This window comes from Pan paniscus, chromosome 20 (genome assembly GCF_029289425.2).
Source record: "Pan paniscus chromosome 20, NHGRI_mPanPan1-v2.0_pri, whole genome shotgun sequence".
NCBI lineage: Eukaryota > Metazoa > Chordata > Mammalia > Primates > Hominidae > Pan > Pan paniscus.
Genome location: NC_073269.2, coordinates 45,516,402 through 45,738,923, shown reverse-complemented (window position 1 = coordinate 45,738,923; position 222,522 = coordinate 45,516,402). Strand labels below are relative to the sequence as shown.

The following is a 222,522-nucleotide window of genomic DNA, read 5'->3' as shown; positions in this document are numbered from 1 at the left end:
AAGAGCAAGACTCCGTCTCAAAAAAAAAAACAACAACAAAAAAGAAAATAGGATTCTACATATTAAATCGCTACAGACACTGCTGCAGAAAGGCATTCCCTGCAGAAAAAAGAGGGCACAGTCATTTCCCTCGCCATGGAAGTTTCTTCCTTGGTGGATCCGTGGTTCTGAACTCAACTATGGTAGCACATCAGAATACTTGAGAATATTTTAGAAAGAAAGACTTGCATAATAGCCCTAAACTGGAAACACAAAAATTAGGGCTGGGCGCAGTGACTCACGCCTGTAATCCCAGCACTTTGGGAGGCCAAAGCAGGCGGATCACGAAGTCAGGAGTTCAAGACCAGCCTGGCCAACATGGTGAAACCCCATCTCTACTAAAAATACAAAAAAAAAAAAATAGCCAGGTGTGGTGGTGCACGCCTGTAATCCCAGCTACTTGGGAGGCTGAGGCAGGAGAATCACTTGAACCAGGGAGTTGAAGGTTGCAGTGAGCAGAGATCACACCACTGCACTCCAGCCTGGGCAACAGAGTGAGACTCGTCTCAAAAGAAAAACAAACTTTGGTACATCCATCCATGCAACAGAATAGTAACAACTACCAATACACCCATGACTGAATCTCCAAAACATTATGCTGAGTGAAAGAAGCCAGACATCAGGAGATGTCCAGCATGATTCCATTCATATGAAACTCCAGAGCAAGCAAAACCAACCTATACAGACAATGCAGATTAGTGGATGTCTGGGGCTGGAGAGGGAGGTGGAAATTGACTGGGAAGAGAGATAAGGAATGCTTTGGGGTGATGGAAATGTGGCCATCCAGTCCACCAGCCAGTGCACTCCAGCCTGGGTGACAAAGGGAGACTCTGTCTCAAAAAAAAAAAAAAAAAAAAAATGTCAGGTGTGGTGGCTCATGCCTATAATCCCAGCACTTTGGGACGCCAAGGGGGGAGGATCGCTTGAGCCCAGGAGTTCAAGATTAGCCTGGGCAATAAAGGGTAACCCCATCTCTACAAAAAATACAAAAATTAGCTGAGTGTGGTGGCATGCGCCTATAGCGCTAGCTACTTGGGGGGCTGAGGTGGGAGAGTCACTTGAGCCTGAAAGAGCGAGCCTGCAATGAGTTTTGATCATGCCACTGCACTCCAGCCTGGGCGACAGAGTGAGACCCTGTCTCAAAAAAATATATGGGCAGATGCCAAGTACAGCCTGTGCAGCATAGTGAAACCCTGTCTCTAAGTAATAATAATAATAATAATAATAATATAGATGCTCAGGCTCCACCAGAGACCAATTATCAAATTATCTGGGTTGGGTTCTGGCCATCAGTATTACTTGAAATTTCTCCAAGTGGTGGGCTGGGCACGGTGGCTCACGCCTGTAATCCCAGCAGTTTGGGAGGCTGAGGTGGGCAGATCACAAGGTCAGGCGTTCGAGACCAGCCTGACCAACATTGTGAAACCCCATCTCTACTAAAAATACAAAAATTAGTCAGGTGTAGTGGCGCGTGCCTGTAATCCCAGTTACTCAGGAGGCTGAGGCAGGAGAATTACTTGAACCCAGGAGGTGGAGGTTGCAGCAAGCTGAGACCACGCCACTGCACTCTAGCCTGGGCAACAAAGTGAGACTCTGCCTCAAAAACAGAAAAGAAACGAAAAGAAAAGAAAGTTCTTCAAGTGGTAATTTTTTGTAGCCAGGGATGTAGGGATGTGAACCACAGGACCCTCCCTGTTCTCAAGGGATAGGGATGAGGTTAGAGAATACCTGTGCACTTCTCTGTCCCTTCCTGGAAGAAGAGAGAAGAGTATCTAAAGGAGGGTGAGAATGGGGGCAGGTGGGGCAATTTATCCAACTCCCTGCCCAAGAGGTCAGAGACTTCAGATCGCACCTTACTTTCCTCCTTCTTACCTCTTCCCCTTGGCTACTAGGGCTCCAGGTGGGGTCCTCTGGCCTAGAGGGAAGAAAAGGCTTAGGGTTTGGCAGTTGAAGCTGAAGACTATTCCCTCCCTCCCTCTCTCTACCCAGCCTCTCTGGGTGTACCTGGGAGCCCATGTCCTCCAAAGCTCAGGCTCTGGTAGGGTGCCGAGCACAAGCTCCCTGTAGTAACTCCAAGAGGAGGACAGGTCTCTGGGGATGTCCTTCACAGGACAGGCAAGGGCCCTGGCTGGCCACCCACAGCCGGGACCCCAGGGGATCCAGCAGGTACTGTAGCTGGAACACAGCAGTTCCCATAGATGGTCCCTCCTCAAACCCAATCACAGACAACTCCAAACTGGAGCAGCCTAGAGTCTCAGCAGGACACACAGTAGGGACAAAGTGACCTGGTATCTATGGGTAAGGGCGTGAGTCCAAGTCCCCACTCCCAAGGTTTCTTATCTGTGTCCTGGAACAAACCCCTTCAGTTCTCTGGGCCTCAGTTTCCTCATTTGTAAATAGGGCTCTGGATAATCCCAACCATAAGGCCTGACACTATCCCATGCTGTACTTATGTGCGAGTTAGAAAAAGACACTCAGCTGGGCACAGTGGCTCATGCCTGTAATCCCAGCTCTTTGAGAGGCCAAGGCAGGAAGATCACTTGAGCCCAGGTGTCCAAGACCAGCCAGGGCAACACAGCGACACCCCATATCTACAAAAAAAAAAAAAAAAAAAGGTCGGGCACGGTGGCTCACGCCTGTAATCCCAGCACTTTGGGAGGTTGAGGCAGGCGGATCACGAGGTCAAGGGATCGAGAACATCCTGGCCAACATGGTGAAACCCTGTCTCTACTAAAAATGCAAAAATTAGCTGGGCATGGTGGCACATGCCTGTAGTCCCAGCTACTCGGGAGGCTGAGGCAGAAGAATTGCTTCAACCCAGGACGCAGAGGTTGCAGTGAGCAGAGATCACGCCACTGCACTCCAGCTGGCAACAGAGCAACACTGTGTCTCAAAAAAAAAAAAAAAAAAAAATTAGCCATTAGCTATTTGTGGTGTCACATGTATGTGGTCCCAGCTACTCTGGAGGCTAAGGTGGGAGGATTGCTTGAGCCTAAAAGGTCAAGACTGCAGTGAGCTGTGATTGCGCCACTGCACTCCAGCGTGGGGGACAGAGCAAGACCCTGTCTCAAAGAAAAGAAAATAAAAAGACCTTCCCTATGTTCCTTCTACCTTCTAAGTCTTGATTTTATTAGCACAAGATACTTTACTGCCATCTGCCAGAAGTTGGCAAATATGCAAATCTACAATGTCCAGCCTGTGAATATAGTACCGTCTTTGTAGATGTGGGATCCTTGTGCAGTGTACAACATTCACATCCATACATGGTGGTCCTATCTATCTTATAGGATTGGTGTACAGAGTAAATAAGCTAACATACTTAAAGCATTTAAACCAATACCTGGCACAGAGTAAGCACTATTTACATGTAGCTGTAGTCATCATCATCATTTGTTATTATATACCTCCCTATTCTAGGTGTTGGAGACAGCAGTGAGCAAAATATATCTGTCAAGGCTAGGGGCTGGGTCAGGAGTTAGTCCCACTACCTCCTCCCTGCAACATATTCATATGGTCACACAGCAGCCCTCACACATGGAGACCACTGAATTCTCTCAAAACCTGCAACTGCAGAAAGAAGCGAATGCGATACTCACTGAGAGATCATCTGGGGTGTATAGGGTGTCATCATTTTTGTTTTCCTACAGTTTAGGGGTAAGGAGAAGAATCAGATCTTGGAGGGAAAGCGGCTGACCCTTCCTCAAACACACCCCCTATCACGCCCCATCAATTGGCCCACCCCTGTCTGCTGGCTCTGCTCCCCACTCGCTGGTATCTTCAGAGGGCTGCAAGGAAGTAAAAAGCCTCCCTCCAGCAGAAGGGCGTTCCTAGGCCTTCCCAGGGCTATACAAGCAGGAGGATGATCCACAGAAGCAACATGGGCACCTTGCTCACTCCCAGGCCTTCTCTGGTGCTTGGCCTGGGGTTCTGGAAGAGAGAGGTACAGGAAGGGGGAGCAGACTGGAAGGCTGAAGTGGGTGAGGGGAACTCCCCCTCCACCCCCCATCCCATCCCCTGCTTGCTCCACTCAAGCCACAGATAATTCAGGGAGTGTGCCCATAGAGGCTGGGGAAAGATGGTGACCCCAAAGTCAGGAGGGCTTAGGTCAGAGCGCTCCCTGACTCCCAAGCTCAGGGACGATACGAGACGTAGCAAATGTGTGAAGATCAATCTGGAGAGACGAGAGAACCTGAACTCCCCTGCCCAATAGGCCCTTAAGACAGTGCAGGCTAGGCCAATTGCTATGGCTCACACCTGTAATCCCAGAACCTTGGGAGGCCGAGGTAGGCGGATCACTTGAGGTAAGGAGTTCAAGACCAGCCTGGCCAACACGATGGAACCCTGTCTCTACTAAAAAATACAAAAATTAGTGGCCAGGCACAGTGGCTCACACTTGTAATCCCAGCACTTTGGGAGGCCGAGGCAAGTGGATCACTTGAGGTCAGGAGTTCAAGACTAGTCTGCCCAGCATAGTGAAACCCTGTCTCTACTAATAAATACAAAAATTAGCTGGGCATGGTGGTGCATGCCTTTAATCCCAGCTACTCAGGAGGCTGATGCAGGAGAATTGCTTGAACCCAGGAAGCTGACGTTGCAGTGAGCTGAGATCAAGCCACTGCCCTCCAGTCTGGGCGACAGAGCGAGACTCCATCTCAAAAAAAAAAGAAAAATTATTAGTCAAGCGTAGTGGTGGAGGCCCGTAATCTGGGCTACTCAGGAGTCTGAAGCAGGAGAATCTGTAATCTCAGCTACTCCAGAGGCTGAAGCAGGAGAATCACTTGAACCGGGGAGGCGGAGGTTGCAGTGAGCTCAGATTGCATCACTGCATTCCAGCCTGGGTGACACAGAGAGACTCTATCTCAAAAAAAAAAAAAAAAAGTACAGGTAGAATGTGTGCATCCTCTCATCTGCCTGTGTCTTCATTGGAAAACACCTGTGGTAGCCTTTATCTGTGTCTGCAAGTGAATATTTGAGGTCTCTGCTCTCCTATTTATTTTATTTATTTATTTTTGAGACACAGTTTACTTATTTATTTATTTATTTATTTTTGAGACAGAGTCTTGCTCTGTCGCCCAGCCTGGGGTGCAGTGGCGCCATCTCAGCTCACTGCAACCTCCGCCTCCCGGGTTCAAGCGGTTCTGCCTCAGCCTCCCTTGTAGCTGGGATACAGGCACCTGCCACCATGCCCAGCTGATTTTTGTATTTTTAGTAGAGGCGGGGTTTCAACATGTTGGCCAGGCTGGTCTTGAATCCTGGGCTCGAGTGATCCTGCTGCCTTGGCCTCCCAAAGTGCTGGGATTATAGGTGTGAGCCACTGCACCTGGCCTCTGTCTCAAGTATTTTGGAAACATTATGCCTGCCTTTATCTCTTTTTTGTCTGAGGGTTGGCCTCTCTGCCTCTAAATCTGTCACTGGGCTTGTTTTGGGGGTCCATCTCTTGACTGTCCTGGTCTCTCCCTTTTCTCCTCCTCTTCTCCCTTGGCCTTTCATCTTTCTCTTCTTCTCCACTTGTGCCTACATTTCTTTGGGCTGTATCTGTGTCCCTCCCGGTCAGCCTCTGGGTACTTCCTTCCTCCCTCCCAATAGCCCCCTCCCCCCTCCCCCTTTTAGAGCTGGACTCCGGGCTGGATTTTCCCTCTGGCCCCAGACCTGCCCTCCAGTGTCTCCCTGTCTCCACCCTCTTTGGCAAGGTGCACCACGACGCCCTTTTGAACCTTGGTTCCCAGACCCTGTACTGCCAGAGAAACTGAGGCAACTGTGGGCTCCCTCTAGCTCTGAGAGAGGAACCTCTTCACTGAGGAGACTCTTGATGGGGTGAGATGCAGGGACATCTGCCGGGGAACCAGAGGACAACCCAATCCTGGGGTTCCTCAGGTGGGGTTGGGGGGCTGGGGATGGAGAATTCTGTGGAGAGGAGGCCTAAGTGGAGGGTGATTTGGGGGAGAGGAAAAAGATGACTGGGAGATTCTGGAGAAAGAGATTCTAGGGGCCGGGCGCGGTGGCTCACGCCTGTAATCCCAGCACTTTGGGAGGCTGAGTGGATCATTTGATGTCAGGAGTTCGAGACCAGTCTGGCCAATATGGTGAAACCCCGTCTCTACTAAAAATACAAAAATTAGCCGGGCGTAGTGGTGCATGCCTGTAATCTCAGCTACTCAAGAGGCTGAGGCAGGAAAATCGCTTTAACCGGGGAGGCAGAGGTTGCAGTGAGCAGAGATCACGCCACTGCACTCCAGCCTGGGCGACAGAGCAGGACTCTGTCTCAAAAAAAAGAAAAAAACAAAAACAAAAACAGAGAGATTCGGCCGGGCGTGGTGGCTCACGCCTGTAATCCCAGGACTCTGGGAGGCCGAGGCGGATCACATCACCTGAGGTCAGGAGTTCGAGACCAGCCTGGCCAACGTGGTGAAACCCCATTTCTACTAAAAATACAAAAAACGACCAGGGCGTGGTGGTAGACGCCTGTAATTCCAGCTACTCGGGAGCCTAAGGCAGGAGAATCTCTTGAACCCGGGAGGCGGAGGTTGCAGTGAGACGAGATCGCACCACTGCACTCCAGCCTGGGCAACGAGCGAAACTCCGTCTCAGAAAAAAGAGAGAGATTCTAGGGTGGGGACGGGGAAGAGGTGAATTCTTGGGGGAGGGTCTCTTAGGAGAGGGGGATTCTAACGGAGGGAAAACTCCAGGGAAGGCAGTTGCTGGGAAGAGGAGTCTCGGAAGGGAAATAAATTCAGGAGAAAGGTAGATTTTGAGGGACGGGTCTCTGAGAGAAAAGTTTTTGTGGATTTGCGGGGCGGGGTGTTCTGGGAAAGGGGGATTTGCCGGGAAAGGGGGATTCTGGAGGAGGGAGATTCCAGGGGTACTGGGTCCTGACAAGAGAAAGATTCTGGGAAGGGTGACTGAGGGGACGAGGACCGAATGGAGGGAGATTCAGGGAAAAGGGGGGTCTAAGTTGAGCACTCTTAAGAGGGACATTTGGGGTTGGCCTTCTGAGAGAAGGATGGGAAACATTCTGGGAAGAGGAAACTGAAAGGAAGGACATTCTGGTGAAAGGGAGATTCTGAGGGGAAGGGGCTCTGAGGGGAAAAGGATTCTGGGAGAGGATCCCCAAGGAGGGGGATTCTAGGGAGGATAGGATTCTGGAAGTCCTTAATCTGAGAATCCAGCCAGATTTCTTGCAGTAGATTCCAAAGAGAAGATTCTGATGCGGGGGATTCGGGGAGGAGGGAGTCCAGAGGGGAGAAAGATTACAGGTGGTGGGAGGGTGGGAACTGATTTAAAGAAAGGGCGAAGGGAGATTATTAAAGAGCCAGAATGCAAAGAAGAGCTGCGGCAGTCGACTACAGAAGACGCCAGGTACACTCCGGCAGCGTTCCCTTCAGTCCGCACACGACACTCCCAAGCCCCGCCCCTACCGTCCACAGAGCCCGCCACTTCCGCCTCACAGGGCCCGCCCGCTCTGAGCGCCTAAGGGCCTTCCCGCCGCTGACCAGACGCCCCGCCCGTTAGCCGCAACAGAAGCCGTAAAGCTCTCTCCCGTCGCGACGCAGTGCTCAAGGCGCCTGCGCAGACCCTGAAAAGCGGCCAGGGTGGCCCCTAGCTTTCCTTTTCCGGTTGCGGCGCCGCGCGGTGAGGTTGTCTAGTCCACGCTCGGAGCCATGCCGTCCAAGGGCCCGCTGCAGTCGGTGCAGGTCTTCGGACGCAAGGTGAGCCAGACGCCGGATGGGAAGGGGAGGGGAAGGAGAAGGCCAGGGTCTGGGAGAGGTCGGTGGGCAGGAATCTAGGGGGTAACATGGGAGCTGGAGCCGGAGCTCACGGGGCCCCTGTTTCTCTTGTATCTTACAGAAGACAGCGACAGCTGTGGCGCACTGCAAACGCGGCAATGGTCTCATCAAGGTGAACGGGCGGCCCCTGGAGATGATTGAGCCGCGCACGCTACAGTACAAGGTGCTGGGATCCGGCACCGGCGTTGAGTGGATGGGGAGGACTCTTGGAGACAGAGATGTTGTAGCTCTTGAAAGCTGAGGGGGCTGGTATCAGCAACGGGATGTTTAGAAGTTGTGTTGGGTGTAGAACAGTGGGGTATTTGGCACTAGAGCTGGGCTTGGGGTTCAGAAGATGTAAATGCTGAGATGGGGGTGTTGAAGATTAGGGGGTTGCTTTGAAAAGTGGGATGTTAGGAAGCTCACCTAACTGGGGCGGAGGGACCAAAAGGGTGAAGGGACACCGGCTATTTTTTATTTTATTTATTTGTTTTGAGAGGGAGTCTCGCTGTATCGCCCAGGCTGGAGTGTAGTGGCGCGATCTCGGATCACTGCAACCTTCGCCTCCCGGGTTAAAGCGATTCTCCTGCCTCAGCCTCTTGAGTAGCTGAGATTACAGGCATGCACCACCACGCCCGGCTAATTTTTGTATTTTTAGTAGAGACGGGGTTTCACCATATTGGCCAGACTGGTCTCGAACTCATTACCTCAGGTGATCCACCAGCCTCGGCCTCCCAAAGTGCTGGGATTGCAGGCGTCAGCCACCGTGTGCGGCCGAATTTGGGTCTGTTTAAATGCTTGCTTGTAAAAGGGGTTCCTCTGTTCCCTTTTTGGGACTCTCAATTTCTTTGGCTCAGAATGGAAAGAAACCAGAGTCTGATTTCTGCCCCTTCTGAACTCTACTACTTTTAAAAGAAAGAATATCTACATTGCAGGGTCAGTTAAAAAAATTTTTTTTGAGTTATAAGGTTCTTATTTAAGAACAGTATCTTGCTGTCACCTACCCTGGAGTGCAGTAGCACAATCCTAATGAACTGCAGCCTTAAACTCCTGAGTTGGAGATCCTCCCACCTCAGCCTTTCGGTTGCCAAGACTACAGGCACATCACCACGCCTGGCTCATTTGAGAAATATTTTTTTGTAGACGTGGGGTCTCACTTTATTGCCCAGGCTGGTCCTTGGTCTCAAGTGATCCTTCTGCCTGGACTGGGATTACAGGTGTGATCACCATGCCTGGCCTAGAATTTAATAAAAATTCTGAGATTTCCTTTGTGTAGCAGATGTTGAATGTTACTGTTATTGGCTGTCACTGTATTTGAAGGATTTGTATGTGTACCCTCTGTTGAGTTTTGGGGACATAGCAGTGATCCAGATGACTTCAGGTCTTGCCTTCATGGACCTGCCAGCCTAGTTGGGGAGAAGGACTGGGCCCAATACCAGAAGCTGATCCAAAGTGGTCAGAACTGGGGAAGGAGACCTGTGAGCTGAAAGCAGGTAAAGGAAGTATCCAGACAGAGGCACTGGTAAAAGACCTGGAGCTGGGAAGGGTCTAGGGACCAGGGACAGGTTGTACTGTAATTCTGGAAACCTGTGAGGCTCAAAGAAAGGGCAGAGAGCTCAGGTGGGAAATAGAAAAGGCACCTGAACAGTCCAGGGATGGCTTTCGACTGCTTGAAACAGCCTTGGGAGTTTCAGAAGCTATTGGAATGCTCCTTACTGTTCAGCCTTCTAAGAACCAGTCTTAGAGGTAGGGTGTCTGAGGTCCAGTGAGGGACACAAGTAGGAGGGAGCCCAGATCTTGTTCCCTTTACCTTGCCTATATTTCTTAACACCACTTCAGCAGTCTCACATCTGGCTTTTTTGACTTTCCTCTTCTCTGGGTCTGTAGAGGGGCTTGGAGTGACACCCTGACCCCCATCCACTAGTACTTGAAGGCCAGTGGTGGCAGAAGCCACAGAAACAAGAAGCCCAGTGAGATGGCTAAGCTGCCCAGCATGTAACTTAAATCCCTGTTCATTCCCCATTCCTTTAGCTGCTGGAGCCAGTTCTGCTTCTCGGCAAGGAGCGATTTGCTGGTGTAGACATCCGTGTCCGTGTAAAGGGTGGTGGTCACGTGGCCCAGATTTATGGTGAGTCCCAGGAACTGGGCGCATGGGGGAGGTGGCTCTGGGAGGGAGGCCTTCACAGTCTCCTGTACCCTTAAATTGTGTGTCTTTCTCACAGCTATCCGTCAGTCCATCTCCAAAGCCCTGGTGGCCTATTACCAGAAATGTGAGTGAGCATGGGTCCTTCCCATGAGGTAGGTGGGTGTGTGGGGATCAAGTCAAGGACTCTGTGTGATTATCTAAATCCTCGTCCCTGCTCTTCTTGCCAGATGTGGATGAGGCTTCCAAGAAGGAGATCAAAGACATCCTCATCCAGTATGACCGGACCCTGCTGGTAGCTGATCCTCGTCGCTGCGAGTCCAAAAAGTTTGGAGGCCCTGGTGCCCGTGCTCGCTACCAGAAATCCTACCGATAAGCCCATCGTGACTCAAAATTCACTTGTATAATAAACAGTTTTTGAGGGATTTTAAAGTTTCAAGAACTGTGTGTGGCCTTATGTGTTGGTATTGGATGTTTAACCAGACAGAAATCAATAAACATCCTGGACCTATTGCCAGTCTGGATTTTGACCCTCCCCAGAAGTAGTGGTGCTGGGCTTGGTGTGGGTGAGTGGAAGCAGAAGGCAGGGGGTCTCTGTCTCTACACCTCCAGTAGAGTCCAGTGTGTAGGCAAAGCTGAGATGGCAGTCGTTTGGGGCCATTAGTGGCTGCAGACCTTGGCGGATATATGGTTTATCCTTGTGGGTGTCTATTTTTTTCAATCCCAGCCTCCCAAATAGCTTGCATTACAGGTACCCACCACCACGCCATGCTAATTTTGTATTTTTAGTATCGATGGGTTTCACTGTGTTGGTCAGGCTGGTCTCAAACTCCTGACCTCAAGTGATCCGCCTTCCTGGGCCTCCCAAAGTGCTGGGATTACAGGCGAGAGCCACCACCCCCAGCTGAATTTTTGTTTTTGTAGAGACAGGTCTCACTATGTTGCCCAGGCGTGGTCTCCTGACCTCAGGCAATCCTCCTGCCTCAGCTTCCCAATGTGTCCAGGTTACAGGTGTGAGCTACCATGCCTAGCCAATAATCTTTAATACAAAGAAAACAAGGAGAGTCGGGCGCGGTGGCTCACGACTGTAATCCCATCACTCTGAGAGGCCAAGGCTGGTGGATTACAAGGTCAGGAGTTAAAGATCAGCCTGGCCAAGATGGTGAAACCTCATCTCTATTAAAAGTACAAAAATTAGGTATGGTGGCAGGCGCCTGTATCCAGCTACTTTGGAGGCTGAAGGAAAGAATTGCTTGAAGAGGCGCCTGCCACACCCAGCTAATTTTTTTTTTTTTTTTTTTTTTTTTTTTTAGTAGAGACAGGGTTTCAACATGTTGGCAAGGTTGGTCTTGAAATCCTGACCTCAAGTGATCACCCGACTCTGCCTTCTAAAGCGCTGGGTTATAGGCGTGAGCCACTGCACCCGGCCTAATTTTTGTATTTTTAGTAGAGATGGGGTTTCACCATGTTGGCAAGGCTGGTCTTGAACTCCTAACCTCAAGTGATCCTCCTGCCACAGCCTCCCAAAGTGCTGGGATTACAGGCATGAGCCACCATGCCGAGCCCAAAGTGGCATTTTGGACAGGTAACCGGGCTGTGGAAGACCCCAGGTTCTTTTTTTTTCTTTTTCTCTTTTTTTGAGACAGAGTTTTGCTCTTGTATCCCTGGCTGGAGTGCAATGGCGTGATCTCGGCTCACCGCAACCTCCGCCTCCCGGGTTCAAGCAATTCTCCTGTCTCAGCCTCCCGAGAAGCTGGGATTACAGGCGCCTGCCACCTTGCCCAGCTAATTGTTCTATTTTTAGTAGAGACGGTTTCACCACGTTGGTCAGGCTGGTCTGGAACTCCTGACCTCAGGTAATCTACCCGCCATGGCCTCCCAAAGTGCTGGGATTACAAGCGTGAGCCGCCACACCTGCCCCCCTCCCTTTTTTTTTTTTGGAGACGGAGTCTTGCTCTGTCACCCAGGCTGGAGTGTAGCTGCACAATCTCAGCTCACTGCAACCTCCGCCTTCCGGGTTCAAGCAATTCTGCCTCAGCCTCCTGAGTAGCCGGGACTACAGGCAAGTGCCACCACACCTGACTGATTTTTGTATTTTTTAGTAGAGACATGGGTTTCACTATGTTATACAGGCTGATCTTGAACTCCTGACCTCAGGTAGATCCCCCTGCCTTGGCCTCTCGAAGTGCTGGGATTAACAGGCGTGAGCCACGGCGCCCGACCTAGAGCCCAGGTTCTTGACTACTAGTTTAGGTTGTCACAGATCTGCTCAAGAGGCCCCATCTCTACCCTGTGGCCCCTCAACATGAGCTAAGGAGTCAGGGTGGCCGCTTGTGGGAAAAGCACAAGACGCTGTGGGACTCAAGCGGTGCCTGACAGCCTGGAGGAGTCAGGTGGACTCCTTGGGGGAGAGGACATGGGAACCAGGGTCTGCTGGCCGGTAGGAAGAGTAGCCAGGGAGACCATGTCTGTGATGAGTTGTTTTCGGGCGTCTATGGCCTCAACTTGCTCATTCACTTGAACACCTGTGCCGGGCCATGTGCTCGTCATGGGGCACTGAGTGACCACAGCCCTCTTCCCCCTCCCAAGGAGTCACAAATGACGCAAGGGTTGCTGCCGGTGCTGGAAGAGGAGTTGGGCTTCAAAGCACAGTGCATCCTCAGCGTTTTGTATAGGTGCTTGGAAACGGACTTAAGCAAAACAAGCAGATCCTGTAATAACAGTCCTTTAAACAAACTGGTTTCCTTATACGTCGTTTCGCTTAAGGTCACGGTTTCCCAGAACCTATTGATGACGTTAAGTGAGGACTTGGTTGAGTGGCTAATGACTCATAGGAAGCGAGTGAACTTCATTGTTTGGGGAGCGCAGAGATTTCTACTTCCTAGTTCCAGCCTCTGCAGCCAATAGGGAAGTCCCGCACCTAAATGCTCAGGGGGAATGTTTTACAACTTGAGATTTTCTGTCCACTTGCCCATTTTCTATGTATCTGCCCTAGTTAATACAGTAGCCAGTGCTCAGAAGCCATGTATGGCTACCAAGCGGGGCTGCACATATTAGAACACTTCCGTCATCAAGGAAGGTTATATGGGACAGCACTGACACAGGATACATAAAACGAGTCGGGGGCTGGGCCCAGTGGCTCACGCCTGTAATCCCAGCACTTTGGGAGGCCAAGGCAGGTGGATGGCTTGAGGTCAGGAGTTCGAGACCAGCCTTGCCAGCATGGCGAAACCCGGTCTCTACTAAAAATACAAAAAAAAAAAAAAAAAAAAAAAAAGGCTGGGCATGGTGGCGGGTGCCTGTCGTCCCAGCTGTTTGGGAGGCTGAGGCAGGAGAATGGCTTGAACCCGGGAGGCGGAGGTTGCAGTGAGCTGAGATTGCACCACTGTACTCTGGCCTGGACGACAGAGCGAGACTCCACCTCAAAAAAAAAAAAAAAAAGCCAGGCGTGGTGGCTCATGTCTGTAATCGCAGCACTTTGGGAGGCCGAGGCGGGTGGATCACCTGAGGTCAGGAGTTGGAGACCAGCCTGACCAATATGGTGAAACCCCGTCTTTACTAATATGGTGAAACCCCGTCTTTACTAAAAATACAAAAATTATCTGGGTGTGGTGGCGTGTGCCTGTAGTCCCAGCTACTCAGGAGGCTGAGACAGGAAAATTGCTTGAACCCTGGAGGTAGAGGTTGCAGTGAGCTGAGACCTTGCCGCTGCACTCCAACCTGAGCCACAGAGCAAGGGTCCGTCTCAAAAAAAAAAAAAGGCCAGGCATGGTGGCTCATGCCTGTAATCCCAGCACTTTAGGATGCCGAGGTGGGTGGATCACGAGGTCTGGAGTTTGAGACCAGCCTGGCCAACATGGTGAAACCCTGTTTCTACCAAAAATACAAAAAAATTAGCTGGGCATGGTGGCACTCGCCTGCAATCCCAGCTACTTGGGAGGCTGAGGCAGGAGAATCACTTGAACCCCAGAGGCAGAGGTTGCAGTGAGCCAAGATCGCACCACTGCACTCCAGCCTGGGCAACATAGAGAGACTCCGTCTCAAATAAATAAATAAATAAAATAAAAAGTAAAGGAGTGGGGGGCCGGGCGCAGCAACTCATTCTTGTAATCCCAGCGCTTTGGGAGGCAGAGGCAGGCAGATCACTTGAGGTTAGGAGTTCGAGACTAGCCTGGCCAACACAGTGAAACCCTGTCTCTACTAAAAGTACAAAATTAGCTGAGCATAGTGGCGCGTGCCTGTAGTCCCAGCTACTCTGGAGGCTGAGGCAGGAGAATCGCTTGAACCCAGGAGGTAGAGGTTGCAGTGAGCCGACATTGCGCCACTGCACTTCAGCTCTGGGCGACCGAGCAAGACTCCTCCTCAAAAAAAGAAAAAAAAAGAAAAAGTAAAGGAGTGGGGTTCATGGAGCATCAGGTAGGTGGTTGTTGGAGGTAGCCACATCCCTGTGAGGTTGGTGACACAGGATGAGAAAACTACCCTAGTGGCAAAATGTTTTGCAGCTCGCCAAGTTTTGCATCGCAGCCAGAGTTAACTCCGGTTAACTGGTTTAGCTGGCATTAACCTAAATGTCCCAGAGAGGACAGCGGGCACCATCCTTATCCTTTCGGAGCCTGATTTAGCTGTAGCTCTGAGGAGGACTGGGCTCAGAACCAAGGTAGGCCAGCAGGAAAGGTATTCCTGAGGAGGCGACGGAGCTGGGGCTGGGAAGCAGCAGTAGGAGTTGGGCGGGAGGGAGGAATGGAATTCACAGATGCTAGGAGGAGGGGTGGAGGCAAGCCTGGCGCCCATGGTTTTCCCAGGGGGTCCAGAGACCCCCTTATTGAGGCTCCTGGCTCTTTCCCAGAGGCACAGCTGGGACACATCTGGACTGGAAAGGGGCTTGCCTCTCCTTCCCATATCCAGGCCTTGGAGTAGACAGGCCCCTTCTCCCTCCCTGCCTCCTCGAATACCGGGAATTCCGACGCCGCTGGGAGCCTGGGCCGGGCTGAGAACTTTCCTTCAGCCGGGAATGTGCAGCTGGGGTGGAGGAGGGGAGCGTCGGCCGCGGTCCTGACCTTGGGGAGGCTCCAGTGGAGTGGATCACTCCAGGCTGAGGAGTTCACCTCCGTCGCCACGGGGCCCCCGGGACACAGCCTCGGCCCTGGTGTACAGTAGCCAGTCAATCAACGGTAAGTGAGCAGAAGCCAGCAGCTAATATTTATTGAGCCAGGCCCTGCGCTGGCAACTGTGCTCAGCTAATTATCAGAATCCCCTGAGATGTGCACAGTACCAGGCCACAAGCCTCATGCGGGCAAGGCAGTGTTCTCTCATGTATCCCCACTGGCAAGAACAGCACCTGGCACAGGATAGGCACATTTATTTATGTATTTCATTTTATTTTTTTGAGACAGAGTTTTGCTCATCTCCCAGGCTGGAGTCTAGTGGCACAATCTCGGTTCACTGCAACCTCCACCTCCCAGGTTCAAGTGATTCTCCTGCCTCAGCCTCCTGAGTAGCTAGGATTACCGGCACCCACGACCACGCCCAGCTAATTTTTTGTATTTTTAGTAAAGACGGGATTTCACCATGTTGACCAGGCTGGTGTGGTCTCGAACTCCTCACCTCAAGTGATCCACCTGCCTTGGCCTCACAAAGTGTTGGGATTACAGGCGTGAGCCACCGCACCTGGCCAGGACAGGCAAATTTAATGGTAGACTTAAGCCAAGCTGTGTGGATTCGAGTCTCAGTGCTGCACCTTCCTAGCTGTGCGACTAGGCAAATCCCTTAGCCTCTCTGTGCCTGCCTCAGTTTCCTCACCTCTAGACTGAGGATTAAAAAACATGCTCACTTGCATATTAGGAATGTAATGAGGACACTGAACGAGCTTATATAAAGCAGCTGTAATGCTCATAGTATGTGCTTAGTACCCAGGAAATCTCAGCTTATTTGCTGTTAACTGATTGCTAAAAATTCAGATTCCTGGGCAGGGTATGGTAGCTCACGCCTGTAAACCCAACACTTTGGGAGGCCGAGGTGGGCGGATCACCTGAGGTCAGGAGTTCAAGACCACTATGGCGAAATCCCGTCTCTACTACAAAATACAAAAATTAGCTGGGCGTGGTCGTGGGCGCCTGCAATCCCAGCTAGAGGCAGGAGAATCACTTGAACCTGGGAGGCAGAGGTTGCCGTGAGCCAAGATCGCGCTGTTGAACTCCAGCCTGGGCAACAAGAGCGAAACTCCGTCTAAAAAAAAAAAAAATTCGGATTCCCAGCCAGGAATGATGGCTCACGCCTGTAATGCCAGCACTTTGGGAGGCCGAGGCGGGAGGATCACGAGGTCAGGAGATCGAGACCATCCTGGCTAACATGGTGAAACCCCGTCTCTACTAAAAATACCAAAAAAATTAGCCGGGCGTGGTGGCGGGCACCTGTGGTCCCAGCTACTCGGGAGGCTGAGGCAGGAGAACGGCGTGAACCCGGGAAGCGAAGCTTGCAGTGAGCCAAGATCGTGCCACTGTACTCCAGCCTGGGCAACAGAGCGAGACTCTGTCTCAAAAACAAAACAACAACAACAACAACGAAAAATTAGCTGGGCATGGTGGTGCACGCCTATAATCCCAGCTATGTCGGGAAGCTGAGGCATGAGAATTGCTTGAACCCAGGAGGTGGAGGTTGCAATGAGCCAAGATTTTGCCACTGCACTCAAGCCTGGGTGACAGAGTGAGACTTTATCTTAAAAAAAAAAAAAAAAAAAAAATCAGATTCCCAAGCTCCTCCTTCCCTGGGGATCCTGATTCAATAGGTTGGGACTAGATACTGGGGGATCTGTGATTTGAATGATGCTCCTAAGCAAGTCAGAGGTTCAAATATGTTTGAGAAGTGGAAGGATATGCTCCCTAAATCTTTCAATGATCCCAGGAGGGAAGTACTGTTGTCTTCATTTTGTAGATGAGAAAACCGGCTCAGAGGGAGGACCCACACCAAATAAGTAAAGATGGGACTTGAATTCACAGCCAGGACACCAGGGTGCTTCAGAGAATCCTAGGGGAGCTTACATAAATAATGTGCTAAAGCACAAGAGGCTAAGTATTTGATGAAAGTAGCTAATACCATCACCAAAGAAACCGCTTAAATTGTGCCTCTCACTGGGCATACCACTGCTGGAACAAGGGGGCAGACAGAACCTAACATAAAAGCCTTTTGTCTCCACGACCTGAATTATTTTGCTGGGGGAGGGAGCATGTGGATGAATTGTAGAGGCTGCAAACTGCGGGGAGGAGTGAAGGATCTGAGGTATGTGAGTGGGCACAAGAACTGGGATATTCAAGAGGAACTGACGGGAAGGATGCCAAGGGAAATCAGACAGATGTGGGACAGACTTATCCCAGAGCCCCAAAATTGATCTCCCCTGTATCAGCATGGAATTGTCTCTGAAGTATCGTAGTACTAAGACCCCGAAGAGTCCAGTGAGGGAGGGATGGGGTATGTCGATGGATTGGGAGATGGCTGGGTGAATATGTATGGATGGCAAAATGAGTGGATGAATGGACACAGATGGAAATATGGAGGGAGAGACAGACTGATGAATGGAGTGCTGGATGGAGAAGATGGGTAAGTGGGAAGATGGATAAATGGAGGGATGGAATGCCAGATGGGGTTAGAATGATAAAGGGATGGGTGGGTGAATAAGGCAGACAGTTGGATAAGCAAGGCAGATACGTGAGATGATGGATTGGAAGATGGGTAGATGGAGCGGGAAAGCTAGATGGAGCAATAGCCAGATGGATAGGTGGAGAGATGGCAGGGTGGGTGAGATGAGCGGATGGTGGGAGACGTGAACTGTATAAATTGCCAAGGGAATGGATTTCTAGTGTCTACTTGAAGCAAAGCTTCTTAACTTGGCTTTCCTGGATGGGCATCAAGCAGTTCACACACCTGCTGAAATCACATGCCAAGTTATAGTGGGTCCATTTTCCAATAATTCTCAAAGGAGTCTGAGATTCCCCAAGCTTTCAGAACCGCTGATTTGTTCTGTGTCAGACCTTCCCATTCATTGTCTTGTCATCTCCCACAGCCTCCAGAATGGGAAAATACACATCATTGCATGAAAGAATCAGTATTAACAAAACATTAATGACATTCCCTTCCCCATCCCTGTGGATCAAGGCAAGAAGGGCCATTCGCCAATGCAGATACCAGGAGTTGGAAAGCCGCAGCAGTTTTGAGGCCTGCGTTCAGTGTCTGGACTTCCAGCTCAAGTTCTGAGGGTCTATGGCATCTGGCTGAAATCCTTGCTTCAGGGAAGCCTCATGTCCTGGCTCACATGTGGAAGGGGGCATCAGGAGCCCCCTGGGCCCTGCGAAGGCCCATAGATTCCTGTGTGGAGGCCAAGAGAGCAGGGTGGTTCAACCGGACCTGGGCCTTGGCTGGCTGCAGCCGCCCACCCCCGCCCACGTGGATGTTAACCGTCGTGGCATAGCTGAGCCGCCTGGCTGGGGGAGGTGGTGGCTGGGGCTGGGGGGGTGGCGAAGATGCCCGTGACGTGGGAGCAGAGGACCAGCAGCCCCGGGAGGCTGCGGGGGCCCCTCCCCCAGGCCCCTGCCGCCGAGCCAGGCTCTGGCTGATATATGAGGCTGCCAGGTATCTGGAGAGGGCAGCTGCACTGGGGCCCAGGAGCTGACGGCTGGAAGGTGGGGGACTATGAGGTGGCGTCAAGTCTGAAGACTCCAACCTGGCAACGTGAGAGGCTAAGGAGCCTCCTGGTTTGGACAAAACCATGGTGGTCTGAACTGGGGTGGGTGAGAGGCCCTGAATGTCTAGAGAGCCTCCTCTCTCAGGTAAAGGTGTGGCAGCTGGAACATGGGCATCTATGAGGCTCTTCTGCTCCAACGAAGGTGTGAGTTTTTGGACCTGTGTATCTGTAAGGCTTGGCTCCGGAAGTGGAGGTGCAGCCGCTGGACCCTGGATGTCTGGGAGGCTTCCCTGCTTGGGTGAAGTTGGGAGGGCTTGGACCCAGATGTCTGTGAGGACTTGTGGCAGGGGCAAAGGTGTGGTAGCTGGAACCTGAGTGTCTGGGAGCTCCTGGGACAAAGACAGTGGGGCGTTGGCTGGGATCCTATGGTCCAGGTGGCTTCCATGTGCAGGCAAAGGTGAGGTACCTGGAATCTGAAGGTCTGGGAGGTGACAGGGCAAGGGCAGTAGGGTGTCGCCTGGGCCCTGGGGATCCAGGCTGCTTCCATGCCAAGACAAAGGCTGGATGGGTTGACTGCAGACAGGGTCTGGGCCCTGAACATCCCTGGAACCTCCTTGCTTTGTCAGTGGGATATTGGTTGGGCTCTCGCTGTCTAGGTGACCTTCTTGCTTGGGCACAGGGGTGGTGACTGAAACTGTGAAATCAGAACAAATCTCCTTGGGCAAAGCTGGAGTGGTGGGAACGTGGATGTCCGCACAGTGTCCCTGCTCAGGACAAAAGGCGGTGGATGGAGCTGGTATAACCACGTGACTTCTATGCTCAGGCAAAGGAGTGGTGGCTGGAACTTGGATTTCTGGGTGGCCTTGATCAGAGAAAGTTGTAAGAGCCGGCACCTGGAGGTGCAGGGGGCCTTCTTGCTTGGGCAAAGGTGTGGCGGCTGGAGCCTGGACGTGCCGGGAACCTCCTTGCTCAGGCAAAAGGGTAGCAGCTGAAATGTGGATGCCCGGATGGTCTTGCTTAGGCAAATTTGAAACATGTAGACCCTGGCCATCCCGGCTGCCTCCCTGCTTCGACAAAGGTATGGCAGCTTGAACCCAGGCAGCAGGACCCAGGGGGACAGACTCCTGGGCACATGTCAGTGGGAAGGCCAGCTCACATACCAGCACGTGTCCAAAGGCAGGCAGGAGCCCTGAATGTGAAAAGAGGATCGAGTCAGGACCACTACTCCAGCGGGGACCACCTCTGCCAACCATGTACCCGGACCTCACCTGGCTCTGCCTGCTCCTGGGGCAGACAGGGGGATGGCTGGGGTTGGGCTAGAACCCGAGGCCGGCGGCGCGGGGCATTGGCTGATGCCCGAGTCTCCGCCCGCTGCATCTGCTGGATCCGCTCGCTGTAAAGCCGGGCCAGCTCTCGCACTCGGGACGCCGTCCTTTCTGAACTCGGGGCTCCTGCCTTCCCGCTCCCGCTGTCTCCACCCAGATCCGAATCCTCCAGGATCAGCAGTGGCTCTGGGAAGCCTGGCCGGGCCAGCTGTCCCTGTTCCAATGCCTGCCAGGCGCTCCGGATTTCTGAGCAAGAGCGGAATGCCAGCTCATCTGGGAATCCCTGATGTTGGGTGACATCCTGGGGCTGGAAGTCTGTGAATGATACCCCTTCTTCATCCTCCTCTGGCCCTGCCTTGCCTCCTGAAGGCGGCTCTCCCAGTTTCCCAGGATTGCTTCCAGAAAACAGTTCTCTCCTGGTGGCTGGAGCCTCAGCTGGTTCCTGCAGAGGCCCTTGGAGCCAGGAGTCACAGGAGAGGGTGGGAGTGCTAGAAAGACTGGGGGTGTTGGGGACACTAGGTATGGCTGGAAGGCAGGGCATCTCAAAAACATCGGAAATGTCAGAGAGACTAGGAAGGCGAGAACCTTCGGGAATTTCACAGCGGCTGGGAATTTCAGGAAGGTTGGGCACGTCAGGAATTTTGGTAAGGCAGGGAATGCTGGGCATTTCAGCTGCAATGGAACTTTCGAGCCCTTCCAGGACGTGGAGTGGGGAAGGCCCCCGTTCATCCATCTCCAGCCCTTCCTCTTCCTCCTCCTCCTCTTCTGAAGAGTCCCGGCTGGGCAGGGCTTGGAATGTGAGGGTTTCGCTGTCGCCAGGCACCTGGGAGTCTCCGGGGAACTTGGGAATGTCATGGGTGGACGGCTATAGTGGGCACAGGAGAACAAGCCAAACATATCAGCATGGTAGCTGGGTGTGGTGGCTCACGCCTGTAATCCCAGCACTTTGGGAGGCTGAAGTGGGCGGATCACTTGAGGTTAGGAGTTTGAGACCAGCCTGGCCAACATGGTGAAACCCTGTCTCTACTAAAAATACAAAAAAAAAAAAAAAAAAAATTAGCCGGGTGTGTTGGCGGGTGCCTGTAGTCCCAGCTACTCAGGAGGCTGAGGCAGGAGAATCGCTTGAACCTGGGAGGCAGAGCTTGCAGTGAGCTGAGATGGCACCACTGCACTCCAGCCTGGGCAACAGAGCAAGACTCCATCTCAAATAAAAAAAAAAATAAAGGTATCAGCATGGGCTGGCCTATCTGGTCCCTGGTCTGTGTGCCCACACCCAGAGGCCCAAGGACACCATGATGGGACAGCCAGCTCACCCCTGGATCTCGAAGGCCTCGCTGATTCAGCAGTTCCAGGATTTCTTCAGTGATTGAGGTCCCAGAGGGGTCCAGTGTTGGAGGTCCAGCATCCTCCAGGTCCTCAGGGGGTGCAGAGCCTGAAACTGGTGGCTGAGATTCTGGAGGGTAGAGTTCCCCTTCGCTGCCAGCGTGCTGTGAGGAGGGAAAGCAATGGAAGGCAAGAGCCAAGACTCCTCCCTCACATAGAGGACCCCAAGTCCCAATCCCCTTCTTTTGCGTTTGTTTGTTTTGAGATGGAGTCTCGCTCTGTCACCCAGCATGCAGTGCAATGGCGCCATCTCTGCTCACTGCAATCTCCGCCTCCTGGGTTCAAGCGATTCTCCTGCCTCAGCCTCCTGAGTAGCTGGGATTACAGGCGCCTGCCACAATGTCCAGCTAATTTTTGTATTTTTAGTAGAGTCGGGGTTTCTCCTTGTTGGCCAGCCTGGTCTCAAATTCCTGATCTCAGATGATCCACCTACCTCGGCCTCCCAAAGTGCTGGGATTACAGGTGAGCCACCGTGCCTGGCTCAATTTTTAAATTTTTTTATTTTTCTCTTAAAATTTTTATATATTTATTTGAGACAGGGTCTCACTGTTACCCATGCTGGAGTGCAGTGGCGTGTCCCAGCTCATTTTGCAACCTCTGCCTCCCAGGCTCAAGCAATCCTCCCACCTCAGTCTCCTGAGTAGCTGGGACTATGGGCATGCACTAGTGTGCCTGGCTAATTTTTTTGTACTTTTTGTAGAGATGAGGTTTTGCCATGTTGCCCAGACTGGTCTCAAACTCCTGGGCTCAAGCAATCCTCCTGCCTTGACCTCCCAAAATATTGAGATTACAGGCATGAGCTACTCTGTCTGGCCCCAATCCCCCTCTCATTCAGACCCAGGATTTTGGAACTCAAGCTCCCTTCTCCATCAGACCCAGAAGTTAAGGTGCCCAGACCCTATCTCGAGATATCTCTTACCTTGAATCCAGGCTTAGCTAAGGATGGAGAGATGAGAGAGAGAAAAGCATTAGTGAGATGTAAGGGAAAAAGAGTGATCCCCCATAACTGATGAGCTGAAGCAACCACCCCTCCCCAACCCACTCCAGACATCCCGCCGGGCGACAGACAGGGATGGACCAGGCTGAACCGGGGCAGTCACTGACCGTTCTGTGGGAACATGACATAAGGGTCCTTCACCGGCTCTGCGGGGAGGACATAGTGATGTCAGGAGTCCAGCTCCCACCCCGATGCCTGGATCACCCTTAGGGGTGAGTGCTCACCAGACTGCCTGCGGCCTCGGCGAATCACAGAGGGCCCAGGAGATGGAGCTGTGGGAGGGAGGGCCAGAGCCCTGTGTGAGCCCAGCTCCCGGGTCCTAGGGAAGTGGGGCTGAGGGCCGGGACTCAGGGATCCACTGCCTTTACCTGTGTTCCTTCGCCCAGGGGTAAAACTTCTAGCATCTCGAGGTCGAGGAGACCCAAGTGGGGGTGTCAGGGGCTCTAGGACAGGCTTACTTTTGGGGGCACCTGTGGGGAGAGTTTTGGGGCTAAAAGCCACCTTTTTCTTGGAAGTAATTCGTCTACTTCCACACCCTCCCAGCCCAAGGCCCCAACTCACAATGCAGGCTGTTTTCAAGGAGAACTTGCTTTGCCTGAAAGACAGGAGGATGAGGGCTGAGGTGGGTCGATCTTGGAGTACCACAGGGAGGATGCTTTAAGCACCGTAGTCATGCCCATTAATGGGTGCTGTTTTTGTTTTTAGATCTTGCTCTATACGCCAGGTTGGAGTACAGTGGTGCAATCATAGCTCACTCCAGCCTCTACTTCTGGGATCAAGCGATCTTCCCACCTCACCCTCCTGAGTAGCTGGGATTTCATATGTGCACCATCACATCCAGCTAATTTTTTTTTTTTTTTGAGACGGAGATTTTGCTCTTGTTGCCGAGGTTGGAGTGCAAAGGTGCGATTTCGGCTCACTGCACCCTCTGCCTCCTGGGTTCAAGCGATTCTCCTGCCTCAGCCTCTTGAGTTGCTGGGATTACAGGTGCCCGCTACCACACCCGGTAATTTTTGTGTTTTTAGTAGAGACGGGGTTTCACCATGTTGACCAGGCTGGTCTCGAACTCCTAACCTCAGGTGATCCACCCGCCTTGGCCTCCCGAAGTGCTGGGATTACAGGCGTGAACCACCACGTCCAGCCCAGCTATTTTATTTTTATTTTTTTGAGACGGAGTTTCGCTCTTCTTGCCCAGGCTGGAGTGCAATGGCATGATCTCGGCTCACCGCAACTTCCGCCTCCCAGGTACAAGTGATTCTCCTGCCTCAGCCTCCCTAGTAGCTGGGATTACAGGCATGCGCCACCATGCCCAGCTAATTTCTTTTTTTTTTTTTTTTTTTTGAGACAGAGGCTCACTCTGTTGCCCAGTCTGGAGAGCGCAGTGATGCAACCTAGGCTCACTGCAAGCTCTGCCTCCTGGGTTCACGCCATTCTCCTGCCTCAGTCTCCCGAGTAGCTGGGACTACAGGCACCTGCCACCACGCCTGGCTAATTTTTTGTATTTTTGGTAGAGACGGGGTTTCACCATGTTAGCCAGGATGGTCTCGATCTCCTGACCTCGTGATCTGCCCGCCTCGGCCTCCCAAAGTGCTGGGATTACAGGCATGAGCCACCGCGCCCGGCCTAATTTTGTATTTTTTAGTAGAGATGGGGTTTCTCCATGTCGGTCAGGCTGCTCTTGAACTCCTGACCTCAGGTGATCCGCCCACCTTGGTCTCCCAAAGTGTTGGGATTACAGGTGTGAGCCACCATGCCTGGCCAGCCCCAGCTAATTAAAAAATGTTTTTTAGAGACAGGGTCTCACTATGTTGCCCAAGCTGGTATCGAACTCCTGGGCTTAAATGATCCTCCCACATCACCCCCTCGAAGTGCTGGGATTATAGGCATGAGCCACCACAGCCAGCTGATGGGTGCTTCTATTGGTCAAGCCCATGACGTGGCTGGTGACCATTAATCATCACCACAACCCTAGGATGAAGGCGCTTTCATTCCTCTAGGATGAAGGTGCTATCATTCCTCTAGGTGAGGAAGTTAAGGCTCAGAGAGGTTAAGTTACTTGCCCAAGGTCACAAAGCAGGGACATGGTAGAGCTAAGATTCAAACCCAAGTAGCGGAATTCTGCACTTTTAGCAATCACATTATAACAGACTGCTGTGGCATTGGGCAGGGGCGTCTCTTAGTACTATTGGGGGAGGGTGTCTCCAGCACTCAGAGGGCCCCCGGCTGCGGCAGGAGCTGTACCTTGGCAGGGATGGAGGCAGGGTGGTTCTCAAAGAAGAGGCGCTGGAGACAGTGAATCCACAGCCTCTTCTCTTCTTGGTTCTTGGCCTAGGATTGGGTTGGAGTAGAGTCAGGGGGCCAGGTGTGAGGTCTCGAGGCTGGGGGATCCCTGCCAGCCTGATCCCACTACATGCTCACCTGGAGCAGGTGTCTGTGCTTGGGAATGGTCAGATCAGACACCTTGAACCCTAGAGGGTCTCGGGGACTCTCGCTCACGCTCAGGTTGCAGCACTGGAAGGAAAGAGAGGGGCAGCAAGCTCAGAGTCCTTGGGCTCAGTGATGCCCCTTGTACGGAGACACCCTTGGAGGTGTATCTGGGTCCTCCTCCCTAGGAAGATGCATCCCATAAGGCTGTATGGTGGGTTTCCTCTCCCTTTTTTTTTTTTGAGACAGAGTCTTGCTCTGTCACCCAGGCTGGAGTGCAGTGGCACGATCTTGGCTTATTGCAACCTCCGCCTCCTGGGTTCAAGTAATTCTCCTGCCTCAGCCTCCCCAGTAGCTGGGATTACAGGCACTCGCCACCATGTCCAGCTAATTTTTGTATTTTTAGTAGAGACGGGGTTTCACCACGTTGGCTAGGCTGGTCTCGAACTCCTGACCTCAAGTGATCCGCCCGCCTTGACCTCCCAAAGTGCTCGGATTACAGGAATGAGCCACCACGCCCAGCCTTCTCCCTTTTTTTCTTAAGTGGGGCAGCTCTCATTCTATACACTAGAAAGAAAGCTTCCCTTGGCCTCCATTCTCTAACTCAAGAAAATGTGGCAGGGTCCCCTGGCCCACACTGTTGGGCACACAGATACAGGTATATGGGATATACTTTGTAGGTAGTATTCTAGCCCCACCCCATCCCCAAACTCACGAAGATGTGGCCTTTGTAGGTGTACTCCAGCCCCCTGCGCTTGGCCACCAGCAGCATCCGAGAGAACAGGAAGAGCAGCCGCTCACCCCCTCGTAGCCGGGGGCCACCCCCTCCGCCTCCTCGGAACGCGCCCTCCAACACCAGCTCCCCAAAAGCACTGAGCTCTGGTCCGGTCCAGCCACCCAGCCGCCGCTGCACTTCCTGCCGGGACCCCGCCAGGTGCGCCGGGGCGCAGAGACAAGCATGGGTAGGTGGCACACACATACACACCAAAACAGGGGGTTAGCAACAGGGCCATGCTGTCCCAGCCAACCCTCCAAGGCTACCTCTGAGGCACTGATTTCCCCCCACCCGCCCCAAGGCCCCCTCGCTCACTCCCTCATCCAGCAAGCCCCAGCCCACCCTGGGGCCACCTGGAGGCGCGCTGCATGCTCCTGCTTGCGCTTCATGTCGTTGATGTACCAGGCAACTGCTGTCATGGACACAATAGCTTCCTCCACCATCTCGCGGCCCCCAGTGCCTGGGCCCTCCGCCCAGTGCTTCCCTAGTTCCTGTCAGGCAGCCACCAGGCACGCAGGGATGGGGAGAGAAACAGAGAAGGAGAAAGAGAATGAGAATAACAGGAGATGGAGAAATATAAAGATAGGAGCAGAGGTCAGGCGCAGTGGCTCATGTCTGTAATCCCAGCACTTTGGGAGGCTGAGGTGTGCAAATCACCTGAGGCCAGGAGTTCGAGACTAGCCCGGCCAACATAGTGAAACCCCGTCCCTATTAAAAATACAAAAATTAGCTGGGCATGGTGGTGTGCGCCTGTAATCCTAGCTACTCAGGAGGCTGAGCCAGGAGAATCACTTGAACCCAGGAGGTGGAGGTTGCAGTGAGCCAAGATCGCACCACTGTACTCCAGCCTCGTCGACAAGAGTGAAACTCCACCTCAAAGGGAAAAAAAAAAGCGAGGGCTGTGTGCGGTGGCTCACGCCTGTAATCCCAGCACTTTGGGAGGCCTCGCCCAACTCGTGGGGGGTCCAATCCTCCAGATGAACCAACAGGTGGTCAAGGGACAGGACCTCCCCCTCCCCAGCCTGGCTCCAGGGGCCCCAGCTGACCTGCAGCAGCAGATGGTACTTGAGGATGCGCTGGACAGGTTTCAGCAGGAAGCTCTGCAGGGGCAGCGAGTGGCAAAGCTGGGCCTGGCGCTCCTGCAGCCACAGGGCTGCTGGCGGAGACAACGACAGCTCCCGGAGCAGGGCCAGGGAGCTGGGGGCACAGCACAGGTCAGTGGGGATTGTCAGTTCCAGTGGGCGGGGTCAAGAGGGGTTAGGGAGGGGCCAGGGTTTGGGAAGGGTCAGGGTCTGACAGGGGGTGGGGCAGTGAGGGAGAGGTCAGTTACTGTCACAGCCTGGCAGGGGTCGGTGCTGGATGGGTCGGGGGTAGAGGGAGGGTGACGGGTGACTGGCACATCAGCTTGTGGGCACGGCCTGAGGCCCGGCAGGGGCTCCTGCCCCTCACCTCGGGTAGTTCATGCAGTACAATGTGTAGATGTCAAAATCCTCGCTCTGTGGGTGACATGGGAGTCAGGGAGACCCCAGGTCCTGGCTTCCCACGACCCCCCTTCCAGCCTAGCCCAAGCCTGCTCTCCCCCATCTACAAAGGCCCCATCCAGGACCGAGAGCCCCCCACCCCTCCACTCACCCTCTGCACGAAGCACTCGGCAATACCCCCGGCACTGCTGCTGTTCTCCAAGTCCTCCAGGAGCTCGCTACAGGGGAGAGGGGAGGGTGAGGAACCGCCTGCCTCCACAAACCCCTCCATGGGAGGCCTCCAGGAGGCTGAGGCCCCAATGGTCTGCTGGGGCTGGGGGCTTGCTGACTGCCAGCATCTCCTAAGGGGATGTCATGTCCGGAGGAAGGGTCCTCTGAGGGCTACACGGGGCATGGTAACCTGCTTAGACTTTGTCCCTGGACAGCTTCTCATTCCTCAGCTTGAACTTGTGCAACTGCTGGCATGAGCCTAGGGGTGTCATGTCATGACCCAAAGAGCTAGGATGATCTTAAGTTCCTGCTGTAATCCCAAGACCTCGTCAAGGTACTTGGAAATGTCATGATCCTTGGACCCCAGAGTCCTCCTTACCACAGTGACCAACCATCCTGGTTTGTCCGGGACTGAGCAGTTTCCTAGGACGAGGGCTTTCAGTGCTAAAACTGGAAAAGTCCCAGGCAAATCAGGCTTAGGGGGTCACTTGCATGCTCACGCTGTCTCGGCCTTCAGGCCCCATGATTCTTGGATTCATCGTGAGCCCAGACCTGACACAGCCCCAAGGACTCGTCCTGATGCCGGGACCCTGTCCCAGTGTTTGGGCTTCATCCAGGTCCTCTGACTCCCATCCCCTATGCCCCTCCCTCACTCTGGGTCCTCAGTCCCAGTCGTGATCCCTGATCCTTGCCCAATGTCACAACCCCACGTACCAGCCTGGGCAAGACACTATGAAGCTCCGAGGTTTGGATTAGGAAATAGACCCTCCAACCAATCAATGCCCCCTGCCTGTCCCCCCTGCCCCTGACCTGCTGAACTCGTAGATGTCCTCAATGTTGGCAAACAGCGTGCCCACCTGCTCCACGCTCAGCCCCAGGACCCCGCCGTCCAGCAGAGGGCCCAGATAGTCCTGTTGGGATGACTGGGGTTATGGGGGCCAAGGGGCTGGCCTGGGTACCCACTGCCCTCGGGTGTCTGCCCGCCTTACCTCCACGATGCTGCGGAGGTCCCTGACATAGGCCCGTTCTGTCTCCACGATCTCCCGGGCCACACGCTCCAGCCTTGAGGGTCTGGCTGAACCTGGGATCCCCACCGGAGAGAGATGTAGGCGGATGGGGGGCCCTGGAAGGGGCTCTGGCCTGGAGGCTGAGCAGGCTGGAGTGGGCCCAGGGGCTGGATCCCCCTCAGAGCCCACTGTGCTCAGGGATGTGGAGCTCCCAGAACCTCGGGGGGAGGCCATGGTGGGGGCTGCAGGAGCTGCTGGGGTGTGGAACAGGAGGTCAGAGAAATCTCCCCATGCACGGACTTCCACAGCCTTTCATGCGTTCAGCCCACACCCTCACCCACACCTGTCCAACAGCTTTCCCACAGGCTCCTTCCTCCTCTCCCCACTGCCCTGTCTTGGTCCAGTCCCATCCTCTCCCATCAGGGTCCTCTCTGGACTTCTGGCCTCCATTTCTCTAATCCACCTCCATGAATCAGCTAGGTAGACATTTATTAATTTGTCTATCTGACTGTATTACTCCTGTGAGTGTAACCCCTTCATGCCCCTGGGGATAAAGTCCTAACTCCTCAGATCCACAGGGCACTGGGCAATGTGGCCAACACAGATCCCTCTAGCCAGTTCTCTTCCCACGGCCACCCCTCTTCTTACACTCTGGATGCCAGTGACACTCAACTTCTTTCAGTCACTTACATGCAGCCTTTTCTCACCGCTGGGCCTTTGCACATGCTGTTCCTTGCATGTAAAATACTCTTCCTTGTCTTTGTGCAACTCCTTCCCCCTAATCTTCCACTTCCCAGTTGAGATGTTCCCACCTCCAGGAAACTTCCCCTGACCTTCTGAGCTCAGAGGATCCACGATCACAGCCCTGACCACTCTGCCCAGCGCTGCCCCCTCTGGCCTGTCATTGCCTGGGGATGGGCCCGCCTTCCCCACCAGACTCGGAGCTTTGTGCGAGTTGGCCTGGGGTTGTCTCCATCACCCTGCCTTGACAGCATTGCCAAGGAATAAAAGCCCCACAGGCTCCGCCCCTGCCTCTAGGCTCACCTGTCCGAGTCTCACACACGGTGCCACAGTCACACACTTCACCTCTTCGGCCACACCCGAGGCTTGGGCTAGGTTTGGAGAGGCTCAGTCCTTGGGCTCCCTCAGGCATGGCTGAGCGGCCCAGCAGAGTCCTGCAGAAAGAGCCCCTTCTTGGATATCAGGACCCCATGGGCCTCTCCGCCGCCCAGACTCACAGATGGGGGCTGGGAATTAGGAGCGTGGTGTAAATCCAGGGAGGGGCCCCTGGGAGTAACTAATGGGGGAGGCACAAAGTGACAGAAAGAAGGGGACAAGGAGAGAGAACCTGGCGAAAAAGATGGAAAGGCTGAGACAAAGAAGAGTGAGCGGAGCAGGAGGCGCAGAAGCTGCGAGTCCCGTTTTTCTGGGGCCGGAGGCTTAGGGATCCTGGGAACGTTTGGGCTCCGGCTGGAGCGGAGGGCGAGGGGCAGGGCTGGGAAAAGCCGTGGGCGGGAGGCCGCGGGGTCCCAGGGGAGGGCGGAGGCTGGGGGACCGGATGCCAGGGTCCTGCAGACGGCTCCCTCCCCCGCCGAGGGCTGCGCGCTGGGGCGCTGGCCCCGAGCCCTCGCACCCCCTCCAGCCGGTCTCTCCGAACCCCGATCGCCGTCCCCACAGCCACAGCCTCCCCAGCGCCTTCCCACACTCCTCCAGCCCCCAACTCCCGCCGGCGCCTCGGCTCGCCCCCCGCCGGCACGCCCCCTCATTGTTCAGCAGTGGCGCCGCCCCCTCCCCCAGTCCGCCTGGGCCCCTCGCCTCCCCCCTCACCTCCCGGGGAGCCTCCAGCCCCGGCTCGAGGCAGCCCGGCTCCTGCGCGACCCCGACGCGGTCCCCAGGGAGGTGCGGAGCCCAGACTCAGGGGCGTGAACTTCGGGCTCTCAGGCTCCAGGAATAGAATCTGGGGTCTCTCGGAGACTGGGGTCCCGCAGTCGGAATTTCTCAGTGTTCTACGTGGGGGATGCTAGGAGCCTCGACTCTGGAGTCTCAGATGGCGGCGCTGGGGACCCACATTCCTAAGTCTTCTAGGTAGGGCCGTGGGGTGGGGGATGGATTTCTGAGTTCCCCTAATTCTACGGGCAGGAATGAAACTCCCTCCAGGTGGGAGCACAGGGGGGTCCCAAAGTCCTGGGTCCCCTTGAAGCGATGGCCGCTGCAGCCCGAAACTGGTTGGGGCGCTTAGAAGTCCGGATCTCAAGTTCCTCCAACGCGGGGTCTTGGGATCGGAGCCCTGGAGGGAGTCTGCGGTCCTGGATCCTGAGTTCTTGAAACGGGGATACGGGGCGCTCGGCCTCCAGGGTCCCGCGGGGTGACGTCCGGGCTCCCGGCTGCTCCAGGAGGGGGCGCTGCGCACCTGGATGGCTCAAGTCCTCCAGCCTGGGCGCCGGGGTCTGGACCTCGGGGTCTCAGGATGCGGTGCAGAAATTCCGGACGCCCGGGTCCGAGCCTCTGGACCCCTCGGGCTCCCGGCTGGGTGTCACGGGGCTCGTGTGACGGCGGCGGCGCCACATCTGGGGCGGGAGAGTCCGATCCCAGCTGTGAGGCGGGGGGCGGTCGCCCGGGGCTTCCCCTCCCCCGCTGTCGCCGGGGCTCACATCCTGTTCCCGCCTGCGGGGGGGGAGGGGCTGCCTTCCGGCCGACCCGCCAGCGAAGGGTTAAGACCCCACCCCTTGTTTTGAATATTCATGAGGAGGCGTGTCCTTCTGGTAGGCGACACCCCTACATTCCAAACGCCTCGCGGACTTTTCCCTTTTACAGCAAGGGCCGCGAGGCGTGAGAATCCGGAACTGGCAATGCCTGTCTCCTATTGGTCAATGCAAAATTTTTAATTTGCATATATAACACAAGGCGGGACCCTCCGGTGAGGTCACGTGGCTATGAACCACTGAAGAATTCCCCGGCGCAGGGGTGCGGCCGGAGCTCCAGTGGCGCAATCGGTTAGCGCGCGGTACTTATATGACAGTGCGAGCGGAGCAATGCCGAGGTTGTGAGTTCGATCCTCACCTGGAGCACTTTTTTTCCCCATCAGTTTTTATAAACTTATACATCTAATAAACCAACCAAAACATCTACATCACTTAGATGAATGAACGTTTCTATCTTTTGAATTATTGGGCTCAAAAGACTCCTAGGGCTTTGGCGACGGTCCTTTGGGTGTTCTGTATTGTAGGAAAGTGCCGTTTCCGTCCCAGCCACCAGGTGGGGGTATCGTCTCTTATTAGATGCTCTGGGCATGGAATTGTGTGCAAATAGTTTGACTTCTGTAGAGATGTGGGTCCTCGGCAAACTGTATATGACTCTGCCTCCTCCGTATTTCTGTCTTTTTAATGCCTCCTTTACAGATGAACATAGCTATCTGTCTTGGAGTTTTCGACCTCTGTTGAAAAGGAAAACTATGTTTTCGAGTCGACTTGTTTTTTCAATAAATATTGAACATTCACTATGCCTGGCTTCCTTTAGCTGTGTGTAATACAGCAGTGAACAAGTAGTTCCTGCCCCTGAGGACGCGACATTCTAGTGGGGAGGCAGATTGCTGTCAACGTAAGAATTAAGTACATTTTAATGTTAGGTGGTGATGATAAATGTCATGGAAAAAGTCGAGTAAGGTAGGGAGGATGGGGTAGTTGGAGGTGGGGTGTGGATTGCAACAGCAGTGGTCAGGGAGGATCTCACAGAGAAGGCAACTTTTGAGCAGAGACCTGAAGGAGGGGAGTGAGCCATGGGGACACCAGGGGAGTGTTCAGGCAGAGGGAACAGCTAGTGCAAAGCTCCTATGGATGAAGCAGACCAGACTTGGTAGAGCAGCTAGGAGGCCAGTGTGACTGGAGCAGAGTGGCCAAGGGGGAGGGTAAGCGATCGGTGCCAGACTGTGTGGGCTGTGGGGAGGACTTCGGACTTTGACTTTTATGTGACCTGACTCAGGTCTCATAACAGGCTTCCTTTGGTTGTCTCGTGGGGGAGTGGGGAAAGGAGAGACTGAAGGCAGGGGCTAGAGCAGAGACTGGGGCTGGGGCTGCTACGAAGATGCAAATGGCAGACGATGTTGGCTAGGACCAGGGTGGGGGTCATGGTGGGGGCAGGTGGATAGTGGATCTATTTTGCAGGTGGATCAGACAGGATTGCTGTTGGACTGGGGTGTGGATTTGAGAACAAGGTGTCAAGGGATACTCCTGGGTGTCTGGCTTAAGCCCTGGTAGATGGTGAGAGGTGCCGTTTTCTTATATGAGGGATTTTTTGGGGAAGGGGCAGAGAATCAGATCTGGCTAAAGGAAGGACCAGAGATGTTGTTCTTTCAGTCTCCAAGACTGTTTCTGCAAATGTCTCTTCACTGCTTGCTCTTGGTCTCTGCCCCTCTGCTGCCTTTGCATCTCAGGGGTTCTGACTCCCTCTCGCCTGATCCTCTTCTACTTATTAGGGCCTGAGCCCTTTCCCACAAGGGAAGCAGTTTCCTGGAAGAGGAGACCAAAGGTCAGTGAGCAAGCGGAGTGGGCCAAGGAGGCCTGAGAGCAGGAGGGAGGCTTGAGGAGGGTAGAGAGAAGGGAGAGGAGGGAAAGGGGCTGCAGAGGGAGAGAGAAGAGGAGAAGGAGTAAGGCTAGGGGGAGGAGGGGAAGAGGACAATGGGGAGTGGGAGGGCAAGGAAAGGGTGGAGAGGGAAGGAAGGACGGAAAAAGGGAGAGAAGGGAGACGGGAAGGAGGAGAAAGGGGGTAAGAGACGGCAGGATGGGGAGGCTGGAAGTAGGGGGAGAGGAGTAATGAGGGAGGGGACAAATTGGAGGGGGAGAGAAGAACAGAAGGCAAAGGGTGTAGGGCGGGGCAGAAGGGTGCAGAGGAGGAAGTGAAAAAGAGGAGGAAGGGTGAGGGTAGGGAAAGGAGAGAAGAGGGAAGTGAGAGGGAGGAGGGAGGAGTGCGGGGCAAGGAGAAAGAAGAGGGGTCGCAGGGGGCGAAGGCTGGGCGGCAGGGCCGAGCCGCAGGCGCTGACGCAGGGCGGCTTCCGGGCGCGGGGCCCCGGGGTTGGTCCCGACGCCGCTGGCCTTGTATGGTCTGAAGACGCGGCTCCCCCGGGGCCCCTCCTAGACGCGCGGCCCCTACCCACACGCCCTGGCCTCGCGGGGCCGACCCTGGTTGGTGTGCGAAGCCTCGGACTTCCAAGGTTCGGAAATGCCAAGACCCGGTAATTCCCGGGCTCCAGGGTCCCGGGTGGCCAGAAATCTGCAACTCCGAGCCACCAGGGGTCTAGAGTCTAAAGCGCTAGGGGATGCAACCTGTGACTCCCAAATGTTGAGATCCTAGCCTCTTGAGACCCTAAACCCGCTTCCCCAACATCCAGAAGGTGTCGAAGCCCCCCCGGAACCCCTAGTCCCGAAACGGGTTCCGCTACCCCCGGCTGCCCCGCCCCGCGCCCGCCCCCGCTCGCTCTGGGCGCGCGCCCCAGCACATTCCGTCCTCCCCACCCGGCCCCTCCCGCCTCCCGCGGCCCCGCGGGGACGGAAACATCCCGTCCCCGACCGCACCCGCCCGAGAGCTGGGTCAAGGAGCCCGGCAGGACGGGAGCGCGGCGCCCCCGACGCCCGGGAACTGGCTCCCCCGGTTCCCATCTGGTGACCTCACCTGGTCCCACCCTTTCAGGTGAACGGCCAGGCCCGGTGACGTCACTTCCTGCCAGGTAAGCGCCGCGGGGCTCGGAGAAGAAGAATTAACTGCACCCAGCTTCCAAAAAGTCACCCCCTCCCTCTCCATTCCTGTCTCTAGAACGCGAAGAAGCCAGGATCCCAGCTTACACTCAGATTGTTTATTTAAAAATGCCCAAAACACAAAAATAGACTTTTAAGGTAATAATATATATTACTAAATATATTATAGTCTACTTATAATAATTATATCGTCGTTTTCAATATTACAAAAAAAGGAAGAAAAATACAAGGGAAGCAGACGACCCAATATATATAAATACTATAAAATCATATTAGAATAAATAAAGTCGTCATAAATAAAGGGCCCATTGATTTATGGGTGGGGTTTGGCAACGGCTTTGGCTACTTGCTTTTGGAGGGTAATTTGAGCACCAGGATTCCCCCTCAGGAGAGGTTCCAGTTACCAGGAGACACTGGAACCTCAGGTCTATAAAAACTGGAGGGGCAGTGAAGGCCTATTATTCACAGCACATAAGATTCTAGGAGACAGATTTGGGCAGGGAAGAGGTGGGGGAGAGGGTTCACTGCCTCCCTTAAATATGCTACAATTTTTTCTTCCCCAAGAACCTCAGAAGACACTCCATCCCCCACCATCATGAATACTGAGCTTGCACACTTGGGGACCTGCCCCAGCGTGAGGTCAGGGGAGTGGGTTAATGCATTCTGGAAAAGGGGGTTACTTGATTACTGTCCCCCAAGTCCCCACAGCCCTGGGGTCCATGCAGAGACCACAGTGCAAGAGACGTGGCTCCCCGCTGAGATCCAGCTGATCTGACCGGGCAGTCACTTTGTCACTCAGAAACAGAGATGCGATTGAAGATGGGGAGTCGCCGGGGGGCTGCCACGGGCTGCGGTGGTGCAAAAACTCCCGCCTCGAAGACGGGAGAGTCAGAGCCCCCCAGGCTGCTGCCGCTGCTGGCATATTCATCAGGGTCGGATCCTAGGGACTGTACAGAGGGGGTCCGAACCAGGCCACCCAAGGGCCCCCAGACGCTGATAGGAGTGGCCCTTCGGCAGGAGGGGCAACAGACTGGGGTGGGGTCTCTTCGAGCCAGGGGGGTACCAGGGGCGGCAGAGAAGGCAGAGGGTGACAGTGGAAGGTCCCCAGGTGGTGGTGGGGAGCTGGAGGGCGAGAAGGAGCTGGAGGACAGGGAAGGGCCGGCCAGGCCTGGTGGTGGTGGTGAGGTCCGGCGGCCAGAGGGCAGGCCGGAGAAGCTGATGCTCTGGCGAAGCACAGGAGGGTGGCCCGGGGCCGCCAGGTCTTCGCTAGGGTTGTGGATGAAGTGGCAGCGAGAGCCGTAGGGGCAGCGGCCCTGGAGGTAGAACTTGTGACAGAGTTCCGTCTTGTATTTGGGGTGGCGATTGGCCTGGCGCAGCTCGCCCAGGCCATGGGCAAACTGGCACTTGGCCCCGTAGCGGCAGCGCCCACTCTCTGAGAAGGTCCGACATAGCTCAGTCTTGTAGCGCGAGGGGGTGGTGGAGGTTGCAGTGGGCGAAGTGGGTGAGGGTGACAGCTCAGGGCCCAGGCGGGGAGCCAGCGGTGCGAAGCCAGGGGGTGGGGGCACCCAGCCACAGCTGCGGCCCTCCACTAGGCTGGTGGAGCGGCCAGGCAGGCGGGAGGCGGCCCCAGACGGGCTGGAGTCGGAGGGGCTCAGGCTCCAGGGTCCCGAGGAGCCCCAGCCTGGGCTGGACTCAGTCCCTCCATGGTCGGATGGCACGGGCACGTCAGGGCTCAGCGACAGGAGGCTCTGCGGAAATGGGTCGGTTAAGGCACCTGAAAATGCAGGGCGACGCCCCACCCCAGCTGCAGGGAACTAGAGCTTGCCAGGCCGGTTTGTGGGCTCCCCGCCTGAGCCCCACCCGCCCGCAGAAACCCCTGGGTTCCGGATGCCAGGAACCCAGAGTTGGAGGTTCTGAGTTTACCCACGACCGAGGCCTTATCCCGAGGGACCCAGGAATCCCGGCTTCCCCGGATGGACCAAGAGGGGGACCCCGAAGTTAGGGCGCACCACTGTTTCCCAATTTTGGGTCTCTTGTCCTCCCCGGATATGACCCACGCGTCGGGATCTCCAGTTTCACAACTGGAGAAACCGGGCAAAGTTGACCTGGGAGTCCGGATTGCTTCGGTTTTAGGGTTCTCTGTCTCTACGGTCAGGGACTGGAGAGACAGAAGTCGGATCCCCCCACCCTGAGACTTCAGCCCCAGAGACGCCTCCGCGCAAAACCACGCCCTCAGCAACGACTAGGGGTGAGCCAGGTATGGGGGCCACTTCCGCCTCCAGGCAGCCTCGGTCTGAGAAAAGTTCTCCGACTTTCCACTTGCATGGGCCGCCCCACCCATGTTTGAGCGAAGAGCCGGGTGTCGCGGGCTCCATTTTCACCTCCAAATCACCAAGCTGGTCTGAGCGGGAGGCAGGGGCCCCAGGCTGGAGGGCGCGGCGCTAGGGAGCCCCAGTTGGAGAAGGGAGGCAAGCGTCCCGGGTTGGAGTTTGCGGCGCTAGAGAGGTGGGGACTCGGACTCAGGCATGCAGGTACCGGGGATGCCGTGCGGCGGGGACTCACCTCGTAGATGGCAGTCAGATCCATGGTGTAACGGTTGGCCATGAGGGGGGTCGGCCGAGAGTGGGAGCGCTGAAGTCAGGCTGAGGCTGGCACCGAGAGCCGGCTACTTATAGGAAACTGCCAGCACGGGGCGGGGCCGGGGCCGGGGCCGGGGGCGGGGCAGGAGGGGCGCTTCCCGGACGCGCGCCCCCGGCGCAGCCCGGCTGGCCCTGGACTGGTTCCCTTCCGCCCGGCCCTGGGCCAGGACGCGCCTGAGCTTGGCCGGTGGACAGCCGCGACCGAGCGGGGAATGCGTGGGGAAGGGGTGGGGGTGCGGATGGGGGGACGCCTGCCCAGTTTTCAAAGCTGGAGACTGAGGCTTGTAGAAGGAAACTGGGGCGGAGGTGGGGGCAGGGCCCCAGGGGCAATTGACAAGAGCAGAAGCCCGATGGGGGTGCGCGTGCGACACAGACGGATGGGGGCGGGGAGAGACGCAGAGGGGTACAGACAGGCAGACAGGCAGAGAGAAAAACATCGAGAGAGACACACACACCAAGAGACATACAGAGAGAGATAGACAGGGTGAGGAAGGGGGGGAAGACGAGGAGACAGAGACAGTCCCAGAGACAGATTCAGAGGGAGAAGAGGGTTGGGAGGATCACAAAAAGAAACAGAAAGGGGCTGAACGCAGTGGCTCACGCCTGTGATCCCAGCACTTTTTGTGTTTTTCTTTCCTTTTTCTTCTTCTTCTTTTTTTTTTTTTGAAAGACGGGGTTTCCCTATGTTGCCCAGGCTAATCTCCAGCTCCGGGGCTCAAGCGATCCTCCCACCTCCGCCTCCCAAAAAGCTGGAATTACAGGTGTGAGCCACCAAGCCCGGCCAATCCCAGTACTTTCAGAGGATGAGGCAGGTGGATTACCTGAGATCAGGAGTTCAAGATCAGCCTGGGCAACAGTGAGATCCCATGTCTACAAAAAATACTATTTAAAAAAATTAAAAAGAAAAAGAAACTGGACAAAAAGGAGAAAGACTGTGAGAAACAAGCACTTACGGAAAGAAATCTGCAGAGCAAAGTGCCAAGAAAGAGCCAGCAGGCCTTGGAGGGGAATTCTCTGAGAACTGCCTGCCTTGTGTGGTCTCACTCCTAAACAGCCCAGACAGATAAGGAGACCCGGACTGCTCTCCCTCTCCCCACTTGCTGGGGTTGGGTGGGTGAGTGAGTGGGTTGCGTGGGGTCCAGGATACCTGGCAAGGCTGAAAAGGGGCCTCCTTTCCCAATTCACAGGGCGGCTCTAGCCCCCTCACCCTCGGGCGGATGATCTCTTCTAGGCTGAGTTAAGGAGAACTCACCTGGGCTGAGTTCTAAGTACTTTACGCACATTAATCCTAATGCCAGGTGGTATGCCCATTTAAGGCAGGAGGAAACCAAAGTGAAGTTACTCTCCTGCCCGGCTCACACCTGTAGTCCCAGCACTTTGGGCGCCCAAGGCAGGCGGATCACTAGAGCTCGGAGTTTGAGACTAGCCTGGGCAACATGGCGAATCCCCATTTCTACAAAAAATACAAAAATTAGCTGGGTGTGGTGGCGCACACCCTGTGGTTCCGCTACTCGGGGGCGGGGAGGGAGCAGGCTGGGGTGGGAGAGTCGCTTGAACCCAGGAGGCAGAGGTTGCAATGAGCCGAGATCGGGCGACTGCACTCCAGCCTGGGCCACAGAGCGAGACTCCCTCTCAGGGGGAAAAATAAAGTTACTCTCCTAGTTCGAGCTAGCAAATGGCACAGGCCTCATACTAGGGTCTGAAATTATGTCGAGGTTTGCCCTCTGAGAAAACTCAAGATTGGCAAGGTGGAGGTCTTTCACTATAACTGATGGTTGCATTGATTGAAAAAAGCTTTCAAAAAAAAAAAAAAAAAAAAAGGTCATCCTCAGTTGATGGCTGGATGGGTCTCTTATAGTGGGGTGTGCCTTCAGACTACATTTTCCTTTTTCTTTTTTGAGACGGAGTCTCCCTCTTTCGCCCAGGCTGGAGTGCAATGGCGCGATCTCGGCTCACTGCAAGCTCCGCCTCCCGGGTTCACGCATTCTCCTGCCTCAGCCTCCCGAGCAGCTGGGACTACAGGCACCCACCACCACGCCTGGCTAATTTTTTGTATTTTTAGTAGAGACGGGGTTTCACCGTGTTAGCCAGGGTGGTCTCGATCTCCTGACCTCCGTGATCAACCCGCCTCGGCCTCCCAAAGTGGTGGGATTACAGGTGTGAGCCACCAAGCCGGCCGGGCCTCCTTTTTTTTTTCTTTTTTGAGATGGAGTTTCGTTTTTGTTGCCCAGGCTGGAGTGCAATGGCGCGGTCTCAGCTCACTGCAGCCTCTGCCTCCCGGGTTCACGTGATTCTCCTGCCTCAGCCTCCCGAATAGCTGGGATTACAGGCGCCGGCCACCACGCCCAGCTAATTTTTGTATTTTTAGTAGAGACGGGGGTTTCACCATGTTAGTCAGGCTGGTCACGAACTCCTGACCTCAGGTGATCCACCTGCCTCAGCCTCTTAAAGTGCTGGGATTACAGGTGTGAGCCACCGCACCCCGCCCAGACTACATTTTCAAGGATCATTCCCCACACTGGCACATCTTTTGTTATCAAAGGGTCGCCCTAAGTGAAAACCCTCTTAAGATCTAGGAAGACTATTTTCTAAGGGGTGCTGGAGAGCTGGATGCCCTGACTGAAAATGTGGGGGTAGAAATCATTGCCACACTGCGCAGTTATAATGGTGGAAAGTTCATTCTTGCAGGCTGCGGGCTTGTATTAAGGTGGGGAGATTCTGCCAGGCTCCACGTCGACCTGCTTCGTCCGAGAGCGGCGGGGGGGAATCCCTGGTGCGGCGCTTGCTGAGGGGCCTTCCCGGGTCGGTCTCGTGAGCTGGGCGGGCCGCGGGCGGCTCTGGCACGGTTGTGGCCTCCTGCTCGCCCGTGACTCACTCGCAAGGGGCGGGGGAGTGGGGGCTTCCTGGAAGCCGTGACGAGGAGGTTCAGCCCGGACACTCGGGTTCCTCTCCTGTAACCAGGGCTCCCGTCTCCTGTAAACAGAGCCTTGAGGACAACGGGGAAAAAGGGGGGAGGAGGGGGACCTGGGACCCGCCTCTAGGCCGATCTCCAAATCCTTACGCAGCTTAAAGGATTGAGGCTGGGAAAGGGGGGTTGGGGGCATCCTTGGGTTCGCGGAGCCCGGCTCAGCTCGGGCTGCGATCAATCCTGGAGGAGGGATTCCAGTTTCTACTCCCTGGAGACCGGGAGCATTTCCCATCCCTGAGTCAGGCTGTCCCCCTCCTCTCTCCCATCTGCTGAGTCATCGGCCCCAAGAGTCAGGACTTTTGGGATAGGGCCACTCTCAAAGGAGGGGGATGCTTTGCTCGCAGAAGGACTGGTCCTCCACCTCCCCAAAGCCACAGACCTGGGGGACCCAGGAGCCAAGGCCTCAGTCCCTCCTCCCTCGCAGTAACCCAGGGCCCTGGGTCCCCAGCCCCTCCTCCCTCAGACCCAGGAGTCCAGGCCCCCAGCACCCCCCTCCCTCGGATCCAGGGGTCCAGGCCTCCAGCCCCTCCTCCCTCGGAACCAGGGGTCCAGGCCCCCAGCTCCTCCTCCCTCAGATCCAGGGGTCCAGGCCCCTAACTCCTCCTCCTTCAGACCCGGGAGACTCCCAACCCCCCCTCCCTCAGACCCAGGGGTCCAGGCCTCCAGCCCCTCCTCCCTCAGATCCTCAGGTCCCCCGAGACCCCAGCCCCTCCTCCCTCAGACCCAGGGGTCCAGGCCCCCATCTCCTCCTCCCTCAGATCCAGCGGTTCAGGCCCCTAACCCCTCCTCCCTCAGACCCGGGAGACCCCCAGCCTGTCCTCGATCAGATCCAGGAGACCAGGCCCTCAGCCCTCCCCTCAGGTCTCGGGCGTCCCAGGCCAGAAGGAAGTTCACGGCAGGACTCCTCCCTGCTCCCTACGTAGCCAGCGGGAAAATCCGCGGCCCCAGCGGCGGCCGGGAATCCCCTCTGGAATGACGGTGGGGAAGGGGATGGCCGGGGTCCCCCCGCGGGGCGCTGGGGCCAGTCCTGGGCGGGCGGGGAAAGAAGGAAAGGGGCGGAAACCAGAGAGGCTAAAAATACAGCCAACACTTCCGGCCTAGGGGGAGGGGAGGGGAGAGCAGAGTTTCCAGAAAAACAAGCGGGGACGGGAAACGCGGGGGTGTGAGAGCTGGCCGAGTGCGCGGGCGAGCTGGGGATCGTGTACCCGCGGCACGTGTGCTCGCGCCGTGTGTGCGCCTGGCGCGATTGCCTGGGCCTGAGCGGGCGTGGCCAAGGGCGGGGCTGGCCGTGTGTACCCTGGCCTGCGATTGCGTGGGCGGCGGGCCTGGGCTAGCCGTCTTGTGTACCCGGTTGTGTGGACAGTATGTGTGCTTGCGGGTGCAAAGGTGTGCGCCTTGGCATCTGGGGCTGCGAGAGCCTGTGTGCCTGGGTATGCAGTGGGGGAACGTGAGGGACACGAGTGTGCCCAGTTTCCTGTGAGAAGGCTGTGTGCATACAATCCCGCATGACTTGGCTGTGTGAATCAATGTGTGAAACCGCCTGTGTGATCGACTGTACCGTGTGTACTTTGGCCATCTCTGGGTGTGGGGTGGATGCTCTGTTGTAACTGTACTGCAATTTGTCTCTGAGGCGGCATTCTTAAGAACATGAGATTTTCATCCCCACCTGCATATCTGTGCGTAGCTCTGAGCCACTGTGGGATCTGCAGTGACTAAGTGTGTGTAACTCCGCGCAGGTGCCTGGGTGAGGGAATGACTGCCCTCCCCTGTGACTGAGGCTGTGTGCACACACAACTTTGTGTGTGTGTGTTGCTTTGAGACAGGGTCTCGCTCTGTTGCCCAGGCTGGAGTGCAGCCTCGACCTCCTAGGCTGAATCGATCCTTCCACTTCAGCCTCCCAGGTAGTTGGGACTAAAGACACGTGCCACCAAACCCGGCACACACATTTGAAGCTGTGTCAGCATCTGTGACTCTGCAGCTGTGGCCGTGTGCAAGGCCTTTGTGGCTCAGTGTGTGTAGTCCCTGGGTGTGTGAAGTGTTCACATATGTCCACGTCCTTTGTCGTGGGTGTCTGAGACTGCATGTGCAGACCACAGCAGGCCGGCGTCTGAATGCAGTTCCTGTGGCCCGAGTCACAAGGCAGAGAAACCGATGAACTTTGGTTTCTGACGTCTACAGCCCGCGTGATGGGGAGAGTAGCTGGCGAGCTCCCCCCTCCATGTCACTGTTCTTCTTGTGTCGGCCTCTGTGGGCAGAGCAGACGTGCAGACACGAGTACCTGAGAAGCTGGGGCAGCACCGATGAGGCTGCTTCTGATAGTGCTGGGCTAAGGACAGGGCTGAGTCAGCCTGTGATGGGCAAAGTCTGCGATGGGGTGAGAGATAGCTTATCTGGTAAAGTGGTGGTTAGAGGGTTGTTTGTGTATTCATGTGACTGGGTTGCTCCCTGAAAGTATGTTTGTGGGACTGTCAATGGGATGGGGTCCCTGGGGGCACCATGATTGTAGGATGGTGGGTTAGCTCTGCAGTGGGGCAGACATGCTGTGTGCTGGAGTCCCCACGGTCTGTTTTGTGGTGGCTGTGCACCTCACGTACACCCCGTCCCTGGAGCATGCAGTGTGCACCAGACTGTGTAATCTCCCTCTGGGTTTAGTTATCTAGCAAAGCCAAGTCCTCACCAAGGCCCTCTGTGACCTGTCTGGATTTCCTCTCCTATCCCTGCTCCCTCATTGTGCCCAAGCCTCCTTTTTATGTGTTCCATAAACCCCAGCACATTCCTGTCCCAGGTCCCTGGCACTTGCAGTTCCCTCTGTCTGGAGCACTCTTGCCTGGATGTGTGGATGTCCCCAAGCTCATTCCCTCTCCTTCGGGGCTGCTCTAATATCGCCTTCTCAGTGAGGCCTTCCTTGACCTCTGTCAAGGATTAAAACAAAAATTAAAAGGCCCACTGCAGTGGCTCGTGCCTGTGCCTGTAATCCCAGCACTTTGGGAGACTGAGGCGGGCAGATCACTTGAGGTCAGAAGCTCAAGACCAGCCTGGCCAACATGGTGAAACCCCGTCTCTACTAAAAATACAAAAATTAGCCAGGTGTGGTGATGCACACCTGTAATCCCAGCTAGTTGGGAGGCTGAGGCAGCAGAATCACGTGAACCCAGGAGGCGGAGGTTGCAGTGAGCCGAGATGGCGTCACTGCACTCCAGCCTGGGCGACAGAGTGAGAGTGGTCTCAAACATACATAAACAAGAATAAGAAAACCCTTGTCATCTATTTAATAATAAATACATGGAACATATATAAACCATAATGAATGCTCACGAAACCACAATCCAACTTAAGTTCTCAAACTTTTAATGTTTTTCAATAAAGTAACACGATTCTCCATATGCAGATGTTACATTTCATGTGTTAGATTTGCTAAGTATGATTTTTTAATTATACATTTCCATTTTTTGATCTTCAACTTAATTACACTTAAAAAATGAGTATTTTGCTTGTGTAAACACCTCCACTTCTTTTTTTAAAAAAACAGGGTCTCCATCAACCAAGCTGGAGTGCAGTGGTGCGATCACAGCTCACTGCAGCTTCAACCTCTCAAGCTCAAGGCATCCTCCCACCTCTCAGCCTCCGAGTACCTGGGAACCTGGGCACGCACCACCACACCTGGCTAATTTTTGAATTTTTTGCAGATAAGGGCTTTTGCTATGTTGCTCGGACTGGTCTTGAATTCCTGGGCTCAAGCCATCTGCCTGCCTGCACCTCCCAAAGTGATGGGATTACAGGCCTGGGCCACTGTGCCCGGCCCCAACATCTCCACTTCTGATCTCATTTTTCTGTTTTCTCACCATCTGATATATTTTACTTTTGTCACATTTACTGTCTCTCACTAGAACATCAGCTCCACAAATACAGGCCTTGGGCACAAGATACCCAATGCGTTTGCTGAGTGCAACTTAGTGGTGCCCACCTCCACCCTGTGCCTGATAGATGTGTATCCATCACCCCACTACCCACTGAGTGCCTCTGTGGGCTCCCTGGGTGTGGTTTTAAGCATTGGTAGGCCCTGTATCATGGGTGCTGGGCTATCAGGCCCCCCCACCTGTGTGTGATGTTGTGTTGACACCACCTGGGAGGGCCGACAGTCCCTCAGTCTTGTGTGTGTGCTCATGGACCAACATCTCCACCACTGCTGGTGGGCTCTGTTGGGGAAAGGGTTAGTTGTTTTCAGTTGTATGCAAGATAACTGCATCATGTTGGGTGGGACTATGACTGTTATCATACTTATTTGGAGATTAAGTGTGGTTAAGGAGATGTGTGAGGGTGCCCAGATGACAAGGACTAGATGGTCAGTTTTTTATTTTTTTGAGACAGAGTCTTGCCCTGTCGCCCAGGCTGGAGTGCAATAGTGTGATCTTGGCTCACTGCAACCTCTGCCTCCCAGGTTCAAACGATTCTCCTGCCTCAGCCTCCCGAGTAGCTGGGACTACAGGCGTGTGCCACCACACCCGGCTAATTTTTTGTATTTTTAGTAGAGTCGGGGTTTCACCGTGTTGGCCAGGCTGGTCTCGAACTCCTGACCTTGTGATCCGCCCGCCTCGGGCTCCCAAAGTGTTGGGATTACAGGCGTGAGCCACCGACCCCGGCCCGATGGTCAGTTTTATGTGTCAACTTGGACGGGCTACAGTCCCAGTTATTCAAACACTCATCTAGCTGTTGCCATGGAAGTGTTTTGTAGATGTGATTAAAGTCCATAATCAGTTGACTTTAGGTAAGGGAGATTATCCTACAAAATCAGGGGATTGGGTAAAAAACTGATTCAATTAGATAAATGGGCAAAACTGAGGCTTCCCTGAAGGAGAAATTCCTCCTAGGGACAGCGCTTCAGCCTTCCTTCTTGCCCTACATGCTCGGGCACTTCAAGGAAGAATAAGGGGAGGAATTTCCTGGGACACACAGCTGGCCATTTCCCAGTTTTCCAGTGTGGGGACTTGGGCTCAGCGTGAATCAGAGGTATCCATGGTCCTAGGGTTTCCTTGCAGACGTGGGGTCCAGGACAGGAGGCCACGGAGTGCGAATGTGGGAACCATGGCACAGAAGATACTGGGTGGGGCAGTTCTCCAACCAGGCTGAGTCACTTGAGGCTTTCACACCCCAACATCTGAGCCTGGGCTGGTAGCTCCGCCCTGCACTTGCTCAGGCCTGAAGGCTGAGGCTGAGCTTCCTGAAGCTTCCAGGGAAGCAGGGAGTCTGAGGGGGCACTCCCTCCTTGAAGCCCCCTCCCCAGTGCCTGCTTCCCGGAGCCGGGGCTCAGGCGCCTGGGTTCTTCCCCAGGACTGATGATTCACCCCGGCTGGGGCCTTTTCACTTCTCCTTTGGGGCTAAAAATACTGGGACCCAGGCATCCAGCTGGGCCAGCCTTGCCACAGATTGCACAACGCCCCTCACTCAAGTTCCGCTGACGCAGGCTTGGGTGGGGGCCTGAGTTGCTCCCTGCTCAGACCTGTGGAGCTCAGAGCCTGGGCCCCTCCACTGCTCCTCTCCTAGGCCAAGGACCCTGGGGTCTGGGCTGACATGCGAGCCGCTGGGGGACTCTGGGCTTGGCTGTGGCCCCTGGAAATGAAGTCCCTTCCCTTAGCCCCAGATAACCCAGGGGTGCTGGCCCCCTGCATAGACACAGAGTCCCAGTTAGGAGCTGGGGATAGAAGACAGCTAAAGGGGACTAAGAGAGAGAGGTCAGAGTGAGAGAAATAGGACCATGGGGAGAAACACATTAACAGGAACAGAGAAACAAGGAAAAAAGAGACAGGATGAGAGAGACACAACTGTAATAGAGACACAGAGGAGTGGCACACAGAGACCACCTCCCAGCTGGAGACAGGAAGGACTGAGGGAGAGGGGACAGCCAGGGCTCCACACCCAGGCAAGAATGGGGGAGGGCCTGTGGAACAGAGAAGTCATCAACACACACAGTTCAAAGTCTACCCTAGGCTAGGAGGGGGAGCAGGAAGAAGGGGCAGGGACGCAGGGGCCCGGCCTGCGAGCTCCCTGTTGGCCTCTGCTGCCCCCTGCTGGCTCCCGCTGCGGTGCTCAGGCAGGAAAAGAGAGGAGGCTGCTGTGTTTAGGCCCAGGACGCTCTTCATTCCCTTTGCACACCACCCACCAACCACTGCCTGCCCCACTCCCTGTCCCCCACTTCACAGGGTGCCCCCAGGGCCAGCAGGTGGTGCGGGTGTCTTGCCCGTGACCTTGTTGGCACAGTCCAGCAGGGCGGTGTGAATGTCCTTGGCACAGGAAATCTGGGCTTTGATGACCGCCAGGTACTGTGGGTAGGGGAGGCTGTCAGGCTGCACTGCGTCGGGCTTGGTGGCTGTGGGCACCAGCGTTGGAGAGTGCTTGGCACTGTCACAACTCTGTGACAGGCACTCATGCGCCAGGCGCTGTGGACAGGCAGGCAAGGGGACAGCATCAGCTCCACCCCAGGTCATTCTACCCCACCCCAAGGGCCAGCTGGGGGTTGTCGGCTTGGCCTCTGGATTTCCCAGGTCTTAGAGTCAGAGGTTGGCCCTGCCAGTCATTTGCTGGCGAACCTGGGGGCATGGCGGCTACTCTTCTCTGAGCCTCAGTTTCCTCCTTTGGAAAACGGGTTTAATAACCACCTCTTCCTACCTCATAAGGTGAGAACAGTGAGAGCAGGTGTGTGAGACACAGGAACGGGTCCTGGCACACTGTTTAAAGTGCCAAGAACTGTTAGCTACTATCATTGTTACTGCCCTGGCTCCAGGCCTGGTGTTGGCAGTGGCATCTCACCCCTGGTTTTCTGCCTGCTTCTCTGGCTGCTCTAGGTACTACTTTCTTTCTTTTTTTTTTTTGAGATGGAGTTTCGGTTTTGTTGCCCAGGCTGGAGTGCAATGGCACGATCTCAGCTCACTGCAACCTCCGCCTCCCAGGTTCAAGTGATTCTCCTGCCTCAGCCTCCCGAGTAGCTGGGATTACAGGCACCCGCCACCACGCCCGGCTAATTTTTTTTTATTTTTAGTAGAGACAAGGTTTCACCACATTGGCCATGCTGGTCTCAAACTCATGACCTCAGGTGACCGACCCGCCTCAGCCTCCCAAAGTGCTGGAATTACAGGCATGAGCCACCGCGCCCGGCTTTTTTTTTTTTTCTTTTGAGGTGGAATCTCGCTCTGTCGCCCAGGCTGGAGTGCAGTAGCACGATCTTGGCTCACTGCAACCTCTGCCTCCTGGGTTCAAGTGATTCTTCTGCCTCAGCCTCCAGAGGAGCTGGCACTTCAGGTGCATGCCACCAAGCCTGGCTAATTTTTGTATTTTTAGTAGAGACGGGATTTCACCATATTGGCCAGGCTGGTCTCGAACTCCTGACCTCGTGATCTACCCGCCTTGGCCTCCCAAAGTGTTGGGATTACAGGCATGAGCCACTTGTGCCCGGCCCCTTTTTTTTTTGGAGACAGTCTCGCTCTGTTACCCAGGCTGGAGTGCAGTGGCGCCATCTTGGTTCACTGCAACCTCCACCTCCCGGGTTCAAGAGATTCTCTTGTCTCATCCAAGTAGCTGGGATTTCAGGTGCACGCCACCATGCCTGGCTAATTTTTGTATTTTTAGTAGAGACAGGGTTTCGCCATGTTGGCCAGGCTGGTCTTGAACTCCTGACCTTGTGATCTGCCCGCCTCAGCCTCCCAAAGTGCTGGAGTTACAGGCATAAGCCACCGCACCTGACCAGCTCTAGGTACTTCTTACACTACCTAAGACGTAAGTGCAGCCATTCCTAGGCCCTGTCTTCTCTCACTGTTCAAGCCCTCCCAGGGCTGTCACACCCACGCACACCACTCAGTTTCCACCTCTGCACTAATGGCGCCCACACTGTCGCTGGCCTCCCCCTGACATTTGTAGGGCCCTTGTACTCCCCAAAACTGCTTCTCCTAGGTCCCTGTTTCGGGGACAGTCCTCCATTTTTTTTTTGAGACGGAGTCTCGCTCTGTCACCCAGGCTGGAGTGCAGTGGTGCGATCTCGGCTCACTGCAAGCTCTGCCTCCCGGGTTCATGCCATTCTCCTGCCTCAGCCTCCCTAGTAGCTGGGACTGCAGGCGCCTGCCACCACGCCCAGCTAATTTTTGTATTTTTAGTAGAGACGGGGTTTCATCGTGTTAGCCAGGATGGTCTCGATCTCCTGACCTCGTGATCTGCCTGCCTCGGCCTCCCAAAGTGCTGGGATTACAGGCATGAATCACCGGGCCCAGTGACAGTCCTCCATTATAAACCAGAGTCCTGGGCCTCATCCTAGAAACTTTATCTCCTTCCAGCACACCAGTCCTGTGGCCCGTATACAAAGCCCTGCACACGAAGCCTCTCAAGTTCCCCCAGTCTTCCCCATTTCCTCATGGCCCCGCCCTGGTGGAGCCCAGTCCAGGCGTCCTTGGATCCTGCCATGGCTGCGCCCTTGGGCTCCTGCCTCCAGTCTCGGCCCCTTGAACCCTCCCCTCATTTGTCAGCCAGAGGTATATTCCTAAAAAGCAGATAGGTCCATGTTCTTCCCTGCTTGAAACCCTCCATGCTTCCCCAGTGCCCTTAGGATTATATTCAAAATCCAACAAGCCCTATGCCTACCACACCTCACCCAGAATGAATTACTTGATGTTCCTAAAACAAATTTAAAGCAAATGTTATTCCCTCTGTTTGGAACATGGTTCTGACACTACCAAGCTTCTCAACCTCTCACTTTTCCTTCAAAACCCAGGCCAGGCCCGGCACAGCGGTCTGTAATCCCAGCGCTTGGGAGGCTGAGGTGGGTGAATTGCTTGACCCCAGGAGTTCAAGACTGGCCTGAGCAATATGGCAAAACCCCGTCTCTACAAAAAATACAAAAATTAGCCAGGCATGGCGGTGCATGCCTGTAGTCCCAGCTACTTGGGAGGTTGAGGTGGGAGGATCACTTCAGCCCAGGAAGTAGAGGCTGCAGTGAGCCGAGACTGTGCCACTGCAGTCCAGCCCGGGCGACACAGTGAGACTCTGACTTGGAGAAAAAAAAAAAAAAAAGCCGGGTGTGGTAGCTCACGCCTGTAATCCCAGCACTTTGGGAGGCTGAGGTGGGTGGATCACAAGGTCAAGAGATCAATACCATCCTGGCCAACATGGTGAAACCCCATCTCTACTAAAAATACAAAAATTTGCTGGGCGTGGTGGTGCGTGCCTGTAGTCCCAGCTACTCAGGAGGCTGAGGCAAGAGAATCGCTTGAACCTGGGAGGCCAAGGTTGCAGTGAGCTGAAGTCGCGCCACTGTACTCTAGCCTGGCGACAGAGTGAGACTCTGTCTCAAAAAAAAAAAAAAAAAAAAAAAGGCCGGGTGCAGTGGCTCATGCCTGTAATCCTAGCACTTTAGGAGACTGAAGCGGGTGGATCACTTGAGGCCAGGAGTTCAAGACCAGCCTGGCCAAAATGGTGAAACCCCATCTCTACTAAAAATACAAAAATTAGCCAGGCGTGGTAGTGTGTGCCTATAGTCCCAGTTACTTGGGAGGCTGAGGCACCAGAATCACTTGAAACCGGGAGGAGGAGATTGCAGTGAGCCTAGATCGTGCCACTGCACTCCAGCCTGGGTGATGGTGAGACTGTCCTCCCCCCTACCCCCCCACCAAAAAAACCAGTCCAAAATAATGATGATACTACAGTACACATTTGCCATATGCCTGGTATCATGTTAAGTAGTTTACACGCATAATCTAAGTTTTCCCGGAAACTCCGTTTTCCTAAGGAGGAACCCAGAGGTCAGAGGTAGAGATTGATGGTGCATCTGACTCCAGAGGCTGTATTCTTAGTCACTTACCCTTCTCTCAACTCCTGCCCCTCTTCTCTTCTTTGTTTCAGACTTGGTCAGATGTGCTGTCTAGCAGTAGCCTTCCCTAAGCCACTCTCTCCCTATCCCCACCCTGGGCTTCCACACTGAGATTTCCCCATCCCAGCCCTGATCCCTCTGCCTGTGCCTCCTCAATCATAACCCTAACCACTCTGGCCTAGGCTTCTCCCATCACAGCACTGACCACTCTGAGCTGTCACTGTTTAGGGGTGTGCTTATTATTCCACTCAACTGAAAGCTCTGCGAGGCAAGGATCAGAGCGACCCTGTGTCCTCAGTGTTGGTGGAAGCACAGGTCTGGCCCACAGGAGGTCCCCAGTTGAGTGTGAGTTGACTGACTGACTGAGGGTTTCTGAAGACCCCAGAGACTGGGACACGGCTGTTGTTACGCCGTGTCCAGAAGGCTTCTTACCAGGCACAGCTCCAGCTGGTCACAGAGTGCATAGAACTCTTCCAGGCACTTGTCAAAGCGCTGTATGGGTCCATCACTGCTCTTTCTACAGACAAGGAAAAAAGGATGTCTGAAGAATTGATTTCTAATCTTTGGGACACCAGTATCTACCCAACCAAGTGTCCATCAGGAAACCAGGTACAGGTCCAGGAGATCTGAAGTAGTGGTTGAAAACCGGAGGGGTTCAAAAAAAAAGAAAAGGAGGCTGGGCACGGTGGCTCACGCCTGTAATCCCAGCACTTTGGGAGTCCGAGGCGAGCAGATCACCTGAGGTCAGGAGTTCGAGACCAGCCTGGACAACATGGTGAAACCCCATCTCTACTAAAAATACAAAAATTAGCCAGATGTGCTGGCACGCGCCTGTAGTCCCAGCTACTTGGGAGGCCGAGGCAGGAGAATCATTTGAACCCGGGAGGCAGAGGTTGCAGTGAGCCGAGACTACACCACTGCACTCCAGCCTGGGTGACAAAGCAAGACTCTGTCTCAAAAAAAAAAAAAAAAAAAAAAAAAGAAAGAAAGAAAGAAAAAAAAAAGAAAAGGCTGGGCATGATGGTTCATGCCTGTCATCCCAGCACTTTGGGAGGCCAAGGTGGAAGGACTGTTTGAACCCAGGAGTTTGAGACCAGCCTGGACAACATGGCAAGACCCTGTCTCTACAAAACAACAACAAAAATAAAATAGGAGGAGTGATTCGTGAGGCTGAGGGGATGGCTAGAGGCCAGGAGTTTGAGACCAGCCTGGGAAACATAGCAAGACTCCGTCTCTATAAAAAAATCTTACAAATTAGCCAGGCATCTGTAGTCTGTAGCCATGTCTGTAGTCCTGGCTACTTGGGAGGCTGAGGCAAGAGGATCTCCTAACTCAGGTGTTCAAGGCTGCAATGAGCCAAGATCGTGCCACTGTAGTCCAGCCTGGGTGACAGAGGGAGACCCTGTCTCAAAAAAAAAAAAAAAAAAAAAAAAAAAAAAAAGTAAATATAGAAGGTGAGGTGGGCGGGGAGCAGGAGAAGGAAAGATGAATTTCAAAGACTGGGAAGGCAATAGAATATCCTGGTAAAGGGGGCTGCACTCACTGTCCATTGTCGATGTTAGTGTTCTGAATCAAGTTTTGGGCTGCAACCTTCATCAAGGTCTAGTCAAAACAAAAACAAAACACGTGGGAAATGGAAAAACAAAAGGGAATACCTCTGGCAGATCTACACTCTTTCTTAAGATCACTCAGTCTCAGGTTTTCTTTTCAACTGGCACCTTCCCTCCTGACTTTCCAAAGTAATATTCGTTTCCATTTCTATAGCTGTCACCACTCCATCCTCCCAGAGGCCCGCTCTCACCTGAGCTTCTCGCCAATAACCTAAGGGTCCTCCCTCACCTATCAATCAAGGGCAGAATCTCCGTATAAGCCAGTACTCTCCTCAGGCTTTAACGACCAGAGCCCAGTTTCTCCTTTAAACAACCCCTCACTCAAGCTCCGGCCAGTCCCAGCCTCAGCATCAGCGCTGATCCCATCTCTGCCGAGCTTCGCTTAGGTCTCGCAGAAAACAACAGTTTTATTTATTTATTTATTTTTTTGACGGAGTCTCGCTCTGTTGCCCAGGCTGGAGTGCAATGGCACGATGTCGGCTCACTGCAACCTCCGCCTCCTGGGTTCAAGCGATTCTCCTGCCTCAGCTTCCCGAGTAGCTGTAATTACAGGTGCGCGCCACCATGCCCGGCTAATTTTTGTATTTTTAGTAGAGCCGGGGTTTCACCAGGCTGGTCTTGAACTCCTGACCTCAAGTGATCCGCCCGCCTCGGCCTCCCAAAGTGCTGGGAACACAGGCGTGCGCCAGCCAGGCCAAAACAGCAGGTTCTACTCCTCTTTCTGCTTAGCGCTCTCTCCGACTAACCTGGCCCTCGGCCTGTCCCTCTAGACTACCAAATCCAGTTTGCTTCTCGCTGCTTAAGGCCAATCACCTGTAGACTCTCCTTCAGCTGCGGGATGAGCATCTTATAACGCTGCACAGGATCGAAGTCCTGTTGCTGTTGCTGCAGGAGGCCGCTCTGGGCAGGGCCCACCAGTTGTGCTGGCGGTTGCGGCTGCTGCTGGGGACCCGGGCCGCCAGCCGAACTAGGACCCGATACACCAGCAGCTGAGGAAGCCGCTGAAGCTTGCTGCTGGGATGCAGCCATCTTCCTCGCGTAGGCCGCCGGAAGTGCGTTACGACTGCGTCTCTCCCCGTTGCTTTTCAGCATCCCTATTTCTAGTCCCCGTTTGCTAGTTAGTCCCGCCTCCTAGGCAATTAAGCCAATGGAGAGGAAGGAAGTGCCCCAACGTTACGTCACTCTCAAATCTGGGGTCCAGACTGAGATATCTTTCCACCAATCACAGAAGCAGCTCTCTCCCTCGCTCCGCCCTTCACCCAGACGCTCGCCAATCCGTGTGTGGTTCCGATCCGGACTTCATTTCCCCGAAGGCGTCGCGGCCTGAGGAGACCCGTTGGGTCCTCAGCGTCTTGGCGGCAGTTGGTGGAACCGGAGCTTCGAGTCCGTCCCCGGTGCTGCCTGCGCGTTCACCTGAGTCTCGCTGGAGCTCTTCTCGCCCGCCCACCTCATCTCAACCCACTTTCCGCGGGGAGCGGCGCCAAGCTGGGCCTTCCTCGGATCAGGCGTCCCCTGAAGTCGGCACGCCCCTCTGCGTCCCCCTTCGGTCCCGCTAGGACCCCGTCCGGGCTGCCGTCGCCTCGTCGCTATGGCGCCCACCATCCAGACCCAGGCCCAGCGGGAGGATGGCCACAGGTAGGCGCCACGCTTTTCTGTTGCAGCAAGGCGGGGGATCGGGAGAGGGTTTCTGCTGAACAACGTCACCAGCCCCCAGGTCTGCCCGTGACGTCATGAAGCGCTCACCTTTGACGAAGGGGGTGGGTTCCTTCTGAGATTCAGGTGTTCCCCTCCTCCCCGCCGTGCAGTTCAGGGATTAGGCTTTTGGAGACTCCCTCCAGAAGGGATCCCTCCAGTCAAGCGTTTGGAGACCCCTCTTCCGAAGACGATTGAGTACATGGTTCTTTATTAAAGCACTTGAAGCCATCTCCTGCAAAAGGGATTGAGCACTTGGCCTTGTTCATTAAAGCTTTTGGGGGCATTTCTTCCTAAATAAATTGAACATTTGTCTCCTTCCATTAAAGCATTTGGACACCCCCCACAACACCACCGAAAGAAACCAGCATTTGTCACCCCTCCTTCTACCTTTTGAAAGGTTGGGGAAACCTTTTTCATTCTCCTGTCAATCCCGTCCTCTCCACCTATCACTGTTTCTTTCTTCTCCACTAGGCCCAATTCCCACCGGACTCTGCCTGAGAGGTGAGCCCCACTGTGCTTTCCCAGGAGCGGTGGGGCAGTGGGGCTGGGAGCAGAGGTGGGGCAGCGGGGGCCCACTTTTGAGCCACTAATGTTCCTAGGTCTGGAGTGGTCTGCCGAGTCAAGTACTGCAATAGCCTCCCTGATATCCCCTTCGACCCCAAGTTCATCACCTACCCTTTCGACCAGAACAGGTGAGACTAAGGAATGGGAAAACTACTCCGGTATGAGTTCCTTGAAGGCAGGGACTGCTTGTCTTGTTGGCTGCTGTCTGCTCAGGGCCTAGCACAGTACCTACCCTAGCATATAGTAGTAGCTGCTCAATTGTTAATGGAGCAAGCAGTGTCCAAGTCCCTTCCCACTGGGGAGCCAGCTTTCAGACTCTGCCATGGGGGACACTTCATTCTGAGTTCCTCCCCAGAGAAGCTCCGCCTCTGGGAAGCAGGGCTGTGAGGGGTGAAGCTGGAATCCAAACACCATAATAGGTGTTTCCCCACCCAGGTTCGTCCAGTACAAAGCCACTTCCTTGGAGAAACAGCACAAACATGACCTCCTGACTGAGCCAGACCTGGGGGTCACCATCGATCTCATCAATCCTGACACCTACCGCATCGACCCCAATGGTGTGTGGGGAGACAGGGAGGGTCTGCTCTAGGTCAGCAAAGGCTCAGGCCTGGGCCTCCCTCATGGTCCTCCTGCCCCCCGCTCTCCTCTAGTTCTTCTAGATCCAGCTGATGAGAAACTTTTGGAAGAGGAGATTCAGGCCCCCACCAGCTCCAAGAGGTAAGTGGGTAGCAAATGGGTACTGGAGACTGGCTCAGGTGGGCCCTACAAGCAGGAGGGCGGTGGGGTCCTGAGATACCTGATTTCCCACCCCAGATCCCAGCAGCACGCGAAGGTGGTGCCATGGATGCGAAAGACAGAGTACATCTCCACTGAGTTCAACCGTTACGGCATCTCCAATGAGAAGCCTGAGGTCAAGTAAGTTACTAACAGGAAGAGAGGGAAGGTGGAGATATTAGGTGTGTCCAGTGGCCCCTAAGGACCTTTTTCTTCATTCCTAGGATTGGGGTTTCTGTGAAGCAGCAGTTTACCGAGGAAGAAATATACAAAGACAGGGATAGCCAGATCACAGCCATTGAGAAGACTTTTGAGGATGCCCAGAAATCAGTAATTGAGGGACTGGGATGGGGAGAGGCAAGGGTGCGGCTGCAGAGCTCCTCCTCACCCTGTTTTTGTCCCACCAGATCTCACAGCATTACAGCAAACCCCGAGTCACACCGGTGGAGGTCATGCCTGTCTTCCCAGACTTTAAGGTCAGGCCCAAGGTGGGAGGTAGAAAGGGACAGCCTATTTGTGCCTGTTCCCATCTAACCCCAGTGCCTCCATCTCCCTAGATGTGGATCAATCCATGTGCTCAGGTGATCTTTGACTCAGACCCAGCCCCCAAGGACACAAGTGGTGCAGCTGCGTTGGAGATGATGTCTCAGGCCATGATTAGGTAGGTGGTCCTGCTGTCCACCTTGGCCTGCTCCTTGCTGCCTCTTGTCCTCACACTTCATTGCTACTCCTTTTCCCCCAACCAGGGGCATGATGGATGAGGAAGGGAACCAGTTTGTGGCCTATTTCCTGCCTGTAGAAGAGACGTTGAAGAAACGAAAGCGGGACCAGGAGGAGGAGATGGACTATGCACCAGATGATGTGTGCGTGGGTTGCGGTTAAGTTTTGGGGATTGGGAAGTTTTGGGGATTGGGATAGGGAAGAAATGGGGCTGAACCTGTGCCCTCATCCTCAGGTATGACTACAAAATTGCTCGGGAGTACAACTGGAACGTGAAGAACAAAGCTAGCAAGGGCTATGAGGAAAACTACTTCTTCATCTTCCGAGAGGGTGACGGGGTTTACTACAATGAGTTGGAAACCAGGTACTCAGCACACTCCTATCTGATTAGCCTGGATCTGTGCTTCTTAAGACCCTGGGGCATGCAAGAGCCACCTTGGAGGTCATTTGTACCTAAGAATTTGTCATATGCATTGGTAAACAAGAGCAGCAGATGTCTGGTCATGCACATGAGCTGGACTTGGTTCTAACAGGAGGAGCCAGAAAAAAAATCTTTTTTTTTGAGATGGAGTCTCGCTCTGTTGCCCAGGCCAGAGTGCAGTGGTGTGATCTCAGCCCACTGCAACCTCCGCTTCCTGGGTTCAAGTGATTCTCCTGCCTCAGCCTCCTGAGTAGCTGGCATCACAGGCGTGTGCCAGCATGGCCAGCTAATTTTTTTTGTATTTTTAATAGAGATGGGGTTTCACCATGCTGGCCAGGCTGGTCTTGAACTCCTGACCTCAGGTGATCTGCCTGCCTCGGCCTCCCAAAGTGCTGGGATTACAGGTGTGAGCCACCATGCCCAGCCAGAAAATCTTAATGCAGGAGACATTTAGAGCCTTTGTGCAACGCAGAGGGCCAAGTTTCCCAGTATTAGTAACAGACTTCATGTGAAAGTAAACATTGCCAAAGTATGGAGTAATATATAAAATTAGCATGAATGTTTTAAATGAAATGCTTAAACCCATGTTCAAAAATGTGACTCCAAAACTCCTTCCCTTATGGCTCAAAGTTTACTGCTATGCCAGCACCTCTGGTGTAGAGTTGGGAAGTCTTGAGTTTCTGTTTAAAGCAGAGATTACAAGAACTGTGACCCCATAGGCCAGGCAGGAAATGTAAAAGAGCAGTGGCTGGTAGCATCTGAGTGACCTGGAGTTCTGGGCAATCATGGAGGGCACTATTCACTTCCAGCCCACTGTTGCTATGCTGTGGGGCCAGAAATTCCTATCTTCCAAAAGCCCCAAATCCAAATGATTTGACATCTCCTGGTTTCTCAAAGTGTTGCTAACTAACTGACATATACAGTAATGCACTGCATGTTTCAGTCAACAATGGACTGCTTATGGTGGTCCCTTAAGATAGAATACTGTATCTTTACTGTACCTTTTCTATGTTTAGATACACAAATACTTACTATTGTATTACAATTGCCTGCAGTATTCAGTACAGTCACATGCTGTACAACCTTGTAGCCTAGGAGCAATAGGCTACACCATTACAGCCTAGGTATGTAGTAGGCTATACTATGTACGTTTGTATAAGTGTACTGTATGATGTTCACATGATGTATATCTCAGAATGTGTCCCTGTTAAATGGCCCATGCCCGTATTTATGTAAATACACCGTATAACACACACACACAGTGTAGGGCAACCAAACTGGTGCCATGGGAGCCATCTTTCCTTTCCCCTGCCCTCAATACCTTGAGCTTAGCTGCCCTTATTCAATCTGTATTTATTCCCATTTACTCTAAGTATTGATGGGGAACCAAGTCAGACCAGACCCCTCACTGGGGGGCGGGGAAGTGGGAGGTGTGTCTTTAACTGCATCTTCCACTTCTCTCTCCCAAATTCACCCCCTGCAGGGTCCGCCTTAGTAAGCGCCGGGCCAAGGCTGGGGTTCAGTCAGGCACCAACGCCCTGCTTGTGGTCAAACATCGGGACATGAATGAGAAGGAATTGGAAGCTCAGGTAACAAGCACCACTGGCTCAGGGCACCCATGGCAGGGAGGGTGGTGGTTGTAGGTGAGGAGGGGGACAAAAACCCAGCAGAACACCCTCCTTCCCCTCATTCCAATCTTGCTGCTTCCAGGAGGCACGGAAGGCCCAGCTAGAAAACCACGAACCGGAGGAGGAAGAGGAAGAGGAGATGGAGACAGAAGAGAAAGAAGCTGGGGGCTCAGGTAAATCTGGACAGGCCGGACTCTGGGAGCCCTGGGAGGGTGGAAAAGTGGGTTTCATCTCTCTCCACTCCCTTCCAGATGAGGAGCAGGAGAAGGGCAGCAGCAGTGAGAAGGAGGGCAGTGAAGATGAGCACTCGGGCAGCGAGAGTGAACGGGAGGAAGGTGACAGGGACGAGGCCAGTGACAAGAGTGGCAGTGGTGAGGACGAGAGCAGCGAGGATGAGGCCCGGGCTGCCCGTGACAAAGAGGAGATCTTTGGCAGTGATGCTGATTCTGAGGACGATGCCGACTCTGATGATGAGGACAGAGGACAGGCCCAAGGTGGCAGTGACAATGATTCAGACAGCGGCAGCAATGGGGGTGGCCAGCGGAGCCGGAGCCACAGCCGCAGCCGCAGCGCCAGTCCCTTCCCCAGTGGCAGCGAGCACTCGGCCCAGGAGGATGGCAGTGAAGCTGCAGCTTCTGATTCCAGTGAAGCTGATAGTGACAGTGACTGAGTCCCAGGGCATTCAGGGCTGGTTCAGACACCATTATTGTGAGCAGGAAAGCACTTTTCTAGTGGTCTGTGAGCCTTTCACTTGTTTGTTCCCCACCCCCAAACCTTTGCTGTTAATAAAGTCAACTTCTCTTTACTTCCCCTCCCAGCCCCTATGATGTCCTTCAGCCCAGCACATACCTCCCCCAACCCCCAGGTGCTCAAGGATCTTGGCTTGAGGCTTAGAAACACAGGCCAGAGGCAGGGCCAATGGTTTCCCACAAAATGTAGCACAACGAAGGTCAGAATTTGTTTTTTTTTTTGTTTTTTTTTTTTCCAAAATAAGCCCAGACCATTAAACAAGTGAAACTCCAACAAATAAGTCTTCTCCAACAGCGAGAAAAACTGTACAGTTACTCAAAGCTGATTCTGCCAGTGGGGCTGGGGACAGAAGTGGGTAGGGAGGGTGAAATCATGGAGGAGGGCCTGGGGAGGGGGCTGGAGCGGGAGAGGGTCAGGGTCCTGCCCATCAGAGTGGGGCCGCCTGCGTCCTGCACACTCTGCTGTCAGGTGGGGTGGGGGGCAGCTCTTGCCTCCCTGTGTGTGTGAGACGGTGTCCCTCACCACCTCCCAGTGCCAGGCACAGTCAGCTCACCCTGATGGAGAGTGAACAAGACAGGACAGGCTGGGGAGAGGGGAGGGTCCCATGAGAGGGACACCCTGCTGATTCCAAACGAGGTGGCCCATCCATCCCACTTCCTGCAGCTAGTGGGAGGGGGACTGGAGAAGCCCTGGGAGATTGAGGGGATGAGCAAAGGCACAGAAACATGGAGGGCCGGGGTGGGGGACTTGCATAGGTTGATGAGTGTGCAAGAGGTACATAAATAAACCTGACACCCCACCCAGCCCGGCACTGGGAGAGGAAGTGGGGACCCAGAGCCAGGTTCCCAGGGCCACCCTACCCCCTGGCTTCTTCCCCCTCCCTGGGCTCAGAGCAGAGGGAAGTCCACAGACCAGGAGGGCGGGGGCAAGAAGGTCTGGGGAATGGGGTGATAGTGCAGGGAGGGTGGTGGTTTTAAAATTTTTTTTTTTTTGGTTTTTTTGTTTTTTTCCCAACATTTTGTATCTTTAATAACATACACAATGGTTACCAGCCATATTCATAACAAAAGTTATTCATAAAATGTATCTAAAAATAACATTTTTTTTCCTTTTCGGTGTGAAAAGCTTGAGAATGTCCCAGTGGGGAAGGTGGGTTGAGGGGGAGGAGGGCGTTGAAGAGGGAGACCCTGGCTTCCCCGCAGTCTGAACCCCCAAATCCCCTCCCTCCACCTGGGCCCCAACACAACCCCTCATTAGGAATAGGGACCAGACAGTCTGTCGGACTCTGGGGCTGGGACAAATCTCTGGGTTATGATATAGTGTTCCACTTAAGTGAGGTCATGACATAATGGGGGAAGGAAAAAGGCTGAAAGAAAAGGGAGGGGCTTAGGGAAAAACCCAAAAACCAAACAATCCCCTTTCCCTTATTCCTGACTCCCAAGTCTCACCAACCAGACCTGGGAGTGGAGAAGGGTGTGTGTTCGTGGGGAAGGGGACGTTAAGGCAACAGACTTCCTGACCTCACTGGCTACCCTGGCTGCCCACCTCCAACCTCTTCATCCGGGTAGCCAGGGCTGGAGGAAAATGGGTTAGAGCTTGGGGGTCTGGAGGAGGGGGCTCTGCCCTCTCCCCTCATAAAGTTCAGGCTCTCCCTGCCACTGTCTTGGCTGAGAGAGACCTGGGGATTCTAAAAATGACAGGAAATGATCAGAGAAAAACCGTTAAGAACTATATAAATATGTATCTTAAATAGGCCTAAGAAATTAATCATAGAGAACCTCTGGTGAACAGGGCCAGGGGAGGTGAGAGAGAGGAAGGTGGCTCCTGTCCTTGCAGAATGTGGGGAATGGTGAAGGGGAAGCAGGGAGAGGAGAGAGAGCTTCCTCTCCTTGCTCCCCGTCCTTCTCCCCAGCTCCTCTCAATAACATTCTGGAGGGCAGGTTCTCTGCCCTGCGCGTCACCCCAAATGTCAAATGTTTCTGAGCAGGCTCCACAAGGTAGTGGTCAGTTTGTCTCTGGGGAGTCTGCTCCCTTGGGGAGAGGCAGGTGGTCAGCGGTCTGGAGGAGGCAGGGGTGGGATGGGACCAGGTGGGGATGAGGAAGGAAAGGAGAGAGGCAGGCAGTCTGGCCAGTCCCTGCCCCCTTTATCCTGGCTGCCCCCAACTCCCCGGGCCTCAGCAGAGATCCCTCGACGGGCCTGGGAGTGAGCAAGGCATGTGCCAATGTTAAACAAAAGTTAAGAGGGTGAGAGAGTAGAAAAATATTAGAATATATAGCTGAGCCAGCCCACCCTCTCGCTGTCGCGGAGAAGCCCGTTGGGGGTTGGCCCCCGCCCGCCGCCCAGGGAGCCTATGGGTGCGCTGGGCTGTGGGTCCCGTCAGATGGTGGAGGTTTTGTCTGTCCCATCTGTGGTAAGAAAGGGAGGAAGGGAGGAAGATCAGGAGCTGGAGGGAGGCCCAAGAAAAGGCACTCAGGTAGCCTGTCATCCCAGTCAGGCCCTCCCTGGAGTCTGGCCTCCCCTGGGGACCCCTCAGGATGACTCTGAGTTGCTCAGTTCAGAGGCAGAGACGCTGGGTAGGTGGGAGCTGGGTCAGGGAAAGAGGAAATGCTCACCACCCAAGGCGTGTTCTGTCATGCTCAGACACAGAGACTCCAGAGTGGGATTGATCTCCAGGTCAGGCCCAGGAACCGGGCAGTCTGGGTGGGAGAGAAGAGAATGGGGGTGGTAAGGACCAACTGGACTCGGGTGAAGACAGCTGGGATGACAAAGGATGCTGGTATGGGAAGGGAGCAAGAGAGATGGAGGGGGAGAGGGAAGAAGGGGAGGAGGTGGACAGGGAGAGAGGCGAGCATGTCACACAACAGGCAGAGGAGACAATGGCAATGGCAGAGGCTTGGCAATACAGAAAAAGCCTGACTTGCAGAGAGTGGAATTGAAACTGAAGGAGCTCCTGGAGGCCACACACAGCCTGCTGTGACTACTCTGGACACAGACTGCATACTGTCTTGAGCACAGTCTGGGCATCTGCCCTGGACACTGGGCAGCCCCCAAGGCTCCCTGATTGAAGACCTGCTCTGTACTTGGTGCAAAAGCTAAATCAAAACCCTTCCTGTCCCCACTTGGACCTGCTCCTCTGGGCAGGATTCAATCCAGGCAGGCCGGGCAGGTGGGGGCAAAGTAGGACAACCACCATGGGACTTGTCCTCAAACCACACTTCTCAAAAGGGCCTCCTATTCGGGCATCTGGGAAACCACCCACCTCCCTGGGCAGACCTGACCTCCCTCACTACGCTGCTTAAACCCTTCCCTGACTCCTCACTGCCATCAGGACAAAGTCCGAGCTGTTTACCTGGATTTAGACGACCCAGCTCCCATCTCCACCCTCATCTCTCATCACTGTTGCCTCTGAACCCTGAGCTCATGTCGTATCAGATCACCCAATTGTCTCTCCTTAAAAAAAAAAAATTTTTTTTTTGAACTTGGGCAAGACCTGTCTCAGATTGCTGACTGATGAATAACATCAGCGTCCTTACACATACAGTTGGGAGGAGTTAATCAGTGCAGGAGAGCTGTCTGACAAAGCCTGGGACACAGCATACCGGTAAAGAGAATGGTTCTTGTTCATTCCTGCGGTTCATCCACCTGCTTGTTTAACATCATTTACAGATGCCTACTGTGTGTCAAGCCCTGTGCTAGGATGAACATGATGGATGGGTTCCCACGGCCTCAACAGATGGCTGTCCACACAACCTCATCAAGTAAGACTCCTGACTGACTTGGCAGTTGATGACATGAATTCTGCAAATCCATGCTCTCTCTAGAGTCAGCCCATTCCAGACGAGCCTTATCTGTCTCTGCAGCCCCAGTGCCCAGCACCGTGTGGAGGAGTCAACCCCTCACTTGTTGAGCAGGGCAGGGACCTGCGGTTAGCAAGTCTCTAATCTTCCTTTTGCCCACTTGTCCCAACATCTTTTTGAGACGGGGTCTCACTGTCGCCCTGGCTGCAGTGCAGTGGCACAATCTCTGCTTACTACAGCCTTGACCTCCTGGGCTCAAGCGATCCTCCTGCCTCACCCTCCCGAGTAGCTGGGACTACGGGTGTGTGCCACCATGCCCAGATAATTTCTGTATTTTTTTGTACAGATGGGGTTTCGCCATGTTGTCCAGACTGGTCTCAAACCGATCTACTTGCCTCAGCTTCCCAAAAGTGCTGAAATTACAGGCGTGAGTTACTGTGCCCGCACTTGGCCCAACTTCTGCTCTCCCATCTCCAGGATGGTCTGTAAGCAGAGGTCAAAACAGCCCTCTCACTTCAAACACCTGTTCTAAGAGGTGAAGTCCACTGGTTCCTGTGTGGTCACCTGGCATCTGAAAGAATCCCAGTAGGCTGATGGGCAGGACTCCCCTCCACAGAAATCTCACACTTTAACTGTCCCATCCCCTCAACCCCTTCTAAGTTGAGTATTCAATGATCCTATAAAGAAAGAGATGATGACAAAGACCAACACAGACACTAAGATTATGACATAGGGTGGGAAACATGAGATGGGGTGGGAGTAAGGGGTGAGAGATGATGATTCAGAGGGGTGGGGGCAAGACCTGAGAGATAAAATTGAAGCAGAGGAGGAAAACAACCCCCAACAATTGGGGGAGATGGGTGCAGAGTGGTGTGAGGTATGGGGAGAGGTGCCAATGCAGTCTACAAGAACAGTGGACATGAGACCCAGGAGAAAAAAGAAAGGTCAGCTGAGGATGTTGGCCAGGCAGAGTCCCAAGGGTGGGGCACCTCACCTGGAGGGAACATGAGAATGGCCTGGGGTGACGAGTGGACCGGGAGCGAGTGGGTGCGCTGCACAGAGCTGCGGCTCTGACTGGGCATGCTGTTGCTGCCTCCAGGGTTGGCAAACCACAGGTTCTACACAGGTCCCAGGAAGAGAGAAAGTAGTGAGTGCGGAAGAGGCCCAGACCCAAGAGTGGTGGAGGTGGTACAGGCCTTCTCCCACTCCCACCCCCGCCACCTCTAAGCTGGGTCCGGATACAGAGTATACAGGCAAATAGACATCCCAGGTACTGCCACCCCAACCCCAGGAGGCCGGGCCCCTGCTTCCAGCCAGCTTACCTGTCGGCCCTGGCCTCCAAGGCTGGGGCTGGTGAGGGCATGTCGAGGGGAGACACCCCCAATGCCCGAGGGGCTCAGGAGGCCCATCCGGCCGGGTGGGAGGGCCCGGGGAGGCATTGGGAACTGCCGCTGGGTACGCCGGGCCACTCCCATCCCCACAGAGCCAGCTATGGGGAGCGAGTTGGAGCCGAATGCCCAGCTATGAGAGAGCAGAAGGCAGGGTGTTAATTTACATAGATGGGGCCTATCTGTCCACCCCTTCCTCACCTTCCCCAATAACCCCAAGTGATAGGAGAGAACATAAACCTCCATCACACATTCTGTCCTCATCTGCCCCAAGGGTACCCCCTGGAAGGAGATGGGACATGTACAAGGGTTTCTTCACTGTCCACTCAAAACAGTTCTCCAATCTTCAATTCTCAAAGGAGACATTTCTGTTATTTGTCTGGTCTAAGGAGGGACTTCCAGGCCCTCTGCATACAGGCGAGGAGCAAGGTACATATGAGGGGCCTGCTCATGGGACATGTGTTGTTTTTCAGCTCAGCATCCTATTCTAGTGGGAAATTTTCTTCTGGGAAAGTCGCCCAGTGACTGAATAAAACTAGATTCTCAGCCCAGAACACAATCACCCCTCTAAGCATGATCTGCTAACCAGCAAAGGCCTATGGAGGGCAGGTCCCTGTAACCTGGCCACCCGCCTACCCTTTCTGCTGCCGGTAGTTCTGCATCTCTAGTGCGGCTTTGCGCGGGAATGTCCGGAGGAGCTTCAGCACTTGCTGTTTCCAGGATAGCAGCCGTTTCTTCTGCGTCTCCGTGAAAGCCTAGAATTGGCAGGGCACCGGTGAAGCAGAGAGGGTGATGTTTCCTTCAGACCTCCCTTCCAGTCTTCCATTCATTTGTTCAAATATTTATTGCCTGGCCGGGCGTGGTGGCTCATGCTGTAATCCCAGCACTTTGGGAGGCTGAGGCGGGTGGATCACTTGAGGTCAGGAGTTCGAGACCAGCCTGGACAACATGGTGAAACCCCACCTCTACTAAAAGTACAAAAATTAGCCAGGCATGGTAGTGCGTGCCTGTAATCCCAGATACTTGGGAGGTTGAGGCAGGAGAATCACTTGAACCTGGGAGGCGGAGGTTGCAGTGAGCCGAGACTGCGCCACTGCACTCCAGCCTGGGCAACAGAGCGAGACTCTGTTTCCAAAAAAAAGATTAATTGCTCATCTACTCTGTGCCTGTGCCAGGCAATTCTGGGATGCAGAGGTGACCATGCCCAGAGAGCTTACAGTCTGGTTGTGAGGGAAAGATACATACATAATGACAACTGTGACAAATTATCCCTCCCTGAGGGAGAAGAACAGGAAGCAAAAGAAACAAATAAAAATGAGGGGTTGGTAAAGGTGTCCCTGAGGTATAAATGTTTGAACTGACAGCTGAGGGGTGAGGAGGAGGAAAGGGTACTGTTGCTGACAAAGAGTATGTACGGGCTGGGCATGGTTGCTCATGCCTATAATCCCAGTACTTTGGGAGGCCAGGGCAGGGGATCGCTTGAGGCCAGGAGTTCGCGATCAGCCTAGGCAATAAAGCAATACTCCATCTCTAAAAAAGAAAATCGTCACGCCTGTAATCTCAGCACTTTGGGAGGCTGAGGTGGAAGGATCACTTGAGGTCAGTTCAAAACCAGCCAGGGCAACAGTGTGAGACCTCGTCTCTATTAAAAAAAAAAAAAAGAGAGAGAGGAAGAGTGTGTACAAGGGTTCTGAGAAGAAGCCTCTAAAGCCAACACTGGTAAGATACAAGACTGGAAGGGCTGGCATGTGCCACGTCAGGTAAGGCCCTATGGGCCACATACAACACAATGGTCTTGAGAAAGATGGGGCAGCCTTTCCCTCACTCTGTCGTCCAGGCTGGAGTGCAGTGGCGCGATCTTGGCTCACAAGCTCCACCTGCCGGGTTCACGCCATTCTGCCTCAGCCTCCCGCGTAGCTGGGACTGCAGGCACCTGCCACCACGCCCGGCTAATTTTTTGTATTTTTAGTAAAGACTGGGTTTCACTGTGTTAGCCAGGATGGTCTCGATCTCCTGACCTCATGATCCGCCCACCTCGGTGGCCGAAGTGCTGGGACTACAGGCGTGAACCACCATGCCTGGCCGCCTTTCCCTTTTTGAGTATGCTAGGGAAGGCCTTACCTCATGAGTCAGGCACTTTTCGATGAGCTGGAGGTAACTGGTGATGTTCTCCTCGTCTGGTCGGGACACCAGCAGTTGGGTGCACACTGGGGGACATGAGAAAGGGCAGGAGGTTAACCCCTAGTATGCCCTCTGCCATGTTCCAGCCTCCAGCTGGCTCGTGCACAAGAAGGAACAGGAGACTCAGGCTGGATGAGTATCAACTATTAAGTGCTAGCCATGGTATTTGGGTTATCATGAGGATATACAACATAGTGCCTGACACAATCTTGTCACTACACACATTTTTAGCCTTAGAAACCTAAAGCTCAGAGTTGAGTCACTTGCCTCAGGTCCAGATCCAGATCTAGACTGATCTGGATCCAAGTGTAAAGTCTGCTGTATCATGCTGCTTTAGGAAAGGCTGAAGCTGTGATAAATTTCAACATCCCCATCCCCTGGACTTTGGTCCCCTCTGAGAGAAATCAATGGACTCCCCTCAACTGCTCACCCTTTACTACATGGAATTTCTTCTGACCCACTGCCCCATTTCTGCTCAGCCTGGAGATGCTTTGAGGGGAAGGGCTGTTATCCACCATCAGCCCAGACGTGCCCAAGGGCAAGGGGCCTTGTCACCCTGTCTCGGCTACTCTCTGTAGTGTTCCAGTCTCCAGTAGGCTTTACAAAGCCCTGCTCCCACCATCGAACTTGGATTTGATCCCTGGTGCTTGGGTTCACTTGGCTTTCTGCCTCAGGATTTCCTGCTAGGCTGTGGCTGGTCTCACCTTTGCCCATCACCCGTGTAAACTGGCTGGGGATGTCTCCGTCGGCGACGGGAGCCGGGGCAGGCTCACTGCCATCAGTGGGAGCTGGAGCTGGTGGAGGTGGGTAGTTCTCCACAGCTGGAGGGTCCTTGGCCTCGGTGCCTTTGTCTGTGCCGGGGTGGGCTAGGGGAGGCTCAGCACCTGGCAGCGGTGGTTCCCCCGGGGCCCCATCCTTGGCAGTAGGGGTGGTGGTGGCGGCAGCCACGGTGGCCTGGAGGACACTGTAGGCCTTGATGGGAGTGATGATGATCTGCTGCAGCTCCTGCAGAGCGTTTCGTAGGTTCCCGCCTTCCAGCACATCCTGGATGGGAGGACACAGGCTGGGGTCACATGCAGACCCTACAATGAGGGACTGAGAGTATCTACACAGAGAGTCAGACAGGGCTTGCAGAAGGCTGGGTAGGACCCTGGGTTCCAGCACATAGAGAAGGCATGTAAGGGTACTGCAAGCCCACAAACATATAGGTACACATTTCCTCTTTCCCATTAAGATGAAGTCCCACAGAACTCACGAAAAGCCAGTCTAATGTTGGAGTCTCAAGGACCCAACAAGGATAGAATCAGAGATTCAGACCTAGACACTGAGCAGGGAAAAATACAAACAGAAGGCAGTGGCAAGGAAACGGAATCAGATGTGGAAGGAAAATGAGTTTAGAAACAATCAAATGGAAAGAGAGATTGTACAGACAGAGACACTCTGCTCTACCAGAAAGACCAGTAAAAAATGGAAAAGCAAAAGGGGAGAGAAGGTGTAGAGTCAAAAGACAGAGATCCTGGAACCACAAACCAAGAAAGACAGGGAGGGGAGACTCTTAGCCACCAGCAAGTGAGCCTTTTGATGCCGGCTTGCATGTGGTCCCTGAAGTCTGGGTCCCTAGGGCTGGGAATTTTGGAGGCCAGATCCGAGGAGTCTGGAGGCCAACTCAGGGCCTTTGGTCTACTGGTACCACCAAGTGGCTGGCTGGCCTTGAAGATGCAGAAACCAGGTCCTCACCTTCTCTAGGGACTTGAGGACACTCTGTCTCTCACGCAGCTTCTGGATGCTCAGGGCTATCTTGTGGCGGGCACCTTTGGTGACGTTCTGTGATAAGGGCAGAAGGGGACAGGAAGCTAGAGATGTGAGGCTGAGATATTTGGGGGTACCCAAATAGAGATCAAGGAGACAGAGGAGGCTTGGGCTGCAAGGATGCCAAACTAGCGCTGCCCCCAGCACCTCCCGGATGGACCCCTTGGCTTCACCTGAGACTCCAGGTGCTGCTCAGTCAGTGTCATCATCTCCTCGTAGCTCATCTGTGAGAAGAGGGCTGCATACTTGTGCAAGCGGAGGCTCTTGAGCCATGAGGGCACATCTTTGGCAAAGGAGGGAGAGTGAAAGGTCAGGAGTTTGGCCCAGACTACCAGGGTAAAGGAAAAGTTGTGGGGATAAACCCACAGGAAGCCTCAAAAGATGCAAAAAATTGGGAGGGGGTTGGGGGGAGCTAAGGTTCCATCAGCTCCTTCTTCATCTGCCTAGCCAGACCCTCAGGCAGCCTTCCCTGGGAAGGACATCTGACCCTTCTAAGCTGCTAGGCTGGATGTATACCAGGATGACCTCACTGATTGCTCCACAACTCTTGCTGGAACCTCTGTTCCATCACTTAGCTGTGTCCTGGCTTCCTTGTCAGACTGGGGTGTGTGAAGACAGGGGGCTCCTCCCCAGTCAGACTAGAACTTGTTAGGGTAGATGTGGGGTCTCTCTGCTTAGTCCTGAGCCCTAAAAGCAGGGACTATCTACTCCCCTCAGACATGTCCCCTCCTCAGAGGGGTAAGCAGGTGTCAGCTACAAGCTCCTTTCTGTCCTCTAAGCTCTGCAGAAGCCCCTGGAAAAGGGTCCTGGTGCTGCTGTCCCCAATGTACCTTTCATGCCACTGCCATCCTCCTGGAAAGTGTTCCGGCTGGAGCCCTGCTCCTCTGTCTGCTCACTGCCAGAGGAGGCCACGCTGCTCTGGGGCGAGAGAGGTGCGTGATCGGGCGTGGTAAAAGCAGCCCGGGCCCCAAGCTCCTCTGGACTCGGCCACTCACCAGGGACCTGGGGGCTTGTAGGGATGAGTGACATGGAGCGCTTCAGTGGGCTAGGGTGGATTTGGCAGGGGAGACCTGGCCAGAGTGGGAGAAAAGCAAAATATTAGACCTGGGGACCCAACCACAGGAGACCATCCCCCTGCCGTCAGTGCCAGGATGGCAGTTTGGCCCCATAACCTGCCAAGAGGAAGGGACCTGGGGTCCAAGGGTAACTGCCTACCAGATATACCTCATTCTCTTACCTCCAACACCCAACCCATCAGCAAGCTGTCAGCCACTTTCCTGAATTTCTCCAGTTCCGCTGGCTCAGGCCACCAGCACCCCTGGCAGGAATTACTGCCATAGCCTCCTCATTGGTTTCCTGCCTTCACTCTTGCCTCCTACAGTCCACGCCCCTCACAACAGCCATAAAGGTCCTTCTAAAAATGCAAATCTGACCGAGCCTGACTCCTGCTCAAATCCCTGTGACTTCCTTTCATAGTGGGAACAAAATACAAATGCTTCCACATGCCTAAAAGGCCATGCAGGACCTGGCCCCTGTTCCTCTCCCACAACCCACCACTTGGTTCATGCCTCTCTAGCCTTTGCCTCCTCCCAAACTCCCCTTTGTTCCTGAAACACTCAAGGTTGTTCCAGCCTCAGGACTTCTGGACTTGCTCTTTCTTCCTACCTTCTTGATCTCAGCGGTTGGCTCCCTCAAGTCTCATCTCAAGTGTCGCCTCCTCTGAGGCCTACCCTGAACCCTTAATCTGAAGTCACTGCCCACCTCTGCTGCCCCAATCCGTCACTCTATCACATTACTGTCTTGTCTTTCTTACAGCACCTATCACAACCTGAAATTATCAAGTTATTTATTTTTTTAAAAATTTATTTACTTTTTTGAGATGGAGTCTTGCTCTGTCACTAGACCAGAGTGCAGTGGCACGATCTGAGCTCACTGCAACCTCCGCCTCCTGGGTTCAAGCAATTCCCCTGCCTTAGCCTCCTGAGTAGCTGGGACTACAGATGCCTGCCACCATGCTCAGCTAATTTTTTCGTATTTTAGTAGAGGCGGGGTTTCACCACATTGGCCAGGATGGTCTCAATCTCCTGACCTCGTGATCCGCCCACCTCGGCCTCCTAAAGTGCTGGGATTACAGGCGTGAGCCACTGCGCCCAGCCTGTTTACTTATTAACTACACCCCCTGCTAGAATAGAAGACCTGTGACAGCAGAAACCTGTCCCATCTTAAACATCATTATATCTTGTAATGAATGAAGTACGTAAGCTGCTTCCTCAACAACCCTGTTATGGGGCCTCACTACCTCCCATTTTTTTTCTGCAGTGAGCCCAAACTGGCCACTCATGAGGCCTGGTGACTCAGGGTGATCCCAGGTCCTCTTCTGAAGGATGCTCCATACCCTCTGTCCATCCCAAGTCTGAGGTTGGCAAAGGAATCCAACTTGATTTTTTTTTTTTGAGATGGAGTTTTGCTCTGTCACCAGGCTGGAGTGCGGTGGCGCAATCTTGGCTCACTGCAACCTCCACCTCCTGGGTTCAAGCGATTCTCCTGCCTCAGCCTCCCGAGTAGCTGGGACTACAGGTGCCCGACACCATGCCCAGCTAATGTTTTTCGTATTTTTAGTAGAGACAGGGTTTCACTATATTGGTCAGGCTGGTCTCAAACTCCTGACCTCAGGTGATCCACCTGCCTTGGCCTCCCAAAGTGCTGGGATTACAGGCGTAAGCCACCTGTGCCCGGTCATATATATATATTTTTTAGAGATGGAATTTCACTCTTGTGGCCTAGCCTGGAGTGCAGTGGCACAATCTCGGCTCACTGCAACCTCTGCCTCCCGGGTTCAAGCAATTCTCCTGCCTCAGCCTCCTGAGTAGCTGGCATTACAGGCACCCACCACCACGCCTGGCTAATTTTGTATTTTTTTAGTAGAGACGGGGGTTTCTCCATGTTGCTTAGGCTGGTCTTGAACTCCCGACCTCAGGTGATCCGCCAGCCTTGGCCTCCCAAAGTGCTGAGATTACAGGTGTGAGCCACCATGCCTGGCCTCCAACTTGATTTTTAACCACTCCCAAAACAGGGCAGGTTCCCATGAGCTCCCAGACCTTTATCTGTGCTTTTTCCTCTGCCTCGTTCACCTCGCCAACTCTTCTCCATCAGCCACTTCTCCCTTCATGCCTCGGTCATGTACCCCTCTGCTGCTGCCTCAGGCCTGGCGCTTGCTGCCTCTCACTAGCCTCCCTCTTGCACTGGACTGTGGGTCCATGGAGAATGGCAGCCCAGTCCAATTACTTCTGCAATCCCATGATCAGGCACAGGGCATGACACACAGAAGTCCTTCCAACGAAGTTTCATAAAGGACAAAAGGGTGCTAAGAGGGCCTCTGAGCTCCACCTATGGCATCCAGAAGTACCCCAAATCAGCCTAGACAAAAAGAAATGAAACAAAGCCAACAAGCCTCACCCTGGGTAGGTGAGGACATCAAGGCCCAGGGAGCTGAAGCCCTTTGCCCCAGTTCCCACGGGAGTTGACAGGCTGAGACAGAGCCCAAGCCTTGTTTCTGATGGAAAGGCTGGGGTTCCTGCCAGTGCTACAGTGACACCCAGCCCAGGAAGGAGGGCTAGCCTGGTGCAGGCCCCAGAGCATCTTCCCTCAGCTGTGACAATACTAATGCTCCTGGCTAGGAAGTCACCTAAGGGACAGGGCAAGGCAGTGGCCCATCCTTAATACCAGTTTCTGCCCTACCCCAGAGTGTCCGGGGTCCTCTTCCCAGGAGTTCTTCAGCCTCTAGACTCCCTCAGCCCTGGCTTCTGTCCCCACTCAGCACTCTTGGGGAACATGGCACACTCTGGGCCCTGGGGGACTGGGGAATCCTCAAGACAGGCCTTTTTGCCTGTTTTGGTGTCTCTGGCCTCCTTCTTTCTCCCTTCTCAGCCAAGAAGTGGGCAGGAGAGGCTGAGAGGCAGGAAATTACCCTGACTGGAATGATCGTGCAGTTCCTGAGGAGCCCTGCTCAGCTCCGCACTGGGGTGGAGGCTGGCCACAGCATGAGAATGACAAAAACAAGAATGCCGGCCAGAGATCCAGGGCCTTGCACTCTCCAAGAAATCCTGATCTGTTCTTGGCAGCACCCCAAACCCAAGCTGCCTGCCCTCAAAGGCCAATCCTTGCTCCCCACTCAAAAATATTTTAATGATTTCCTGTTTCCTGCAACTGCCTGGAATCCAAAAGCTTCTCCTGTCCTTCAACGCCCCCCAGAATGTAGCCTTCACACACTGAGGTCTGAGGGTAAAGACAGGCCTGAGTTCAAATCCTGACTCTGACTCTGTCGCCTCTGTGTGATCTTGGGCAAGTCACTTCATTCGCCTCTCTGCCTCCATTTCCGCATGAAGTCCTTAGCAGAGGGATAGGCACACGGTAAGCACAAGTCTCTGCTACTGTTATTACTCATTCAAATCCACCCCAGCCAGATCTGTCTGTATACTGTCCCCTCTAATTATCCACCCCGTGCTTATTTCATGCTGTGCCTTCTACTTGGAATGCCCAATTCCTTTTCCTCTTTTGGTCCAAACCCCTATCAACATTGTTCAATCTTCATCCTTTAATGGCTGCTGGGGTCCCCATGATGGGGAGCACAAAAGGTATGAAGACAAAGAAATTTATAGGCACCCTGCCTGGGTGACCCCTCCCCTTGGTGAGGGATGAGCATCTCCAGGAGAGGTACTTTTTGGTGGAGGTAGTGTAGCATAGTAGTTCAGAGTATGAGGTCTATAGTCAGAACGCCTGGCTTTAAACCTTGAGTTTATATGTATAAAGTTCTTAGAATAGCTCCTAGTAAAGACTAAGCACTCGATGTGTTTTTTTTTTTTTTTTTTTTTTTTTTTTTTTTTTTTTTGAGATGGGGTCTTGCTCTGTCGCCCTGGCTGGAATGCAATGGCAAGATCTCGGCTCACTGCCACCTCCGCCTCCTGGGTTCAAGCGACCCTCCTGCCTCAGCCCCCCGAGTAACTGGAATTATAGGCACGCACCACCATACCCAGCTAATTTTTATATTTTTAGTAGAGATGAGGTTTCACCATGTTGGTCAGGCTGGTCTCGAACTCCTGACCTCAGGTGATCTGCCTGCCTCGGCCTCCCAAAGTGCTGGGATTACAGGCGTGAGCCTCCATGCCCGGACTAGCACTCAATATTTTTTGCCTAGAATGATCATTATTAATACATCCTCCCATCCTGGAACTGTGATGCTCCATGACTGGAAAATGAGGTCCAAGACACCTCAGGTTGCTAAGTTTCCTGAAACTGCCCTTCTATCCCTCTATCTTCCCAGGTTCTCACCAGCAACTGGGAGGGAGGCAGATGGACCAGAATAGCCACACTAACTGGGGGAAAAACAGGCTCAAGGAATAACTGATGAGCACCAGGTACCAGACAGCGGGGCATTAGGGACCCGAGGTTACCCCCACCCACTGACACATGTGACATTTCACTGTCACTCTCTCTTGTCTTGCTTTAAACCAGTGCCTGCTGAAGGTGACTAGCTACTCTGAGGTTTACATCATGAACCCTCTCCCTCACCCTGGGTCAGGTCATGCTGCCTTACCATGGCTTGGAAAATCCACCCTCCCTTATCCTGTACATTTCAAAAAGTCACTGGGATACCAACAACTCCTGCTCACTCCCGCCTGTAGGGCTTTTACTAAGAGAGCTCTTTCAAACCTGCTTAGTTGGCAGGACAGTGTAGTGGTCAGAGGCAGGCTCTGGCATCAGACTGGTTGGGTCTGTTCCACCACTTGTTCTACGTGTGACTTTGAACACATCACTTCACCTCTGAGTCCCGGTGTCCTCATCTGTTGAATAGGGCTAATGATATGGTTGTGATGCGGACTGAGATCACACCTGAAAAGTGTCTATAAAAGAGTACCTAGCATAGTCAATGCTGAAAAATGCTACCTACTATTACAAATACCTTGCAGCATGAGTTTTGTCTTATACAGACAGTGTTCTCAGAAACAAAGCTGTAAAGTGAGGCCAGATACATAAAATCCATAATGTTGTCTGAACTGGAAGGGATCTCAGATGATGGTATGCACACCTCCATCAAGCGTCATAGCCTGATGCCCTTAGAGACCAGGTATATATCAGAAATGCCCAAAGGGGGGTTGGTGGGAGCAGAGGCAGACTGGGGCACTTGTGCAGGGTCTAAAGGGCATGCTCAACATTAAGCTCTATATTATTGCTGCCACTAGGAAAACAGATCTTGTTGAGTTGCTAGATCTTTTGACTTCTCAAGAAAGGCTGGAAATCTCATTTTTAGGGAAAAATTCTTGATTCTTTGTACCACTCACATTTATTTAAAAACCCAACACAACAAAATAAAACCAAACCAAAGTATGGGTTCAATAAGACATGTCTGTAGGTCAGATTCAGCTCTGGGAAAGCCAGTTCACAGCCTCTGCATTGCCTCATAAAGTTGAGGCCTACAGCTTATGTGACTTGTCTAATGCCACAGAGCGAGGGAGCTCTCACTGAGCCTAGTCCAACCTTTTTCAAGTAGGCATGGCCTTCTGGGACACCCCCGCCACTTACCTGTGTTTGCATTGCTCCCAATACTGTTGATGGCTGGCGGCACTGAGCTGGATGGGTGGAAGGGCACGTGTCCATTTTCCCGGGGTGGCTTGTCCTGCCAGCCTGGCCCTGCCTCCCCAGGGCCTAGCTCTGCAGGGCCCCCCCACTCATCTGAGCCTTGGCGTGAATGGTAGGAGGGCTCTGGCCGGGAGCGGAAACCACTAGCCAACCGCTCTTCCAGGTGGCTCAGCCAGAGGGCCAGTGCGTTGCGGTCCTCCAGTGTGGTGGCTGGGTGGATGAGGGCATAGGAAAGCAGCTGGCGACTCTCCTCGATGAAAGCATTGCTCTCGATTGAGTAGGCCAGCACTTTCTGCAATAGCCTCATGTACTCCGACTTGGCCTCTGTGTTGCCTGGCTGAAGCAAGGGAAGGTGGGACAGAAGGAGGGACACCACCTTCTCTTTGGACTCCTGCTGCCACTGGCTGACGATGGCTACAGAAGGGATAAGAAGAAATGTCAGGAGAGCCAGGGTGGGGTACTCCTATTCACCTGAGAGCACTGCCTATGGCCTATTCCCTCAGCTCCAATCTCCTTTTCATAACGATTTTCTTTTCATAACTCCCAAACTTATCCCTCATATAGGTGAGATCAAACACACTGACCCTGCCTCTGGAGTAATTTTTCTCTTTTTTTTTTTTAAGAGATGGGGTCTCACTATGTTGCCCAGGCTGCAGTGCAGTGGCTATTCACAAGTGCAATCCCACTATTGATCAGCACGGGAGTTTTGACCTGCTCCATTTCCAAACTGGGCCAGTTCACCCCTCCTTAGGCAACCTGGTGGTCCCCCACTCCTAGGAGGTCACCATACTGGGGCCACACTTAGTGCAGACAGCCAATCAGCATAGCACACTATAGCCCAGAACTCCTGGACTCAGGCAATCCTCTTGCCTCAGCCTCCCAAGTAGCTGGTACTACAGTCATGTGCCCACCACAGCTGGTATAGAGTAATTTTTCTTTGTTCTATCACTCCTGTTCTCAGAAACCTGCAGTGCCTCCCAATCAGCCAAACTTGCTACTCTGGAATCTGAACAACTCCTGTCCCCAGGCCTGCTCTCATGCTTTATCTCCATGACTCCTTCCTCCATTCTTCATGGCCTCTATGCCATTTCCCCTGCCAAAAAGCAGTCTCCTTCCTGAATGGAGAAGGCAGTGGTATATGGTAGTTAAAAGCTTGGGCTCTGGAATCAGATGGTCTAGACACCCCAGCTTACTAGCTAGATCTTGGTAAGCTACCTTAAACCTCACTGAGCACTAAATTATCTGCGAAATTTTGGAGATAATTACAGTACCCAATTCACAGTGTTGCTTTGAGATTCAATGAGCTAGCAAAGAACACAAAGTGGTTTGGCGACATAATAAATGCTTGCTATTGTTTTTTAACTGGTCTCTCTGCTTCTAGATTCTCCCCTTCCAATCGATCCCATACATCCAGATGCATTTATCTTCCTAAATCACAACAGGATGTCATGTTTCTGACCAGGAGTTTATAATGGCAACCAGCAAGCACCAACAGACTCAAGTCCAAGAACTCCTAGCCTAACATCACCTTCATTTCCAGGGCACCCTCCATCTCCCATTCCTCCAGATAAAGACTCAGCTCAGGATATCTCCCCATCTTCCTTGGGGTTCTCTCCACAGTATGTATTTATCCAAGCTCCACACCTTGGCTGAGATTCAAGGTTTTGGCCTGCAACAACCTCCTTCCTCCTATACAAATTCTCTTTTGTAGATGGCCTAACTTACTGCCTTCCTCCAGGAAGCATTCCCTGGCTGTTCCATGTCATGGTCATCTTGACCTCTCCTTTCTATCCCACTGTGTGAGGACCTGAGTCTACCCTGTGGAGATAAGCCAGGTTTCCCTTTTCTTTTTTTTTGAGGCGGAGTCTCGCTCTGTCGCCCAGGCTGGAGTGCAGTGGCGCGATCTCGGCTCACTGCAAGCTCCACCTTCTGAGTTCACGCCATTCTACTGCCTCAGCCTCCCGAGTAGCCGGGACTATAGGCGCCCACCACCACGCCCAGCTTATTTTTTGTATTTTTAGTAGAGACAGGGTTTCACCACATTAGCCAAGATGGTCTCGATCTCCTGACCTTGTGATCCACCCGCCTCAGCCTCCCAAAGTGCTGGGATTACAGGCGTGAGCCACTGCGCCCGGCCTCAGGTTTCCCCTTTCAACCCACAAGGGAGGTCCCTAAGAATATAGCCCCAGGCTGGCCACATCAAAGAAGGCTTGGGTAGGAACTGTTACAAGTCTGACTCTCCCCTTCAAAGACCTTATTGGCACTGGGCGTGGTGGCTCACGCCTGTAATCCCGGCACTCTGGGAGGCTGAGGCAGGTGGATCACCTGAGGTCAGGAGCCGGAGACCAGCCTGGCCGACACGGTGAAAGCCTGTCTCTACTAAAAATACAAAAATTAACCGGGCATGGTGGTGGATGCCTGTAATTCCAGCTACTTGGGAGGCTGAGGCAGGAGAATCACTTGAACTCGGGAGGTGGAGGTTGCAGTGAGCCGAGATCGCGTCACTGCACTCCAGCCTGGGGGCAAAGTGAGACTCCGTCTCAAAAAAAAAAAGAAAAAGAAAAAGAAAAAAAAAAACCTCATTAGCACTTCTGTAACTAGCTAAACAGGGTGGAAGATGGAGATAATGCTGACAGGACAAGGAGAGGGACAAAAAATACCAATACTTGGGAAAAGAGACAAAGATTTAGGTCTGAGGCCAACTACGCTCTCACCCTTGGGCAACTGAGCTCACATCAGTAGCCAAGGTGATGACTTACAAATATCTCACGAAGGAGTTCTGAGAGATGTGCTAATGGTGAGGTCTTGGAAATGGGCAAAGTTGCTGGCTCTAACCAGACAGAGCTAGGACCCCAAAGGAGTGGGTGATGAAAAGGAATAGGCAGAGATGTGGCATATGTCCCTTTACCACCACTTACTGGCCATGTGACTCTGGGCAAGTGTGATCACTTCACTGAGCTCTATTTTCTCTATCTGTAAAGTGGAACCCAGAATCATTCCTACCTGGCATGGCTGCTATGAATTATGTGAGGCCACAGCATAGAGTAAGTCCTCAGTAAACACTAGCTGCTTTTACTAGTATTGTGGTTATTATATCTCACTATGTCTCCCTCCTTTCAAATACACACAGAGATTCTAAAGGCACAAGCCAAATCTCTGGGCCCAGGAAACCAAGAGGCTAGGAATAAGCACCTATAAGGAAAGTCTTGGAAACCTAGACATCTGAGGGTCTTTCAACCCAAGTTCCTTAGGCCTTTACGATTCCAAGGACATCTAGCATGCTTCAGGATTGACTTAAAAAAAAAAAGTTCCATGGACTTCTGGTCTCCTCTGCCCACACTGAAGGATGGACCCCTGGCCTTGCATACAAACTCAGAAATGCCCTTTCTGTAGCCCTATTTCTCTTAATGATCCCCTTAGAACTCTGTGGCCTAGAATTCACATACACTCCTAATTCTGCTTAAGTTTGTAGCCTTAGGAAAATGAATCTCACACAGTTCCTAACTCCTGGCTATAAAGACTGTGCATTTTCTTGGCCTGGGGCTCTCTGCTCTAAGCTTCCAAGAGAGAACACCTGTTTGTTAGTTTTTGTTTTCTATTTTTCTGAGATGGAGTCTCACTCTATCGCCCAGGCTGGAGTGCAGTGATCTCAGCTCACTGCAACCTCCGCCTCCGGGTTCAAGTGATTCTCCTGCCTCGGCCTCCCAAGTAGCTGGGATTACAGGCGTGCACCACCATGCCTGGCTATTTTTTTTTGACGGAGTCTCACTTTGTTGCCCAGGCTGGAGTGCAGTGGCACGATCTCGGCTCACTGGAACCTCTGCCTCCGGGGTTCAAGCGATTCTCCTGCCTCAGTCTCCTGAGTAGCTGCGATTACAGGCACATACCATGACACCTGGCTAATTTTTATATTTTTAGTGGAGGGGGCGTTTAACCATGTTGCCCAGACTGGTCTGGAACTCCTGACCTCAGGTGATCCGCCCACCTTTCCTCCCAAAGTGCTGGGATTATAGGCATTAGCCACCGTGTCCTGCCTGTTACTTTTTTCACTATGTTGGCCAAGCTAGTCTCAAATTCCTGCTCTCAAATGATTTGCCCACCTCAGCCTCCCAAAGTGCTAAGATTACAGGCATGAGCCACTGTGCCCAGCCAAGGGAACACCTGTTAAATCCATTCATTCAAAGTCATCAACTCATACTATGTCTACAGCATTGGTTAAAATTAATAGTAGAACCAATACCACTATTGCTGTTGCTACTACTGACAATAGCAATAACGTATGGCACTTTCATTCAGAATGAAGGATACTGTTTATTGAGCATTTACTATGTGCCAGACACTATGCTAAAAATATGATTGCTTTTCATCCCTGTTTTAATCCTGTTTTGGTGTGCTCATCTTGCAGGTGAGAAAACAGATTTGGGAAGGTGAGGTCACACACCCTAAGTGACAGAGCCCGTTAAGCGACACAGCTGAGATCTGAATCCAGGCTCTGTGTGCCTCCATTTTTTTTTTTGACATGGAGGCTTGCTCTGTTGTTCAAGTTGGAGTGCAGTGGCATGATCTCGGTTCACTGCAACCTCTACCTCCTGGATTCAAGCAATTCTCCTGCCTCAGCCCCCACCAGTAGCTGGGATTACAGGCACACGCCACCACACCTGGCTAATTTTTATATTTTGAGTAGAGACGGGCTTTTGCCATATTGGCCAGGCTAGTATCAAGCTTCTAAACTCAGGTGATCCACCTGCCTCGGCCTCCCAAAGTGCTGGGATTGCAGGTGTGAGCCATGGTGTCCAGCAGGGAGGAACTTTTTTTTTTTTTTTTGAGACGGAGTCTGGCTCTGTCACCCAGGCTGGAGTGCGGTGGCACGATCTCGGCTCACTGCAAGCTCTGCCTCCTGGGTTCACACCATTCTCCTGCCTCAGCCTCCTGAGTAGCTGGGACTACACGCACCCGCCACCACACCCGGCTAATTTATTTTTTTTTGTATTTTTAGTAGAGATGGGGTTTCACCGTGTTAGCCAGGATGGTCTCGATCTCCTGACCTCGTGATCCACTTGCCTCAGCCTCCCAAAGTGCTGGGATTCCAGGCGTGAGCCACTGCGCCCAGCCAGGGGGGAACTTTTTACCCACAACCTTGTATCTCTCCAATCCCAAGTCTCTCTTCTTCCCTGGATTTCCAGATCCCCTTCAGCATCTGCCACTCAAAGCTAGGAAACCTCATTCCCTTGTCTGTCTTCACTTGAACCGACTGCCAAGATTATGAAGCTGTCCTTCAGGCCATCTCCACATCTAAAGATCATTTTCCAAGGCAGAACAGGCCTCACTGAAGTCACAGAACTTTTGTCTTTCCTGCCCTCCCAACTCCACCTGGCACTGGATCAAACGATAAGAACTCTGTGGTACCCCTGTTTGATAACTTAGTCCTGTAGTTTTCAGTTCTTGATGAGAAAGAAGAAAGACAGTGATTCCCATTAGGGACAGAAAGTCAAGAATGAAAATAAATAAAAATAAAAATAAGTCAAGGATATGCACCCCAGTCAAAAACATACAGTGGCCTGGGCAGTATGCTTCCTCCTCTGTAAAGTAAGGATTATAAAGCTGCTGAGAAGATGTAGGGAGATGATGCATGTAAAGCATCTGACAGAGTGTACTCATAGTAAACATTCAGTCTGTGGCTCAGTGACGGGTGTTTTCCTCTCTTCTCCAGTAGTCGAGTCAGCCTGCCCCTCCAGCCCTACCCTGACATTCTCAATCGCTGTTGTTTAGGCCTTGCAGCGTAGCCAGAGGCATCTGGGACAGAGAGAAGCCTTGTCTAGTCCTTTCCCCACTCCAGAGTACTGCCAGGACCCCAGGGCTAAGGGACACAGCTTCTCTGGTACTGCCAGGGGACATGACAGAACAGCCCCAAGGGTTGGGCTCAATGCAGGACCTTGTTCTGCTGCCGAGAAAGGGGAGAGTGGTTTTGGACAAATGGAAGCTGATTCTGGGGAAATGTGTGTTCATGTGTCTGTGTGGTGGTGGTGGGGAGGGCGGGCCTCCCATGACTGAGAAGCATCAGTGAGCACTGGAACTGGCCCAAGTAATTTGTGCAGCCTCAGGCCCCTTGGGGTGAGCCCAGCTGGGGCTGTAAATAATGGGTGGGGATGGAACTTCTAGTTTCCTGCCCAGATCAGAAAAAGCCTGGCCCAGAGTGGAGGCACAGCAGAGGCCCAACGAATACCTGCACAATTGAACCCAGATGGTCCCCTGGAAGGTAGTGGTGTACTCTGTCTCAGGTCCTAGCAGAGTATACTAAGTAAGAGCACAAGTTCAACAGGCAAACTTGCTGGATTCAAAATCTAGCTCTGCCTCCATGACCTAACTCAATATCATTGTGGGCCAGTCCTTTAACCTCTCTGATCCTTGGTCTCTTCTGTAAATGGGGACTGTAAGGCCTCTACCTCACAGGATTGTTGTAAAGAGTCAATGAGACAATCATGCAAAGCGTCTGGCATGTGGTAAGTGCTCAAGTACATTTTAACTATTATTGTTGTTGCTCCTGGTTGAATCTAGAGCCCGTGCTGTTTCAGGGCTGGTGGGAACAGTTCATGTACAAAAGCACATCTGGGCCTTCCCCTTAAGATTCCCGACAGGGGTGGGGAATTTCATACAGTTATTTACCAAAAACAGACACATCTCTGATTCCTTGGAGCTAGAAGTACAACAAGCAATGATGAAATTCTGGAGGTGGGCGGATGGGGGAAGGGGCTGGGGAATGCCAAGACACCAACGGCTGCTTCTCACCAAGCTGCAAACCTGGACTCTGCAAACATGGAGAGGTTGGGGAATGCTGTGCGTATAAATGTCCTCCTTGGCTATAGTGGCAGCAGGGCAGAGCTGGCCAGGTGACTAGAGCTAAGTAGGTTATGACCCTGGGTCCTGGCAAATTACAGGCACCAAACGAGACTGCTCTAAGAGCAAACCCATTTTTATGTACTGGCCTGGTACAACAATTGGAGTAGCCTCAGGCACCAGTCAGAGGGGCTACGGTTTGGCTCTAAACATGACCTTCTCTGCCTCACCCCAGCTCACATGGACACAGGGGAGGGCAGGGGGCTCACATTTTTGTTTGATGAACTGTCAAGCAGAGCCTGAAAGTGGAGGGTGGAGGACAGGGCTGAGCTCTGATGACTCACTTGCCATTGCCCCTCCTGACCTCAGTTTCCCCACCCAGACTGAATGAGCCAGAGAGGGAGGAGTTTAAACCTGCTAGATATGGGGACTGACTCAGAATAGGAGGTGGGAAGAAAACGCAGGAAATGTCTCCCAGGAAGCTACAGGACAATGGAGGGAAGTGGAATTCAGCTTCCCTGACCCCCCTAGTCTCCTTCCTCCTGTCCATAGGAACAGTCTTCTGGTCCAAGTCAGCATCAGAGGAAAGGAGAGGACCAGGGTTATTGTTCTAGCTCCAAAGAGGCAGGGAAGACAGCACCTGGAGAACAAACAGGGATTACAACAAGGGGCAACCTGGGACCTCTTCTTCCCTGTTCCAGAGACCCTTGGAACATTGCTTTTCTGTTTCTAGGTGTTGCGCCTCATGTCCTACTTCCATGAAACTGATGCTGGCTGCCTGTGCTGGAGGACTTCCCTAAACCTTCCCAGCTGCCTGAGAGGAAGCGATGACCTAGGCCAGGCTTTCCACAGCTATAAGCCCCGACTCCTCACTTCTAGTAGGTCACACAACAGTATCCTCACCAGCTTCCCAGGCCTACCCCAAATCAGCGTCAGCATCAAGACAAGTGGTTCTCCACTGGGTGCACCCAAGAGTCAACCAGGGAGCTTTAAATCTCCAGGGATAGGACCTGGGCTTCACATTATTTTTAGAAAGGCCCTGGGGGATTCTAACACAAAGCTAGGGACATATTCACCTAGGTCAGCTCTGTGCTACCTGATCTATCTGAGCAGGAAGCAGACAACTGGGCAGCTCTGACCCACACCCAAGGTCTCCCTGGAGAACTGGAGGAAGTAGTAAGGTTGGTTCGGTGGGACATGGAGATACAACCCACAAAAAAGCAGGGGATCTACCTCACTGTTCAGCTCTCCAGGTTTGAAGGGACCAAGCTAAAGAAGGGCTTGGAGACAGGCAACTTTTTTTTTTTTTTCTTTGAGACGGAGTCTGGCTCTGTCGCCCAGGCTGGAGTGCAGCGGTGCGATCTCGGATCATTGCAAGCTCCTGTGCCTCCTGGGTTCACGCCATTCTCCTGCCTCAGCCTCCCGAGTAGCTGGGACTACAGGCGCCCACCACCATGCCCGGTTAATTTTTTTGTATTTTTAGTAGAGATGGGGTTTCACCGTGTTAGCCAGGATGGTCTCGATCTCCTGACCTCGTGATCCGCCCACCTCGGCCTCCGAAAGTGCTGGGATTACAGGTGTGAGCCACCGCGCCCGGCCGGGAAGACAGGCAACTCTTTTTTTTTTTAGATGGAGTCTCACTCTATTGCCCAGGCTGGAGTACAGTGGCGCAATCTAGGCTCACTGCAAACTCCGCCTCCTGGGTTCACACCATTCTCCTGCCTCAGCCTCCCAAGTAGCTGAGACTACAGGTACCCACTACCACGTCTGGCTAATTTTTTGTATTTTTAGTAGAGACGGGGTTTCACCATTTTAGCCAGGATGGTCTCAATCTCCTGACCTCGTGATCCGCCTGCCTCGGCCTCCCAAAGTGCTGGGATTACAGGCGTGAGCCATGGCGCCCGGCCAGGCAACTCTTAACTGGGGACTAGTGAACCAACTGAACTCAAGAGTTGGTTTGTGGAGTAGGTGTGCATCTTTTTGGGGAGGGTGGGGAGGAGGGGAAGATTTTCTAACTGGTCCATCCCACTAAATATTAAGAACTCTTGCCCTAGAATAATGTGCTGGGCCTCTCCCAGAAGAAAGTAGTATGCTTGGCTGTGGCTCTGTCTTCTTTGGCACATTATTTCAGAGCCCAAGAAGTACCTGGAAAGTACCAGAACAACCCCCTCACTGTCCAAATGGGGATCCTGAGGCCCGAGAGGGTCAGGCAGGACTGACCCAGGTCACAAGAGGTGTTAGTGGAGAGCTGGATCTACAACTCTTGGGTGTCTCATGTCTCACAACAAATGAATCATCCAGCAGGGCATCACCTCTCACACTGCCTGGTGAGCAGAAGAACCTGGGTACTCGTTCCCAAGCCCATACCCTCAGGATTCTGATTTAGTAGGTCTATGGGGGGCAGAAATCTGGATTTTAACAGTCACCTAACCCCAGTGATTCTGATGATGATGCAAGTTTGAGAAACACCAGGGAATGGGAAGGCCATAATAACCAGAGGAGAAACAAGAGTATGAACAGCTCCTTCTTTGAGGCAGGTCTCCAGGCCCAGAAAGTAGCACCTTCCTTTACAAATAAGGCAGGTGGGGTTCTACTTGAGGGTAGAAGTGAGACAGGAGGCACCTGCTTCTTAGTCTTAGAGCCCTCAGGTCTACTAGAAAACAGGCATTCAAGACTCTACCAGAATTTACCTCTGTGATCACTTCTCTTTCAAGTCATGCTTTGCTCCAGTCCTGGCAGGCTTCCTGCTGACTCTGGAACACACCATGGCCTTCCCTCATTCTAAGTTTTCCTTTCCTCTCCACCCATTTAAGTACCAGCTTGTTATTCTCACCATCTGATATGGGGCTATGGATAAAAACCTTGATTCATATATTCATCCATCATTCAATTCATTTCACAGCACTTCTCAACCCTGGCTAGGCATTACCACCAATATCCCACTGCAAACCATTTGGGAACGGGCCTTAGGTTATTTGTATAAAATGCAGCATGTCTTTCAAGGGCAATGTGGTGAGAACAAATATTTTATTTTATTTTTTTATTATTTTTTTTTGAGACGGAGTCTTGCTCTGTCGCCCAGGCTGGAGTGCAGTGGTACAATCTTGGCTCACTGCAAGCTCCGCCTCCCGGGTTCACACCATTCTCCTGCCTCAGCCTCCCGAGTAGCTAGGACTACAGGTGCCCGCCACGACGCCCGGCTAATTTTTTTGTATTTTTAGTAGAGATGGGGTTTCACCGTGTTAGCCAGGATGGTCTCGATCTCCTGACCTCGTGATCCGCCTGCCTCGGCCTCCCAAAGTGCTGGGATTACAGGCTTGAGCCACCGCGCCTGGCCTGGAGAACAAATATTTTAATTGCATACACCTTTAAACTAGCAGTTCTGCAGAATCTGAGGAGTTCATCCTAGAGATGTTTAAAGGGTACTCATTACATCACTGTTTGTAAGATGAAGACCACATGTACCATGTGGAAGAGTCTATTGGTCAAGAGCTCTAAAGAACTTTGAAGTCAAATTTGAACTCTACCTCTTATCAATTGTGTGACCCACAGCAAGTCATTTAATATCTCCAGACCTACAGTCTCCTCTGTAAAATGGGGGAGTAACAGGGGAGTACAGAGTTGTTGTGAGGTGTAAATAAATACTTAACGAGATACAGACGTATGTGCTGAATATGGAATGACCTTCAAATCATATTGGTAAGTGAAAAAACCAAACTGGTTAATATGCATGTTTGGCCATATGTATTAAGACAAAACAATGACAAAGTTGGAAGGAGAATATATATGCATTCATATATGCAGGGAATTTATCTCATAAAACATAAGGAAATGAGAACATGAAGTCTGGAAGAAAAACCTCACTTTCACCTTTTGTACTATCTGATTTTACTGCAAGTTCTGAAAACAAAAGCAAAAACTAAAAACACTGAAATTACTAAGTACTACTGGTGATTCTGATATACAGCTAAGAGTGGCACCCAGAGGTAATCCAACTGCCTGCTCAGGATGGGGCAGTGGGGATGTGTGACGAAGCTGTGTAAGACACTGGCCTGCCCCACAGAAGCCCCCACTATAAAGGCAGAGTCATACCACAAACAGAACTCCTGCCTTTAGTGTTAGAGTGGTGGGGAGTGTGGCAGGGGTGAGAAATGGCTGAGCTCCGAGCCTGCTGCAGCTGAGCTGGGTTCTTATTGCTCTTTGTCTAGGACTAAGAACTTACTGCCAGACTAGGAACTAAGCTGATGTGACCCCTGGCCTGAGTAACCATCTCCCGCTACAATCATGCTGCTTCTGTGACTTCCACACAAAAACTCAGTAAAATAAGGGTGACTGTTGCTAAGGCAGGTGGGCCTGGGGAGATGAGGGAGGCCAGGCAGCTGTGTGGCTCCCCAAAACCCAATCCTAGCAGTCCATGCTTGTTTCCTGACTTGTAAAATGGGGCTAATGACAGGACCTACCTCATGGGGTTGTTGTGAGGACTAAGTGAATTATTGACAATTAACAACTGACAGTTATTGTTTACTACATGTCAGGCATGTAGGAAGCTACACGTGTTAATTCACTGAATCCTCACAACTACCCTAGAAGGTAGATATAATTATCATCTTTTTTCTTTCCTTTTCTTTCTTTTTTTTTTTTACTGAGGTTACACACTTCTCAGGATATCATGTTGAATTTAAGATGAGGAAACTGGCTGGGTGCGGTGGCTGGTGCCTGTAATCCCAGCACTTTGGGAGGCTGAGGTGGGCAGATCATGAGGTCAGGAGTTTGAGACCAGACTTACCAACATGGTGAAACCCCGTCTCTACTAAACATACAAAAATTAGCCAGGCGTGGTGGCGCGCAGGAAAGTGAGGCACAGAGAGGTTAAGTTACTTGGTTATATGGCAAGTAACAGAACTGGGATTTAAACTTAGACAGTCTGACTTGAGAGCCACGTAAGAACACTGCTTTTTTGTTTGTTTGTTTGAGATAGTTTCGCTCTCATAGCCCAGGTTGGAGTGCAATGGCACGATTTTGGCTCACTGCAACCTCCGCCTCCCAGGTTCAAGCGATTCTCTTGCCTCAGCCTCCTGAGTAGCTGGGATTACAGGCACCTGCCACCATGCCCAGCTAATTTTTGTACTTTTAATAGAGACGGGGTTTTGCCACGTTAGCCAGGCTGGTCTCGAACTCCCGACCTCAGGTGATCTGCCTACCTCAGCCTCCTAAAGTGCTGGGATTATAGGCGTGAGCCACTGCATCTGGCCAAGAACACTGCTTTTAAAGTTAATATACAAGTAAAGACAGTACTTGGCTTGCTGTAAAGGCTCAATATGAACTATTATTCTGAAGAAGAAGGTGCAAAGAGTTAGGGTGACTAATTTGGACAAACTGCATGGAGCCCCTTGATGCCCTTCCCAACTAGCTTTCGGGTATCCACTACCCTCCCTCTTCTTTGGCCTCCATCTCTCCCATCTGTCACTGGGGCCAACAGCTCTCCATCCAGCCCTGTGGAGGCCCAGACAGCTAGAGTAGCTTCAGCAGTAGCCCCTGATTCTAGCCTGATTCCTGTCTACAACTGGGGCCTAAGGGACAGGTCTTAGAGAAGCCTGGCTCACCCATCCCAATGCCAATCTCACAGGACACAGAGTGCCTAATAAGTACTTAGGGAACTGACAGGATGAACTGTATCTAAATTCAAAACTTTCTGGAAGCTGCTTATGCTTTAAGTCCAACCTACCTTTGAGGGTAAAGAATAGTATAGGATGACATGAATTTTGGAAGAGTTCTCAAATTCCCTCCTAGCCCTGATATCCTGAAGCTTAAGAAATTAATTACTGCTCACCTTCTATACCCCTTTCATAATGACTTTAGTCTGTTCCTTTCAGCAGCCCACATAAACCACTCTACATGATCTTCCTGTTATGGGGAGTTTCCAGTTTGCATTGCCTTCTCCCGTAAGTCCACCATACCATGCCTGAGGATTTATGGCAACACAGTCCCAGAAGACCCATGATGACAACTTAGAAGGTAAGGAACTCCCCACCCACCAAGCCTAGAACCCACGTTTTTTAGTCCCATTGTTGGGTTGACCTTCTTAGCCATGTGACATCTGTTCCAGGTCTCCCTCCTGCTGTGCTCCCATCTCTAAGGGTGGAGACTCACCAGCACTGTTGGCCTCCGACTCCAGCAGGTGGATGTCATTGCAGTCCGCCAGTGAGTGCTCCAGGCAGAGCTGCAGGAAGCGGGCCTGGGTACGGGTGACCCGTTTCAGAAGTGACAGAAGGGCCACTGTCTGCTCACACTCATTCCAGCCTTTGAACCAGCCAGCGAGGATGCCCACCTGGTCTCGGAACATCATGGTGCCGGGCCTGGGGCCAGGGTGGGGGGACGGCGGTGGCGAGGGCCAGCGCCGTCACATGGTCCCGGCTCTGGCCTCCTGTTACCTTTCCCCTGAGGGCCAGGGCTTAAGGACGTTTCTGGGCGTGGTGGCAACGGTTGTTGGGGGAGGAGGAAGCCTGCTCACATGGGGGGAGGTCTTGGTCCAGCCACGCCTCTCCAGTTTCCTGAAAAAGGAAGCAAAGGGGTCAAACAGAAAGAAGGGGCTGAAACTTGCCTGGTGAGTGTGGGTTGAGGGGGCATGAAGGCCTCATGCCTTTCTCTTTCAGGGTACTTGCTTTGCTGAGCTCCTGGAAGAAACATGAAGCCAACACCAGATATTAAAGCTACTTTCACCCAAATCTTCAGATCCAGAGAAAAGGCGTGACTGGGACTTAGATGCCTATCCCAGAGACCAAGGAGATGTTGGCCCTCACACCTGGCTGTCATAGTGTCAAAGGAAGCGGATTTAACACAGAAAATATATTGGAAAGATTTTTCAGAAGTGGGAAATAGTAGGCTGCAAATTATGAGAAAAGATATGAATTGATGGCGATCTGGCCCAAGGTGACATGACCAAGCACAGCACATCTCTGACCTTGCTGGTTTCTGGCCACCTTCTCTGAGAGCTGAACAGTGTGACTCCTAACCTACTGATAGGACTCCAAGGGCTCTTTAAATTACTTCAAGCTAGACCCACAATGCTGGGTAGAGGATGGATGGTGGGGTAGTGACCCTGGTGGAGATCTCAGGTATGCAGCCAGCCATCTGATTAGTAACTGGCTGGGTATCTATCAGGTGTGGGCATGGACAAAGGGCTTTTCAAAGATCACCAACAGGCTGAGGGAATCTCACCCTCTCTAACCCAGCTTCCCTGACTCCAGAAAAGGCACAACTCTGATTTATCAGATTTTACCCATCTCTATTCTGAGGTGAATCGCTCCCTGCCCTCTTAATTCCCCTGAAGGCTGCTCCAAACCTAAACTCTCTGGTTGGGAAGTCCCCGACTTCCAGAGATGCCAGCTTGTCTCAGGCTCCTCCTGGAAGCAAAGAAAATGCCAACCTGAGGGGAAGGGGACAGATCAAAAGACAAAAACTCACAAGCTACAAAGTGTCCAAATTCCCATCTTAGGCAGGAACTAAAGAAAAGTTATTTCAACCAGGCAAACAACAGACCTATTTTTCAGGTGGCTGGTTTCTGGACACCACTCCGAAGGCTTTTTCTAAGTGTCTCGAGCTCCAGATCTCCACTCAACATTTCTTCCATCTGTCTCTCTTGCAACCAGTGCCCTTGGCTCTATCCTCAAACCACATTCAGCTCCATCCCCCTCTGGCTGCCAAAGGACTAAGGTTCCCTGGACTGAGAACTTCATACAAAGACCCATTGAACCTACTGGGCTCAGGTCTAAGGGAGCTACTCACATCTCTCTGAACTTCCGTGCGCTTGCTGAGGAGGGCTGTGGGGTGCATTAGGCAATAGCTGTGACTTGCCTCACAGATCCCCTGTGGGACCCCTAAACAGACTGAACTGGCCTGGTTGCCAATCCCTTTGGATGTAAGAAGCAGGAAAGGTATGAGGGAAAATGAAACCTTGCTCCAAGTTAAACAAGCGTCCAGCAATTTTTTTTAAAGGGGAAATCAGATGTCACCTCCCTGGCCTAAAATTCTCCAATGACTTCCCATTGCACTTAAATAAAATCTAAACAAGGTCAAGCATGGTGGCTCTCACCTGTAATCCCAGCACTTTGGGAGGCTAAGGCGGGTGGATCACTTGAGGTCAGGAGTTCAAGATCAGACTGGCCAAAGTGGCAAAATCCCGTCTCTACTAAAAATACAAAAATTAGCCGGGCGTGCTACTGCACGCCTGTAATCCCAGTGACTTGGGGGGCTGAGGGACGATAATCGCTTGAAGCTGGGAGGCGGAGGTTGCAGTGAGCTGAGATCATGCCACTGCACTCCAGCCTGGGTGACAGGGCAACTCTGTCTCAGAAAAAAAGAAAAAAAAATCTAAACAAATTCCAAACATCTTATCTTGAACTACCGAGCCCTATAGGACTCCTGTGGCCACTCCAACCTCATCTTGTACCAAATTATTTCTTATTCAGTGGAATTGTCTTCCCCTAGAAGCTGGCTCCTGTCATTCAGGTCTCAGCTCACTGTCATTTCTTCAGAGAGAGCTTCCCTGACCATCCAATCTCAGGAGTTACTCCTCCAATTATATTAACACTATTTCATTCCTATATAATTTGGCACTCTCAGGTATCATCTTATTTATGTTTCTCTCTACTGACCAAAACGCAAGCCATACAGTCAGCCAGTGCCTACAACAGTGCCTGGCACGTAGAAGGTGCTCAATATATATTTATTGAATAAATAAATAGCTATAGAAGGTGAATGTGGAAGCCACACTTGGGATTTCTATAGCCCTAGGGGGAAAGAAGATAGAAGGAACAGCTCATAGGATGGTAAAGGGATTTGAAAACCTTGTTTTAAGAAAAAAAAATTGAAGGCACTGAGATTTTCCTCTGGGGAAGAGAAGACTCAAGGGGAATGGCATAACTGACTTTGAATATCTGAAGAGGTAGCACACAGAAAAGAAATTATATTTGTTCTTTTACTCTAGAGGAGAAAAGCAGGGTAGATGACTCTAAGGGAGTGACAACATGGGATATAGGAAATGCTGAAAGTCAAGAAAATTCAGTTCTAGTCCTGCCCAAGCCACTGATTCACTTTGATCACGGAGCTAGTCTGTTCTCTTCTCTAGAATGTAGGATAAGGAGCGGGACTGGGTGAGACATGACAAATAGGTTTTACCTCACAGGCTAACTCCAATCGATTGGTAGTGGCTGCCTGGAGCACTGCGATGAGAAGAATCCTGAAGAAATGAATGGGAATATCCATTAATGGGGAATGATTAATAAACTGGGGCAGATCCCACATTGTATGATATAACATATCTATTAAAAACATGCCTAATCTGGCCAGGCGTGGTGGCTCACTCCTATAATTCTAGCACTTTGGGAGGCTGAGGCAGGCAGATCACTTGAGGTCAGGAGTTTGAGACCAGCCTGGCCAACATGGCGAAACTCCATCTCTACTAAAAATATAAAAATTAGCCGGGTGTGGTGGCGGGCGCCTGTAGTCCGAGCTACTTGGGAAGCTGAGGCAGGAGAAACGCTTGAACCCGGGAGGTGGAGGCTGCAGTGAGCCGAGATTATGCCACTGCACTCCAGCCTGGGTGACAGAGCGGGATTCCATCTCAAAAAGAAAACAAGAAAACAAAAAAACAAAGCTATATACAATGTTTGATCTGTAACTACTTGGAGGGGTGTCCATAAGCTACACAGTAATATGTACAATATAATGCCATTTTTTAAATTAAAAAAAAAGCCACATACAAAACCCCTTATATATCTTATATATGAATATTTATGTCTATATGTGTATAAATGTATAGAAGAATACACCCTCGGCTGCTAACACTATCTTGGAGAAACAGGGGGATTATTAACACTATCTTTATATAACTTTGTACTACTTCACTAGTTGCAAGTGAATACTTATTACTTTCGTAATTTTTAAAAAAGAATTTAATTAAAAACAATTTTAAGGCAGCATACTTCCTGACTCAGTGAGAAAGAGTGCTGTGATTAATTATCAATGTTTGCCCTGGATGCAGGGTGGATGAGTGGTAGCTCACGCGCCTAAAAAAATCGGTTTTCCTTCCCAGCTCCAGCATTTTGTGGCTTTCAGTCCCAAAGAGGCAGCAGCTGCTTCAACATAAGGAAGAATTTTAAAATAACGCATCTGTCCAAGAATGGAACTGGCTGCCATGTGAGGAGGTAATAAGCTCCCTGGCTGCTGGAAGTGGTCAAGCGGAGGCTGGATGAACATCCCTTGGGAGTGGGAGGGATTCCTTCACTGGGTGGCAACTCATAAGATAGAAGGACATGTTACTATTTCAGAGGGAACATTTGTGACGGGAGGTTTGATATGCCAACAGCATTTACAGCAAAAAAACGACCAAATCCACAAACAGACCAAAGTTGTGCACACTCTTTCCCATAAATTCTTTTACTGGGTTGTTACTTTTCCTAAGCAACAGCACTGTTCCCCCCCTCCACCCACCCAATAAGCTGCTGACTAAACATTAATCCAGCTTCCCCCCCCAGGCCAAACGATAGAAGCAAAGCTTTGGGACATAATAGGGTCTCAAACATGATGCTTACAAGGCCAGGCTTTGAACAAAGCAGGCCAACTGGGACTATGGTGAGTTGGAAAGTCCACACCCGGTCAAAAGGGAGAAGTCACTATCCACCTCTTATCAACTGCTACCATGAAGGAATGTGGGTCCAGTATTGTTACGTCTTAGGTTTTTTTTTTTTTCTCCCCCTAAAGAGGAGCCAGATATCTGAATTTTAAAGTAAAATCCCCCTATTTTCAAATGTGGGAAACGAATCACATTGAAACAATAGTGAACAACTACACAGAAGAAGACATACCTGTGGTCCTTGGAACAGATGAGCACAAACTAGAAAAAGACCAGAAGGCTGCTAACTATCCCTCCCTTGGGCCTCTCTGGTTTATACCTTCAAGCCACCCCACTGCTCAGGGAACATGACTGGTGGAGAAGATCTAGTGATGGAGGATGATTCTGACAGTCTTCAGTAAATACTGGAGGCTTTAGTGAAACAGTTACTTTTAAGATTTCACTGTTAAAAAAAAATCATCCCTGAAGGTAGGGTTCCTATGTCTTCTGGATGAGAGAAGGATGCTTTGTGTTCGGTCTAGATGTTAACTGGAGAGGACTGGATGGCCCTCTTCCATTAAAGGGCCAGAGGCCGCCTGCTACTTTCTATCCCATGTGCTTGGCTGGAGTGACAGAGGGAGACCTGGGTGAGGCATCTCACTGTGGCAGCATCTTACTGTATCCATTTCCATCTTCTAGTATCAACACCCTGGGTTCCCCTTGGAGAAGGAACTGTCTTTCTTGGCTCCAGAAGTGGACATGGGGTAAAGCCTGGCCAAGGATAGTCCTCTCTGGATTTTTGCTGGAACTACTAAGGAAAATAAGTTCTTGGTTAGGGTTGCTCAGATTACACATCGTCTCATGATGTCACCAGTTGCCACCTCTTCTATTTCACGGTGGAAGCCTGCTTCAGAATGAAACTAACACAGATGACAGCAAAGTCAAGAGATGGGGGAGGGGGAAAGGGAGATCTGTTCACATGATTTAAAACTTAGATGCAGCTAGCCTGAAGCCTCCCCCTTGTGGCCCACTTTTTTCAGTTACATAGATGAATAAATTCGTTTTTGACTTAGGCCAGTTTGAGTTGGGTTTCAGTTAAAACTGAAAGAGCCTTGACAATTCCCATGCAAAACAGAATGCACTACTGGTCTGGTCTCTTTGACCTCATGTGACCAAAAATGACTCCTTGCCTTTGAGGAAAAACACAAGAGGGGAGCCTTTATAACAAAAGTCTCTCCAACAGCCCAGCAATATTGCCACCATACTTGAAGAGGTCCAAGTGATCTTCTTGGGAAGCCCCTACCACCTCCAGAGGTGGGAAATGAGGTTAACAAAATGGCTAAGAGGGCTGGGTGCAGTGGCTCACGCCTGTAATCCCAGCACTTTGGGAGGCATGGGCGGGTGGATCGCTTGAGCTCAGGAGCTCGAGACCAGTCTGGGCAACACAGTGAAACACCGTCTCTACAAAAATTACAAAAAAATTAGCCAGGCGTGGTGGCGTGCACCTGTAACCCCAGCTACTTGGGAGACTGAGGCGGGAGAATCACTTGAGCCCGGGAGACAGAGCTTGCAGTGAGCCAAGATTGTGCCACTGCACTCCAGCCTGGGCAACAGAGTGAGACCCTGTCTCAAAAAACAAAAACAAAACAAAACAAAAGCCAAAGGTTCCAGATCAGCAGCCTGGGCAACATGGCAAAACCGTTTCTACAAAAAATCCAAAAATTAGCTGGGCGTGGTGGTGTGCACCTGCAGTCCCAGCTACTTTGGGAGGATCACTTGAGTTCTGGAGGTCGAGGCTTCAGTGAGCTGAGATCATGCCACTGCACTCCCACCTGGAGAAAGGCTGGGCACGGTGGCTCACGCCTGTAATCCCAGCACTTTGGGGGGCCGAGACGGGCGGATCACCTGAGGTCAGGAGTTCGAGACCAGCCCGGCCAACATGGTGAAACCCTGTCTCTACTAAAAATACAAAAAATCAGCTGGGCGTGGTGGCAGGCGCCTGTAATCCCAGCTACTCAGGAGGCTGAGGCAGCAGAATCGCTTCAACCTGGGAGGTGGAGGTTGCAGTGAGCTGAGATTGCGCCACTGCACTCCAGCCTGGGGGACTGGAGACTTTGTCTCAAAACAAAAACAAAAACAAAAACAAAAACAAAAAAATGCTGAGACGTTCCAGGACAAACTGCCCTCTGGGCTTCTTCTCTGGCCCCAAACAGTGAGAAAAGGCCCATATGCCCATAAACAGTGCCTCTGGAGTCCAGCTCTCTTCATTCAGAAGCAGGATGGTGGAGTTAGTCAGACCTGGCTTAAATCCTGGCTCTCCTGTTATACTTACTTGCTGTATTGACTATGACAAGTAACTCTGTTTCTTCCTCAATGAAGCTTGTTAGAAGAATTAAATGAAACAATGTATTTAAAAATACCGCACATGATGCTTTTTTCCTCCTCTATACTTCATTTCAATAGCAAGCATGATGCTTAGCATGTCTTCATACATCATACATTGTCAGGCCCTTTGCCAACAGCTTTCCACAGATAAGCACATTTGATTCCCAAAACTCTATTTCAAAAATATATTACATACATATACGAATATATTATCATTTTACAGATGGAGCAACTGAGGCACAGAGAAGTTAAGTCACTTTGCCCAAGACTGCACACCAAGCTGAGATTTTCAAGGCCAGGCAGTCTGGCTTCAGAGCTCTTGCTTGCTCTTAACAATGCAACAAAGCTGGGCATGGTGGCTCACATCTGTAATCCCAGCACTTCGGGAGACTGAGGTGGGCAGATCGCTTGAGCCCAGGAGTTTGAGACCAGCCTGGGCAACAAGGTGAAAGTTGGGCCTAAGGGCCCTTTAATACCAACATCTCTGGATGAATAAGGGGATCCTATCTGCCTTCTTACCCATTCCTAGTTCTTTTTACAGCACGACCTAGGCCTTTGAGAACTTAACACTTCATGAACAAGGTAACAGGCTAGTTACCTAGGGTTAACTCACTTTCATAACCTGAGAAGAGACTGTCAGAAGCCAAGGGAGCACAACTTCTCTTATAAGAATCAACCATTATTTCCAGAAACTCCTGAAATACGTACACAAAATATGTATACCACTGCATTAGCAAAGAATGAGCTTTTTGTATGAATGGTGCTGGGGAAGGGAGGGAGAGGAGAGGAGAAGCCAGGCAGGGCCTCCTGGAAGATAAGCACAGTATGGGGAGCTCCGGTAAACTCTGGAATAGAGAGGAAGCTAGCATTCTTCCTCCCACTCCTAAATGTCTTGACACCCCTTCCCCCCGAAAAGTTTATTCTCTGCTTCCTTTCCCTTCTTTACACTTGTTTTCTCTCACTTAGGCATGTAATTAACTCCTGTAGATTCAATCATCACCTCTCTGTGGACAACTGAGACATTTTTTTGAGTCATCTTTGACTTCTTCCATTTCCCAAAGACCCAGTCATTAGGTCTTGATATTTCTTTTTTCTTAATGTCAGCTACACATGCCTTCCTTATCTTTCCCCAAACCTAAGTGGCTCTAGAACCAGACTGCCGGGTTGGAAATATAAGCCTGCCACTTACTACCTGTGTAATTTTGGGCAAGTGATTTCACCTTGCTGTGCCTGTTTTGTCATCTGTAATGTGGGTGTACTAATAGTACCTACTGAGAAGGAAGACAGAAAATAATAATAGTGCCTACTCTCATAGAGTTGTGAGGCATAAATGACTTGGCTATTATCATTATTCTAGATTCCTCTCTTTCTCTAATCCCATCATCAAGTCCTGTTTTCTGTACACTCAAAATATATCTGCTTCTCTACATCTTCACTACCACCACCACCACCACATTCATGTCACCATTTCTCATCTGGACAAATGGATTGTCTCCTAACTTTCCTTCCTGATTCTGTCCTGACCCTCTGTTTTCCTCCCAGAAACCAAAGTGAGCTTTCTAAAAAAATTAGTCAGATCATGTCGCTGTCTTGCTTTTAAAAACTCCCTTCTAATAGTTTCCCAATCCCCTTAAATGAAAATAGAAACTCCTTACTGTGGCCCTTAGGCTGCAAGTAATCTGGCTTCTGTCAGCCTTTCCAACCCTCACCCCTCTCCCTCACTTAGGCTTTAGCCACACTGGTCCTTGCGATTCCCTGAACATATGGCAGGGCTTTTGCACCTGCTGACCTCTCTGCCTGAAATGCTCTTCCCCGGACCGTCACAAGGTTGGTTCCTTCTCATCAATCAGATCTGGGCTCACCTGTGCCCCATTCTGCCTCATCTGCCCAGTAGGAAGGAGTCTATGATATCATCATCAAGAGATGTTTCTTCAAAGGCTGCAGCTCTTCCAAAAACACCTAGACTGTAAGATCCATGAGAGAAGGGAAGACTGTAGCTATATTATTCATTGCTACATCTCCAATTCCTAGCATAGCACCTGGTACATAGCAGGCCCTCAATAAATATCTGTGATAAATTTCCCCACCTTGCAGAGGTCCTTTTTCTGCATGTAACAATGCTTAGATTAGAATGTTCCACTCCCAGATCTTCCCACAACTGGTGCCTTCTCATCTTTCTGGTTATCAGGCTCAACTGTCACCTCCCAAAAGAGGCCTCTTCTGATCCCCCTGTCTACTACAGTGGCCACTCCCACCCTCTCTTTCACACTGTTTTATTTCCTTCACAGCATGAATCACACTCTGATTTTTTTGTTTCCTCCCCCCATCAGAATATAAATTCCATGAATTTCAGGACCTTGAATGTTTTATTCACTGCTCTGTCTCCAGTACCTAGAATAGTGCCTCCATGCATTAATGAATGAGTGCAGGCTGGAGATATTTGAGACTTGCATACTCCATACACTGCTGTTCTGTAACTTGCCCTGAACCCGCTTCTATTCAACAAGTTTACACTAAAACAAACAAAACAAAACTCCACTCACAGCAATCCTACTTAACTCTCTTCCAAAGTTCTGTGTCTTGGAAACCTTAAACTGTGGTGAGGGTATTGCCATTACTCCTGGATTCTGCTCCCCTGAGGCCACCATCAAGCCAGGCTGATCACCTCATATCACCCGTGATATCCCAAAGCAAAGAGTGGTTGAGTCAGACCAGCCATAAGCTCTCTCTAGACCCAAACAATCACAGAGCAGAGAATGACTGGGGCTGGGGGACAGTGGGGAGGGAGATTGCCATCACTGCTCAGAAAGTTCATCGGATGGAATCACAGGCCTATTTGGCTCAGCAAGCCAGAGACTGAGTTGCAGGGTACAGAACCCAAAATATGTTTCTAAGGATCTTCTGGCATAATCTCACATCTATTCAAGGAAGAAACTATTTTCAAACTGGGACTCTCAAGAAAGAGTTCTCTTTCCACTAAGGCTTTCCAAGGAGGTAGGGTTAAAACCTGGGGCTGCTGAGGACCATATTTGTCATCCAAAGCAGAAGCTTGTTGAGGATGAAGCTAACTCAGTGGAGAAATGGGAGGAGATGACCGAGAAAATTATTTGAACACCTGGATGCAGCTAGGTCTGAAGCCAACCTAGCTCTGGACTTTCCAGTAACAAAAGCCAATTAATCCCCCACTTTTTTCATTAAACCACTTTGAGCTAAGGTTCTATCACTTTATGTTTTTAGAGTTCTGGCTGATATGAGTTTTTTTTTTCTTTTATTGTTTTTCTAACATTGCAATTATGGGCAAGACATTGTTCTAAGTACTTTACATGTATTAACTTATTTAATCCTCGTAACAATTCTATGAAGTAGAGTATCATTATTTCCTTCATATTTTTAGCTGTGGAAACTAAAAGACCAGGGAAGTAACTTGTCCTAGGGCACAAAACTGGTGAGTGGTAATGTGGGATACAAATCCTGTCCAGACCCAGGGTCTGCATACCTAACAACTACTGCCCCACTGCAGCCAAACCTATCTTAACTAAAAATCCAACTTTTTGACCCAAGGCACTACCATCTTGGAATGGACAGTGCCCACAGACCCTCTATTAGTCCTACCTGTTCTTAATCTCATCATATGCAAAATGAGGATAATGGTAGTTTACTTATCTCATAGGGTAGGTAAACTCCTACCTCCTATGAATACATGTAAAGCACTTAAACAGTGCCTGGCAGTTAGAAAGCATTCAAAAACCAGTGGTCATTATTATTATTACTCTGTAGGTCACTAAAGTGCAGCTGGCAAATACAATGCAAATGGAGGAAATCTGTCTTCTTTCATCTCTATCTTTCGGGTGAAGAGAAGAGATACCATGGGTGAGAGATGAGGAGGCTTTGTCTTTGACCCATTGCTTAAGCTGTTTCCTCTGCCTGGGGGCACCATCATTGTCCCAAGTCCCATAGAACACTATCCAGCCCAAATACCACCTTTTCTGCGAAGTCTTTCCAAATAAAAGGCTCCCTCTCACTGCTGAATTTCTACAGCATATAATTTGTACCTCATTTTCTGCTCTGTACATGCCCAAGCCCCCTACTGGTATTGTGAGCTCCCTGAAGGCAGGCCCCAATATTTACCCTGGGGTCTCTGTTTCCCCTTCTGGGCCCTAGAAACAGAATCCCTTGAAAAAATGCTGAGAGCTCTGTGGAGGCTCCAGACTTAGCAGCTGAGAGGGGCTGCTAAGAGAAGCCAACCAGGACGGGTGAGGCAGGTCACCAGGCAAAGGACTTGGGGTAGCTCAGAATCAGGAAACAGCACAAAGAAAGTCCCTAAGACAGGAGCAAGTAGGGCAGGAGTAAAGGCAAAGGGTGCTGTGTGGAGAAAAAAAAGGGAGGTGAGAGGAGAGGAGGGGGCAGGGAAGGTGTACTAAACCTGAATGAGGAGTGAGATCTGAGGAACTTGGAGATTTCTGGCCAAATGCAGAAGGAAGAGCTGCTTATTCTCCAGTGATCTCCAATAACTTACAAAGAGTAGATCCCACCTTGTGGGATTCAGAGAAGAACAAGACACATCCCGTACTTTCAGAGTTCCTAGTCCAGTGAGGGTGAGTGGACATGTACATTAAAATCTACAAGGTTGAAGGTGAGTGGTGTTCTAAGAGGTACAATGGAGGTGGAGAGGTCTTGGCAGTAAGACACAGAATGAAAAGACCTTCTGAGGGTGCCTCAAGGGGAGGGTGCCTATGTGAAGAAACAGATGGACAAGAAGAGATGGATATGTGTGTTCAAAGAAGCAGCAATTTAAAGAAGCACCAAAGGCTGGTAGTGGGCTGGAGGGGTAGCCAGAAAGAGAAAGCACTGAGGAAGATCTGAAAAGAAACCACTCAAAAGTAGAATCGGAAATAACTGCTCAGGGGATGGAGTAACCTTGTGGAGAAGCCAAGATCCTTTCAAGGTAGGTAAGAAATCTTTCTGGAGGATGGGTACTTCATAAAGGGAAACAGGAAAGCAGCAGTGGGCAGTAGGGCACAGAGGCATACCCTGAGGCATCTTTCAGGGGGCTTTTAGTGAGGAAAAGGAAATCCTCCTAAAGGGCACAGGTTCTCAAACTTGCGTGTGCATCAAAATGACCAGGAGGGTTTGTTAAAAACTCTTGATTGCTGGGTCCTGCTCCCAGGTTTTCAGTTTCAGTAGATCTGAGTGGGATTCAAGAATGTGTATTTCTAACAAATGTGGCTGCTGCTGGGCCAGGAACCACACTGAGAACCACTGCTATAGGGGAAGGGATTATTTGGTGAGGAGGTCCTCAAAGGGGAGAAGGAAGAAGGCTTCTGAAAGGGAAATGGGGAGAATCCTAAGTCTCTAAGGAGGGTGTTAAGGGTCTCTTGATCTCCGAAGGGAAGAGGGGTCTATGAGGATGGCACCTAAGAAAAATGGTCTGAAAGAAAGATCTCGGAGCACTGGGATTTCAAGGGGGCGGGGAAAGGTGTCTCTCAAGAATCTTTACAAGGAAACATAGAGGCTCTTGGGCAACGAGTCTGGAGAATGTTGGGGGCCTCTGAAGGGATAATGGGAAAAGGGGGCCCCCTGAGAAAGGTCTCTGAGTTGACTTCAGAGGAAAGAGAATGGGGAAATGAGAGGGTGTAAATAGCAATTCTAAAGTTAGTTGGTAAATCTGATAGGGTCCTAAATAACGTTTCTTGGGGATGTCAGAAGTGGAATCTGAGGGAAAGTTCTGAGGAAGTCTCAGGAAGCGCTGGGAGTGGGTGGCTGATGGAGGGCAATTTGGGAGAAAATTCTCTAAAAAGTGTCTGAGGAAGGTGTGGTCTTCTGAGACTGGTCCTGGAGTGGGATGACAGAGGGATGTTTTTAGGAAAAACTCTTCAGAGATCTCGGTTGAGGAGAAAGCTGAGTAAAGTCTCCAAAAGAGTATATGGGGAAGGCGGGGTCTTCTGAGAGAGTGTCAGAGGAGAGGGTTTTTCAGAAAGAATTATAGGACTTTCTCAGAGCAAGAGCTCGGGTTATTTTGGGGGAAAATTAGGTGTGTGTGAGGGTCTTCTTCAGGGGATTCTAGAGGATTTAGGGGACCTGTGTGAGCAAGTTCAGGGAGGGATATCTCTAGAAAAGTCCCTTAGTAAGGCAGAAGTATTGATTCAAGGGGTTCTGGTGGTGTCAGGAAGGTCTTGGAGGGATTTCAAGAACATACGTCAGGAGGGCTCCAGGGGGTTGCTGGGGTCTCTAAGCTGTGTGTGTGTGTGTGGGGGGGGGGTCCTGAAAACCTGCATATCAGAGGGGTCACCAAGAGAATCTTACGGTCTTATAGGGGTTGTGAGGAGGATCTTCAGAAAATTCCTCTAAAACCGGTCTGCAAGGGGGGATTCTGAGGTGTTAGTGAAGGGGAGTTCTACGGGATCTGAGAGAAAAACCATGAGGAAAGTTTTCGGGATCCTTAAACAATTTTTGGAGCGTGTGATGTGGGGGACTGGAAAAGATGTGGAGTATGTAAAAGGGATTTTGGAAGAAGCTTTTGCAATATGATGTTGAGAGTCCTCTGGAGATTTCAGGCAATTGCTGGAGATTTTTAGAATGAGTGGGGGTGGGGAAGGGGATCCCGGTGAAGATCACCGGGCTACATGAGGGTGATCTCTAGGGCATTTTAGGGTGGTGAGACCAGGGGGAGACAGGAGGCCTCTGGGGGAGACTTTTGGGATCTGTGGAAACGTCCAGAGGGATACGTGAAGGGGGAGTGTGTATGAGAGATGGTTGCAATACGGTGGGGAGGGGGAGGGGGTCTTCTAGGTGAGTTTTTGGGATCTGGGGGCATTTCACAAAGTCTGTGAGGAAGATTTATTTTGGGGATATGGGAAGGAGATCTTCAGGGAAGATGATCAGGGTCCGTCGGGGGCATTCTGAAGGACTTCTGGGAGGGGGAATCAGAAATGCAGGGGGTATGAGCGGAAAATCTCCAAGGAGGTTTCTGGAATGGGGTAAGTGGGAGGGAAAATTCTTAGGATCCGGGAGGGGGAAGTCGGGTGAGCATGTTGGGCTGTGAGAGGCAGGGTTCCGGGGGAGAGTTCTGGAATGGACAGGGGTCCGGAGGGAGCCTTGGGGAGGTGTGCAGGGCTCGTGAGGGAGGCTCCTGGAGCAGCTATGAGAGCCACGCTGTGGAATAGACGAGTGGCCTCCGAGGACTATTTCTGGAGACAGGAGGAGGACGGGGGCTTCGGGGCCAAAGGGCGGGGGTCTGCGAGGAAAGCTGCTGGGACCCATGAAGGGCTCGAGGAGGCGACTCCACGGGAGGGGTGGGTTTTGCGGGGACCTTTCAGGGCGCACACGGGGGATCGGCAGGCTTTCCGGGGCTCTCCGAGGGGGATGTGCGGGGGATCCTGAGGAGAGGCCCCCGGCCCGGCCCCTCGGCAATCCCGAGGGCATGAGGAAGATTTCGGAGGGAAGCTTCGGCCAGGGCCCAAGAGGGAGACTGGGGACGGGCGCGGGGCTTCTCCCGTGGGGCCCGGCCCCCCCAGGCCCGCGTTCCGCACCCGCCCGCCGCCGCCGCCCGCGGTTCGGGGTCCCTGAGGGGGCGGGGCCGCCCGCGCGGCCTGGGTCGCCCTGAGGGGAGACCCGCGCGCCCCGACCCGCCGCCGCCCCGCGCCAGCCCGGCCCGAGACTCACCGCCTCGGCCTTCGCCGCCACCGCCGCCGCTCGGGCCTCCTCAGGCCACCGCCGCCGCCGTCGCCCCCTCTCGGGCCCGCAAGCTCCCCTCCCTCCTCCCGCACCGACCACCGCCGCCGCCGCCGCCGCCGCCGCCGTCGCGCTGCGTCACCGCGCCGTGCGTCACCGCCCCTGGCCCCGCCCCGACGGGGGCCGCCGCGCGCCGGCATTAGCTCACGCCCGGGTGACGAACGGCGCGCCAGCCAACGGGCGGCGAGGGCAGCCCGAAGGGCGGGAGGTGTGAGCCGAGTAAGGCGGGGTCGCGGCGAGGGGGGAGCGACGGTGGTGGAACCGGGCCCAAGAGGCCCGCCCCCTCCTCGGCGGGATTGGTCGGACGTGGGGGTGACGGGCAGTCGGCCAGGCCTGGGGTTTGGGGCTGGGGGCGGGGAAGGGGCGGGGCGCTCGGGGCGTTGCCCAGGGCAACGGGCCCGGCGGAGTCTGAGGTTGGGCCTCCAGGCCCGCAGGGGGCAGGCTCGCGCGCGTCCACCCCAGCTGCCCCGAGCGAAGTCACAGTTCCTGATTCAGGCGTTCCAGGCCTCCTCTTCCCCGCCCCTTGGGTGGCCCGCCTCACCCAAGGCTGTCCTCGGTGGCCGTCTGCACTCGGGCTTCTGGGCGCTCGGCTTTCTCATCGCGCTGTTCTCAGCCTTGCCGCTTGCTCTCTCCGATGGGAATGGCGAGGCGAGATCTAGCCTTTAGGGTGGGAAGAGAATGCACAGAAAGCGCTAAGGATCAAGGAGGCCGTCAATAAACGGGAGTTGTTGCTGTGACTTTGGTTGTGATCTGTGCGTTCCACAAAATGTATTGGGTCCGGGTGAACTAATCAGAGGGACCTGTGTTCAGAAGGCTCTCGGTGACAGAGATCTGGCTTGTTACAGGCACTTAGAGAGGCAGTCGGGATGGAGGGTCGAGTTGAAGACAGGGAGGGGTGAGGAACGAGCAGAGGCCAGTTGTTTGGCCACTTGAGGGAGTTTGGACTTGTCCCGAGGGCACTAGGGAGCCGTGAAGGGCTTCAAGCCGGGGAGGATCATGGTGAGTCGGGGGTTTTGGAGAGATGTCTCTCTGGCTTATACATGGAGGGCGGATTGGAGGGAATGAAACGGGATCGGGAGTCCAGGGAGGCAGCTGGGGGAGGGGGTGGGGAAGAAAGAGGGGGGTTTGCACGAGGGAGGGACTGTGGGGAGGGAAGGAGGTGCAGGTGGGAGGGACGCCCTGGAGGCAGAGCGAACGGGCCCTGAAACTGGCTGGCTATGGAGTGGAAGGGGGAGAAAAGCTTAGGACCAGGCCCCTCTAGCCGGGAGACAGGGCGCCAGAAGCAGGTTGGGAAGATACTAAGCGCAATGTGGATGCCTAGCAGCGAGGTCCAGGAGGTGCACAAACCCTGGGTCTGTAGCTTAAGAGAGAAATTGAGGCTGGAGACCAAGATTTAAGGATCGTCAAAGATGGTAATTGAGGCTGTGGGAGTTAGGGGTCTAGCCCGGGGAGGGTATGAAGGATCACTGGAGACAGGGACTGAACAGAACCCTGAAACAGAGAGGCAGGATTTGAGCAAAGGAATTGACGCTGTCGATGAATATTGCAAAGGGCAGCCAGAGAGAGGAAAACCAGGAGAGTGTGGCATTATAGACGCTTTGAGGAAAGGCCGTTTCACCAGGGTGGGGCCATGTCACAAACCCCATCCACTACCTCCTGCATGTAAGCAACAGCCTTCACACTGCATAGAATGATTGTGCTCAATAACTGCTGGTTCATTAATTCATTCAATAATATTTCTTGATTATCTAATATGTGCCAGGCTCTGCTTAAGGTGCTAGAAACACAACAATAGGATGAGCGCGGTGGCTCACACCTGTAATCCCAGCATTTTGGGAGGCCGAGGCAGGTGTTCGAGACCAGCCTGACCAACATGGTGAAATCCCATCTCTACTAAAAATACAAAATTAGCGGGGCGTGGTGGAGCATGCCTGTAGTCCCAGCTACTTGGGAGGCTGAGGCAAGAGAATCGCTTGAACCCGGGTGGCGGAGGTTGCAGTGAGCCAAGATCGTGCCATTGCACTCCAGCCTGGGCAACAACAGTGAAACTCCGTCTCAAAAAAAAAAAAAAACAAAAAAAACAAAAAAACTTACATTCTAGTTCTTGGGGACACAAACAATAAGGAAATACAGTGTAACTTCGTGATAAGTACCAACTTCGTGATAAGTACCAAGGAGAAAAAGAAAGCAGTGGCTGGGCATGGTGACTCATGCCTGTAATCCCAGCACTTTGGGAGGTTGAGGCTGGTGGATCACTTGAGGCCAGGAGTTTGAGACCAGCCTGGCCAAAGTGGCAAAACCCTGTCTCTACTAAAAATGCCAAAAATTAACTGGGCATAGTGATGCGTGCCTGTAGTTCCAGCTACTCAGGAGGGTGAGGCAGGAGAATCACTTGAACCCAGGAGGCGGAGGTTGCAATAAGCCGAGATTTGCCATTGCACTCTAGCCCAGGTGACAGAGCGAGACTATGTCTCTAAATAAATAAACAAATAAATAACAAGAAAGCAGCTAAGGGAATGGAGTGATGCAGCCAGAATTAATTTACATGGGGAAAGGCCTCTTTCATTAGGTGAGACTGAAACAGAAATCTGAAGGAATGAAGGAGAAAGTGGGTTCCAGAAAGAGAAAACAGCAAGTGCAAAGGCCATGTAGTAGGATCATTCACAGAACCACAAAGGGGCCAGCATTGCTGGAGTGGAGTGAGCAAAAGAGGGCAGTGAAGGACAAGGTCCAAGAGGCAATGGGGTAGGGGTGGTGACAGATAACTTAGTATTTTAGTCATTGTTGGTGTGTGTGTGTGTGTGTGTGTGTGTGTGTATGTGGCAGGGTCTCACTCTGTTGCCCAGACTGGATTGTAGTGGTGCGATCGCGGCTCACTGCAACCTCGGCTCACTGCAACCCCTGCCTCCTGGGTTCAAGTGATTCTCCTGCCTCAGCCTCTGGAGTAGCTGGAACTACAGCCGTATGCCATCAAACCTGGCTAAGTTTTGTATTTTTAGTAGAGATGGGGTTTCACCATGTTGCCCAGGCTGGTCTTGAACTCCTGGACTCAAGTGATCTGCCTGCCTCGGCCTCCCAAAGTGTTGGGATTACAGGCGTGAGCCACTGCGCCTGGCCTGCTGTTTGGTTTTTAGAGATAGGATCTTACTCTGTCACCTGGGCTGGAGTGCAGTGGTGTGATCCTAGCTCACTGCAGCCTCAAACTCCTGGGCTCAAGTGATCCTCCCAATCTCAGCCTCCCAAGTAGCTGGTACCTGGGATTACAGACACATGCCACCATGCCCGGCTACTTTTAAAATTTTTTTGTAGAGACAAGGTCTTGCTATGTTGCCCAGGCTGGTCTTGAACTCCTGGTCTCAAGCAATTCTCCTGCCTTGGCCTCCCAAAGTGCTGGGATTACAGGCGTGAGCCACTGTGTCTGGCCCATGGGAGGGTTCGAGACCAGCCTGGCCAACATGGTAAAACCCTGTCTCTACTAAAAATACAAAAATATGGCTAGGCGCGGTGGCTCACGCCTGTAATCCCAGCACTTTGGGAAGCTGAGGCGGGCCGATCACGAGGTCAGGAGTTCGAGACTAGCCTGACCAACATGGTGAGACCCCGTCTCTACTAGAAATACAAAAATTAGCTGGTTGTGGTGGCGCACACCTGTAATCCCAGCTACTCATGAGGCTGAGGCAGGAGAACTGCTTGAACCTGGGAGGTGGAGGTTGCAGTGAGCCAAGATTGTGCCACTGCACTCCAGCCTGGGTGACAGAGAGACACTCCATCTCAAGGAAAAAAAAAAAAAATTAGCCGGGTGTGGTGGCTCACGCCTGTAATCCCAGCTACTTGGGAGGCTGAAGTGAGAGAATCGCTTGAACCCAGGAGGCGGAGGTTGCAGTGAGCTGAGATGGTGCCACTGTACTCCAGCCTGGGTGACAGAGCGAGACCCCTGTCTCAAAAAAAAAAAAAAAGGAAAAGAAAAAAAGAAAACCAGGCAAGTGTGGTGTCATGAAGACGATGTTTCAGGGAACAGGGAGTGATGGGCTGTGTCAGATGTGGCTGAGGAGGACTGAGAATTGACCATTAGATCCAGCACCGTGGAGTGCATGGGTGACCTTGACAAGGGCATGTCAGCTGAGAGGAATACGGGTGAAAGGCTGATTGGAGAAGGCAGAAGAGAAAACTGGGAGGAGAAATTGGAGGCAGCAATGTAGATTATTCTTTTGAGAAATCTTTTTTTTTTTTGAGACGGAGTCTCACTCTGTCACCCAGGCTAGAGTGCAGTGGCGCAATCTCGGCTCACTGCAAGCTCCGCCTCCTGGGTTCATGCCATTCTCCTGCCTCATCCTCCTGAGTAACTGGGACTACAGGCACCTGCCACCACGCCCGGCTAATTTTTTGTATTTTTAGTAGAGATGGGGTTTCACCTTGTTAGCCAGGATGGTCTCGATCTCCTGACCTCGTGATCCACCCACCTTGGCCTCCCAAAGTGCTGGGATTACAGGCATGAGCCACCACGCCCAGCCTCTTTTGAGAAATCTTGCAGAAAAGGGAAGGAAATGAGTGAGCAGCAGCTGGACAGGAGATACAGTTTTATGTTTTTAAGATGGAAGAGGCCAGACACAGTGACTCACGCCTGTAATCCCTGCACACCAGGAGGCTGAGGCAGGAGGATCGCTTGAGGCCAGGAGTTTGAGGCCAGCCTGGGCCACATAGCGAGATCCTGTCTCTATAAAAATCAAAAGTAAAATTGGCCAGGCATGGTGTTGCGTGCCTATAGTCCCAGCTACCTAGGAGGCCAAGGTGGGAAGGTGGCTTGAGCCCAGGAGTTGGAGACTGCAGTGAGCCATGATTACACCGCTGCACTTCAGCCTGGGTGACAGAATGAGACCCTGTCTCAAAATAAAAGAAAAAAAGAAAAGAAAAAAAATTAAGATGGAAGAAGTAACACTGCATGGAGACTAAGGAGAAAGATCCAGGAGGCATGGGGACATTGGTGAGACAAGAGGGAGAGAGAGGACAGCTGCAGAGATGTAGGTGAAGGGGTAGAGTCCAGTGTAGGGTCCGGGGTTTGCCCACCATGGAGGGAAGTGGGCCAGTCACAGTTGGCCTAGGACCCTGTGAAAATTGTCTTTTGTTTGCTTTTATCTTCTCACTGAAATACATATGGTTTTTGTGTGAACTACATTCCTTTTATTTCTTCTTTATATGACAGTCAGGACATTATATTGATTTTTTTTTAATTTATGTGTGTAAGTAGGTTATATTATCTAGGAATTTTATTTCGGGATGGGAAAAGGGGGCAGTGCAAAAATACTCAATAAAAAAAATAGCCGGGCACGGTGGCTCACAGTGGCTCACACCTGGAATCCCAGCACTTTCGGAGGCTGAGGCAGGTGAATCATTTGAGGTCAGGAGTTCGAGACCAACATGGCCAACATGGTGAAACCCCGTCTCTACTAAAAATACAAAAATTAGCCGGGCGTAGTGGCACGTGCCTGTAGTCCCAGCTACTTGGGAGGCTGAGGCCGAAGAATGGCTTGAACCTGGGAGGCGGAGGTTGCAGTGAGCTGAGATCGCACCACTGCACTCCAGCCTGGGCGACAGAGTGAGACCCTGTCTCAAAAAAAAAAAAAGTGGGTACCGGTCTGACAGGATTGAACTCCCTTGTTGTAGGGCCTCATAGGTCATTGCAAGGCTAGTGAGGTTGAAAAAGTGCAGGAAAAAAGTCACCATTACCCAGGCACTGTGGGGTTGCCCCTCTGGTCCCCATTTTGCCATTGACATAATGGGCGTCAGTCTGACCAGCAAAAGACTAAACTCCCCTTTTCCAGCCCTGCAATTCAAATATCCCAGATGGGGGTAAATCTAGGAAGGCCACCTGGAGGAGGGGAGGAGCAAAATAGTTTGTTTTTAGTACCTATTGTGTCTGCCGTGCTGGCAGCTATGTGAAGCTATTTATTTATTTATTTTTATTTATTTTTATTGCCTGGGATAGAGTGCAATGATGTGATCTTGGCTCACTGCAACCTCTGCTGCTCGGATTCAAGCAATTCTTGTGCCTCAGACTCCCGAGTAGCTGGGATTACAGGTGTGCACCACCATGCCAGGCTAATATTTTGTATTTTTAGTAGAGATGGGGTTTTGCCATGTTGGTCAGGCTGGTCTACAACTCCTGACCTCAGGTGATCCGCCCGCCTCGGCCTCCCAAAGTGCTGGCATTACAGGTGTGAGCCACCATGCCCGGCCGATGTGAAGCTATTTATATCCTCACCACAATCTCAAATCAGAGGGGTGAAGTTACTTAGCTAGGGTCACACAGCAAGGAAGCTTTCGAACCCTGGTCTGAGCGATTTCCTGACAGGTCCTGGCAGATGAGGGGAAGGAAGGAGGGGGAGGAGCCCTCTGTGACAGTTGTCCCAGAAAGGGCATAAACAGGATGTGGTGTTGGATGAAACCTTCCTCCTACTGCACAGCCCGCCCCCCCACAGCCCCGGTCCCCACGCCTAGAAGACAGCGGAACTGAGAAAAGAAAAGGCCTGTGGACAGAACAATCATGGTCAGGGGCCAGGGGTCCTATGGGAAGAGCTGGGGCTGGGGTTGGGGCTGGGGCTTGGAGGACACCTGGGCGAAGGTCAGGCTATGGGATGGAGGTCACGGGCCGGGAAGGGGACCCAACTGTGGTGAACAGCCTGGCTGGAAGAACAGAGAGACAGTGGCTCTGGGTTTAGGCTCAGGAAGTGGATCTCTGCACCTCCTTGAGTGTCCCCCAAGAGTCCCCGTGGAGAAGGCGGGAACCCAGCCTCTGCTCCGCCCCCCAAGCTGAGCGCCCTGGTGAGGGGTATCTACTCTGTGGGAAGGGTGCCTTTTCTCAATGTTCACAAAGGCATCAGATGGGCCGGCGCGATGCTCCTCTTCATTAGTGGATGGAGAAACAGGTTTGGGGAAGGGGTGAGGGCTGAGGCCAGGCCATTTCAGCTCTTCCTGGGTCCCTCCGGCAGTCTGACTCCCTGGTGGTGTGCGAGGTAGACCCAGAGCTAACAGAAAAGCTGAGGAAATTCCGCTTCCGAAAAGAGACAGACAATGCAGCCATCATAAGTGAGTGACATCTTCCCCCACGGAAGGATGGGAGGGCGGTGGTGAGGGCAGATAGGGAGGGCTGGGCTTGTGTCCCCCATGGATCAGGGGGAGTGTCTAATCCCTGTGTGCCACCCCTCCCCAGTGAAGGTGGACAAAGACCGGCAGATGGTGGTGCTGGAGGAAGAATTTCAGGTGATGGGCTGGGGTGATTGGGACTGGGAGGTACAGGGTGAGACTGGGAGAACCAAGTGGTGGGAACTGATACGAAGAGCCTGGCATGGGGGTAGAAAGACCTGGAGATTGGCCGAGCACGGTGGCTCATGCCTGTAATCCCAGCACTTTGGGAGGCTGAGGCAGGTGGATCACCTGAGGTGGGGAGTTCAAGACCAGCCTGGCAAACATGGTGAAACCCCGTCTGTACTAAAAATATAAAAAGTTAGCTAGGCATGGTGGTGGGCACCTGTAATCACAGCTACTTGGGAGGCCGAGGCAGGAGAATCGCTGGAACCCGGGAGATGGAGGCCGTAGCGAGCCGAGATTGTGCCACTACACTTCAGTCTGAACCACAGAGCAAGACTCTGTCTCAAAAACAAAAACAAAAAACAAAAAAACAAAAAACCCTGGAGATCAAGTTCTAGCTCACTCATGACCCCCAGCAAGAGACTTTGCCTGTTTGTGTCTCTATTTCCTCATCTGTGAAATGGGGAGAATAGTACTTATCTCATAGGCTTGTTTTTACATCCAGTGATTTAATTCTTGTAATGGGTTTAGAACAAGGCCTGGCACTTAGTATATGCTCAATAAGGTGATGATGATCTTAATAATGATGATAATAATGCTTTATTGGCATTTAAATTAAAGAGTTTCCATATAAGTTAAAAAGCTAGCCAGGCATGGTGGCTCATGCCTGTAATCCCAGCGCTTTGTGAGGCTGAGGCAGGAGGATCACTTGAGCCCAGGAGTTTAAGACCAGCCTGGGCAACATGGTAACACCCTAACTCTACTAAAAATACAAAAATTAGCCAAGCACAGTGGTGTGCACCTGTGATCTCAGCTACACAGGAGGCTGAGGTGGGAGGGTTGCTTGAGGCTGGGAGTTTTGAGACCAACCTGGGCAACAAAGCAAGACCCCATCTCGGCTGGGCGCGGTGGCTCACGCCTGTAATCTCAGCACTTTGGGAGGCTGAGGCGGGCGGATCACAAGGTCAGGAGATCGAGACCATCCTGGCTAACATGGTGAAACCCCGTCTCTACTAAAAATTCAAAAAATTAGCTGGGTGTGGTGGCGGGTGCCTGTAGTCCCAGCTACTCGGGAGGCTGAGGCAGGAGAATGGCGTGAACCCAGGAGGCGGAGCTTGCAGTGAGCCAAGATCGTGCCACTGCACTCCAGCCTGGGCGACAGACTCTGTCTCAAAAAAAAAAAAAAAAAAGACTCCATCTCTACAAAAAAAGAAAAAGGGGGGTAGACCTCACCCCCTGGTGGCCTCACTGTCTTTATCAATAACAAGAATGATAATAAGGCTTATTTCTCTAGTGTTGCGATAAGGATTTATAAGGGAATCCATGGAGACTGGGGGCTGGGGCTCTCTCAGGCCCTCTGAAAGGCAGTATAGTGAAGCAGTTATGATTCGAACCCAGATTCAAATCTCAACTCTGCTGCTTTCTATCTGTGCAATCTTGGGCAAATGCCTTAACACCTCTGGGCCTCAGTTTTCTCAGCTGTATAGTGGGCATAATGATGGGACCTACCCCACAGACTTACGGGATAGTTGCATGAATTAATCCATGTGTGTTTCATAGAATGATGCCTTGGCACATGGTAAGTGCTCACCTAAAGGTGGTCATTCTTTTTTTTTTTTTTTTTTTGAGATGGAGTTTCGATCTTTTTTGCTCAGGCTGGAGTGCTATGGCACAATCTTGATTCACTGCAACCTCCGCCTCCCGGGTTCAAGCAATTCTCCTGCCTCAGCCTCCCGAACACGCCTGGCTAATTTTTTTGTTGGAAATGGAGTCTCACTCTGTCTCCCAGGCTGGAGTGCAGTGGCGCGATCTCGGCTCACTGCAACCTCTGCATCCCTGATTCAAGCAATTCTCCTGCCTCAGCCTCTCGAGTAGCTGGGACTACAGGTGCGTGCCACCATGCCTGGCTAATTTTCTGTATTTTTAGTAGAGACGGGTTTCACCCTGTTAGCCAGGATGGTCTCAATGATTTCCTGACCTTGTGATCCACCTGCCTCGGCCTCCCAAAGTGCTGGGATTACAGGTGTGAGCCACTGCGCCCTGCCTCATTCTTTGTCTTTTCTTCTGTTTTCTTGCCTCAGAACATTTCCCCAGAGGAGCTCAAAATGGAGTTGCCGGAGAGACAGCCCAGGTATCCTGGGGGAAGAAAGGGTTGGATCAGGCCATGAGGGTAGGGGTGATGTTGGAGGTATAGGCTAAGGGACTGCTGGAGTTCCAGCCCTATTCATGGACTTTGAATCTCTGTGTTTGGCCGAGTGAGGTGGCTCATCCCTGTAATCCCAGCACTTTGGGAGGTCGAGGAGGGTGGATCACTTGAGGTCAGGAGTTCAAGACTAGCCTGACCAACATGGTGAAATCCCGTCTCTACTAAAAATACAAAAATTAACTGGGCATGGTGGCATGTGACTGTAATCCCAGCTACTTGGGAGGCTGAGGCACGAGAATCGCTTGAACCTGGCAGGCAGAGGCTGCAGTGAGCTGAGATCGCACCACTGCACTCCAGCCTGGGTGACACAGCGAGACTCTATCTCAAAAAAAAAAAAAAAAGAAGAATCTGTGTTTGAGGCCAAGAGTTCATACTCTAGAACTTTTTGTTTGTATAGCAATATTTTATTGCAGAATTTTACACCGATTATTTATTTATGATACCGGTTTAGAGTCTTTTTTTTTTTTTGTACAAACTTTGTTGAGTTTTTGTTTCAACATTACGCTGGCATCATTTTTTAAAAATGAAATTTTGGCCAGGTACTGTGACTCCCACCTGTAATCCCAGCCCATTGGGAGCCTGAGGTGAGAGGATCACCTGAGGCCAGGAGTTCGAGACTAGCCTGGGCAACATAGCAAGACCTTGTCTCTATTTTTTTTTGTTGTTGTTGTTAGAGACAGAGTCTCGCTCTGTTGCCCAGGTTGGAGTGCAGTGGCGCGATCTTGACTCACTGCAACCTCCGCCTCCTGGGTTCAAGCGATTCTCTGGCCTCAGCCTCCTGAGTAGCTGGGATTACAGGGGCCCACCACCATGTCTGGATAATTTTTGTATTTTTAGTAGAGACATGTTGGTCAGGCTGGTCTCGAACTCCTAACCTCAGGTGATCCCTGCTTCGGCCTCCCAAAGTGCTGGGATTACAGGCGTGAGCCACCGCGCCTGGTGGAGGACCTTGTCTCTATTAAAAAAAAAAAAATTAGCCAGGCATGGTGGCATGTGCCTGTGGTTCCAGCTACTTGGGAGGCTGATGTCGGGGGTCAGTTGAGTTCAGGAAGCTGAGGCTGCAAGTGAGCCAAGATAGCACCCCTGTACTCCAGCCTGGGTGACAGAGCAAGACCCTGTCTCAAAAAAACAAAAAAAGAAATTTTCCTTCTTTTTCAATGTTTGGGAACACTTTAGGTAGCAAACAAATTAATTATTATTATTGTTATTTTATTAAAAAAATTTTTAGAGACAGGGTCTCACTGTGTCACCCAGGCTATTGGGCAGTGCTGTGATCCTGGCTCACTGTAGCCTCTAACTCCTGGGCTCAAGCCATCCTCCTGCCTCAGCCTCCCAAGTAACTGGGACTACAGGCACTGCCACTGCACCCTGCTAAAGGAATGACTCGACTTTTAACTATCAGGTAGAATCCTGGGCGAAGTCTCATGAGCCTGGTGCTTTTTTTGGTGGAAGAGCTCTTTGACTATTTCTGTGAAAACTGGTCTGCTAAGATTTTTCATCTTGACTGAATTCATTTTGGGTCTCTAGGATTTTGATCCTCAATCCAGGCTGTAGGACTCAACAAGGACCAGCTTCATGGGCATATGATAATTGCACAGGGCCCCGCACCCAGGAGGGGGCCTCACATGTGGGGGTTAACGGTCACCTTCTTTATAGTTTTATCTTTGAATTTCTGTTTTGTATGAAGTCAGATGGGACAATGGACTTCACACAAATGTGCTGGGGTTTGGAGCTAGGTTCACAGGCAGTCCACCACCTGGCTGCCTCCCCGAACAGGTTCTCAGCCACCCACTCTCTGCACCCACCCAGTGACCACTGCTGTCCTTGGGTTTCCTGCTGGTGTAGGGAGGGTCAGGGTCCAGAAGGCACCCCTTGCCTGACAAGTTACAGGGTGTTCCTGTGAGCATCTGCACTCTGCCTGCGCATATCCTCATGCCCGAGGGAGCACGACTTTAAATAGCAAACTAAAAAAGACAGGCTGATCGCAGTGGCTCACACCTGTAATCTCAGCACTTTGGGAGTCTGAGGTGGGAGTACTGCTTGTGGCCAGGAGTTCAAGACCAGCCTGGGCAACATAATAAGACCCCCATTTCTACTAAAATTTTTTTTAAAAAGGCCAGGTGCAGTGGCTCATGCCTGTAATCCCAGCACTTTGGGAGGCTGAGGTGGACAGATCACTTGAGCTCAGGAGTTCGAGACCAGCCTGGGCAACATGGTGAAACTCTGTCTCTGCAAAAAACACAAAAAACATTAGCTGGATGTGGTGGCACGCCCCTGTAATCTCAGCTACTTGGGGGGCTGAGGCAGGAGGATCACCTGAACCTGGGAGGTCGAGGCTGCAATGAGCTGAGACCACGTCCCTGTACTCCAACCTGGGTGACAAAGTGAGACCCTGTCTCAAAAAAAAAAAAAAAAAAATTAGCTGGGCACGGTGGTGTGCACCTATACTCCCAGCTACTCTGGAGGCTGAGACAGGAGGATTGCTTGAGCCCAGGAGTTCAAGACTGCAGTGAGCTAGGATCGCACCATTGCACTCCAGCCTGGGCAACAGAGTGAGGCCCTGTCTCTAATAATAGTAAAAAAAAAGACGATGATCAGTCTAGAGAGAGACTACAAAAGAAAGGAAAACAATTTTCCTGCTTCTTGAACTAGATGCCCCACATTTTCATTTTATACCGGGCTTGGATGATTCTGTAGCCATCACTGGTCACAGTGCACTGGGGTTCAAGTGCACTGGACAGAATTGCATAGGGGGTGAGAACTTACACGCTGGCATTCACTTTCCCAGGTTCAAATCTCTCCCCTATCTGTAGAACCTTAGGCAAGTGACTTTGGGCCTCAGTTTTCTCATCTATACGATGGGGATATTAATTAATAGCACCTATATTATAAAGTAATTGTGAGTCAAATGAGCACTATCATTATTATTATTATTTGAGATGGAGTTCCACTTTTGTCACCCATGCTGGAGTGCAATGGCGTGATCTTGGCTCACTGCAACCTCTGCCTCCTGAGTTCAAGCGATTCTCCTGCCTCAGCCTCCTGACTAGCTGGGATTACAGGCGCCCACCACTACTCCCGGCTAATTTTTGTATTTTTAGTAGAGATGAGGTTTCACCATGTTGGCCAGGCTGGTCTCGAACTCCTGATCTCAGGTGATCCACCCACCTCGGCCTCCCAAAGTGCTGGGATTATAGGTGTGAGTCCTGCGCCCGGCCCTATGATTATTTTTTAATCATTTGTTGTGTTTGAGGTCAGTACCCTGAGTCCCAGACATCAACCCTGGGTTCTCAGACTCAGCCAACATTTCAAGGCTGTGGACTCAGGTAATGGCTGTTAAGCCTGGGCTGCAGGCCAGAGTCCTGATTTTCAATTCCCTTTCACGGTAGGTTCGTGGTTTACAGCTACAAGTACGTGCATGACGATGGCCGAGTGTCCTACCCTTTGTGTTTCATCTTCTCCAGCCCTGTGGGTGAGACACAGCTCTACTGTCCTCAGGAGAGGGTCTTCGATTCTGTGTGTGTGTGTTTGTGTGTAAATGCGAATGTGTGCAGGCACTTGTGTAAGAGTGTGAGCATGTGACAGCCTGTGTGTGACTGGGTGAGGATGTGTGTGTGTCGCACGCATGATGTGGGAGGGCAGTGAAGTGGAGGTGGGGGCTCAGATTCACCAAGAGCCCACCCGTTCTCAGTCCTGGGGCCTAAGCCAACCCACCTTTTCCTTTCACCTAGAAATCCCCGTCTGGCCCCTAAATCATCTCCAGAGACCCTCAGAATAACTTGAAGCCCCCAAGCCAACCTAGAAACTGAGTACAGTGCAGGGACCTCCTTAGAAGAGCTCCTAGAACCCTTGGAAAACTGCGGGGCCTTCAGGACATTACTAGAGCTTTAGAGAACACGCCTGGGTCCCCACTGATGTGCCTTTCTCCTCTTTTCCACGCAGGCTGCAAGCCGGAACAACAGATGATGTATGCAGGGAGTAAAAACAGGCTGGTGCAGACAGCAGAGCTCACAAAGGTTCAGACTGGGATGGGGCTCCAGAGTGTTAGGGAGAGGTGGTGTGGGTCCTGGGTCTGAGGGAAGAGGGACTAGAGTCCTCACTGTCTCAGTGGTTTTTGTTTTAAAAAGAACTGGGTCTCGCTCTGTCATCCAGGCTGGAGTGCAGTGGCACAACCTCGGCTCACTGCAACCTCCTCCTCCTGGGTTCAAGCAATTCTCCTGCCTCAGCCTCCCAAATAGTGGGACGACAGGCACACGCCACCACACTTGGCTAATTTTTGTATTTTTAGTAGAGTCAGGGTTTCACCATATTGGCCAGGCTGGTCTCGAACTCCTGACCTTAAGTGATCCACCCACCTCAGCCTCCCAAAGTGCTCTCTTACAGGTGAGCCACCGTGCCCAGCCACTGTCTCAGTGCTTGAGTAGATCATAATGCCAAGACCTCTCTCTGCCCAGGTGTTTGAAATCCGCACCACTGATGACCTCACCGAGGCCTGGCTCCAAGAAAAGTTGTCTTTCTTTCGTTGATCTCTGGGCTGGGGACTGAATTCCTGATGTCTGAGTCCTCAAGGTGACTGGGGACTTGGAACCCCTAGGACCTGAACAACCAAGACTTTAAATAAATTTTAAAATGCAAAAACTCGGAGATCCTCAGTTTGGACTCAGTTTCTGCCTCTCATCTGGGCTCTAGCTGACGGTTCCTGCAGTACGAGGCTTGGGCCAGCAGGGGGCGGGCTGACCTAGAGGAATGCGAGCTGGGTCCCGGGAGGGAAGGAGGATACCTCTTTCTTAGAAAGAAAGGGAAGGGCCTGAAGGATTTCCTTGGGGGGTAGGGGACGGATGGGCGAGGCCTGGGTCTCCTGGAGGTATTGGGGAAATATCTGGATCTACAGAGCGGTCACTCCCAAGGGGAACAAGGACCCCTGAGAATAAAGGAGGCAAAGTGCCCGTTTCCTCCCCCACTCCCCACCTCTGGGGGGTAGGAGGCATCACCGAATGCGACTTTTCTCAGCTGAGCCCTTAGATAGGAAGAATTTAAAGGCGGAAGAGGTTTGAACGTAATTGCTTCAGGATCTCAGGAGCTGCTGGGGGGTGAGTGGTTTGTACGGTCAGGTAGGCCTGAACACCCAGGGCTGGGGAAGCTGAAGTCGATCCTGGGCCCTCGGTGGACTCCCAGGGGTGTGAGATTGAGGAGACAGGGAAGGGACACTTGCCCCCATCTGAAGATTCTTCTTTTCTTTTTTCTGGCATCTCTGGACATCGAACTTTCTCAGGCTTTCTGCGTCTGTCTCTGAGGGACATTGATTAAGTACCCACAATGTACTGGGCTCTGAGAATTCCGAGATGGGCAGGTCTTCACAGAGATGAATCACACCCTTTCTGTCTCTCTGCTTCTCTTCCATGTTTCTAATTGTTCCCCTCTCTGTCCCCGGTTTCAGGGACGTGGGAACTCCCTCCCCCCACCCCTTTTCAGGTTCCCGGTAGAGAGGTGGCTGTTGCCATGGTAACAAAGACATAGTGACCTTGGGCCTGGGCTGCCCGTTCCCCCAACCTTGGTGTTTCCGGGGATAGGGTCCCAAAAGCCCAGCTCCAAGCCCTCCCAGCCTTAACACACCATCCTCTTACCACCCCACTCTACCCTATCTCTTGCCCGCTCACCCCCAATCAGGGCAAGTCCTTTGCATGAGGGATTCGGGATAGAATCACTCTACACTGGTCCATAGAGAAAATTCACCCTGCCCTAAATTCTCTGGAGGGTTAGGTTGAGCTCCTCTGCCCTCCACTAGTGCTGTTTTCCTGTCCCTATCTCTCTGTCCCTCCCTCTGATCACAGGCCCAGTCCCTGAAGGCAGGAGATGGAGAGGGAGGAGGACTGGAGACAAGAGGGGTCATTCAATTAAATGGACAAGGAACTCCTGGCCTGCAGAGGTCAGAGAGGCAGAGGGACTCATCCAAGGTCATGCACTTACATGATCAAATGAATACTAATAGCTGACCCTCCTCTTGAGGGCTTCCTATGTACCAGGTACTTCTATAAGCAGTTTATAGGCATTAGCTTATTTAATTATTGCAATACCTCGTGAAAAAGGTACTATTATTCTCTCCAACTTAAAGACGATAAAAACCTGAGGCATAGAAGCCAAAGGCACCTGTGGTCTGTACAGTTAGAACTCTTTAACCCCAGGCTATCTTGGGGGTCAATGGCCACACCCTCTCTTAGGCAAGAGACTTAGGGAACCTCCTCCTCCTCCCCCCTCCCCTCCCACTCCCCTCCCCTTCCCTCTCCCCCTCCCCCTCCCCCTCCTCCTCCTCCTCGTCCTCCTTGGTGGTACTCCCACCCTCCATAGTGGAACTTCTGTTTCATCCAGGCTTGTGATTACAAACGGTCCAATTAGAAAGAGCCATGCACAAGGACTTGCCCGATCAGGAGCAAAGCATGGGAAAGCAGGGGCCAATCAGAAAGGGTGGCTCACAGGCGCAGTCCAATGCAGAGAGAGTACAGCTAGGGATTGTGGAAGGACCAATCAGAGAGGCCAGAACAGACTGCACCATCCAATGAGGAGTCAGCACAATGGGACGTGTCTTCGGGTTTGGGGAGATTCCCTGGAGAGGCAGTACAAACTGGGGACCGCCTCCTCTAGTTCCACCAACCTATCCTATAAACGCCCACAGATCCAAGCTCCCTAAGTTTTGAGTCGGTGCCCTAGACTTGGGGGACTTCCTAACCTTGAAAGGGCCGGAATGGGCATTGCTTAGCTTTAAAAGGGCTGGAGTTTTTGCTTTGGGGCAGGGCCTAAGAGTCTGGGGGTGGGGCCTAGGCTTGGGGCGGGGCCAGAAGAATGGGATTGGTAGAGGGTCTGTATTAGGTTTGGGGCAGGAATTAGGGCTCCAGGGAAACAATTAAGATGTCTAGTTCAACCTGTTGCCCGTTTTTCAGGCCAACTCACACATTCCCTTACCTTATGAGACATTCTCCAGCTGCTGGGCATACCCTTTTCTTCTAGGGAACCTGGGCTAAGAGGTCGTATTTATTCCTTCCTGTGGTCCCTGAACTGAGTCTGGAGCCAGACTAGCTCCCCAGTCCTCTCCCAAGACGCACTTGAGAACACATGTTGGGCCAGGCACGGTGGCTCACGTCTGCAATCCCAGAGGATCACCTAAGGTCAGGAGTTCGAGACCAGCCTGGTCAACATGGTGAAACCCCATCTCTACTAAAAATACAAAAAAATAGCTGGGCGTGGTGGTACGTGCCTGTAATCCCAGCTACTCGGGAGGCTGAGGCCGGAGAATTCACTTGAGCCGGAGAGGCAGAGGTTGCAGTGAGCCGAGATCGCTCCATTGCACTCCAGCCTGGACAACAAGAGCAAAACTCCGTGTCCAAAATAAACAAATACATAAATAAATAAAAAGAAAATAAATAAAAAGAACACATGTTGTCTAGGTGCAGTGGCTCACACCTTGTAATCCCTACATTTTGGGGGGCCGAGGCTGGAAATCTTAGAGGCCGAGAGTGTGTGACCAGCCTGGACAACATAATGAGACCGCTTCTCTACAAAAAATAAAAAATTAGCTGGGTGTGGGGGTGCGTGCCTGTAGTTGGGAGGCTGAAGTGGGAGGATCACCTGAGCCTGGGGAGGTCGAGGCTGCAGTGAGCCATGATCACGCCACTGCACTCCAGCCTGGGTGACAGAGGGAGACCCTGTCTTTAAGAAAAGCACGTTTACTGAGTTCCTGGGTGGCAGTCACTATTCTGGGCACTGGAGGATGTTGGTGTCCGTGCCACTTCCCTTGGGAGGCTTACATTTCAATGACTAGACAGTAAATAAATAACAATAAATAGGTAAACAAGTAAACAAAATAAGAGGGTGACAAGAGCCAGGCGCAGTGGTTCACGCCTGTAATCCCAGCACTTTGGGAGGCCAAGGCAGGAGGATGGCTTGAGCCCAGGAGTTCGAGACCAACCTGGGCAACACAGCAAGACCTCATCTCTTTTTTCCTTTTAAAATAAAAATAAAGAGAGTGATAAGTACTATAAGGGAAATAAATAAGGTGATGTGCTAGATAGAAATGGTGGCACCTGGTGGGGCTGTTTGTTGCCGCCAGAAGAGTCCTGCTTCCCCACTCCCTAACATTTACTATGAAACATTTCAAACATGCAGCCAAGTTGAAATAATTATATATATATGTGTGTGTGTGTATTATATGTATATCTATATATATATTTATACAAAAGTTTATTAGAGATGGGGTCTCGCTATGTTGCCCGGCTGGTCTTGAACTCCTGGGCTCAACTGATCCTCCCTCCTCGGCCTCCCAAAATGCTGAGATTGCAGATGTGAGCCACCACGCCCAGCCTGAGTTGAAATAATTTTATAGTGAACACTCATATACCCATCACTTAGATGCCACCACGGACACGTCAATGTACTACTTCATCATCTATCCATCCAGCCACCCTTCTTCCTCCTCCTTCCCCTCCTCTTCCTCTTCTTCCTCCTCTTCTTCCTCCTCCTCCTTCTTCTTCCTCTTCCTTTCTTTTCTTCTCTCTTTTCTTTTCTCTTCTTCCTCCTCCTCTTCCTCCCCTCCTCCTCCTCCTCCTTCTTCTTCCTCTTCCTTTCTTCTCTCCTTCTCCTTCTTCTTCTATTTCAAAGTAACATCAGAACGCTGGTTGGGGGCCCAGGTAGGGATGGTAAATTGGGGATGGAAAAGGAAGGTCTCTTTGAAGAGATTACATTTAAGACCATCATGAAAAGAAAGAACCGGCAGCCATGGAAAGGGGAGAAGAGTGCATATGCTCAGGGGCTGCTGCTGTGGGCTGGTGTGTTGGAGGAATAGGAAAGTCATCGTAGAAGCTGAACAAGGGGTCGGATGCGGTGGCTCACACCTGTAATCCCAGCACTTTGGGAGACTGAGGTGGGCGGATCACTTGAGGTCAGGAGTTCGAGACCAGCTTGACCAACATGGCAAAACCCTGTCTCTACTAAAAATACAAAAATTAGCCGGGTGTGGTGGTGGGCGCCTGTGGTCCCAGCTACTCAGGCTGAGGTAGGAGAATCGCTTGAGCCTGGGAGGCAGAGGTTGCAGTAAGCCGAGATCATGCCACTGCACTCCAGCCTGGGTGACAGAGTGAGGCCCTGTCTCAAAAAAGAAAAGAAAAGTCATTGTTAAAACTGAAAGAGGGGCCAGGAGTGGTGGTGCATGCCTGTAAACCCAGCACTTTGGGAGGCTGAGGCAGGAGGATCACTTGAGCCCAGGAGTTCCAGACCAGCCTGGGCAACATAGTGAGACCCCCATTTCTAAAAAAAAAAAGAAAAAAAAAAAAGAAGAAGAAGAAGCTGGAAGAGAAGAGAAGAGGAGAGTCGTTGGAAATAGGGTCAGCTGGGACCAGAGCTCACAGGGCCAGATTGGCTCTATGAATAAGGCATATCTCCCTCGGTTTCAGCTTCTTTCTTCTTCCATCTGTCTCTCTTATTATTATCTTTTTTTTCTCTCCCTCTCTTTTCTACTCCTGTCCAGCCCAGGCCTACCCTCACCCTCTTTCCCCATCACCCCTACCCTGTTCTGCCACATACTATCTGTGTGACCTTGGGCAAGTGACCAAACCTCTCTGTGCCTCTATTTCCCTTATCCATAAAATGAGGATGGTAATAGGACCTCTTCATTTGGCTGTTGTGTAGATTGAATGAAGTGATAGATGTGAAACCCTTAGAATCATTTCTGGCACATAAATAGTGCTGTATATGTGTTCACTTGTGTTGTTGTTGTTATTCCTACCCCCACGCTCCAGCAGGGAGCGCTAGCAACCACGGTGGGAGGTGGGGATGCTGCCTGGGTGGTGGCGATGAAGGGTGGAGTCTGGAGAATAGGGGGATTGTGAGTGTCCCCAGGGACATCTCAGAGTTGCGCTTGGGGTTACGGTTCACCAGAAGGAGTTATCTGCAGAGCTGAGCTTGATCTGGGGGATAGGGTGGGCTTCATGTAAATAATTTAGGCCAGGCACAGTAGCTCATGACCACCGTGGTCAGGAGTTCAAGACCAGCCTGGGCAACATAGTGAGACTCCATTTATAAAAAAACTAAAACAAAACCAAAAACAAAACAGCTACTGAGGAGGCTGAGATGGGAGGAACACTTGAGCCCGGGAGGTCCAGGCTGCAGTGAGCTGTGATCACACCAGTGCACTCCTGCCTGGGTGATGGAGTGAGACTCTGACTCAAAAACAAACAAATAAAAAAAAAAAAAGAAAGAAAGAAAAATTAGACTGGGTGCGGTGGCTCATGCCTGTAATCCCAGCACTTTGGGAGGCTGAGGCGGGCGGATCACTTGAGGCCAAGAGTTCGAGACCAGCCTGGCCAACATGACAAAACCCTGTCTCCACTAAAAACACAAAAAGTAGCCAGGCATGGTGGGACATGCCTGTAGTCCCAGCTACTCGGAAGGCTGAGGCAGGAGAATTGCTTGAACCCGGGAAGCAGAGGTTGCGGTGAGCGGAGACCATGCCAGTGCACTCCAGCCTGGGCAACAGAGCAAGACTCTGTCTCAAAAAAAAAAAAAAAAGAAAAAAGAAAAAGAAAAGAAAAATTAGCCGGGCGTGGTGGCGCACACCTGTAATCCCAGCTACTAGGGAGGCTGAGGCAGGAGAATTGCTTGAACCTGGGAGGTGGAGGTTGCAGTGAGCCGAGATCGTGCAGATTGCAGTGAGCCGAGATCGTGCCACCCTACTCCAGCCTGGGCGACAGAGTGAGACTTTGTCTAAAAAAAAAAAAAAAAATTAGGAAAGGGGTTTAGAGGAGGACCTCTGTACAGTGGGATCCAAAACGAGAAGGGTTGAGACCCCAGGAATCTGGGGCACTGCATGAAACAACACAGATTTTTAGGGGAGAAGTTGCTGGGTTTAGGGACCCTGTGAATATCTCAGAAAGAGAAGGAGAGTGGCCTGAGATACTCAGTGGGGTTTGAGGGAAGGGGTGGGGTTCAGCTATGGGACAGGGGATGGGCAAAGGGGTCTGAACTAGGAAGGAGCAAGGCATTCTGGGCTCTATGGAAGTCACAGGGAGGGGGGACTTTCAGGGTCCAAGAGAAAGAATTGGAGCAAGAAGGAGGCAGGGTCCTCAAGTGGGCAGGACTAGTAGGGGGTGGGAAAAAATTGGGGCTAATTGGGGAGTTTTGGAAACCAAAGGATGTCTTGGAGGAGAAGGAGAGAGAAAGGTGTAAGGTCAAAGGGGTGGAAGATGGTTTGGGGTCTAATGGGGTTCATGGGGAAAGTTTAAGGGTCTTCCATAGGGATAAGAGACATTTTAGGGCCCCCTAGAAGTTAGGCATGGTTTGGAGTTCATACTGGGGGTAAGGGAATGGGTTAGGGTCCTTGAGGGTAGAAGGACATGGCTGGGGGTCCCCAAGAAGGAGTGGAATATGATTTGTGGTTCTGGTGGCTGTAGAATGTGGTTTGGGTCCCCAAAGGGAGTCAGGCACCATCTGGGATTTGGCTGACATATGGTCTGAAGTCTCCCCCGATGTTAGGGTATGATTTGGGGTCCGTGAGGGAAGGGGTGTGGTCTGAGGGTCTATCTGAATGTTGGGATATGATTTAGGGTTGCTGGTGGGGTGGTCTGGATCCCCTTGGATGCTGGGATATGATCTGGGATTCTTCTGGGTTTGGGGGCATGGTCTGGGGTTCCTGACAGTGTGTGGGTCATAGTCTGAGGTCAAGCAGGAGAGCAGGGCATGATTTGTGGTCCTGGGTGGCCCTAGAACATCGCCTGGGTTCCCAAAAGAGGTGAGGCCTGATCCGAGGTCCCCCTGGGTATTAGGACGTGATGGGAGGTCTCTGTAGGGAGATTCGGGGTCCCTAGGCCAGTTGGGGCGTGGTCTGGGGGGGGTCTCGGGGGAGGCCGGCGGGGCTGGGGGTGGGGCTGGGGAAGGGTCGGGGGCGGGCCCGCGGCGGCTCGGCAGTGGAGAGGGGTCTGCGGCAGGTTCGGGGCGGGGATCCCGGGTGTGCGACCGCCCCGCCCGGCCGCCCCCACCAGTCGGCGCCCCCTCCCCCCTTGCGGCGGCGGTGGCGGCGGGCGGCGCGGAGGGCGGAGCTCGGCGGCGGCTCGGGAGGGAGGGCGGGAGGCGGGAGGGAGGCGGCCCCGCGGCACCGCGCCCCCTCCCCCGGCCCTCCCCCCACCATGGCGCGGAGCGAGGCGGCGGCGGCGGGGCCGGGCCCGGGGCCCCCCCGGGCTGGGTGAGCGCGGCCCGCAGAGGCCCGGGAGCGGCGGGCGGGGGCGCGGGTGTGTGCGCGGGTGTGAGCGTGCGAGCGTGCGAGTGTGTGTCCGCGGCGCTGCGGCGGGCCCGGCGTGCGCCCGCGCGGCCCTGTGTGTGCCCGGTGCCGGCGTGTGCGGCGCCCTGCCCGTGTGGCCATCGGGTGTGCGCGGGGTGTCGAGCCCGGCCGGCGTGTCCGGCTGTGCACGCGTGTCCCCCCGAGCGGCCGCCCCTCCGGCTGTGTGTCTGGGCGCTGTCGCGCGCCCATCGGAGGGGCTGTGTGCAGGTGTGTGTGTGCGTGGGTTGTGTGCCCAGGTGTGGGTCCCCCCCAAGCCCGTGTGCGTGCGCGACTAGCTGCTCTGGGTGTTTGTGTACGGGTTGGATGTCCATCCCCGGGTCTGTGGAGCCGGGTGTGCCCGCTCGGGTGTCCATTTGTGTGTGTGTGTGTGTGTGTGTGTGTGTCTGCGGGTTGTATGTCTCCGAGGGTGTATATCTGTGAGTCCACGGCAGGTTGCTGGCTTGGGGGCTGAGGCTCGGCGCCTTGTGGGTCCAGGCCTCGGTGTGGATTTGGGGGAGGGGAGTTCGCCGCTCCCTCGGTCCATGTCAACTGGGGGGTCCTTAGCGGTCCTGGGGGAAGCGGCCATGTCTTCCCCTTCCCGGTGGTTGCGGGGGGGGGGATGGGCGGCCAGGAGGTGGACAGATGGAGGGGGGATGAGAGGCCGAGAAGTGGACAGATGGGCCCTGAGGTGGGGGTTGGGGGGCGAAGACCCGGCCCTTCCCCACCCACTCCACCCTAATTCCCCCACCGGCCAGACATCTGCAGACGGAGCCAGAGTTACCTCCATCCTGATGGCCAGGCTGGGGAACCTTTGGGGCTGCTGGTGGGAGGATCTCCTTGAAACCGTGATCTAGGACTCAAACCCCCAAATCCTCTTGAGTTTCCACCTGCTGAACTCTGACCTCTGGCCTGGCTTGTGCCCTGGTTTTTTGGGGGTGTGGAGGGCACGATGCTGAATGTGCTGCAGGGATGTTAGGATTTCTTGGGCCTGGGAAGTAAGTAGGTGGGGTGGTGGGGGGGTGCCTCAGGGCTGGGAGGAATGTGTGTCCAAGACTGTGTGAGTGTGAATCTGGGCCTGTCTACTGACTGTGCTACTGTGGTTCAGTATTTTCTATGCATTTGGAAGTGTGTAAATCACAGGACTGTTGTGTGAGCATGTGTCTGTTATGAGTGAACATCTTGGCGTGTCTGCAAAGGTGGATCTTTTTGTGCCTGTGTGCGTGTTCCAGTGTGGATCAGCCTCGTATCTGTATGCTTGTGGTTTTGTGTGTGTGTGTGTGTGTGTGTGTGAGGTATGTATCTGTTGGCGTGATGCTGTATCAACTTTGCAACATGGAGATGTGTGAAGTATGAGTGTGTCTGGGCATTTAAGAGTGTGCACTTGTGTATGTTTGCACAGGTGTGTGTGTGTTTGTTAGATGTGTGTGCCCCTGTGTGCTGGTGAGTGTGCAAGGTAGATCTGTTGTAAATGCATGTACCTGGTTGTCTGTTAGGGGGCACATGAGTTTCTCTGTTGTATCTGTGCATTTGTGTGTGTGAACTTGCATGGCAGAGTCAGTGTTGTACATGTGTTGTTGCATGCAGGTGTGTCAACCTTGAGGGTATGTATCCATCTATGTTGTGAGTCTGTTTGTGTTTTGGTGTTGGTCTCTGGGAGTTGTGTATGTTCAGACATGTATGTGAAGGACACAAGTGTCTGTGCCCTGGCACAAGGCTGTCCCTACTCTTGGGTTCAGTGGGTTTGAGGCCCATGTGGCATGACCTCTGGTATACTGGGGTCCTGCCTGGGGTCCCTGGACACAGTGTGTCCATATGCCAGGCCAAGTGCCCATAGAGGGTGGAGGGCACACAGATCATGTTGCTATGTTCATAGAAATCCAGATGTAGAGACTGGGGTTGTGGGCTTGCGTGGGTTCTGACATGGACACACATGTTGGTGTGGGCAATAGTATCATGGCAAGGATGGGAAACTTTGGCCCTTCCCCAGCTCTTGGTACCGTTCAGGACTTTGGAGTTGAGGGGCTGGGATGTAAACTCTTGGGTTCTAACGGAGGGCCAGAGGTCTGGTCTGGACTCTTGGGTCAGAGGGAAGAGGGGGCTGGGGTTCTTGGCTCCTGAAACCCCAGAGGACAAAGGGCTAAAGTCCTTGACTCCTGGGCTTTGGAGGGTGAACAACCCTGAGGCCTAATCTAGGATTCCAGAGAGGACTTCTGGGTTCCTGTGAGACTATGCAAAACCCGCCACAGGAGGACTGAGAGCGTGATCACACCAGGGACTTCCTTGGCCGGGATGGTCTCCAAGGCAAGATCTGGTGCACAGAGAAGAGCCAGAACGATGCTAACAAGGTGGTTCTGTTCCTTTGCAGGTGCTGGCCCAGGCCCTGACTCCCTGAAGAGAGGTGAGTAGAGCCGTAAGGCTTCAGAGAGAGAGAGACATGGGGGGTGATGGGGCTTGCTGTCAGCCAGCTGGGGGTCTGGAACCCTGCCTCGCATGGATTTCAGTTCAGGGGATGACAGTTTCCTGAAGGACCAGTTGCCCACCACTCTGTCCAAGGCTGGGGAGTGGTGACAAGGTCAGGAACATCAAAGTTGGGTGAGGGCTTGTGGTGGCCAGGTGGCTCTGGGGAGCAGGTGGGGGGTTTCAGGCCAAGAGACATTCATTCTCAGGATGGTTAAGGTGTTTGGGAAAGCAAGGTTTCCTCATGATATCAGTAAAGGATACAAGAATATGTCAAGATATGAAATGACCCCTGCATTTAGAGGGTTGAATGAATATGTTTGCCCATTTTGTATGTGCGTGTGCATGGGTGTGGGAAGATCTCCCGAAAGCCTGACCTCCTGGTGGCTGAGAAAGCTGGAGAAAATAATAAATTAGTAATAATAATAGTAATAATAATAATGATAATAGCAGCAGCTCACATGTATATAGTGTTTACTTTGTCAGGAACTATTCTAAGCATGTCATAAAATATTATCTCATTAAATCCTCATAGCAACCTTATGAGGTGGGTGCCATTATTATTCCCATTTGACAGATGAGCACACCGAGGCACAGAGAGGGGAAGTCACTTGATTAAAGTCACACAGTGGGGAGGTGAGGTCTGAACCCAGGCAGTAGGGCGGATTCTGTCCTGCAGTGCTGCACCACTCTCCATAAATGTTAGCTATTTCCATTGCTATTATTATTCCCTCCATTTGAGTCCTACCCCAGCTGTCGGAGGCGAGGCTCTGGACTTCTGTTTCATAGACTGGGATTCTGAGCCCTGAAGACCCCATAGCCAAGCAGGGGCAGACTCAGGCTCCTAATTCTGGAGTCCCCCTTTCTAAGCCAGGGTTTCCAGTACATTGTAGAGTAGTGATCTAGAGGGAGTGAAGGACAGATTTGGGGTGAACTCAGAGATGGTAGGACACCCCGATCCGGCCTCTTTTTCCGCCTTCAGCCCGGTCATTGTCTCCCTTACTCTCTGTCTCTTTCCTCCTCTGTCTTTTTCTCTCTAATACTGTCTCTATTTTTCTCTCCATCTCTGTGTCTTTCTTTTTTCTGTGTCTCTCTCTTTTCTGTGTCTCATTCTTCACTCTCAGTTTTCTGTCTGTTCACCTTCCTTTCAGACTCATCTTTTTGTCTCTCTGTTTCTCTCCCAATCTGTCTCTCTCTCTTTGCCAGTCCACTTCTCCCTCCCCCTGGTCTCTCCCTGTCTCTCTTCACCTCTTGTCTCTGACTTTCCTGGTCTCTGTCCCAGGCCCCCTCCCCACTGGCAGGAAGATCAAAGCCACCTAAGGCCGTAGCCCCAAACACAGATTCCTGGGAGGTAGGCCAGCAGGGGCTAGGGTACAGGGCAGGGTGGGGTGAAAACAGTTTTAGGGACGCCCCCTTCCCATCCTTTCCTCTTCACCCCCCGCCCACCCTGTGTTGTGATGGGAACTGACATGTCGTGGGCTGCAGCCGCCGCAGGGGGAATCCCTGCCGGAAGGTTTTGCCTGGAGCAGAGACATAGCGTGAGTGTGTGAGTGTGTGAGTGTGTGTGTGTGTGTGTTGTGTGTACCCAAAGATGTGAGCATGAAAGTCTGCCCTGCTTGGGAGCTCAACTGAGCCCAGGATGAAACCAGACCTCAGAGAAGGACTTCCTGAGGCTGAACTGGAAGACTCTGATGTGTTTTTCTCAGTCCCTCCCACTTTCACACTCTCCCTGCCAATGCCAGAGGCGGGAGGGGGGAAACCCTTAACATTTATTGAGTACTTACTGTATGCCAGGCATGGTCGGTGGTACATGAATGAAGATGGTACAATTATCATCCCAATTTACAGATTAAGAAATTACAGCCTAGCTAGGGGAAATCTTGGCTTGGGGGTCACAGAGCTAGCAAAAGGGGAACCAGGATTTGAACCTGAGTCTGTTTGATTTCAAAGTACTTACTCCCAATAATAGGGCACTGTTCTATGCCTGGTACATATTAAGCACTTGATGATCATGATGATGATTGCTAACATGTAATAAGCACATTTTATATGCCTGGCACTATTCTAAGTATGCTATGTTCATCAATACATTTAATCCTCACAGAAGTAAGGCCTGTTTCTATCTCCCTTTTACAGATGAAGAAACCGAGAATCAGAGAGGTTCAGATACTTGCTGGAGGTCACACAGCTAGTAAGTATCAGAGCTGGGATTTGGAGCTAGGGAGTATGGCTTGGACAGCCAGGGCCTTAAACCATAGTTAACAGTGATTTTTTAGACAATTTAGTGGGTACTGGAGGGCCCAGGTTGGGCCAGGTGTCACCCCTTTGGTTGGGAGATCATGAGAGGTTTGGGAGCTACTACAGGAGGGGCAGAGGTGAGGGTGGGACACGCAAGTAGGGACAGGGGTATTCTATCAACCAGTATAGAGATATTTTTATTTTTATTTATGTTTTAAGATGGAGTCTTGCTCTGTCGCCCAGACTGGATTGCAATGGTGTGATCTCGGCTCACTGCAACCTCCACCTCCCTGGTTCAAGCGATTCTCGTGCTTCAGCCTCCCAAGTAGCTGGGATTACAGGCGCCCACCACCATGCCCAGCTAATTTTTGTATTTTTAGTAGAGACGGGGTTTCACCATGTTGGCCAGGCTGGTCTTGAACTCCTGACCTCAGGTGATCCGCCTGCTTCGGCCTCCCAAAGTGCTGGGATTACAGGCGTGAGCCACTGTGCCCAGCATGGAAGTGTTGTAATCTGTTGTTAATAGCGGATAGTGGCTTCCTCTCACCATCCTATGGAACCCAGCTATAGGCGGTAGGGGAGGGATCCAGGCCTGACTGGTAGCAGGACATCCCATGGCGGCCAAGTCCCACGCCTGGGTAACCGGCTCCTTCCCCGGCAGGTCTCACCTCCCACCCCTCCTGCCTTCCCACTGCACCATGGCTCCAGGACCCTTCTCCTCGGCCCTCCTCTCGCCGCCGCCCGCTGCCCTGCCCTTTCTGCTGCTGCTCTGGGCGGGGGCATCTCGTGGCCAGCCCTGCCCTGGCCGCTGCATCTGCCAGAACGTGGCGCCCACACTGACAATGCTGTGCGCCAAGACCGGCTTGCTCTTTGTGCCGCCCGCCATCGACCGGCGCGTGGTGGAGCTGCGGCTCACCGACAACTTCATCGCCGCCGTGCGCCGCCGAGACTTCGCCAACATGACCAGCCTGGTGCACCTCACTCTCTCCCGGAACACCATCGGCCAGGTGGCAGCTGGCGCCTTCGCCGACCTGCGTGCCCTCCGGGCCCTGCACCTGGACAGCAACCGCCTGGCGGAGGTGCGCGGCGACCAGCTCCGCGGCCTGGGCAACCTCCGCCACCTGATCCTTGGAAACAACCAGATCCGCCGGGTGGAGTCGGCGGCCTTTGACGCCTTCCTGTCCACCGTGGAGGACCTGGATCTGTCCTACAACAACCTGGAGGCCCTGCCGTGGGAGGCGGTGGGCCAGATGGTGAACCTAAACACCCTCACGCTGGACCACAACCTCATCGACCACATCGCGGAGGGGACCTTCGTGCAGCTTCACAAGCTGGTCCGTCTGGACATGACCTCCAACCGCCTGCATAAACTCCCGCCCGACGGGCTCTTCCTGAGGTCGCAGGGCACCGGGCCCAAGCCGCCCACCCCGCTGACCGTCAGCTTCGGCGGCAACCCCCTGCACTGCAACTGCGAGCTGCTCTGGCTGCGGCGGCTGACCCGCGAGGACGACTTAGAGACCTGCGCCACGCCCGAACACCTCACCGACCGCTACTTCTGGTCCATCCCCGAGGAGGAGTTCCTGTGTGAGCCCCCGCTGATCACACGGCAGGCGGGGGGCCGGGCCCTGGTGGTGGAAGGCCAGGCGGTGAGCCTGCGCTGCCGAGCGGTGGGTGACCCCGAGCCGGTGGTGCACTGGGTGGCACCTGATGGGCGGCTGCTGGGGAACTCCAGCCGGACCCGGGTCCGGGGGGACGGGACGCTGGATGTGACCATCACCACCTTGAGGGACAGTGGCACCTTCACTTGTATCGCCTCCAATGCCGCTGGGGAAGCGACGGCGCCCGTGGAGGTGTGCGTGGTACCTCTGCCTCTGATGGCACCCCCGCCGGCTGCCCCGCCGCCTCTCACCGAGCCCGGCTCCTCTGACATCGCCACGCCGGGCAGACCAGGTGCCAACGATTCTGCGGCTGAGCGTCGGCTCGTGGCAGCCGAGCTCACCTCGAACTCCGTGCTCATCCGCTGGCCAGCCCAGAGGCCTGTGCCCGGAATACGCATGTACCAGGTTCAGTACAACAGTTCCGTTGATGACTCCCTCGTCTACAGGTGGGTGCGGGTGCTGCAGTCCCAGGGCCTCCTCCCAAGCCCAGGGGGACCCTCCCTCCCACCTGCCCATTCCCTTGGCCTTCTTGCTCAGCCAGGGTTCTAGATGGCTGTGAGAGCTGTTCCCGCCCTCCTTTGCCCTGTCTCCTCTCTCTATTTCTCACTGTCTCTGTTTTTCATGCTTATAGAAAATATTCGCTGAGCACCTACATGAACCCGACCAGGGCTGGGCACTGGAGTCCTAACAGTGACTGAGCTCAGCATGAACCCTGCCCTTATGGGGCTCATGGTCGATATCACTGCTCCCCACAACAATCTGACTGTGCACCTCTTCAGTTAAACATTTTGGAGCATGAAATACACACACACATTTACAGTGACATTTATTTATTTGTTTGTTTTGAGACTGAGCCTTACTCTATTGCCCAGGCTGGAGTGCAGTGGCACGAACTCAGCTCACTGAAACCCTCCGCCTCCCGGGTTCAAGCGAATCTCGTCCCTCAGCCTCCCAAGTAGCTGGGATTACAGATACCCACCAACACACCCAGCTAAGTTTTGTATTTTTAGTAGAGACAGGATTTTACCATGTTGGGCAGGCTGGTCTTGAACTCCTGACCTCAAGTGATCCGCCTGCCTTGGCCTCCTAAATTGCTGGGATTACAGGTGTGAGCCACCGCGCCTAGCCTACAGCGACATTTATATTTATAAATTATATACCAGTACTACTGAACCAATACATTGGGTACATTACAGAAACAGAAAACAAAACGTATGAGAAAAATATGTTATTTCCACCCTCACTTGGGTTTGAAGCCATTGCCCTGGTGGGGACAGACCATACGGTGTCAACAGACATTTTTTAAAAAGAGTTATTTTCTCCCATCGCCTCCTTATTTCTCCTTTCACCTCTCTGTCTGTCTCTACCTTCTCTGCCCTCGTTAGGCACAGAGCCCCTGCTTTGTGCAAACTCCTGAGCTGGGTGCTGGGGACACAGGGAAACCACCCAGACCCTGTCCTCAGGGAGCTTATAGCCCAGTAGGTCGTGGTCCATAGTACACTATGAGTTGCAGTCCTGGCCTTGCCATGTCTCTCCATCTCAGTAGTTTTTTTTTCTTTTTCTTTTTTTTTTTTGGCAGGGTCTTGCTCTGTCACCCCAGGCTGGAGTGCAGTGGTATGATCATAGCTCACTGCAGCCTCAAACTTTTGGGCTCCAAGCAATCCTCCTACCTCCTGAGAGTAGCTGGGACTATAGGTGTGCACCACCACACTGGGCTAATTTAAAAAAATTTTTAGTAGAGACGAGGTCTTGCTATATTGCCCAGCCAGGTCTTGAACTCCTGAGCTAAAGTGATCCTCCTGCCTTGGCCTCCCAAAGTGCTGGGATTACAGGTGTGAGCCGCTGCACCTGGCCCATCTTGGTAGTTTTTTAGTATGGCTCTCTGCCACAGAATTGGCACACAGTGGGCACTTGATAAATGGTAGTTTGCCACATGGATGTCTCTCCTTCTAGCTCTGCCTCCCTCATGCACATTGTAGAGCACCAGTTAAATGCTTCAGTCATCTGCTTGGCTTCACCTGGAGATGCCAGCGGGGCTGGAGCTGTTTCCCTACCTGTGGAGAGCCCCAGCTCCTGGCTGTCAGATCTTCACTGAGAAACCTGCCTCTTGGCCTCCATCTCTACCTTTCCAGTGTTTTCTTGGCCATAGGCGTGGCACATAGTAGGTGCTTTCCCAGTGTTGGTTGAATGAAAAAAATGCCTCTGGGCCAGGCGCGATGGCTCATGCCTATAATCCTAGCACTTTGGGAGGCTGAGGCGGGCAGATCACTTGAGGTCAGGAGTTCAAGACCAGCCTGGCCAACATGGTGAAACCCTGTCTCTACGGAAAATACAAAAATTAGGCAGATGTGGTGGCACGTGCCTGTAATCCCAGCTACTCAGGAGGCTGAGGCAGGAGAATCGCTTGAACCTGGGAGGCGGAGGTTGCAGTGAGCGGAGATTGCGCCATTGGACTCCAGCCTGGGCGACAGAGCGAGACTCCCTCTGGAAAAAAAAAAAAAAAAAAAAAAAAAAAAAGCCTCCCTTTTCTTTTGTCTCTGTCTTCCTCATTTCCCTCTCTTTTTGATTCTGGTCCCAAACACTGAGTAGATGCCTACTGTGTGCCCATCTTGTGCTGGGCCCTGGGCCTACTAAGATAGGTTAGATCCTGGCCCAGCCTTACAAACATGAGGACAAACAAATGAACAAAACACAAACCTTCACAACGAACTTCCAAGCTTGCTACTTCATTTGATCTTCCCAGCTCCGCTATGAAGGCGTGATGACCCCCTCTCCATTTCAAAGACAGAAAAACTGAGGTTCAGTGGGGGATGTCACTTGCCCAAGGTCACACAGAAAGTAGCAAAGCTGTCCTTTATACACTGACACACATTTGTTGGGCACCCACTGCTTGGAAGGGAGATGGATAATATATTTCTGTAAATAATTCTGAGCTTCTGTGACTCTCCACTTCTCTGTCCCTCTCTTTCCTTTGCTCTGAGCCATGGCCACCACATGGTGGGGTGGGGGAGGTTCACAAGCCCCCAGACCCTGCATGGATGCAGATGTTGATGGCTCCCTGTCCCCAGCTGGGCAACAGACCCTGGGACTCTTCTCTTCCCTGTAGGGCCCCAGTTCCAGTTCTCCAACCCCCATTGCAGATTCCTATGCTATGGTGCCGCAGGGGTTAACTTCCTCACGCTGTCATGGGCGGAGGTGGCAGCCAACCAGAAGCCTGCTTAGCTGCTTGCTTTGATTCTGCAGCCAATTAGAGACACTTGGGCTGAAGCTTTCTTAAGGAGCCAGCCTCTGTCCTTGAAAAGGGGTGGGGGAAGCCCCTAGCAACTGGCTATTTAGGGGAAGGAGCAAGTGGAATCCAGGGCTCTGGAGAGGAGAGATGAAGAGAGGAGGAGGAAGGCTTAAAGCCAGGGCAGCCGAGGGTGGCTGGGGTGGGTGGCAGTGGTCTTTGAAATGGCAGTCAGGGGTGGGTAGAGTGGAGTTGGAGAAGTGGGTGGACCTTTATGAAGGGATGGGGCTCTGATTGGAAGTCTTTTGGTGGGAGGGTGGCTCTTGGTAGTGGGAGAACCTCCTGGAGGTGGGATGACAGAGGTGGAGCTTCAGGGCCAGAAGGTGGCTGTGCTGGAGGGGAAGCGGAAGCATCGGAGAGATAAGCAGGCCTTCGGAGGTGGGGATGTGGCCTGTCAGAGGGGGTGGAGCTTGTTCTGCATGTTCCCACGAAGAGGAAGGGGCAGTCCTTGTCTCCCGGGACCCACCAAGAGTCTTTGCTGGAGAAGAGAGCTTGTGAGGTTGCATCCTGGCCATGCCAATCAATGTGGAACGGGCAGTCCAGGTTTAGCTGAGGCTGGACATGGCTCACAGTGTGGAAAGGATGTGCTCAACAGAAGAGGGCCAAGGCCTAGCAGGAATGGCCCTCCAGAGGGGTAGATCTTATAGATGGGAGGAATGCAATGGGCTGGATAGTGTGAGCCACAGCAAGGGTTACTGGCCAACACGAGGCGTGATGCAAGCTAATGATGATATCATTAAGTGCCAGGTCCTGGCTGTGTTAACTCATTCATTCCTCACACCATCTCTATGATGTAGGAATTATTATCATCCCCATTTGGGGAAAATGAGACACAGGGAGGTTAAGAAACTTGGCGAAGTTCGCTGGGCGTGGTGGTTCATGACTGTAATCCCAGCACTTTGGGAGATCGAGGCAGATGGATCACCTGAGGTCAGAAGTTTGAGACCAGCTTGGCCAACATGGCGAAACCCCATCTCTACTAAAAATACAAAAATTAGCCAGGTGTGGTGGTGGGTGCCTGTAATCTCAGCTGCCCGGGAGGCTGAGGCAGGAGAATCACTTGAACCCGGAAGGCAGAGATTGCAGTGAGCCGAGATCGCGTCATTGTACTCCAGCCTGGGTGACACAGCAAGAGTCTGTCTCAAACAAAACAAAATGAAACAAAAGAGAAACTTGCCTGAGGTCACAGAGCAAGCAAGTGGCAGAGGAGAGACTCAAACCCGGGCAATCTGGCCCCCAGCCTTTGTCATCTTAACCACTTCTCCACACTAGTCTTCATTCGAGGGGAGGGGCCTACAGCAAGAAAGGAGTATGGTGTGTGCTTGGCTACGTTTGACCCCTTTACGGAAGAAACTTACCTGGTAGCGTGATTTGGTGACTTCTGGTGGCACATGAACATATGAGGTGGTTGCCTTTAATATCTGGACAAGGAGCAGGGCCTGCAGTCTGGATGTTGGCTATACACAGTAGGGGAACCATCCTTAGTGGGCCATTGTGGGGTGTGCCTGGAAGCCACATTTCATTTGGTTGGGGAATGGCCTGTAGCAATGTCAGGGAACATGTAGTTAAGGGACTTGGAAACTGTTCCAGGACATAGACGAAGCTAGATGGGTTTTTTTTTTTTTTTTTTTTTGGTTTGTTTGTTTTTTGAGACAGAGTCTCGGTCTTGCGGTCTTGTAGCCCAGGCTAGAGTGCAATGATGTGGTCTCGGCTCACTGCAACCTCCACCTCCTGGGTTCAAGCGATTTTCCTGCCTCAGCCTCCCGAGTAGCTAGGATTACAGGTGCCTGCCACCACGCCTGGCTAATTTTTGTATTTTTAATAGAGACAGGGTTACCATGTTGGCCAGGCCAGTCTTGAACTCCTAACCTCAGGTGATCCACCCTTAGCCTTCCAAAGTGTTGGGATTACAGGCGTGAGCCACTGCAGCCGGCCAAAGCTAGATGTTTTACCCAAAGGTGCTGCATGCAGATAAGGGGGAGCGACCTGCATCATGGTTTTCCCTGAAAGGCAGGAATATGTATAAAAGAGGAACTAGAAGAGCATCCATTGTTCCAGTAGGAATATGACAGGCGCTGTGAGCTGACCTTAGTGTCCTCCTGAGTGGGGAATGGGGCATGCAGAAAAGGGGAGGTGGCCAGTAGCGTTGGCCCAGTTTTGGGGTAGAAATGCCTAGATGAAGGACCTTGAATGGCAGTTGTCCTAGCAAGAGTGAGACATAGCGAGAGAGCATGTCCCTTGAGGGCAGGGCTTAAAAGCCATAGCACTTCTCCCCTGCAGGGGCCGGGATATGCAGAGGAGGTAATATGAATGATAGATATATTGTCCCAGTGGGTGATGGGACACAGCCAGGAGGTGGGTCTGAGGGCGGGGCATACAGATGAGGGGTCCTGAAAGGGTGGGAATATGTTGATGGAGACGGGGCTTGAATTGCTGCTGTTGTCTCAGTAGCGGCTGAGACTTCGATAGCAGGATTTAGTCCCCACTGTTCACCATGGGCGGGGCATAAAGCGAAGGGGCGTGGTTCGGGGGGACTAACCCCGCCCTGAACCCGCCCCCTCCTACAGGATGATCCCCTCCACCAGTCAGACCTTCCTGGTGAATGACCTGGCGGCGGGCCGTGCCTACGACTTGTGCGTGCTGGCGGTCTACGACGACGGGGCCACAGCGCTGCCGGCAACGCGAGTGGTGGGCTGTGTGCAGTTCACCACCGCTGGGGATCCGGCGCCCTGCCGCCCGCTGAGGGCCCATTTCTTGGGCGGCACCATGATCATCGCCATCGGGGGCGTCATCGTCGCCTCGGTCCTCGTCTTCATCGTTCTGCTCATGATCCGCTACAAGGTGTATGGCGACGGGGACAGCCGCCGCGTCAAGGGCTCCAGGTCGCTCCCGCGGGTCAGCCACGTGTGCTCGCAGACCAACGGCGCAGGCACAGGCGCGGCACAGGCCCCGGCCCTGCCGGCCCAGGACCGTTACGAGGCGCTGCGCGAGGTGGAGTCCCAGGCTGCCCCCGCCGTCGCCGTCGAGGCCAAGGCCATGGAGGCCGAGACGGCATCCGCGGAGCCGGAGGTGGTCCTTGGACGTTCTCTGGGCGGCTCGGCCACCTCGCTGTGCCTGCTGCCATCCGAGGAAACTTCCGGGGAGGAGTCTCGGGCCGCGGTGGGCCCTCGAAGGAGCCGATCCGGCGCCCTGGAGCCACCAACCTCGGCGCCCCCTACTCTAGCTCTAGTTCCTGGGGGAGCCGCGGCCCGGCCGAGGCCGCAGCAGCGCTATTCGTTCGACGGGGACTACGGGGCACTATTCCAGAGCCACAGTTACCCGCGCCGCGCCCGGCGGACAAAGCGCCACCGGTCCACGCCGCACCTGGACGGGGCTGGAGGGGGCGCGGCTGGGGAGGATGGAGACCTGGGGCTGGGCTCCGCCAGGGCGCGCCTGGCCTTCACCAGCACCGAGTGGATGCTGGAGAGTACCGTGTGAGCGGTGGGCGGGCGCCGGGACGCCTGGGTGCCGCAGACCAAACGCCCAGCCGCACGGACGCTGGGGCGGGACTGGGAGAAAGCGCAGCGCCAAGACATTGGACCAGAGTGGAGACGCGCCCTTGTCCCCGGGAGGGGGCGGGGCAGCCTCGGGCTGCGGCTCGAGGCCACGCCCCCGTGCCCAGGGCGGGGTTCGGGGACCGGCTGCCGGCCTCCCTTCCCCTACGGACTCCTCGACCCCCCTCCTACCCCTCCCCCCGCGCGCTCGCGGACCTCGCTGGAGCCGGTGCCTTACACAGCGAAGCGCGGGGAGGGGCAGGGCCCCCCGACACTGCAGCACTGAGACACGAGCCCCCTCCCCCAGCCCGTCACCCGGGGCCGGGGCGAGGGGCCCATTTCTTGTATCTGGCTGGACTAGATCCTATTCTGTCCCGCGGCGGCCTCCAAAGCCTCCCACCCCACCCCACGCACATTCCTGGTCCGGTCGGGTCTGGCTTGGGGTCCCCCTTTCTCTGTTTCCCTCGTTTGTCTCTATCCCGCCCTCTTGTCGTCTCTCTGTAGTGCCTGTCTTTCCCTATTTGCCTCTCCTTTCTCTCTGTCCTGTCGTCTCTTGTCCCTCGGCCCTCCCTGGTTTTGTCTAGTCTCCCTGTCTCTCCTGATTTCTTCTCTTTACTCATTCTCCCGGGCAGGTCCCACTGGAAGGACCAGACTCTCCCAAATAAATCCCCACATGAACAAAATCCAAAACCAAATCCCCCTCCCTACCGGAGCCGGGACCGTCCGCCGCAGCAGAATTAAACTTTTTTCTGTGTCTGAGGCCCTGCTGACCTGTGTGTGTGTCTGTATGTGTGTCCGCGTGTGGTGTGTCTGTGTGTGTGTGTGTGTGTGTGTGTGTGTGTGTGTGTGTGTGTTGGGGGAGGGTGACCTAGATTGCAGCATAAGGACTCTAAGTGAGACTGAAGGAAGATGGGAAGATGACTAACTGGGGCCGGGGGAGACTGGCAGACAGGCTTTTATCCTCTGAGAGACTTAGAGGTGGGGAATAATCACAAAAATAAAATGATCATAATAGCTAACGCTTAGTGAATACTTACTATGTGCCAAGCACTTAAGTCATTTAATTCTCACAACACCAGGACATATCGGTATTATTATCCTGTTTTCCAGATGAGGGAATTTTGGCCCAGAAAAGTTAAATAACTGGCCCAAGGTGGTAAAACTGGGATTTAAAAAGGCAGGCAGGCCAACTTCTGAGTCTCTACTATAGGGGTGAAAAGACAGCTTCCCCTTCACTCTCTGAAATTTCACTGGAATGGGCTGACAATAGATTAACAAGAGAAAAGGCATATGGAGGGTATTTAACATGCACTAGGAAAATCACAGGAAAATGATTACCCAATAACCCAGTGAGGTTTATATACTTATATACCTTTCTTCACAGGAGGGGAGATGGGGAAAGGAAGGCAATTTTGAGGGGTAATAAATGATTTTGGGGAAAATAAATGGGTCCAGGAGACAGAATTTAGCTTGTAAATGTCTCTGGAATTTGAGCCTGACAGATAATTTCTTGTGACAAAGTCCGTCCAGGTGTAGACATTTCTCTGTCTTTTTTTCCTGTTAAAGATAATGAAATGTCAGGGAGAGGACAGAAGGCACTTGTGTTCTTTTTGATCTTTAGGCAGATAAGAAGACATAGGAGGAAAGCCTCTTCCAGCATCTATGGATCTCTAAGTGCCTTTAATTTAAAATAATCAGCATACCAGGGTGCCATATTTTGGGGTGACATTCCCTGAACTCTTTTAATACTCAACTAGAGCACTGTACTGCTGAGCAGTTATTGAATATTCATTCCACCCTCTGAGACCTCACAACTCAGTGGGGTAGGGTAGATCTATCCTTGGTCCCATTTTACAGACAAGAACCTGAACCACAGAGAGATGAAGTCACTTGCCGTAGTCCCTCCATCCCCCCAATGAATAAATAGCAGAGCTGGAAGTTTGATTGTACCCCTACACTATGCTGCCTCTGGGGTCTGTGTCCGGAAGCTGGGGTGTGGCCCCCATTTGCTTAGCTGAGCTTGGATATCCACAGCTAGCCTGGTGAGCTCAGGGACAAGACCTCTTGTGTCGCTCTGCCTGGAATCTGAGGGACCCTGGCGGAGGGCATGGAGGATGGTGTGGGGAGAGGAGTTTCTCAGGTGAGGCTGAGGGCTGTGGCTGGGGAAGGAAAGCTGGTTGGGGAGAGGAGAGGGACAGACATCCCAGCCCTTGCAGGGGCCCTGCAGTGATAACACCTTCCTGATCTTGGGGAAGAAGGAGGAAGGCTTCTTGCCAGCCAGGGGCCCCCTGAGGCCAGGGGAGGAGGAGAGAAAGACAGAAATAGAAACGGAGCAGGAGGGAGGGGGATGGATCTAGGCAGACAGGGTGGGAGGCTGCTAGGACAGAGGCACCAGAGAATCACAGGCCAGGAGGCTTCCTCGCCCAGGAGCCCAACCACCCTCATTTGTGTCAGTCATGACGACTCCTAGGTACTGAGGGCTTTTCACAAGCCAGGCGCAGTGCTCCCAAACCCTCCCTGATGCACGGATAAAGAGCATGCAACCCAGTGCATGGCACATAATGCTCAGGAAATGGAGTTACTCCAATAATAAGCATGACTGCATTTAAAGCCTGCACAGGTATATGCAGTGTGTGCACACAATTTTCAAGATGAGGAAACTGAAGCTCAGAGAGGTTAAGGAGCATCTCCAAGATCACACAGCCAGTTAACAGCAGAGCCATGATTGGAAAGCTGACTGCCTCCAACCTGCACACAGAACCATCAGGAATCTTGTCTCTAATTCACTTGATAAAGCATTATTGAGCATGTATTATGTAACTGGTCCTATGTAGGGGCTATCGCAGTGAACAAAATAGATGAAACAAAACAAGAAAGCCCTGCTCCGTGGTGCCTATATTCTAGAGGGAGGAGAAATAAACAAATAAGCAATTAAATGAGTCCAGGAGGTTGAGGCTGCAATGAGCCCTGATTGCACCACTGCACTCCAGCCTGTGTGGCAGAGTGAGACCCAAAAAACAAGCAAACAAAAACGAGTAAATAATGCATGTCCAGTGGCAAATAAATGTTGTGCCAAGAATGAAAACAGGATGATGGCATAGAGAATGACTTTGAGGCCTACTTTAGATGGGAGGGTGAAGGATGGTGATGACAGAGCTAAATAAATGCATTGTGAGAAAAGCAGGGAAAAGCATTCCTGGCAAAGGGAACAGCATGTGTAAAGACCCTTAGGAAGTAGTGTGCTTGATGTGTTGGAGGCAGTGTGTCTGGACTGAAGTGGGAAGAGTGAGAGGAGAGTAGGTGGGAGAAGCAAGCGGGTTCTACAGAACCTTGTGAGGTGTGGTCAAGAGTTAACATTTTATTCTTTGGGGCCATGGGAAGCCAATGAAGGGTCTTTACCAGGGGTGGTATGTGGTCTGATTTCTATGGAGACCCCAGCTTTGGGGTGAGGTATGCCTACCTTCAAAACAGAATTGGGGGCTGGGTGCAGTGACTGACACGTAATCCCAGCACTTTGGGAGGCCAAGGTGGGAGGATCGCCTGAGGTCAGGAGTTCGAGACCAGGCTGGCCAACATGGTGAAGCCCTATCTCTGCTAAAAATACAAAAATCAGCTGGGCATGGTTGGTGCCTGTGATTTCAGCTACTTGAAGGGCTGAGGCAGGAGAATCACTTGAGATTACCTCACTGCATTCCAGCCTGGGTGACAGAGTGAGACTCCGTCTCAAAAAAAAAAAAAAAGAAAAGAAAAAGTTGTGGGGTGATTGCAAAGCTACAAGGAACAGAGCTTTAGAGAAAGGAACCCAGACTCAACCCCACCAAGACACTCTCCCTACACAGCTCTCTTCTCTGCTTGGCTCAGCTCAGACTCATCCCTTTCAGCTGCATGTGGCGGGGGAAAATGGTCATTTATTTACAGACACAGACTCAATCTTTCCAGAGCCCAGAGATAAAATGGCAGAATCTCTAGTCCTAAGAGAAAAATCTCAGGGAAGAGCTCTTATCGGCCTGGCCGAGGTCACATAGCAACCCCTGCACTGATTGCCGCATCCAAGGCAATGAATGGAATGCTTTGATTGGCCAGGTAGGGGGTGGGTGGGTCCTATGTCCCGGTTGTGTGTCCTGGGAAGTAGGGATCGCTAAATATTAGGTTGAACCACATGAACTTGCCATTTTTGTAGGTCACACATTGTATAGTATTGGCAATTTTATGTGGTTGAAGGTAAATACTCTCCAGAAAAAGTAGGATAAGAAATCTTGTTGGCTGGGTGTGGTGGCTCATACCTGTAATTCCAGAACTTTGGGAGGCCAAGGTGGGAGGATCACTTGAGGCTAGGAGCTTGAGACCAGCCTGGGCAACATGGCGAGACTCTGTCTCTATAAAAATAAAAATAAAAAATTAGCCAAGCATGGTGGTGTGTACGTGTAGTCCCAGTTACTCAGGAGGTGGTCTTGAGCCCAGGAGTTTGAGGCAGCAGTGAGCTATGATTGAGCCACTGCACTCCAGCCTGGATGACAGAGCAAGATCTTAAAAAAAAATGAAACAAAGAAAGCTTGTTGCTGTAATATGCTAGTCTCAAAAAAGAAAAAAAATAAGAAAGCTTGTTGAGCATATAAAAGCAATAGAGGCTGGACACAGTGGCTCATGCCTGTAATCCCAGCACTTTGGGAGGCTGAGGCGGGTGGATCACCTGAGGTCAGGAGTTCGAGACCAGCCTGGCCAACATGGTAAAACCCTGTCTCTACTAAAAGTACAAAAATTAGCCATGCATGGTGGCGGGTGCCTGTAATCCCAGCTACTCAGGAGGATGAGGCACGAGAATCACTTGAACCCGGGAGGTGGAGGTTGCAGTAAGCCAAGATCGCACCACTGCACTCCAGCCTGGGTGACAGAACTAGACTCTGTCTCAAAAAAAAAAAAAAAAAAAATATATATATATATATATACACACATATATATATAAAATAAAAAATAAAGCAATAGAAACCCTGGTGTACTATGCAGAAGGATTTTTGAAGGAGGAAGTGGTATTGTGGAAATGAGCCAGGTGAAGACTTGGTCATGGGAGAGTGGTGGGAACTGTCCTAAGCATAGGGAACCACTTAAGCAAAGGCCACCATGAGAGAGGACAAGGAAAACTTGTTACTGCGCTCCGGAGATGGAGTGCTTGCTCTAATTGATCAAATTGGAGTCATGTGTCCAGCCAAATGAGGGAGTAGGAAAGGAGGTCATTTCCGAAGGAAAATTGAAGAGCTGTTACCAGGAGTAATGGATGCTGCTCAGGCAAAACTAAAATATATCCAGTTCAAAATCTCTTCTATAAAGCCTTGGCATCTCCAAGTAGAGATTTGCAACCTTGTTTTCTTCCATTGCAACATTCATAATTGAAGAGACTCATATGCCTGGGCTCAGACATGTCCTATATGATTAAAACTTTTATGAAATATTAATTGACCACATTCTCTGGGTTCAGTGCTGGCCATGCAGAGATGAATTTGTGGGGATACATTTGGCCACAAGAAACAGAAAAATCCAATTAACACGACTTAAGCAATAAAGACAGTTATGTCACCTAAGAGTAAGTCTGGAGTTAGGGGATTCTGGGGTTTTGTGCAATGGCTTATTAATATCAGCAAGGACCCCGTTTTCTACTCTTTTGTTCTACCTTCCTCAAAATGATAGCTTCACACCCTAAACTTGTTGCCTTGTGGTCACAAAATGGTTGCCATAGCTCTGGGTCTCACATCCTCATACCAATGAACTAAGCAGGAAGGTAGGGAACAAGTGGGAAAGAGTTCTGTTTGTCTTAAGGAAGAAAAATATGTTAAAATAATAAGAGTAACAGCAACAAACACATGTATGGGGCTCAGCCTTTGCCAAGCTCTGTTACATTTTTTACACAGATTAACTTTTTTTTTTTTTTTTTTTTGAGACAGAGTCTTGCTTTGTCACCCAGGCTGGAGTGCAGTGGCACCATCTCGGCTCACTGTAACCTCTGCCTCCTGAGTTCAAGTGATTCTCCTGCCCCTCGGCCTCCCGAGTAGCTGGGGTTACAGACGCACCACCACACCCGGCTAATTTTTGTATTTTTAGTAGAGATGGAGTTTCGCCGTGTTGGGCAGGCTGTTCTCAAACCCCTGACCTCAAGTGATCTGCCTGCCTCAGCCTCCCAAAGTGCTAGGATTACAGGAGTGAGCCACTGCACCCAGCATAAATTATTTAAGAAGCCCTTAATTTCATGGCCACCCTGAGCTGCGAGGGAGCCTGGGAAAGCAGGTATCAGGCAAAAGGGACAGAAATTCATGTCCTGGGCAGGGCACCATGCTGCCCCCTACCCAAACTGAGGTTCTGCTAGTCACAGACTTCATAATGTAGTGGGAATGGCTGTGAGGTTGTGTGTAAATTTTTAAGACATTTACAAATAGCTTTTTTACGTTTAACTCCCCTTTCTTTCTCTCTCTCTCTCTCTCTCTCTTTCTTTTTTTGAGACAGTCTTACTTTGTCACCCAGGCTGGAGTGCAGTGGCACGATCATGGCTCACTACAGCCTCAACCTCCTGGACTCGAGCCATCCTCCTGGGACTGGGACTACAGGCACGTGCCACCATGCCTACCTAATTTTTAAGTTTTTTTGTAAAGATGTGGTCGCTATGTTGCTCAGGCTGGTCTCTAACTTCTGCGCTCAAACAGTCCTCCCACCTAGGCCTCCTAAAGTGCAGGGATTATAGGCGTGAGCCACCACACCTGGCCACATTTAACTTGTTTTTGGTTATCAAAGGGAGTGCTTCAACTTTTGCCCGTTGGTTGTGTGTAATTTCTGTGTATGGCTGTACTTCAGCCCTCTGACTCCTAATCAAGAAAATACTCAAGAATGCAAAGGAGGCTGGGAGCCGTGGCTCATGCCTATAATTCCAGCACTTTGGAAGGCCGAGGTGGGAGGATCACTTGAGGCCAGGAGTTCGAGACCAGCCTGGCCAACATGGTGAAACCCTGTTTCTACTAAAAATACAAAAATTAGCTGGGAGTGGTGGCATGTGCCTGTAGTCCCAGCTACTCAGGAGGCTGAGGCAGGAGAATCGCTTGAACCCAGGAGGTGAAGGTTGCTGTGAGCTGAGATCTTGTCATTGCACTCCAGCCTGGGTGACAGAGCAAGACTCCGTCTCAAACAAACAAACGATACAAAGAAGTGAGAGTTATAGGATTATAAGAATGGAATTTTATTCTGAATCCCCTGTAATGTAACAAAAAGTCAACCATTCAGAAACTTTGGTGGAGCTGGTGTGGTGGCTGACGCCTGTAGTCCTAGCACTTTGGTAGGCCGAGGCAGGAGGATTGCTTGAGTCCGGGAGTTCGACACCAGTCTGGGCAACATAGCAAAACCCCGTTTCTGCAAAAATTACAAAAATTAAGTGGGGGTGGAGGCACATACCTGTAGTCCCAGCTGCTCGGAAAGCTGAGGTGGGAGGACGGTTTGAAACTAGGAGGTGGAGACTGCAGTGATCCGAGATAGATCGTACTACTGCACTTCAGCCTGGGCGATGGAGCCAGGCGCTGTCCCCCTCTGCCCAGCCCAGAAAAGAAACTCTGATGAGTTATTTTGGTAATAAATTTCTTGTGACACACCTCACAGTGAATTGTGATGGGCTGGTGGCTCTCTCACTGTTTCAATGATTTCTTGCCTTATAACAAACCAAACTTAGTGGCATAAAACAAATATTATTATGCTCACAGTTTCTGTGGGTCAGGAACTTAATCAGGGCCCAGTGGTGATGGCTTGTCTCTGCCCCAGCTGGGACCTAGAGTCATCTAAATGCTTCTTCACTCGCATGTCTGGTTCCTGAGCTGGGGTGATTCAAAAGCTATGCTGGGACTATCAAATGGAGTACCTATATGTGGTCTCTCTGTATGTCTGGGCTTCTCACAGCATTGTGGTTAGGTTCCAGGATGTAGCATCCTGACAGCTTTTCTTTTCTTTCTTTCTTTTTTTTTTTCTTTCTCGAGATGGAGTTTCACTCTTGTTGCCCGGGCTGGAGTGCAATGGCGTGATCTCGGCTCACCGCAACCTCTACCTCCCGGGTTCAAGCGATTCTCCTGCCTCAGCTTCCCGAGTAGCTGGGATTACAGGTATGCATCACCACACCTGGCTAATTTTTGTATTTTTAGTAGAGATGGGGTTTCTCCATGTTGGTCAGGTTGGTCTCAAACTCCCGACCTCAAGTGATCTGCCCGCCTTGGCCTCCCAAAGTGCCGGGATTACAGGCCTGAGCCACGGAGGCTGGCCTTTTTTTTTTTTTTTTTTTTTTTTAAAGATGGAGTTTCTCTCTTGGTGGCCAGGCTGGAGTGCAGTGATGTGATCTCGGCTCACCACAACCTCCACCTCCCGGGTTCAAGCATTTCTCTTGCCTCAGCCTCCCGAGTAGCTGGGATTACGGGGTCATGCCACAACTCCCGGCTAATTTTTGTACTTTTAGTGGAGACAGGGTTTCACCATGTTGGCTAAGCTGGTCTCAAATTCCTGACCTCAAGTGATCTGCCTGCCTCAGCCTCCCAAAGCACTGGGATTACAGGTGTGAGCCACCATGCCTGGCAGTACACACACATACTTGCACACGTGTGGGCATGAACATGCACAGTTACGCACCTTTGGTTAGACTCAAGTTCAGGCAGACACTCATTTCCATACAAATACATACATAGTCACAGAAGTCAGGCACACACAAATATACACAACGAGTCACAAATTTTGCCTGCATCACCCAGACATCCACACCCAGTCACAGACCCACAATCACACACACACTCAAGGATTGACCTATCACAGAAGGTTCCAATTCCTTGTTGTTTATTTGTGCATAATGTATAAAAGTAAAACAATAAACTCAGCCCTATGTCTCAGTCAGGGCTGCAGCTTCATAAATAAAGGGTGAGAGGAAATAAATTAAGGAAGGAGTAGGGCTCAGCACATAAATAAGGTGTGGGGTGTCAGGTGGACTCGGGGTGGGTTGACGTTCTCAGACACAGGTCCCCATCGGCCACACATTTGAGGTCTCGCGTGAGGAGGCGGAAGAGGTTGAAGGTGACAGACGCCTCCAGGCAGCCAGGAGACTCCTGTAGGGGAGGAGGGGATGGGTCAGGGGCTGTCCAGGGTCTGGGCTCCTATTGGCTCCCCAGACCCTGGTCCTTCTCTTCCTGGGTCACTCACCTTTTTGGGGGCCTCCTGGAGCCGGTGCAGCCAGTGGTGGAGGCGGCCCCGGGGCCTGGGCCCTGCCGTGGGCTGAGGCTGGATCTGTGGGCAGAAGAGGGCGATGTGTGAGGCGGAGCCTGGGCCACCACAGGGGAAGGATGCTGCTCAGAGCCCACAGACCTGGGTGCCCGGGCCCCAAGGACTCACACAGGCCTGGAGCTGGGAGAGGATGTGGTGCAGGGTGTGAAGGGGCTGGTCTAGGACGTCCTCCAGGGCTGGGCCAGCAGCGGCCTCCAGGACCTTCAGCGTCAGGGCCAGCTCAGCCTCCAAGGCCACAGGGCGCTCCCTCACCTGAGGAGAGGTGACAAAGAGCAGGTGAGGGAGAACAGGCAAGAAGACCCAGTTAGTGGGGACAGGTAGGCAGTCCTGGGGAAGGTCGGTGACACAGTGCGTGTGGTGGGGACAGGTGAGGGGTCTGGGGAGAAGGAGACAGGAGGGGGAAGACATGAGGAAGGATACAGGTGAGGCAGGATGGTCAAGGAGGCAGGTGAGGGGATAAGTGAAATGGAGACAAATGAAAGGGGACTTACGGGGGTCACAGAAGTTCTCTGGGGCGGGGTGGGGACGGGTGAGGAGAAAGCAGGTTGGGGGCACAGTAAGAGAGGGACAGTTGCATGCACAGAGAAGAAGGGTAGGGCTGGGTGTGGTGGCTCACGCCTGTAATCCCAGCACTTTGGGAGGCCGAGGTGGGTGGATCACCTGAGGTCAGGATTTCGAGACCAAGCCTGGCCAACATAGTGAAACCCCGTCTCTACTAAAAATACAAAAATTAGCTGGGCATCATGGCACATGCCTGTAATCCCAGTTACTCGGGAGGCTGAGGCAGGAGAATTGCTTGAACCCGGGAGGCGGAGGTTGCAGTGAACCGAGATCATGCCACTGCACTCCAGCCTGGGCCATAGAGCAAGACTCTGTCTCAAAAAAAAAAAAAAAAAAAAAGAGAAGGGTGGATGAGGGGGGATCATGAGCTGGATGAACGTCTGTGAGAGATAATGAGGGACAGGTGACGGGGCAGGTGAGAGGGAGAGGGAGTCAGTGTTGGGAACAGACAGGGAGAAGTGGAGCAGGACGAAAGGCACAGGTGGGCGACAGACTAGGGACATTTGGGAGAGAAATGAAGAGTGAGAGTGGAAGTGACAGGGACAGGTGAGCGAGCTAGGGAAGTGGGGCCGATGTGAGATGATAAAAGGGACCCAGGGGAAGGACAGAGTCAAAAGAGCAGTTTTGAAGTGGCAGGGGCACAGGACAGGTGAGGAGAGGTCCAAGAGACTGAAGGACAAGGGAAACAAAGAAGGCTAAGGGGCCACTTAAGAAGAGGGGGGAGAGGGTCAAGGGAAGGGTGAAGGGAGTCTGACTTTCAGCTCACCTGGAGAAGCCTCAGGTCCCAGTTCCCGGGGAAGACAGGAGAGCTGCAACTCCAGTTTTTCAGCTTGAGTGACTCTTCCTAGAGAGCAAGGGCAGGGGTTAGCCCACAGCAGGATGGCTGGAAGCTAGCTCATAGCAGCAAGGATGAAGTTGGCCTGACAGCATGGGTTTAACCCAGTGCAGAAAGGATAGAGGTTTGCCATAGTTGGAAGGCTAGAGGCTAGCCCACAGTAGCAGGGCAGTAATTGGGACACCCGTAGAAGTGGTTTGTCCACAGCAACAGGAACTCACCAAGGCGTCCCTGGCCTTCTTGAAGCTCGCTAGCTCCTGTGGTGACAGAGATTTGAACCTGCCAATGTGGCAGCCCTTCCCAGTTGTGGTGGGCTTGGAAGTGGGGACAGGGCCTGCCACGGCCAAGCCTAGCACCAAAGTCACCAGCACCACGGTCCAAGCTGCAGCCATGGCTAAATCGCAACTGCTTCCCCAGCGGCATGGCTCTGCTTTTTAGCCACACAAAATGGGCAATCCAAGATGATGTGTGTAAAGTGAAAAGGTAATTGGAAATGAGAATTTCCACTTTGACTTAAGAGGCATGAGTGGGCGGGGCCAGTCTGGGAGCCTGATGAGGGAACAGGTGTGAGCAGGGCCAAGTGAGCTCGGAACTGCACCAAGAAGGAAAGAGAAACTGAAATCCTTAGAACTCCCTGGGCAGCTTTCAGCCAACTGGCCTCGGGGAGTCCCTGACGGAGGCTGAGATTAGGGATAAGGCTACCTGAGTGGCAGAGAGAAAGCTTCTTTTTTATTTTAAATTAGCCAGGTGTGGTGGCATGCGCCTGTGGTCTCAGCTACTCAGGAGGCCGAGGCATGAGAATCACTTGAACCTGGGAGACGGAGGTTGCAGTGAGCCAAGATCGTGCCACTGCACTCCAGCCTGGGCGATGGAGTGAGATCCTGTTTCAAAAAAAAAAAAAGCTTGTTTTTTATTTTATTATTATTATTATTATTTTTTGAGATGTAGTTTTGCTCTTGCTGCCCAGGCTGGAGTGCAATGGTGCAATCTTGGCTCACTGCAACTTCTGCCTCCCGAGTTGAAGCGATTCTCCTGCCTCAGCCTCCTAAGTAGTTGGGATTACAGGTGCATGCCATCACGCCTGGCTAATTTTTGTATTTTTAGTAGAGACTGGATTTTACTATGTTGGTCAGGCTGGCTTCGAACTCCTGACTTCAGATGATCTGCCCGCCTCGGCCTCCCAAAGTGCTGGGATTACAGGCGTGAGCCACCACCTTACTTTATTATTTATTTATTTATTTTTGTAGAGATAGGGGTCTCACTATGTTGCCCAGGCCAGTCTTGAACTCCTGGCCTTAAGCCATCCTCCTGCTTCAGCCTCGCAAAGTGCTAGTATTAAAGGCATGAGCCACTGCTCCTGGCCAAGAAGGAGCTTCTGCCATTGGTTTAAGAATGTCCCATTAACTAATTTCAGTTCATGCTCCTAATGTTTCTCTGAGTAGTTATTTTTATAATTGTGATGGTTAATTTTAGGTGTCACCTTGACTGGTTAAGTTTACCAGATAGCTGGTGATGCGTTAATTCTGGGTATGACTCTGGGGTGTTTCCAGAAGAGATTGGCATTTGAATCAATGGACTGAGTAAGGAAGACCCGTTGTTACCCAATGTGGTGGGCACCATCCAATTGGCCGAGGGCCTGAATAGAACAAAAAGGCAGAGGAAAGGGGAATTTGCTCTCTCTTATGAGCTGGGACACCCTGCACCTGCCCTTAAACATCAGAACTCCAGGCTCTTTGGTCTTTGAATGCTGGGATGTGCAGCTGGGCATGGTGGCTCACGCCTGTAATCCCAGCAGTTTGTGAGGCTGAGGCAGGTGGATCACTTGAGGTCAGGAGTTCGAGACCAGCCTGGCCAACATGGTGAAACCCCCATCTCTACTAAAAATATAAAAATCAGCCAGGCGTGGTGGCACAGGCCTGTAGTCCCAGCTACTCGGGAGGCTGAGGCAGGAGTATCGCTTGAACCCTGGAGGCGGAGGCTGCAGTGAGCTGAGGTCATGTCACTGCACTCCAGCCTGGTCAACAGAGTGAGATTCCATCTCAGAAAAAAAAAAAATGCTGGGACTTGCACTAGCTACTCCCTAAGTCCTGAGGCTTTTGTTCTGGAACTGAGCTGCACTACAAGCTTCCCTGGTTCTCCAGCTTGCAGATGGCCTGTTGTGGAACTTCTTAGCCTCCCTAATTGTCTGAGCCAATTCCCCTAATAAATCCCCTCCTATCTCTCTCTCTCTCTCTCTCTCATCTATCTAGTCTCTCTCTCTCTCTCTATCTAGTCTATCTATCTCTATCATCTATCTAGTCTATATCTCTCTATCTGTCTATCATCTATTTATCCAAACATCCTATTCGTTCTGTCTCTCTGGAGAACTCTGACTAATACAATAATCATGCCCATTTTACTAGTGAGATAACTGAGGCATAGGAAGGCAAAGTGACTTGCCTAAGGTCCCACAGCGGGATAGAGGCAGAAATGGGGTATGATGAGTCCTATGTACTTGCTCCCTATTCCATACGCAGCCCAGGTAGAAGATGAGAACCTCTGGGGGTAGCAGGCCCACTTCTCCTTTCTGTCCCTCTGGGTAGCATGGGAGGGGTAGGGAATCCTTATTCGCTGGGGGCAAGCGCATTTCCTGGGGACTGGAGGGGCTGCCTGGAGAGAAGGTGGGCGGTGAGTCTGGTTGCCCTGCTATCATCATCCCTGCAGTAATAATAATTGTGTAGCAGGTAAGAAACTGCTCTGATGTGCAGACATTTCCTATTTTCACTCCTTTATTTTTTTTCTTAGCCCTTTGGTGCAGAAAATTATTAATCATACTCTTCAGATCATAACACAGGATCACAATTGGCCCATGAAAGACCCTCCAAGGCTTTTATTCCTCCATTGCCAATTCCCATTCCCACCGCACCCCCACAGACACCCACCATTATGCACTTGATAAATAGCTGCAAAGATGTATCTTTATAATTTGTGATTTCGTGTGTGTATGTGTTTCCAATTTACATAAGTGGAATTGTGCTATAAATCTTCTACTTCTTTCTTTTTTATTTTTTAACTTAACACTGCTTCTGAGATCTCTTCACAAGCTGTGTACATCAAGTTTCCTGTGCACTGTATTTCATAGTGTATACAACCACAGCACTTTTACTTACCTATTCCCCCAGTGATGGACACTTAGGTTGCCTCTAGCTCCCCATTACCATAAGGCTCACACCTGTCCTCTGGGTGGGCGGCTTTCTGGAATATATGGTAGCACACCAGCTGATGCCCTCTACTGTATCCCCTCGGCTTGTGGATATGGTGGTCAGTTCCCACACAGGCTGACAGTTTCCTGCCTCACGTGCTTGGATCTTTCTGCTTCTCTGCTGGAGACCGAGGCCTTTCTACTGCCCGCATGCAGAACGGACTGGAAGTAGCAGGATTGATTCCCCCAGTAGCAATCCTCAAACAGTGAGGGCTGAAAGCAATGGAATAAATACTGCAGCTTCCCTTTTCCTCAGAGGGTCAATTTTCGGGTGATTTCTACATGACTCCTTGATCTTCTGACTGTCCCCAGAACAAATGACCTCTAGCTGCTCACAGCAGTAGCCTTTTTGGGGGCTGGAATTAGGGTGGGTCAAATTAGGGGACCAGAGTCAAAATTTAAGCAGGGGGCCAGGCGTGGTGGCTCACACCTGTAATCCCAGCATTTTGGGAGGCCCAGGTGGGCAGATCACCTGAGCCCAGGAGTTCGAGACCAACCTGGCCAACATAGCGAAACCCTATCTCTACTAAAAATACAAAAATTAGCTGGGTGTGGTGGCATGTGCCTGTAAACCCAGCTACTCAGGAGGCTGAGGCACAGGAATCGCTTGAGCCTGGGAGGCGGAGGCTGCAGTGAGCCGAGATTGTGCCACTGCACTCCAGCCTGGGTGACAGAGTGAGACTCTGTCTCAACAAACAAACAAACAAACAAAAATTAAGGAGGTGCTCACTCTGAGTCAGGGAAGTGCTCTAGGTGCCTCCCTCTACTCCAGACTCTGCACCATTTATTGGCTTTTTGCTCTTCCTGGCTCAGTTTCTCCACTCGCTTGTGCTTCTGGGAAGCAGCTCCCAAATAAGCCACCTGCACCTTTGGCTTCAGGGTATGCTTTTGCGAGAACCCGAACTGAGGATTGCTGGGTCACAGGGCATACCTGTGCTTATATGGTCTAATCAGTGTTGTTCATTAGAACTTTCTGCAATGACAGAAATATTGTGCATCTTTACGGTCCAATGTGGCTGTTAGGTATTTAAAATTTGGCAAGTGCAATGCAGGAACTGAATTTTCAATTTATTTCATTTTATTTAAATTTAATTACTGTATGTGGCTAGTGGCTATCATGATGGGCAGCACAGCTCTACATATTCATCCTTTGCTCTCCCAAATAGTTGCACCTGTATCCCTCTCTCCAGAAGTGCTCGAGGGTCCTATATGCTGGCAATACTGCAGCCTCCCCAACACTTGGATCTGATTTAGATGATGAGATCCTGGGGCTTGCATCTGAGCCTGCCATAGTAGATGAGATTTTTGAGGTTGAGGAAAGACATGAGTCTATTTTGCATGTGGAAGGAATATAAATAATTTGTGGCCAGAGAGCCGACTGTTAAAACTTGTCTTTGGCCTGGCACGATTATTCATGCCTATAATCCCAGCACTTTGAGAGGCTGAGAAGGGAGGATTGCTTGAGCCCAGGAGTTTGAGCCCAGCCTGGGCAACATAGCAAGACCTCATCTCTACAAATTAAAAAAAAAAAAAATAAGGGCTGGGCGTGGTGGCTCACACTTGTAATCCCAGCAGTTTGGGAGGCCGAGGCAGGCAGATCATCTGAGGTCAGGAGTCCAAGACCAGCCTGGCCAACAGGGTGAAACCCTGTCTCTACTAAAAATACAAAAAATTAGCCAGGTGTGGTGGCGCTACTCGGGAGGCTGAGGCACGAGAATCGCTTGAACCCGGGAAGTGGAGGTTGCAGTGAGCTGAGATCATGCACTCAGCCTGGGTGACAGAGTGAGACTCTGTTTCAAAAAAAAAAAAAATAAGTTTAATCCCCAGTATGGCAATGTTGGGAGGTGGAGCTTAGTCGGGGGTGTTTGGGTCCTGGGGGCAGATCCATTGTGAATGGTTTGGTGCCATCCTTGAGGTAATGTGTGAGTCCTCACTCTGTTAGGTTTCTCAAGAGCTGCTTGTTAAAAAGAGCCTGGCACCTCTCATCTCTCTTGCTTCCTCTCTTGCCACATGGTCTCCACACATGCAGCTCCCCTTTGCCTTCCATCCTGAGTGGAAGCAGCCCGATGCCCTCACCAGGAGCAGATGCCAGTGCCATGTGTCTTGTACAACCTGCGGAACTGTGAGCCAAATAAGCCTCTTTTCATTATAAATTGCCCAGCCTCAGGTATTCCTTTATAGCAACACAAATGCACTAAAACAGATATACAGCCCAGCTTTCAGGTCACCTAAACTATGGTGGGGGCCCTATCACCTCTAATTCCCACCCCACCAAGGACCCCACACAGCCATTTTTACTCTACTGCTGTCCTGGGGCCCAAGGAGCAAAAGAATTATACCTGCACACGTAGACAATTTCTTCTTTTATGTACAAATAGGCTTGTGTGTGTGTGTGTGTGTGTGTCTCGTTACAATTACTGTGTAACAAATTACCCAAAACTTGTGATTTGTTCACTGTGTAAGGTGACTAGCACCAGAAATGTGTGAACAGAGCTCTGATTATTGCCTCAGCAATGACAAGATTAAAAAAGAAACCAGCATTTCATAATGTAATGTCTCAAAAGTCCAGGATACAAGAGAAAATAACTTGTTATACTCATCTCAAGAACTAGGAAAATCTCAAGCAGAATGGGAAAAGCCAATCAATAGATGCCAACACTAAAATGATACAAATATTGAAATTATTGGACAAAAATATTTAAAAAATTTTTATTTATTTGCTTTTTAAGATATGGGTGAAATCTCACTTTGTTGCTCAGGCTGGCCTCAAACTCCTGGCCTCAAATAATCGTCCCTCTTTGGCTTTCCGAGTAGCTGGGATTACAGGTGTAAGCCACCATGCCTGGCTCTCTGACAATAATTTTAAAGTAATTGTCATAAAAATGCTTCAACAAACAATCATGAATACTTTTGACACAATTTTTTTTTTGTTTTTTTTTTGAGACAGAGTCTTGCTCTGTCGCCCAGGCTGGAGTGCAGTGGCTGCAAGCTCCACCTCCTGTGTTCATGCCATTCTCCTGCCTCAGCCTCCTGAGTAGCTGGGACTACAGGCACCTGCCACCACGCCTGGCTAATTTTTTGTATTTTTAGTAGTAGAGACGGGGTTTCACCGTGTTAGCCAAGATGGTCTCGATCTCCTGACCTCGTGATCCACTCACTTCAGCCTCCCAAAGTGCTGGGATTACAGGAGTGAGCCACTGCACCTGGCTGACACAAAAATTTTTAATAGAAAGTTTCATCAAAGAAATAGAAGGTATAAAGAATTGAGTGGAAATTTTAGAACAGAGAAATATAAGAACTGAAAAATACAAGAACTGAAGTAAAACTCACTGAAAGGGCCAAATAGCAGAATGGAGATGGCAGAAGAAAGAATCAGTAAACTTGAAGATAGGTCAATAGAAATTACTCATTCTGAACAACAGAGAGTAAGTAGCAAATAGATTGAAGTATGAACAAAGGATAGAAAGTAGATTTTTAAAAATGAAAAGAGCTCCAGGGAGGTGGAAGTTAAAGCAAGCCAGTATCGCACCACTGCACTCCAGCCTGGGGGACAATGTGAGACCCTGTCTCTAAAAAAAGAGAAAAGAAAAGAGCTCCAGGGAACTTTAGTATATCAAGTTTTAACACTCACATCACTGATGTTCTGGATGAACAGAAAGAAAGTGGGGACGGGCATGGTGGCTCATGCCTATGATTTCAGCACTTGGGGGAGCCAAGGTGGGTGTATTGTTTAAGCTCAGGAATTTGAGACCAGCCTAGGCAACATGGCGAAACCCTATCTCTACCAAAAATACAAAAATTAGCCAGGCGTGGTGGCATGTGCTTGTGGTCCCATGGTCCCAGCTGCTTGGGAGGCTGAGATGGGAGGATCACCTGAGACAGGGAGATGAGGCTGTGGTGAGCTGTGACTGCACTCCAAATGGGGTGATGGAGCGAGACTTTGTTCCCCCACCACAAAATAAAGATACCCATATATTTATAAATCAGGGAGGATAAACGGACCTAAATTGTAATGTTTCCTACATTCCATTTGAAGAGATAAAATATTAATACTATTGCATTGTGATGTTATATATATACTGTAATTCCAGAGCAACCACTAAAAAACTATATAAAGAGATATACTAAAAAAAAAAAAACTATAGATAAAGCTAAATGAAACACTAAAAAAAAAGCTTAGTAATCCACAGGAGGGCAATGAAAAGGAAACAGAAGAATAAAAAACAAAAGGAACAGAAGAAAAATAAGATGGGAGACTTAAGTTCTAATATATCTGTAATTACATTAAATGCAAATGGTTTATATACAGAGATTGGCAGAATATACTTTAAAAAACTGTATGCGTCTACAGGAAACTCATTTCAAATATAATGACATAGGTAGGTTAAAAGTAAATGGATGGAGGCCAGGCGTGGTGGCTCACGCTTTAATCCCAGCATTTGGGAGGCTGAGGTGGGTGGCTCACTTGAGGTTAGGAGTTTGAGACCAGCCTGGCTAACATGGTGAAACCTCGCCTCTATCAAAAATACAAAAGTTAGGCTGGGCAGGGTGGCTCATGCCTGTAATCGCAGCACTTTGGGAGACTGAGGAGGGCTGATCACCTGAGGTCAGGGGTTCCAGACCACCCTGGCCAACATGGCGAAACTCTGTCTCTACTAAAAGTACAAAAAATTAGTCAGGTGTGGTGGCAGGAATCTGTAATCCCAGCTACTTGGGAGCCAGAGGCAGGGAGAATTGCTCGAACCTGGGAAGTGACGGTTGCAGTGAGTCAAGATTGTGCCACTGCACTCCAGCCTGGGCGATAGAGTGAGATTTCATCTCAAAAAAAAAAAAATAGCCAAAATGAATGAGGACAAAAATACAACATATAAAAACTCGTGGTTGGACATAGTGGCTCATGCCTGTAATCTCAACAATTTGGGAGGCTGAAGTAGGAGGATCATTTGAGCCCAGGAGTTCAAGACCAGCCTGGGCAACATAGGGAGACACGGTCCTACAAAAAATTTAAAAATTAGCTGGGTGTGGTGGTGTGCACCTGTAGTCCCAGCTACTTGGGAGGCTGAGGAGGGAGGATCACTTGAGCCCAGGAGGTTGAGGCTGCAGTGAGCAGTGATAGCACCACTGCACTCCAGCCTGGGTGACACAATGAGACCCTGTCTTAAAAAAAAAACAAAAAAAAAACAGGAAGAAACCTCCCCCAAAACTTGTGGGATACAACTAAAGCAGTCTTAGAGAGAAGTTTATAGCACTTAATGCTTATATTAAAAATGAAGAAATGGCCAGATGTGGTGGCTCACGCCTGTAATCCCAGCACTTTGGGAGGCTGAGGTGGGTGAATCATTTGATGGAAGTTCAAGACCAGCCTGGCCAACATGGTGAAACCTTGTCTCTACTAAAAATACAAAAATTAGCCAGGTGTGGTGGTGCACACTTGTAACCCCAGCTACTTGGGAGGCTGAGGCACAAAAATCGCTTGAATCTGGAAGGCAGAGGTTGCAGTGAGCCGAGATGGCGCCACTGCACTCTAGCCTGGATGACAGAGTGAGACTCTGTCTCAAAAAAACAAAAAAATGAAGGAAAAGTCTCAAATTACTAAACAAAGCATTCCCTCAAGAAACTAGAAAAAGCTAAGTAAACTCAAATCAAGCAGAAGGAAAGAAATCATAAAGAGGTGGAGAAATCAATTACATAGAAAACAGAAAAGCAATAAAGACAATAAAATCAAAAGCTGGTTCTTTGAAAAGATGAATAAAATTGATAAACTTTTAGCAAGACAGAAGAAGAGAAAAGAGAGAAGACACAAATGACCACTATCACTACAGACCTCATGGACGTTAAAAGAATAATAAGGGAATACTGTGAATGAGTCTATGCATATAAACTCAACTTAGACAATATGGACAAATTGCTCAAAGACCACAAAGTGCTGTAATCCTAGCACTTGAGAAGGCCAAGGCGGGAGGATCGCTTGGCCAAAGCTCACCTAAGATGAAATAGATATTATGAGTAGTCTTATAACTATTTAAAAAACTTGATCTCTAATTAAAAGGCTCCCAAGAAGGAAATCTTTGTGTCCAGATGGTTTCACTGTAGAAATCTAGCAAACATTTAAAGAAGAATTGATACCAATTCTTTAGTATCGCTTCCAGAAAACAGAAGAGGAAGCAATACTTTTCATTTCATTTTATAAAGTCAGCATTATCCTGATTCCAAAACCAGACAAAGACAGAATGAAAACAAATAAAGAAAAAGAGAAGCTATAGACCAGTATTTTCCTTTTCTTTTCTTATCTTTTTTTTTTTTTTTTTTTTTTTTGAGACAAGGTTTCACTCTTTTACCCAGGCTGGGTGCAGTGGCATGATCACAGCTCACTGCAGCCTCAACCTCCTGGGCTCAGGTGATCCTCCCACCTCAGCCTCCTGGGTAGCTGGGACTACAGGTGCCCACCACCATGCCTGGCTAATTTTTGGATTTTTTTGTACAGACAAAATTTCGCCATGTTGCCCAGGCTACTCTTGAACACCTGGGCTCAAGCGATCCTCCCACCTTGGCCTCCTAAAGTGCTAGGATTACAGGCATGAGCCACAGTGCCCAGTTTAGACCAATATTTTTTATGAATGTACATACAAAAAAAGCAAATCTTATACAGCAATAAAAAATATGTAAAAATAAATATGTTGCCATATGAATTGAACAAGGACTTCAGGAGGCCAAGGTGGGCAGATCATTTGAGGTCAGAAGTTCGAGACCAGGCTGGCCAACACGGAGAAACCCCATCTCTACTAAAAATACAAAAATTAGCAGGGCGTGGTGGTGCATGCCTGTAATCCCAGCTACTCGGCAGGCTGAGGCAGGAGAATGGCTTGAACCCGGGAGGCAGAAGTTGCAGTGAATCAAGATTGCGCCACTGCACTCCAGCCTCGGCAACAGAGCGAGACTCCATGTCAAAAAAAAGAACTGAACAAGGACTCATGCAGACACTTATAGACCTATATTCACAACACTGTTATTCACAAAGATGGAAACAACCCATGTGTTCATGAACAGATGAGTGAATAAACAAAATATGATATGTACATGCAATGAAATATTATTCATGTATAAAAAAGAATGAAATTCTAATACATGCTGCTATATCGATTATCCTTGAAACCATTATGGCTAAGTGAAGTAAGACAGACACAAAAAAGACAAATATTTTATGATTCTACTTATGGGAAATATCGAGAATAGGGAAATTCATAGAGGCAGAAAGGAAATTAGAAATTACTTAGGGCTGGGTGAGGAAGGGATGTTATTTGCTTTATGCATACAGGTTTTCTGTTTGGGGTGTTGAAAAAAATTTGAAAACACATAGTGGTGATGGCTGCACACCATTGTGAATGTAATTAATACCACTAAATTGTACACTTAAACGTGGTTAAAATGGCAAATTTTACGTTATATTAGGTTGATGCAAAAGTAATTGTGGTTTTTGTCGTTAAAAATAATGGCAAAAACTGCAATTACTTTTGCACCAACTTAATACATCTTTTACTGCAGTTAAAGGTGGAAAAGTTAATCTCACTGGAAGAATGGTGGTCCAAAGTAAATAAAGATGTTTCACATTAAAGAAAAATTATACTTCATGACTATGTGGGATTTATTCCAGGAATGCAAGGTTAGCCAAATATTTTGCAATTTCTCAATGGGATTCATCATATTAACAGGCTAAAAAAGAAAAATCATGCATGAAAAGCATCTGACAAAATCTAACATCCATTCCTGATATAAAAAACTTTCAGAAAACTAGAAATTGAAGGAAACTTTCTCAGCCTGATAACAAAATTTATGAAAAACCTTCAGCTAGCCTCAAAATGGTGAAATACTTGTTGCTTTTCCTCCTAAAAATCACAAGCACGGCAAGGATACTCATTCTCACCCCTCATTATTTCATTATTTTCATTGGGATGAAATACACATAATATAAAATTTACTATTGTAACCATTTTTTTTTTTGAGACAGAGTTTTGCTCTTGTTGCCCAGGCTGGAGTGCAATGGCGCGATCTCAGCTCACTGCAACCTCTGCCTTCTGGGTTCAAGCGATTCTCCTGTCTCAGCCTCCTGAGTAGCTGGGATTACAGGCGCGTGCCACCATGCCTGGTAAATTTTTGTATTTTTAGTAGAGACGGGGTTTCATCATATTGCTCAAGCTGGTTTTGAACTCCTGACCTCAGATGATTTGCCCACCTTGGCCTCCCAAAGTGCTGGGATTACAGGCATTAGCCACTGTGCCTGGCCTATCATAACCATTTTTAAGTATACAATTCAGTGGCACTAAATACATTACATTGTTGTGCTACCATCAGTACCATCTATCTCCAGAACTCTTTTCATCTTGCAAAACTGGAAGTCTTTACTTATCAAACAGTAACTCCCATTCCCCTCTCCTCCAAGCCCCTGGTAACTGCTATATTCCTGTTTCTCTCTATGAATTTGACTACTCTATATGCCTCATATATGCAGAATCATATATTTGTCCTTTTGTGACTGGCTTATTTCACTTAGCATAACGGCCTTAAGGTTCATTCATATTGTAGCATGGGTCAGAATTCTTTCTTTCTTTTTTTAAGGCTGAATAATGTTCTGTTGCATGTATATATCACATTTGTCTTATTCATTTATCAGTCAATAGACACTTGGAATGTTTTCACCTTTTAGTTATTACAAATAATGCTGCTATGAACATGGGTGTACAAATACCTCTTTGAGTCCCTGCTTTCAATTCTTTTGGGTATATACACAGAAGTGGAATCGCTGGATCATATGGTAATCCTATTTTTAATTTTTGGGGGAACTGCCATACTGTTTTCCATAATGGCTGTATCATTTTACATCTCACCAATGGTGTACAAGGGTTCCAATTTCTCCATGTCCTTGTCAGCATTTGTTATTTTCTGTTTTTCTTGTAGCCATCCTAATGGGTGTGATGTCTCATCACTCTTATTTAACATAGTGTCAGAAGTCCTAGGCAGTGCAATAAGGCAAAAATAAAATAAAATACACAGAGATTGGAAGGGAAGAAATAAAACTCTCCTTATCTGTAGATGGCATGATTATGTATAAAGCCCCAGGAAACTACAAGAACTCCTAGAACTAATAAGTGAGTTGATCAAAGCCACAAGATACAACATGAACACAGAAAATCAATTGTATTTATTTATACCAGCAATAAATATTTGGAAACTAAAATTAAAAATACAATTCCACTTACAATTACTGAAAAATACTTAGGTATAAATCCATCAAAACATGAATGGGATTTGTATGCTGAAAACTGTAAAACCCAGATGGAAGACATCAAAACCTATCTAAATTAAGGGACAGATATACCATGTTCATGGATTGGAATGCTCAACATAGTAAAGATGTCAATTCTCTTCAAAGTAATCTATAATTCAATGCAGTTCCCATAAAAATTCCAAGTTTTTTTTGGTCTGTATAGACAAGCTTATCTTAAAATGTATATAGAAAGGCAAAGGAACTAGAATAGCTGAAACAATATTTAAAAGGAAGAAGGTAGGAGGAGTCACACTTGCTGGTTTTGAGATTATTATATGACCATGATAATCAAGACAGTATGATATTAGTGGAAGCACAGACACATAGGTCAATGAAACAGAAGAGAACCCAGAAACAGAACCACATAAGTATACCCAAATGAATTTTGACCAAGGTACAAAAGAACTCAATATAGAAAAGATAGTCTTTTCAACAAATGGGCAATGAGACATCAAGAGTGAAAAGTATGAATGTCAGCCTAAACCTCACCCCTTATATAAAAATTAACTCAGGACCTGGCATAGTGGCTCATGCCTGTAATCCCAGTACTTTGGGAGGCCAAGGCAGGTGGATCACCTGAGGTCAGGAGTTTGAGACCAGCCTGGCAAACATGGTAAAACCCCATCTGTAATAAAAACACAAAAATTATCCTGGCATGGTGGCAGAGGTCTATAGTCCCAGTTACTTGGGAGGCTGAAGCACGAGAATCACTTGAATCTGGGAGGCAGAGGTTGCAGTGAGCCAAGATCACGCCACTTCATTCCAACCTGGGCAACAGAGTGACAATCTGCTCAAAAAAAAAAAAAAAAAAGAAAGAAAGAAAAAAGAAAATTAACTCAGGATATATCATAGATCTTAATGTAAACTGTAAAACTGTAAACTTTAAAAACAGAACATAGAAGAAAATCTTTATAACTTAGGGTTAGGAAAAGAGTTCCTAGACTTGATACCAAAAGCATGATTTTTGTTTTGTTTTGTTTTTTTGAGATGGAGTTTCACTCTGTCACCCAGGCTAGAGTGCAGTGGCGCCATCTCGGCTCACTGCAACCTCCCGGGTTCAAGCAATTCTCTTGTGCCTCAGCCTCCTGAGCAGCTGGGATTACAGGCACATACCACCACACCCAGCTAATTTTTGTATTTTTAGCAGAGGCAGGGTTTCATCATGTTGGCCAGGCTGGTCTCAAACTCCTGAGTCAGGTGATCTGCCCGCCTCAGCCTCCCAAATTGCTGGAATTACAGGCATGAACCACCGCTCCCAACCAGCATGATTCTTTAAAAAACAAAAAGGGGCTAGGTGAGGCAGCTCATGCCTGTAATCCCAGCCCTTTGGAAGGACAAGGTGGGAGGATTGCTTGAGTCCAGGAGTTCAAGACCAGCATGGGCAACATAGTGAGACTGTTTCTTTCTTTTTTTTGAGATGGAGTCTCACTCTGTCATCAGGCTGGAGTGCAGTGGTGCAATCTTGGCTCACCGCAACCTCTGCCTCCCAGGTTCAGGCAAGTCCCCTGCCTCAGCTTTCCGAGTAGCTGGAACTACAGGCGTGTGCCACCACACCCAGCTAACTTTTTGTGTTTTATTAGAGACGGGGTTTCACCATGTTGGCCAGGATGGTCTTGATCTTCTGACCTCATGATCTACCTGACTCTGCCTCCCAAAGTTCTGGGATTACAGGCGTGAGCCACCATGCCCAGCCAGTGAGACTGTTTCTACAAAAATAAAAAAATTAGCTGGGCATGGTGGCACATGCCTGTAGTCCTAGCTACTTGGAAACTTGAGGTGGTAGGATTGCTTTATCAAGATCCCATCTCTAAAACAAAAAAAGGATCAATTGGACTTTATTAAAATTAATAACTTTTGTTCTGCAAAAGGCCCTGTTAAAGGATGAGAAAACAAGACACTGGCTGGAAGACAATATTTACAAATTATGTATTCAACAAGGACTAGTAGCTAGAAAAAAATATATATTATTCTCAAAACTCATCCATAAAAACAAGAAAAAATCCAATAGAAATGGGCAAAAGACATGAACAGACAGTCAAAGAGGATACACAGATAGTAAACAAACACATGAAAATATGTCAATATCACTAGCCATTAGAGAAATGTGAATTAAAACCAAGATGAGATACCAGTACACCCCTATTAGAATGAGTAACAGTAATACCAATAGGACCAAATGCTGCTGAGGACGTGAAGAAACCCAGTCTTCCACACACCACTGGTGAAAATGTAAAATGATACAGCCATTCTGGAAAACAGTGGCACTTTCTTAAAAATTTAAGTGTGTGCTTACCACATGACTCAGCAACCACACTCCTGCGCATTTATCCTAGAGACATCAATATGTATGTCTGCACAAAAAGCTGATACAAATATTCATAGCAGCTTTATTTGTGATAGTCCCAAACTGGAAACAACTCATACGTCCTCCAACAGGTGAACGGTTAGTGTGGCACGTCCATGCAAGAGAATATTATTAGGTTGGTACAAAAGTAATTGCAGTTTTGGACAGTGAATTTTAAAAACTATTATAACTAGGCTCAAACCCATCTTTATTATAGGTCAGAATATGATACATTACAATCAACACATTTTTGCCAATGAGAAATAAGTTTGTTTATTCCTGTACCGTAAAAATTGTGCTTTGGGATTCGACGAGTTCTTGGGAAACATTTTCTGCATCCTACTGATTGTGGAAGCATTTTTTTCTGCAAAAAGTTGTCGAGATGCTTGAAGAAGTGGTAGTTGGTTGGCGAGAGGTCGAGTGAATGTGGTGGATGAGGCAAAACTTCATAGCCCAATCGTTCAACTTTTGAAGCATTGGTTGTGTGACATGCAGTCAGGCGTTGTCGTGGAGGAGAACTGGGTCCATTCTGTTGACCGATGCCAGCTTCAGGCATTGCAGTTTTCGGTGCATTTCATGGATTTGCTGAGGCTACTTCTCAGATGTAATGGTTTCGTCAGGATTCCGAACGCTGTAGTGGATCAGACGGCCAGCAGACCACCAAACAGTGACCATGACCTTTCTTTGGTGCAAGTTTGGCTTTGGGAAGGGCTTTGGAACTTCTTCTCAGTCCAGCCACTGAGCGGGTCGTTGCCGGTTGTTGTATAAAATCCACTTTTCATTTCACGTCACAATCTGATTAAGAAATGGTTCGTTGCTGTTGCATAGAATAAGAGATGACACTTCAAAATGACGATTTTTAAAATTTTCGCTCAGCTCATGAGACACCTACTTACCGAGTTTTTTTTTTTTTTTTTTTTTTTTTCTTTTTGTGACAGAGTCTTGCCCTGTCTCCCAGGCTGGAGTGCAGCGGCGCGATCTCGGTTCACTGCAACCTATGCCTCCTAGGTTCAAGCAATTCTCCTGCCTCGGCCTCCTGAGTAGCTGGGATTACAGGCACCCACCACCACACCCAGCTAATTTTTGTATTTTTAGTAGAGACAGGGTTTTGCCGTGCTGGCTAGGCTGGTCTCGGACTCCTGACCTCAGGTGATCCGCCTGCCTCGGCCTCCCAAAGTTCTGGGATTACAGGTGTGAGCCACTGCGCCTGGCCATTGTGGAGCTTTTTCACCGTTCCGATTTGCTTCAAATGCCGAACAACCGTAGAATGGTCCATGGTCGACGTTGAGTTCTTTGGCAACTTCTTGTGTAGTTGTAAGAGAATCAGCTTCGATGACTGTTCTCAGTTGGTTGTTGTCAATTTCCTACGGCTGGCCACTATGCTCCTCATCTTCAAGGCAAAACTTCTCCTTTCCAAAAGTTATTGAACCACCACTGCACTGTACGTTCATTAGCAGTTCCCGTGCCAAATGTGTTGTTGATATTGCGATTTGTCTCCGCTGCTTAACAACCCATTTTGAACTCAAATAAGAAAATTGCCCGAATTTGCTTTTTGCCTAATATAATTTCCATAGTCTAAAGTAAACATAAAATCAACAGCAAGTAATAAGTCATGAGCAAAAAAACATAAAGCAAGAAATGGACATTAAAATGATGTATAACATAACCACATTTATTTAAGAATGTATTCCAATATCAAATGACAAATTTCAACAATGCAAAAACCACAATTACTTTCAGCAATTAATAGGATTCAACTATTGATACACACAACCTGGATGGATTTTAAGCATGTTTTGCTGAGTGGGGAAAAAAGTCGGTCTCAAAAAGTGACATTCTGGCCGGGCGTGGTGGCTCACACCTGTAATCCCAACACTTTGGGAGGCCTAGGCAGGCAGATCACGAGGTCAGTAGTTCGAGACCAGCCTGGCCAACATGGTGAAACCCCATCTCTTCTAAAAATACAAAAAATTAGCCGGGTGGTGGCACGTGCCTGTAACCCCAGCTACTCGAGAGGCTGAGGGAGGAGAATCGCTTGAACCCAGGAGGTGGAGGTTGCAGTGAGCCGAGATTGCACCACGGCACTCCAGCCTGGGCAACAGAGCAAGACTCTGTCTCAAAAAAAAAAAAAAGTGACATGCTATGTGATTCCATTTATATAACATCCTTGAAATGACAAAATTACAAAGCTGGAGAACAGATTAGTGGTTGTCAAGGGTAAGAGAAGGAGAGGGAGGATGTGACTGTAAAGGTGTGACTTGTACATTTCTTTGTAGTAAGGAAGCAATTCTGTATTTTGATTATGGGATTTATACCTGTGATAAACTGTCACTGAATTATACACAAAGACATGCAGAAAGAAATGAGTGCATGCAAAAACTGGTGAAATCCCGGTAAAGTCTGTAGTCGAGTGAATAGTATTGTGACAATGTCAGGTTCCTAGTTTTGAGAATTACTATAGTTATGCAAGATGTTACTATTAGGAAAAGCTGGGTGAGGGATATGGGAAACGCTTCTGTGGTATTTTTGCAACTTCTTGTAAGTCTATAATATTTTATTTATTTTTCTGAGATAGGGTCTTGCTCTATTGCACAGGCTGGAGTGCAGTGGTGTGATGACAGCTCACTGCAGCCTCCATTTCCTGGGCTCAAGTGATTCTCCTGCCTCAGCCACTCAGGTAGTTGGGACTACAGGTGTGCCTGGCTATGATTATTATTATTATTACCTTTGTAGAGACAGGGTCTGGCTATGTTGCCTGTGAGCCACCGAGCCCGGCTGGATGCATCTTCTTCTTCTTCTTTTTTTTTTTTTTGAGATACAGCCTCACTCTGTCACCCAGGCTGGAGTGCAGTGGCACCATCTCGGCTCACTGCAACCTCCACCTCCCAGGTTTAAGCAATTCTTCTGCCTCAGTCTCCCGAGTAGCTGGGACTACAGATGCACACCACCATGCCTGGCTAATTTTTGTATTTTTAGTAGAGACGGGGTTTCACCACATTGGCCAGGCTGGTCTCAAACTCCTGATCTTGTGATCTGCCCGCCATGGCCTCCCAAAGTGCTGGGATTACAGGCATGAGCCACTGCGCCTGGCCGGATGCATCTTGATGCTCTGGGTCCTCATCTGTAAAGTGGGACTAACTGTAAGACCTACATCCTAAGGTGGTAGTAACGATTACATGAATTAACTTAATTCATTTAATTCCTTGCATAGGAGATGCACCAAATAAACTTTGGCCATTTTGTTATTAAAATATTATTTATTATTATGATGATGCTCCATAGGCAGAGGTGGGAGGAGCGTTCAGAGAAGGCTGTGTAGGAAATGGAGGTTACAGTGGGGTTGGGATCTGGCTGTGGGATCTGAGGTTCTGCAAGGCAAGCCGGCAGGCCCACTCCACCTGGTCTACCCCCAGCTGCACAGCAGTCAGGGGTTGAGCCCAGTGCTTCTTCAACTTTCACATGTGTAGAGTTACCTGGAAGTATTGTTAAAGTGCACACTTCTTTTCTTTTTTCTTTTTTTTTTTTTTTTTGAGACTGGGTTTCACTATGTCACCCAGGGTGGAGTGCAGTAGCACAATCACTGCTTGCTGCAGACTAGACCTCCTTGGGCTCAGGTGATCCTCCTGCCTCAGCCTCCCAAGTAACTAGGATCACAGGTGCACTCGACCACACATGGTTTATTTATTTATTTATTGAGATGGGGCTTTACCGTGTTGCCCAGGTTGGTCTCAAACTCCTGGGCTCAAGCAATCTCCCTGCCCCCACCTCCCAAAGTTCTGGGATTACAGGTGTGAGCCACTGTGCCAGCCTAACCTGCACATTTCTGATTTAGTGGGTCTGGGCTAGGGCCTGAGATTCAGTATTTCTAACACTCTGCCAAGGTGGTGCCAATGCGGTTGGTTCTACGGTTTAGCAAGACTCTAGTTGATTCCGATGCGCTTTAAAGTTTAGGAATCACCGATAGAATGTAATGATTAAAACCAATCACATCTCTGGGATTGCAGGCCAGACATCTTTTGAGTTCCCCAGGTGATTATGAAGCAAGCAAGGGCCATGAACCACTGGATTGGCTAATCCCAGCTGAAGAAAGAAAAGCAAACACACCTCCTGAAATTGGAATGTGCCGCCAGGGCAGGGCTGGGGAAGCTCAGATACGCGGTGGTCAGGAGATGACAGAGGACAGACTGAATTCGAAAGAGAAACAGAAAGGAGGCTAGAGCAGAGAGCTTGGAATTCTTCTAGAAAGAGATCCCTGACGGAAAACCCTCAGAACCCATACAGTGGTGAAAGGAGAGGAAATCGCCCTGAGTCACCCCTATTTCCTAGCAGTGGTGAAAGCACAAACGAGTTGGGGGCAAATGTTTTTGAAGCAACTGGGGCATGGTGGAGGTCTTTCTTGGAATCTTAGGGGGCACATGTACAGTTTTGCGGGAGCTGCCAGAAGAAACACGATGGGTTTGGTTGACTTGTCTCAAACACACCCAGTGGGCTGGGTGCTGCAATCCTAGCACTTTGAGAGGCTGAGGCAGGTGGATCATTTGAGCCCAGGAGTTCGAGACCAGCCTGGCCAACGTGGTGAAACCCTGTCTCTACCAAAAATACAAACATTAACTGGGCATGGTGGCACGTGCCTGTAATCCCAGCTACTCGGGAGGCTGAGGTAGGAGATTGCTTGAACCCAGGAGGTGGAGGCTGCAGTGAGCTGAGATCATGCCACTGCACTCCAGCCTGGACAACAGAGCAAGACTGTGTCTTAAACAACAACAACGACAAACACACCCAGGGGAGACTAAAGTAACTCCATCTTGGATGCTAATCTGCCATCTTGACTTCTTTTTTATTTCTTTGTTTTGCGACAGAGTCTTGCTCTGTTGCCCAGGTTGCAGTGCAGTGGCACGATCATGGCTCACTGCATCTTGACCTCCCAGGGTTCAGCAATCGTCCCACCTCAGCCTCCTGAGTAGCTGGGACTACAGGCGTGCACCACCACACCCAGCTAATTTTTAAATTTTTTTGTAGAGACGGGGTCTCACTATGTTGCCCAGACTGGTCTCGTACTTGTGGGGTCAAGCGATCCTCCATTCTCGGCCTCTCAAAGTGCTGAGATTCAGGCCCATGTTGACTTCTGATTAACTCCAGTTCTGGGAATGCCTCTAAGATTTCTATTTTCTTGTACTTACCAAAAATCCTGCCCTTAGGTCAAAATAACCTTTATGTTATCATAAACACATACTTACCATAAATCCTGCCTTGAGGCAAATTTCCTATAGTGTATGAGCCCTACATTTGTGGGGTAACTGTGTGGGGGATCCACTCTGTCTTCCTAGGGCCTCCTGAGACATGGCTTCGGTTTGTGAATTCCTCTTAAACGTTTCCTTCTAAGAAATTGGATTTGTCGGCCGGGCGTGGTGGCTGACGCCTCTAATCCTGGCACTTAGGGAAGCCAAGGTGGGCGGATCACCTGAGATCAGGAGTTTGAGACCAGATTGGCCAACATGGTAAAACCCTATCTCTACTAAAAATACAAAAATTAGCCGGGCGTCATGGTGGGCACCTGTAATCCTAGCTACTCGGGAGGCTGAGGCAGGAGAATTGCTTGAACCCGGGAGGCAGAGTGAGCTGAGATCGCACCTCTGCACTCCAGCCTGGGCAACAGGAGATTCTGTCTCAAAAAAGAAGAAGAAGAAAAAAAAAAGAAACTGGATTTGTCAGCCTCTTTCTCCCTTGGCCTTTGGGGGTAGGTTTGCACAGACCTGCTTACCTTAGAACACATCTCGTAATGAATAATGATGACAGTGACTATATTTCATGAAATGTGCTAAGGGCTTTACACCCACAATTATATAGATTCCCCACAACAAGCCTCGGCAGTGAGTATTGTTCTCTTTTTCCATTGATGAAATTGAGGCTTCATTGTAACCATCAGGCCATCCTTCTCTCTCCCTCACGCCTGCATGCACATGTGCACACACGCATACACAATACCACATCATTTTCAATTCATCAGTAAGTCCCACTGGCTGTATTTTCAAAGCGTTTCCAAATTCACGCACTTCTCACCCTCCCCATACATCTCATCTACCTGTCTACTGTCACCTCCTGCCTGGATGATCACAGCAGCTTCCTCCTGGTCACCCCCCACTCCCACACCCTCTTTCCCACCTACAGTCAGAGATTACATCCCCGCTCTATTCAAAACCATCTTGTGGCTCCCATTCTGCTTAGAAAAAAATATCCAACCCCTGCCTTCCCTTACAAAGCTCTTGGAGGTCTGGACCCTCCCCCTCGCAGCTCCACCACACTGGCCTCATTGCTGTTCCTTTCTTTCTTTTTCTGAGACAGGGTCTCGTTCTGTTGCCAAGGCTGGAGTGCAGTGGCATGATCATGGCTCACTGCAGCCTTATCTCTTGGGCTCAAGCGAGCCTCCACGCTTCAGCCTCCTGAGTAGCTAGGATGACAGGTGGGTGCCACCATGCCTGGCTAATTTTTAAAAAAGTTTTATTTATATTTTTTGTAGAAATGAGGTCTCAGTATGTTGCCCAGGCTGCTCGCAAACTCCTGGGCTCAAGTGATCCTCCTGCCGCGGCCTCCCAAAGTGCTGGGACTGCAGGCGTGAGCCACTGTGCTTAACCTGCATTGCAGTTTCATGAATTAAGAGCCCATTCCTGGCTGCATAGGTCAGGGCTCTTAGCACAGAGTCCACACTGGCTAATTTGAGCAGTCAGGGGCATTGGGAAGTTCACAGATGATCAGCGAGGGCAGAGAGGCAGATTATGAAGCTGTTAAAGCAAACTAAATATGGCCTGAGAAGGAGACTCTGTACTTCTATATTTGAGTCCTTGTGGATGAACTGTAACCTAGCTTAATAGGCAGACAAGATTGAAAACCTAATTTAGGAGTATGTGCCCATAACAATAGCTGAGGGTTGGCCAATCCCAGCGGCCATACTTCAACCACTCATAGATTGCTAAGTGTTTGAACTGTTTTCAAATAAGGCAAACGCCAGCCTGCAGCCTATCCAGCTGTTTCTGTACAAAACTTCCAACTTCCATACGTCACTTCGCTTTTTCTGTCTATGAATTTGTTCTGATCACAAGACCGTGCTGGAGTCTGAATCTTCTGTGATTCTGGGGGCTGCTCAATTCACAAATCATTCATTACTCAATTGAACTTCTTTAAATTTAATTCAGCTGAACATTTTCTTTATATTATTATTACTATTATTATTATTATTATTATTATTTGAGATGGAGCCTTGCTCTGTTGCCCAGGCTGGAGTTTAGTGGCATGATCTTGGCTCACTGCAGCCTCAGCCTCCCAGGTTCAAGAGATTCTCCTGCCTCAGCCTCCCGAGCATTTGGGATTACAGGCACCTGCCACCACGTCCAGCTAGTTTTTGTATTTTTAGTAGAGATGGGGTTTTGCCATGTTGGCCAGGCTGGTCTTGAACTTCTGCCCTCAAATGATCTGCCGGTCTCGGCCTCCCAAAGTGCTGGGATTATAGGTGTGAGCCACTGTGCCTGGCCAGCTTTCTGTGAATTTCTTCTACAAATTTACCTATTCTGAATAGTTCATATAAATTGAATCATATAATGTGTGGTCTTTTGTGCCTGGCTTCTTTCACTCAGGACAGTGTTTTCTTTTTCTTATTTATTTACTTATTTCATTGCTTTTTTTTTTTTTTTTTTTTGAGATGGAGTCTTGCCCTGTCACCCAGACTGGAGTGCACTGGTGCAATCTCAGTTCACTGCAGCCTCCGCCACCTGGGTTCCAGTGATTCTCCTGCCTCAGCCTCCTGAGTAGCTGGGATTACAGGCATGAGTCACCACATCTGGCTAATTTTTGTATTTTTAGTAAGATGGGATTTCACCACGTTGTCTAGGCTGGTCTCGAACTCCTGACCTCAGGTGATCCACCCACTTCGGCCTTCCAAAGTGCTGGGATTACAGACGTGAGTTACCACGCCTGGCCTTTCTTGCTCTTTTTTTCTCCCCCCAAATCAGATGTCAAGCACAGAGTTTTCAAGGTTCACCTATGTTGTAGCATACATTAGTATTTTGTTTGTTTTAGAGTCAGGATTTCATTCTGTTGCCCAGGCTGGAGTCAGAGGCAGGATCATAGCTCACTGTGGCCTGAAACTCCTGGACTCAAGTGATCCTCTTGCCTCGGCCTCTTGAGCAGCTGGGACTACAGGCGTGCACCACCACCCCTGGCTAATTTTTGTTTTTGGTAGCGACAGAGTCTCACTATGTTGCCCAGGCTGGTCTAGAACTCCTGGGTTCAAGTGATCCTCCCACCTCAGCCTTGGAAATAGCTGAGATTACAGGCGTGAGCCACTGCCCCGGCCTCGTACAAGTTTTATTTATTTATTTTTATTATTTTATTTTAGATGGAGTCTCCCTGTATCACCCAGGCTGGAGTGCAGTGGCACTATCTCGGCTCACTACAACCTCTACTTCCCAGGTTCAAGTGATTCTTCTGCCTCAGCCTCCCGAGTAGCTGGGATTACAGGCTCTTGCCACCATGCCCAGCTAATTTTTGTATTTTTAGTAGATACAGGGTTTCACCATGTTGGCCAGGCTGGTCTTGAACTCCTGACCTCAAGCAATCTGCCTGCCTTGGCCTCCCAAAGTGCTGGGATTACAGGCTTGAACCACCACACCTGGCTGGGCTGGCTATTTGTTGAACTGATGACCCACTCTTTGTCCCGTACACCTGTCCTGGAGCTGCTTTGGCCCAAACTGCACAGAGAAGTGAGACCTTGTTTCAAAAAAGCAAAAGAAACCCCAAAAAGAACAAAACAACAGCCCCACCCACCAACAATTGCCAGTGATTTGTAATTTCTCAAGATTCTCAGGTGGCCAGCTGGTTCTTCTACTGGTGTTTTCTATCCCACTCGTGAGGCTTCAGGCGTCAGCAGAGCGGGTTCCTTCTGGAAGCAGCAGGGGAGATCTCTCTCCTTTCTCAGCCTCTGGGGGTGTCCAGCATCCCTTGACCCCGGTTCCCTTCCTGACATCACTCCAACGTCCTGCTTCTGTGGTTGCATCTTCCGCTAATGATGCTGACCCCGGCCTCCTTCTTAGAAGGACTTTCGTGATGACATTGGGTCCAGGTGGACAACCCAGGATAACGCCCCCATCCCAAACCCTTAACTTACTCACATCTGCAGAGTCCCTCGTGCCATGGAACATAACATATTCCCAGGTCCAGGAATCAGGAACATCTCTGGGGACCAGTCTTGCGTCTAGCACGTATCCATTTCAAATGCAGCAACACACCACAACAGTGTTAGCAGAACTTGTGACTTTGTCACCAAAAGACATCACAGGCATTTCCTATCACGTTATCTTCCAGCAGGCGCCTTGAAATATCATTTATGCTCATCTCTGCTTCTAAGTCACAGTGGTTATTAAAGCTGCCACAGGTGATTTTTTACTTAATGCATTCATGAAGAAGCACATGAATTGCTATGTTACAGTGTGAAAAAATATTTTGATCACTGTATTACAATCAGAGTTGGATTCCTTTGTCCTGTGCGTGTTCTTTCATTCTGAGAAGGATCCATAGGCTTTTCAAGGCTGCCGTGAGGTCCGGTGGGTGAAGATGACGAGGGAGCCCTGTCCCGGGGACTGTGGAGCACAGAACTGCCAGGAACCAGGGCCCTTGGATGACTGGGTGGGGCCATCCTGCCAGGGGGAGCGCTCACCTTGGGAGGAGGAGCTGGTGGAGAATGACACTCTGTGGTTTGTAATCCATGATCACTGTATTTGGGGGACTCTTTGTTCCAGCAGCTCAGCCAACTCTACTCAGCAGGGGTCCCTGATCCAAGTTGTCCTCCTCATTTGTGGGGGCCGATCCAGGGTTAGTGAGACCTCATGTTTGCTTATACAATTCAGGGGCTTCTTGGAAAGAGAATGGGCTGGACCCGGTGACTCAAGCCTGTAATCCCAGTTCGGGGAGGGGCTGGAGAGGGTGGAGGATGGTGCCGAGGAGAGAGAATCACTTGAGCCCAGGAGTTTGAGGCTACAGTGAGATGTGATCACGCAAGAGACAGGATCTTGCTGTTGCTCAGGCTGGTCGTGAACTCCTGACCTCAAGCAGTCCTCCCATCTCAGCTTCCGCCAGTAGCTGGGATTATGGGCTTGTGCCACCACGCCCAGCCAATTCTCTAATTTTTTATAGAGGCAGGATCTTGCTATGTTGCCCAGGCTGGTCTGGGCTCAACTGATCCTCCCAACTCAGCCACCCAAAGTGCAGTGATTACAGGCTTGAGCAATCGTATCCAGGCTCTAAATTAATTTTAAAGATGCTTCATTTCACCCAATACATCCAAAGTGCTGTCATTTCAACATCTAATGAATATGTAAATTATAATCGAGCTGTTTTACATTATTTTTTTCCCACAGTAAATCTTCAAATTCTGGGATATGTTTTACACTCACTGAAAAAATGAGGTTGCACCACCTATATTCCAGGTGCTCGATAGTGACATGTGTCCCACGGACCCCATTGGATAGCACAGCCCTCAATGAACCTGATGTTCTAGATGTCTCACCATGGATGCTGATGAAAGTTCTTATTACCAAGGCATTTCTAGCTTCTGTTACTTTACTTATAGCACAATGCATTCTAAATGATCCCTCACACACTCTCAGGTAGACCAGGCACACACACAATCCCATAACTACAATGACGCACAATCAGAAGCACAATTATACACACACTGTAGGAGGCCGAAGATGCCACCCCAAAGTCACCCAGCACCGCATCCCTGGACCCTGTGCGTATCTTATGTTACTCGGCAAAGGAGCTTTGCAGATGCGATTATGGCATGTGGACCGACACTGGGGAGATCACCCTGGATGCCAAACTAATCACCTGAGCCCTGAAACGTGGAAGACTTTCTCTAGCTGGAAGTACAAGAGAAACGTGGCAGGAGAGGTCAGAGAGGTTCCAAGCATGAGAAAGGTTTGAAGCACCATTCCTGGCTCTGAGTTGGAAGGGCCTATTAGTAGGGACCACAGAGAGCCAGATAAGCATGAATGGGGAAGGACAGTGAATTTTCAGGGCAGTGAAATTATTCTGTCTTCCACTGTCATGAGGGATAGAATACGTTATGTATTATGCCTCAGATCTCAGGTCCTGGGGAAGAAGCGGGAGCGGCACCTGCCATCCATCCGCAGGAGCGACTCTTCCTAGAGAGCAAGGGCACAGGTTAGCCCCCAGTAGAAGGGGTGGAGGTTAGACCACTCCAGTGAGATTAGAGGATGGCTGACAACAGGATAGTGGAGGTTAACTCCCGGGAGGATGTTACAGGACCCTCCACTGCAGGAGGACATGAATCAGCCCCTATAGTAGGAGCATGAGATAGCCCACTGCAGGGAGGGTAGAGGTTAGCTTAGTGAGAGGAGTGGAGAACCCTTCAGCAGAGTCAGCTCAGGATGGACCCATAGCCAGGAGGGGGCAGGAACCTTAGTCCTACAGCAGCAAGGAACAGTGATCTGCCAACAATGTGACTGACCCTGGAAAGAGTTTCTCTTCAGAGCTCCCAGTAAGAGCCCAGCAGCAATGCTTGGATTCCAGCCTGTGAGTCCCACAGGAGAGAAACCGGCCAGGGCCAGCGAGCCTCTGACCTGCAGACTCCCAGCTCATCAAGTGTGTCTTTGGAAGATGCTACTTTTAGCGTTGTTATGGCAGCAACACAAAGGAAATACACACCAACAGACACACAATCCAACATCATGAGTGTCTTTTCCTTTGTTTATTTCAACAAGGGTTATAAAAAGTAGAAAAATAAACATTTTCCTGGAGGTGAGTTGGATTTACACACACAAATACATAAATAGTGACTGGGTGGCAATAAATTAAGACAAGTGGCTAATTTATAAATAAAATCTCAGGTGGCATGACTGGTGGGAGTGTCAGACACACAGGTCCCCGCTGGCGACACAATTCAGGTCTCGTGTGAGGAGGCGGAAAAGGTTGAAGGTGACAGAGGCCTCGAGGCAGCCAGGGGACTCCTGTAGGGAGGAGGGGATGGGTCAGGGGCTGTCCAGGTTCTGGGCTCCCAGTGGCTCCCCAGGCCTCAGTCCCTCTCTTCCCGGGTCACTCACCTTTTTTGGGGCCTCCTGGAGCCGGTGCAGCCAATGGTGGAGGCGGCCCCGGGTCCTGGGCCCTGCCGTGGGCTGAGGCTGGATCTGTGGGCAGAGGAGGGCGGTGTGTGAGCTGGGGCCTTGGCAAGGGGAAGGACGCTGCTCAGAGCTCACAGACCTGGGTGCCCGGGCCCTGACAACTCACACAGGCCCGGAGCTGGGAGAGGATATGGTGCAGGGTGTGAAGGGGCTGGTCCAAGACGTCCACCAGGGCTGGGTCAGTGTCAGCGGCTGCCTCCAGAACCTTCAGCGTCAGGGCCAGCTCAGCCTCCAAAGCCATGGGGCGCTCCCTCACCTGAGGAGAGGTGAGGAAGAGCAGGTGATGGGGGAGGTGAGGGGAACAGGTTGGGGAGGAGGATACAGAGGAACAAGTGAAGGTGACAGGCACAGGGGAGAGGGCACAGCCAGTGTGGTCAGGTGGGAGCGGAGGGAAGGGGGAGAAGGTGTGAGGAGAAGAGAGAGAGACAAGGGAGAAGGAGAAGGTGAAGGGGCCACTACAGAGCCAGGTGAGTGGGGCTGGGAGAGCAGGGGTGGGCCTGACTCCCCCTCTCACCTGCAGCTGCCTCAGGTCCCAGGTCCTGGGGAAGAGGCGGGAGCGGCACCTGCAGTCCTTCAGCAGAAGCAACTCTTCCTAGACAGCAAAGGCACAGGTTAGCCCCAGCAGGAGGGGTGGAGGTTAGACCATCCTGGTAGGATTGGAGGATGGCTGACAACAGGATAGGGGAGGTTAACTGCTGGGAGGATGGTAGAGGACCCTCTTCTACAGGAAAACATGAGTCAGTCCCTGCAGTAGGAGCATGAGATAGCCCACTGCAGGGAGGGTGGAGGCTAGCCCAGTGAAGGAAGCTGGGAGTGGGAAAGCATGGTGACCCTTGGAGTGCGGGTGGAGGCTAGTCCATGGCAGGAGGGCAGGGGGAGACTCACTAAGGCATCTTTGGCCCTCTTAAAGGCCTGCAGCTCCTGTGGAGACAGGGACTTGAACTGGGCTATGTGGCAGCCCCTTGCATCCGGGAGAGCCCCGCGGAGCCTGGCGACAGGAACTGCTGCAGTCACGGTCAGCACTGTGGCCATCAGCACCAGCACTGGCGTGCAGCCCCCGGTCATGTCTGTGTCACAGAGAGAAAGGGAGCTGAGGGAATGGAGAGGCTGCCCCGTGAGGGCAGGGGCTGCAGGAGCTGAGCACAGACAGAGATGTGGGACTCACCTAGTTTCATTCCTGATCTCTGGTCTTTGTCAGCAGAAGAAACACTCTGAGGCTGTCACCCAGGGTCTGTTTGGGTCTTGTTTGGAGTCTCTGTTCTTTTCAGTCCCCTCTTCTGGATCTCAGACTGTGTCCTGGCTTTGACTCTTTCTGTCAGTTTTGAGCTCTGTCTGGGATGTAACTCCTGCCTGAGCTTCATGGGGCAGCTTTTATCCCTGACAGAAGGGCAGTCCCAGCTGATGTAGGAAAAGTGAAAACACAGCCTCAGATAAGACACCGGCCACCAGGGGAGCCCCAGGCTGGGAAAGCCCAGAGCAGGGCAGGGCTAGTGAGCCAGATGAGCAGCTGGAGGGAAAGAGAAACTGATGGAGACTCAGGGGTAACCTACAGGAAGGTATGTTCCCAAGAGGATTCCACCTGCTCTGGTTTTGTTGTTGTTTAAGACAGGGTCTCACTGTGTCACTGGAGTGCAATGGCATGATCACAGCTCACTGCAGCCTCAAACTCCTGGGCTCAAGCCATCCTCCTCACCCAGCCTATTAAAGTGCTGAGATTACAGGCCTGAGCCACCCCTCCTGGCATATATATATATATATATATATATATATATATATTTTTTTTTTTTTTTTTTTTTTTTTGAGACAGGGTCTTGTTCGGTCACCCAGGCTGGACTGCAGTGCAAAATCTTGGCTAACTGCAACCTCCGCCTCCTGGGTTCAAGCGATTCTCTTGCCTTAGCCTCCCAAGTAGCTGAGATTACAGATTTGTGCCACCATTCCCAGCTAATTTTTATGGTTTTAGTAGAGATGACAGTTCACCAATTGGCCAGGCTGGTCTCGAACTCTTGACGTCAAGTGATCTGTCTGTCTTGGCCTCCCAAATTGCTGGGGTTGCAGGCATGAGCCACTGTTCCCAGAGGCCATGATTTCTTTCTTTCTTTTTTTTTTTCTTTTTGAGATGGAGTCTTGCTCTGTAGCCCAGGCTGGAGTGCAGCAGCATGATCTCGACTCACTGCAACCTCCACCTCCTGGGTTCAAGGGATTCTTCTGCTTCAGCCTCCCGAGTAGCTAGGACTACAGGCACACACTACCACGCCCAGCTAATTTTTGTATTTTTAGTAGAGAAGGGGTTTTGCCATATTGGCCAGGTTGGTCTTGAACTCCTGACCTTGTGATCTGCCTTCTTCGGCCTCCCAAAGTTCTGGGATTATAGGCGTGAGCCACCGCGCCCGGCCAGAGGCATATATGTTTGTATATATATACATATATATATATATAGAGAGAGAGAGAGAGAGAGGGCGAGAGAGAGCGAGTGAGCAAGAGAGATGGAGTCTCGCTCTGTTGCCCAGGCTGGAGTGCAGAGGCACCATCTCGGCTCACTGCAACCTCTGCCTCCTGGGTTCAAGTGATTCTCCTGCCTCAGCCTCTTGAGTAGCTTGGATTACAGGCATGTGTCACCATGCCCAGCTAATTTCTGTATTTTTAGTACAGACAGGGTTTCACCATGCTGGCCAGGCTGATCTTGAACTCCTGACCTCATGATCCACCTTCCTCGTCCTCCCAAAGTGCTGGAATTACAGGCATGAGCCTCTGAGCCCAGCCAAGGCCAATATTTCTTAATTGCCCAGGCAAGGAAGGACTCAGGAATATGAGGCTCTGCTCAAGAATTGAAGTGTGACGAAGGACTTGAAGGACACCACGTGGGTGCCGTCTTTCTTAGGGAAGTTCAGGCAGTGGTGAAGAGCATGGGTCTTGGAGATGAAGGGTCTGGGGTTCAAACCTGGTTCTGACCCTCACTAGCCGTGCGACCTTGGCAAGGCGGGGTGCATTCAGCAAGGCAGATTGCTAATGCACAGATTTGGAGAAAAAATTAATAACGCAATTGTTTGTGTATTTATGTGAGTGATTATTTAATAGAATCCACTCATTAAGACCATACTAGGACCTCAGCTGGAGAGTTTAAAATGTGATCTCAACGGACACTACTCCTCCACAAGGCAAGTATGTTAACCCATCCTATAGGTGAGGAAACAGAGGCTCAGAAAAGTAATTTGCCCTGAATTCCACTGTAATTAACTGGCAGGGTCAGAACTGAAACTCAGGCCACCTGAGTCCCTGGCTCGACCTCTTTTTTTGCTGTAAGGTGCACCTCACAATCATCATACGGAAAACAACCAATGCGATCAAAACACTCTTTAATAACTGGCAATAAATTTAAACCAGGAGACAGAATAGCAAATACACAGGAACTTCACAAATACAAACAACACACGTAAGGGAATCCAAAGAACCACAGTCAGTTAAGGACTCTTGGGCCTTTCACTACCAAATCCCTCATGGATTGGTGTCCCTTAGATGCCGGATCCAAGAGTCACGGATTCACAGAATCTCAAAGCTGGCTGTGGGGCTACAAATCCGGGGTTAGGACCTGGTGTTGGGGGTGTCCTGGTAACCACACAAGGAGGAACTGGTCCCTGTTGCCTGGGGTCAGCCACGGTTTCCAGAGCTCAAGTCTCTTCCTGCCATAGCAACCCTTGGAGGGTCGTACAATGCACCCCGAGGAAATATCGTGGCTTCCTGGAGAACTGCGCTCTCTTCCCGGTAGAAGGACCCGCTCCTGTTGTATCTGAGACAGTGGATCCAAGTCAGGCCCAAGGCTGCGAAGAAGTTCTCGTGCCTCAGCACCCATTGACTGAGAACCTCGCCCGGCCAGCCCAATGGACGACAGGAGCTGCTTTCGGCAGCCAATGGCGTGGAGGTTTCGGCGGTGCCAGAGGGGGCGGGGTCAGAGGCAAGGCCCTGAGTGTGCAGCCAGCCGGAGCTCCCACGTGAGCAGGCGCAGGAGGTTGAAGATCACGCTGGCTTCGCGACACCGAGGGGAGTCCTGGAGCTAGGGAGGGAGCGCAGCGGGGCTAAGCCAGGCTCTTCCCTCCCGAGAAGACCTCTCCAATCCCGCCGCTCCCAGCCTCAGTCCTGTCCGTGTCAACCTCGCTAGGTCCTCCGTGCAGGCTAACCCTGTACTGCCTGCTGCACTCACCGCTCTCCGGGGTTTGTGACGCCTCCTCTGGGCCCCGGGGACCTTCCTGGAGGAGCCTGGCCGTGCCAGCTCAAGCTGGAGGTGGGACGCGAGGCAAATGGAAAAGGCGAAGGACAGAGCCCCTCTCTGCATCTGCCCGAGGCCCTCCCAGCCGCAGACCGGAGCCCGGATTTGAGGACACCCAGAGGACCCGACCTGGGTCTGGATCGGTTTTTCCGCTAGGCAGGACAGATTGGCAAAGCGCTGGGGCTCGCCGTGGGCCTAAGGATGCAGAGAAGCTGGCGGGGGCGAGAGGCGGCTGGGCGCGACCGTCACTCAGGCAGGCCGCCACGTCCCTCCCCGCGGCTGCCAGGGGCTCCAGGATCCGGCTGGCGCTGGGAAGCAGCTCCGAGCGGTGCAGGCCACGGAGCACTGCCTGGGCGTCCGCGATGCTCCTGGCCACGTGGCGGAGCCGAGCGCAGGACTGCGGGGACTAGAGGGCGTTAGAGGGGGCAGCGCCCAGGCCATGCCTCTCCCGTCCGCTTCTGGGCCTCACCGATGGCCGCGGAGGATCCCTCCTGGGCCGGACGGAGCAGTTGCGCGACCTCCAACTGAGCGCCTCTTCCGCCTGCGGGACAAGCGGCGCTTATCGCGTACGACTGGGCCCCCTCGCCAGGGCCCCTAACCTCTGCACAGTCTGGGATTCCTGGACGTGGATGGGTACTAGCAGCGTACGGTCGTGCCTGTCGTGTACTGAACCAGGGAGCTCCCCGAAGGCGTGAACCAGGGTTGAATTGCATCCCGCTCTCCCCCGGCATAGCCCTGCGCCCGCGACCTGAGCCGAGTCCGCCCTGCAGGGCTCCTTTTGTGACTGACCCGGAGCCTGCGTTCGCGCTGACGACGGGGACTGCGGGGGTCTCGTGGTGGGAATTGTGGGCTCTGACGTACAAGAGGCGCCTGCTGGGCGCTAGGACGCAGGACCCCTCGGGTCAGCGACGAGTGTGTGGGAACCCGGCGGGGCCAGTGTACCGGGAGGCGCAGGGGCTGGGCGGTCACTCACTTAGCGGTTCCTCAGCGCCTTGACCGCCGCCAGCGTCCGGGGCTGCAGTGAGCGGTAGTGCGAGAGCAGGCAGCGCTGGGGGATCGCCGCGCCCACCGCGCACACGACCCACAGTCCCGCGGCCACTGCGGCCCACACACTCGGTCGCATCTCTGCTCCTGAGGGACGTCAGGGAGGCCAAAGAGAGGGTCCCACGCGTCCAGTCCCCTGCCTTGGGTTAGGCTCACAGGGGAGGCGCAGCACACACAGAGGGAGAGAGAGCGGGAGCCGGCCCCCTCCTCGCCTTGGCCTCTGCCCTCACTTCTCCCTGCAGTGCACCCTCTGTGCCTCGTGCTGCAGCAGGTGCTGCCGGCCACTGTCCCCTGGGAGGCGTCCGGAGCAGTCTCCACCTGGGCAACAGTGCCTCGACGGTCCATGCTGGCTTTTATGTGCAGGGCTGAGAGGGTTTGCAGCCGGTCCCCGTCCTGGACAAGATTTCGGAACGTCACTGCTGGCCCCAGCCCTCTGGGATCCCAGTCGGGGTGTGAGGACTTTAACCCACGGTGGGCCTATGCCAGGGACGGCTGGCCTCCAACTCTCTATCCTGAGCCAACTGCCTGTGTCTGTTTTCTGGACATCTGTTTGTCTCTCTTTGCCTCTGTCTGATCTGTCTTCTGTACTCTAGGAATGAACCGAGACACTTTTTCCTTTTCTTTGAAGCTACAGGCTTGGCAGAGCTACCAAATCATTTAAATGCCTGCCATCGGGTGTTCACAACTGGCTTTCCCATGCTGTCTCCTTCATCTTTCTCTGCTTTCTCATTACATTTCTGTTTGTCTGTCCCTGTCTTTGTATCTTTCTTTCCCTTGTCAGTGAATGAGAAGAGTCACACTCTGTAAAAAACACTTGAAGAGATTTATTCTGAGCCAAATATGAGTGACCAATGGCCTGTGACACAGCCCCCAGGAGATCCTGAGAACCATGTGCCCAAGGTTGTCCGGCCACAACTTTTTTTTTTTTTTTTTCTTGACACGGAGTCGCGCTCTATTGCCCAGGCTGGAGTGCACTGGCGCGAGCTTGTCTCACTGCAACCACAACCTCCCAGGTTCAAGTGATTCTCCTGCCTCAGCCTCCCAAGTAGTTGGGACTACAGGCGTGCACCACCATGCCCAGCTAACTTTTGCCTTTTTAGTAGAGATGGGGTTTCGCCATGTTGGCCAGGCTGGTGTTGAGCTCCTGACCTCAGATGATCCACCTGCCTTAGCCTCCCAAAGTGCTGGGATTACAGGCGTGAGCCACCGCTCCTGGCCCACAACTTGATTTTATACACTTTAGGGAGACATAAGGCATCAATCAATGCATGTAAGATGTACATTAGTTCCATCCAGAAAGGCAGGACAAGTGGAAGCCAGGGTGTGCTTCCAAGTCATAGGGGGATTCAAAGAGTTTCTGATGGGCGATTGGTTGAGTTATTATCAATAGAAAGGAAGGTCTGGGTTACCATAAGGGGTTGTGAAGACCAAGGAAGGAAGGAAGGAAGGAAGGAAGGGAAGAAAATGCAGAGATCTTGTGCACCCTTTACCCAGTTTCCCCTAATGGTAACTAACATCTTACAAACCTCCAGTCCAATACCACAACCAGGATATTGATATTGACACAATCCACCTATCTTATTCAGATATCCTGTTTTACTTACATTGAGTGTGTGTGCAGATGAAGCCTCCAGATAGCAGGCTTCAGAGAAAATAGATTGTAATTTTTAAAAAATCAGACTTAAAGTTCTCTTCTATCAGTAATTCCAAAAGGCAGGAGGCTATGATGAGGCACGTCCCACTCCCCCTTGCAATTATGGCCCGAACTGGTTTTTCAGGTTAACTTTGGAATGCCCTTGGCAGAGAGGACAGGATCCATTCAGATGGTTGTGGAGGCCTTAGAATTTTATTTTTGGTTTACACCCTGAATACTCCCCCTTCTCTTCTGTTTTTTGTTTGTTTGTTTGTTTGTTTTTTCTTTTCTTTCTTCTTTTTTAGAGACAGGGCTTCACTGTCTCTGGGCCCAGCCTGGAGTGTGGTGGTGAGATGACAGTTCACTGTAACCTCAACCCTGTGGGCTCCAAGGATCTTCCTGCTTCAGCTTTAAGTAGTCCCTAAGTAGCTGGAGCTGCAGGCACCCACCACCATGCCCAGATAATTCTTCTGTTTTTTTTTTTTTTTTTGTAGAGATGGGGGTCTCACTGTGTTGCCCAGGCTGGTCTTAAATTCCTGGCCTCAAGCTGTCATCCCACCTTGGCCTCTCAAAGCGCTGGGATTACAGGTGTGGGCCACTGCACCTGGCCCCCCTCTCTGGTTTTTGTTCATCTGTGTCTCAGACGAGCTGTCTCTGGCTTTCATATTGTTATATGAATATAATATTTATTTGTTTACCATTTAATAAAGTATTGTTAGTTTGCTGTTGAAAATTGGAATTACAGACATGTTTTTCTCAACTACTGTTTTGTATATATATATATATATATATATATATATATATATATATATATATATATATATAGCTAATATATACTCAGCACTTCCTGGCTCCATTCTAAGCTCTTCTCATGTAAATATCTGTTTTTTTTTTTTTTCTCCCCAGCAACTGTTAGGTAGTTGACTGGTTATTGGCTGACATTTTGTAGAAGAAAGAACGGTGGCACAGACAGGTTATGAATGAAACACGAGCTCACACAGCTTGTAGGTGTGAAATGGGGATTTGATCCCAGGCTCCCTGGGTTATTATTGGCAATACTCTGCCATCTCTCATCTGTATGACTGATCTATCCCATACAGAATAGCCTACATACGTTTTTTGTTTGTTTTTGAGATATAGTCTCGCTCTGTTCCCAGGCTGGAGTGCAGTGGTATGATCACAGCTCACTGTAGCCTCAACCTCCTGGGCTCAAGCGATCCTCCCACGTAGCTGAGACTACAGGCATGCACCACCATGCCAGCTAGTGTTTAAATTTTTTGTAGAGACAGGATCTCAGTATGTTGCCCAGGCTGGTCCAAACTCTTGGCCTCAAGCGATCCTCCTGCCTTGGCCTCCCAAAGTGTTGGGATTACAAGTGTGAGCCACTGCACCCAGCCCTAGGTATGTTTTGAGTAAGTCAGGCACGCTTCCTACTTGAGACCACTTTTAATTAATTCTAATTAGGTTTATATAAATATTGATAATTATGGGTAAGTAGTGACTGTTTTTCATGGTTATATGTCTTCCTCAGCATGAGTATGAGAAAATTATTTTATGGTTTGCCAGTGCATATTTTCCTATTCAAAGGCATAGAGGTTTTAAGAACCAGCAAAGCCTGGCCAACATGGTGAAACCCCGTCTCTACTAAAAATAAAAAAATTAGCTGGTCAGGTGGCACGTACCTGTAATCCCAGCTACTCAGGGGACTAAGGCAGGAGAACTGCCTGATCCAGGGATGGGGAGGTTGCAGTGAGCCGAGATTGTGCCACTGCTCTCCAGCCTGGGTGGCAGAGCGAGACCCTGCCTCAAAAAAAAAAAAAAAAAAAAGTGATTTCAAAAAGTGTCCTTGGAATATAATTTCCAAGCTTCTATCACCTCTCCCCAGTCTTTCCTGAGATCCCCCATTTCAGTTGGGGAGCTAAATAGTTTTGGGAAGATGATTTAACCCCCTCCCCATCCCTGGGATGGGGTATGTGATCTGGCTGTAGCCATTTACATCCGTTTGTCTTCTTAGCCACAGTGATTGGGTTTGTGGTGGGCATGTGACCTAATCCAGTTCAATCAGAATGATCTTCAGTCCTGAACATCTTGGGAAAAAGATGCTTTTTTTTTTTTTTTTTTAATCTACTGAAGAAAAATAAAACCTGAAGCCTGAAGCCTGGGATGCTGCTAGACCCATGTTGGATTTACAAGAGTAAACAGGCTTCTCATCAGCATAAGGGAGACCTGAAATATTTAAAAACAAACAAGCAAACAAACTGAGGCTGGGTGCCGTGGCTCATGCCTGTAATCTCAGAACTTTGGGGCCGAGGCAGGCAGATCGCTTGAGGTTAGGAGTTCGAGACCAGCCTGGCCAACATGGTGAAACCCCGTCTCTACTAAAAATACAAAAATTAGCCAGGCATGGTGATGTGCACCTGTAACCCCAGCTACTCAGGGAGCTGAGGCAGGAGAGTTGCTTGAACCCTAGAGGCGGAGGTTGCAGTGAGCCGAGATCATGCCACTGCACTCCAGCCTGTGTGACAGAGTGAGACTCCATCTCAAAAAACAAACAAACAAACAAACAAACAAAAACCAACTGGGAGGTTACTCATGTCTTAAGCTGCTAGATCAAACTTAACCTGAAGCCTCACCACTAACCCTAGGCTTCTCAGTTTTGTAAGCTCAAAAATTCTCCAGTGTTCAAGCCAGCATGAGTTGAGTTTTTGGTTATTTACAACCAAAAATGTCCTAACTGATAGATACCACGAGGCCGAAATAAAATTATATATGTCCAAAGACTGAAGAACTAGAAGGAAAATTAGTAATGGCAGAAAGAATGGAGTGCCACAGATTGGTTGGAGGAAAGCGCCAGATGCAAATTATTGACAATCAGTGATCCAGCTCTGACCACCACAGTGCAGGTTATGTGCAATAAAAAATTCAATTTAATGCTGTCCCAATAGAAATGTGTCTTGTGATCCACTGCTTGAGACCCCTAGTCTGTTAGAAACACTACTTCAGGAATTTAAGAAATAACAAAAAGCTTTGGAGAACGTTTATTTGTGAGTATAACTCAAAAATGGTCTAGGAACTGGATCACTCATACATTGCTGGTGGGAATGGAAAAATGGTGCAGCCATTCTGAAACACAGTTCAGTAGTTTCCTGTAAAACTAAATATGCAACTCCTAGTCGGCCCAGAATGGTATGCCTGTATATTTATTCCAGAGAAATGGAAACCTATGTCCATGCAATAACATAGTTATTTGCTTTGCAAATGTTCAAAGCAACTTTATTTGTAATAGCCCAAACTAGAAAGCCCAGTGGTGCTCCAAAAGGTGCATGATTACACAAATTCTGGCAAATATATACCATCAAATAGGAATGAACTATTGATACATGCAACAACTTGGATGAATATCCAGAGAATTATGCTGAGTGAAAAAAGCCCATCCCAGAAGGTTACATACTACTTCATTATACACACACACACACACACACACACACACACAAATTTTTTAAAGTTGAGAGTCTTGCCCTGTCACCTAGGCTGGAGTGCAGTTGCAAAATCATGGCTCACTGCAGCCTTGACCTCCTGGGCTCAAGCAATCCTCTCACTTCAGCCTCCAGAGTAGCTGAGACCACACGCACATGCTGTGGGCGGCAAGCCATCCAGGTGCCAAGGCAAGAGGCTGAAGGCACAAGCTGTTCCAGTATAATAAAGAAAATAATTATAATAAGAAAAGTTATACTAGAAATAGGATATAGATATGATTATATACGAATATTATCAATCATTAGTTTGTAGTATTACTCTTCGTTTTATTATTATAGTAATTTCTGTTTTATAATTATAACCTAGGAGAAACCAGGCCGTACAGAGTCAGGAGCTAAAGGGACACTGTGAGAGGTGACCAAAAGACAAGAGTGTGAGCTCTCTGTCATGCCCGGATAAAGGCCGCTTGAGGGCTCCTTGGTCTAGCGGTAGCGCCAGTGCCTGGGAGAGCACCCGTTACTTAGCAGACCGGGAAAGGGAGTCTCCCTTTCCCTGGGGGAGTTAGAGAACACTCTGCTCCACCAGCTCTTGTGGGAGGCCTGACATTAGCCAGGCCTGCCCGCAGTCATCTGGAGGCTTAAACGTCTCCCCATGGTGCTGTGCTTCAACGGTCACGCTCCTTGTCCACTTTCATGTTCCGCCTGTACACCTGGCTCCTCTTTTTGAGTTCTTAGAAGATAACAGTAACAGAATTAGTGAAAGTATTAAAGTCTTCGATCTTTCTGATAAGTGCATAGAAAAAATGCTGACGTATGCTGTCCTCCCTCTCCGCCTCAGCTACCACAAAGGGAAAGGCCCCCTGTCATGTGGACACGTGACTCACGTGACCTTATCAATCACTTGAGATGACTCATACTCCTTCCCTGCCTCCTTGCCTTGTATACAATAAATAGCAGTGCGTCCACGCATTTGAGGCCACTACCAGACTCCGCACATTGGTGGCAGTGGTCCCCTGGGCCCAGTTGTCTTTCCTTCTATCTCTTTGTCTCGTGTTTTTATTTTCCTACAATCTCTCGTCTCTGCACACAAAGAAAAAACCCACAGGCCCATTAGGGCTAGACTCTACAACATGCCACTGTGCCTGGCTAATTTTTATATTTTTTGTAGAGACAGGGTTGCCCTATATTGTCCAGGCTGGTCTCAAATTCCTGGGCTCTAAGTGACCCTCCCACCTCAGCCTTCCAAAGTGCTGGACCTCAGCCTTCCAAAGTGCTGGGACTACAGGCATGAGCCACTGCACCTGGGCTATGTAACATTTTTCAAATGAGAAAAATTTGAAAGTGGAGAATAAATTAGTTGTTTCAAGGAGTTAGGGAAAGATGGTGGAGGGAGGAAGGTGGGTGTGGTTATAAAAAAGGGCCGGGCGCGGTGGTTCACGCCTGTAATCCCAGCACTTTGGGAGGTCGAGGCAGGCAGATCACGAGGTCAGGAGATCAAGGCAATCCTGGCTAACACGGTGAAACCCCGTCTCTACTTAAAAAAATACAAAAAATTAGCCAGGCGTGGCGGCGGGCATCTGTATTCCCAGCTACTCGGGAGGCTGAGGCAGGAGCATGGTGTGAACCTGAGAGGTGGAGGTTGCAGTGAGCTGAGATCTCGCCACTGCACTCCAGCCTGGCGACAGAGCAAGACTCTGTCTCAAAAAAAAAAAAAAAAAAAAGATGGCATGGCCCCAAGGATATTCATGGTGATGGAACTCTTCTGTCTTTACTGTGGTGATGCATACATGAACCTAAGCATGTGATGAAATTATATAACTAAATTGTATACAGTAAACTGTATGACTAAACACACACACAAGAATACACAAACACACTCAATGCAAGTAAAACTGGAGATATTTAAATAAGATGGGTGGACTGTATTAATGTCAATATCCGGCTGTAGTATTGGACTAGCATTTTGTAAGATATTACCATTGGGGGAAACTGGATAAAGGGTGCACAGAATCTCTATTCTTTCTTTCTTTCTTTTTCTTTTTGAGACAGGGTCTCACTCTGTCACCATGCTGGAGTGCAGTGGCACCATCACGGCTCACTGCAGCCTCCACCTCCCAGGCTCAAGTGATCCTCCCACCTCAGCCCCCTGAGTAGTTGAAACTACAGGTGGGTGCCACCACACCCAGCTAATTTTTATATCTTGTGTGTGGAGATGGGCTCTTGCTATGTTGCCCAGGCTGGTCTTGAACTCCTGGACTCAAACAATCCTCCTGCCTTGGCCTCCCAAAGTGTTGGGATCATAGGCATGAGCCACCAAGCCTAGCCTGAATTTTTGCTTATAGCAGCATGTGAGTCTTTAATGACCTCAGTCTCAAACATTTCTATTAAGAAAACTCAGGGGGAAAAAAATAGAAATCTTCAGGAAGTAGATGACCTACTTGAACATTTAAGCACGGGAAAAGTGGGCAGGGTTAAGGAAGACACAAGAGGTGGTGGTGCACCCAGAGGCCAGTAACAGGGGGAGCTGTTAGCACTCCTAGGCATGACAGGACAAAGACTGTGGCTGTAGATAGAGGATCACGGCCACTGTCTAACTCCAGACTTGCAGGGGACAGCCAGCAAATAGGAGAATAAACACCCCCACCTTGCTCTCTGCCCTCCCTCAATCTCCTGCCAGCACCTCCACTGGCTAAACACCAACCATAAGCCAGAGGGCAGGCAAGCCTCAGAGGTGCAGATCAGGAGGGGTCAGTGAACACCCACCCAGCAGCAAAGTGGCAGAGGATAAGGACAACGTTTTACAAAGCCATTATCAGAAGCTCTAGAGGCCAGTCTCTCCTGGTGCAGGGACTCTCACACCTGTAATCCCAGCACTTTGGGAGGCCAAGGTGGGTGGATCACTTGAGGTCAGGAGTGCCAGGCTAGCCTGGCCAACATGGCGAAACCCCGTCTCTGCTAAAAACACAAAAATTAGCTAGGTGTGATGGTGGGTGCCTGTAATCCTAGCTACTTGGGAGGCTGAGGTAGCAGGATTGCTTGTACCTGGGATGCAGTAAGCTGAGATTTCGCCACTGAGTTCCATCCTGGGTGACACAGCGAGACTCTGTCTCAAAAAAAACAAAAAGAGAAGCTCTAGAAATTGGATTAATGTACTTTTTAAGAAAGTCTCACAAATGATCTACCCGACCAGCAACTGAAGAAGCAGTGAGGGACCATTTCCCTCATATCCACTGAGTTTGTTTGTTTTACTGTTTAGTTAGGCAGAATTCATTCTCGTTGTAAGAAATTAAAATATGGCCAGGTGCAGTGGCTCATGCCTGTAATCCCAGTGCTTTGGGAGGCTGAGGCAGGCAGATTGCCTGAGGTCAGGAGTTCGAGACCAGCCTGGCCAACATGGTGAAACCCCATCTGTACTAAAAATACAAAAATTAGCCAGGCGTGGTGGCTAATTTTTACAGACACCTGTAATCCCAGTTACTTGGGAGGCTGAGGCAGGATAATCGCTTGAACCTGGGAGGCGGAGGCAGCCTGAGCGACAGAGCAAGACTCCGTCTCGAAAAAAAAAAAAAAAAGAAATTAAAATATTGCTAATACATTTAAATATTCCAATGATCATCTCCTGAGTTCCCATGCTCTCTCCAGTGATAAATAACTCACTATTAATCAGTTTGGGACATATCCTTGCACACTTTTTTATACATTTCTAAACATTTTATATATTATCCATATTTTATATATTTGCATAATGCATGTATAGCTCCCAAGGAAATATGTCTGTATGATTTAGGAAATCATATTTAGGAAATCATATTTAGGAATCATATTCCTAAATCATATTTAGGAAATCATGATTTAGGAAATCATATTTCCCAAGGAAATATGTCTGTATGATTGCTTTAATTAGAGTTTTTACTTTGACATAATTGTGGATTCACATGCAATTGTAAGAAATAATGCAAAGAGATTGGTTCTTGGGAGGTGCAGGGAGGCGGGCGCGGGTCCCAGTGGTCATGGGGTCAGCGGCCTTGGGTCTGTTGGAGGGGGCAAGTGCACAGTGGTCCTGGCGGCGCCATGTCATTCTGCAGCTTCTTCGGGGGCAAGGTTTTCCAGAATCACTTTGAGCCAGGCGTCTATATGTGTGCCAACTGTGGCTATGAGCTGTTCCCCAGCCACTCAAAGTACACATACTCATTCCCCTGGCCGGTGTTCACCAAGACCATCCGTTCTGACAGCGTGGCCAAGCGCCCAGAGCACAATCATCCTGAAGTCTTGAAGGTGTCTTGTGGCAAGTGTGGCAACACGTTGAGCCACAAGTTCCTGAACGATGGCCCCAAGCTGCGGCAGTCCCGATTCTGAATGAATATTCAGCAGCTCGCTGAAGTTTGTCCCTAAAGGCAAAGAAACTTCTGCTTCCCAGGCGCACTAGGCGGGCAGCCCACACCGACCCCAGATGGCCACGGCACTAAGGCCACACACTGGCCATTCTACCATGGAATTAGAGACCTGGACATTGAGACAGGAAGGCAGGGCACAATGGCCGAAACATCAAGAAGGCTCCCAAGGCCGCAGCTCTGAACAAGATCTTGTTTCTTGGAAAAGTCACTTATTTGCTGATGGTTCCTGCCTTCTGCTAGGACAGGCTTGGGCTGTGTGGCCACACTGTCGGCTGACTTAGCCTCCTGCTCACCTGATAAGGCATCTCAGGGGTGTGGTCTGGGCGCAGCTGGTCTTTGAATGATGTTACGCCCGACCTTCGACCTTTTCTTCCCGGTCCTGCCTCTGGACTCACCCCTGTGGGGCCCAATTCCAAGACAGACTCTCGTCCTCACCAAAGCTTAGGTCCACATCTCCCAGGCTGCTTACGAGACAGAATGGAAATGGAGACTGCCCCTGACAGCTGCCCCGGCTCTGGTCGCCACATGATCCGCTGTGGTTAAAACCTTCCAGACCAGCCAGGTGATGATGATCCGTGACCCACCAGGAAAGCAGGCTGATAGGGCAGACCCCTGGCCTCTTGTCCAAGAGGGGAGAAACCTAAACCCTGTTTCACAACCTGTGCAGAAGTAGCTTGGGTCACTCGGGCTTAGGAAAGCGGCTGTTGCTTCATTACTTTACCCAGCATGGGGCTGGGGGCCTGCAGTTCACCTGCAGAGAGCTCCCCAAGATGTGACTGTGTCTTACTGTACATGCTCGGAGGTCTTCCCATAGGTGAAGGTGGGCGATGCTGAAATCACCCCCCCCCTCCGCCCATCTTAAGCATCTTAAGTAATTACTTTCTGGAGTAATCAGGCAGAAATCAATAAACAAATGAAACGTGAAAAAAAAAAAAAAGAATGCAAAGAGTTACTGTGTACCCTTTACCCAGTTTCCCCTAATGGTAACATCTTGCAAAAACCATGGTATTATATCACATAGAGAATATTGACATTGTGTATTAGTCCATTCTTATACTGCTATGAAGATGCTACCTGAGACTGGGTAATTTATAAAGGAAAGAGGTTTAATTGACTCGCAGTTCTGCATGGTTGGGGAGGCCTCAGGAAATTTACAATTATGACGGAAGGGAAAGCAGGCACCTCTTACATGGTGGCAGGAGAGAGAGACAGTGAAAGAAGGAGGAACTTCCAGATACTTAAAACACCATCAGATCTTGTGAGAACTCACTCACTATCACAAGGACAGCATGGGGGAACCACCCCCATGATCAGATCCAATCACTTCCCACCAGGTCTGTCCCTCAACACCTGGGGATTACAATTCAAGATGAGATTTAGGTGGGCACCCAAAGCCTAACCATATCACATTGATACAGACAAGATACAAAACACTCCATACCACAAGATCCCTTGTGTTGCCCTTTCAGTAGCCACGTCCACTCCTCTCCCATCCGACCCCTTCCTTAACCTCTGTCAACCACTAATCTGCTCTCCATTTCTATAATTTTGTCATCTCAAGAATGTTGGAATGGAAACATACCAGGCTGGCCAACAAAGTGAGACTGCATCTCTGGGGAAAAAAAGAAAAGTTAGCCGGGCCTGGTGGCATGCGCCTACTACAGGTAGCTGGCGCCCCAGCTACTTGTGAGGCTGGGGTGGGAGGATGGCTTGAGCCTGGGAGATGGAGGCTGCAGTGAGCGGCGATTGTGCCACTACTATGCTCCAGCTTGGGCTACAGACTGAGACCATGTCCAAAAAAACAAAAACAAAAAGCAACCTCTGCTCTGCAAAAGACACTGTTGAGGGAATGAAAAACCTGCCACCCTACCAATCAGGGGTTGGTTATTAAATGATCCTGCTGGAATGGAAGCTCTAATAGTGGTGTGGGGGTGGGGGGTGTCTTCCGTTTGCCCTTCCTTATCTACTGTCCCTGCTTCTCCAACCTACTCTGGGCCCCAGGTAGAGGGGAGAGGAGGTCAGGTGTTTTTTCCCCAGGGCTCCTCCCTGTGCTGGGCCACCACAATTCATCTGTTTCCTCCACAAATCTAAGTGACTCTCTCCTCCCCAAGTCAGGCAACCACATGCACACCCTCAACCCTCTCCCCTTCCTTTAGGCCTGTGGATGAGGCCCCTCACCCATGCTGGCCCCAGGAGCTTGCACTAGCTCTTGTCATTTGCCTTTACTATCCAATCGCTTTATAAAGGCTTCTGGTATCAACCCCACCTCAAATTATCCTAAATTGACGGGGCCATCTGTTTCCTGCTGGGCCCTAACTGATACACTATAATTAAAGATGTGGGAGAATGCAAATGAGAGATAATGGTAAGACATAAAAAGCCAGCTACCAAACTGTATACAGCATGGTTCCAATTTGGGTGAAATTGCTCACAGAAAGGAAAACAAAAGGAGGAACAGTGACAAATTGTTAAAAAATATTTACCTCCAGGAGGTGAAATACAGGACTTACTTTAACTCTCCATGTTGTATGTTTTTGTATGGATGGAATCTTTTACAAGGAACAAGTGTTACTTTGGTAGTCAGAAAACATATGCACAAATAAACACATGGAAAATTCCTATGTATTGGGACGATTTGTTCCAGAAGTGGGATGAGGGATGAGAGGAGGATGGTGAAGTTATAGGTGATGTTTTTTCTCTTTTATGTTTTTGTGTATTTTTCAAGCTTTATCCACTGAACATGCATGGCTAATTTTATCAGAAAAAGAAGTAGATTTTATGTTTAAACTAACAAAAAGAGATTGATTGAGACAGACAGAGCGACCCGGGTCAGGATGCTTGTTGGAAAAATGAATAAGAAAGATGGAGTCACGCCAGAGACAGAGACAGGAACAGAGAGAGAGAGAGAGAAAGAGAAAGTAAGACACAGGAGGAGACGCTGAAAAATATAAGGGCAGTTATGGCATAGATAACAAGCTTTGAAACTGTGGAGTGTGTGGGTTCAAACCCCACCTCTGCCATTTATTAGCTGTGTATCTTGGAACAGTTCCTTTACTTTCCTGGGCCTCGGTTTTCCATCTGTAAAATAAGGTAATAGAACCTCTCTTTTGTGTCTTTTTTTTTTTTTTTTTGAGACGGAGTTTCACTTTTGTTGCCCAGGCTGGAGTGCAATGGCATGATCTCGGCTCACTGCAACCTCTGCCTCCCGGGTTCAAGTGATTCTCCTGCCTCAGCCTCCCGAATAGCTGGGATTAAAGGCATGCACTACCATGCCTGGCTAATTTTGTATTTTTAGTAGAGATGGGGTTTCTCCATGTTGGTCAGGCTGCTCTTGAACTCCTGACCTCAGGTGATCTGCCCACCTCGGCCTCCCAAAGTGCTGGGATTACAGGCATGAGCGACTGTGCCTGGTCTGTGTCTTTTTTTTTTTTTTTTTTTTTTTTTGAGACAGTCTCTCACTCTGTCGCCCAGGCTGGAGTGCAGTGGCACAATCACAGCTCACTGCAGCCTCAACCTCCCAGACTCAAGGGATCCTTTCATCTCAGCCCCATGAGTAGCTGGGACTACAGGTGTGTGCCACTGTTAGAGGCATTTGAACCAGAGCGACTCCATCTTGAGTGAGGGCTAGGAAAAAGGAGGCTGGGACCTGCTAAGCTGCATTTCCAGGAAGTTAGGCATTCCTAGCCTCTAGATGTTTACTGTTAATGGAACAGATTGATAACATTTACTAAAGAGACTCAGGCTCAGGAATGTCCTGAAATCTCGGTATCTTGAGAACAGAAGCATTCCTCATCACAAGCATTCCTCGTTTTGCTTTAAAGATAGTAATATCGGTTTTTGCAAAATATGATAATTAAGAAATTTAATCCTTTGTCACAAACCCTGGTAGCAGAGCACATCTCCCCATGATATTTTTTGTTATTCTCTATATAAACAAGCATTGTACCTAGGGTGGGCCCATTCCTCCTCTTACTTTCAGGAACACCCTACTCTGTCTATGGAGTAGCTATTCCTTCGCCACTTTGCTTATTTTTTTCTCGCTCTGTCACCCAGGCTGGAGTGCAGTGGCGCAACCTTGGCTCACTGCAATTCTCCTGCCTCAGCCTTCCAAGTAGCTGGAACTACAGGTGTGCACCACCACACCCGGCTAATTTTTTTGTATTTCTAGTAGAGACAGGGTTTTGCCATGTTGGTCAGGCTGGTATTGAACTCCTGACCTCAAGTGATCCACCTGCCTCGGCCTCCCAAAGTGCTGGGATTACAGGTGTGAGCCACTGCACCCAGCCACCACTTTACTTTTTAAAATAAACTTGCTTTTGCTTTGCACTGTGGACTCGCCCCAAATTCTTTCTTGCACAAGATCTAAGAACCCTCTCTTGGGGTCTGGATCAGGATGCTTTTCCAGTAACACCACCATGCCCAGCTAATTTTTAAATCCCTTACTTTTTGTAGAGACAGGGTCTCACTATATTGCCCAGGCTGGTCTCGAACTCCTGGGCTCAAACAATCCTCCCTCCTCAGCCTCCCAACATGCTGGGATTACAGGCCTGAGCCACTGTACCCAGGCTTGTGTCATTTTTGACAATGAAATTGTCACCTGTAAATGCAGTTCTTTCCCTACTCTGCATTGGTTGCAAAGAAAGAACACCCAATTGGAAACAAAAAGGCAAGCAGGTTTTATTCCTAGCTAGGATGGGGAAGGAGAGAACTCTTGCTCTAAAGACACCTTATCGCTGGGCGCGCTCATGCCTGTAATCCCAGCACTTTGGGAGGCCAAGGCGGGCGGATCACCTGAAGTCAGGAGTTTGAGGCCAGCTTGGCCAACATGGTGAAACCCCGTCTCTACTAAAACTACAAAAAACTAGCCAGGCATGGTGGCACGCACCTGTAATCCCAGCTACTCAGGAGGCTGAGACAGGAGAATTGCTTGAACCCGGGAGGTGGAGGTTGCAGTGAGCTGAGATCATGCCACTGCACTCCAGCTTGGGCAACAAGGGTGAAACTCCATCTCAAAAAAAACAAAAAACAAAAAACACCTTATCGCCCAGCTGTGGGGAGCTGGGAAATTTTAAGGAGTTAGCTGTTGGGTGAGGAGGTATGTAAGCATGCGCAGGGAGCAACTCCAGACGCAGGTGCAGATCATAAGCATGCCTCTTCATATGATGTATGTTCAGCAAATGGTGAGCGTATTTTCCTCCACGGGTAGGGAGTTTACCATGATAATTATATATTAATGATCTAAAGGTAACCGTGGGTCACTGTGTCTGGTTTGCACTTGTTTTGCCCCAGCCTTTTCTTCCTCCAGTAATAAGCAAAGGAAGCGTCCTGAAGCTCGTGTGGCCTTTCGGGCATCTGCAGTTCTTTTAATCAATGCACCTATACATAAAGAGACTAGAAAAAAACGGTTTAAGAAAATAATGAGGCCAGGTGCAATGGATCATGCCTGTAATCCAAGAATTTTGGGAGGCTGAGGCGGGCAGATGTCTTGGGCTCAGGAGTTAGAGACCAACCTGGGCAACATGGCGAAACCAGGTTTCTACAAAAAATGGTGGTGGCACCCACCGGTAGTCCCAGCTACTATGGAGAATGAGGTGGGAGGATTGCTTGAGCCTGGGAGGTTGAGACTGAAGTGAGCTGTGACTGCACCACTACTACAGGCTGGGCAACAAAGCAAGACTCTGTCTCTAAAATAAAATAAAATAAAATAAAATAAATTAAATTAAGCGTTCTCTTTCTCAGCTACACCTCCAGGGCTGCCCTGGTACAAAAATGAGATGATATGTCTGTGTCAATTACATAGAAGAGGGCCTGATGCACAGTCAGCACTACACAAGGGCTGGCTGTGATTGCAGAACGAAGATAAAGACAACCAGGGTGAAGCAAAGAAAGAGGAAACAGACAGTAGAAACAGGGACAGAGACAATTTGGAAACCGAGTGTTGGAGGGCAGCCATCCCGGGCACAGGCCAACCTCGGGTTGAAGTCCTCACACCCGACTGGGATCCCAGAGGCCTGGGGCCAGCTCTGATGTTGGGAAAGCTTGCCCTGGACGGGAAAGCCCGGCTGCAAACCCCATTCTCAGCCCTGCGCATAAAAGCCAGCATGGACCGTCGAGGCACTGTTGCCCAGGTGGAGACTGCTCTGGACGCCTCCCTGGGGACAGTGGACGGCAGCACCTGCTGCAGCACGAGGCACAGAGGGTGCACTGCAGACAGGAGTGAGGGCAGAGGCCAAGGCGAGGAGGGGGCTGGCTCCCACTCTCTCTCCCACTGTGTGTGCTGTGCCTTCACGCTCCGAGCATTGCCTTCCCTGGGAGCCTAACCCAAGGCGGGGGGCTGGACGCGCTGGACCCTTTCTTTGGCTTCCCTGACGTCTCTCGCCTGCTGCAGAAGCAGAGATGCGGCCGAGTGTCTGGGCCGCAGTGGCCGCGGGGCTATGGGTTCTGTGCACGGTGGTCGCAGCGGCCCCCCGGCGCTGCCTGCTCTCGCACTACCGCTCGCTGGAGCCCCGGACGCTGGCGGCTGCCAAGGCGCTGAGGGACCGCTACGTAAGTCACCGCCCAGCCCCTGTGCCCCCTGGGACCCTGGCCCCACCGGGTTCCCACACACCCGTTCCTGTCCCAAGGGGTCCTGCGTCCTAGCGCCCAGCAGGCGCCTCTCCTATGTCAGCGCCCACAATTCCCACCACGAGACCCCCGCAGTCCCCGCCGTCAGCGCGAACGCAGGCTCAGGGTCAATCACAGAAGGGAGCCCTGCCGGGAGGACTCGGCTCCAGGTCGGGGCGAGGGGCTTTGCTGGGGGAGAGCGGGGTGCAATTCAACCCTGGTTCACGCCTTCGGGGAGCTCCCTGGTTCAGTACACGACAGGCACGACCGTGCGCTGCCAGTACCCATCCACGTCCAGGAATCCCAGACTGTGCAGAGGTTAGGGGCCCTGGCGAGGGGGCCTAGCCGTATGCGATAAGCGCCGCTTGTCCCGCAGGAGGAAGAGGCGCTGAGCTGGGGGCAGCGCAACTGCTCCTTCCGCCCCAGGAGGGATCCTCCGCGGCCGTCGGTGAGGCCCGGGAGCGGGCGGGAGAGGCATGGCCCGGGCGCGGCCCGCTCTAACGCCCTCTCGTCCCCGCAGTCCTGCGCTCGGCTCCGCCACGTGGCCCGGGGCATCGCGGACGCCCAGGCAGTGCTCAGTGGCCTGCACCGCTCGGAGCTGCTCCCCGGCGCCGGCCCGATCCTGGAGCTGCTAGCGGCCGCGGGGAGGGATGTGGCGGCCTGCGTGAGTGACGGCCGCGCCCCGCCGCCCCTCGCCCCCGCCAGCTTCTCTGCATCCTCAGGCCCACGGCGAGCCCCAGCGCTTTGCCAGTCTGTCCTGCTTAGCGGAAAAACCCATCCAGACCGGAGTCGGGTCCTCTGGGTGTCCTGAAATCCGGGCTCGGGTCTGCGGCTGGGAGGGCCACGGGCAGATGCAGAGGGGGCTTCGTCCTTCGCCTTTTCCATTTGCCTCATGTCCCACCTCCAGCTTGAGCTGGCACGGCCAGCCCCCTCCAGGAAGGTCCCCGGGGCCCAGAGGAGGCGTCACAAACCCCGGAGAGCTGTGAGTGCAACAGGCAATACAGGGTTAGCCCGCAGGGAGGACCAGGCGAGGCTGACAAGGACGGGACTGAGGCTGGGAGCAGCGGGACTGGAGGGGGATTCCGGGGGCGGGGGGAAGAGCCTGGCTTAGCCCCGCTGCCCTCCCTCCCTGGCTCCAGGACTCGCCTCGGTGCCGCGAAGCCAGCGTGATCTTCAACCTCCTGCGCCTGCTCACGTGGGAGCTCCGGCTGGCTGCACACTCAGGGCCTTGCCTCTGACCCCGCCCCCTCTGGCACCGCCGAAACCTCCACGCCATTGGCTGCCGAAAGCAGCTCCTGTCGTCCATTGGGCTGGCCGGGAGAGGCTCTCAGTCAATGGGTGCTGAGGCACGAGAACTTCTTCGCAGCCTTGGGCCTGACTTGGATCCACTGTCTCAGATACAAGAGGAGCGGGTCCTTGTACAGGGAAGAGAGCGCAGTTCTCCAGGAAGCCACGATATTTCCTCGGGGTGCATTGTACGACCCTCCAAGGGTTGCTATGGCAGGAAGAGACTTGAGCTCTGGAAACCGTGGCTGACCCCAGGCAACAGGGACCAGTTCCTCCTTGTGTGGTTACCAGGACACCCCCAACACCAGGTCCTAACCCCGGATTTGTAGCCCCACAGCCAGCTTTGAGATTCTGTGAATCCGTGACTCTTGGATCCGGCATCTAAGGGACACCAATCCATGAGGGATTTGGTAGTGAAAGGCCCAAGAGTCCTTAACTGACTGTGGTTCTTTGAATTCCCTTACGTGTGTTGTTTGTATTTGTGAAGTTCCTGTGTATTTGCTATTCTGTCTCCCGGTTTAAATTTATTGCCAGTTATTAAAGAGTGTTTTGATCGCATTGGTTGTTTTCCGTATGATGATTGTGAGGTGCACCTTACAGCAAAAAAAGAGGTCGAGCCAGGGACTCAGGTGGCCTGAGTTTCAGTTCTGACCCTGCCAGCTAATTACAGTGGAATTCAGGGCAAATTACTTTTCTGAGCCTCTGTTTCCTCACCTATAGGATGGGTTAGCATACTTGCCTTGTGGAGGAGTAGTGTCCGTTGAGATCACATTTTAAACTCTCCAGCTGAGGTCCTAGTATGGTCTTAATGAGTGGATTCTATTAAATAATCACTCACATAAATACACAAACAATTGTGTTATTAATTTTTTCTCCAAATCTGTGCATCAGCAATCTGCGTTGCTGAATGCACCCCTCCTTGCCAAGGTCGCACAGCTAGTGAGGGTCAGAACCAGGTTTGAACCCCAGACCCTTCATCTCCAAGACCCATGCTCTTCACCACTGCCTGAACTTCCCTAAGAAAGACGGCACCCACGTGGTGTCCTTCAAGTCCTTCGTCACACCTCAATTCTTGAGCAGAGCCTCATATTCCTGAGTCCTTCCTTGCCTGGGCAATTAAGAAATATTGGCCTCTGGGCATGGTGGCTCACGCCTGAAATCCCAGCAATTTGGGAGGCCTAGACAGAGAGATGACTTGACATCAGGAATTTGAGACCAGCCTTGCCAACATGGTGAAATGCCATCTCTACTAAAAATATAAAAATTAGCTGGGAATGGTGGCACAAATCTGTAATCTCAGCTACTTGGGAGGCTAAGGCAAGAGAATCGCTTGAACCCAGGAGGCGGAGGTTGCAGTTAGCCAAGATTTTGCACTGCACTCCAGCCTGGGTGACCGAACAAGACCCTGTCTCAAAAAATATATATATATATGCCAGGAGGGGTGGCTCAGGCCTGTAATCTCAGCACTTTAATAGGCTGGGTGAGGAGGATGGCTTGAGCCCAGGAGTTTGAGGATGCAGTGAGCTGTGATCATGCCATTGCACTCCAGTGACACAGTGAGACCCTGTCTTAAACAACAACAAAACCAGAGCAGGTGGAATCCTCCTGGGAACATACCTTCCTGTAGGTTACCCCTGAGTCTCCATCAGTTTCTCTTTCCCTCCAGCTGCTCATCTGGCTCACTAGCCCTGCCCTGCTCTGGGCTTTCCCAGCCTGGGGCTCCCCTGGTGGCCGGTGTCTTACCTGAGGCTGTGTTTTCACTTTTCCTACATCAGCTGGGACTGCCCTTCTGTCAGGGATAAAAGCTGCCCCATGGAGCTCAGGCAGGAATTACATCCCAGACAGAGCTCAAAACTGACAGAAAGAGTCAAAGCCAGGACACAGTCTGAGATCCAGAAGAGGGGACTGAAAAGAACAGAGACTCCAAACAAGACCCAAACAGACCCTGGGTGACAGCCTCAGAGTGTTTCTTCTGCTGACAAAGACCAGAGATCAGGAATGAAACTAGGTGAGTCCCACATCTCTGTCTGTGCTCAGCTCCTGCAGCCCCTGCCCTCACGGGGCAGCCTCTCCATTCCCTCAGCTCCCTTTCTCTCTGTGACACAGACATGACCGGGGGCTGCACACCAGTGCTGGTGCTGATGGCCACAGTGCTGACCGTGACTGCAGCAGTTCCTGTCGCCAGGCTCCGCGGGGCTCTCCCGGATGCAAGGGGCTGCCACATAGCCCAGTTCAAGTCCCTGTCTCCACAGGAGCTGCAGGCCTTTAAGAGGGCCAAAGATGCCTTAGTGAGTCTCCCCCTGCCCTCCTGCCATGGACTAGCCTCCACCTGCACTCCAAGGGTCACCATGCTTTCCCACTCCCAGCTTCCTTCACTGGGCTAGCCTCCACCCTCCCTGCAGTGGGCTATCTCATGCTCCTACTGTAGGGACTGACTCATGTTTTCCTGAAGAAGAGGGTCCTCTACCATCCTCCCAGCAGTTAACCTCCCCTATCCTGTTGTCAGCCATCCTCCAATCCCATCAGAGTGGTCTAACCTCCACCCCTCCTGCTGGGGCTAACCTGTGCCTTTGCTGTCTAGGAAGAGTTGCTTCTGCTGAAGGACTGCAGGTGCCGCTCCCGCCTCTTCCCCAGGACCTGGGACCTGAGGCAGCTGCAGGTGAGAGGGGGAGTCAGGCCCACCCCTGCCCTCCCAGCCCCGCTCACCTGGCTCTGTAGTGGCCCCTTCGCCTTCTCCTTCTCCATTGTCCCTCTCTCCTCTCCCCACACCTGCTACCCCTTCCCTCTGCTCCCACCTGACCACACTGGCTGTGCCCTCTCCCCTGTGCCTGTCACCTTCACTTGTTCCTCTCTATCCTCCTCCCCCAACCTGTTCCCCTCACCAGCTCTTTCTCACCTCTCCTCAGGTGAGGGAGCGCCCCGTGGCTTTGGAGGCTGAGCTGGCCCTGACGCTGAAGGTTCTGGAGGCCACCGCTGACACTGACCCAGCCCTGGGGGATGTCTTGGACCAGCCCCTTCACACCCTGCACCATATCCTCTCCCAGCTCCGGGCCTGTGTGAGTCGTCGGGGCCCGGGGACCCAGGTCTGTGAGCTCTGAGCAGCGTCCTTCCCCTGGCCAAGGCCCCAGCTCACACACCGCTCTCCTCTGCCCACAGATCCAGCCTCAGCCCACGGCAGGGCCCAGGACCCAGGGCCGCCTCCACCATTGGCTGCACCGGCTCCAGGAGGCCCCCAAAAAGGTGAGTGACCCGGGAAGAGAGGGACTGAGGCCTGGAGAGCCACTGGGAGCCCAGAACCCAGACAGCCCCTGACCCATCCCCTCCTCCCTACAGGAGTCCCCTGGCTGCCTCGAGGCCTCTGTCACCTTCAACCTCTTCCGCCTCCTCACGCGAGACCTGAATTGTGTTGCCAGCGGGGACCTGTGTGTCTGACCCTCCCACCAGTCATGCCACCTGAGATTTTATTTATAAATTAGCCACTTGTCTTAATTTATTGCCACCCAGTCGCTATTTATGTATTTGTGTATGTAAATCCAACTCACCTCCAGGAAAATGTTTATTTTTCTACTTTTTATAATCCTTGTTGAAATAAACAATGAGGAAAAGACACCCATGACGTGAGACTGTGTGTGCGTTGGTGTGTATTTCCTTTGCATTGCTGCCATAACAAATTACCCTAAAAGTAGCATCTAGAACAGCAGGTTCATTGAGTCTGTGCTGTCCACTGGGGTCCCCAGGCCACATGTCACTATCGAGCACCTGGAATGTAGGTGGTGCAACCTCATTTTTTCAGTGAGTGTAAAACATACCCCAGAATTTGAAGATTTACTGTGGAGAAAAAAAAAAAAGTAAAACAGCTTAATTATAATTTATATATTCATTAGATGTTGAAATGATAGCACTTTGGATGTATTGGGTGAAATGAAGCATCTTTAAAATCAATTTAGAGCCTGGATACGATTGCTCAAGCCTGTAATCACAGCACTTTGGGTGGCTGAGTTGGGAGGATCAGTTGAGCCCAGACTAGCCTGGGCACCATAGCAAGATCCTGTCTCTATAAAATATTAGAGAATTGGCTGGGCGTGGTGGCACAAGCCCATAATCCCAGCTACTGGCGGAAGCTGAGATGGGAGGACTGCTTGAGGTCAGGAGTTCACGACCAGCCTGAGCAACAGCAAGATCCTGTCTCTTGCGTGATCACATCTCACTGTAGCCTCAAACTCCTGGGCTCAAGTGATTCTCTCTCCTCGGCACCATCCTCCACCCTCTCCAGCCCCTCCCCGAACTGGGATTACAGGCTTGAGTCACCGGGTCCAGCCCATTCTCTTTCCAAGAAGCCCCTGAATTGTATAAGCAAACATGAGGTCTCACTAACCCTGGATCGGCCCCCACAAATGAGGAGGACAACTTGGATCAGGGACCCCTGCTGAGTAGAGTTGGCTGAGCTGCTGGAACAAAGAGTCCCCCAAATACAGTGATCATGAATTACAAACCACAGAGTGTCATTCTCCACCAGCTCCTCCTCCCAAGGTGAGCGCTCCCCCTGGCAGGATGGCCCCACCCAGTCATCCAGGGGCCCTGGTTCCTGGCAGTTCTGTGCTCCACAGTCCCCGGGACAGGGCTCCCTCGTCATCTTCACCCACCGGACCTCACGGCAGCCTTGAAAAGCCTACGGATCCTTCTCAGAAGGAAAGAACACGCGCAGGACAAAGGAATCCAACTCTGATTGTAATACAGTGATCAAAATATTTTTTCACACTGTGACATAGCAATTCATGTGCTTCTTCATGAATGCATTAAGTAAAAAATCACCTGTGGCAGCTTTAATAACCACTGTGACTTAGAAGCAGAGATGAGCATAAATGATATTTCAAGGCGCCTGCTGGAAGATAACGTGATAGGAAATGCCTGTGATGTCTTTTGGTGACAAAGTCACAAGTTCTGCTAACACTGTTGTGGTGTGTTGCTGCATTTGTAATGGATTCGTGCTAGACGCAAGACTGGTCCCCAGAGATGTTCCTGATTCCTGGACTTGGGAATATGTTATGTTCCATGGCATGAGGGACTCTGCAGATGTGAGTAAGTTAAGGGTTTGGGATGGGGGCGTTATCCTGGGTTGTCCACCTGGACCCAATGTCATCACGAAAGTCCTTCTAAGAAGGAGGCCGGGGTCAGCATCATTAGCGGAAGATGTAACCACAGAAACAGGACGTTGGAGTGATGTCAGGAAGGGAACCGGGGTCAAGGGATGCTGGACACCCCCAGAGGCTGAGAAAGGAGAGAGATCTCCCTTGCTGCTTCCAGAAGGAACCCACTCTGCTGACATCTTGACTGTCAGAACTGTAGGAATAGAAATGTGCATGCATTTTGTTTTGTTCTTTTTGTTCAGGTAATTTAAATATTTTTTAATTGTGGGAAACCCACAAAATGTACCATCTTATCCTTTCTAAAGCACATTGTTCAGTAGTGCAATTTTATTATTTATTTATTCTATTTTTTTTTTTTGAGACAGGACCTTGCTCTGTCACCCAGGCTGGAGGGCACTGGCATGATCATAGCTCATTACAGCCTCGACCTCCTAGGCTCAAGTGATCCTCCCACCTCAGCCTCCTGAGTAGCTGAGACTACAGGTGCGTGCCATTAGCCAGTCAGATGCCTGGCTAATTACTGTATTTTTAGTAGAGACAGGGTTTTGCCATGTTGGCCAGGTTGGTCTCGAACTCCTGACCTCAAGTGGTCTGCCCCCCCTTGGCCTCCCAAAGTGCCGGGATTACAGGTGTGAGCCACCGCGTCTGGTCCTAGTGGTGTTTGCTACATTGTTCGGCAAGCAATCTCCAGAACTCTCTTCATCTTACAAAATTGAATCTCTGTACCCATTAAACAACTTCCTATTAACCCCTCCCGCTACCCCAGCAAATATTTAGACACATCCGTTTCTAGGAATTTGACTTCTCTCGGCACCTCATGTAGGGGGAATCATACAGCATTTGTTCTTTTGAGACTGGCTTATTTCACTGACATAATGCCTTCAAAGTTCATTTTTATTGTAGCATGTGTCAGAACTAGTCTCCATATCTAATAATGCTGAGGATGGAGGGGTAAGAGGGTTTTGGAGCACATGTGCACACGGCAAGATCAGCCCCCAGGTTTCCTCAAGGGACTCTCTGGATGGGCAGAATTCAGGTGACCAAGGACTCAGAAAAGTATCTTCAAGGTACTCAATACCGCTGGTCAGCACGGTAGCTCAGGCCTGTAATCCCAGCACTTTGGGAGGCTGAGGTGGGAGGGTCACCTGAGGTCAGGAATTCCAGACCAGCGTGGCCAACATGGTAAGACCCCATCTCTACTAAAAATACAAAAATTAGCCAGGTGTGGTGGCGGATGCCTGTATGAAAATACATACGGTTTTCCCTGCCCTTCCAAATGAAAATACACATGGTTTTCCCTGCCCTTCCAAATCCACAGGCCCAGGAATACACATGGTTTTCAGCTACTTGGAAGGCTGAGGCAGGAGAATCGCTTGAACCTGGGAGGTGAAGGTTGCAGTGAGCTAAGATCGTGCCACTGCACTCCAGCCTGGGCGACAGGCAACAGAGCGAGACTCCATCTCAAAAGAAAAAAAGAAAAAAAGAAAAACTCAAAACCTCTGAAGGCAGGAGGTGCAGGGATTAAGGCCTGGGTGTCAGGGAAAACTCAGACTGCTCTTAGCACATACCTGCTGTGTAAACTTGGCCAAGTCTCTTAACCTCTCTGAGTACCAGCTTCTTCATTTTCAAGGTAGAAGAAAGCATGGTACCTTTCTCAGAGGTGTTGGGAGAATTCACTGCTCTTGCATGTGTAAAGCCTCCGGGACAGGGTGGCATCCGTTAGAGAAACTTGTCGTTGTCCTCACTTTGCACTGGCTGTTCCCGTTGCCTAGAATGCTGTTCCCTCCCTCCTCCTTTAGGTTTTCAACTAGATGTCCCCTCCTCTGGCTGCCTTAGAGAAGGCAACTTCTTCTGGGTTCAGCCGGCTCCATCTGCAGCATAATTTTTCTCAAAAGCGCTTCTTTCAGTGACATTGTACATATTTAACTTATTTGTTACTGCCTGACTCTCCCACTGGTATGTCAGCTCCTCGAGAGACAGGGAATTTTGTGTATTTTGTTCTCTGCTGGGCCCTCAGTGCACAGGACAGTGTTGGCCCATAGTTCCTGCTCAATAAATACTTTTTGAATCAATGACAGATTCAATGAATGAATAAAGGAATGGGTCTGTTACAATCAACCTGCTTCCTTTGAAGCCCTCAGCTGTACCTGAATTCCTGAGTAGACACTGTCACTCCCCTGTTCCTGCCTCCCCCACCCCCCAACTGATGGCAGGTTGGGGAGAGTTGGGAGTGCAGGGAGGGCTCTCCTTTTTTCCCTTGAGACGAGGTCTAGCTCTGTCACCCAGACTGCAGTGCAGTGGTGCAATCATGGCTCACTGCAACCTTGAACTCCAGGGCTCAAGTGATCCTCCTGCCTCAGCCTCCGGAGTAGCTGGGACTACAGGGACACACCACCATGCCTGGCTAGTCGAAAAAAAATTTTTTTTGTAGTGATGGGGGGTCTCGCTATGTTGCCCAGGCTGGTCTCAAACTCCTGACTTCAAGTGATCCTCCCGCCTTGGCGTACCAAAGTGGCCTGTCCTTTTCTTTATACTCTGTGGTCTTGGCCTCACTGACTCCGTCCTCCCATCCCCACAGTGTCCCTTTCCCTGGGTGGTCTCTCCTACCCTAAGCAGTCTCCTTCTAGAGTCCCCGCTTCTACCCCTCAGGGAAATACTTCCCGCGTTTCCCTCAGCCACCCCCCTCCACATCTGAGCAATCTGCAGATACACAAGCCCCTCACCCGCCCCCTCAAACCCTAGTCCTGCCCTGGGGGCACCCGTGGCTCCTCCTCCTCAGCTGAAGCTGCTACAGCCCCAGGCATGTGTGGTTCAGGAAGTCACCTTCCTGTAGGCGAACACAGAGCCCGGCTGGGGCACGTGTCACTTTCTCTTTCCCCAGGGGCAGCTGCGGCACCTGGCCCCGCCCTGCTCTGGACTTCTCCAGCCTGGGCCTCCCCCACCCCGCCCCCTCCGGTGCCTCAGGCTGCTCTGCACCCGTGGGACTGGCCTCTGTCCCAGCTAAACAGTGTGCCCTGGAGCTCAGGCAGGGATGATACCCCAGACCGAGCTGGAAATCAGAAACAGCCAAACCCAGAGCAGCAGGTGGAGATCCAGAAGAAGAGACCGAAGCCAGAGACTTTGAATAAGACTGAATAGAGACCCAAAGCCGTGGAGCCCAGGACACTGCATCCCCCTGGTGAAAAAGGCGCAGGAACCAGACAGGAAGTCCATGCAGCTCAGGCTTTAATAGACAGAACGAGGCCTGTGTGAGTCTCCCCCTGCCCCTCCTGCCGTGGGCTAGCCTCCATCACCCTCTATGGGTCACCATGCTGACTTTGTTGAGCGAAGACCTCCAGCTTCCTTCACTGGGCTAGCCTCCACCCTCCCTGCAGTGGGCTATCTCATGCTCCTACTGCAGGGACTGACTCATGTTCTTCTGTTGAAGAGGGTCCTCTACTATCCTCCCAGCAGTTAACTTCCCTATCCTGTTGTCAGCCATCCTCCAATCCCATCAGAGTGGTCTAACCTCCACCCCTCCTGCTGGGGCTAACCTGTGCCTTTGCTGTCTAGGAAGTGTCGCTTCTGCTGAAGGACTGCAGGTGCCACTCCCGCCTCTTCCCCAGGACCTGGGACCTGAGGCAGCTGCAGGTGAGAGGGGGAGTCAGGCCCACCCCTGCCCTCTCAGCCCCGCTCACCTGACTCTGTAGTGGCCCCTTCATCTTCTCCTTCTCCCTTGTCCCTCTCTCCTCTCTCCACACCTGCTACCCCTTCCCTCTGCTCCCACCTGACCACACTGGCTGTGCCCTCTCCCCTGTGCCTGTCACCTTCACTTGTTCCTCTCTATCCTCCTCCCCCCATCTGTTCCCCTCACCCACCCCCTCACCTGCTCTTTCTCACCTCTCTTCAGGTGAGGGAGCGCCCTGTGGCTTTGGAGGCTGAGCTGGCCCTGACACTGAAGGTCCTGGAGGTCACCGCTGACGCTGATCCGGCCCTGGGGGATGTCCTGGACCAGCCCCTTCACACCCTCCACAACATCCTCTCCCAGCTCGGGGCCAGTGTGAGTCCTCGGGGCCCGGGCACCCAGGTCTGTGGGCTCTGAGCAGCATCCTTCCCCTGTGGTGGCCCAGGCCCCGCCTCACACACCGCCCTCCTCTGCCCACAGGTCCAGCCTCAGCAAGGCCCAGGCCCCGGGGCCGCCTCCACCACTGGCTGCACCAGCTCCAGGAGGCCCCGAGGAAGATGAGAGACCCGGGTCCTTTGGGTCCTGGGGGAGGATGGCAGGTGCACGAATTAGTGTCTCCCCAACAGAGTTCTGGGGCTGCTCGTGCCTCCACTGTCTTGAACCTTCCCCTTCCCTTCTCCTTTTTTTTTTTTTTTAAGAGAGACATACACTATCACCCAGGCTGGAGTGCCGTGGTGAGGTCCTAGCTCACTGCAGCCTCTAACTTCTGGGTTCAAACGATCTTCCCTCCTAGCCCTCCCACATCACTGGAATTATAGGCATGAGCCACCACACTTGGCCTTTTCTGCCTATTTGGGACCTGAAGTGTGTGGTCAGTGGAGACCCGTGTGTCTGCCCCTGAGACCCACCTGCCATCTGTCTGTTTTAGTCTGTTTTCTGTTGCTTACAACAGAATGTCTGAAACTGGGTAATTTATAAAGAAAAGGAATTTATTCCTTACAGTTCTGGAGGCTGAGAAGTCCAAGGTCGAGAAGCCTCATCTGCTGAGGGCCTTCTCGCTGGTGGGGACTCTGCAGGGTCCTAAGGTGGTGCAAAGCATCACAGGGCGAGGGCACCAAGCATGCCAACTCAGGTCTGTCTTCCTCTTCTTATAAAGCCACCAGTTGGCTCACACCTGTAATCCCAGCATTTTGGGAGGCCAAGGTGGGTGGATCACTTCAGGTCAGGAGTTTGAGACCATCCTGGCCAACATAGTGAAACCCTGTCTCTACTGAGAATACAAACAAATTAGCTGACTGTGGTGGCTCAAGCCTGTAATCCCAGCTACTCAGGAGGCTGAGGCAGGAGAATCGCTTGAACCCTGGAGGTGGAGGTTGCATCGAGCCAAGATCATGGCACTGCGCTCCAGCCTGGGTGACATAGCGAGACTCTGTCTAAATAAATGAATAAATAAATAGAGCCACCAGTGCCACCCTCATAGTAACACATCAACCCATTAATCCATTAGTCCACGAATCCATAATCCAATCACCTCTTAGAGGCCACACCTCTTAATTCTGCCACACTGGGGATTCGGTTTCCACATGAGCTTTGGAGGAGATAAATATTCAAACCATAGCACCATCCATTACCTTAGGTATGTATGCACCAACTACCTTGCCTACATTACCACCTCCAGATCCCTATTTGTTTGTGAAGCCCCCCAAAAATGTTTGCTCTTGTTCTTTTTATACAATTTGTGACAACAAACAATGAGAAAAGTAATTTGTCTGTGACATTGACCTTGCTTGTATATGTGACTTTATTAATGACTGAACGCCACTTGTCTGCATATGTGACTGTAGCTGTACGTGTTTGTGTGTGTGTGTGTGTGTGTGTGTGTGCATGTGTGTGTGTGAGACAGAGGAGAGAGAAAGCTGGGCAGGATGGCTTATGCCTATTATCCCAGTACTTTGGGAGGCTGTCCTGGGAAGATTGCTTGAGCACAGGAGTTTGAGACCAGCCTGGGCAACATAGAAAGACTCAAATCTCTATAAAGAATAAAGAATAAAAAAAATTAGCCCGGCATGGTGGTGTGCGCTTGTAGTCCCAGCTACTCAGGAGGCTGAGGCAGGAGGATCACTTGAGCCAGGGAGGTCGAGGCTGCAGTGAGTATGATCCCACTACCGCACTCCAGCCTGGGTAATGGAGTGAGACCCTGGCTTTTTGTTATTTTTGTTTTTATTTTTATTTTTTTGAGGCAGGATCTCACTCTGTGCCCCAGGCTGGAGTGCAGTGGTGCCATCTCAGCTCACTGCAACCTCCGCCTTCTGGGTTCAAGCGATTCTCCTGCCTCAGCCTCCTGAGTTGCTGGGACTACAGGTGTGTGCCACCATGCTGGCTAATTTTTGTATTTTTGGTAGAGACGGGGTTTCGCCATGTTGGCCAGGCTGGTCTCGAACTCCTGGCCTCAAGTGATCCACCCACCTTGGCCTCCTAAAGTGCTGGGATTACAGGCATGAGCCACTGCATCCAGCTGACCTCTTCTTTAAAAAAAAAAAAGAAAAGAAAAGAAAAAGAAGAAAGGGAGAGAGAAAGAGGGAGGCACAGAGAGTAAGAATATGAAAGAATGAATGAAGAGTGAAAAAATCACTAAGGATGCTTTCAGTTACAAGTTGTGGAAGATTTAATTGCAAATGACTTAAACATCACAAGCAGTCATTAGGCCAACTAATAAGATGTCCAGAGGGAGGATGTGCCTGGGTCAGAGCAGCAGGAAAATGGCATCATCATGGACCGAGGATCTGCATGTATGAGTGTATGTCTTATCTTATTTTTAAAAAGTCTTTTTATTACTTTTTTTTTTTTTTTGAGACAGAGTCTCACTCTGTCACCCAGGCTGGAGTGCAGTGGCACAAGTTTGGCTCACTGCAACCTCTGCCTCTGGGGTTCAAGCAATTTTCCTGCCTCAGCCTCCTGAGTAGCTGGGATTACAGGCTCCCACCACCACACCAGGCTGATTTTTGTATTTTTAGTGGAGAAGATAGGGTTTCGCCATGTTGGCCAGGCTGGTCTCGAACTCCTGACCTTGTGATCCACCCATCTCGGCCTCCCAAAATGCTGGGATTACAGGTGTGAGTCACGGCACCTGGCCTACTATTTTTTTTTTTACATTTTATTTTTTGCATTTTGTTTTTTACATTTACATTTTTTTTTTACATTTTTTACATTTTTTTTTACATTTTTACGTTGCCCAGGCTGGTCTTGAATTCCTTTGCTCAAGTGATCCTCCTGCCTCAGCCTCCCAGAGTGCTGAAATTACAGGTGTGAGCCACCGTGTCCAGCTAGTGTGAGTGTATTGCTAAGGACGTGTCAAACTTGTGTTTGTGCCTCATTCACCCATAACCTCCTGTAGTTCTAAACCTGAGGTGACTATTGTCAGGGTGGGGACCTCTTGGGAGGAATGTCACAGAGTTGTCATCAAAAAGTCATTTTTGATGAGTTAGGTAGGTTAGAATTGCAAGCAATAGAAACCCACTCAAGCTAGCTTAAATGAAAAGAGGAATGTAGTACAAGGTTAAAGGCTGTGTTAAAGAATCTAATAGAAAACATTTTGGCACTATCTTGTCGAATATATGCAGATTGTATGAGCCAGAAATTCCAAATCTAAGATATATCAACAGAAACTCTTATACACATGCAATAGAGACACATGTGGTACAAGAATGTTCTTTGAGGAAAAAGGTGACTTGGTCGGGCGTGGTGGCTCACATCTGTTACTTGGGAGGCTGAGGCAGGAGAATCGCTTGAACCTGGGAGGTGGAGGTTGCAGTGAGCCAAGATCACGCCATTGTACTCCAGCCTGGGTGACAGAGTGAGACTCCATCTCAAAAAAGAAGAGGTGGCTCACACCTGTAATCCCAGTACTTCGGGAGGCCAAGGTGGGAGGATAATTTGAGGCCAGCAGTTCAAACCTGGGCAATATGGCAAGACCCTGTCTCTATTAAAAAAAAATACAAAAATTAGGTGGGTGGGATGGCACATGCCTGTAGTCCCAGGTACTCAGGAGGCTGATGTGGGAGGATTGCTTGAGCCCTGGGAGGTGGAGTTTGCAGTAAGTCATCATCAAGCTACTGCACTCCAGCATGGGTGACAGAGCAAGATCCTATCTCAAAAAAAAAGAATATTCTTTGCAGTGTTTGTTGTAACAGCAAAAAATTAGAATCAACCCAAATAGCTGCTAACAAATGAATCACTGAAATGAGTGGTGTGGAATACCATGCAGCAGGAACATGAACTACCACACATTTCCACATGGATAAATCTTAGCACTGTGGCAACCAAAGAGGAGTGCCACCAGGATGGAGTGCAGTGGCATGATCTTGGCTCACTGCAACCTTCACCTCCCGGGTTCAGGCAATTCTCGTGCCTCAGCCTCCCAAGTAGCTGGGATTACAGGCGTGTGTATTTCTTTTCTGAGACGGAGTTTTGCTCTTGTTGCCCAAGCTGGAGTGCAATGGCACGATCTCAGCTCACTGCAACCTCCGCCTCCCAGGTTCAAGCAATTCTCCTGCCTCAGCCTCTCGAGTAGCTGGGATTACAGGCACGTGCCACTACGCCCAGCTAATTTTTTGTATTTTTAGTAGAAACAGGGTTTCACCATGTTAGCCAGGCTGGTCTCGAATTTCTGACCTCAGGTGATCCTCCCGCCTCCTCCCAAAGTGCTGGGATTACAGGCATGAGCCACTGCCCCCGGCCGTGTGTGTATTTTTAATAGAGGTGGGGTGTCCTCATGTTGGCCAGGCTGGTCTTGAACTCCTGACCTCAAATGATCAGCCTCTTTCAGCCTCCCAAAGTTCTGGGATTACAGGTGTGAGCCACTGAGCCCAGCCATCCCTTCAAAAAAGACCGTGCCATTCTGTTGCAAGCAGGGCAGTGCCTTCAGGATCTGCATCAGCTTTCGAGCCAAGACCTGGGGAAGACATCAGTGATTATTGAGCATGGCTTCTCAGATCAGGCGGTGCCTACCCAATGGGAGTCTCCTCTAATGAATGACCTGTGCTCTGAGCTCCCTATGGCATTGGTCAAGATTGCCAGAAATGCATCTTATTCAGGCCAGGCGTGGTGGCTCACACCTGTAATCCCAGCACTTTGGGAGGCCCAGGTGGGAGGATCACTTGAGGCCAGGAGTTTGAGACCAGCCTGGATAACACAGCAAGACTCCGTGTCTACAGGAAAAAAAATAACATCACATTCTGAGCCTTTCCCTGCCCAATCCCACCTCACCTTTTTCCTCTCCCAGATGAATCAGATCAACATCATGGTCTCAGGCCCCTCCTGCCAGATTCTATTTCCTCCCCCTTGTATTTCTTTAGGCATCACCTACCAAAAAACTTCGCACCCCTAGCTCTGTCTCAGCATCTAATGCCAACAGACGCAGGAATACAATGTTGAGTTCAAACACCAACCTATAGAAGACTACATATAATAAAATAACATTTTTGTAAGGCTCAACAACAAAACGACCCACTCTAGTGTGGTTAAACAGAAGGAAAAATCAATGGAAGGATAACACAACACAAAACAAAAAGTCAGAGGCCGGGTGTGGTGGCTCACACCTGTAATCCCAGCACTTTGGGAGGCCGAGGCGGGCGGATCACCTGAGGTCAGGGGTTCGAAACCAGCCTGACCAACATGGTGAAACTCTGCCTCTACTAAAAATACAAAATTAGCCGGGTGTGGTAGTGCATGCCTGTAATCCTGGCTACTATGCAGGCTGAGGCAGGAGAATCACTTGAACCCGGGAGGTGGAGGTTGCAGTGAGCCAAGATTACATCATTGCACTCCAGCCTGGGCAACAAGAGTGAAACTCCATCTCAAAGAAAAAAAAAAGTCAGGAAGGACACATAGGTAGCTCCAATAGTATTATGATGTTCTAGGTTTTAAGTTGAGTGATGGGTTTATAAATATTCATTGATCATTAAGATGCGTGACTCATGTGCACTTCAAATATTCTTTTGTGGGTCTCAAATATTTTATATTCAAAACTAAAAATGAAAATGAAAATACCCAAAGGTAGGCCAGGTGCAGAGGCTCATGTCTGTAATCCCAGCACTTTGTGGGGGCCAAGGCAGGAGGATCGCTTGAGCCCAGGAGTTTCAGACCAGCCTGGGCAACATTGCATGACCCCATCTCTACAGACAAACTTTAAAAAATTAGCCAAGTGTGATGGCACACACCTGTAGTCCTAGCTACTCAGGAGGCTGAGGTGGGAGGGTCGATTGCTTGAACCCAGGAGTTTGAGGCTGCAGTGAGCTATGATCACACCACTGTGCTCCAGCTTCAGTGACAGAGTGAGACTGTCTCTTAAAAAAAAAAAAGAAAGAAAGAAAGAAAGAAAAGGAAAGGAAAGAAAAGGAGATACCCAAAGACGAGGAAAGGCCTGGAACTAGTGATCGGAATGGAGTGGTGATTGCAGTGCTGCCTCTTGTCCTTTCTTCAGGATGGCAAAATGTTGGAGGGCACAGGCTGTGAAATAAAACCTGTTGGGTTTAGAGCTCAGCTCTGAAGAAAGATAAAGGGAGCATATTTTCCTCTTGTTAGTGTTGTCCTCTTTGTATGTGATGCCTGGAACTGTGGCAGCCACCTTGTGCCTATGAGGGGAGACAGGCTGAGGCTCAGGCTGACAAACTGAAATACTGAAATACTGAAATGACAGAACAAAGCTGGAAGGGGCTGGGCACAATGGCTCACGCCTGTCATCCCAGCACTTTGGAAGGCCAAGGTGGGAGGATCATTTGAGGCCAAGAGGTGAAGACCAGCCTGGGCAACACAGTGAAACCCTATCTTCTCTCTCTCTCTCTCTCTCACACACACAAACAGACACACACACACACATACACACACACACACACACACACACACACACAGAGCTGGAAGGGGCTTGGGACTGAATTAGGATGACGTAATTAATTATGAACATTCTGTGTCTGGCATCTGCCAACCCCAGACTTTTTCCTTTCCTTTCCTTTCCTTTCCTTTCCTTTCCTTTCCCCTTTTCCCCTTTCCTTCCTCCCCTCCCTCCCCTCCCCTCCCCTCCCCCTCCTCTCCTCTCCTTTCCTTTCTTTTCCTTCCTTTTCCCCTTTCCCTTCCCCCCTTTCCTTTCTCTCCTCTCCTTTATCCCCTCTCCTTTCCCCTTCTCTCCCCTCCCCTCCCCTCCCCTGCCCTCTCCTTTCCTTTCTTTTTTTTTTTTTTTGAGACAGGGTCTTGCTCTGTTGCCCAGGCTGCAGGTAGTGGTGGGATCATGACTCACCGTGGCCTCAGCCTCCCTGGCTCAAGCGATTCTCCTGCCTCAGCCTCCTGAGTAGTTGGGACTACAGGTGTGTGCCACCATGCCCAGCTAATTTTTTTATTCTTTATTTTTTGTAAAGACAGGAGTCTCACTATATTGCCCAGGCTGGTCTCAAACTCCTGGGCTCAAATGATTCGCCCACCTTGGCCTCCCAAAGGGCTGGATTACAGGCATGAGCCACCATGCCTGGCCTTTTGCCTATTTTCTAATTAGATTATTGTTTTTCTTTTACTTTTTAGTTTTGAGAGGCTTTAAAAAATAAATATATATTCTAGATACTAGTCTTTTGTCAGATATGTGGTTTTCAAATATTTTCTCCTAGTCTGTAGCTTGTCTTTCTGTCTTCTTCTTTTCTTTTCTTTCTTTCTTTTCTTTTCTTTTTTTTTTAAGATTGGGTCTTGCTTTGTTGCCCAGGCTGGACTGCAATGAGTGGCACGATCTTGGCTCATTGTAGCCTCGACCTCCTGGGCTCAAATGATCTTCCACCTCAGCCTCCCGAGTAGTTGGGACCACAGGCATGCAACACCATGCCTGGCTAATTTTTGTACTTTTTGTAAAAATGGGTTCTTGCCAGGTTGTCCAGGCTGATTTCGAACTCCTGACCTCAAGTGATCATCCGCCTCGGCCTCCCAAAGTGCTGGGATTAAAGGTGTGGGCCACCGCACCGGCCCACTCTTTATATCTTCTTAATGGGGTCTTCCACAGATTAAAAATTTAAATTTTGATGAAGTCCAACTTCTCAGCTTTTCATTTTATGAATCGTTCTTTGAGTGTCAAGTGTAAAAACTCTTTCCGAAGCCTCAGATCCCAAAGATTTTCCCCTATGTTCTTTTAAAAATATATTCTAGTTTCACTTTTTTTTTTTTTTTTTTTTTTTGAGACAGGGTTTCACTCCCGTTGCCCAGGCTGGAGTGCAGTGGTGTGATCTTGGCTCGCTGCAACCTCCGCCTCCTGGGCTCAAGTGATCCTTCTGCCTCAGCCTCCCGAGTAGCTGAGATAACAGGTAAATGTCACTGCGCCTGGCTAATTTTTGTATTTCACCGCGTTGGCCAGTCTGGTCTCGAACTTCTGGGCTCAGGTTATCCGCCCACCTTGGCCTCCCAAAGTGTTGGAATTACAGTGTGAGCCACTGTGCCCGGCCTAGTTTTACACTTTAAATTTAAATTTTTGATCCATTTTGAGCGTAAGATCTGAGGTTTATATTGTGATCCGCTTTTCTGCCTATAGATGTCCAATTGGTCCAAACACCATTTGTTGAAAAGGCTATTCTTCCTCAATTGAGTTGGCTTTGCACCTCTGCCAAAAATCAGTTGGGCGTATTTGTGTGGGTCTATTTCTGGGTTTTCTATTGTGTTGCATTGGTCTATGTGTCTCTCCCTCTACCAAAACAACACTGTCAGTTTCTGTAGTGTATCCTAAGTCTTGAAATCAGCAGGCTAGTTCCTCTTATTTTATTCTTCTTTTAATTTTAAAAAATTTTTAATTTTATTTTATTTATTTATTTTGAGATGGAGTCTCGTTCTGTTGCCCACGCTGGAGTGCAGTGGCACGATCTTGGCTTACTACAAACTCTGCCACCTGGGTTCAAGCGATTCTCTTGCTAATTAAAAATTTTTTTTTGAGACGGAATCTCACTCTGTCACCCAGGCTGGAGTGCAATGGTGCGATCTCGGCTCACTGCAACCTCTGCCTCCTGAGTTCGAGTGATTCTCCTGCCTCAGCCTCCTGAGTAGCTGGGACTACAGGCACCCACCACCATGCCTGGCTAATTTTTGTATTTTTAGTAGAGGTGGGGTTTCACTATGTTGGCCAGGCTGGTCTCAAACTCCCAACCTCAGATGATCCACCTGCCTCGGCCTCCCACAGTACTGAGATTACAGGTGTGAGCTACCATGCCCGGCCTATTCTTTTTAAAATTGGTTTACTTATTCTAGTTCCTTTAGTGTTCATGTAAATTGTAGAATAATCTTGTCTATATCTGAAAAGTCTTGCTGGAGTTTTGAATAGGGATTGCATTAAGTCTACATATCAATATGGAGAGAACTGAGGTCTTTACTCCGTCCAGTTTTCCAATCCACAAACGCAGTGTGTCTCTCCTTTTAATTGGTCTCCTTTAATGTTTTCCATCAGGGTTTTATAGCTTTCACTGTATGAGTCCTTAGATTTCACCTAAGCAATTCATTTTTTAAAAGTTATTATAAATGGTATTTTGGGGGGTTGGTGAGGACAGGGTCTTGCTCTATTGTCCAGGCTGGAGCGCAGTGGCAGAATCACAGCTCAGTTCAGCCTCCACCTCCTGGGCTCAGGTGATCCTCTCACCTCAGCCTCCCAAGTTGCTGAAACTACAGACACGTGCAACCATGCCCAGGTTTTTTTTTTGTTTTTTGTTTTTTGTTTAAATAGAAATGGGGTTTTGCCATGTTGCCCAGGCTGGTCTCAAACCCCTGCCCTCAAACCATCAGCCTGCCTTGGTCTCCCAAAGTGCTAGGATTACAGGCATGAACCACTGAGGCTAGCTGTATTTTTTGTTTTGGTGTTCAAAAGAGATTTCTGGGCCAGGCGCAGTGGCTCATGCCTGTAATCCCAGTACTTTGGGAGGCTGAGGCAGGAGGATCACTTGAAGTCAGGAGTTTGAGACCAGCCTGGCCAACATGGTGAAACCTTGTCTCTATTAAAGATACAAAAAAATTACCCGGGCGTGGTGGCAGGTGCCTGTAGTTCCAGCTACTTGGGAGGCCGAGGCATGAGAATTGCTTGAACCCAGGAGACGGAGATTGCAGTGAGCAGAGGTTGTGCTACTGCACTCCAGCCTGGGCAATAGAGAAAGACTCAGTCTCAAAAACAAACAAACAAGCAAACAAAAACAAACAAACAAAAAAACACCAAAAAACAAAAACAAACAAAAAACCCCCACACAACCAACAATCAAAAGAGATTTCTGTCTGTTTTGTTCACTTTTATGTCCCCAGCACACAAAACAGTGCCTGGCACACTTTAGGTGTAAGTATTTCTTGATAGAATGAGTGCATTTGTTGCTAATGTAGACAGTTGATCTTTGTATGTTTGTCTTATATACTCTCATCTTGCTGGACTCAGTGCTATGAGAATTTTTGTAGATTACTTGGATTTTCTATGTTGACAATTATGTCATCTGCAAACAGATTGTGTGTGTGTGTGTGTGTGTGTGTGTGTGTTTGAGACAGAGTTTCACTCTTGTTGCCCAGGCTGGAGTGCAGTGGCGTGATCTCGGCTCACTGCAACTTCCGCCTCCCAGGTTCAAAAGATTCTCCTGCCTCAGCCTCCTGAGTAGCTGAGAATACAGGCATGCACCACCAAGCCTGGCTAATTTTTGTATTTTTAGTAGAGATGGGGTTTCACCATGTTGGTCAGGCTGGTCTCGAATTCCTGACCTTGTGATCCACCTGCCTCGACCTCCCAAAGTGCTGGGATTACAGGTGTGAGCCCCTGCACCCAGCCTGCTAACAGTTTTATTTCTTCTTTTTTGATCTAGTTGCCTTTTATTTCCTTCTCTTGCCTGATTGCACCAGATGGAACTTTCAGTACTGTGGTTGAATAAGAATGGTGATAGAGGACATCTTTGCCTTCTTCCTCATCTTAGGGAGAAAGCACTCAGTCTTCCATCATTAAGTTTTGCATTTTTTGTGGAGATGGGGTTTCACCATGTTGCCCAGGCTGGTGTTGAACTCATGAGCTCAAACAACCTGCCTGTCTCGGCCTCCCAAAGTGCTGGGATTACAGGCATGAGCCACTGTGCCTGGCCCCACAGCTATAGGTTTTTTATAGATGTTCTTTATCAAGTTGAGGCAGTTCCCCTCCATTCCACTTTTTCTGAGAGTTTTTCTTTTTAATCATGAATGGGTGCTGAAGTATGGCAAATGCTTTTTCTGCATTCTTTGATATGATCATGTGATTTTTCTTCTTCTACCTGTTTTGGTGGATTATATTGATTATTTTAAAATATTGAACCAGGCTTGCATCTCTGAAATGAACCCCATTGGGTCATGGTGTATAATTCTTTTGATCTATTGATGAATTCTATGTACAAATCTTTTGTTAAGAGTTTCTGTGTCAGTTGGGCGCAGTGGCTCACGCCTGTAATCTCAATACTTTGGGAGATCAAGGCGGGCAAATGACCTGAGGTCAGGAGTTCGAGACCAGCCTGGCCAACATGGAGAAACCCCAACTCTACTAAAAATAAAAAAATTAGCTGGGTGTCGTGGTGTAATGCCAGCTACTTGGGATATATATACAAATTTAAAAGCCAGTTGAGTTAGGGTTTTCTTTTTTTTTTTTTTTTGAGACGGAGTCTCGTTCTGTCACCCAGGCTGGAGTACAGTGGCGAGATCTCAGCTCATTGCAAGCTCCGCCTCTTGATTCATGCCATTCTCCTGCCTCAGCCTCCTGAGTAGCTGGGACTACAGGCAACTGCCACCACACCCGGCTAATTTTTTTGTATTTTTCGTAGAGACGGGGTTTCACCATGTTAGCCAGGATGGTCTTGAACTCCTGACCTCATGATCCGCCTACATCAGCCTCCCAAATGAGTTAGGGTTTTCTATTACTTGCAGCCAAAAGCATCCTTCATGAAACCCATGAAAAGGAAGATGAGTTTCCCTCAAAGTTGAAGAACTCTGGCTCAATGGGCCTGCTCTGCCATCACCATTCCCCAAAGCTGCCACGGTATGAAGCTGTCAGCGTTCTTGTGTTTGGTGTCCATGGGGTCGGAGAAGGGATGAATCATCTGGGGGCACCAGGCTCTTTCAACTGCCCCCTCTTGTGGCAACACCACTTCTTCAAACACTTGTCTCTTCAAAGTTTCACTCTGGCTTTTTCAACCCTTCTCTGCTTCCTCATATCCACTACCTGTCACCCCGCCCCTCTCCAAATGCATTACTTTGCCATCTACTTCACAGAAGCTGCTGGGTGGACCTTCCTCATCTCCTACCTGGCCCCACACTTGCCCTGCTCCCTGTCATGAGGGATGAGTGCCCTTTCTTCCTAACTTGGGCCGGTGCCTGGCCCTGGCCCCTCCTGTCTCATTCCTCCATAAATTGCCCCTCCCTTTTCCTCTATTTTTCAAAACTTCCTTCCTTTTCTTTGTTTCTTTCCTTTTTTAAAAAACAGGGTCTTGCCCTGTTACTTGCAGCCAAAATCATCTTAAGCATCTTATTGCTGGTCTTACGGTAGAGCCCGTGGTGGATGATGCACTGGCTCTTGGAGTTTCTGTTCAGAAATGATACACACTTGGTCAAGCACAGTGGCTCATTCCTGAAATCCCAGCACTTTGGGAGGCCAAGGTGGGAGGGTTCCTGGAGCTCAGGAGATTGAGACCAGCCTGGGCAACATAGTGAGACCCCATCTCTACAAAAAAATATAAAAAATTAGCCGGGTTTGGTGGCTCACACCTGCAGTCCCAGCTACTTGGGTGGGGAGGGGGATGGCTGAGGCAGGAGGATTGCTTGAGCCTAGGAGTTTGAGACTGCAGTGAGCCATGCTTGTGCCACTGCACTCCAGCCTGAGTGACAGAGTGAGACCCCATCTAAAAAAAAGAAAAGAAAAGAAATGATACAAACCACTTTACTTCCTCTCCCATTTCACTGGCAAAAACACGTGACATAGCCAAGCCTGAGGTAAATAAGTCAGAGATTTATAATTTTCCCCAAGAAATTAATTCCTTGCTTTGTAAGGGAAGAATTAATTCCTTGCTTTGTAAGGGAAGAATTAATTCCTTGCTTTGAATGACAAGGCAGTCTAATACATCCTACATTCATGTATCTCCAATTCTGATGTCAAAAAGGACAAATTAGTTTTATGATTGTGTATACAAACGAACTCCAGTTCAGATTCAAATTGGGCCACCTGACAAGCCAATAGCAGCAAAGACTTTGATCCTAAAGGTTTCCTTGCCATCTTCAGAACAATGATCTAAGGAAGGGATTGGCCAATGGAAACCCCCATGAGAGGAGCTAGTAAAGTTGCTGGGAAGGCAGCACCACTGGGCTGCTCTCCGTGGTTCTGAACTCCACTGCCTGCTAGAGCAGGGTGCTTTGTTTCATCTCTACAAGCTGTTTTTGTTTGTTTTGTTTTGTTTTGTTTTTTGTTTATTTACTTATTTGAGATGGGGTCTGGCTCTGTCACCCAGGCTGGAGTGCAGTGGGTGATGACAGCTCACCACAGCCTCAATCTCCCAGGGGCAAGCGATGCCACCCACTCAGCCTCCTGAGTAACTGGAACCATGTGTGGCTAATTTTTTTTTTTTTTTTTTGTAGAGATGGATTCTTACTACATTGCTCAGGCTGGTCTTGAACTCCTGGACTCAAGTGATTCCCTCACCTTGGTCTCCCAAAATGCTGGGATTACAGGCATGAACCACCATGCCTGGCTAGAGTTTCTTTTTTAAAATTATTTATTTATTTATTTATGAGACAGAGTCTCACTCTGTTGCCTAGACTGGAGTGCAGTGGTGCGATCTCGGCTCACTGCAACCACCTCCTGGGTTCAAGCGATTCTCTTGCCTCAGCCTCTAGGTAGCTGAAATTACAGGCGTGCACCACTATGCCTGGCTAATTTTTGTATTTTTAGTAGAGATGGGGTTTCAGCACGGTGGTTAGGCTGGTCTCGAACTCCTGACCTCAAGTGATCCTCCTGCCTCGGCCTCCCAAAGTGCTGGGATTACAGGCGTGAGCCACCACACCCAGTGTCCCCTGTTTTTAAAGTTTTTTTGGGCCCCGCGCGGTGGCTCATGCCTGTAATTCCAGCACTTTTGGAGGCCAAGGTGGGTGGATCATGAGGTCAGGAGATTGAGACCATCCTGGCTAATATGTGAAACCCCATCTCTACTAAAAATATGAAAATAAGCCGGGAGTGTTGGCACGTGCCTGTAGTCCCAGCTACCTGGCAGGCTGAGGCAGGAGAATCGCCTGAACCCTGGAGGCAGAGGTTCCAGTGAGCCGAGATGGTGCCACTGCACTCCAGCCTGGGCAATGGAGCAAGACTCCGTCTAAAAAAAAAAACAAAAAACAAAAAAAACTGGGTGAAGCATGAAGAGGTTGACCAGTTGTCTGATTTATCTGGGAGAAAAAAAGAAGGGAAAAAAAGAAAAATATTGCAAACCCTCCCCCACCACACACAAGTGCTCCTGACATCTTGTACTGTATTACTTTTTTTATAGCATATATCACCTTCTAACTTATCATAAATGTGCTTATTTTTAATTTTTTAATTTTATTATTTATTTTATTTCATTTTATTTTTTGAGACAGGGTCTCACTCTGTCATCCAGGCTGGAGTGCAGAGGCACGATCTTGGCTCACTACAGCCTCCACCTCCTGAGCTCATGCAATTCTCTCACCTCAGCCTCCCAAGTAGCTGGGAACACAGGTGCACACCACCAAACCTGACTATTTTTTTCTATTTTTAGTAGAGACGGGGTCTCGCCATGTTGCCCAGGCTGGTCTCAAACTCCTGAGCTCAAGCAATCTTCCTGCCTTGCCCATCTAGCCAGATTTGCTTTTTTTTTTTTTTTTTTTTTTTGAGATGGAATTTCACTATGTCCCCCAGTCTGCAGTGCAGTGGTGCAATCTTGGCTCACTGCAACCTCTGCCTCCTGGGCTCAAGCGATCCTCTGGCCTCAGCCTCCTGAGGAGCTGGGATTACAGGTATGTGCCACCACACTCGGCTAATGTTTGTATTTTTAGTAGAGACGGGGTTTTACCATGTTGGTCAGGCTGGTCTCGAACTCCTGACCTTAAGTGATCTGCCCAACTTGGTGTCCCAAAGTGCTGGGATTACAGGCGTGGGCAACCGCTCTCAGCTGTGTCCTCTCTTCTTAAACCTCCAACTCTTCCTCCCACATGTCCAGGCTCACGGATGGCTTTGTTTCTTTCACTGAAAACACAGAAGCCATAGAAGAGAAATCCCCTGTGCTCCCACCAGCACCTCTACTTACTTCCCAGCGTCTAGGCCTAGATACTCTGCTATCCTCCTGTTCCAATTTGATATGATCCCCAACCTCCTTTCCAAGCCCAACTTCTCCACTTGGCCTCTGTGTCCCACCCTCTCTCTCAAGAACACGCTCCACAGTTCTCCCCACATTCTTGCATCATCAGTTGCACCTTATTTAATGAAATTCTGGACAGGAACAGTGGCTCATGCTTGTAATCCCAGCACTTTGGGAGGCTGCGGTGGGAAGATCACTGAAGCCCAGGAGTTTGGAGGCTGCAGTGAGCTATGATCGTGCATTCCAGCCTAGGTGACAGAGCAAGATGAAAGAAAGAAAGAAAGAAAGAGAGAGAGAGAGAGAAAGAAAGAAAGAGAAAGAAGGAAGGAAGGAAAGGAGGGAGGAAGGGAGGAAGGAAGGAAAGGAAGGAAGGAGAAAGAAAGAAGAAAGGAAAGAAAGAAAGAAAAGGAGAAGAAGGAGAAGGAGAAGAAAAGTAAGGAAGGAAGGAAGTAAAAGAGAGAAAGGAAGGAGGAAGAGAGGGAACAAAGAAGGAAGGCAGGAAGGGAGAGAAAGAGAAAGAAGAAAGAAAGAAAGAAAGAAAGAAAGAAAGAAAGAAAGAAAAGAAATTCTATCTCCACCGCTACCCCTCCAGCTTCTACTCCATTCCTCTGCTTGTCTTTTCAGCAACAATTGTCAAGCATTGTCTCCATCCTCTTCTTCTCTTCCTACTTCCTCTTGTCTCTACTTCCTCTTCCCCTGTGTCTCTTTTCCACACATTCCAATGAGGCTTTTGCCCCAACCACTGCAGATTCAGCTCTTGTCAAGACAACCAATGACCTCCATGTTGCTAAATCCAGGAGTAACTAACTTCTCAGTTCCATCTTTCCTGATGTGTCAGCAGTGGTGACATGGGTGATGACCCTCTGCTGCTGAGACACATTCTTCACGTCCTTCCATGGTCTAGGTCCCCTCCTGACACTGTCTGCTCCTCCTCGGTCTCTTTTGCTTATTCTTCCTCTCCCTCCTCATTTCTAAACACTGGCATCTGCCAGGCATGGTGGCTCACACCTGTAATCCCAGCACTTTGGGAGGCTGAAGTGGGAGGATCTCTTGAGCCCAGGAGGCGGAGGCTTCAGTGAACTATGATATGGCACCACTGCACTCCAGCCTGGATGACAGAACAAGATCCTATGTTAACAAACAAAAACAAAGGCCAGGCCTGGTGACTCAAGCCTGTAATCCCAGCACTTTAGGAGGCCAAGGCGGGTGGATCACCTGAGGCCAGGAGTTCAAGACCAGCCTGGCCAACCTGGCAAAACCCAGTCTCTACTAAAAAATTCAAAAATGAGTCGGACATGGTGGCAGGTGCCTGTAATCCCAGCCTCTCAGGAGGCTGAGACAGGGAGAATTGCTTGAACCTGGGAGGTGGAGGTTGCAGTGAGCCAAGATCGTGCTACTGAACTCCAGCTTGGGTGACAGACTGGGACTCCATCTCAAAAACAGAAACAGGCTGGGTGCAGTGGCTCACGCCTGTAATCCCAGCACTTTGGGAGGCCAAGGCGGGCGGATCACAAGGTCAAGAGATCGAGACCATCCTGGCTAACATGGTGAAACCCCCGTCTCTACTAAAAATACAAAAATTAGCTGGGCGTCGTGGTGCCCGCCTGTAATCCCAGCTACTTGGGAGGCTGAGGCAGAAGAATCGCTTGAACCCAGAAGGTGGAAGTTGCAGTGAGCCAAGGTCACACCACTGCACTCCAGCCTGGCGACAGAGCAAGACCCTGTCTCAAAAATATATATATAAAATAAAATTTTTAAAAAAAACGGAAACAAAAACAAAAAATCAAAAACACTGGACTACCCCAGGGCTCAGCCCCAGCCTTCTCCCGCATCTATCTGTGATGCAGTTGTCTATTCTCATGGTTTAAAACCCAACCCCACTGCTACAGTGATGACTCCTGGGGAAGATCCAATTACTGATGCAAATTCTTCACCCCTCCCTCCA

At 50.9% G+C, this 222,522-nt stretch overlaps 12 protein-coding genes, 1 non-coding gene and 2 pseudogenes across 35 annotated transcripts; 8 read left to right on the top strand and 7 right to left on the bottom strand.

The window, feature by feature from the left end:
* Positions 1-1,980: 1,980 nt before the first annotated feature.
* Positions 1,981-5,765, bottom strand: LOC117977048 (uncharacterized; annotated as a pseudogene).
* Positions 5,766-7,535: 1,770 nt separating this feature from the next.
* On the top strand, positions 7,536-10,387 carry RPS16 (ribosomal protein S16). Its single transcript, XM_003812236.5, has 5 exons — positions 7,536-7,745; positions 7,885-7,986; positions 9,834-9,930; positions 10,025-10,072; positions 10,176-10,387. The coding sequence occupies exons 1-5, from the start codon at positions 7,698-7,700 to the stop codon at positions 10,319-10,321; spliced, it is 441 nt and encodes a 146-aa protein (XP_003812284.1). The 5' UTR covers positions 7,536-7,697; the 3' UTR covers positions 10,322-10,387.
* Positions 10,388-18,027: 7,640 nt separating this feature from the next.
* On the bottom strand, positions 18,028-33,625 carry PLEKHG2 (pleckstrin homology and RhoGEF domain containing G2). 8 transcript variants are annotated; one of them, XM_057300610.2, is made up of 20 exons: positions 30,049-33,625; positions 29,266-29,396; positions 28,204-28,295; positions 28,025-28,125; positions 27,156-27,222; positions 26,973-27,019; positions 26,570-26,720; positions 25,877-26,014; positions 25,464-25,664; positions 24,743-24,835; positions 24,566-24,652; positions 22,886-22,919; positions 22,693-22,794; positions 22,549-22,596; positions 22,432-22,470; positions 22,247-22,263; positions 21,258-21,431; positions 19,888-20,809; positions 18,659-19,808; positions 18,028-18,303 (listed from the first exon to the last, which is right to left on the bottom strand). In XM_057300610.2, exons 2-20 carry the CDS (start codon positions 29,372-29,374, stop codon positions 18,162-18,164), a joined length of 3,714 nt encoding a protein of 1,237 aa, XP_057156593.2. In that variant the 5' UTR covers positions 29,375-29,396; positions 30,049-33,625; the 3' UTR covers positions 18,028-18,161. The 8 variants fall into 8 exon arrangements, with proteins under 8 accessions (XP_057156593.2, XP_008962890.2, XP_008962891.2 ...); XM_008964642.6 differs by having other exon boundaries at positions 18,028-19,808; positions 28,204-28,475; XM_008964643.6 differs by having other exon boundaries at positions 18,028-19,808; positions 28,204-28,472.
* Positions 31,197-31,289, top strand: TRNAI-UAU (transfer RNA isoleucine (anticodon UAU)). The gene is given in 2 exon segments: positions 31,197-31,234; positions 31,254-31,289. It is a non-coding gene; the product is annotated as a tRNA-Ile (tRNA).
* Positions 33,626-33,694: 69 nt separating the features above from the next.
* Positions 33,695-57,639, top strand: PAF1 (PAF1 homolog, Paf1/RNA polymerase II complex component). 2 transcript variants are annotated; one of them, XM_003812240.5, is made up of 15 exons: positions 33,695-33,940; positions 52,261-52,667; positions 53,199-53,228; positions 53,327-53,419; positions 53,727-53,848; positions 53,942-54,008; positions 54,105-54,206; positions 54,290-54,395; positions 54,473-54,541; positions 54,623-54,726; positions 54,812-54,928; positions 55,021-55,149; positions 56,690-56,795; positions 56,917-57,007; positions 57,086-57,639. In XM_003812240.5, exons 2-15 carry the CDS (start codon positions 52,621-52,623, stop codon positions 57,502-57,504), a joined length of 1,602 nt encoding a protein of 533 aa, XP_003812288.3. In that variant the 5' UTR covers positions 33,695-33,940; positions 52,261-52,620; the 3' UTR covers positions 57,505-57,639. The 2 variants fall into 2 exon arrangements, with proteins under 2 accessions (XP_003812288.3, XP_063456331.1); XM_063600261.1 differs by lacking the exon at positions 33,695-33,940 and having other exon boundaries at positions 52,528-52,667; positions 56,917-57,639.
* ZFP36 (ZFP36 ring finger protein) lies at positions 34,052-36,669 on the bottom strand. Its single transcript, XM_003812242.7, has 2 exons — positions 36,531-36,669; positions 34,052-35,716 (listed from the first exon to the last, which is right to left on the bottom strand). The coding sequence occupies exons 1-2, from the start codon at positions 36,570-36,572 to the stop codon at positions 34,760-34,762; spliced, it is 999 nt and encodes a 332-aa protein (XP_003812290.2). The 5' UTR covers positions 36,573-36,669; the 3' UTR covers positions 34,052-34,759.
* MED29 (mediator complex subunit 29) lies at positions 34,052-52,124 on the bottom strand. 2 transcript variants are annotated; one of them, XM_003812243.7, is made up of 4 exons: positions 51,846-52,124; positions 50,966-51,024; positions 49,855-49,939; positions 34,052-46,009 (listed from the first exon to the last, which is right to left on the bottom strand). In XM_003812243.7, the coding sequence occupies exons 1-4, from the start codon at positions 52,122-52,124 to the stop codon at positions 45,767-45,769; spliced, it is 666 nt and encodes a 221-aa protein (XP_003812291.1). In that variant the 3' UTR covers positions 34,052-45,766. The 2 variants fall into 2 exon arrangements, with proteins under 2 accessions (XP_003812291.1, XP_024782579.1); XM_024926811.4 differs by having other exon boundaries at positions 34,052-45,939.
* A 151-nt stretch (positions 57,640-57,790) lies between the features above and the next one.
* On the bottom strand, positions 57,791-101,048 carry SAMD4B (sterile alpha motif domain containing 4B). 11 transcript variants are annotated; one of them, XM_034944223.4, is made up of 16 exons: positions 100,890-101,048; positions 95,090-95,191; positions 91,096-91,653; positions 89,408-89,468; positions 86,381-86,781; positions 73,340-73,810; positions 67,591-67,830; positions 66,934-67,043; positions 66,689-66,775; positions 65,656-65,995; positions 64,892-64,977; positions 63,407-63,525; positions 62,705-62,903; positions 62,377-62,500; positions 60,198-60,281; positions 57,791-59,990 (listed from the first exon to the last, which is right to left on the bottom strand). In XM_034944223.4, exons 5-16 carry the CDS (start codon positions 86,574-86,576, stop codon positions 59,962-59,964), a joined length of 2,085 nt encoding a protein of 694 aa, XP_034800114.1. In that variant the 5' UTR covers positions 86,577-86,781; positions 89,408-89,468; positions 91,096-91,653; positions 95,090-95,191; positions 100,890-101,048; the 3' UTR covers positions 57,791-59,961. The 11 variants fall into 11 exon arrangements, with proteins under 11 accessions (XP_034800114.1, XP_063456330.1, XP_057156591.1 ...); XM_063600260.1 differs by having other exon boundaries at positions 57,791-59,781; positions 100,890-101,020; XM_057300608.2 differs by having other exon boundaries at positions 91,096-91,650; positions 100,890-101,019.
* A 699-nt stretch (positions 101,049-101,747) lies between these two features.
* Positions 101,748-115,121, top strand: GMFG (glia maturation factor gamma). Of its 3 annotated transcripts, none has more exons than XM_008964648.6 (7): positions 101,748-101,957; positions 107,945-108,041; positions 108,166-108,215; positions 110,345-110,394; positions 113,859-113,941; positions 114,412-114,485; positions 114,924-115,121. In XM_008964648.6, the coding sequence occupies exons 1-7, from the start codon at positions 101,955-101,957 to the stop codon at positions 114,993-114,995; spliced, it is 429 nt and encodes a 142-aa protein (XP_008962896.1). In that variant the 5' UTR covers positions 101,748-101,954; the 3' UTR covers positions 114,996-115,121. The 3 variants fall into 3 exon arrangements, with proteins under 3 accessions (XP_008962896.1, XP_034801237.1, XP_003812292.1); XM_003812244.5 differs by lacking the exon at positions 101,748-101,957 and adding an exon at positions 107,361-107,502; XM_034945346.3 differs by lacking the exon at positions 107,945-108,041 and having other exon boundaries at positions 101,754-101,957.
* A 7,445-nt stretch (positions 115,122-122,566) lies between these two features.
* Positions 122,567-136,698, top strand: LRFN1 (leucine rich repeat and fibronectin type III domain containing 1). Of its 2 annotated transcripts, none has more exons than XM_034944452.3 (5): positions 122,567-122,692; positions 125,133-125,165; positions 127,361-127,415; positions 128,124-129,566; positions 134,974-136,698. In XM_034944452.3, the coding sequence occupies exons 4-5, from the start codon at positions 128,161-128,163 to the stop codon at positions 135,881-135,883; spliced, it is 2,316 nt and encodes a 771-aa protein (XP_034800343.1). In that variant the 5' UTR covers positions 122,567-122,692; positions 125,133-125,165; positions 127,361-127,415; positions 128,124-128,160; the 3' UTR covers positions 135,884-136,698. The 2 variants fall into 2 exon arrangements, with proteins under 2 accessions (XP_034800343.1, XP_003812293.1); XM_003812245.7 differs by lacking the exon at positions 122,567-122,692 and adding an exon at positions 122,774-122,995.
* A 110-nt stretch (positions 136,699-136,808) lies between these two features.
* On the bottom strand, positions 136,809-147,323 carry LOC100976419 (interferon lambda-1). The gene is made up of 5 exons (XM_063600257.1): positions 146,839-147,323; positions 146,549-146,626; positions 145,330-145,473; positions 145,141-145,224; positions 136,809-145,046 (listed from the first exon to the last, which is right to left on the bottom strand). The coding sequence occupies exons 1-5, from the start codon at positions 147,007-147,009 to the stop codon at positions 144,921-144,923; spliced, it is 603 nt and encodes a 200-aa protein (XP_063456327.1). The 5' UTR covers positions 147,010-147,323; the 3' UTR covers positions 136,809-144,920.
* Positions 147,324-173,270: 25,947 nt separating this feature from the next.
* LOC100976754 (interferon lambda-2) lies at positions 173,271-175,063 on the bottom strand. Its single transcript, XM_008964649.5, has 6 exons — positions 174,881-175,063; positions 174,601-174,782; positions 174,230-174,307; positions 173,822-173,971; positions 173,638-173,721; positions 173,271-173,544 (listed from the first exon to the last, which is right to left on the bottom strand). Exons 1-6 carry the CDS (start codon positions 174,888-174,890, stop codon positions 173,446-173,448), a joined length of 603 nt encoding a protein of 200 aa, XP_008962897.2. The 5' UTR covers positions 174,891-175,063; the 3' UTR covers positions 173,271-173,445.
* A 13,056-nt stretch (positions 175,064-188,119) lies between these two features.
* On the top strand, positions 188,120-192,282 carry LOC117976959 (methionine-R-sulfoxide reductase B1-like; annotated as a pseudogene).
* A 902-nt stretch (positions 192,283-193,184) lies between these two features.
* On the top strand, positions 193,185-197,189 carry LOC100990235 (interferon lambda-4). Its single transcript, XM_034945398.4, has 5 exons — positions 193,185-195,072; positions 195,506-195,577; positions 195,650-195,793; positions 196,037-196,111; positions 196,269-197,189. Exons 1-5 carry the CDS (start codon positions 194,923-194,925, stop codon positions 196,365-196,367), a joined length of 540 nt encoding a protein of 179 aa, XP_034801289.1. The 5' UTR covers positions 193,185-194,922; the 3' UTR covers positions 196,368-197,189.
* Positions 197,190-198,241: 1,052 nt separating this feature from the next.
* Positions 198,242-200,726, top strand: IFNL3 (interferon lambda 3). The gene is made up of 6 exons (XM_034945413.4): positions 198,242-198,424; positions 198,523-198,704; positions 198,998-199,075; positions 199,323-199,472; positions 199,573-199,656; positions 199,750-200,726. The coding sequence occupies exons 1-6, from the start codon at positions 198,415-198,417 to the stop codon at positions 199,846-199,848; spliced, it is 603 nt and encodes a 200-aa protein (XP_034801304.2). The 5' UTR covers positions 198,242-198,414; the 3' UTR covers positions 199,849-200,726.
* The last annotated feature ends 21,796 nt before the right edge of the window (positions 200,727-222,522 follow it).

Bases quoted from the DNA above. Each gene is read 5' to 3' on its own strand.
- SAMD4B (XM_034944223.4), bottom strand. From the start codon at position 86,576: ATGATGTTCCGAGACCAGGTGGGCATCCTCGCTGGCTGGTTCAAAGGC. The intron at 67,044-67,590 runs GTACATTGGGGA...CCTTTGCCAAAG, and splicing joins GGATGGCAGTGGCATGAAAG to ATGTGCCCTCATGGCTCAAG. The intron at 64,978-65,655 runs GTGAGACCAGCC...CATGTCCCCCAG, and splicing joins TACACGGGTGATGGGCAAAG to TGTGCACCCAACTGCTGGTG.
- LRFN1 (XM_034944452.3), top strand. From the start codon at position 128,161: ATGGCTCCAGGACCCTTCTCCTCGGCCCTCCTCTCGCCGCCGCCCGCT. The intron at 129,567-134,973 runs GTGGGTGCGGGT...CCCCTCCTACAG, and splicing joins GATGACTCCCTCGTCTACAG to GATGATCCCCTCCACCAGTC.
- LOC100976754 (XM_008964649.5), bottom strand. The intron at 173,972-174,229 runs GTGAGAGGGGGA...ACCTCTCCTCAG, and splicing joins GGGACCTGAGGCAGCTGCAG to GTGAGGGAGCGCCCCATGGC. The intron at 173,722-173,821 runs GTGAGTTGTCAG...CTCTGCCCACAG, and splicing joins TCTCCCAGCTCCGGGCCTGT to ATCCAGCCTCAGCCCACGGC.
- LOC100976419 (XM_063600257.1), bottom strand. From the start codon at position 147,009: ATGGCTGCAGCTTGGACCGTGGTGCTGGTGACTTTGGTGCTAGGCTTG. The intron at 146,627-146,838 runs GTGAGTTCCTGT...CTTGCTCTCTAG, and splicing joins AGAAGGCCAGGGACGCCTTG to GAAGAGTCACTCAAGCTGAA. The intron at 145,474-146,548 runs GTGAGCTGAAAG...ACCTCTCCTCAG, and splicing joins GGGACCTGAGGCTTCTCCAG to GTGAGGGAGCGCCCTGTGGC.
- ZFP36 (XM_003812242.7), bottom strand. From the start codon at position 36,572: ATGGCCAACCGTTACACCATGGATCTGACTGCCATCTACGAG. The intron at 35,717-36,530 runs GTGAGTCCCCGC...CCATTTCCGCAG, and splicing joins ATCTGACTGCCATCTACGAG to AGCCTCCTGTCGCTGAGCCC.
- LOC100990235 (XM_034945398.4), top strand. From the start codon at position 194,923: ATGCGGCCGAGTGTCTGGGCCGCAGTGGCCGCGGGGCTATGGGTTCTG. The intron at 195,073-195,505 runs GTAAGTCACCGC...CTTGTCCCGCAG, and splicing joins AGGCGCTGAGGGACCGCTAC to GAGGAAGAGGCGCTGAGCTG. The intron at 195,578-195,649 runs GTGAGGCCCGGG...TCGTCCCCGCAG, and splicing joins GGGATCCTCCGCGGCCGTCG to TCCTGCGCTCGGCTCCGCCA.
- IFNL3 (XM_034945413.4), top strand. The intron at 199,473-199,572 runs GTGAGTCGTCGG...CTCTGCCCACAG, and splicing joins TCTCCCAGCTCCGGGCCTGT to ATCCAGCCTCAGCCCACGGC. The intron at 199,657-199,749 runs GTGAGTGACCCG...TCCTCCCTACAG, and splicing joins TCCAGGAGGCCCCCAAAAAG to GAGTCCCCTGGCTGCCTCGA.
- PAF1 (XM_063600261.1), top strand. From the start codon at position 52,621: ATGGCGCCCACCATCCAGACCCAGGCCCAGCGGGAGGATGGCCACAG. The intron at 53,420-53,726 runs GTGAGACTAAGG...TTCCCCACCCAG, and splicing joins TACCCTTTCGACCAGAACAG to GTTCGTCCAGTACAAAGCCA. The intron at 54,727-54,811 runs GTAGGTGGTCCT...TCCCCCAACCAG, and splicing joins ATGTCTCAGGCCATGATTAG to GGGCATGATGGATGAGGAAG.
- RPS16 (XM_003812236.5), top strand. From the start codon at position 7,698: ATGCCGTCCAAGGGCCCGCTGCAGTCGGTGCAGGTCTTCGGACGCAAG. The intron at 7,987-9,833 runs GTGCTGGGATCC...CCATTCCTTTAG, and splicing joins CGCGCACGCTACAGTACAAG to CTGCTGGAGCCAGTTCTGCT. The intron at 9,931-10,024 runs GTGAGTCCCAGG...TCTTTCTCACAG, and splicing joins TCACGTGGCCCAGATTTATG to CTATCCGTCAGTCCATCTCC.
- MED29 (XM_003812243.7), bottom strand. From the start codon at position 52,124: ATGCTGAAAAGCAACGGGGAGAGACGCAGTCGTAACGCACTTCCGGCG. The intron at 51,025-51,845 runs GTGATTGGCCTT...TGTTTTGACTAG, and splicing joins AGCTGAAGGAGAGTCTACAG to ACCTTGATGAAGGTTGCAGC. The intron at 49,940-50,965 runs GTGAGTGCAGCC...CCTTGTCTGTAG, and splicing joins ACTAACATCGACAATGGACA to AAAGAGCAGTGATGGACCCA.
- PLEKHG2 (XM_008964642.6), bottom strand. From the start codon at position 29,374: ATGCCTGAGGGAGCCCAAGGACTGAGCCTCTCCAAACCTAGCCCAAGC. The intron at 25,665-25,876 runs GTGGCCCCAGGG...GGGTCCCGGCAG, and splicing joins AGCATGCAGCGCGCCTCCAG to GAAGTGCAGCGGCGGCTGGG. The intron at 24,653-24,742 runs GTGAGCATGTAG...ACCCAATCCTAG, and splicing joins AGCACAGACACCTGCTCCAG to GCCAAGAACCAAGAAGAGAA.
- GMFG (XM_008964648.6), top strand. The intron at 110,395-113,858 runs GTATCCTGGGGG...CTTTCACGGTAG, and splicing joins TTGCCGGAGAGACAGCCCAG to GTTCGTGGTTTACAGCTACA. The intron at 113,942-114,411 runs GTGAGACACAGC...TTTTCCACGCAG, and splicing joins CATCTTCTCCAGCCCTGTGG to GCTGCAAGCCGGAACAACAG.